Source organism: Copadichromis virginalis, linkage group LG4 (assembly GCF_057382275.1).
Source record: "Copadichromis virginalis isolate Kocher_CV1m ecotype Utaka linkage group LG4, C_Virginalis_male_GT1.1, whole genome shotgun sequence".
Lineage (NCBI taxonomy): Eukaryota > Metazoa > Chordata > Actinopteri > Cichliformes > Cichlidae > Copadichromis > Copadichromis virginalis.
The window spans coordinates 11,867,406-12,150,155 of NC_140621.1; the positions used below are offsets into that span (position 1 = coordinate 11,867,406).

General features: G+C 41.2%; 20 protein-coding genes, 3 long non-coding RNA genes and 1 pseudogene across 30 annotated transcripts; 10 read left to right on the plus strand and 14 right to left on the minus strand.

The window, feature by feature from the left end:
- The first annotated feature begins 8,067 nt into the window (after nt 1-8,067).
- On the plus strand, nt 8,068-16,526 carry LOC146710902 (transcription factor SOX-10-like). The gene is made up of 4 exons (XM_085453576.1): nt 8,068-8,224; nt 10,330-11,155; nt 13,324-13,484; nt 13,724-16,526. The coding sequence occupies exons 2-4, from the start codon at nt 10,719-10,721 to the stop codon at nt 14,518-14,520; spliced, it is 1,395 nt and encodes a 464-aa protein (XP_085309702.1). The 5' UTR covers nt 8,068-8,224; nt 10,330-10,718; the 3' UTR covers nt 14,521-16,526.
- A 3,056-nt stretch (nt 16,527-19,582) lies between these two features.
- On the minus strand, nt 19,583-22,337 carry polr2f (RNA polymerase II, I and III subunit F). Its single transcript, XM_085453577.1, has 5 exons — nt 22,195-22,337; nt 21,931-22,000; nt 21,667-21,797; nt 20,299-20,370; nt 19,583-20,181 (listed from the first exon to the last, which is right to left on the minus strand). Exons 1-5 carry the CDS (start codon nt 22,212-22,214, stop codon nt 20,091-20,093), a joined length of 384 nt encoding a protein of 127 aa, XP_085309703.1. The 5' UTR covers nt 22,215-22,337; the 3' UTR covers nt 19,583-20,090.
- Nucleotides 22,338-23,283: 946 nt separating this feature from the next.
- On the minus strand, nt 23,284-31,669 carry LOC146710904 (MICAL-like protein 1). The gene is made up of 15 exons (XM_085453578.1): nt 31,029-31,669; nt 30,575-30,623; nt 30,338-30,479; nt 30,010-30,098; nt 29,783-29,925; nt 28,313-28,686; nt 28,122-28,167; nt 26,816-27,431; nt 26,565-26,687; nt 26,201-26,327; nt 26,007-26,097; nt 25,848-25,921; nt 23,965-24,079; nt 23,844-23,887; nt 23,284-23,672 (listed from the first exon to the last, which is right to left on the minus strand). Exons 1-15 carry the CDS (start codon nt 31,169-31,171, stop codon nt 23,548-23,550), a joined length of 2,301 nt encoding a protein of 766 aa, XP_085309704.1. The 5' UTR covers nt 31,172-31,669; the 3' UTR covers nt 23,284-23,547.
- A 2,403-nt stretch (nt 31,670-34,072) lies between these two features.
- Nucleotides 34,073-40,831, plus strand: LOC146710905 (ADP-ribosylation factor-binding protein GGA1-like). The gene is made up of 17 exons (XM_085453579.1): nt 34,073-34,129; nt 34,973-35,057; nt 35,410-35,485; nt 35,589-35,687; nt 35,801-35,924; nt 36,164-36,264; nt 36,367-36,447; nt 36,833-36,970; nt 37,078-37,159; nt 37,901-38,014; nt 38,127-38,282; nt 38,404-38,477; nt 38,575-38,762; nt 38,977-39,206; nt 39,315-39,484; nt 39,639-39,749; nt 40,288-40,831. The coding sequence occupies exons 1-17, from the start codon at nt 34,087-34,089 to the stop codon at nt 40,396-40,398; spliced, it is 1,983 nt and encodes a 660-aa protein (XP_085309705.1). The 5' UTR covers nt 34,073-34,086; the 3' UTR covers nt 40,399-40,831.
- A 768-nt stretch (nt 40,832-41,599) lies between these two features.
- LOC146710906 (putative ATP-dependent RNA helicase DDX17) lies at nt 41,600-48,942 on the minus strand. Its single transcript, XM_085453580.1, has 13 exons — nt 48,577-48,942; nt 48,294-48,453; nt 48,101-48,197; nt 47,864-47,997; nt 47,692-47,757; nt 47,409-47,550; nt 47,105-47,265; nt 46,790-46,962; nt 46,550-46,660; nt 46,131-46,192; nt 45,905-45,964; nt 42,967-43,197; nt 41,600-42,746 (listed from the first exon to the last, which is right to left on the minus strand). The coding sequence occupies exons 1-13, from the start codon at nt 48,624-48,626 to the stop codon at nt 42,322-42,324; spliced, it is 1,872 nt and encodes a 623-aa protein (XP_085309706.1). The 5' UTR covers nt 48,627-48,942; the 3' UTR covers nt 41,600-42,321.
- A 1,890-nt stretch (nt 48,943-50,832) lies between these two features.
- On the minus strand, nt 50,833-66,240 carry LOC146710907 (transmembrane protein 184B-like). 2 transcript variants are annotated; one of them, XM_085453581.1, is made up of 10 exons: nt 65,737-66,240; nt 63,169-63,402; nt 59,299-59,464; nt 54,564-54,654; nt 54,313-54,388; nt 53,999-54,090; nt 53,715-53,884; nt 52,686-52,880; nt 52,339-52,365; nt 50,833-51,824 (listed from the first exon to the last, which is right to left on the minus strand). In XM_085453581.1, the coding sequence occupies exons 2-10, from the start codon at nt 63,400-63,402 to the stop codon at nt 51,595-51,597; spliced, it is 1,281 nt and encodes a 426-aa protein (XP_085309707.1). In that variant the 5' UTR covers nt 65,737-66,240; the 3' UTR covers nt 50,833-51,594. The 2 variants fall into 2 exon arrangements, with proteins under 2 accessions (XP_085309707.1, XP_085309709.1); XM_085453583.1 differs by lacking the exon at nt 52,339-52,365 and having other exon boundaries at nt 65,737-66,239.
- A 90-nt stretch (nt 66,241-66,330) lies between these two features.
- Nucleotides 66,331-80,688, minus strand: LOC146710908 (casein kinase I). The gene is made up of 11 exons (XM_085453584.1): nt 80,461-80,688; nt 77,884-77,974; nt 77,500-77,610; nt 77,151-77,299; nt 76,156-76,384; nt 70,502-70,672; nt 70,174-70,322; nt 69,866-70,061; nt 69,598-69,737; nt 68,680-68,747; nt 66,331-68,581 (listed from the first exon to the last, which is right to left on the minus strand). The coding sequence occupies exons 2-10, from the start codon at nt 77,957-77,959 to the stop codon at nt 68,715-68,717; spliced, it is 1,254 nt and encodes a 417-aa protein (XP_085309710.1). The 5' UTR covers nt 77,960-77,974; nt 80,461-80,688; the 3' UTR covers nt 66,331-68,581; nt 68,680-68,714.
- Nucleotides 80,689-84,219: 3,531 nt separating this feature from the next.
- LOC146710909 (trinucleotide repeat-containing gene 6B protein-like) lies at nt 84,220-102,803 on the minus strand. Of its 3 annotated transcripts, none has more exons than XM_085453587.1 (21): nt 102,485-102,803; nt 101,057-101,144; nt 100,222-100,243; nt 99,534-99,968; nt 96,451-99,252; nt 96,165-96,311; nt 95,774-95,961; nt 95,581-95,643; nt 94,987-95,142; nt 93,509-93,646; nt 91,076-91,267; nt 90,784-90,900; nt 90,305-90,512; nt 89,759-89,911; nt 89,445-89,612; nt 89,032-89,178; nt 88,040-88,132; nt 87,650-87,865; nt 87,464-87,534; nt 85,284-85,423; nt 84,220-85,187 (listed from the first exon to the last, which is right to left on the minus strand). In XM_085453587.1, the coding sequence occupies exons 2-21, from the start codon at nt 101,111-101,113 to the stop codon at nt 84,614-84,616; spliced, it is 6,087 nt and encodes a 2,028-aa protein (XP_085309713.1). In that variant the 5' UTR covers nt 101,114-101,144; nt 102,485-102,803; the 3' UTR covers nt 84,220-84,613. The 3 variants fall into 3 exon arrangements, with proteins under 3 accessions (XP_085309713.1, XP_085309711.1, XP_085309712.1); XM_085453585.1 differs by having other exon boundaries at nt 96,165-96,317; XM_085453586.1 differs by lacking the exon at nt 102,485-102,803 and adding an exon at nt 101,229-101,478 and having other exon boundaries at nt 96,165-96,317.
- Nucleotides 102,804-105,499: 2,696 nt separating this feature from the next.
- On the minus strand, nt 105,500-122,197 carry LOC146710910 (caspase recruitment domain-containing protein 10). The gene is made up of 24 exons (XM_085453588.1): nt 122,047-122,197; nt 118,653-118,898; nt 117,391-117,528; nt 116,092-116,278; nt 115,238-115,376; nt 113,504-113,674; nt 113,272-113,391; nt 113,051-113,176; nt 112,753-112,932; nt 112,549-112,653; nt 112,121-112,157; nt 111,920-111,957; nt 111,744-111,832; nt 111,614-111,660; nt 111,369-111,489; nt 110,418-110,595; nt 110,144-110,267; nt 109,778-110,018; nt 109,495-109,564; nt 109,279-109,381; nt 109,004-109,162; nt 108,796-108,908; nt 108,197-108,312; nt 105,500-106,561 (listed from the first exon to the last, which is right to left on the minus strand). Exons 1-24 carry the CDS (start codon nt 122,051-122,053, stop codon nt 106,354-106,356), a joined length of 3,063 nt encoding a protein of 1,020 aa, XP_085309714.1. The 5' UTR covers nt 122,054-122,197; the 3' UTR covers nt 105,500-106,353.
- LOC146710911 (uncharacterized) lies at nt 107,248-118,719 on the plus strand. Its single transcript, XR_014920051.1, has 8 exons — nt 107,248-107,443; nt 112,558-112,715; nt 112,816-112,969; nt 113,072-113,218; nt 113,292-113,396; nt 117,395-117,562; nt 118,376-118,499; nt 118,656-118,719. It is a non-coding gene; the product is annotated as an uncharacterized LOC146710911 (long non-coding RNA).
- An 8,146-nt stretch (nt 122,198-130,343) lies between the features above and the next one.
- Nucleotides 130,344-141,235, plus strand: cdc42ep1b (CDC42 effector protein (Rho GTPase binding) 1b). 2 transcript variants are annotated; one of them, XM_085453594.1, is made up of 5 exons: nt 130,344-130,516; nt 131,130-131,300; nt 134,884-135,399; nt 136,388-136,942; nt 139,802-141,235. In XM_085453594.1, the coding sequence occupies exons 4-5, from the start codon at nt 136,489-136,491 to the stop codon at nt 140,431-140,433; spliced, it is 1,086 nt and encodes a 361-aa protein (XP_085309720.1). In that variant the 5' UTR covers nt 130,344-130,516; nt 131,130-131,300; nt 134,884-135,399; nt 136,388-136,488; the 3' UTR covers nt 140,434-141,235. The 2 variants fall into 2 exon arrangements, with proteins under 2 accessions (XP_085309720.1, XP_085309721.1); XM_085453595.1 differs by lacking the exon at nt 131,130-131,300.
- Nucleotides 141,236-145,461: 4,226 nt separating this feature from the next.
- LOC146710913 (uncharacterized) lies at nt 145,462-152,182 on the plus strand. The gene is made up of 5 exons (XM_085453593.1): nt 145,462-145,507; nt 146,088-146,119; nt 147,368-147,470; nt 147,552-148,145; nt 150,713-152,182. The coding sequence occupies exons 2-5, from the start codon at nt 146,093-146,095 to the stop codon at nt 151,129-151,131; spliced, it is 1,143 nt and encodes a 380-aa protein (XP_085309719.1). The 5' UTR covers nt 145,462-145,507; nt 146,088-146,092; the 3' UTR covers nt 151,132-152,182.
- A 5,549-nt stretch (nt 152,183-157,731) lies between these two features.
- Nucleotides 157,732-160,796, minus strand: LOC146710914 (uncharacterized). The gene has a single exon (XM_085453591.1). The coding sequence runs from the start codon at nt 160,488-160,490 to the stop codon at nt 158,208-158,210; it is 2,283 nt and encodes a 760-aa protein (XP_085309717.1). The 5' UTR covers nt 160,491-160,796; the 3' UTR covers nt 157,732-158,207.
- Nucleotides 160,797-166,974: 6,178 nt separating this feature from the next.
- LOC146710915 (major histocompatibility complex class I-related protein 1-like) lies at nt 166,975-179,917 on the minus strand. The gene is made up of 8 exons (XM_085453592.1): nt 178,307-179,917; nt 177,386-177,466; nt 174,385-174,654; nt 173,497-173,769; nt 172,329-172,649; nt 171,080-171,163; nt 170,879-170,896; nt 166,975-170,751 (listed from the first exon to the last, which is right to left on the minus strand). The coding sequence occupies exons 1-8, from the start codon at nt 178,344-178,346 to the stop codon at nt 170,684-170,686; spliced, it is 1,155 nt and encodes a 384-aa protein (XP_085309718.1). The 5' UTR covers nt 178,347-179,917; the 3' UTR covers nt 166,975-170,683.
- On the plus strand, nt 169,242-173,499 carry LOC146710916 (uncharacterized). Of its 2 annotated transcripts, none has more exons than XR_014920053.1 (3): nt 169,242-169,304; nt 172,446-172,725; nt 172,863-173,499. It is a non-coding gene; the product is annotated as an uncharacterized LOC146710916 (long non-coding RNA). The 2 variants fall into 2 exon arrangements; XR_014920054.1 differs by having other exon boundaries at nt 172,446-172,678.
- Nucleotides 179,918-196,143: 16,226 nt separating the features above from the next.
- Nucleotides 196,144-208,374, minus strand: LOC146710917 (uncharacterized). Of its 2 annotated transcripts, none has more exons than XM_085453598.1 (3): nt 207,906-208,374; nt 205,163-205,432; nt 196,144-196,298 (listed from the first exon to the last, which is right to left on the minus strand). In XM_085453598.1, exons 1-3 carry the CDS (start codon nt 207,946-207,948, stop codon nt 196,144-196,146), a joined length of 468 nt encoding a protein of 155 aa, XP_085309724.1. In that variant the 5' UTR covers nt 207,949-208,374. The 2 variants fall into 2 exon arrangements, with proteins under 2 accessions (XP_085309724.1, XP_085309723.1); XM_085453597.1 differs by lacking the exon at nt 207,906-208,374 and adding an exon at nt 206,066-206,221.
- LOC146710918 (uncharacterized) lies at nt 196,291-208,754 on the plus strand. Its single transcript, XR_014920052.1, has 3 exons — nt 196,291-196,337; nt 200,069-200,158; nt 208,479-208,754. It is a non-coding gene; the product is annotated as an uncharacterized LOC146710918 (long non-coding RNA).
- Nucleotides 208,755-213,526: 4,772 nt separating this feature from the next.
- Nucleotides 213,527-217,407, minus strand: LOC146710919 (major histocompatibility complex class I-related protein 1-like). The gene is made up of 4 exons (XM_085453596.1): nt 217,139-217,407; nt 216,330-216,608; nt 214,741-215,043; nt 213,527-214,426 (listed from the first exon to the last, which is right to left on the minus strand). Exons 1-4 carry the CDS (start codon nt 217,344-217,346, stop codon nt 214,395-214,397), a joined length of 822 nt encoding a protein of 273 aa, XP_085309722.1. The 5' UTR covers nt 217,347-217,407; the 3' UTR covers nt 213,527-214,394.
- Nucleotides 217,408-218,645: 1,238 nt separating this feature from the next.
- On the minus strand, nt 218,646-221,658 carry LOC146710920 (uncharacterized). The gene has a single exon (XM_085453589.1). The coding sequence runs from the start codon at nt 221,396-221,398 to the stop codon at nt 219,116-219,118; it is 2,283 nt and encodes a 760-aa protein (XP_085309715.1). The 5' UTR covers nt 221,399-221,658; the 3' UTR covers nt 218,646-219,115.
- Nucleotides 221,659-234,014: 12,356 nt separating this feature from the next.
- On the plus strand, nt 234,015-236,120 carry LOC146710921 (interferon-induced very large GTPase 1-like; annotated as a pseudogene).
- Nucleotides 236,121-238,598: 2,478 nt separating this feature from the next.
- On the plus strand, nt 238,599-243,509 carry LOC146710922 (uncharacterized). The gene is made up of 4 exons (XM_085455343.1): nt 238,599-238,716; nt 242,069-242,623; nt 242,976-243,113; nt 243,313-243,509. The coding sequence occupies exons 1-4, from the start codon at nt 238,599-238,601 to the stop codon at nt 243,507-243,509; spliced, it is 1,008 nt and encodes a 335-aa protein (XP_085311469.1).
- A 3,584-nt stretch (nt 243,510-247,093) lies between these two features.
- Nucleotides 247,094-251,538, plus strand: LOC146710923 (interferon-induced very large GTPase 1-like). Its single transcript, XM_085453599.1, has one exon. It carries the CDS (start codon nt 247,109-247,111, stop codon nt 251,519-251,521), a length of 4,413 nt encoding a protein of 1,470 aa, XP_085309725.1. The 5' UTR covers nt 247,094-247,108; the 3' UTR covers nt 251,522-251,538.
- A 3,878-nt stretch (nt 251,539-255,416) lies between these two features.
- mgst1.2 (microsomal glutathione S-transferase 1.2) lies at nt 255,417-257,324 on the minus strand. Of its 2 annotated transcripts, XM_085453602.1 has the most exons (5): nt 257,244-257,322; nt 257,006-257,101; nt 256,606-256,738; nt 256,240-256,331; nt 255,417-255,771 (listed from the first exon to the last, which is right to left on the minus strand). In XM_085453602.1, exons 3-5 carry the CDS (start codon nt 256,720-256,722, stop codon nt 255,525-255,527), a joined length of 456 nt encoding a protein of 151 aa, XP_085309728.1. In that variant the 5' UTR covers nt 256,723-256,738; nt 257,006-257,101; nt 257,244-257,322; the 3' UTR covers nt 255,417-255,524. The 2 variants fall into 2 exon arrangements, with proteins under 2 accessions (XP_085309728.1, XP_085309729.1); XM_085453603.1 differs by lacking the exon at nt 257,006-257,101 and having other exon boundaries at nt 257,244-257,324.
- A 9,268-nt stretch (nt 257,325-266,592) lies between these two features.
- Nucleotides 266,593-269,600, minus strand: LOC146710925 (serine/threonine-protein kinase pim-2-like). Its single transcript, XM_085455344.1, has 9 exons — nt 269,585-269,600; nt 268,766-268,936; nt 268,506-268,664; nt 268,223-268,317; nt 268,079-268,126; nt 267,761-267,982; nt 267,488-267,674; nt 267,240-267,389; nt 266,593-267,093 (listed from the first exon to the last, which is right to left on the minus strand). Exons 1-9 carry the CDS (start codon nt 269,598-269,600, stop codon nt 267,002-267,004), a joined length of 1,140 nt encoding a protein of 379 aa, XP_085311470.1. The 3' UTR covers nt 266,593-267,001.
- Between the last annotated feature and the right edge of the window lie 13,150 nt (nt 269,601-282,750).

Genomic DNA, 282,750 nt, shown 5'->3' on the forward strand with positions numbered 1-282,750 from the left:
ATGTTCGTAGGTACTGAAAAACCTAAAGGCATATCTGGAGCAGCCTGAACTGATGTCTTTCCAACAGTGTGTTGAAATTTTTCACGTCTTCTTTGACTGCGTGGCTTCCGAGACTTCCCGGGATCTGTCTCTAGTTCAGCCTCAAAGAAGGGTAAAGCACTGAGGGTTGCATAATGCTCATCCTGATTTTTAGTTTGAGCCCTTGTTATAGCAACATTGCACTCTTGCACTTCTCTCAACAAATCATAGATGACTGGCAGATCCTCCCCAAGAACTACAGGATAGGGCAGATTATCAGCTACACCAACCTTTAACAGATAGGGTGTCCCCTGCACTTCAATAAACAGATCAGCAGTAGGGTATGGTCTTTCATCACCATGTATACAGCAAACTGATATGGTTTCAGAGGGGCATGTGTAGTCTTTTGACACATATTTCCTGTGTACCAGAGTCTGTGTGCTGCCAGTGTCTATTAAAGCATTAATTTCTTGTCCATTAATCTTAACTGTGGTGATTTTATTTGACTGCTTTCTCTCAGATTTAATATCCACATTCTGGTGAGGCACAAAACACATCTGAGATAATTTTCTTTGATTATTAGGACACATGGGCTTAGTGTGACCTTCCTGTCCACAAAGGTAGCACACTGGTGGCCTTTTACCTGGCTTCGAGGTATTCAGAGGCTGCGTTTCCCTTGTAAAGGGCTTACCCACACCCGTCGCTGACCTCTGAGGATGCTGAGGGGGTTGCGACCGACGTGAATCTCTGGCAGCCTTCCATGCACTGTTGCTCCATGGCTGACTCTTACTTCGGGCAGCTACAAACACATCAGCCAGGATGGCGGCCTCTACAGCAGATTTTGGATTATGCTCCTTAATCCACACCTGAAGCTCAGGACACAGCATTCTTAAAAACTGCTCCAAGATAATAATTTCACCAACTTCTTTTACAGTTCTGTTTTTCGGCTGAATCCATTTTTCATAAAGTTCTTTCAGTCTCGCATACAGTTCCTTGGGACTCTCATCAAAAACTTCAAGACAGCGAAATCTTTGCCTGTATGTTTCTGGGTTTATATCGTATTTTTGCAAAATGGCAGCTTTTACCTTCTCATATTGCAGTGAATCGTCCACATCCATATTAACATAGGCACTTCGAGCCTTACCAGTGAGAAGAGGAATGAGGTGAAAAATCCAGTCTGACTCTGGCCAACGACAAGCAGCTGCAATTCTCTCAAAAGTGGTCAGAAAATGTTCAACATCATCTTCAACAGCTAGTTTCTCCAGTTTAGGATGATGAATATGCACAGACTGACCTGTTAATATGGAGGCTGAGCCAGAACCCTCATGCTGAGATGTTGCTTGTGTCTGATAATCAGCTGGAGTTTCAACAGACTCTGGATCAGTTGATGTGGGCTCTGGAAGTGGGGTGGTTCTGGCCTGCACTTCCATTTGCAAAAGCCGAAACTGGTGTTGCAAACTCTTAAAACGCTGTTCTTGCAGTATAGCATCCTCTCTCTGCTTTTTATCTCGAACTTCCTGTTGTCCCATGAAAGCCTGAAGAATCCCAGCAATATCAAGGAGAGTTGGCTCCCTGGTATCCTCTCCTTCAGTGTCTCCAGCCACAACTGAAATTCCTTCTTCCATCTCCTTCTCCCTCTCTGGCTGCTGCAAGGCCTCTCTGGCCTCCATTTTATTTCCTCTCTTTGGGCGCACAGCATTCTGCATGGCTCAAAAAGTTTGTCAGGGGAGGAAAAAGGGCAGAAAAATGCAAAAAAAAAAAAAAAATCCTGTCTCCTCAACTGAAGGATCCCACTCCTGACACCACATGTGATGGACCGAGTTGAAAAACAGGAGGAGTCCCAGGAATTATTAGAAAATATAGTTTCCATTTATTTAACCCCCAAAAATTATATTTACAAGACTAATAAATGTTGAGCTCATAAAAGAGGTCAAAGAAACAAAACTGAACTCAGGCAAAGACTGCAACCTTAACAAACCAAATGACTGCCCAAACGTACATAATTGACCTAAACATGAAATGACATACAAGGGTATATATAATGGCTGATCAGACCATTGTGACACATGAGGGGTAACAAACAAAACACAATCATAAACCACAAACGATGCAGTACAATCTAGTTTGTTAATAAACTAACCACTAAAGAAGAAAATCAAAAACCCCATTAAACCCTAAACTCAAATATTTAATTAAATACAAATACTTTGTTTTTAAAGTAAAGAAAACACACATTCCCCCTTCAGCAGGAAGTGGTGGTGTGGTCCAATTATCTTCCTTTGTATTTAATGGTTTCAAACCCTGGCTACCATCTTTTGTCCAGCAACTCCCAGTGATGATGGCAGGTAAGAAATAAAAAGACAAAGGTTAGTCAGAAAGCAAAGAAATGAAGTAGTATGAATACATAAGTAAACTAAATGTGCGCGCTTACAAATAGAACAAATGTATCCAAACCAATCAATGAAGTTATTGGCAACTAAAATGTATTACTATGTTCAAATGAAGAATGAAAATACAAAAGTTACCGACTTTAGAGTGTGGCCACGGGTTTGGCCATCACAGTGCAGTTTACTGCACAGCAGCTTCTCGCCATTAGCCTGACTCTGTCAGATAAGAAGAGTGTTTCTTTCTGTGCCTCGGTTAACACAACATTTCCCCTCTGAGAGTCATGTGACAGCTGAATTACATTTGTTTGACCTCGCTTTAAGGAGTGAGTGGCTGGATCACGACTGTGCCTAAAAAATATTTAGGTGTGGGAATTTGGACCAGTGTGGTGGCCTGCCACTGCATCGATCCCACTCGCCTTTTGCAAGTGAAAATCTAAAATATGTCCTGGTTCACAAACAAGTGGAATGAGGATTAAAGAATCCCAACAAAGAACAGCCACAGATAACTAAACGGTCCCTCTCTCCATCTCACCTGGGGCCCTTACCCCATTACCCCCACCCACTCCAACACCAGCACTGCATTTCGACCCACACCCCCCACCTCAACCCCCATATATCAATTTCCTTTAGATGTTCCCCCTCACACAATTGGAGTAACTAGAGTCTTGCCTTTTTGCGGGCGGTGGAGAGATGAAGCAGAACACACAATGGCCTATTCATTTAGGTAACAACACACACAAACACACAAACTTTAAGCACATAGACTTTCATGTAAACACATTGTACCCACATATTACACACTCACACAGCATCCCACCTCACTCCCCAGCTGCAGTAAAAGTCCCCCCAACCCATCCAGCCTTACAAACTGGTAGAGAGAACAGGCGCTTTGGTGGTATAGGCACAAAGATTGGATTCACTGGTGGCCAAAGGGAGACGATTTAAACGAAACACAGCTGCAGGAATTTAAGAATGATAGATGAAAGGAAAACACGAGGAAGAATGATAGATTAAATAATTTTTTATTATCTATTTGAAGATCTCTTGATAGTATAAATTGGATGTAACTGATATGCATCACTCCTATAAAATAAACATAAATTGTAAAAGTTCCATTATTTACAGTGTTTGGCTGTGATGTGGGATTACTACAGGCTAGTTTTAATTTGGAGAAACGATCTAATGTGCAGAATGAATAATGATAATGAAATCAGGATAAACTCCCACAAAGTTCTTGGGAAAGCCTCTGAATCCTTACCGATTCCAGCTGCGCCACTGTCTGCCGGACCCTGACCTCTTTAGGGGAATTAAAGAGGAATCCATCAGTATCTTGGTATTATACTCTCTATTACTCAGACTTGAGTGAATTTGTCAAAAAATATATGAAAAAAAAAACGAGTTGATTACATTTGTAATGACTTAATAACTGCACTATTAACTTTGCACCGGATCCTTCTGCAAGGTTCACTGACCTACTTCAACAGGGGGACACTGAAACACCTGCCGTTTGCTGCACAGGTGCACAAAATAAAGAGAAAACGTGGTTAGGTAACGTTCTCAGCATCTGAGACCTGGAGACTTACTGAGTGTGTTACTCTTCTCCAACAGTGGCTGTAACATCTTTCAGAGACCTCAGGACATGTTAAATAAATCTAAACAACCAGATTTTTTGCATTGTTTTTTGTTTAAATGAGCCTTTTAGAAAACAAAAGAAACAGTAATATAGTTTTAGATAAAGGTAAAGTGCACCAAGTAACATGCATGAAAAAAGATTTTTAAATATCTATTTAAATACGAAAAAATACAAAAAATTTATTTAAATACATATTTAACATATTTAAATATGTAATCTTTGTGATTTAGTTGACTACCTTAATACAGCTAATAAAGCCTTTATTAACTGGTGCAAATAGCCTGGTGCAAAGTCAGTTCAGTTCACACAACTCCCAAAATAGATATGGTGAACTTATTTATTAAAGAAAATGATCTAACATTTGATATCCCTGTGAACCTCTAAATGTAAGTAAATCTGTCTTGATTTAAATTTTAGTTTCATTTGTATCAACATTTAATGACTTTTAGGATGTTTTATGTCATATTCATTCAGTGGGGTTGTCATCACAACATTGATATTTAAGCATGAACTATGATTATTGTGTCATTTTTGTATATATGATAATAATGTGTATAATTGTGTATTTGCTCTCCTGATATGTTTTTGAACGAGAGCTTTAACGTTACACCAAAATGTATTTTCATTTCGAATTTAATAATTAAAAAAAACAGATGATTAGACTGACAGCATTAGTCTCTTTAATATTATTTTACATTTTATTGACCTCATTGATTGCGAAATGAAAAACTGCAGAAATATAGACGATTCTGAAGGTTTGAATGTGTCTTCATATAATTTTTAAAACCTTATATATTTTAACTTTTGTGCTATTTCTGCGTAGTGATATACTAGGTTATAGACATATAGAAATAACCTGACACTAAAGACGAGACACAGCATGATATGAAATATCTCTGTGTGATAACAATGCTTAATAATTTAGTTCCTACTACTTTAAAAATTCTAAATTAAATGTATTTTCTCCATTTATCATTTGCTTTGTCCTCTAAAGTATGTTTAACACCGCTGTACAAAGCCAAGTTGAGTCTTAGAGACGATGGTCGGCTGTGAGAGGATAGCATGACCCTGCGGCTCTGATGGGGGTGAGCCCCCACCAACACACACACACACACACACACACACACACACACACACACACACACACACTGCCATGGTCACAGGACTGCACCGAGACTTCTCTTTTGACACTGCCAACCCACTAACTGCCGACCTTTAGCTGTCATCCTAAGAGATATTTTCATGTGTTTGTATCTCCAAGTTTGACTTCGAAAAACATCTTCACATGACAAAAGGACTTTTATCATTTGGGCCTGTTTGGGTACATTCATGTTGGGAAATATGAATCGCCCACTGACTGCTTCAGTGCAGGAAAGTACAAGAAACTGCTAAAATGCAGTAAAACGACATCCCTAAGAATAAGAATAAAAGATGAGCCATCATGAAATGTACATTCCAGAAACAACAGTGTTTCCACTGTGGCGTTTTCGGTGTAAGAATCTCGACATTATATAGGGGATCGTTTCAGTTCACTACAAAGCTTTTAAAATATTTTTCTAACAGATTTCAGGATGTTATTCAGCAAAAATTGCCCTAATAAAGTTTTTAAATCTAATATGACTTACTTTTTAACTACTTTAATAAAATATATTACTTACGAAAACAATTTAAATAATACAAATAAAGTATTACAATTATTATGATACAAATAATTCTTTCATTTTAAAATGTTATTTTAATTATTTAACCTTTGACGTTTTCCAATAAGAAAATGTTAACCGTCTCCAAGACGAAGCCTTGGACAGTAAATACATGTAAGAGAAGAATTCATGATGGTTATGAAAAAGCCACAATGAGCTCTCCCAAGGCAGTCTGTTTAGAAAGACTCGGTGCATATGTGTATCGCACAATGAATGTCTTGTTTTTCTGAATGCTTAATCTATTTCTTTGCTTAATTGAATTTCTCTCTAAACGAAGTGCGCATAATGTCAAGCCATCCATCACCAGGCTATCCGAAGCGCTGGAAGGGCAACATTTTCGTACGAGAAAATAAAAACTAGTCTCATCTTTTCCCAGAAAGACGCCAACACAAAATAGTTCTTAAAAAATTTGTATATCAAAATTATGTAGCTGCCTTTTGTTCTTTATTGCTTCAGAATCAAAATTGTGGTTCAAACATTAAAAAAATGACGCAAATTTCAGAAACCAGCGCATTTTCACAACCATCTCTCTTCCAGAAATTACATAAATTGACGTTTATGGTCTCACACAGAAGTATTTAGCTCTTGTAGAGAAAGGGGCTATATTTTGGGGCTCTTCGCCCCCATTAGCATCATTTCACAAACACAAGCCAAAGCACTCACGTCAACCCGAGGCCGGGCCGCAAATCCTCAGCTGCACAGGAGGGGGGGGGGGGGGGGGATCCCGGAGTGTCTCTCTCCGCAGGTCCTCGATTTACAGCTTCAGGAGCCGGGAAGTCCCAGCACAGCTCCCCGGGTTGTGTCCTCGGCGCTCCTGGAGCATTTTTTCCCTTATATGCCACAGACTGAGACTCGGACAAAGAGTGGCGGTAGATGGGGGAGACACAAGCGTTTTCCACAATTTTCTTTTCTTTTTTTTTATAGACACAGAACTGCTTTTTGTCCCACAGTTCTTTTTTTTTAATTTAAGGGAGAAGAGGGTGCTCGTTTTGATCACATGATTACAATTCACCTGAGATAGAAAAAAAGAAGAAGAAGAAGAAAACAAAGGGAGCAAAGAAAGGAGGGGAACCGGGGGAATGAAAGAGGCAACACAGAGATTCACTCGTGGTTAGGATTCCCTTATCACAGTCAGCATTCATGGATAATGAAAAAAAGTGGTGATTTTTGGACTGGGGGCCGGTGTGTCGCATGGCGGGGATACAAGGGGTCATTGTTGCGAGGAACAGCGCTGGTGGTTGTATCCGTGCGGCCAGTTACGTCCCCTCGCCGTCTCTCCTTTCTGCTTACCAGCACTGTTTGGTTTGAAACGCGCGCTCTCTCTCAGTTAGAGGCGCTGATGCAATTATGAAATCCACACGAGATGCAGCACAAACTGCACGAGCTCTGAAATTGGCGCTAACACCTGTGACTCAATCTGGCTAAAATTAAACACGTTAAGCGGTTTGGATCGTTTTATACTAGGCCAAAAAGGTGCCCATTTTATATCCGTTTCATAAGACATGCCTGATTGTGTTGTGGGTTAATTTGTGTTTGTAAACGTAAGCTCCCTATGCGTTGAAGTAAAAGTCAGAGAATATTGCTATATTTCTTTCTTTCTAAACCAAGTGCGCAACTGGTGCGTAAAACCTGCCATTTCCAAACTTATTTGAGGCCTGCATCGCAGAGCGCGTTTAAGTACCGGGTCTCTTTCTGCTCACAAGGCCAAGACTGACGCCCATTTCCTCTCTTAGTAAATAATCCGGACTCGGATCTGTCAGTGCTGTCTGTGAGCATGTTCTGAAATGAAAAACCCCTTCTCCATAGCCACTGTGTTATATAAAGGAGGAAATTTTCTCTCACTCCTTTTCCCCGAAAAAAGCAATGTACAGGATTGAGGCTTCAATGTAGATGTTTCAGACAGTAAATTAAAGATTCTTTTTTAGATAATAATAATAATAATAATACTAATAATAATAATAATAATAATAATAATAATAATAATAAAGCTGGTTTCCCTGCCAAAATTAATACCCAAACACAGATAGCCCAATTTCACCTTTATCGTCTTATCATTATTGGTGTGATGAAACTATGCATCTCCCAAAGTAAAATAATTAGAAATGGGTGCTCATGTACCCAATTACTCTGTTTAACGTAATAAAAAAATACAAATGGTGCGATGGGTCTGGATAGATAGACAGATAGAGGGAGAGGATGTTAAGGAGCTAGAGAGAGAGAGAGTCCCCGGCCAATCAGAGAGCTCAGAGTCTGCGCCTGTATATGTGCGCTGGTCCTTTAAGATCTCTCCTCCGCATCTTTTTCATTTTTTTCTCTCGGGCGCGTACAAGGAGCTCTTTAAGCCCTGGTACAGACACACAGAGCAAGCATTCATACTCGGGCGGCGCGAGCGAGGGGGCTGGGGAGCGAGCGTCACTTTGGAAACTCGGACGGGAACTCACGGATTCTCGTGCTAAACCGACGACCTCCTTTTCCTCATTACTGAAGTAAGGCGCTTAGCATTTCCAACTCTTTCCTCTCTACAGCTGCTGCTGCTCTCACTCTGCCATTTGATTATTTCTTTTCGTCAGAGTCCGAAACTCAGACTTATCATGCACTCTTACCTTTCATAAACATGGATCATTGTTTAGTTATTTATGGTGGGGTTTTTTTTGTTTTTTTTGTTGTTTTTTGTTTGTTATTTTAGCCACCACAATGATTCTGTTAAACCATGTGAGAATAGTCCTGCTGCCAAAAGTTAACGATGTTGTAGGGCTACAGTAATATCACCTCTCCTCTTTTCAACAAGTGCTGCGAAGTTTTCCAGCCGATTTGTGTTGTGGTTAAAGTTTCATGTGCCGATCGTCATAATTTATTTGGTCTTCAAGTGTTTTCCCCCTTTATTTTCTTCAGGATTTCATCATTAATTAAAGAAAAGTGCACAACAAGCGCAACAAAGGAGACTGCCAGAACTAAAGGCGATTTATGACTCTACACTTTTACACACGTATTAAAAAGTCCGATTATCCCCCATATTTAATCGAGTTATATTCCGTATCTGGCAGACACTTAATCTTTAGATTATGAACAACAGGCCCTTTTTTTCAAAACCAAATGAAAGCCAGATTTCTGGCAAGTCGGGTGTTGAGTGTTAGTTCAGTGGGTAGCCCACAGTAAATATCCTCAGTAATGTAATAACACGCGTTATCTAAAGGGTGGGTCGAACGCAGTTAAGCTGTTATCAAATAAATTCAGCGATATCTGTTGTTCTGCTGCACATCGGTAGATGGGTCCAGTTGATTTTTTTATTGGCTTTTCCACTGATTTGATCTTGGTTTGATCTGCTAAAGAAAAAACATACTTAACCAATTGCTCGGTGGCGAAAGCAAATGATCCCCGCCCGGTCAGGTGACGCTGCTTGTTTCATTCTTAAGAAACAACGAAAAGGCACCGATGGTGTTCGTTGTTTCGTAAGAATGAAACAAGCAGCATGTACTACAAACACAAGAGACGCGCGCGTAAATGCGCTTTCCTCAACAGTTTACGCACACAGACCTTTAGAGATGTGATGACAGCCCGCGACGTGCCCTTGCAGACCAGGTGGCAACCGAGCATCAAAATACGCTTCGGACAGATGGGGAAGCTGCACCAGCCGCTCTGTTGGAAACGAATACAATTCCTAACATCCAATTAGATGTTAGGCTAATTAAAAGCTGGTGTTGGAAACATGTATTTAGAGTCACAGCGCTCACAAATGTAATTTGAACTCCTGTGCCGTTTGTAAAATTATAAATTTGGTTAATTAATTATAATTGCGCACAGCAAACGAACCGCCAGGAAATGCAGAACATTGATTCGGACATGTAGTGTGCTGCATGATTACAAAAAACTGTAAACGTATTAAAAAAGAAATATGAGGGAAGCGGGGCGTTGAGAGGCCAACCTTTAAAAAAAACAAAAACAAAAACGACCAGAGCGATTTTCTAAATAGAAAACAAATAATCGGACTGCGTGTTGCTCTTTTCCATGAAGTTTAGGACGCAAACTTCCAGACAGGCTGTTGATTTAATGGACAAAACGAAGACAACTTTAAACCTGCCCCTGTTTAACAAGCTAATTTACAGGAGTGCCCATACACACACACACACACACACACACACACACACACACACACACACACACACACACACACACAAGGGGGGGGGGGGGTTATGTTTCCAGCGGCATGATGTATTTATTCAAGAACCACGCGGTATAAATCCGACTTTTGTGCTGCTGTGGTCTCCTATCATTCCAACACATTTTCTCCGGGGAGCTTGCAATAACTGTAAAACAGTAGCTTGTTTTGGGAGCCGAGGCCCGGACCTGCAGGGGGGATGTGCGCTATAGAGGGCCACAAATATACACATATAGGCATGGTTTCACATATCGTGATATCGTGTTGAGTATTTATGTGGGGTTAATGCTTTCAGATTCAGGACGTTTAGCATCTTAATGCTGGATTCGAAAAGAACAGAAAGTTTTGCTAAATCGTGGCCAACCGTACCCAAATCCGCTGCCGCTCTACCTCTGATTTATTAAGCTGATGCTCCTCATCCCTCTGCTGTTTCAGGTCCTCGCTGTTGGATCTCGATCGCGGGATAAACGGAGGAGAGAAGGAAGGTGTAGTCAGGAGGGAAGTAAGAGCGGGTGAGTTTGGCGGAGAGAGTTGCGCAATAGCAGGTAAACTGGGGTCCAAGGTGCGCATCGAGCCGCCTATGATACCAACAACACGGATGGAAAGAACTTTAATGTGGAATCCTCACAGAGTTTTGCAACGGAGGCTGAGAGTAGAGACAGACTGGCAGTTTATATTATAACTTAGATGAGGCCAGAGAGACAGCCGACCCTCCGTGCGTAAACTGCAGAGCTACACAGAAACAAGAACCAGACAGGTAGAGCTGAGCATTTAAGAACAGCTTTTTACATCCTCTGCGCGCCTGGAGGCTTGTGTGAAGGACGATGTCCAGAGAGGAGCAGAGCTTTTCAGAGGTTGAGCTCAGCCCAGGGATGTCTGACGACAGCCGCTCCCTGTCACCGGGTCATTCCTCCGGGGCCGCTGTTGCTGGGGACTCGCCTCTCCACGGGCAGCAGCATCAGCCGCAGCTGGTCGGGCTGGACGACGCGTCGGCGGGTTGCTCCTCCGTCAAATCCGACGACGAGGACGACCGCTTCCCCGCGGGAATCCGCGACGCTGTGAGCCAGGTGCTCAAGTGCTACGACTGGACCCTCGTGCCCATGCCCGTTCGCGTAAGCAGCGGAAACAAGAACAAACAGCACGTGAAGAGGCCAATGAACGCCTTCATGGTGTGGGCGCAGGCGGCGCGGAGGAAACTGGCCGACCAACACCCGCACCTGCACAACGCGGAGCTCAGCAAGACCCTGGGGAAGCTCTGGAGGTGAGCAGGCCGGTTGCTTATAGTCCGTCTTAAGGCCCACTTTAAAATCCCGAAAACGTCTGGCTCTCACACACAGTAAATTGAATAATAAATTTAGGTGAATTCTCGTTCCACCAAACAAGAAAGAGACGATTAAGCTTTGACAGATTAAAATAAACAGCCACATGAACACCACCGCTCAAGGGTCACAGCTTAAGTAGCTACTCCAGGAATAATTGAATCAGACACTGAAGACTTTTTATCAAAAATGAACACACGCGCGCGCGCACACACACGTTAGTTATAGTTACAGAGGCATCATCTCAATAAACCGAAACATATCAGCTCAAACACATCAAACACACGTTTCTATTTCAGCTTCTGCAGGCTCACAGAGAGGCCACTGTATATTCACCACTTTGACTCGTGTGATTTAGTGCACACCCTCCACTTAATGTTCTTAAAGTCGAATACAATGAAAACCAACACAGTTATAACGTGTTTGAAAAAAATGCCTCGCTCTGTTTTACACGTGATATTATCTGTGATATGTTTCCTGAAAAAAAAAGAAGTATTTTTAGACTATTAGGAGGCAGCTCAGTCTTCTTTCCCGCTTTAGGCCACAGTTCATCAGTTGAGCAGCTCTTGTTTTTTGGTGCAGTGAGTGCGCCCTGGTCACATGTTTCTGAATCCTGGCTAATTCAATTCACTGTTTTAATTCCTGGGAAACATTAGCTGGAAGGAGTTCCCCCCTGGCAAAGTTCATTTAAAGTACATTCAAAGTTTAAGAAGAAGAATGATCTAGCCTTTTTTATAGTTAATAAACTTACAGTTCCCTAATATTCTGAGTCTTTCATTGCTTCATTTGCTTACAGAAAACCTGCACTTCTTTCATTTCAACCTTCTGTCAGGCAGGCACTGGAGAGTCTTTCCTTCTTGGTTGCTGACTTCTTCAGATTGCTCATTATTTCTTACCAAGAAGGACAGAAAAGGTTAAATGCATTACCTTGCAGGGATCATATTAATTTGATAAAGACTTGACCTTGGGCTCAGTCAGTAGTAGTTAATTGACCCACAAACACGATGAACAGGGAGGCTGAGGAGGGTCAGGGTTTTCTCATGCCACTCCTGTCAGGGGTGTAATAGTAGGAGCTCAGTCCCATGTTGCAGACAGGATGCAACTTTGGGCTGTATCATTTCATTAGAGTTTGGCAGTCAGAAGCCGCTGGCAGGAGTGACATTAGATGCAGCTGTGGAGATGTAGCAAATGAAACTATTGCTGCTAACAAAGGAAAATATGTCATCCTGGCAGGGTTGATAGAAATATGATATGAAGGATTAGCAATTATTTAAACACATAACTGAAGATAGGGGACAGACAACATGCCCCCCCCCCCCCCCCCCCCAAAAAAAAGGAAACCAAAAACCCAAACAAACAAAAAACAAAAAAGTATTGTTAATGTTTTTATAAGACAGAAAGTGGTAACATTATTGGGTGTTAAAGAGCATTTCAGAGGAGTAAAGAGAGGCTTTTGGAATCACTTCTTACTACTCTGGGATCAAATTCATTCCTTTAACTCTTAATCAACCTTAAATCAGTTCACAGTGAAACATGAACTGATTTAAGGTTCAGAAATCCAGATTTATCTCGTTATGAAATTGAAATGGAAAACAAAAAAAAAAAGAAAGAAAGAAAAAAAGCCCCGAAACTCTTCAGCATCTGAAATCCTACACCAAGGAAGAATTGGAAAACATTCAGGTTCCAAAACTGGAACAATCAGTCTCCTCGGTTTCTAATTCTTACAAAGTGTTGGTCAGAGATGAGGTGTGTTCTCTGAGGTGCTCGGTCATCCAGCTTCACGGGAGTGTGAAGTGCTTAAATCAAAGATGAGGTAACAAAGCAAACCAGTAAATTATTTCTGTTGCTGGCTCATTCAAAATGAGCGTATTCTTCAAAATCCAAATATTTTACCCTTTCAGCATTTATCATACTGTCTTTCTACACATTTCAAATAAATCTAAGGTTTTAATCATTTGCAAATCACTGCCAGTCATAAAGGTTTATTCTTTTTTATTCTATGGTCTTTTTGCACCATCCTGTAGAATATGTACTGTATTCAACAGGAAAAAAAGTGACTATGGATCTTCGTAACTTAAACGATCAAATTTACCATTTTTCCCCCCCTGAGGCTTCTTAATGACAGTGACAAGCGACCCTTCATTGAGGAGGCAGAGAGGCTGAGGAAGCAGCACAAAAAGGACTACCCTGACTACAAGTATCAGCCGCGACGCCGCAAGAATGGGAAGATTGGTTCTGGGTCAGGAAGCGAGGCTGAAGGCCATTTGGAGGGTGAGGTCATCTACAGCCAGTACCACTACAAAGGCACCCACCTGGAAGTGGCCTACAGTGGGGGAGCCGGGTCCCCTCTGGCAAATGGGCATCACCCTTATGCTGTAGGTGGGCTGCCGGCTCCCGCCCGCTACTCCACTGTTATGCCTGAGTCCACTGAACATGATGACACACGCTTAGGTAATTGTCTGTGAATCTGCAGGGCAAACGAGCTGTAACTGCTTTCTCTTTTGCCACAGGTCAGAGCCACAGTCCTCCAACACCTCCCACTACTCCCAAGACCGAGCCTCAGTCTGCAAAGGCAGGAGATGGTAAGAGGGAGGGAGCCGGGAACGGGACTTCTCGTGGTACAATGGGAGCGGAAGGAAGCTCAGGTGCTGCGGGGTCTGGGAAACCTCATATCGACTTTGGTAACGTGGACATTGGTGAGATGAGTCATGAGGTAATGGCTAATATGGAGCCGTTTGATGTCAATGAGTTTGATCAGTACCTTCCCCCTAATGGGCACCCAGGGGTTGGGCCGAGTGCGGGGGCTGCAGGAACCACAACAGCTACTCCGGCCTCTCCGTACGCCTATGGGATCTCCTCAGCTCTGGCAGCGGCCAGTGGACACTCAGCAGCCTGGCTCTCCAAGCAGCAGCAGCAGCCGCCACAGCAACACCATGGCTCCCCTCTGAGCTCAGATCCCTCCAAAGCCCAGATTAAGAGTGAGGCCGGAGGTGCTGCGGGTCACTTTGTGGAAGCAGCTTCAGCAGGTTCCCACGTCACTTACACCCCCCTCAGCCTTCCTCACTACAGCTCTGCCTTCCCCTCGTTGGCCTCAAGAGCTCAGTTTGCAGAATACGCTGACCACCAGGGCTCGGGGTCATACTACGCCCATTCGAGCCAGGCTCCGGGGTTGTACTCCGCCTTTTCTTACATGGGGCCTTCCCAGAGGCCTTTGTACACTGCCATCACTGACTCAGCCAGCGTATCGCAGTCGCACAGCCCCACACACTGGGAACAGCCTGTCTACACAACGCTGTCGCGGCCATGACAGATAACGAGACCAGAGCGTGCCGGTGCAGGTTCAGCCCCAACGTCAGACCAGAGGAGCAGAGACAGCAGCAGCAGCAAGAGTCGCGCTGGTGGTGTCAGAGTCGAACGAGATCTGGTCTGGGGGGAGTGGGCAGGCACTGGGGGATGCGTCTGGGGAGGCAGAAGGGGGGAAACACCATTCTGCTCTTGCCCAGATGAAAACATGCTGTCACAGCCTGAGGATGCGCTTGGAGCGTGGTGCTTTTGAGGAGCGGTCGATCATTTGCGGCACTCGGTGGAGGAGTCAGAGTTCAATACATCGATAATGCAAATAAGTAAAATAAAATAAAAATCACCCACCCAACGCCACCAGCAGCACCACAGCAAAGCCTTTGGCACTTCTGGCTGTGTTCATGGGTGGTATGAGATCACGTACTTGTCATCGTGTATCGCAGCAGTCCACAACGCCACGGGCAAACGGAGGGGTCAGAGGTGACAGGGACACAGCGAGAAAAAAGCAAGACTTCGATCTGTGAGCGCGACAAAGGAGACCAATTCATTTTACCCGAGATGTTTGTTTTAACGCCAGGAGAACGGAGTGCCAAACTATTTGCCGGCCTTTCACTTCTCAGGCTTGACTGACCTTTTGTCAAACAAACGTTAGCCTTGTATTCCTTTCGAAAGTCAACACAACAAATACTCATGACATACTGTCCTCTCAGAGCCACAGTCGTCCCTTTTTGAATTCAATTTGTTTATGCTGTGTTCACTTAAAATGCCTTTGTACACTCGACAAATGGGCACGGAGGGGAAAAAATGCCATAAATCCATGCTGTGCTTTTGTTAACTGAAGTGTATATTTAGCTTATTGGGTGTACTTGAAGTTGCAAATGTACTTATGTCGATACACACAAACATGACCAAAGTTTTGAGACCAAAACCTGTACTTTTTATAAAGAAGAAACTGTTCTTTTAAAAGAAAGTTTCTCCCAACATAACATTCAAAGCTACCTTACATTTTGTGGCCAATTAGTGTTTTTTTTTTTGTTTTTTTTTCTTAGCTTTGACTCAATTCAAAATGCAATCGTGTCAAAAACTTCCTTTAAGTTTGTAGCACAAAGGCACTGACTCATGATGAAAGGCAGTTCTATTCATCTGCTGATAATCCATTATCACTCAGTGTTTCATGACAAAATCCTTAACAGAAACGTACTTGTTGTTTTAACAACGTGCTGTGTTTACTGTACTGTTTAAAATGACTTTTTGCCATTGTTATCCACTGAAAGTCTACAGCACTGCCTTTGTCTGTTGTTTTGTTTGGTTGAGTGTGAGACAAAATGATCTTTTGATTATAGTTTAAAAAGTTACATTGTAAATAATGCCAACACTGAGAAACAATTTCCAGGCACTGAATGTTTTAACGCAGCCTGATGTCAAATAGAAAATGTGCCTTGTCCTTATTATGACTTTACTACTAACAGCTTTTGTATCAGTACTTACCTTTTGATGATTACTTACCATCTTTATTTACACGTTATACCTGTTATTTCTCTTCCCTACATCCCGCATTCTTCTTCACTGCTTCCCAAATATATCTGCATTTTAAATATCTTAACCTATATCTGCAAAAGAGCTAAACTGAATTTCTTTGTTTTATACGTAATGTATATCGGTACTGCACACATGTGGACCATATGCATGCACCACAGCTCAGGCAGAGCTCAAAGTCAGTTTTACTTTAACCAATTACCTCCAGCATAAGAGTTAAGCTTACATTCTCATTGCTACTATATATGTGTGTGTGAGCTATGGGTAATGTTTTTAATTCCACATTTATTTATGATTTGGTTTCATGTTTGCGTGCACATCCTTTCTCTCAATTTCTCATTTGAGCATTTCACATTTCTTGTGTAACTGCGTCTGAATAACAGCAGGTGTGAAAGCCTGAACACGATGATGATGATGATGATGATGACTTTGTATTCTGACGTGAAATAAAGCTTTGTTATTTCTGCTTGAATACAAGCTTGCCTCTTGAAAAGTCATAAATACTACAAATGATGAAAAAAGGTTCCTTTTGGTTGTGAAGACCACAAAAACTCTTCTCTTCTGGCTACAAACTGCAGTGGAAAAAAAACAAACAAAAGCTCACGTCTTTGGGGCATCTAATGACTCAGCCCATGCTGCTCACATTCCCAACATAATCTCTTCAGCTACTGGATAATTCACTTTGGCTGGCTGATGCTCAATCTGGCCACTGGTAGAGGTAAGCTGGACACGGCTGATAGTGACGTGCATGTGGAGGGCGATGAATGAGACTGTGATGCAGCTACCTTCCTTTACATAAACTTAAAGTAATGCAGCCTCGGGGGGCAGGGTTGGTTATGCATGCATATTTCAGGTTCCTTATATTGTGTGTGTATGTGTGTGCGTGTTGTGGGTTAAGCCTGACTTTTAATTCCCTCTTTTTAATCGGCTGTGTGATACTTTGCAAAGACAAAGAGGGCCATTGAAAGGGATCTAGGGGGAGGAGGGAAACATGGGCAATGAGGGAGCGTACCCATAACTGCCTGGCCTGCCGCTTCAGCAGGATACAAAGGGACTCCTACACTCCATGCAGAGACCCAGCAACCCTCGCTATCTAAGCGTCCCCAACACTCACCCCATCCTAGTACAAAAAAAAATCAGATAGAAGCTGAAATGGGATTCAAATAATGAAAAGGAGAAGATATAGACAGAGTTATGGGATTTTGTGTCAAATGAATGTCAAAGCAGGTGTCAGACAGGTGACTGTTGAGATACTGCTCAAAAGGCTTCATTTGATTCTCGCAGGCAATGAAACGTTAGCTGAGCACATTCTGTTCATAATCTCCTTCGCCTGAGATGTGAAAGGAGGTGGCACGGTCCGCTCTGATGATCCATGAAAAAATAGAACAAAGGCTCTGTGCTGATACGACCAAACTGACAAACGCAAATGAAGAATCAGAGGAGAAACTCCAGAGTGCAGTAATAGATCAGCCTGTGATAATCCAATCTACTGATCAAGTATAAAAGAAATCAATTATAGAGAATCAAATGAAAGTTTGGGAGGGTGCAACAGGTGAAAGAAAGAGAGATGAGACTCAGTTGTGTTGCAGCTATGAGATGACCACTGCTGATCAAAGGAAGTAAAATGCAGTTCAATTTGTTAGTACAGGGTTGGACCTTCCTGAGATGTTCCTCTGAGATTCTGGTCCATGTTGACATGACAGCATCACACAGCTGCGGCAGATGTGTCAGCTGCACATCCATAATGTGAATCTCCTGTTTCACCACATCCAAACGAAGCTATACTGGATGGTGATCTGTTGACTGAGGAGGCCATTTAAGTACATATTTAACATGAAATTTCCCACTCGTGGGACTAATAAAGGTATCTTATAAACTCAGAAACCATCAAGATGATTTGAGCTTTTTGACATGGTATATTATCCTGTCATGATAACATGTCCAATCCTTTTATCTCCATCCACAAAGGAAAGGAAATGTTCAGCAACACTACTCAGGTAGGCTTAGTGCTCAAACGGGCCTAAAAGCTGCAAAGAAAATAACCACCATGCGATTACATCACCTTTTTTAAATGTTCTTTTTATATTTTTTTTATTATATCAAATTCTGATCATCCAATCAGAATATCACAGGAGAAATCAGGAAACACTTTTTTATGAGCTGTGCAAATTGTAGCCTCAGTTTTCTTTTCTAAGTTGAGACTAGTGGCACAGGTGTGGTCTTCTGGTGTGCATTCAGACTTTAGTTGGTTAAGTGTTTTTTTAGCTTTTGCCACATTCCTCTCAGCTTGCCTCTCACCTCTGGCCATTCTCCTCTGTATCCCCTAGAGATGGGTGCGTGGGAAAATCCCAGCAGATCAACAGTTTCTGAAATACTCAGACCAGCCTGCCTAACGCCAACAACCACGCCTCACTCAAAGTCACTTACATCACCTTTCGTCCTCATTCTGAAGCTGAGTTTGAACTCCAGCAGGTCATCTTCACCACATCTGCATGCCTGAATGCAATGAGTTGCTGCCATGTGATTGGCTGATTCAATATTTGTGATAATGAGCAGGTGAACAAGTGTACCTAATACAGTGGCCAGTCAGCGTATATCTAGGAAAGCAATAAGAGAAGTCATGTTGTAAAGGACTGAAAAACAAATCAGACAAATGACAAACAAATCAAGTAGGAGGTGGAAGTTCCTGATCCAGCGAAGGTCTCGGGAGATTGTAGTCATTCCCTGTGCTGGAGGCGACCTGATATTGGCCTCCCTGTGTTGGTGCTGGTGAGCATCACGAGCCACCCTCTCCAGCCCATGAAAGAAGCGCAGCATCACCCCGAGGCGCCGTCTCCTCCAATCAAAAGACTCATAGATTAAAGCAGTTTTTCACACATTTTACACATAATTACTAATACCAGCGCCAACTGGCTCCTGCCTGCTGATGCTCAGAGGTCACAGTGACCGACACGCCTTTGCTTTAAGTCGACTACAGAAGAAAAAAGACGAGTTTCTTCATCAGTTTTATTACCAGCTGCATTTTTTTTTCCTTTCAAATCAGTTCTGTCTTTACATACATGTCACGGAGCTCCCACAAACACACACACAAGCAACATATAATCCGCTCGCCTATTTACTAGAGTATCATCACACACTGCCTCCTACAAGAAATCCTTTAATCTGCTTTCTCACAAACTTTCTCTCTGTCTTCCCGCATTCACTCGCCGTCTCTCTGCCCGGGCAACAACCCATTTCTCCTAAAACAATACACTGACTGTTTGGCTGCTTTGTGTTTATGGAGTGGGGCGGGGGGAGCCACACACACCATGCATCATGACTGTGACAATACTTCTCCGTGTAAACATCAACACCCACTGTCGGAAGTGAGGATTCTTACTGTTATCTATCGATCTACTACAGTAATGTGTGCATTTAGTGCTTGTTGCAGTAGGATTCCTAAGTCTTTATGACTTATGAACCCAGAGAGTGTAACTTCACCCTCATTGTAAACCTCTGTTTACATTTCATAGTGTAAGTAACATAAATCAAACTCTTTATACAAAAATCTTTATTTATAACAATAAAACTGTAATTTCACTACAATCACCTCTTTTCAAAAACACAAATACTTCATAATACAGGATTCCTTTATAAAACTTAAGTGTTTGACTGAGATATATCTCCCCCTTGTGGCTCTTAGAAGCATTGCAGCCGCTAAAACAATTGAGTTCAGTGGGTACCAGATAAAAGAAAGACGAAAAAATGAGCTGGGTTGTGATGAACACTAAACAAATAGTTAGAGGGGAAAACAATAAGTAAGTTCACAGGATTATGAACTATAAACAGCATACTAATTTGTTTTGCATTATTTTGAGTCTTTAAGTAGTCTTATGCAGTACACCTCATGTTTACAGTCACTGGAGAATTACAGCGACTGGATCTGGGAGTGGGCGTGAAGGAGACTCCTCCACTGGGTTTGTGTAGCTGTAAAACCAGTTAGGGTGGTGGCTGTGAAGCAGCTTAGGCTGATCTGTCAGCGTAGACTGCTTCATAAGATGTTTAATCAGTTATGATGAGCTCGTCGCAACCCCAGTCCTCGTAACTCCCATCGGGAAGGTACCTGCGGATGATGATGGGGATCTTTCTGCTCCTGTCAGTGAGGACAAAAAGACAGAGATACTGTTACAGTCACCTGCTCTTTAAATAATGTCACTCACACATGAAAAAGAGAAATGACAAAAAGTCATCAAAGAAAATTATGGCTTACTTTAGTTCTTTCATAGCTATCTGCAGCGGGTCTGTTTCTCCCTCCAGCTCCACCATAACTGGAGCACACATCCTGTTGGAGACAAGTCAGCAGGTAAACCACATCAGTACAGTGTTAGAGCCTTTTTTCAATGTTCAGTCTACAAACACCATGTTTTCTTCTTTTAGATAATTGAGGGTTAGTATTTAAGGAAGTCTGGATTAATCACTGACAGGTGGAAGTGCCTTAAGAGGAAGCAAGTAATTTTTGATTGTGCTTTACTTTGTGCCGCAGAGTTTCCTTTCTCTTTTTCAAAAATTGAAATGGTTTGTAGAAGGTAAATGAGAGGCATATACTAGAAATTAAGTTCAACATAGCTAGGTTTCCCTGCACTATCTGGCTTGACAAAACCTAAAACCCCAGTCAAAGATGACAGGTGTCATCACAGAACTGTTTTTGTTAACTCAGGCTCTTTGTGTGCTCACATATAAGAAAGGGGGCGTCTGACACGATGTTTGACTCTCCTTTAGCGCAGAATGGGTCGAGTGAGCATTAGAGACATTTTTAAGTTCTACAGGTAGCATTTACAAAACATCTCACTTCAGCAGAGAATCTATATCACATTTACAGGCTACTGGAAATAAAAATAAAAAAAATCAGTAAAGATGTGGCACTTCTGAATGATTTTAAACTAAAACTTTAACCACAACATGTTGCTGACCAGGTTGTGTATTTAGCAGAAGTTACTGTGGTGATCTGGCCAGGTCAAAGGAAAGCCATCTTTGTGACACTGAAAACGCTGGCTTTAGCCTCGTCTTACCTTGCTAACCCATTAATCTCACTATGGTTAAGATCAGAAGGTGCTCACGTGAATCCAACTATCATCTGTAAAACATGAACTCTAATCACAGGTAAACTGATATTTCTGGTGCTAAATAATTTTATATTAACATGACATTAAGTGCACCAGCTTCACTCAATTATTCATAGTCCTTACCTTTGCTCCTACAAAAGACAAAGTAACACAATGTACTATACCAGAAAGTCAGATGCACTCAAATACTGCAGTACTCTTTTACATTACCTTTCAGCATAGTTCTATATTCAATGACAAAACTTGACAAAAGGACCAAAGAAGTGTGGACGAATATTTTCAACATCTCACTCTCACCGACTGTGGTGCCTTACGACCCACTCTGACAGTTATGAAATGCTTTGCTCTCATAAACACAAAAGTGGAAACTCCTATGTCAGGTTTTCTTGAATATCGGCAGACTCGTGTGGGAAACATAACCTCTGTATCAGTTGGACGTGGAACGTCAACACCTCCAGCATGATTAACCTTAAACCTAACCGTGAAGCCGTAAATGACAATGAAGAAACACTCACGCTATCTGGAGGGCTCGTGTCCCCAGCACTCTGGCCCTCTCGTATTTGGTCATGTACGGAGTTGTGATCCTCTTCTGGTTTGCCTGCTGGCCCTCTCCCGCGGGCAGGATCTGCACGTTCTCCTGGTCATCCTATTCACCAGAAAACAACCGACAATAAACATGATACAAAGGCAGCGATCAGTAGTGCTAAAATAAAACTGACGACAAACAACAAAAGCAAAGCAGTGTCTGTGCTGTCCAGTTAAGAGAATCATCAACTTACGTCTTCCGCGTTTTCGAGATCATCTAATCCCTCATCCTCCTCGGCATCATCAAAATCTCCATCATCGAAGCTGCAAATTTGACACAAAGTTTTGTTTTTAAAAGACAATAAATAGATTCTAAAGACAGCAAATTGTCAATAAGTTTATACAGAGCACTTAGCAGTGTGGCTAACCGCGTTAGCTACAATGCTAGTTCGCGCCGAGTTATAATAAAGAAACAAGCATTTTAATATGAATTTCATCAAAGTGTCATCATTACTTACTTATCTTCGTTGTCGGACATGTTTTAACCTAAAATTTACGTAAAATATTACTCAAACCGTAGAAGAAAGTCAACACACTTTGTTGTTAACACGGACCCACATGAACGCTACGAAGCTTAAACTTCCGGTGGTTTGGTGCGCTGGAAAATATTCCGGATGAAAAACAGGAAAAGGAACTTTCTTTCCACTTGTACTCCAGTACAATTACATTTATTTATTGTTTTTAAATCCCCAAAAAACAAACAACAAAAAAAGTTGATTGTTGTAATTTAAATAAATAAATAAAATTCGCCATTTGTCGTACGAGCGGTATTTCTGTCTTTTTCTCTCTTTATTTTTTGCAGTCCTGTCAATGAGCCTGTAGCTTTTTATGACCCTTAATTTTACTGCGAAATAAAATACAACAGTATTAATACAGGAAAACATTCTTTTTGTTTGAAACTATGAGAAACAGATAATTTTCTTTGTTAACATAAATGCAGCTGCTGTCGTTCAGCACCACTGAACGACACAGGAAATCTTTCCTGCCTGTGGCCATCTCCCTGTACAACGCATCCACTTAACACACTGGTTACTGCTACAACTACACGTTTCTTTTCCAGCTATTTATTTATGAGTGACTTATGTATGTATATATTGTACTATTCTTAGTTAGCATATTGTCTATCTTGTCTTAATGTTGGTTTATGTTTATGTTGGTTTATAATGGAGCACAACAAAAAATAATTTCCCCCAGGGATCAATAAAGTATTCTGATTCTGATTAAATGCAATTTAACCTGGGTTTCGTTTAGACTTGACAGCCAACACGTTTTTCTCCCTTTTTCATTAATTTTCAGACGTCAAACAAACTTTCAGAATAAGATCTACTAGAACCACAAATTAAGACTCATATTGTGAGTCACCAAGTATTTTCAGCCTCTGCTCTTTATTATTTTCCTTTTACTTAAAATCATAGTGAAGAAAAAAAAAACACTGCAAAATTGAGAATGAACATAATCCTACATTACTGGTGTGTTAACAGGTACATTGTGCATGTATATTAAATATTTTTTGTCTGTTGTTTTGAATTCAAATGCACTACAGACAGTACTTAACACATGAGATTTATTGCACACTTAAAAAAACCCCACGAGTATGTGATCATACAATACCATAAAAAATAAGATGATGATAATTTTTAGAGTGAAAAAACACATTAATAATAATGCATATATCGTGCCAACTGAGAACAATACAAATTGTTTGGCGATGTTACTGAGCTGGGCTTTAACACATAATTAGTAAGCATGTACTTAATAAGTTCATATTTCATACTGTTCACACATGAACAATGAGAGCTTCTGACACTTCTTCAACTCTTTTTATCCACAGAGTTCTTCGTGCTTTCTTCTTTGTGGTTCAGGATTTTTAGTACTTTTGTAGGCTTGAAATCTTTTTTGGGCTTCCTTAGCTCTTTTAATCCTTCTTTCTGGAAGTCTGAGAAGAGACGAAAGAGCAGCAAAACAAACATTAAGCAGTAAGCAAACATTGACATAGAGCATTATTTGTGATCCAACGAATCAATTTCTTTCTGCCTTCGTCATACAGGCAAAACAGAAGATACAAAACAGTACCAAAGAGCTTTTATTAGAAGGCTCGTTATCTTACCTTTGTTCATTACATCTTCCCAAAGCACGTTATTTTCTCTCTCCCTAATCAGAAAAACAAAGTTGCACTCAGATAAAATGTACAAATGCAAAAGCATAATTGATTTTTTTTCCTTAAGTACCTCTGTCTGTCCTGATCCAGGCAGCTGATGATGTGGTTCCTCTGTTCAATGATGGTGACCAGCTCATCCATCAGCTTCTTCTCTTTATCTCGATCCTCCTGACTCCAGTTCTTGTCTGTGTGTGCAGATGATGACAATGAAAGTTCAACACAATGAGATTTCATTTAACAAATCAGCGATCTCCATTGGATTCCACTGATAGGATAGCAACAATATTCTTATAGAAACATTAATTCATTTCAGTGCCTTTTAAGAGTCAACTCAGAGCCTTCTTGTAGTGTTTCTTGTTCTTGTTGCACCATTTAGAATCAAAAAGCATGTCAGGATCCAGTGTTACTTACCAGTCTGTGAATGGCAAAAGTATGTGACCCTCTAAGATTAACTGGTAATTCAAATATGTGATTAGAAACAAGTGTTTTCAGTGACAGACGTAACAGTCAAGTGTGAGCTGGTGTTTCTGTTTCTCATCAGGCTTGAAAAGTTCACAAAACCATCTCTAAACTGTTTGGACTTCCACCAGTCTAGACTTACAGTAGCGAGTTTTCAAATGGAGGAAATGCTGGAGAATTGTTACCCTCCACAGCAGTGGGTGTGTTGTAGCGCGGGAGGTCACAGAGGAACAAAGGTTAGTGAAATCTCAGACTCTGTTCCCTCACAGTGGCCAAAACTAGATCACTTTCCCAAACCAATAAATGACCAAGTCTATTACTATGTCACGTTTGTTTAACTGGGTCTTCTTTCCTTCTTTTAGGATCATCATCTATTCTTCTTTCCAGCTGCTCCCTTTAGCACCGCAGTGTCTCATCTGCCTCATTAACACTCATTTCTTCCTTCACTACACCCATGAATTTTGTCTGTGGTCTTCTTCTTAGACCATCAGTCTTTGTCCTCTCTGTGGAAAAACAAAGTGCTCCTCAACACCACAAAAACTAAGGAAATAATGGACTTCTGGAGAAACAGACCCTTAGCCTATCACATCAGCAGGGACTGTGTAGTGACTGAAGTTTCTGCGCCTGCATCTGGATGATGATTTAACCTGGAAAACCTACACAACTGTGCTGATCAAGACGGCACAGTGGCGACTTCACTCCCTGAGGTTTCCTCAAAAACAATTCCCTAGCCAAGGAGCTTAAAGTGTACAGGCGGAACTGTTTCCTGGTGTGGTTTGCAAGCTGCGCTGCTCAGGAAACACTCCAGAGGGTCATCAGCGCAGCACGGAAAATCACCGGCTGTGCTCCTCTCTCTAGAACCTCTACAGGTCCTGGTGCCACAGTAAAGCCCACAGTATCCTGATGGGCACATCACACATCCTGGCTGTTACCCTCAGGGAGGCGGTGCAGTTGGAACAAGGCAAACAGACTTGAAAAACAGCACATCTCCCAGAACTAATAAATGAACACTGAAGAGTTTGCCTCCTTTCACTAACCCGTGCAACCAGTATTCACAGCTGTGAACAACAGTGCAATAATAATGACACACACAGACATACATACACATTCAAACACACACTGATTGAGATAGTTAGATTGCCTTCTGTGCACTAAATAGGACTGCATACAATTTCACTGTACTTTTCTTACATGATCATAAAGATTCTACACGTCTAAACCCTCTAACTATGTCTCTGAACCGTGTCGCAGCAGGTCTCGGCTTGTAAACATTCCTTTTCACCCTTTCAGCCATGCTGTCACAAATCACCCCTGACACGCAAAAGTCTGATGGCAGTTATGTCAACTTTCTGCTAAAGACCTTTCATCACGCCTACAGAACCTTGGATAAAAGAATATTGATCCCTGAATTATTTACAGATCAGTAATTCCCGTTAATGTCAAATACAGTGGGTGATAAAAGTGACTGAACAATGCACAGAGCTACATACTAACCCGGTTTATTAAAGAGACACCGGAGGTCGTACTCCACGTCGGTCTGCCTGTCCTCCAGCTTTTTCTGCTTTGTCCTGAGAAATAAAAATTACACATGTGTTTACGATGCTCAGAAAACACGGAAAAAAAGAAAAGCCGCACAAGTGAAAAAACGCTTACAGATGAACCAGCTCCGTGTCGTGGCACATCAGAACATGCCGCTCGTGGATAAGACAGAACCACTCCATTAGCATTTGTTCCTCCTGTTTATCTGAAATAAAAAAGCAGGAAGTGTCAATGTAATGGTATTTACACAAAGCGGCTTCACAATATTGAGAATTTTGTGCCAATAAATTATTTTATTTAGTACGAACCATTTTTGCAGCCTCTCAGGTTCCTCTCCAGTTCCACTCCTTTTCCCTCCAGTGTCTCCAGATGTTGATCCACTTCTCTCATCTGCACCTGCAGCTCTTCTGGGGAAGTGCACTGATCTGTCTGCACCTGTCAAGCAACAAATATCACCAAAACTGAAGACTTCAAAAAAGAAATAATTTCTTAAATAAATCACACACCAAAAAAAGTGACTAAACCTTGTTATTCTGGGTAAACTACTCAGTTTGCTCAAAACGTCTCATCTTAATGATGAGTCTGCATCTACATGACACAAAGGCACATCTAGAAATGACTCAGAATTTGATTTTGTGGCCTTTGAGTTTGTTTTAAATCCAGCTGTTGTACCTTTCTCTTGATGAGTGGGAATCCATGGCCAGGTGCGGGGCCCCGACAAGGCGAGAGGTCCTGAACGGTATTTGATTTGGATAATGTGGGTCTTTGAGCCTTAGGATCGTTTTCACAGGAAGGCTGAAAATAAAAAAAATAATATAATATGGAAAACTGTAAGAAACGCCATATGAGACTGTCCTCTGGTAGAACGTGAAACGCGCATTAATGTTTGGCCTTTATTGGTTAACTCTGATCTCTTGTCGTACCTTACTTCGCCACGATGTGGCAGCTTCATCCGTCTGTGCTTCACCGACAGGTGCAGAACGAGGGTCAGACGCAATGGCTGGCACAGAAAGACTTCTGGGTAAAATGCGACTCTGTCTTGATGCAGGAATGGGACGCGGACCTGCTGCTTCTGTCACATCTGACGGAGCAATCTGACCGCCATCTCCACCTCTTTCACCACAAGGTCTCTCTATGTTAGTATCTGCAGTCAATTCTTTTACTGGGTCAGGTTCTGCAACGTCAACACGCCCTCTGAGATCCGGGCTCTTCTGTAGGAGAGCTTTTTTTTCTTCAGCCTCCTGCGATGCCAAGGTGCTGCACTCTGATTGGGTAGCTCCCAAAAAAGGCTTATTTTGGTCTTCAGATTCAGATTTAGCAACCTCGCTTTGAGAGTCGTCCTCCTGCACATCTTCAAAAGGATTTGGAGCAGGAACTTTGGGTCTTTTGGACGACCCATCTAAGTTAGAAGCAGATTTGGATCGAAAAGTGGGAAGTGGAGGTGGAGCTGGAGGCAGCTGTGTCCAAGGTCCCGGATGCACGAGGGCCATCCATGGATGGCTGCTTTTCATTTTAGATCTAGCGCTGACTGGGCTGGTGCTATAGAGTATTGGAATATAAAAACACATTGAAGAAAGTCAGTTATTAAGACCTTATCTCTTGTTCCATTTTATGAATGGGCATTTTCTTTTATTTATTTGAATTCCACCACAGAAACTTTGCACCTATATTTCAAAACACACGATGTGCTGTTAAGTCTGTTGACTTTGGCCACAAAGGGAAGAAAACATCTGATTCAAATTTGGCCCATCTCCCCTTCAAGGTCATCTGTTCAAGCCTCTCTATTGTAGTTGTTTTTAGATCCTAAGCCAAGAGTGTCTGTGATGTCAGAACATACCTCAAACCTGTGTAGAGCCGGAACATCAACGTTTTTGTGAGACTGACACGTTTCAGACGGATTTGTGCATTGAGAATTTGTAACCCAGGATCAAATCCAGGTCAGTGCAAACTTTTACTAATGTGGCCACACTAACGCTCACTGCTCGCTCAATTTAGCCTCCTGGAACTTCCTCTTCTTTCCCAAAATGCTAAAGAGCTCCAAGGTAAGAACCTTGAAAAGCACCCTGGCCAATATTAAATCAGGTCTGGGTTCATATTTTTATTGGCAAATGTGACAATTCGTTTTTCAGCATTTAATAAATAATTAGATACAAATCAGAAAAGATGCATGAGAAAAGACAAGTGCGTGCCAAAAGGAAGCGATGAACAGGTTGTTTTTGTCACACTTACCCTTGAGGCGGACTGGCTGCACATTTGCTTGGACTGGATAAACCACCTGCAGAGAGAAAGAGTGAGGAAAACAAAACACATAATGATTATGTCTTAACAGAGAAACAGATGTAAGACCAGAATACACGCAGAAAGCAGGAATGTAATAATTACGACTGAACAGCTACAAGAAAACAAGTGTGCCCGTTTACCTGCAGCAGGGGAGCTATTTACAGTCTGTGAACTTCTGATCCTGGCTGCAGGAACAGGGCCTACAGAAATCCGCCTTGGTGCTGGAACAGGACGAGTCCTTCCATCTATCCTTTCTGTCCCGCCTGTTTCTGCTGTCTTGCAACTCAGTGTGTCCTGTGACTCGGTTTTCTTTGTGTAGTTAGGGACGCTGGTGATAGGCTGTCCACCCAGAGAATAACAAACTGTCTGAAGTTTACTTTGAGATCCAGTTTGCCTGCTGACGTCGACGTGAGTACCTTTACTGTTTGTCGCATGGTAAGCGCAGATCAAGGAGCCAGCGTCACTTCCCTGCGTGTAAGACTGTGGTAAAAGAGTTGCATGGCACACTTTGCACCTGAAATACAAAAGAGAACTCTAAATCTACCAGATCTACTGAATCAAGAGTGTCAAATATGATCAGATATTACTGTATTACAGTACTTTTCAGAAGAATTGAGCCTGATCTCATTTCTTCATATTTTGCTAGGAAAGTGGGAAACAGGCAGTGAGATTTATTGGAACATGCAAACAGGAATAGTGCTCCAGGCTTTCTCAAGGACATTCAAAGCTCTTCTTTTGTTCAGTTCTCTGTCAAGATGATCCTGCACTGCTTCAATAATGTTGAGGTCCAGGCTCTGGGAGGCCAATCCATGACTGTTAGTGTTCTATTGTTTGTTTTTCTATCCTTCCTTAAGAATGGCTTTTTGACAGATACTCGTCCACCGAGACCATTTGTGATGAAGCTTTACGGAGCATTAGATGGAGCAACTGAAGGTCCAAAAGTATGTCTCAGATCCTGTTTCAGGTGGATGGATTTTTTCCCCATTTCTGAAGTCCATGGCTTTTAGATACTTTTCATACTGTAGATAGTTTATTGGGTCTTTAATGTATTTTTTATGTCACACACCTGTCCAGTTTCCTCAAACCTACTGCACACCATGCCGAGATATGTCTAGTTTTCAACTAATAACTCTTTCTAAACTGTGCAAAAATACTATTTCATGCCTGCAAACTTTTCTATCTCTGGCATTTTGTTGTTGTTGGTAGATTCAGCTAAATAAATGGGAAATAATGACGTACCTTTGCCACAGGATGCTAGTAACAAAGTGCCTAAATATACAATTTAAAACTGGTTCTTCACCAAGTAGTGTGTGATGCGCAAACACAACACTGTTTCATCCGTTAATTTGGGTGGAGTTTTTATGCTGGAATGACTCATAGGCCAGTGTTGAGCAGTTTAACCATGAAATTAAAAAAACAAAAAAGAAAAACAGCTACAAGGACTTTACTAAAAATGAGCGAAAAAGCAGCCAATGACCAAAGAAACTGAAAAACTATTGCTCAAGACCACTTTTAAAAAGTGACAAGAAATTCTGGCTCCATGGAAACAAAATATAAAGAAACCTCGAGGTGGCTTAACACTTTTGCACAGCATTGTGACCTTCTGTTACCTGAAACAGCTGCGGTGGTAAACTTTTCCATCTATTAAATGCCTCTGTATTAGGTGCACGGGCTTCAAACACAAACTGCACACAGTCTGCGGCCTCGCATCAGAAACATTTTCCTCTCGACTGGTTTTGCTGTCAGTCAAGCTCTGAAAACAGAAGAGAAACCAGTCGCTCAAGTGACAACCACAGAGATGACTAAATCAGAACCAAAATAGCCTGTGAACATTCACCTTCATGCTCTTTGGATGATGGTAAGTTTTGCTCTTCGAGAGGCTGTGTGAGGAAGTGCCGTGCGATGACCACAATTTGGCAGGACCTGCTGTAAAGTCAAGATAAGACACGCAAATCACCGTGCATGCACTGTTTCTTTGAGGACGGGCCAGTCTGATTTCATTCACCTGACCTGAAGAGTGAGGGATAACACTGCATCCAAAATATTAATTCAACTGTATATGTTTGAGCAGGACAGCAAACCTCAGCCTGAAAATTTATGCTAGCATCTATAAAAACAACAACATAAAATTAAGGGCTACAACAGGCAGATTATCTTAAACGCACCCGAAGACTTCCCATTGAAGAAGCAGTAGTACTGAGCAAGGTAGGAGATGACGCTTAAACGATCGGGCGCCTTGGTGGAAATCATATCCTTCGGATGCAGGAAGGCAGGGATACCCAGCTTTGTTTCTGCTATCTCAAACGCCTGCAGGCCCACAGGCGAGAAACAGGGAATGAAAGTGAATAAACCGAAACAAAGATGCGGGATGCTTTCGTTCTTGTTTCCAATCAGAAACTCACCAGCTTGTTATTTTCATAAGCATTATCTTTGGAGAGGGACCTGAAGTCTCTGGAGTAAAGTGAAGAAATTGGAGAGATTCAATTAAAAACAAAACAAACAAACAAACAAACAAAAAAAACCCAAAAACAATAAATGAGCGACAAAGTTGATGATTAACTACATAATGAACTTTTCTAAATACAATAGAAGCAAAAAGCATTAAAAGATCAGAGATGAGATGATTCCAGAGGAGTGGTTCAGTGTCAAATAAACCAAATTAACCGATTTCAGGCCAATGAGACTGGACAAAAAAAGGGTTAAAAAGAGATGCAGATTAACCAAAGTGCACACGAGCCCCTCTGTTTCTGATTAAACAGAAACAGATAGGGGTAAACTGGAGTTAGAAAGTCAGAAGCAAGGCACACTTCACTCCGCACAGCCATGACAGCTCTGTTAACATATGGCATTACTCACATGAGGTCAGGGCGGTGTTTGTGGATGATAGCACAGAACGCAAGTCCATCTGTGAATGAGGTTGACATGTTAGTTATTTCCACGTCGGGATAAGTGGCGCATGTGACGCGGCACCACTCCAGCAAAACTCTCGGTGATGCCATTTCTCGTGCAGCTTTTCACAAGTGGGCAGGGAGCAGAACATGGCACCGTGTCAGAGTCGGAGAGATCAGATACAAGTGGTGCAGGTCTGGCTTTTTTTTTCCGGAGGAAACAGGAAGCAAAGCATCTACCTTTGCAACTATTTCTCTGCGGCCAGACTTGCACGTCGTGGTGGCGAAGCAGCAAGAGCAGGAAGGAAGGAAGTTTATGTTTTCCCCCCCTTTCGTGTTGTTTTTGTCAAATATAAACAAAGGCAAGTAAAGCGACCGCGCATTGCTCCAGCGTTTCAAACCACGACCACAAGTCTCCTACTCGTTTCAGCTCGATGCTATTTCCTCCACCGCAAAGATGCACCGAGCCCCTGAAGTGAAGCGAACTGTTAGAGAAACACTGCCAGACCTCTGGTCTGTTACACGGGGCTGATATTTTAAACTTAGTCCAGTTATTAGCTCTGCAGTTGTGCTCCACAATCTATGAAATGCCTAATAGCTGCCACTGGAGGGAGACACAGAGCTGTTCTTGCCGCCACTCTATAATTAGGAAGAAAAGGTTTGCAATTATAAGTTTATTGTCCGGGTGCAAACTTGACAGAACGATTCAAAAATGGCCGTGCCTTTTTTTGCTTATTCCAATCCACTTTTACTACTTTCCCCGCCCCAATTTTTTTCTGGAAGAGAAGCTTTCCTTAGTCTCGGACCACAAATAGATACTCAGTCACATGAGTTGGTATTGTTGAAAAAAAGAAAGTAAGAGGAAAAGTGTGTAAACCTAACGTAAATAAATAAATAAACATCTAAGTGAAAGGTTAGGCTTATTTTTTTTAATGCTTTGGTTTGAGGGAACGCAACTTCCGGTATGTTCTTCACACGAGCTCTTTGTCCTATGAAAATTACTTTACTAGAAAGGTTCGTATTCAAATTATAAAAAATATTTTAAAATACTTTGATACAATCTATTATGCAAATAGACTTTGTAATTTCATTCAGAAATAAAGTGAAAATTTTAATTTATTGTGTTTGAACGGACGTTTTGATGTGAAATAGAGCAATATTTTAATATATGAATTATTTGATAAACAGTGGGGCAAAAAAGTATTTAGTCAGCCACCGATTGTGCAAGTTCCCCCACTTAAAATGATGACAGAGGTCAGTAATTTGCACCAGAGGTACACTTCAACTGTGAGAGACAGAATGTGAAAAAAAAATCCATGAATCCACATGGTAGGATTTGTAAAGAATTTATTCGTAAATTAGGGTGGAAAATAAGTATTTGGTCACCTCAAACAAGGAGAATCTCTGGCTCTCACAGACCTGTAACGTCCTCTGTAAGAAGCTTTTCTGTCCCCCACTCGTTACCTGTATGAATGGCACCTGTTTGAACTCATCATCTGTATAAAAGACACCTGTCCACAGCCTCAAACAGTCAGACTCCAAACTCCGCCATGGCCAAGACCAAAGAGCTTTCGAAGGACACCAGGAAAAGTATTGTAGACCTGCACCAGACTGGGAAGAGTGAATCTACAATAGGCAAGCAGCTTGGTGTGAAAAAATCAACTGTGGGAGCAATCATCAGAAAATGGAAGACATACAAGACCACTGATAATCTTCCTCGATCTGGGGCTCCACGCAAGATCTCATCCCGTGGGGTCAAAATGATCATGAGAACGGTGAGCAAAGATCCCAGAACCACACGGGGGGACCTGGTGAATGACCTGCAGAGAGCTGGGACCAAAGTAACAAAGGTCACCATCAGTAACACACTACAACGGCAGGGAATCAAATCCCGCAGTGCCAGACGTGTTCCGCTGCTGAAGCCAGTGCATGTCCAGGCCCGTCTGAAGTTTGCCAGAGAGCACATGGATGATACAGCAGAGGATTGGGAGAATGTCATGTGGTCAGATGAAACCAAAGTAGAACTTTTTGGTATAAACTCAACTCGTCGTGTTTGGAGGAAGAAGAATACTGAGTTGCATCCCAAGAACACCATACCTACTGTGAAGCATGGGGGTGGAAACATCATGCTATGGGGCTGTTTTTCTGCCAAGGGGACAGGACGACTGATCCGTGTTAAGGACAGAATGAATGGGGCCATGTATCGTGAGATTTTGAGCCAAAACCTCCTTCCATCAGTGAGAACTTTGAAGATGAAACGAGGCTGGGTCTTCCAACATGACAATGATCCAAAACACACCGCCCGGGCAACAAAGGACTGGCTCCGTAAGAAGCATTTGAAAGTCCTGGAGTGGCCTAGCCAGTCTCCAGACCTCAACCCCATAGAAAATCTGTGGCGGGAGTTGAAAGTCCGTGTTGCTCGGCGACAGCCCCAAAACATCACTGCTCTCGAGAAGATCTGCATGGAGGAATGGGCCAAAATACCAGCTACTGTGTGTGCAAACCTGGTAAAGACCTATAGTAAACGTTTGACCTCTGTTATTGCCAACAAAGGTTATGTTACAAAGTATTGAGTTGTATTTTTGTTATTGACCAAATACTTATTTTCCACCCTGATTTACGAATAAATTCTTTACAAATCCTACCATGTGGATTCATGGATTTATTTATTTTTTTTCACATTCTGTCTCTCACAGTTGAAGTGTACCTCTGGTGCAAATTACTGACCTCAGTCATCATTTTAGGTGGGGGAACTTGCACAATCGGTAGCTGACTAAATACTTTTTTTTTTGCCCCACTGTAGTCAGAATTATGTATTGCATACCACATACCAAATATTATTAATTTTACTATATATATATATATATATATATATATATATATATATATATAAAAATAAAAAATACAGATAGATCCTTTACTTGATGTATTACAAATATCGTAGTGCTTTCTATGTCATTCAACTCTGTTTTCTACGTGTCCATCCACTTCTCGCGAGATCGAGGCACCACATAAATCTCGCAGTTATGGCTGCGCCTCCCGATGCAGAGAGTTTGGAGTCACGTATCAGTGAGTGTTTTAAACTTATTCTCCTGCGCCCGTGTTGTCCGGGGACCCCGACACTGAGAAGTTACTATCCGTGAGTTGTTGTAGATGACATGAAAACTCACCGTAGCTGCGTTTGTCCCGTTAGAGGGGACTCGGACCCCGCCGTAACACCCAGGATGCTAACCTAGCTGCGGAGCTCTACCTTCCAGCTGTCAACACAGCACAGACATGCTGGCTTTGGATTTACGACTCTATAGCTAAACCGGGATGCTGGGGGCAAGATCGTGGGACCCAGAATTTGCATTCACATAGGATAGACTGTGATTAAAGCAAACCTGTGACTTCGTGGAAAAGCTCGAGAAGACACTGACACGACTGTGACTGTCGACAGCAAGCTAGCTAACCTTACACTCAGTTAGCACCTGTCCCATGTAGTCTGCTTGATGACATGCTGGGATACACTTCTAGCCTGCTTAGTCCAAGTTTTGTACATTATATTTCGACAAGACAACCTTTATGTTTAGTGAAAGACCTCATGCACTCCGTGGCCAGTATGTTAAATATTTGTAGTTCTTTTATGAACATAGCATAAACGTCCAAAAATGATTAATAAAGGTTGTAATGTTTACTTAAACTGCCACAAAGAAGCGTTTTAGAGGCATTTTGGCGGCTATATTTAGGCTGTGTCGCTGTGCTTATATTTCATTAGTTTTATATGGGTGTAATTAACTGAAGGAAGATACTAGGACATTATAACAACTCGCAGTAACAAAATCCGAAAACATAAGCATTTAAGCATAAAAAATAATAAGATTCGGAAAGGTTGGTAACATTTATACATTTTTATGTGATATCCCATTTCAGACAGAGCCACAAATCCACTAAACAGAGACACAGACTGGAGTAGCATCCATGCCTTCTGTGACCAGCTCAACAATGAGTTGGAGGGGTAAGAGCTGGCCCCAGGGCCAAGACATTATTTACATATCATTACATAATTATAGTCTTACTGAGCCTTGTGATCATGTCTTCAGAGATATGTTCATCTTTTCTACAAAAGGACAGTTTTTCTTCTACAACATTGGTAACTGTAGCTATATCAACACATATATTATGCCAATTTCTAGTTGTTTTTGAAAATGGCAAGGGTAATAGAAATTGAGCACAGATTTTTTTGTTGTTGTTGTTGTTTTTGTTTGTTTAGGAAAGAGCTTTTGTCAGCAGTCATTTTAGAATTTTGAATAATTTTATGCATCATTTATTTTAAATAAACCACCCCCAAAAATGTGACATGTTCATAGACCGCAGCTGGCCACCAGGCTCCTGGCCCACAAGATCCAGTCTCCACAAGAGTGGGAGGCCATGCAGGCATTACTTGTAAGTTCAGATCAGAATCAGGATCTGTTCAGTTATTTTCAGATGCTTTAGTTTCAGCTTTTGCCATTTTTAGATTTTTTTTTTCCTACCCTTCAATTTCAAGGTCCTGGAGACTTGTATGAAAAACTGCGGGAAAAGGTTTCACAGTGAAGTGGGCAAATTCCGTTTTCTCAATGAACTCATCAAAGTTGTTTCTCCCAAGGTAGGACTTTAGGTCTCTTTGTGTCTGTGCCTCTTTGATACAGGTCTTTTTTTTCCTTCTCTCTTGTTGTTGAGCTTTTTGTGCAAATGACCTGGGTTTCATCTCCAATTTAGTACCTTGGAACACGGTCCCCTGAGCCAGTTAAGATAAAAGTTTTGGAGTTGATCTATAGCTGGACTTTGGCGTTACCAGATGAAGCCAAGATTTCAGACGCTTATCAAATGCTGAAAAAACAAGGTAAGAGTCGATCTGTCATTTGATGAATCCTGTCAAAACCCATTTTTAAAGAGTAATTATGCTGAACTTGAAGATGAAGATGCTGTAATAGAGTTGAACATTTGGAGCTGAAAATTAAAGTAATAGGCCCACGTGGATAAAATGCCTTACGTTGTAACAGATGAGGTAAATCAACTAATGAAAATGATTAGACACATTTAAATAACTCAACACCTTCATGTTCTCTGCTTGTTAATCAGGTATTGTTAAACAAGATCCTGAGCTGCCACCTGACAAGCTACTCAACCTTCCTCCACCCAGACCCAAGAATGCTATTTTTGAAGATGAAGAGAAATCCAAAGTAAGGACTTTCGTACTAAAATATATGAATGAGTTATGTAGATGTGATGAACTAGCATCTGATGTTCTTCCTCATGTGAACTCTGACTTTCTACTTTGTCAGATGTTGTCTCGCCTATTGAACAGCTCGCACCCCGAAGACCTCAAAGCCGCCAACAAACTCATTAAGGAAATGGTCCAAGAGGTAAACACTCTTTCCTTTTCCTTCCTATTTTCTTCACCACATTCATTCGGTGCAGCGATGTGTGATTTTTAGGAACAGGAGTAAAATGGTGCACTCAGAGCGGAGCAATAACTGAAAGAGGAAATTGGGAAATTGCCCTGTGGGTGTTTCCGTCTTTTGTACTCATTTCATGTCTAACAGGAATTAGTCTTTGCTCTCATCCATGAACCTGAACTGATTTCTCCCTGACCTTGCTGCGCTCTTGCTTTACTGCCTCTGGCTGTGTTTGTTGTGTTACAGGTCACCACAGTTTGGACTGTTCATGACTGTTTCCTACATGTGCACTTGCTTTTGGCCAAAACCCGGTATGTGTGCAGTTTGTGAGTTTGTGTCTCGTTGGTTTTAGGATCAGAGGCGTGCAGAGAAGGTGTCAAAGCGGGTGAATGCCATTCAGGAGGTAAAGGAGAGCGTCACTTTACTGACCCAGCTTCTGCAGGACTACGACAGCACGGCTACGGATCAGAGCAATGCTGAACTCATTCAGGTGAGAAAAAGACAGATGCTTTAAATCAAAAGATCACACTGTAAATCAACCTGAAGCCATCTCCATTTAAAGTATTTTTTAACGTGGCGTGTGTGCTGTGTGGTCAGGACCTGTATCAGCGCTGTGAGAAAATGAGGCCAACACTGTTCAGACTGGCAAGTGACACGGAGGACAACGACGAGGCTCTGGGTGAGCTTAGTTATTATTCATCTGCCATTGAATAGGAGCTCTCTCCTTTTTTTCCACTATCATATCACTCAAGTGATGGATGGAATGAAAAGTGAGGGAATGGTGATGGAATGAGGAAGTAAGGGAAATTTTTCAAAGGAAGCTACCAAAGAAAAAGTGAGGAAAGTAGACACAGGGACAAATGTTTGTAGTGAGTTGTATAAGAGGCTGGACACTGTGGAATGAGAAAAAAGGTTTGTACCGACTGACTGGACGGAGCGATCGACCTGGAAAGGGTGTGAGTCAGGTTAGGGGAAATGTCCTAACAAGTGAAGAGTGTGTTGAGAAGATGGAAGGAGTACTTTGAGGAGCTGATGAATGTAGAAAATGGGAGACAGAGAGGAGGAAGTGAGGGCAACTATGAAGAGTTGGTCCAGATGACATAATTGTGGAGGTGTAGAGATGTCTAGGAAAGAGAGAAGTGGAGTTTTTGACCACACAACCCTGGACAGTGAGGTCGGATCTCAGAGGAATGGAGAAGTGTTCTTGCTTTTTCAAGAACAAGGGTGACCTATAGATGGTCTAAAAAAATCTCTCTCATAGTATTTCTTTTTTTTAAAGAAATAAAGTGATGGTTTCTATTAGCGCATGAATTTATTTTTCTTTTTTGGTTCAACAGTTTATGAGCAGTCTTTCTAACAGAGGCAGGCGATTCTGATTAAATCCAGTGATAAGGATGAGCACTTTGTCATCTTTCCTCAGCGGAGATCCTGCAGGCCAACGACAGCCTGACTCAAGTCATCAACCTGTACAAGCAGCAGGTGAAAGGGGAGATTGTAAATGGAAACAACACATTAAACACACAGAAACAAACCGGTGGGTGAAGCTTTGAACACTAAAGAAGCCAAAAAGATTTTACTGTGTTACAATGAGCTGTCTAAAAGAATCTTTTAGTGAAGGATCAACAGTACTGATGGATTTCTCACAGGAGGAGGCACAGCGCTGCTAGATCTGTCAGGATTGGACACGTCACCACAGTCGCCGCCTTCCTTCCCAGAGTTTCCCACTCCCACAGACAGCCTAAACCCTCCCTCACATGGGGACATGGGGATTAGTCTCCTTGATGACGAACTCATGTCGCTTGGTAATAAAACACGTCAGACAGGCGTATGTAGCATACAACTTAAATCTCAGAGTCCTGAATGGAAACTGAGGGAAAGAAAACTTTTGTTCCTAAATACTACAACACTTTGCACCTCACACAGGTTTAAGTGAAGGAACACACACCTCTAACCCCGCCTCACAGCCTGAGGACTCCACCGCATGGGACTCGTTCCAGGTGAGCGGTGGAGAAAATCTATTATTGCATCTGTGAAGCTCTCATATTTTTTTCCTGTACTCATTTTTTCTATTTATTTATTTTTTTAAACTTTCAGTCCTCTGACAGCATAGATACAGATATCGCAACTGCGCCCAGTCTCCTTTTGAGTCCAGATCCGCCTCCCCACTCTCAGCCTCTTTCATCTGGCTCCACTCCTGGGAACTCTGCCTTGGATGAACTGGACCTGCTGGGAAAAACCCTGCTGCAGCAGTCTCTACCTCCAGAGGGCCTGCAGGTCAAATGGTACCTAACAGGATTTGAGCACGATCACATTTTTGCTGAATTCATAGGAAAAGGCTTCTAGATGGCCATAATACTTTTGTAGTTTTGTAGTTTGGACAGCATCAACATTGAGTCAGGAGTTGGTTAAACTACCGTTTCTGGAAAAAGCAGATCAAAATCATTTAAGAGCTCAGAGCAAAAGTTGACGCAGAGTTGCTCATTCTTCTTCTCTAAGGGACAAGCAGCAGTCTAAACCGACTCTGAGAGACCTCCAGAACAAGACCGGGACAAACATCGCTCCAAATCCAATTCCAGCTTTTACCGCTGAACCTCCTGCACCTGTTCCCAACTCCCAGCCCAGCCTTAAAGCCACACTGCTGGATGTGTCTCCCTCTCACACTGAGGCTTCTTCTGCAGACGTTTCTCTGACTGACGTTTTTGTACCCTTAGAATCCATTAAGCCCAGTAAGTAAACGAGATCACTTATTGGTTTTATACCAAGGAAGCTTGTTTGGTTTTGAGTGTTTTGGGTATATGATGAACTAATTTCCTTTCTGTCCTGTCTTTCTGCAGGTAGTCTGTTACCTGTAACTGTGTTTGACAGCCACAGTCTGCGGGTTCTCTTTCACTTCGCTCGCGACTCTCCTCCGTCTCGACCCGATGTTCTGGTGGTGATTATCTCCATGCTTTCGTCAGCCCCTGTGCCTGTCACAAACATAAACTTCCAGACTACTGCTCCAAAGGTCAGCACTGATATAGTCCAAGGCCTTTGTCCCCTCTGTCAGATGGAGTAAATGAGATCCACAGCTGCTGATTTAGTGTCTCAGTTAAAAAAAAAAAAAAAAAGAGAGAGAAACAAAACAAAACCCTAATGTTGTTTTTATTTATCAACTGCAGACGATGGCCGTGAAGCTGCAGCCCCCGTCAGGGACGGAGCTCCCCGCTTTTAACCCCATCCTCCCTCCTGCTGCTGTCACACAGATCTTGCTGCTAGCAAATCCAAACAAGGTAGGTCCGGATATTTCACAGAATAGATAGAAATGTCCTTGTGATGTCTGGCTGAGCAAAGGCCAGAAAAAAAGAGCCTTTAAACTGTTCAGCAATAGATAAGTGCAGCATATTTTCAGTGCTGATTATCTTGGCCAAGGTTGGAAAAAAGAATTACAGATCTAGAAAAATGAAGCCCCAACTTAATTTAATGAGAAAGCAGAATTAAACACAAGCTTGAAAGCAACTCTGCACTGGGCTGTACCCCATTTAATTATTTCTTTGGACTGTTCTTTTTGTACAGCATTCCACTTTTTAGCCTTTTAAAAACAAGAAGTTAAAAGAAATCCCTATCCCAAAATTATTTTGACATTCATGCCCATGATTAATGAATTTTAACAAAAACTACAGATGTGACAGAAAATAAGGAAAAGCATAATGGGTCCATTTGAATCCCGTCATCTGATGGGAAGGTCAAGGAGCCTGTCATTCCTCTTGTCCCAGAGCATTAATCCAAGCTGTCATACTTAGCCTCTCTCTGCATGTGTTTGTGTCTCAGGAGAAAGTGAAGCTGCAGTACAGATTAACCTTCACCATGGGAGAGCAGGAGCACAGCGAGAGCGGCAGTCTAGAACAGTTTCCGCCTCCGGAGAAATGGGGGAACCTATAGCATTTAAACACAACCACAACCTGACAGACTTTCTGCTCTCAGACTCGCCCCCACCCCCTAAACTGACTCCTGGGCTGGAGGCCTGCTGAAACCTTTTTCCTTTGCAGTCATGTTGTACTTTCTTTGACTGGTATTGATTGTGTTCCTCTGATTACACTCATGCGCAGTCAGTGTAATGTGTGTACGCTTTGCTATAACAAGTCACGTGTCTAGGTCTAGTCTGCTGTATGTGGTTGCTTAAACAAACCTGCAACAGCTGCTTCATAGTTGTTGCAGTTGTTTTTTTTTCTTTCTTTGTTTTTTTTAAACACAGTGCTACAAAGGAAGTAAACTACAACAACTGTGTGCATATTAGGTTATTTGGTGTACTTTATTTTTCACCTCAGGCAGTCGAAATCCATTATCAGCTGTTTACCTTCACATCAGCATGCTGCGGTCGGTGAAAAATGGGACACAGTGCTTGCAAAACCCAACGTCAACACAAAGCGACTCTTAAGTTTGCAAAACGAGGCTGAACTGAATCAACTTGTTGTGGTGTCTGTTTACGTTGATTGCTTTTCTTTCACATTGACTGAGTGCACTTTGTGATCACAGAGAATGATTGTTTTAACACTTTTGTTTTTCTAGCTGACCCCTCGAATCTTGTGTAATGAACAAAATTTACTGTTAACATCAAAGCTGTGTATTTTCTGCCATATGTGCCTATTTTGCAGTTCTAATATTATTTAAAGTTCAGTTTTCTTTTTCTCATCTGTTACATGTTTGTCATCTGAGGCGTGCAGATTCAGATACGTATTAATATAGTCATCTTTAATACGCTATGAGTTCAATTTTGAGATTAGTTTGACATTTGAGTTGTTGTGTAAGCATTTATTCGGAAAAATGGAAAACTTGAGCATATGCAAACTGAGCTGCACTCCGGTGCTCTGAGCGCGGTGTCCGTCTCAGACGTGTTCAGATCGTTTCTACAATCTGCGATGCATGACAGCCATGCTGAACACTTCCTCCCACAGGATCCCGATCACATTCCACTGCACTAATTTCCAGTAAGACTGCTTTGTTAAATGCCAGATATAGCAGTTCTGTTATGTACATTTGAAATGTGTGAGAGCATAACACTGGTAAAATGGGGAAATAAAATTTATTCTTGGTGATCAAAAGAAGTGTTCAAGTGTTTACAGAAACACACAAACATGTCCTGTACACCAAAGAACTTTATTAAACATGAAAAACAAATTTAAAAAGGGGACTTACTGTTTGCTAGGAAATCTCATTCATCACTGCTGCAAAGACCAGACCACACTGGTGATCCTCTAAACAGGTAAGCCTCAGGAGATTTGTTAGTAAATACAAACTTAGAAATCACTAGTTGGTAAGGCCTCAATTTGCACCTACATAACGAGATCGAGGTAAAGCTCAAAGAAAAACACTCCAATGTGGTAAAGGTTTTTAACCCACTTTTTTTTTTTTTTTAAAAATCACATCAGGATCTGTTTTTAATATTTCAGAAGGATTTTTTTGGCTTCCAACAATGATCTGAAACAGAAAAAACAAAATTAACTTCAACACCTACCTTTGCCATACCTACACAGAAAATAACACTATCAACCTCTTGGAAGTAGCTCACAAAGAGATTCACAATACAAAACAGCAGCTTTGCTTTTTTCCATCCAATACAGCTGCAACAAACTAAGCTAAACGAACACAGAATTGCTTTAAACCAACTTTAAGCTGAAAAAAAAAGTTTTCCACGCAAACACCTGAAGCCAGTCGAAAACTAATGTTGAAGAAATGAAGATCTCTCAGTCAACTAAAACATGCTTTTAACTGGAATGTTGGAAGAGCGATAAAATGAAAAATTCAACACAAATCTGCCCGGGTGTAGTTTGTGTTGTGCTGTGTAACACTGATGCACATACGACATCATTTCCTCCCAGACAGAGATGCCGGAGGAGGCGCAAACTGGAATGGCGAGTGCCCCATCAAACCCATCATAGGCTGCGGAGGGTTGAACTGCTGAGCCATTAGAGGCTGAGGGCCTGATGAAGGAGGTGGGGCATTCCCCGCAGCGCTGCCTGCTGAGCTGGAGCCACCTCTGGAGCTGCTGTTATTCTGGTACTGGTCATAGGAGCCGGAGCTATAACTACGTCCTCCATCCCTGCTGCTGCGATCTCTGTAAGAAGAAGATTGATCCCCATCCCGGTTGTTTCCGCCGCGGCTGTAGCTGCTGCCACGGCCATCCTTTGAGCTGCTGCCCCCACCAGCAGAACGCATCCGACGATCACACTCATCCTGGTACATCATGTTGGGATTGTTTGAATTGGAGTTGCGGAAACGGGAACGGCCACCTGGGAATTAAAAGTTGTAATGAAACTGCTAGCTCATTCATTTACCCAAGCATTTGTTTATGTCATCAATCACTTGCACCCTTAAATACAGTCAATCTATCCTTCACATACTACCAAAGCTCATCCCCATTTAGGCAAATCAATAAAGACTCTTCTGTGGTGCAGAGAGCTCAGCAGTTAAACGGTTTAAGCAACACATGATGCTTAAACCGTTCCTCACCTCCTCCGCTGCGTCCACTGTCGGCCAGCTGCAGCAGTTTGGGATTGATCGCCTGCCGGGCTTCCTCCAGGACCCGGATCAGCTCTCGGGCCTGCCGGAGGTTCCCCGGAGTGAAAAAGGTGTAAGCGGTGCCTTTGTTAGTGCTGCGAGCTGTACGCCCGATGCGGTGGATATAATCCTCGGATGAGTTAGGGTAGTCATAGTTGATGACAAACTTGACATCCTCCACATCTTTGGCAGCAGGGGAGAAGAGGTCAGTAACAGGGAGGGAAAAGATGCAAACAGAAGTCAGATCAAAACTAACGCTAATTGACTTTTACATTATTTTGAGTGTTCATTAATTTTGTCTTTTAAAATGGGAACAGTCACACAGACAATAACTGCAAGACACCCATCGTCCTCTGAAAGCATCACTTACCAGTCAAATCATCGGCTATTTGTACTCTGCACGCATTTAGAAAATGACCTAACGTGCCAATTAGAAAAACAAATAATGTAGCAGAGAAATAAAGTATGTGCACACATGAAAACAGGTTACATGCAGTCAAATATAAGCTGCAAAAATAAGGAAAAAGTTGCAGTATGAGAATTTGGATAAACATTAAAAAAGAAACAAATTTTCAAAGGCTGTGACCCTAAAATTAAATATATAATGTAGAGAAATTTCTGACAGAAAAGATTAACTCAAAGTTAAGAGGTCTGTTTCTCATTACAGTTGATGAAGGGCTCAGAAAACGCTGCTGATTAGAGAAAATGGACGTCTTGTTTTGGAAGCATAATGACAAAGACTGGCGGAGGAGGAAAAATAGGGAAGGGGGAAGGGTTAGGTACAGTACTTACCCTGTAATCAGAGATTTAGGGATTTCCCTCTCTGTCCCCCCACCCATCACCAGTCATGGGAGGTCTGCAGGGGTAGGAGGAGAGCGCACCGGACAAATGCAGTCCCTTCTCCAACCTCGCCACTCCTCCACAACCCTCCCAAAGCTGGAAGCTGTCTGGGCCAGAGCTCCAGCTGGACTGTGCTGGGTTGCGGTCTTACCCTACTCCTAACTGTGCTTCTTCGTGTGTCCTAGCCGTGATCGGCCTGGAACCATTACTGCTGTTTCTAGAGGAAGAGGTCAGTGGAGAGGCCTTCTAGATTCTTTTATGTCAACTTCAAGGATCTCGTATCCTTGCCATTTTTTAGATTACAAAGAAGTGGTGATACTAACTTCTAATTAAGAGATTGGTTAGTGAAAGAAGTAGATTTTTTCGAACGGGCTTTGACTAGTGCTGCTTGCTCCAAATGCCTCCTAGGTCACGTCAAAGGGCAGTGGTATTACCGAGCCCAGCTTTTCAATTTTCGTAACAAGAAACAGACACTAAAGGAGGGAGGACGTTCTCTTTAAGAGAGATTTGGGAGTGGGCTCTGCCAGGGAATGTGCTCTAGTTCTTATGATGGTATTTAGAAAGTCTGACCTGGTGATCTGGTGTGATGTATACAAAGACAACAGGCCAAGGAGTTCAAGACAAAGGGGAAAGTGAAAGCTGTGGGTTCAGGGATAGAGGTGAAAGGGACAAAAACGGACAAGTCAGAAATGTTTAAAGGCAAACAAATAGATAAATAAGAGACCAAAATGAGGGGGGGGGGGGGGGGGTAGTGAAAAAAAGAAGAAGAGGAGGAGGGATGAGAGAGAAACAGGCAGACAAATTAAGAAAGACAGAATAAAAAGGAAGGAGAGTGAAAAGGAGGGAGACTGATCACAGTGAGGTGGCTCCTCCAGGACTCCTGCCAGCCAGGACCAGACATGACGTCCTCAGAGGGAGAGGTTGGCCTGGACAGCCAGTGGTGGGGGTGGTGTTGGGGGCTGGCATCAGGGGGCAGTTCAGAGGGAAAGTCTCCAGAATAGCCGCCCGTGCCCGGCTCGGCTGCTTTCCACCCTCATTTCCTGGCAGGTGTTTCTGTCTTTATCGTCTTGTGACACACCACTGCAGCACATCTTCACAAAACTGTTTTCTATTTAAGTGCATTAGCTGAAAGTTCAAATTTAGGCACAATTTTATGAGTTTGTTATTGAATGGACTTGAATCTCCTCGAGGACTTTACGGGAAAGTTTTCTTAATCCGTTACAGCCGTTAGATTGAATACCGGCTGTGAATATGAGTGAATGTTATCAGCAAGTGCTTTGGGTTCATCCCTCTGTTGATGGCATGCCAAATAAGAGTCCAGCCTCCTCCACGCCCCCTTCTTCGCCCTCGAGCATACGATCAAATTTTGGAAGCCCAGCGGCACCCTGCGCTTGCCACTCCCTCCCCGCCCGTCATCACCCAGGCTGCCAGTGTCCTGGAAGGCGGGGGGAGAGCTTCATTAGCGGGCTCTTTGTTAAGTTTTCAGCAGAGACGGCCGTGTCTGGGAATCAGATTAATCAGGCTGTCTTTCTCCCCAAGACAGCTTTCGATTTGTCATGCCTAGGTCCGGCTGCAGGCTCCCGAGAGCCTGTGTGCTTCTAGTTGCCAGAAGAGAGACTTGAAACAAAAACAACACAAATAAACAAAATGAAAAGAAAACAAATGAACACAGAATTAGGTTCAAAGTTGGACTGTTGTGCTGTAAGGGGCTGCTTGGCTAGCCTCTCCCCTTACATCGTCACACTTCATTCAACATCAATCCTTCGTTCGGCTTTCTTAGTGTTTCTTTAATAAAGCAAAGAGACTTCAGTGTCTGGAGGAAAGCCTGCTTCAATGACATACTTCTTAGATACACACTTTATCTGAGAAGCAGCGCATGTGTTTGTGGTTGGCCTTTGATAAATTTACTGTGAATAAAAATGCAGACAACAGCCAGATCAATATATACTGATCATTATCATTCTAAATACTGAAGAGGGAAATATATTGCATGTATGTGGGGCTATACTTAGGAAATTACTTGCTTTATACTTGAGCACACATGACATACCAAGCCCACGTGAGGCGACGTCAGTAGCAATGAGGATGGGTGCTTTGCCACTCCGAAACTCTGCAACATGAGATGAATAAGAGGTGATTAGGATCAGCTAATTAATTTAATTCAGTTCAGTTTGTATAATTATGCAAGCAGAGCCAACACATGGTTCAGGGCAGCACAACACAACAGTACAAAGAACTGTCGTACAATGAAATGTCAGTGAGTGTGTTTATTGTACCTGATAATACCCAGTCTCTCTCTGGCTGACTCTTGTCACCATGAATACACATCGCTGGCCACCTAGAAGACAAATCAGCAACTTTAACAGTGCGTCTGTGTGTCTCTGCTCTTTTGATTTTCTCTACAACCACTCATCTGATGTACTACAAACCAGTGATGGGCAATTCAAGCAAAAGTACAATTCAATATTTACAGTGGACCAATTTGACAAGTCTTCAATTATTGCTCCTAAATGACTGTGCTTAGCTAAGGCTGTGGAATAGCTTAAAAAGCTCCAATAGCTCCAGTCCATATACACACTCCAGTGTTAAACTGCCCAACTTCAGCATAGATCATACCACTGGGTGACATCATGGTGTCCATTCTTTATTACAGTCTGCAGTTAAAACGGATGCTGGGATGAGTTGGTATACTCACCCGTCACGTCTCATCCTACGTGTCAGGTCATCACACCGTTTCTTGGTCTCAACGAAGATGATGGTCTTGTTTTCCTTCTCAGCCATAATCTCTTCCATCAGCTGGATAAGCCTGAGAAAAGCAAAAGAAGCAAATGCATTATAATTAAAGGGATGTAAACGCACACACCAAACACAGCAGATGCTGTTATTATTAACGTGAGAAGTTAATTCCTATGTGACCAGATCACCAAACTCTTACTTTTGGTCCTTTTCGCTCTCCACGCAAACGTCAACAATTTGAAGGATGTTGTGGTTAGCGCTGAGCTCCAGAGCTCCAACATTGATCTGGACATAGTCCTTCAGGAAGTCCTCTGCCAGTTGGCGAACTTCTTTAGGCCAGGTAGCGCTCCACATCAGAGTCTGTCTGTCCGGCTGGGCAAGAGAACCCACCAAATAAAAAACTATACACTAAAACAGCTTTGACTTCAAACATAAGAGTAAGCAGCAGAAAACAGAAAAACAAAGAAAAAAACCCAAAAAGACAGAGATACAGCCTTTGAGTATTAGCTTTTACCCTGATCTGATCCACAATTTTGCGTATCTGTGGTTCGAAACCCATGTCCAGCATGCGGTCAGCCTCATCCAGAACTAGGTATGTGCAGCGCCGCAGGTTGGTCTTTCCAGCTTCTAGGAAGTCAATGAGACGACCCGGAGTGGCGATGCAGATCTCAACGCCTGGACAAGACAATGTTAGCATGTTTCAGTATGTAATATAATCAGTTAAACTGAAAATAAATAAGTTACAGACTAATCGAAAGTGGTTCCCAAAAGGACACAACTGTATGGTTGCATGCTCTAGTAGTCTTAGTAGTCTTCACCTCTCTCCAAGTCTCGTATTTGAGGTCCCTTGGGAGCACCGCCGTACACACAAGTGCTTTTGATGCGTGATGACTTTCCATAGTCATATGCCACCTGCTGGACCTGCTGAGCTAGTTCTCTCGTGGGGGCCAACACCAAGCACTGCACAGCACATATATAAAGCCACATCAATCCTCTCTTTAGTGTTTTAGTTTTATGTTGTGCTTTGAGGTCTTTAATATAATTAGGTTATTCCAAGGCAGACTACTCAGTGATTAGTGCTCTCCTTTTCTCTTCACGTACAATGGGTCCATCTCCACGCTCCAAGTAGGGCTGATGATTGATGTGCACGATTGCAGGCAGGAGATACTGAAAGAAGAAAAATATGGAAGACTGGTTCAGTCTTCTTTCACATCTTTCACCTGTGAAATTCATCTGTGTGGTGCGTACAGGTGAAGAGGAAGACACATCTCACCGATAAAGTCTTCCCAGAACCCGTCTGAGCAATGCCCACCATGTCTCTCCCACTGAGTGCCAGAGGGAAACCTTGAGCCTGAATGGCTGTTGGTTCCTTGAAGTTTTGCTGCATCAGTACATCCATTACATATTCTAGTTGGAAGAAGCAAAAATAAGGGACGATAAAGTATCTGGTTATGTATGTCTGCAAACTGTCCACAGTGCTGCAAGTGTATCCATGAGTGCATGTGCTTACGAGGAAACTGTGCATGATGGAAGCTGGTGACAGGTTTTGGGCAGCCTGAGCCTCGGACTGTGATTTCTTTCTTTCTGCGATACTCCTCAACATCATACTGAGAGCAAAGAGAAGAAAAGCAACAAGTGAAGACAGACAAAACAACACAACAGGTGCAGCTGAAGGTCAGACTGTGACATGACGGACATAATACCTGGCTCATTCGCTGCACTTCGGAATTTTCATTATAGAAGTTTTTCTCAAATTTAGGAAGCTCATTCAGGTCCCATCTCTTCTTTCGTAAGCGTTCCCCAGGATTCCGAAACTTCTTACCCGGGGGTGGTCCTCCTCTGCTTGATCCGAATCGGGGATTGCTGGAATATGACAACGAACTGTAAGGTCAATGCAACCGCTGCTAGTCACAATAAAAACATATAATAGGGTTTTATGATAACTAACTAGCATTAGCTGACAAGCTAACTTAGCAGTCCTCTTACCCTCTGTCACGACCACGGTCTCGGTCTCTGTCTCCGTAAGAACCTCTCATTTTGAGGGCTCTTATTAAGTTTTGCTAATGGACCTTTATCTTCTACAGGTTGTACGGCTTTTGCTTACAGATACTTTTTCTGGCCTTGCTTGAAAACTCCAGAAGCTTCACTCGGCGAGACCGTGAATTAGCTTGGAAAACTGACTAAATCAAAAATAAATTAAAATGTCGTCTTCGTAAATGCCTGCTGAAAAGTTAAGTAGCACAACCCGCCATATTTCCGTTGTGACAAGCGTCGTTAGGGTTGCAATAGTAATAAGACGCAGGAGATGGTTGTGTTGTTGTTAGCTTAACACAGAACCGGAAGCTGCTGTGACTGGCTGGCGGCTGGATAAGCCCCGCCCCCATACTGTGAGTGACATATTCATGGCACGCGTACGTCTGTTTACTTACTTGGCCATTTATTAAACAGCTTTGGAAACTTAATGCAATACACTCACTGGCCAGTTCACGTGGTCAGCTGCTCCTTAAAACAAACAGGCCATCAAGATGAGCCGCTGAACTACAAACCGAGCTTTAGAATTGAAGGCAATTTAAGTGACTTGGAAGATGACATGGTTGTTGCTTCCAGTCGGGCTAATCTGAGTATATCAGAAAATAGTGAAATATTACGTTTTTCCCACATCACCGTCTCTAGGGTTTACAGAGAATGGTCTGAGAAAGAGAGGGAGGGGGGCATAACTACTAAATACCAAAAGTTGAGTAAAAAACAAAAACTGTCCAAAACATTACTTGAACAATCGTCTTTCTGTCAATGGTGTTTGCAGGGGTTCTAATATTCTGCTAATGACAATGATGGAGTCTACAAGCCTGCAAAAACTGCCAGAAATGTCTTTTTATTTTACTATTCATCTTTTATTTCTTTTTGAAACATCAACACAAATCGATATAGCATCAAAACATGTCATATTACCAATATACAAACAAAAAAATATCATACAACACAAAATTAAAAATAAAACAGGAGTATATATGAAATGAAACCATTAAAACACAAATATATTCAAACAGAGCACTATACCAAGCAATGGCGTCCCAGTCGTCGTCATAAAGGTTTTGCAGCACTAAGTTTGACTTTATTTACAGCGTTCCTTCCATTTGGATATAGTATTTTCTGGATTAAAATACAATAAGCTTTGCAAAACTATGATCTGACAGTGTTTTGAAGAAAATGCTCAAGTATGAAACGCTCAGAACAAACACACTCGACCTTGATTTTAACTGAAGCAATGCAGGTTTAGTAGAAAGATACACAAGTAATGCGGTCACTGGGGCAGGAGGCGGCTGGATGGGATGTGGGTCACAGATGGAATCCAAACACTTTCACCCACCTTCTATTGGCTGAATATGATTTTCTCATTAGGACAAACTGAAAACGCACACATCACTTTGGCTGGTTTGACTCCTTTTCTCACAAAAGGTTGGGCTGTGATGTACTATGTGTCGACCCGCAGTCACTAACTCTAGTCTGTTAAATCAATATACACTCAACGTAAACAGAATCTCAGCTTTTATACAGCTGTGCTCTGCCATTCAAACATTTAGAGCCACAAACCACATGCAAGTTTCATACCATACCAGCATATTAAACATAATTGGATAAAATATGAATGCATAACTTAAACAGTTCCAGCCATCTTTTGGAAAAAGAAAACATAATGCCAACCAGAGGATTTCTGGCCAGCCCGAAGGAGTTTAGTCACTTTTCGTGTCCCTGTAAATGTACTGACAACCAATTTTAAAATGCTCAATATATTCAAGTACAAATGTGATTTCAATCTGATTTAAAGCCTTGTTTTCACCAGCATATCTTCGCATTCTCTATCTGTAGCGGCTAACAACGTGACTTATTTGCCGCTGCTGTCGTAGTGATGCCATTACAAATGACACCAGCAGAGGCAGGGCCGATCTGTGCAGCACGTAATGCCATTAATTATGAGATCACAATTCAGGGCGCATCACAGCTGGGCCGACTATGCAGGAAAGTGCTGCTCCATCAGTAATCTGTAATCTGTGTGGGCGTTGTCCTTCCGTCAGTCCTCCTGCCTACGCTAAAAATCTCTCCTACAGCTGTTACCGTGCTTCTCCGCAAACAATATAGAGTCTGGCCAACAGCTGGAATGCCATTACATTACATAATGATGACATCCACAGTAAACTCATAAAATTTCTAGGATAACAATAACATACATCTTCGAGCTCAAACAACATTTAGATAAAATATTTATTTGTCATTGAAGTCATATATTAAAAATAACCCCTGCAATTCAAAGGTCACTTGAAAAAAACAACAAACCTAAACTTTAAGACAGTGTCTTGTTATTTGGAGCAAAGGGTGCTATTTGGCAATATATAATTACAAAGAGCGAGAGCGCTAGCAGAGAGGTGAGGAGGAATATTGATATTGATTATGAATCAGTGTAAAGAGTAAAGAATAAAGAGGCCACGTGTCTCAGAAGAAAATGGCACTTATTTTCTCCAGCTCATATCTAACTTTTTTAATGCCATAGTGTCATTAGTGCAGGATTAAGATGGTATAATGCAGGCACGGTTATCTGTACGAATCCATTTTCCACGGGTGAATACAAAAAATGCATTTCTTTCAGCGATGGCCTAAAATCACAACTAAAACAACACAAATAATAGCTTGGACAGTTAAAGAATCAACCTCACTCCTCCCTCACTTTATTTGTAACATCTACATTCTTTTCACGCTCCTCATTTCCGTGCTGTAGCAAACATTTCCTTTTTCCTTAGAAAGAACTCTGCCCTGCCTCGGTTTCAGCAATCTGGCAACCATGTGACATAAATCTGATCTTTCACTGTTATCTAAATGTGAAATAACCAGAACCACAGCCTGAACTTCCATGTTGAGGTCGGGGAAAAAAGATCCGATTCTTCCGTGGCTGCTAAAAACTTGAGAAGGGCTACAGGAGTAAGGGTTAGCCTCTGAGTGTGTGTTTGAGTCTCAGAACTCATCATCAGAGCTGAGTAGAAGGGTCTTTTCATTGTCCCCGCGGGTGCTGATGTTACTGTGGCTGCGGGAGAGCGGTGGCCCTCCACTTCGCTCTAACGTAGACTGCTGGGTGTACTGCTGATAAGCTGGGGAGAAGTTGTGGATGGCGTCCTGGACCATGTCTCCTGGATTCATCGTCTCCTTCAGGCTGCTGGAAATGCTCTTCATTGGGGCACAGCGACCTGGAGGTGTGATGGGAAGGTGGTAAATATTAAAAAGAGACACTGAATGGAAGCAATACATGAGCGAAAAAGGAAAGAAACTAAGTTTCCATCCCAACTGCCAGCTGGATTGTCCAAATAAACCTAAGCATTGTTGCAAAGAATATCAAATATATTAAGATAAATATTATCCCTCCATCTGGCATATTTATTATCAAGGCAAGGGTTTACGACAAGGGTAGGACCACAGACTGAACAAAGTGGGAAGGTGGAATTAGCGGACTGCAAAATAAATGAGAGAACACAAAACAACACAGCGAAATATCCATCATTTCAAAATCTAATGGAAACATAAATATCTGTATTTTCTATACAATGCTGAAAATGAAACACTGAACTGAAACACATAACACAAGCGATGGAAATGCAATATTTTTTTAAACCACAATCAAGGAGAAAAAAAAGACATCAAATTCCATTTTAACATAAACAACTGAGTCACATACAGACAAAACATAGCTAACATCAGACGTACCGTACTGTCCATAGATAGGAAATGAGCCTTGAGTGCCGCAGAGTGAAGGAGGAGGAAAAGGAGAGAAAGAGATAAGAAACACAAGAAGGTCAAGATGAAAATAAAAGAATAGAAAAGAGGGCAGATGAAAAGAGAACAACTCAAAAATAAACAGATTGTTGAAGATAGGAATCAAAGTAAAGAGGAAGGGACACAAAGAGTGAGGTCAGATTAGCTTTGAAAGACTTCATCAAGAACCCTCTGTTAATCACATAATAACAATACTATAATACTGTTAGTTGCTCTTTGAACATTTCACTCTCTACCACAACCAGACATCAACGCACACACATAAACATGCCGCTTACCATATGAATCCAGCCTTTTGTCCATGTAGACCTTGTAAGTAAAAGCATGGCGCAAAGCAATAGCAGCAAAGAACATCTCAATGCAGATGATGAAGTTTTGGTAGCCAGCAGCAACTGTTCCTTCCCCCACAGAGAAATCAGCAGAGTTGATCTGGGGGATAGCGCCACACTTCTCCAGGATGGCCAGCAACATCCCTGAAATATACAAAGATAAGATATGAAAACATAAATCAAAACACTGATGTATTACTCCATGAGAGTTCAGCAACATTTGAATCTGTGCATGGAAATGCCCAAAACTGGCACTAAAATAAACATATTTGGACCTGGCACAAAAAACCTTTTTGGTCTGTAAAGCTAACAGACAGGTTGCTTTAAACAGTAAAAACTCTTTCAATGTTAGCGCCAGAGCCACACCGATTAGTGAATACTGAGAGACAAAATGAGCAGCTGTCTACTGGGGTTCTTTTCCATTAATTAAAGTCACTATGTTTGAGGTTGCAGTTCCTTATATGACATATATTGTAGTTTCCTCTGTGATTAATTCTTCAAACAACCCATCAAAGAATTCTGTGCTCCAGTTTTGGTGGGTTGTTTTTAGCACAAAATAGCAGGTATCTGTGTTGGTATGAACCCTTCATGGAGTCTAACCAAGCTTGGTAGGGTTAGATGAAAAATTTGCACTCCACCACATCATCCAAAATTGTCCATTCTGGCAAAAGCACAGCGGCAACAGCAATGATGCAAGAATCAAGGCTTCAAAATGTAAGAGAACCAGTGGCTATATCCATCTGTTATATACAGCCTAGGCTAGGGAGCCGGGGACTGAAGAGATCACCTCTCACTGGGACTGTTTCTACAGTATCTACAGTATAGTGACTAGAATGAGCAGTCTTCCTTGTTCCAACTCGCAACTCTTCAAGTCTGAGTTTACATTGGTCACCTTTGCTAGGTTTCCAGTTGTGTATAACAAGCTACTTCCAAGGTGAATTAAGAGAGGATGTATAAAGTTAATACACACACACTTACCCTGCCAGAAGGAGAGAAAGATGACTGACTTGACCATGAAGAACTTGAGCACTGGGTTATACGGGACGAGCAGCTCACGTGTGGCAAAGTAGAAGAGGAAGAGAGCGTAGAGGGACAGACTCACAGAGATGTTGTAGATAATTGTGATATACAAGTAGCCACTAGCCACACTGGAGGAGACAGAAAAAAAAAAGATTATATAAATGCAAAATCAAACAGTCATTTCAACTAAAGCTAAACACTAAGATGCTGATGCTCTGGTTGACAGTGCTGTGGAAACATACTTGAAGTCTCCATCTCTGTATTTCCCAAAGGCCTGAAGGATGACAGTGATCACTGCCATCAGTGGTTTTACCACGCAGAACTGGAGAGTTGCCTGCACAGAAGTGAAAGACATAACAGTTGGTGATGTGTGATACCTACAGTCATTCAAGCTTAAAATATTTGCAAGTAGATATTTTGGGTATGCTTACGAACACGTTACACTTTTAGTAAATGGAGAAAACATGTATTAATACTTGTCTGTCACAGTGGACACCACAACACTCAAACAGAGTCAGTACAACCTAAACCTCCACCCAAACTAAAACACTCATACCTGTTTGCAAAACCTGAGGAAGCCAATGGAGTAGGTCCTGCCCCACAGACAGCATGTCCCATACATACAGCTTGACCTAAAGTGACATACAGGTTAAAAAATACACACACACACACACACACACACACACACACACACACACACACACACACACACACACACACACACACACACACACACACACTTAACATGAAACAACTGAAGTAACCAATTATATGGGCAATTATACTATGAAAAGGAATCTGACTTACTCGATGGGTTTCCCTCTGATTTCAGCCATTATGGCGCTCTCTCCTCCCAGATACTCGTAACACAAACTCAGGAAGTTGTAGATGACAAAAGCTGGAGAGGATGACACAGAGAAAAGGTTAGAGTTTTCCAAAGTGGCTCTCTGCATCTGGAAAACAATTGCCAGATTTAAATTTTTTTAATTTTTTTTTAACTGGAGTTAAGCTGCATCAGAAAGCACAAATGAGAAACTGCGTCATCAAACTAAGGAACTGCATATCAGTGATATGACAGGAAGAGAAACCGCAACCTTCATAATCTTGCAGGATTTAGAACTCCAAAAACTAAGCAAACAAGCTAAAAAAATACACTGAAATGACAGATATACAATGTGATCAACACACAGTGGTAGAGCTCAGGCAGTAGAGTAGCTCACCTACTAATCAGAAGGTTGGTGGTTGCTGCTCCAGTCTGCACGGGCAACATACTACTAACCCCAATTTGTTATCCAGCAGAGTATGATTGTGTGTGAATGTTAGGTAGAAAACACTTACACAGGAAAGACATAGAAAAAAGTACTTGTGTGAATGGGTGAACGAGGCAAGTTGTAAAGCACTCTGAGTGCTCATTTAGTGAGATATAAGAATCAGTCCATCTATCACACTAGTAAAGGAATTACTATGCTTTAATAACTCTGTGTAACTCTAATAGTAACAGTTAGATTTTGCTGACTCTATTTCAGAACTGCTGAGACTGCCATTTCTAGACAGGAAGTGAAACTTATCAGTAGTCTTATGAATGACTAGCAAACACAGAACGAGCCTTTGACTGTGCATCCAGGCACAGTAATTCTTCTATGCAGCAAAAAACACCCTGCAACAGTAAAAGCTTGTGACAGTAAACGCTTACTGAGAGCAGTGTTGGTCAAGTAATACCTAATTACTGATTACTTCCCCAAAAAAGTAATCCCGTTACTTTACTGATTACTTATTTCCAAAAGTAATTAATTACTTAGTTACTTTTTAAAAACACGATTTACAACCTGAATAGGTGATAAAGTGATAGATCTTTCAGCCCAATTCTACTTTTTCTACATAATCCATCATACAGAATGTAATCAAATGGAAAAGTCTCTTTTTAAAACTTGTTTTATTAGTTTTAATCTTTTAACTTTATGCATCAAGCAAAAATTTAATTATATGCAACATTCTCTGACTGGAAGAAATTTGTTTAATATTTAAACCTATTTTCTGCACATTCCAGCACATAAAAAATAAATAAATATATATATATATATATATATATATATATATATATATATATATATATATATATATATATATATATATATATATATATATATATTTTTTTTTTTTTATTTTTTTATTTTTTTTTTTTTTGTGTTTACATTCACTCTTTCAAATAGATGCAAGTAAAACACAACAGACAATAAATAGAGTCAAAGACTAGTGGTCCTGTTGCTCTATTTTCACCTGTAAAGCAGGAGTGGGGTAGGCGGAGGTTTACCCTGGTGCAGGTGAGCCGCGGTCAGTTGAAGAATCCGCGAGTTTCTCTGTGAGTTTCCCATTACGTCGTTGCGCACTCAATGCTTGCTCGGAAGTTTAAGGGTTTTTTTCGCTGTAAAAAGAAGTTTTCTTCCCACGCACAACGGACGCTAATGTTTTTGTCACTTTTTATGGAATCAAACTCAAAGGTCAGTACTTCCACGCTTTAAACTCTGCACGCTCATACTCTCTCCTGCACTCGATATATGATCCATTGTTGATCTGCACGCAACTGTTGTCACAAACGTCGCACTTGCTTACGTCACTGTCATGAGACATTCTCGCAAAAAAAAAAAAAAAAAAAAAAAAAAAAAATCACGGTTTTAGTAACGCAGTGTTCCTACGTGAAAGTAACGGTAATCTAATTACCGTTTTTGCAATAGTAATCCCTTACTTTATTCGTTACTTGAAAAAAGTAATTGGGTTACAGTAACGCGTTACTGCCCATCTGACTGAGAGAGAACATTTTTTTGCCAGAAATTAAAAAAAAACAAAAAAACAATTTACAGTTATATATGTAGACCATTGTGTAATTCATCATTATCTGATATCAAAAATGTAAAAACATTCTCCTGGATTTAATATCCATTATTCTTTAAAAATCTAAATATTTTTAGAAAAATCTCAACAAAGCATATAGGGCAGTTGCATCATACAGTGGGGCAAAAAAGTATTTAGTCAGCCACCGATTGTGCAAGTTCCCCCACCTAAAATGATGACAGAGGTCAGTAATTTGCACCAGAGGTACACTTCAACTGTGAGAGACAGAATGTGAAAAAAAAAATCCATGAATCCACATGGTAGGATTTGTAAAGAATTTATTCGTAAATCAGGGTGGAAAATAAGTATTTGGTCAATAACAAAAATACAACTCAATACTTTGTAACATAACCTTTGTTGGCAATAACAGAGGTCAAACGTTTACTATAGGTCTTTACCAGGTTTGCACACACAGTAGCTGGTATTTTGGCCCATTCCTCCATGCAGATCTTCTCGAGCGCAGTGATGTTTTGGGGCTGTCGCCGAGCAACACGGACTTTCAACTCCCGCCACAGATTTTCTATGGGGTTGAGGTCTGGAGACTGGCTAGGCCACTCCAGGACTTTCAAATGCTTCTTACGGAGCCACTCCTTTGTTGCCCGGGCGGTGTGTTTTGGATCATTGTCATGTTGGAAGACCCAGCCTCGTTTCATCTTCAAAGTTCTCACTGATGGAAGGAGGTTTTGGCTCAAAATCTCACGATACATGGCCCCATTCATTCTGTCCTTAACACGGATCAGTCGTCCTGTCCCCTTGGCAGAAAAACAGCCCCATAGCATGATGTTTCCACCCCCATGCTTCACAGTAGGTATGGTGTTCTTGGGATGCAACTCAGTATTCGTCTTCCTCCAAACACGACGAGTTGAGTTTATACCAAAAGGTTCTACTTTGGTTTCATCTGACCACATGACATTCTCCCAATCCTCTGCTGTATCATCCATGTGCTCTCTGGCAAACTTCAGACGGGCCTGGACATGCACTGGCTTCAGCAGCGGAACACGTCTGGCACTGCGGGATTTGATTCCCTGCCGTTGTAGTGTGTTACTGATGGTGACCTTTGTTACTTTGGTCCCAGCTCTCTGCAGGTCATTCACCAGGTCCCCCCGTGTGGTTCTGGGATCTTTGCTCACCGTTCTCATGATCATTTTGACCCCACGGGATGAGATCTTGCGTGGAGCCCCAGATCGAGGGAGATTATCAGTGGTCTTGTATGTCTTCCATTTTCTGATGATTGCTCCCACAGTTGATTTTTTCACACCAAGCTGCTTGCTTATTGTAGATTCACTCTTCCCAGTCTGGTGCAGGTCTACAATACTTTTCCTGGTGTCCTTCGAAAGCTCTTTGGTCTTGGCCATGGCGGCGTTTGGAGTCTGACTGTTTGAGGCTGTGGACAGGTGTCTTTTATACAGATGATGAGTTCAAACAGGTGCCATTCATACAGGTAACGAGTGGGGGACAGAAAAGCTTCTTACAGAAGACGTTACAGGTCTGTGAGAGCCAGAGATTTTCCTTGTTTGAGGTGACCAAATACTTATTTTCCACCCTGATTTACGAATAAATAATTTACAAATCCTACCATGTGGATTCATGGATTTTTTTTTTTCACATTCTGTCTCTCACAGTTGAAGTGTACCTCTGGTGCAAATTACTGACCTCTGTCATCATTTTAAGTGGGGGAACTTGCACAATCGGTGGCTGACTAAATACTTTTTTGCCCCACTGTATTCTGTGCGGTGGTCAGTGGTATACTTTCTATTTTGCTGAGGAGTAACACGCAATTTAAAAAAACTGACTGGGCTGCACAGTGATCGCAGTTTTCCTGCTGGCCCAGGTGTTTGTCGGCTAATCTAAGGGTAATCCACAGACTCAGGCTCCCTGCTGCCTCAGCTTTCTTTACAGTTGAAAGCTGCTGAGCTTAAAAGTAAGCCTGTGATTGCAGCACATGGACGACAATTGGGTCCTGGGTTTTTCAGTACTGCATAATTACAGATACAGTATGTTTTAACTCTGAAACAAGAACATACGAAGAAGCTAATATTCTTTTGAATGGCTTCTCCACGTAAACCTAAGGTTTGAACAGTGGGTGGGTTGGGCTTTTGTGCCTAGATCACAATGTCATCATCATAAAGGGTACAAAAAAACTGACATGGAGTCCTTAGAGCAGTTTGAAATCTGAGCTTCTGTCTCACTGGGGTTACGTGTACGTACACCGACATCCTAACCTAAAACTCTGTTTATGTTTATTATAAGCATCCACTACTAGTTACCAACAATATACTATAAATGACAGAAAATACCAAAAAGCACTTTGAATAATGGTGGGATACATCATGATTTATCTGCTTAGAAGTGAGATGCCTTCTCAAGCATTTGCTCTTTTTCCACTCAGTTGCTAGGATACCTGTCCCCCCTCCCTGCAATCCCAACAGGCCATGGAGACATGAGAACAAAGATGGCAACCTTTGTAAATGAACACACTGTAAAGGCCCTCTGTTAGTGGGCACAGCACATAAATTCTTACACCCTCACACTTACTCTCATTGTTGTGTTAAATGCTGACCATACTGTGATGGCACATGTGGCAGCGTATATTCCTGCGTGCAACATAATAGGCTAGTGTATTTAATTTGACTCTGTTACTTTGTCCACTCACCTTCATAGCAGTCTCGGACTGTGTCGAAGTACACGTAATACTCCTCGTTGGTGAAGAAAAGCAGGCTGAGCCAGGAGTCAAAGGCATAGATGGGAACTATGAAGAGGATCCTAACTATGTGCCGCTGCTCGTTTGGAGAGCTGTAGTAACGTAGGTGCATGTAGATCTGAAAAAGAAAAAGAGGTTAGAGAAACATAAGTTCATCTAAACATATAAAGTCATTTATTTAGAAATCTAAGATTAAACTGCTCCTATAAAAGACACCATCATCTAACAAGGAGCTCCATATGCTGGAAAAAGCCTCCATAACTTAAAGACAAAATTAAACGAGCAAGTAAATATTGTGCAGTACTGGCAAAGGTGTATCTACACTCACCACCCATTTGATTAGTTACTGAAGTTAGGTAGTTGCTGAAGTTCGAATTGAGCATGAGAACGAAGAAGAAATGTAAATTATGTGACTTTAAACTTAGCATGGTTGTTAAGGCCAGATGGGCTGAGTATTTCACAAAGTGCTGATCTATTGGGATTTTCCCACACAACCATCTGTAGGGTTTACAGAGAATGGTCTGAAAAAGAGAAAACATCCTGTGAAAATGCCCTGTTAATGTCAGAGAAGACCGAGAAGAATGATCAGGTTACTTTCAGCTGATTGGAACACAACAGTAACTCAAATAACTACTTGTTACAGCCAAGGCACAATACGGTCGACCTTGATGAGCTAGAGCAAATTGGAAAAACAATGCTTGATCTGATGCAACATTCAGATAGTAGGTCCACACAACATGGATGGACCTATCCTGCCTTGTATCAAAGTTTAAGGCTGGTGGTGGTGGTGTAAAGGTATTCAGGGTTATTTTCTTGACATACTTTGGACCACCAACTGCGCATCATTTAAAGGTGAAAGCCTACAGTATATCGATCTTTTAATGACTGCTTCCAGCAGGATAACGCACCACGTTGCAAAGCTCAAATCATCTCAAAATGGTTTCGTGAACATGATAAGATCACCGTACTCAAATGGTCTCCACAGTCACCAGATTTCAATCAAATAGAGCTCCTTTGGGATGTGGTGAAATGTAAAATTCACATCATGGATGTGGAGCTGACAAATCTGCACCAATTGTGTGATGTCATGTCAATGTTGACCAAAATCTCTGCTAAAAATCAATGCCATGAAGAATTCAGGCAATTCTGACGGCAAAAGCAGGTCCAACCAGGTATTAGCAACGTGTACCGAACAAAATGGTCAGTAAATTTAAACCTGCTCATGAGAGCATCTACACCTATAAAAACAGAGATAATGAAAAACCCTGTTGACATGCTATGTATGGGCTGCATAAACAAAGAAGGAAAATGGTATCAGGTTTCCACCAACAACCTAATGTACCACGTAATATTTCTAATTTTTAAAATGCAAACATACTGTATTTAAACTTGCCTATATAATGATTAAATTTCCTAAACTTTATTTAAAGTTTAGTTTAAAAAAAAAATAGGACCTAAACTAAAACATGGTAAAGTCTGGCAGGGAGCGTGTTTGGGGCCTGCACATAGAGTGAGACAAAAGCTATCAGTGTCATGGAAAAGGGCGTGCTGGTACTGACCAAATAAAAGCGTCAATGCAAAAATGAAATGTGACCCAATAATTGTTTTATCTTGATTTTCTTGTTTTTATAATAATTGAAGCCAAAAATTGTAACTGAAAAAAAATGGGTTAGTAGTTGTCACATTAAAAAACAACAACAAAGAAACAAAAAACAACTAAAAGCACAACATGAGATCAACATGGATCAGTTTTCTCACTGCAAAACCACAGTTCAAAATGTGCTAGGTAATCAGGGTGGCCCAAAGTAATGGCTACCTCATGAAACCTGCATGTGTGCAGTCAGTATACACTTGCCAGAGTCTGATACTGGAATAGAGTGAGTTTGCAGGGTGTGTGTTGTGAGTGTGTGCTTGATGGGGGTAACTGATACTGAGCTTTTATCACTCCTTTTCAGAGAAGCAGATGGCAGGAAGGACAGGGTGGGCTGCTGTCACCAGCACCTCTGTCTGCGCCCTGTGGCTCTTTTCCACTTACACAATGTCCACACCTATCACCTTTCCTGGCCTGTAAACAGACACACCTCTGGTAAAATAACAAACATTGAAAGGGGAGGGGGGGACAACACACCAGGCCAGACAGTGCACTCACAGGCAATCGTTGTTAGGTGACCCTACTTTCAGCACACACATCTCCTGCTCCTGTACGGTGTTATACTCAAGCCAGGAGCACCTGTTGCCAGAGCGACACAAGGCTATTCTTTAACCGAGTGTGTGAAGAGCATCGGCAAACAATGGAAGAGAAATCATTCAACTATGCCTCGAGGTACAATAGATCCCCCTTACATAAAAGGGATGTTACCTGAATGCTTCAGTGTAACATGAGGGCTGACAAACAAAGAAACCTGACAAGGTAAACTGCTCTTATTCCATGAATTGCAGTTCTCTGCAGGGCTCGCACACAGCACTCCACAGGCTTTTAGTACTGCTGAGGTCTTGCCATACAGCCATCGTAAATTGTCCCAAGCTGGATAAATTTAAGAGGGCCGGATTAAATTCAGTCAATCAAACTTGGCACTCTCGTGTGTTCGCGCTCAAGGTTGCCACAAACTAGAATATTCCAAGTTTTTACAGCCTGCAAGGAAAATTTATAGCATGTTGTTTTGCCCATCTCTTTTTCACTGCACTTATGTAATCGTACTACTGCCAGCCCCAAATAAAACACAAAGACATGTATTCGTTTTACTTGTTTGTAATGTTTAATGCTTGCAGCCATCTTAAACCTGGCTCCTAAAGGCTGCTTTAAAGATTTAAATGTGGCTCGGTGACTAAAGACACTAGACTAGGACAAAACTCAATGTCAGCAATTTAGGATGACTGTCTCCCTGCTCCCCGCAAGTCAGTGGAATTAAAGCCATAAAGAAGTAAATATTTCTGAGCTGTGGCAATGGGAGCTTTTTTCATATGATGTCTCCTGCAGCTAACACAACTGGGCATGGTAACAAACAGCAGAGTAGGTTTAGCTGTCTGTGTCAGTCCACATTTCAGCAGGAATTGTCAGTATACAGCCTAGATGCATCAAACTTGTTTTCCAAACAACAACAAATTAGATCCACGTGGCACAATTTGGCTTGCAATGAACCTGTAATGTTGCTGAAATCTCACCATGTGTAGGAGCCTTTAGAAAGCAGATTGTAGATGAGAATAAGTACTTATTTAACTTCTTCACGAACACAGTGTAGCCAATTCATGGGAATGGGATGTTATTTATCACCTTCACATCAAAAACAAAACAAATTTGCAGACAGAAAATCCCATAATATTTGGAAGAAGAATATTTCCTCATATGAAGCACATAACACTACGTGTGCTTGGTGTGTGAACATCCACATAAAGAGTCAACCAACCTTTAATTAAGTCTAAATAAAATCAAACAATCATGATCATGATTCAAATTTGGGTTTTGAGTCACTTACCCAAAACACTGACATTGAGATCAATGTTTCGGGTAAGTGCTATGGGCAAAGACGGGAAAACAGATGTAACCACATTGAATGAAACCATTAACAACATGTTAGCAAAGAGTGCATTTGAGTTTTGCCTAGTGACATATTTTGACCAAATAAAAAGCATAACCTGGTTATTCCTTTAGTGAAACCACCACATAGTCAACAGGTTCCCAAATACCCTTGGACTGTAGAAAGAACTCTCAAAACCCTGTAACTATTATTATTTAACCTCTTAGATCACAGTTTACCCTCTCACAGGTAGCTGTTAGTGGAACATTTCATTTAAACCCGCTGACCATTTAACCACTCTGCTTACCTGGTGGCATGTGATCAGAAGAGCTGTCCAAACAAAAAACCCTGATATAGTTTGGGCAGTGGAGGTCATGAGGAAAATTGGCTCATCTGGTGTTACCACTGGGGTTTTAGGCACCCATGATGTGTTGGATCCTTGTGGGGCTGTAGTGGCTGGGGACCCCAGGGTGAGGCCGCTAGGAGAGTCATTCTCCAACCTCTCTGACAGCCGCTTGACTCGCCACCAAAGCTGACTCATCTGAATGAAGAAAGGACACTTCATCAACAAATATGCTTCTTGTATCACACTTAATTTACCCTCGACATTTTTAATAGCATGCATCGATCAACAGAACATGTTCCAGTTTGTAAAGCCTGAATAAAACACTCTTGATGTGTAAATGCATCTCAGTGGGCTCGTGCGGCCAACGACCTAAATCTCATGCCAATATCTGCCGAAGCTGGAACGAGAAAACAGCAAAAGATAAAGAGCAGAGCAAAGTAGGACAGTGCACAAAAAAGTGCAAATGACACTGCACGGCTGGCAGACGTATGAAGCCAGATCAAATGGAAGGAGTGAAAAGAGGAAGCACAAGGTAGGCGGGTGAGGAGGCACTGGTGAAAACGGGCAAAAAACACACACATCAAGACATGGAGCAGAGGGCTGAAAAATCCCTAAATCACACAGTGACAGATCCGTAAGATCTGGTGACCCAGTTTCTCCTCTTCTTGTTCCCAGTGCTCTGCTCTGGGCAGAATGAAGTGGAGTGCAGCTAGAAATAGCACTATGCACAAACATATCTCATGAGAGTAGTGAAACACCTTTGCACAAATTAGTCAAAAAACGCAGAACTAACACGATCATGCCTGTGGCTGCATGTGGTTGGTGAAAGCTGAAAGCAGTAGAAATTAAAGGAAACAACTGCACGCAAATGTACATTAGGAAAATGGATAAAGGTGTTCTGAAGTTTCTATTCCACAAAGCTAATGGAACAGCCTCAGAATCTTGGGGGCTGGAGGGTATCCAGGCTGTGCATCCTGAACAGGCCCATCACATGGCCAGACACATCCATGCTCTCATTCACACCTATAACCAATTTAGGCACAGGGGGAGCACACAAACTCCACACAGCTGCCTGAGTACACCACTTCTGCAGCTCATAATGACATAATTATGAGCTGCAGAAGTGGCATTCATCTCATAATTACACAGGACTGATGAGGACAAGTGAAAACTAGACAGGCGACCGGCCAAACCGGCACTCACAACATCACACACACATCGAGACAGATGCTCTGCTACACTCCCCCGCCCCCAATCATCAAATTACATCTCCCTGCAACCGTCATCTCTCCACCTACGTCAATGTCTTGGCACAGATTTTCAGGAAGGCAATAATCTAATAGTTTGCAGTGAAAACTAATTTCACAATGACTTTCAAAGCCTCCTGAAACACCAGCTAAATATAGGGTGATTGCACAGTGTTGTCATGGATGACTCATGCCACTTTGCCAAAGCCTAAATCAGCTTGTGGCAATGCAGCAACTGGGAATGAGCCAGTGTGTCGCTTTCTCTCTCTCTCTCTCTCTCTCTCACACACACACACACACACACACACACTCCAGAATATGTTTTCGTTGAAAACAAAACAAACAAACAAAAAACAAACAAACCCAGAAATAAATTTAGAACCCTACAGACAATTCAGTCTAAATGCTTTGCTTGTTTTTAATACCACCACAAAGACACAAGTAGAATATTGTTATTAGCATTATTACTGATTTTAGTTGTACTAGTAAATATTATTATTTGAGTAATTAAAGAGGTTTCAGTGTGATCAGGATCACGTTGATTTAACAGCTGAATTTCTATGTCCAAAATGATAATGTTATGTTTGGTTTTGCCATGTTCTGGTAAGTAAACAGTTAGAAAATGACTTTATTTATAGTATGTAAATCAGTTAAAACATGCCATGTTAAAATAAACATACAAATGATCTGCATATTATCCGTATTAAAGTCTGTGCTCACTGCTGTGCATACGCAATGGAGATGATCAGCACCTTGCACTTACACCTCGCTGGTTCCCAGTGGGCCACAGACAAGACAGATCATCAGTCCTGCTGACTGCACCCGGGGAAAGATTTCAAAACATGCATTGTACTTCGACATCAATCGAATTGGCAGTCTTTGTGACAAGAATTAAGACTTCAGGCCAGGAAAGCTGTCTGAAACATACTGTAACACACCAGGGCACCGAGGCTGTGTTCAGCCAGATGAAGTGAACACAACAGGATTCAGCAGTGGTTACAAGTCATTTTTATAGTGTTAAGAGCAGATTAAAGAAAATACACAAAGGACGAGAAGTCAAGCTTCCCAGCTTTCAACCCTTCGTATTAGTGCACACAGCCGTGCTATACATGCAATATCAGACAGGTGAAAAATTCAGGCGGGATAACAGTTAGCACACAAATGCTGATTTATGACAAGGTGTTTGAGCCATTCCGTTATGAGTGTTAGGAAAGACACAATAAAAGCGGAAAATTACAGCCGCTGATCGGCGCTCATGACTCCGTGCTGCCGCTTTGCTTACCTCCTCTGCAGTTGTTTGATGTGCGCCGATTTGAATCCAGGCATCAACTTAGCTCATCGTCTCGAATCCAATCTCGAGCCTTTCGGGAGTATAAAAAGTTACCGAGCCAAGCTATTGCATTCAAACGAGGGAAAGCCACGTATGTAATCACTGCATCTTTCTTTCAATTCCGGAAACTGGCTTCTTCTGCGGGAAGAGTCGACAGCTGCGCTTTAATGACGCCGACCTCAGCTGCTAACCAGTGTTAGCGAGCCCTTTTCTAGCCTAACACAAACTTAGCAGTTACTTCTTCCAGTAGAGACAAACCAAAGACGTATAACACGGTTTTAGAACGCTTTAAATAAAACACGACGCTGAGGTGTAAACTGAGAAAATAACTGGTATTAGCTTGCCATTTCCAATCCAATGCTAATGGACTACTAACGCCGTTATTTCACCCACATCAGCAGCAGCAGTTCTCTGTATCAACAGCAGCGACTCCGCTCAGCGCATGCGCAGTCACGCCTTTGTCGTTCTCCGTGCTTGGCCATTGAACATAACGCAACTTTCTATCCACACCCAGCACCCGATAACAAAATGATGAAAAGTCAGAAATTGTGAGCAACGTTATTAATTTTTATTACTTCATAAAATATACACAAATACTGTAAATAAAGAGTGTTTAAGAACTGTACATGATATCAGTACACAATACATAAAGTGAAATCCCCCCAAATAGGCTCATTCTCCATACCATCCCCAACCCAACAGTTACAATGCCACTGGGTCATGGTGGCCTGTACAAAGGTAATTACACACAGTACACTGCTATTTACAAATCCCTGCAAATTGCATCAGTTAAGCTTTCTTCTTAATGACATCGTCAAGGTTTCTGGAAGTTAAAAAAAAAAAAAAAAAAAATCCAAAAGGTGACATCACACTATTGGCATTTTATTTTTGCAGGATACTGAAAGCCCTAAGTATTGAATAACGATGAAGGTGGACAGGCTTTGAACAACTGAGAAACAAAGGCATTCAAAAAACATAGAAGGTACGTCCAATAAATTACAGGATGATGAGTGACAGTTTAACATAAATACAGTTATTTAAAAAAAACTGCATACAAACTAAGACAAAGGGAATTTATTATTCTTTGCAGGGATTCACTGTATCACGCTTCCTTTCACACATACACAAAATGTTGGATGACCCAGCTGGCACAGCAACAGTAATCCATCCCACAATTTAGCATTTTAAATACCCAAACTTCAAATGCCTATTTCTGTTGTTAGTTTCCATTTTTCTACTTTACACTTTAAAACAAAAATTACCACATTTGGCTTTACATTGAAATAAAAAAATATTTACAGTGGAGTAAACAAACTTGGGTGTGGGAAAAAAAAAAAAAAGTATAGTTATAGTATATTACTGGATGCCCCCCCTCCCAGACCGCACCCTGAAATGTGATCCCAAATGTTGAAGGAGCCTGCCCAGTACCCCCTATTACCTTCAATAATAAAAGAATAAAAAAAGGTCATGTTAAGAACTATCATAAAAATTGCAGCCACTTTTTGTTAGCCAAAGTGGGCAGCTGTGGTCTCTGGTCGAATATAATCAGTTTGCTGAAAATTTCCTGAGGAGCTTCCCTCAAGACTTCAGAGTTCTGTCTTTATTTTTTTTAATTTTTTTTGTCATCTACCGTCATTCTTTACCATTTCCACTAACATTTTTAAAAGAAAAAAAGATTCAAAACAGGCAAGTAAGGGGTGGCGAAGACTTCCATGGCTACGTTTTGAGGGGCAGCAAGTAATCACAAAAGGGATGAAGGACAAGCAATCACCAAATGCTACTTCACCAGAAACATTACAGCAGCTAAAAACATCACTTACTATTCCTTTTTCAAAGTTACTCTTCATTTTGCCTTCTATCACCTGACCTACATGTCTCCATTTATTTATATTTATTTAAGAGGTTATTAAAAACAAACAGTAAAGGGGACCTATTATGCTTCATTTTCTTCCATAGTCTGTATGTAGTTTCCCTGTATAAGTAATCCATGAGCTAAATGTTTTGGCTTCAGACTGCTCTGAATGCCCAATTTCAGACAGTTTCTCTCTAGTCTTGGCTCTTTGTGATGTCATAGAGAGGGCATATCCTAATAAAGTTGTTATATTTGGCAGAAACAGAAAAGTTGACTTAGAGGGGGAAGCCGTTCAGGGAAGAGATGAACAAAGAGGCTGCAAGACCCAGTGTAAGACAAACATGGATTATTATAAACTGTGAATCATGCAAAGCTACTTCTATTAGTAGGCTCAAAGAATTCAAATATGGAGCAGGAAACGAGCATAAGAGGCCCCCTTTAAGAACAGGAGAGTACTCCAATGTCATTATGAAAATCAAAAGATGTTTTTGCTGTGTCTAAATTGAAAAATACATTTTTTGGGGGGAAAATAATGTCAGCTTATAATCAACCTTTGATTAAACACATGCATGTCCCGGATACCCTTCTGCTCCTTTGATGCCAACAGTTCTTCACATTTTTCAGAATGCTGAGGGAATGTTTTGAGGAAGAGGAGGGCAGGTATGAGCAACTGTCAAGGTGCAGCTTTGTCATTTGTATTGTGGTAGTGATAATCCAGGGTTCAGTAAAGAAAGTTCATGTAGAAGGAAGGAAGAAGCAGAAAAAAAAAAGTAAAAATAAAATAAAATTAAAAAAAATTGCTGGATACCTTCGTGTATTTTCCTGGATCCTGAAAGAGTTACAGTCCTTTTCCAAAGACCCATGTGTCCATTTGCAATCATCTTTTCTTAGAACAAAGTAAGAATGAAGGAAAATAAACTGTAGCAACAACTATACCTTGAAGCCCTGAAACAAGAGATGTATTGTCATTAAAGAAGAAATTTACAGATAAATAGCAAATATTTAAAAAAACTAAACAAAACAAAAACCACGCTACACCTCACCTGTCAGTTTTACTTGCATGCAGAGCTGGAAAATTCTATTTTCCCATGTGCTCAAATGGCACGCTGACCTGCAGAGGACAGTACAGATTCAAGATAAAGAGTCAGCAATTACAGCTCTCTTTCTCACACACACACACACACACACACACACACGACAAAATTATCCCACACTGAATCATGTCCTAACCCCATTAGATACAGTTCAAACAACACTGATAACTTTGCAAGCTAATTACAATGTTAATGCTTTCGTATTTTTTTAAAATCTCGTTCTGTCCTTGCTGTTCTTCTTCGTTAGTATTGAGTGCAGTCTTGGCAGACAGTATAGGCGATACTACACCATAGCGTCCTGTAGTGTATTGCAGTTACAAAAACATATATGGGCGAATCGTTGCAGCCCTACATACCATGTATTAATTTATCCTCTCCCAATTACATCAGTCATCTATCTGCCTGTCCTACCCCCAAAGTCTAACCTTCTGTCACCCTTGTATGCCGTTTTTTCTTCTGTTAAGTAGGAGGGGCTAAAATGTCTCTCTCAATGTCGAAGTTTGGCGACTCCAGTTTAGACGAATCAATGCTGTACAAAGTGGCATTATATATATTATTTAAATAATCAGGCCTGAGTCAAAAGCTCAAGCTTCAGACTACTTTAAACACTCTGCTATCTACTCTTAGAGGTTTATGATGCCAGAGCTAAGCCTAAAAGAAGAAATCTTTAACCGAACGGAACTAAAATGGCTAATTACAGACTGTGGATGAACACAGATGTTGCAAAAAGTCCCAGTATAAGAATCAAACAAAGCTACTTTAGTAGGGCTCAAGAATAAAAATGTAGAGGTAAAAAAACAAGCAAAACAAATTATTATCATCACCAGCCTTGTGGGTTACCTGATCAACCCCAGGGCCTTTTCTCACCTGTGACGTAGAAATTCTCGATTGGTCGTGGCGGGCTGTGAGGTCAGAGGATGATACGTTGGCAGGAGCACCACGGTGGAGCCGCATGCTCACCTTCCTCTCTCGCTCTGCACGAGAAATTGCACGTGGTGACGTGTTACCTAAAACACAATAAAAAAAACGCCTAGATTAGATAAAAATATTCAAGAAAAAAGAAAAATACTCCGGTGTCCGTCTTATTCTGTTTCCTCTTTTTTTCTTGTAATGCAGCAGTTGGCTGAAAACTCACCAGACTGCTGGACCCGAGAGGCAGGGTTAGAAATGGCTTGCTCAGGGCCGTTCCTGACTCTGTTGGGAGCTCCAGGATTTGGACCTGGAGGGAGGCCTCGTGATGCAGACCCCCTAGGGACTCCTCCGATCCGCTCATCTCTCTCATCCGCAGTCCTCCTCTCCCTATCCCCATCCTCAGCTGTCCGACTGGCACCCTTTTAGATGAGATAAGCCACATTCAAGCCTAACTACTGACAGGTAGCCGTATTATAATGTGGTGAAAATACAAATCAAAGTTCAAGTTAGAAACTGTAGATATAAACTTACAAATTTGAGCATGTTCCAGTCAAAGACATAATCGTAAGAGAAGCCCTGTCGGTGGAACAGATTCCTGAAGAGCTGTCGAAGGTAGGAGTAGTCTGGTTTGTCATCAAAACGGAGTGAGCGGCAAAAGTTCAGGTATGTGGAGAACTCAGCTGTAAGAGGGTAAATAAAAATAATGAGAGTAGAACAGAAAGTTCACTGTAGCGGTAAACTTTGTGTGATTAGATAATTGTTAGCATTCAATTTCATACTGAGAAAATACAATACAACATCTTAAAATAATTTCAGAGGTATGTGTAGTACGCAGAGGCGCCCTGTGAGCCTCACTTACATGGGTATCCTTTGCAAAGAACTTCAATGGGTGTGGACATTTTCTTCTCGCTGATCCGTTCATATTTCTGTCTCTTTGTGGCAGCCTTGAGGCCCTGCCACGGGAGTGACCCCAGGTTGAAGTACATGAGGACGTAGCCAAGAGACTCCAGGTCATCACGCCTGGACTGCTCTGTAGACAGAACGCATGAGAGAGAGGAAGAAAGATCATTAGTCATCATAACAATCATTACAAAAAGGCCTGTAAATTTGTTTAAAGAGCATCAGAATGAAATTACAAAGCAACGGGAACCCTTCCCCCCTATCCCCACAGTCCCAGATAACTCTTCCTTCTTTACAGCCTGTATATATATCAGATACAGTGATGATAAAACGATGCCGCAGCGAAGAGGCACATCCAAAATTAAATGGCTGAATAAGAGGGACTTTTCACTAAACAAAAAACAGAGCTAGAGTCAGTAAATTTCTACACAGAAGAAATATTAAGCACAAGGAAGAACTTCAAACAACATAAATTTTTTTTGGGTGCTTTAACTCAATCATGTTACGATTTGGTGAAAGGGAAAAGATCATAGTAATTTGTAAGATTCCAAGTATTCCACAAATCCAGGTATGTGCTAGAGGGTTTAAAAAGAGATGAGTGCCATAGAGTGGCTCTAAAGAATCACATTTAAAGTAATGTTTAGATGAAATCTCTACATCTGCTGTGGAGCTGATGAGATTTCTTTGAGTCACAAGTCTAAGGCTACTGAGACCACATCTTCATTAACACAGTCACACCAGTTCAATGAAATGTAAACCTTATGACAGAGAGAGTGCACTTGCTGTCAGCTCCACTGTGGAGCCTGCCCACCTGCCTGCTGTGAGCTCTGTGGTCAGATGGAGGACGGACACACACACACACACACACACACACACACACACACACACACACACACACACACACACACACACACACAGTTGTTGGTTCGTTAGCCGGCCACGGAGAAGAGCATTGAATGAGCTGAAGTGAAACAGATGAAGAAAAAGAAAAAAAAAAAATACTAAAGTGTGGACAGAGGACTCTTAAAGATTTTTTACTTTTTTTTTTTTTTGCACCATTTTCCCGTTCCTGATCAACTCCACTGTCGCACCCCACTATACTCCTGCCCACTTGTCAACCAATCAACATTCGGTAGTCGCATACATCATCTGCTTTAAATGGCACGCAGTTAGGATCTTGGAGTGGTGCATGGCCGCACATCTCACATGGGTGAGAACCTCTCTCCCTTCTGTCTGACCAAAAAGTGTACGCAGATGAATATATTTACAAGGATAAACCCGTTTTAAGGTATATCGTCTCCATTGGTCATGATCACACAATTATTTCTATTTGCCCTCCATTAGGGTACAGGAAGCTGTTGAACAATAGGTATCGCCACGATAGCACCAGATAGCTGGATAGCATAAAAATGGCCTGTATTTATATAGCGCTTTACTAGTCCCCAAGGACCCAAAGCGCTTTGCACATCCAGTCATCCACCCATTCACACACACTGGTGATGGCAAGCTACATTGTAGCCACAGCCACCCTGGGGCGCACTGACAGAGGCGAGGCTGCCGGACACTGGCGCCACCGGGCCCTCTGACCACCACCAGTAGGCAACGGGTGAAGTGTCTTGCCCAAGGACACAACGACTGAGACTGTCCAAGCCGGGGCTCGAACCGGCAACCTTCCGATTACAAGGTGAACTCCCAACTCTTGAGCCACGATCGCCCCGTAGCATAAGGGAGAAGTTGTTAAACTGCAAACAAGGACTTTGTTGAAAACTTTTTACAATGAACACTGTCCAAAGTCTCAAGTTTTCAAACTATTGCACAGCTCCTGTGTATCTATGCATCTCTGAGCTTCTGTACTTGAGTATCATTAAAATAGTAGTGAAAATCAACATGATCATACTACAGCGGCTGCAGTGCAACATGCTAGGTTACAAAATCAGAATCAGAATACTTTATTGATCCCTGGGGGAAATTATTTTTTGTTACAGTGCTCCATTTTAAACCAACATTAAGACAAGACGGACAATACACTAACTAAGAATAGTACAATATATACATATATATACATACATACATAAGTCACTCATAAATAAATAGTTGGAAAAGAAACATGTGTAGTTGTAGCAGCAAACAGTGTGTTAAGTGGATGCGTTGTACAGGGAGATGGCCACAGGCAGGAATGATTTCCTGTGTCGTTCAGTGGTGCTTTTCGGTAATCTCAGTCTCTCACTGAACGTGCTCCTGTGACTGACCAGCATGTCATGGAGTGGGTGGGAGGTGTTATCCAACATTGTCTTTATCTTGGACAGCATCCGCCTCTCCGACACCACCTTGAGGGAGTCCAGCTCCATCCCCACAACATTGCTGGCCTTACGGATTAGTTTATTAAGTCTGTTGGCATCTGCGACCCTCAGCCTGCTCCCCCAGCATGCAACAGCATAGAGGATCGCACTGGCCACAACAGACTCATAGAAAATCCTCAGCATTTTCTGGCAGATGTTGAAGGACCTCAGTCGCCTCAAAAAATAGAGACGACTCTGGCCCTTCCTGTAAAGTGCTGTGGTGTTTTTAGCCCAGTCCAGTTTATTGTCAATGTGTACTCCAAGGTATTTATAGTCCTCCACAATGTCAACACTGACCCCCTGAATTGAAACAGGGGTCAAGTGTTTCCTGGTCTTCCTGAAGTCCACGATCAGTTCCTTGGTCTTTGCCACGTTGAGCTGCAGATGATTCTGCTCACACCACGTGACAAAGGAGTCGACCACAGCCCGGTACTCTGTCTCATCATCCCTGCTGATGCATCCAACCACCGCAGAGTCATCAGAAAACTTCTGAAGATGGCAGGTCTCTGTGCAGTGGCTGAAGTCTGTGGTGTAGAGGGTGAAGAGGAAGGGGGAGAGGACAGTCCCCTGTGGTGCCCCTGTGTTGCTGATCACCTTGTCAGACACACACTGTGGGAGACGTACATATTGTGGTCTTCCTGTCAGGTAATCAACAATCCAGGACACCAGAGAAGCATCCACCTGCATCGCTGCTAACTTATCACCCAGGAGGGTCGGCCTGATGGTGTTGAAAGCACTGGAAAAGTCAAAAAACATGACCCTCACAGTGCTCGCTGGCTGGTCCAGATGGGTGTAGACACGATTGAGCAGGTAGATGATGGCGTCCTCTGTTCCGAGACGAGGCTGGTAAGCTAACTGAAGGGGATCCAGGTGTGGTCTTACTATGGGTCGCAGCTGGTCCAGGATGAGCCTTTCCAGGGTCTTCATGATGTGGGAGGTCAATGCCACGGGCCTGTAATCCTGGGGGCCACTGGGACGAGGCGTCTTTGGTACAGGGACGAGGCATGATGTCTTCCACATCACCGGGACCCTCTGCAGACTCAGACTCAGCATAAACAGTTTATGAAAGACTCCACACAGCTGGGGGGCACAGGTCTTGAGGACAAGGGGACTCACTCCGTCTGGTCCAGCAGACTTGCCTGAGTGAAGTCTCCTCATTTGCATCTCAACCTGGTATTGAGTGAAGGTGATGGGTGGGGGAGGGGTGTCAGGAATCTCACAGGAGGCAACATGTGAAGAGAGAGGCTGGCACAGTGGTGTGGCTCTGGATTCCAGGCTGACTGCAGGTGAGGTTGTGGGGGTAGGAGCAGACACTGTGGTGTCGAATCTATTGAAAAACAGATTCAACTCGTCGGCTCTATTCTCACCTCCCTCAGTTCCCCTGCTGTTGGTTGGCCTGAATCCAGTGATGGTCTTCATGCCCCTCCACACCTCTCTCATGCTGTTCTGCTGGAGTTTCCACTCCAGCTTCCTCCTGTAATTGTCCTTAGCCTCTCTGATCTTGTCCTTTAGTAACACCTGGACCTTCCTCACCTCCTCTTTGTTGCCCCCTCTGAAAGCCCTCTTCTTGTTGTTGAGGAGGGCTTTGATGTCCTTAGTCACCCACGGCTTGTTATTTGGGTAACAATGAACAGTCTGAGCTGGAACAATGGAGTCGGTGCAGAAAGTTATGTAGTCTGTGATACACTCAGTAAGCCCATTGATGTCCTCGGCGTGAGGCTCACAGAGTGTTTCCCAGTCGGTCACCTCGAAACAGCCCTGTAGTTCTGCTAAGGCCTCCTCTGACCACCTCCTGACAGTCCTGGTGGTCACAGGTTCCCTCCTCACAATTGGCACATAGCGGGGGGTGAGGTGAATCAGGTTATGATCTGACCTACCAAGTGGGGGGAGGGAGGAGGAGCTGTATGCATCCTTGACGTTAGCATACAGTAAGTCTAAAGTTTTCTCTCCCCTGGTGGGACAGTCCACATATTGTTTGAATGTTGGTAGTGTATTGTCCAGTGATACATGGTTGAAGTCACCCGAGATCACAATAAAGGCACTCGGGTGCTGAGTCTGTAGCCGAGCTATGGCAGAGTGGATAGTGTCACATGCAGCTGTGGGGTTAGCAGAGGGGGGTACATAAACAGCCACCAAGATGACGTGAGAGAATTCCCTGGGTAAATAATACGGCCTGAGTCCAACAGCACACAGTTCAGTGTCCGGGCAACAAATCCTTTCTTTGATTGTTATGTTGGCAGGGTTACACCACCGGTTGTTAACTAAAACAGCAAGCCCACCTCCTTTCCGCTTACCGCTAGCGATGCTGTCCCTGTCCGCCCGAACAGTGTGGAAGCCTTCCACGGAAGCATTCTCATCGGGAATGTCCTGGTGCATCCATGATTCGGTGAAACACATCAGGCTACACTCTCGGTATTCCCTCTGACTCCGTACCAGTGCTGAGAGCTCGTCGATTTTAATTGCCAACGATCGCACATTACCCATCACGATAGACGGCAGACACGGTTTAAACCTCCTCCTCGCTTCGAGCCTCCGCTGTCTCACCGTCACCTTTTTTCTTCTCTTCTGTCCTTGACCTCTGCATCCCCGATGTGTTTTCCTCCAAATTTCAGCTGGTACTTCTGCGGGCCTGGCCAGCGAACCGGCCGGCATCAGGGCGATCAGCTGATCTCTGGAGTAAACAGTCCGTGCGTGTAGGAGATGTGCCGCGGTCCCGTTCCTTGATAAAAGTAACAGTTCCACGGCCACCAGAAGAACAAAAACTCTCTCAATCCACATGATTGAGTAAGAGATAGAAAACGGAGGAAAATACAAGTCAGGAAAAAAAAGCTAAACTAAGAGAAAAGCAGGAGCGACTGTAACAGGCTGCACGCTGGTTGGCGCATGCGCACTAAGTACTCGAGAGGTGCACGACCACAAACACTGTGGGGCCACAGCGAGCATAAGAACAACATTACAGAGAGACTGTATCAGTTTAAATCATATAACTGATTATTTTAAAAGGAAAGATCTGGTGCATCAGAAAATCTCTGAACTTGAACTAACATGGCACCTTAATACAGTTCTTTCTGCTTAAGGGAAGCTCTCTCTACTATATCAGTAAGAAACATTAATCACAATACAGAGCTGTAAGATAAATGCTTCAGATTATGTCTAAATAACTCAATAACAGCAGTACTCTGCAAAATTTAACACCATGGTTTCATATCCAACACACCAAAGCCTTCATTAAAATGCAGGCAAATTAGGCTCACGTGTCTCCTCCAAGTCTTACCGATCCCAAGATGTGTGTTGATGGAGGCATAGCGCGCTGTGCCCGTCAGGTTCTTGTTCTCCCGGTAAGGAATGTGCTGGTGTGTGCGGGCATCACGGTACTTCTTGGCCAGCCCAAAGTCAATGATGTACACCAAGTTGCCTTTCTTGCCGAGTCCCATCAGGAAGTTGTCAGGCTTTACATCTCGATGGATGAAGTTCTTGGAATGGATGTACTCAATGCGACTTATCTGGAGAGGAAAGGTGGGAGAGTGGTGAAACAATGTTAGCAGCACAAAAAGCCTCTAGGTAAAAACAAAGGTTACAATGGGACATGACAAGTCATCTTATATTTTACATCCCATGAGTTCAGCACTGCCCCTGTGGAGTTTCCCCGACTCAGAAAAACAGTTATTGTCACATGACCATTTCTTTTCTGAGTATATACTATCAAAACACTATATAAATATGCAAAAACAAAAAGTTCTGGAATCCAAAAATTTCACAATTTGTGGTTGTTATGAATGTGTCATAACAACCAGCGTGAGACTGCATATCACCTTCCGGCTGTCCTTTACACTTTATGACTTCCTGCCCAGCATATGCAATTAATATCTATTAACTGAAGCTACTGGTGTAAATGATCTCCACAACAGACTGAGCGTCACCACTTCCTGTGGAGTTTGTTTTTTGTTTTTTTAAAATCCCTGCAACCAGCAATGAAAGCTATGTAGACAAAATGTGTTCTCATCCCATCTAAAAAGCCAGCCATACCCTTAGTGCCCTCAATACATCTTGGCTTTCTCATTCCATTGATATGAAAACAAGGCAAAATGTGCCAGAGGATGTATAAAGAGAAGCTTCAGCTGGAACAAAAGGTGAGATCAGTTGTGCTTGAGAGAGAGCCACCAATAAAATCTAACATCTAGGCCAGCAAAGTCTACAAAAAGGCCAATATTACAAAACACACATATCACAAAATTATCCCTGACTTTAACTGAAAGGTTCGTAGCATACCATCTGGTCAGCCAAAAGCAGGACAGTCTTTAGGCTGAATTTGCGGGAGCAAAAATTGAAGAGGTCCTCCAGACTAGGGCCGAGCAGCTCCATCACCATCACATTGTAGTCTCCCTCTGCGCCACACCACTTTATAGATGGAATGCCCACTAGTGAAGACACATCAAATCAGAACAAAGCCCCCGAATCGTGGCGCACACACTGCTGGTTGGACATTTATCGTCATCTTCACTTTACACATTTAGCAGATTTCATAGGATTTGCATCTCCTATGCCGTCTTGGCCAATAAATTCAAGAAGGAATGTGTTGAAAAATCTTGACAAGCATGTCCAAGCTCTAATTTCTTACCTCCTCCTTGCATCATCTTGTAGAACTTGCTTTCAATGTGCAGCTGTGGGTGTTTGGTCTTCACACATTCCAGCTTGATGGCTACCTCCTCACCAGTGGCGATGTTGGCACCTGAAGAGACACGTGCAGAAATACCCACAGCAGTCAAGACAATTGCACCTTTGCATGTACGAGGACCAAAGACGAATGAGCATAAAGGAAAATCTGAGTTCAGTCCCCGGAAAAAGGAGGAAAAAAAAAAGAAAAAAAAGGAATGGCACAGTTTGAAAAGAGAGGCTCTCCACACACTAATGTGGAAAGAACCTCACCGGGCAGAAAGCTGGGTAAAGCGTTTAAGAACTGAAGAAAAAAAAAAGAAAAAAGAAAGTGGATGCTTCAACTTACCGAGGTAAATGTCTCCAAAAGAACCACTCCCTATCTTTCGCCCGAGCCGGTACTTGTTCCCAACTCTCAGCTCCATGCTTCCAACTTGTCACTGTCACAGTGGGAAAACACAGATATTAAAATAAAGCAACAAACATACAAACTGAGCATCATCGCTCCTCTTTCACCACTTCAGCTATAACCATGACCATTTCCTGAACTTTCCCCTAAAGGCAGAAAGAGGGAATTTATCCTCAAGGGTCAGTCAACTGCTCACATGATGTGTACCGATCCCTCAGCACTCAAGTGTTCACATGTTTTTGAGACAGAATGTGGCCCAAACAGGGCCACTTGATCAGCAAACAGCTGTCTGGTGCCCAGAAATACAAGATCAGATTTGTAGGGCAGCTAGGGGTGAGAGAGAGGTGGCTGCAGTGAGATCAGCAAAAACATGGAAGGGAGGAGAAAGAAAAACAGGAAAAAAAAAAAAAAAAAAAAGAGAGAGAGAGGCCATGCACAAATGCCAGTTTCCACTTGGAAGTGGAGTGAACCAGAATCAACGGACTTGGCACACACGAGGAAATGAAACAGCTTTTTTGGGGGGGGTTTTGTGTGCATGTGTGTCGAGCTGATTTGCACGTGATGCCGGAGCAGGATCATCACTTATTTAGTGCTCGCTCCACCACGCCACATTGTGCAGCCATTGCAAAAGCAAGACTAAGCTCTCTGCCGTTCTGCGCTGGCACTGCCAAGCGAGTGAAGGCATGAGCAGCCAGCCACTGACTGGCTTTATCTATGTCAAGGCCCTCACACAATTCTGTGTGATGAACTCCACAAAGCGCTGCACAGACTTTATCAGCATGGACATTTCTACTGTCGCCACCCTTTAACACTACTGCAACAAAACATCATATTACACTGACGCTCGTTTATAAAATGCTGTCGCTTTCGAGTTTCAACCCTCAACTTTCCAACCGAACGTTTGCAAAGCACAGAACGCCCTGCATCTTCTTCACCAATCCCTGTGTTGCATCTGCCAACTCAAGAACCTTTATAAAATCCCAACTTTAAATGACTCCACATATTAGTTTTGCTGGAACGCAGACACAAGCTCTAAAAAACACCCAGGAATCACCATCATGGATCAACTGAACCTTGCTTTTCATCAGCAGCAACTGCATCACAAAGGCCGTACATATCCTGATGAACTCTACCTGATGAGGACAGCCTGCTAGGAGATGTGATAGAGGCAGATGGATCTGGGTCATTAAAGAGTGAGAGTTCATGTCTCATGTGCTGCAGCCAGGTCTCCCGATTTAGGGAGGAACACTAACACAAGGTTACATCTAAAGGGTACAACGAAAGTGCCAATGGTTAATTACTTCATATAGGAACAGTGGCACAAGACGCTAAATATAAGACTCTACCCATATTATTTGAGATATTTTCTCATGAGCTACTAAAAGACTAAGACAGACTTTAGTACAGCAAATGCAGTTATTGCAGTAACGTGACGAGTCTGTGATTTGAGGTTTCAAAGGTGCCTTGTGTGAAGTGAAGCAAGTGGAATTAGCCTGTCACACTGCACTGGAAAAAACACCATGTGCTATTACGGTAGTAATCGTCTACACGAGAGTGGATTGGTTAAGATGGTACAGTACACATCTGCTGGTTGGGGGGAGTCTTAGTGGTGACTGCTGAGACAGGATGTCCTGAGGATGTTGTACACTGTGGTTGAAAAATCACACACACAGACAATATATCACTAAAATGACCTCAATCTGAAGTTAAATTATCGTGCGTTTTCCGTACATGTAATCGTTTAGATGGATGTTTAAAAAAGTGCTATACTTGGAAATGATTATCGCTCTTTTAAAACAAACAAAACAAGTACTGTAACAGAGCCAAAAGATTTCACAATCACACGAAGAACAGAGCTAACGTTATGCCTCTCGCACACGGACAGCTGTCACTACTACACAAACAACTCGCGTGTTACAGACTCCACGCTGAATGCGTGTGTTAATATCGCCTAAAGTTGCAACAAAAATGTATGTTGTTGTTGTTGTTGTTTTTTTTATAACGGCAACGCTACATTTCTCTTTCCTGTTTGCAATTTGACAAGTAGCAAGCCAGTGGCGAATAGGCAAGAGCAACAAATCTGCCGTAGTTTCAGTTACGTTTTTTTTAAATTGCTAAGATTTACTGAGTATTTACTGAGTGTTTATTGAGTGTTTCTGTATAATTTGAGGACGTTTCGAGTAACGTTAGTGAAAAACATCAGCGCTAGGCTGCTACGTTAGTTAAGAGTTAGCTGCTAAGAGTAAGCTAGGATAAATACGTAAACGGAACCGTGATACGCGTAGCCCCGTTAATACTGTAAAAAATAAAATAAAGAAAGCTAATAATATTTAATATTATACTTCGTCACATTTTATATTATAACCGCACCCATGTATGTCACTGGACAAGCCTGTGCAGATCCCTACTACGCGCCCCCTCCCCCTCTCTTGGAAGCCGTGAATAGGAGCGTCTGATTCGGCCGAATCTGGCCCCTTTTCCCCCTTGGTTTCTCCGGTTCCCTGACCCAGCACTCACCCGATATTAGGTTCGTCCGAGAGCTGGGTTGGTGAAGGTTCTGATCCGATGGTTGTCAGTCGGACAAGAGCCCGGGTAGTGGAGGATGGAAGCGGATTCTGGTGGCTCTCATACCCCCAGCTCTTAGCTCAGTCGTCGACTGCACTCCCTGTTAATAGTCCCTGAGATGCTCCGGCAGTACGACGGCCGTTCTCCGCTCGAGTCTGTCTCCCCCTCTCGTTACTTAACGACGTGCGTGTTCACAGCGCAATGATGTCATTCCCTGAATGTCAGTGCACTGCCATTAAAGGAAAACGCCACATATAACGACTCCTATATCTGCAAATTTACCATTCACGAATAACTATCCAATACCATTATTACTGTCATTCGTTTTTAGTGTAAATAGTCAAGTGTGTGCATACTCCTGCATTAATAATGAGATAATTATGTAGTACTACTACTAATTATGCAAGAGTTTTTTTGTTTTTTTTTAAATCCCTGGTTATGTCCCTGCACAGTTTTTCACTTTGCCATTATTCTTGTTCCTACCTTCCATGTGTTAAAATCTAATGCCAAAGGGCGTTTCTTGAATCCAATCATTTTCAATTCAGTTTTATTTATATAGCACCAAAACACCAGTTGCCTCAAGGAACCTTGTATTGTAAGGTAAAGAACCTAAAATAATACAGAGAAAACTCAACAGTCAGACTTTAGCGCAAGCGCTTGGTGACAATTTTAACAGGAAGAAACCTCCAGGCTCCAGCAGAACCAGGCTCAGGGAGGGGTCAGCTAGGACCAGTTGGGAAAGAGAGAGAGAGTGAGCTCATCCTACATACAGTCCTAATCAAAAGTTTAAGACCACTTGAAAAATGGCAAAAAAAAAAATCCTATTTTGCATGGTGGGATCTTAACAAGGTTCCAAGTAGAGCTTCAACATGCAACAAGAAGAATTGGAGATGAGACAAAAAAAAAATTTGAGCATGCAATTTATTGAAAACAACCCTTAAATGGAAACAGGCTGCTTTACAGCTGATCTTTAGGACCACACCACCAAAAAAACTTGTAAACCCTCCCAAAACAGAAATCAAGTTCCCTACATGAACTCAGTAATGAGTAGCTCCACTGTTATTGTTGATCACTTCAAAAATTTGTTGCAGCATGCTTGATGCAAGCATTTCCATGAAGTGAGTGGGAACATTTCTGCAAGTGGTGAAGATGGTCACAGGAAGATGGTCTGGAACTGTTGTACACTTTTGTAAACTTCCCTTGCCATTGATCTGAAAAGGTTCTCAATTGGATTTAGATCAGGCGATCATGCAGGATGGTCCAAAAGAGTGATGTTATTCTCCTGGAAGAAGTCCCTCGTCCTGCAGGCATTGTCTACTGTAGCATTGTCCTGTTGAAAAACCCAGTCATTACCACACAGACGAGGGCCCTTAGTCATGAGGGATGCTCTCTGCAACATCTGGACATAGCCAGTGGCTATTTGACGTAGTAGGCCGTTTTGAGTAGTGGGATCTACTTGTCATGCCAGTAACGTTGGAAACAATCAGGGCCATCAAGGTTACATTTTTTCTCATCAGAGAATAAAGCTTTCTTCCACCTTTCAATGTCCCATGTTTGGTGCTCTCTTGGAAAGTCCAAACAGTAAGTTCTGTGGCGTTCAAGGAGACAAGGCCATTGAAGACGTTTTTTGTTTTTAAAGCCCTTCAGTGTCAAATGCCATCCGATGGTTAAGGTGCTGCAGTCGGCACCAGTAACGGCCTTAATTTGGGTAGAAGATCGGCCTATGTCTTCATGGACAGCCAATTGGATTCTCCAGCTCAGTGCTGGTGAAATTTTTTGGGGTCTTCCACTTGAGTTTTTTGTTCCATAACCCTCAAGATCATTTAAGAAATTCCAATGACTGTCTTACTGCGTCCCACCTCACCAGCGATGGTGTGCTGCGAGAGACCCCGTTTATGAGGTTCAACAACCCAACCACGTTTAAAAAGGGAAATATTTTGCCTTTTCTGTCAGATTGTCATGACAGTGTGCCTACCTGACAGAAAATTACAATGAAGCCACATGTTTGCACAGATTTGTCTCTTTAAAGGCATGTGGTCTTAAACTTTTGATCAGCTGTAATCAGCCTGTTTGTTTCCGTGTTGTTTTCAATAAATTGCATGCTCAAAACAATGTTTTGTCTCACTCCCAATTCTTCTTGTTGCATGTTGAAGCTCTACTTGGAACCTTGTTAAGATCCAACCATGCAAAACATGATTTTTTTTTGGCCATTTTTCCCAAGTGGTCTTAAATTTTGATCGGGACTATATGCAAGGGCACTTGAAAATTATATCAAGCCATAAAATTTAAGGTGTATAATAAAGGTTACATGGACAACCTCATACAGGTTTAACACAGGATGAACCCATAAAGGTTATCAGTGTGGGTAAATAATTTCATTCAGTAAGCACTGGCTTACCAGAGACTGACGCAAGTGTTAAATAGGATTGGTTTGTCAATAGTGATGAGAGGGTGACTGACATGTGGTCCAGTCCATACACCTTTTTTCTTTAGTCATGATCACCTGCTGAGCCAAGTGTGGATTACAGCAGACAGACACCTGAATTCACACACACAAATGACATAACAAAGAAGAAGAACAAGTTTAGAAGCCAATACTTTCATCTTTATTAATCTTGTTCTCATTTTGTTTAAATAAATTTTTTTTATTTTTTATTTGTAAAATCTCAAAACGAAAACACTGAACAGGAGTGTTAAAGCCTGTCTTAATTTAAAACGAATACACAACAACAGAACATTAAAAACGTACGGTAACGCTTACTCTGCATCTGTAAACAACCCATCCCACCCCTCCCTCCCGCTCTACACAGTTTGATAAGATTTTGGCATGTCCATCTTTTTTTCTCGACGCGTATGCCTTCAGCTCTTTGTGTCATCAAAATGTTCTTTTTTTATTATTGCAGGTCGGACAATAAAAAAAGACAAGTCTGCTTTTAAAAAAAAGAAAAAACAACTTCAAATGAGAGAGAAAAGCATTAGTGCGAATATTTCTTAACACACAGTCAGCAGTATACTGAATGCACTCAAAAACATTTTTGTATAGACCTTCTGTATAAGTAAGCAGCCTTGCCCACATTATGACAGGCATTAACATGCACACACATCATCCTCACATTCACGCACACGCGCACTCACGCATGACAACTGCGGTGGTTTAATCCACTTACTTGGTCTCAGTCTCACTCACGCTCAGTGTGTACGACACTACGCGTGCACACAGTATCAACACATGGAGAAATGCATCATAGCCTCAAACTGCCTGCAATTTAACATTTATCACTGCAACAGTAACAACCATGTTCAAGAGAGAATAACAGAGAAAAAGAGTGCGTGAGATACAACAGTAGGAGGTCAGCATTTTGAAAACAGAACAATGACATTTCAGTATTTTCACTGTTTAAAAATTAAAACCATACAAACAAAAACAAAACAGAAAACAAACTTAACATACACAGTAAGATACAGTTCTGCTGTCAATCAGAGCTGTTTGCATGGGTTTGGATTCGATCTCCATCTTTAAGGGGATGTGAATACAAACTGCACTTTAAACCTCACATCATGTAGTAGTTTTAAGTTCTCTTTTACGATGAAAGTAATGCTGTTTACAGTGCCTATCTGTCTGAAGGCTTCTCTGTATTTGGTGTGTGCATGTGTATGTAAATCTGCTGAAAAGTCACCTATTTACTAAGCACATTGCAATCCAGTCAAGTCTTTCAGACCAACTGACTTTTCATTCTTTTTTTTTCTTTTTTTTCAGGATTCAAGTCTAAGCAGTTGAAATCTTCATCTGTGGAAAAAAGGCTGTATACACATCTAACAGTCCCTGCATTTGTTTTATATAATAGCTTAAGTCTGGCCACGAGAATGTGTGTAAGCATGTCTCACATTTCTGCTTTGTGTGTGCACATAAATTTGCATACTACGTATACGTATGCACACGTGTGTATATGTGTAGTACATTTATATGCATACCATGTAATGCGTGTGTGTGTATGTGTATATGTGTGTGTGCGCGTGTGCCATAGTAAGTACATATGAATCCCAGTGTATGCTGTATCAGTGTGTCCAAACCTACACGTACAAATGGAAGCGGGGGGGGGAATCCTCAGATGGAATCGGTTCCTCCCCCCAGTAGGTCGCCAGGCAACAATCCAGCAGGGCTGTCCATTTGGTGCCTTTCCTCCATCTGCGGTGCCCCCCACAGGCTGCTGCTGGGGTATCCTGCAGTCATGCCTCCCCAAAGCCCAGACCTCCCAGACTCTACTCCCCCGACGCCTCCTCCCTCCCCAGCCCCGTTGGTGCTCCACTGGGAAAATATCCCCAGCCCGGGTCCTTGGGCTGAGGAGCTCTCTGAAGAACTACCTGTACCATCAAGACTCTGCCAGCCAGAGCCAGAGGACCTAACTCCAGCTAGAACTGCTGCTCCACTCTCTCCTCCACTGCCATTTCCGTTTCCACCTGAAGTTGCCCCCACAGCTGCCCGCTCGCTCCCCGGAGAACTTCCTCCACTGCTGGCCACCACAGTTGTGCCTGTTCCGGATGAACCCTGTGCCCCACCGGTCGCTGCCCCTCCTGAGCTGGCTCCCTCTGCCCCTCCGGCCTGGGAATGTGCAACATAGCGAGCAACCTCTTCTTCGCTCACAAACTCCGCCAGGATCGTGGTGTTGCCCAGGACACACCTGTTTAAGAAAATTATAAGACAAGGTTCTTCAGGTCAGTATGTGCAGAATTACCGTTTGCTTCACGCGGAGCAGTGAGGGTATAGGTAAACTTACATGTGCAGTGCACCCTGGGCCTTGGCTGCTTCCTGCCGGGTGCTGTAACGAATCAGAGCACTGCCCTGGGTCAGGCCAAGGTGGAAGGTCAGCAGGGGGCCATGCTGCATACAGATAGTCCTCAGCGTGGAGCCATCAATCTACAGGGAAGAGGGAATAATTGTATAGATACCGTATAGGATTAGACTCTGGAGGGTGTTTGTCATATTTAGAAGGACCAATTTTGGTGAAAAATCTGTTACTGTGAAGAGACTCTTGATTTCTGAGGAACCCAAACATAACGCAAGACTTTTGATTAGAAAAGATTACTGATAGTCACTTTGTGGCAATGGTAGAGGTAAAAGTAAGGAGCGAGGAGTTATATTACATCGACCAATGTCCTCAGCAGAACGCGTGGATGTGTGATGTAACGTTCATAGGGCAATTATCCACTATCTTGAGTGATCACTTATCGGGCCAGAGAAAGGTCAGGTAAGGAGGCCACACAACAATGATTATGTACATGAAAAACTGTGCACTAATAAATAATGTGAGTGGTAAGGTGTGGCTTTATGACATGTAATAAAGTTACATTTACAGTAAGATCTTCAAGTTGTGCAAGCCTGCACGGGAGATTCTAACAAGAACAAACTTGGTCTTACTCTGGAAAACACTTTAATTTCTATGATTTTCACAGAGGAAGTCGTGGAAGTGTCATTTATACAAGCTCTAATTGCTTAAATGGCTCATCCAACTTGGCAATCAAATTACAGCTGGGTCATTCATGGGTCCGTGTAATTTGCATAGGACAGAGTGAAGGGGAATGCAAATGAATGAGAAAAGCAGTTTAAAGTGGCTAAACCCTGACCGATCTGTACATGTAGCTGTTAATATGGTCTAAGTATTTATGGCCATGATCAATTCTGTTGTGTCAAAGAGGTTTAACCCGTGAACACATGAAGTACTTAAGAAAATCGATTTTTAAAACTGAGGCCTTCAATGAACCATTCGAGGTAAAAACAAAAAACACTTTAAATAATTTGAATCGCATCTATAATTTTATCATAGCGTACATTATTCCTCATGACTATTTTATACTACACAAAGTCAATTGTGCACATTTTCATGTTGCATATGTAAACAGCTATGGTTTAGATACCTGCCTAATGAGACAAAGATCCCTGGTTTGAACCCAGGAGACAAATCCCACTGGGATCATTGTCAAGAGTGTTATTCAGTGTTTTAAAAAAAAAACAAAACAAAAAAAAAAAAAAACCCTTGCCAAATCAAACAGACACCTGCTTTTAAATAAGGGAAGAGCTGAAAGTAGCTACACTGGCTTTGGGTATAGTACTGTATAGCTTCCAGGTTTCTTTTCTTACCAAACAAGTCTATACACTTCGTTTTTTTTGTTGTTTTTTTTTTTTAAACAACCTATTCCTTCATCAACTCTCAAAACAAGTCTCAAATTAACAGGACCCTTTGTTGTGCCACTTACTGTTGCACTCGTTTCTCTTCTTTGTTGTCTGCTTCACTGTGCACCTTTAAAGGTTGTGCAAAGATCACATTCATTTTATTAAACCGGATGATATAGTTCTGCTACTGATGGCAGGGAAAGCTCGTCCTGGTCTGACCACCAGCAGCAGCAGCAGCACCTCTCTGCCTGTTAACGCCTTTATTGCAAAGCCAGAAGAAGAATAAGGGGCGAACAAAGTAATGGCACAGTTACTCTCCTTTTGGAATATGTAATAAAAACCACAAATATATAAATTACACAAATTTTTTTATATTAGAGTGTGATTATTACTGAATCATCATAATAAATTTTCCATGTGACTGCTTCACTGATTTTTAAGGTTTTCCAGCTGTAGCTTGATCGGGGGGGGGGGGGGGGGGGGTGTTCATTAATGCCATCACAAATCCCCCCCCCTCCTCCCCTTTAAATTCCTTCTCTTATGTTTCACAAGAAAAGCTCATCCAAATTCCTTCAAGCTATTAAATTGTCGATCATTATTTTTTCACATAATTATATGAATGACGTGGCGATCATCAAACAAATGCATGAAGTGTGAGACACACTGCTCATACAACACGGTCCTGTTACGATTTTACATCACCCTTTCGCACAAGTTCAGTTTCTGAAGATGGCAATAACTGCCTTGTTTAGTCGTTTCTCAGTGTTTGCTTCTCCTCCTCCTTACCTGAGGGGTCAGGTTGCTCAACAGCAACCAACAGCTGCCTCTGGAGGCTGCACCATCACTCCAAGCTGAGCCTATAAATTAGGGATAAAATGACAAATGTAAGATTTCTTTATTTACACTGACTTCATCCTCTACATCATAAACAGTTAAGCTGTAAACTATGAAGTAAGGTCCCTGTAGAGGTACCTTGCCCAAATCTTGACTCTTGATTAATCCCACCCCCTCCCCAGCTCCGGGCTAACCGAGGGCCACCAGTACCCCATGGCGAGGGTGAGGCTTGCTTCTGATTGGTTAGGCCAGGAGGGGGGCGTGGCAGCTGGGAGCTGTTGCGACTGGTCTTCCACAACTTGTTCTGTCCAATGGGCTCTGGAGGCCAGCTGGGCTTGTAATCAGAGTACTTTCCTAAGAAGGAAAAGGTGAGTGGAAGAAAGAGGCATAAAAAAAAAAAAAAAAAAAAAAAAAAAAGAACTCTTAACTTGTAAAACACAGTGCTAACACATGACAGAAACAATATAATGAAGCTAATAAGTCAAAATGTAAATACAGTTTAACAATATCCACCAATCCAAAACCCACCTGTGCTGTGTGCATTGCTGAGGGGGCTGTCTGAGGCACTGTAGGGCCAGGCACCAGGTGAAGGCAGCGAGGTGTTGAGAGAAGGATTTGGCCCTACAAAACATTACAATATTATCTAAACACCACTACACTTCTGAAAAGTTTATACACAAAGGCCATCGCCACCCTGAATGCTGTGACTTTGTCATTGCCAAATCATTGTCTTTCATTTTATATTTAAAGCATAGTCTACCACCTCAAATTACCACCTTTGTGTGAGAGAATTTTTATTTGCTTATTTTCTCCATTTTTTTCCTCTCATCTCTTCTACTATTAGTAGTTTTTCCTATTTTATACTATACAGGGTGAGACACTGTTTAAAGCACTAGTGCAGCTTTTTTTGTTGTATATGACAAATGCAGAACTAGGAACCTTAGGGGATGCAGCCACTATAACTTATACTGATTAAGAAAAAGCAGCAATATGCTTAAAATTGCTTTATCCGGTCCTGAGCTTGGCATAGCAGACAACTGTAGGCTACAAGAGAAACAGACAAAATAAAAATGTCATTTTCAGATCCGAGTCCCTGTTTTCTGGGATTTTTTGTTTTTAGTTGGTAGAAATCTGTGAAAGAGAGCCAAACTAACAGCTCTGTAGTAAGAACTAACACAAAAGAAATGCCTGCCATATAAAATAATCACCAGCTGACAGCTATAACAGTAAGTGGTGAAAAGATTTAGTACTTAGCCTTAATCCTCGTAGGGATGAGCTGCAGCCTTCAAAGGGGAACTTAGATTGTAATGCAGTCTATTAACAACTGCACCTTTAGTGATATAGCAGATTAGACGGCAGAATTTCAGATTCATGTTCATTCTCAAAATGACTAATCATTAGCACAGTGAGTCCCTGTAATCTATTCTGGGCTTTATTTGGGACAGAAGCAGAGTTCTTGTAATACAAATCATAATACCAGAGTCAAAACCAACACCTATGCTCGTCAAAACTTCAAATACCTATGTTGTCTCGCAGTAACTGGTGGTCAGAGTCGTTGAGGCTTGGGGATCCTGGGGAGCCAAGGACACTACCAGGGGTCATATAGGGATCAGACTCTGGGTCTCCACTGTTCTGTATGCCCTTCCAGGGCACACCGGGCTGGAATTCTGTAATTACGGAGGAAATACAACAAAAAACAAAACCCCGATTAACAAATATGCCGTGCAAAACAGTCCAACTTAATAACCGTGTGCCTGCAGGGTTTGTTAACTATGCTGGCTCCAAGTCTTCAACTTAAGTACTACACATACTGGATGTCCCCAGCAATAGAAGCAAATTATTTATTTTAGTTATTAAGATGAAAAACAGCTGTTTTGGTAAGTAGCAGACAAAAAAACAAACAAAAAAAAAAAACAGAAAAAAAACCACTCACCTGGAGGCCAGCTTGATGTAGCAGATTTGTTCCCCATTTTACTACCAGGGGTCCGGTGCCAGCTGTCTGCAGAGCCCTGAGGGGGAATCCCCAAACCATCACTTCCCAGCATTTCATACTGGGAGTAAGGAGACCCTCCTCTAACCTTTACAGCACTGGGTAAAGGGCCTTTAAAAATGGGACATGACAGAGAAAGGAGGTCAGACAGACTGACATGAATATGTTTCGCAACATTTTGGTTCACAGCGGCTCATTCAGATACACTGTGAACAAAGATGATTACCAGACCAGTTGCTGACCATCTGTTTACCTACCGTTCTTGTGAATGGTTGAGTCGGGGGGAGAGGGAGCTGGCGAGTGTCCCTCCATCATCCATTTAAAGCGGGACTGCTGTCCTCCTAGATCCTTCATCCCTCCCATCATGGGACCGAGCTCCAGTCCTGACAGGTTACTTCCAGGAGTAAGCCCTGGCAAGATGGAAAAAAAAAAAAAGTGTCAGCTTTAATGCGCACATAATATTTTGATAGTCAGAGCCTTGAGCTTTCAGCATTTCTTCTTCACTCAATATTTACACACCACTCTGCATTTAACCATTGTTATTATTAATCTCTGGCTCTCTTCCACAGTGTGCCTTTTATCCCGTCTCCCTCTCCTCACCCACTACTGGTCACAGCAGATGGATTTGCCTTTCCAAGGCAATTGTTGGGATTTTCTGTCTATTATTGTAGGGTCTTCACCTTACAATATAAAGCGCCTTTAGGTGACTGTTGTGATATTTGGTGCTATAAAAAAATTAAATAAAACTGAATATTATGCAAATCCGGGGAGCGCTGAATTTACACCTAACCACAAGCACTCACCAGAGTACATCCCTGGTGTTTTGGTGTGAAGGTCTGATAAGGTTCCCCCAATTCCAGGATGTGGAACAGGGTCTACCATGGCCTGTTTGGATAGGCCTCCTCCCAGGTGAGAGGGGGACAGTTTGGAACTCCCTCCTGGTGCTGCTCCTCCAACTCCACCCTGCTGATGCTGTCTCTGTTGCTGCAGAATAGCCATAATCCTCGCCAGCTGACAAGATGAAATTTAAAAAAGTACAGTTGAATAGTCACCACTAATCTATATTTATATTACATAGTTTCACATATTCTAGTCTGACGTGACTGAAGCAAACACTAGTGTCACATCTGTCACCAAAGGTTAAAAATAAAGTGATGGTTCTGAACTACACCTCAGCTAATTAGCCTAACAGAACTTCTGAGTATTTCTGACCACATTTTACAGAGTACTATTTATAGTGTTGTTACTGCTCTGATGGCATTTTATTGGCATGCACGCTCACCTGCTGTGGGTCTGGCTGCTGCCTGAGAGGCTGAGGCTGAGGGAACTTCCTCTGGTTCTGCAGAAACTGCTGCTGCTGCTGTTGCTGCTGCTGCTGTTGTAGCAGGAACTGACAAGCCTGTGTGTTGGCGGACAAACAAAACAAAACACAGCTGTTTTCACAAACATTTTAATCCATTACAAAGTGACATTATTTAGTCTACATCTTCTGCTTCGACATCAATGTTTTCCACTATAAACTAATAAGAAAAACTACTGACAATCAATCGATGACGTATCATTCAGGCACTTACCAGATGGAACTGCTGCATTGGGGGGTAAATGTTGCTGAGCATTGCTAGCTGCTGTGGGGAAATCTGGGGAGGGAACACGCCTCCGCCAACCCCTCCGACACTTCCAACACCACCGACACCTCCTACTCCTCCAACTACACCACCCACACTTCCACCAGGAGAGGGCATCTGCTTCAGCATAGGACTCGGCACCTGCAAGCCACAAGAATTCACAAGTATATGGGTGCTGAAAGACACTCCAGGCAAAGCACGTTATGAGAAACAGGGACACTCTATCAATAAGCCCTGTCAGGTTTCCAGCAGTGCAGGATAAGCTGGAGCATCGAAACCAAACGCAAGAAATGTATGAAAGCCCTGTCAAAAACTGATATTCAGTTTAAAAACATTTCAAATTGGTGTCACATTTACATGAGGCAGATTATGTGCCTGTATCACATGTGCTAGTGCATACTGCAGTGACTCTGCACGCTGTAGGCAGGCAGCTTCTAGTTCGATAAAACTGAAATTTTTATAGTCTGTGATTGCAGAATATGACTAAATATTAGTTGGCGACTAGAGCAGGGCGATATGGCCAAAAATATTTATCACGATATATATTTGAAAATTTGCGATAACGATATAACCGACGATATAATTGATGCGAGACAAAATACAACTCCACAACATTACTAGCGCAAAAAGACAACCTTCCATTTATTTTCACTTAAACAAGAAGCTGGTTTTTATGTACATTAAAGCTTTATAAAAATGTAACAGTGCAAATGCAAATTCCTTGCTGAAAGTTTAACCAAAAGGCATTTCCAGTAGAAATGGGCTGACATATCCTGAGCATAACCATGTATAATATCCACTGACGTTAAAAAGAGGTGCTTTGCAACATTAAACTGCAGTGTGCAGTACGTATTTTTCGGACCATAAGGTGCACGGGATTATAAGGCACATTAAGCGAAACAAAGCAGTCAGATAAATCAAACTTTATTAAACTCATTCTTCTTGCTTCCTCCACTTCTGTACCATTGATTCATTAATGTTGAATTCTCTGGCAGCTGCTCTATTCCCATGTTGTTGCAGTATATTAATGACTAACCTCGTATTGTGGATGGATTATCTCAGTTGTTCTCCTGACTGAAGTTTGGTCCGTTTACAGTATCCTGCCATGCGATTGCATTTGTCTCTAACCATGAAGAACCTTCACGTTAACTTTTATAAGTGGAAAAGTGTTAGTGTTCGTCCTCCAGCTTCACTGTTTATGTTATGCTAACATAGCTGTGTCGCTAGCGATCACGTAGCACATCATTATATACCAGCTAGCCCAACTTCAGTAACCCTACAAACGTCACTGCTGTTTAGTTTCCTGTCTTCATTTATGTTGGAAGTGATAGCAGAGCTGTACGTTTGATTTTTTTCAGAAATCTCTCCATCAGAACATGCAATATCATGCTTAGGTAACTAGCGAAACTAGCGAGCTAACTTCCGCTAGCTTCCTGCTAACTTCTAACTCCGTTAAATGTAATAACTTTTGTTTTCATGGATGCCTGGAAGTTAAACTTCATAGTTACACCTGGTAAAGCAGCAATGCTGATCGTTTTATTAAAGATGAAAGAATTTAGACAGTTTTTAACTCTAAGTGATGCTGCAGTGTTGTTTGACCTGAAGAATTACGGAGTTTAGGACCCAGATTACTCCCAGATTTAAGAGCATCTTAGTCCGACAAATATGACAATAACAACGGCCGCTTGCATGTTCTGCAAAAAAATGTGCTTTGTTGTGTATCTGACGGACAAACACCAAACCAGTTCCACATCACGGAAGTTGCACCATTTTTACAAACCAATTCTGGTTCATCTGTTTCACTCAACAATCGGCCATGTGCGTATGAAAACAAAGGCACTGCGCATGCGCGTTTTACTCCCATTCTATCGCGATATTTCATTTTCCTATCGTTGCCTAACATTATACCGGTATTACCGTGAACGGTATAATATGGCCCAGCCCTATTGGCGACGCCATTATAATTACTTTAATAAGTGGTGGGAGTAGTCAGTAAAATAACTAAGCTAAAGTTTAATTAGTTGTTAAAAATAATATAATTATATTATATATAATTTAATATTAACTAACCAACTGTAATGCTATAATTTGTTTATGTCATGTATAGTGAAAATCAATTGTTTTCTTTACTTAATGTCACGTACAGGTTTCAGTTACCTTCATAAAATTGGCACAAAGTTTAATGGACTATGTTATTATATATATTTAATAATTATGTATAAACTCTTCTCAAAAAACTTGTGAGACCACCAGATGTGTGAGGTTAGCTGACCTTGATGACCCATTGCTCTGCATTTGTATAAGATATCCAATATACCAAAAAAACCAAACCAAACCTTGTACAAACAGCTTCATCATAATTAATAACAACAGGAAACAAACCTGAGCAGACAGGAACGGATGAGGCACTTGTGCACGTAACCCCTGGGAGGGGTTCATCGAATGCATGCCAGGCTGGTGCATCCCTCGAGGCTGAGACATCCCTCCACCACCACTGACAAACACTCCGTGGCCACCCATCTGGAACAGAATAGAAACAATTTACAACTAAAGCCAGGGCTCTCGAAGTGTGGCCAGTGGAGGCCCTTGGTAACATTCTGTGCAGTCCCTGAGCACAGCAAGAGAAAACGAAGCATCCACAATTCATATCATCCTATCTTTAAAAGGAAAGGAGCATTTCTCTTCAATTTCAGCTCCATGGTTCTACCTGCCATAATTGATTAAATCTACATAGCACTGATAAAGCTTGCCAAAGTGTAGAAGTGCCACTTTACATCTAAAAACTTTCCAGCTTCCTTAACCCTTTAAGACCTACCATAGAACCAAGTCCGCCAGAGCTTATATTATATTTTTACATGCTGTGGAGCCATTTTTGGGAGCATTTCAAGTTGATATACATCAATACAACCATTATAGCCCAGATTTTAATAATATGTATTCATTAAGTGCATAGTAATTACATAAATTGCAAAAAACTGCAATAAACTACAAAAAAATTGAAAATCGTTTTTGCTTTTTTAACATATATTTGTAGTTAGAGAAATTTAAGAGGCTTATCCCTCAAAACTGTAAATACAAAAAAGTTGCACAAAATAGTTTCCCACCACAGGAAATTTATTTTAAGTGTCTTCATAGTTTTATTTTTGAAATACACCAATTTATGCAGGAAAAACGAAAATAAATATTATACTGCAAATTTGCAAAAAAGCAGCATATGCATCAAAATAAACTATTTCCAGCAGTGCAATATGAGTCCTAAGCATCCCAGAAACGACACAGAAAGTCATAAAGTCAAAGATAACTTTTAAAAAGACCAGTATAGGCCCTGAGGCCCTGATGGTAAAAAAGACTACATTTCCACGAAAATGACGTCACTTCCGGTTTCGGGCAGGTAATGGCGGAAATGCAAAAGTTCGCGCTGACGTCTATTCCAACGTAGGAAGTGTTATGAACAGCTGATCGGATCGGCAAAGCGTGTTTCTGGAATATTATGTTTTTGTTCCTGCAAGCGCTTTTTATGCAGTTTTTGCAAAGCTTTATGTGGAAGGAAACCGTGACCTAGGACAAGCTGATGGCATGAGATGTAAGTACAACTCCTCCGGTTTCATATGCAAAAAAAATTTTTGCGCTAGCTTACGTGGTTGCAGTGCTACCGGGATTTAAAAATAGTTACGCAAAACAGAGCGTGCCCGCTCCGATCGGCTCTAAAGGGTTAATTGGTCATTAAAACCCTTACTTTATTTGTGGTAATATTTTATAACACTCAGTCGATACTGTGAGTACTAAAGTTCAAATTATTCAAACTGACAGCTACCTTTGTTCTTATAATAATTAAAGACTACTTAACACTCCCAACACACCTTTTCACCATAGGGCCCCATGTCAACAGGGCCCATATCTTTGGAACTAGGCATGCGGTAACCACCTCCACCTCTTCCTCCCCTCCGCATTTCTCCATTATAGTCAGTTATTCCTCTCTTGTCTCCTTCCATTTTTTTGTCGACACCTGGATCATCCTAGAGAGAGGTAGAAAAAAGAAAAGAAAATGACCTCACTCTTTAGTAGTACAGTGATAGCACCCTCACTGATAATGTAACCATTATAACAACATTAGTGATAGAGGGGGAAACAAAATCATATCAAATCATACAGCAGCAATGGCACTAAATACATGAAAGCTATAAATCCATCCACTCTCTTCCCTTATCTAATTCAGAGTCAGGGTGGGTGGAGCCTGTCCCAGCTGTCTTAGGGCAAGAGGCGAGTTACACCCTGGACAGGTCACCAGTCTGTCGCAGGACTAACACACAGACAACCATTCGCAATCACATTCACACCTATGGGCAATTTAGAATTACCAATTAACTGAACTCCACTAATTGCATGTCTTTAGACTGTGAGAGGAGAGCTAAAAAAATGTTTTTTCTTAAATAATTATCTTATTCGTATCTTACCAGAATGCCCATATTTGAAAACTGGCGTGACACTGGGTTCATCCAACTGTCCCCTCCTCCGGCCTTTAAGGAAAAAAAATCCAAACATTACCCTTTAAGTGCTAAACAAAAATCAAAGTGTTTTGTTGCAGTACAATGAACTTCAATTTGTAGTTTATAGCCGTTTGTGTGTCCTTGAATCTTTCTTCCCCACCTTCATGTTTCCTCTTTTCCCCCCATGTGTCTGACCCCAGCCTCCAGAGTTGAAGGAAGAACTGCTTCCCTGTGAGCCTGTGCTGTTCCAGGCTCCGCCACCACCATCTTCTTCCTCATCCCAGCTTGGATGACGGGAAGCTGAAATAGAGTCTCCTTTTCCAATCCAGTTTTCAATAGACTTGGCACCTGCAGTGAAAACAAAACAGATGGTTATGATAAAGTCAGCTGTTTCTCTATTTGGGGATTGTGGAGTTAACATTCATGAAGCCTAGTCATACTAAGAAGTGCAATGTTGCTAAATGTCTGATATGTGGTTGAGGCATCATCAACACATGAAAAACAAAATGCTGGGGTTTTTTTTGTTGTTTTTTTTTGTTTTAAATCCTTACCAGGTTTACCAGGGTTGGGTGAAGGATTCCCCCAGCCAGAAGCTTTACCAGGTTCATCTGGATCAACCCAACCTGATGTTGCATCTGAACCCTGACCCCAAGCTGCCGTACCATTATCCACAGTTTGTACACCTCCTCCCCACATGCCTGCACCTTGATAAAATTAGACATTGTTGTTTAGAAGAAAGTACTACGTAAAAGAAGCTTAATCGTTTATGATTTTAATAGCAAATGTCCATAAGGTTGTTAACAAGGCTGACACTGTGAAATAAAAGCTTTTTCTTACCCATGGCGCCATTGCCAGGAGTTGTGCTGCTGGACTGCATCCCCTGTTGTCTTCTAGGTGGTTGTTGCTGCTGCATGGATGGTGGTGGGGCCTGCTGACTGTGGCTCTGGCCTGGAATTGCACTGTTCTTGTCCCACAAGTTCACGTTCTTGGTGTTATAGCGGTTTGGGTCTCCCCAGGCTGATGTGCCATCGTCGATTTCCATTTTGCGGCTGATGGACTGAGGGGAGGGCTCTTCCCAGCCGCTGGGTTCTAGGGTGTCACTACTGCCACCTCCGGAGATTTGGGGAATCGGGCCAGAGGTCCAGCCTGAACTTTGGTTCTGATTCTTGGAAGGTGGACCTCCACCTCCAACATTTGGCCGGCTGTTCCACCCTCCTTGTATGGGACCTCCTGGTGGTTGCTGACCCTGTGATTGGTGCTGCTGCTGATTTGGGGCTTTCATTGGTGTCGCTTGGCTGTTTGGTATCTGTGCTGCTGCTGTATGGGGCTTTGTACTCCCCCAGTCCGGGTGGGATTTGACGCCACCCCCATCTCCCCATCCTCCTCGCTGAGACCCTCCTTCATCCGATGCACCCCAGGAAGATCCCTCATCAGAGTTGCTCCCACCTCTACTCCTCCCATCTCCCCACCCACCTCCAGGTGTAGAATCTCTCTGTCTCCAGTCTCCTCCCCCCCAACCACTTGTCTCCCCTCTTCCACCTCCTTTCCACCCCCCTTTTCCTTTATTTTCTGGACCATCTTTCCACCCACTACCCTGTTCTCCTATGTCTCTCCAGTTACCTCCTCTTTGATCCCCCCATTGTTGTTCTTCAGCCCCCCATGTTTTGCCCTGGCTTTCAGGTGGGAGATCACCCCAGCCTCCAGCTGCCTTCCCCTGGCTGCCCTCTAGATCTTCTTCTGGTGATCCCAGCTTCCTTATAGTGCTACTTGGCATATGAGGACCACAGGTGGACTGTGCAGCGCCACCATCCCAGCCATCCCTTACTGTAGAGTTCAGGCTGGTTTCATGGCTGCCACCAGATGTATCATTAGTTACTGAACCAGTGTTAGATGGGTACCTAGGACTGCGAGTAGTGGTAGTGTTCATGGTTGCTGATGAAAACGCAGAGGAAGATGATGTGTTTCTTTCATTTCTGTTTCCGACTCCTGATGAGGTGTCCAGGTCCCAGGCCACATTCTGTCGAATCTGGGTCTGCCCCCAGCCCGTGTTTGACAGAACCTTGGGGTCCAGGTCAGGCCGATTGAGCAAGCTAAGTAAGGCCACTTCAGCATTGGAGGTCTGATGGGAGTGGTGGTGCCCAGATGAGGAATGCTCTTGTTTCTGTTCGCTACCACTCCCTCCTCCACCACTTCCAGCTATGGATCCTCCTCCACTAGAGGATGGTCCTTCACCTCCAGTGCCTCCACCCCATTCCATAACTGCCCCGTCCCCAGTATCAATCCCTTTCTGATTGTCCCAAGCTTTTGTCATAGTTGCAAACTTTGGTGAGGAAGAATCCTCCAAACTGCTGCCAACAACACCAAGGCTGCCTGCACTACTGCTGATGCTGCTCCCCTCTTCTCCTCTTCCACTGGCTATTGCTAAATTACTTGAACTTGCACTTCCTGCAGTTTCACCCCACTCTGCATCTGAACTGCTTCCTTCCCACGGTCCCTGAGATACCACTGGGGTAGTTGAACCACCACCATTTCTCCTGCCCCACCCCGTCTTGTTACCTGGGGTACCAGAGCCCCAAACATTCCCTTCCTGCCCCTGAGCTCCAGTCCCTCCTCCACCCCACCCATCTGCCTGTGAGGCCCCTGCACTGAGGTCAGTGGACACTGGGGGTATGGATCTCCAAGAAGAGCTGGCAGAGGAGGAAGACGTAGAGCCAGAAAGATTACTGCTCCCTTCTCCTTCACTAGCAGCCCCACAATCCCCCTCACTGCCACCTTCTTGATTTGGTCCTGCTTCTCGTGCCGCCCCGCCTGAACCCAGCTCCTGTCCTGGGTTTCCTAAGTGCTGCTGCTGCTGTTCTCCACTCCTGGCACCTGCAGCTGTTTCAGTGTGCTGCTGATAAAGATCAGTTTGATTCACAGATGAAAAAGTGTGAGTGGTGATGAGGGTGGTGTTGGCGGAACATGAGGAAGATGAAGTAACGGATGAGTGTAGTGGAGCACTGTCCCCAGCCGAAGTTGATGTCCCACTCTGCACCAGGGCGGGCCAAGCGGAGGGGTTCATGTCAGGGTTGAAATTGGCACCAGGGACACTGCTGCTGCTGCCACCTACAGGGCTCTCCTGAGGGCTAGGAAGAAGATGGGAGACTTTGGAATTGTAAAATGCTGCTAATCCTAGCCCCGCATCCACCTGAGATGAGGTGGGAGAGACCCATACACCACTGCCGCCACCACCACCACCACTTGACTGAACACATTCGTTTAGTGAGGAAGTGGAGGATAGAGGAGAAGAACGAGGGGGGGAAGGATTGTCCATGTTCCCTGCTCCTCCCTTCTGCTGGATGCTTATCTCACTCCATGAGGCACTACTGTTGTTGTTTCCGGGGCAGTCCTGCACCCCTCCTCCAGCCCCATCGGAACTCACTTTGGCCCCCCCTATAATGGTAGGCCAGTCCTCCAGGTCAGTCCCATCCACAAACACCTTCCCGCAGCCCTGAGAAGAGGACTGGCTGCCAGAGCCTGCCCCCCATGTGGAATTTGCATAAGTTGAAGTAGTAGTAGTAGAAGACGACGGAGCAGCGACACATAATGAGGATGAGGAGGAGTTTGGGGGTGAAGGGGAGGATGAACCCAGGTTGGAATCTACGGAAAAAAATCATGAACAACACTCAAAACTTTCAGAGTTTACTACATGTTGCTAACACTACCTGACTAATAAGAACAGTGAACGTATATCACTACTGTCATGAACAACTTTATAATGAATAAATTAATTGTAAAGGCCACTGATTGATTCTCTTCATTGCGTTATCTGTAAAAATTCACCTTAAAACAAAGTTTCTGTTCTAATGTAGGACAAGACTACTACTGGGTTACTGGACTACCTATTAAACTTGATCGTATGTTCTGAAACATTAACCCACCTGTGCCTCCAGCTGTGTTTGCATTGGGGTTATCTGCTCCCTGTGAGGGAAGAGGTGGGGCGGCCCCCCAGCCGCTGCCTCCTTCAGCCCCTCCAGAGCCCCCCTCACCTCCACCCAGCAGCATGGAGGACAGCGGTGGCTGGCCCCTCTTCAGTAGCACTTTGTGGTCCTGCTGGCAGCGAAATCTTGGTGGAACCTCGCGAGACATGTATCGCTGCTGCTGGGTGGTCTGACTTCCAGAGGGTGAGGTGGAGGGCTGTCCGTTGGCCACAGCAGTCCGCTGCTTTGCATTGTTCCCACCACCAGGAGGAACTTGGGCAGAACCCCCAGCTGCACCAGGACTGGGGGATGAGGGGGCAACAGGGCCAGGGCTGGGGGACACTGAGCCTGGGGTGACAGGTGGCTGGGAACAGGAGGGCTTGGCTGATTCTGGCACTGGCAGAGACACAAATGAGAGAAACCATCACTCTGTAGGTGCGTTACTCAATTTATGATTAGTTTAATAACATTCACTATGGGTCTAACATATATGTATGCATGTGCATAACCACATCCAACAAATTCCCTACGTCGTTACCTCATACTGAAGTTCATTACAGCATATTTAAGAAGAAGAAACAAAGTCATTAAACTGACATGTGGAATACTCAGTGATGGAGGAAGGAAGAGTGACATGAAAAACACATACCTTTGATTTTTTGTTCTGGCACCTAAAAAAGAAGAAAGAAAGAAAAGAAACTGAGATGTAAAGCAGGAGATAATTAGATTTTTTTTAATGCAAAAAAAGGTTTGCATTCATGTGACTACCTATGTCCACAGGGGACATTCCATATAAAATACCCATCTGAGAAGCTCAGATTTTTGTTCAGTACCTTAAGTTTATTTATGGAAGATATGGGAGATTCTGCCACAATACTCTCAAACTTTTATGAGGTAAAGGCCCTTGAAATAAATAACTTTTGATTTTGATTTTAGAGTGTTATTTTCCAGCCTTTTTTAGTCCTCTACAATACAGGAAGCTGGCCATGTGTGCACAATAAAGCAAACTGCAATTTTATATCTGCTTCAAGTGTCACAATCTAAAGCCAAAATCTTATTTCTGGTCGACTCAACATTTTTCTATGACCAGCATTAACAAAATATATAATGGGATATAATAGCTTCACTAGCAAATATTTACCAATTCAATGTCTATGACACAAAGGAAGAAAAACAATCGTTTGCCATGCTTGGTTTTTGGGAGGGGGTTTATTTCTTTGTGTGTGTGTGTTTTTTTTTTTTAAATCTTTTTTATCTAAACAGGACATTTCGGCTAAACTTTCAAGAGTCATACCAATGTGTGGGATAGGCAGCTTGTCAAGTTACAGCATGTTAAAGCAATTTCAGCTCTGAAAATTTCAAATGATGTTATTAGGGCTCAAAAATCTGGCAAATAAACTGTAAATTTTATCAACTCCTGTTCAACACAAACAGTTAGTGATACAGAAACAGACTTTCTGCAAACTAGACAGAGCACAGCTTACCTTCTGAGAGGTTTCCCTTTTCTTTTTATCTTCTTTCTTCTTTTTCTTGTCTTCCATGAACTACTGTTCCCCTTCTTGATTCTCCTGTCTGAAAAGAGAAATATACATGTTCAATTATTTATCTAACTAAAGCCTCAATGAATTTGGCTTGTTGCTTAAAAAGAGAGCATACCATTGTTTCACACACATAAATTCTGGCTCGAAATTTATAACATGCCATCACGAGATCACCGCCAAATGTACTCCTACACAGTCAGTGTTGTAAGAACTGTAACGTTAACCAGAAGCAGACAGCTTGACAACAGCCCTTGGTAGTCTTGTTTCTCACTGCATAATTCATTAACCAGCAAGCAACTGCAATTCAACCAGTGGACAAACAGAGCAGCAGCCAAACAAACATGACTTTATAGTCTACGGCATTTCTGGGAAAAAAGGGAAAAAAAACTGGGATTTTTTTCAGGCAGTAAAGTAGGAAGTAAAATGGCTGCAATGACCCAAGGGGTACAAAAGAAAAAGAAATAGCGACCTGTCCACTGTTATGAAGGAGACACTTGTTTATGACCTCCTCACCATGCCAGAAGTAAACAAATGACATATGCAAACGCACAGCTCGCATCTAACAACAAAACAGATGACATTAAAATAGCAAAAACGGCCACAGAGGGAAACATAAAGGGATCCCAGCTTCTACAGAGCTGTAAATGTGACTAGGCCAAGTAATTCTGTTAGCCAAGCTGTTGATAATTAGCCCCACGACACAAAACGCTACTGAATGCTAACCCGACAAGTTACAGCCGTGACCCTTCACTGTTTAATGTCGCTCGCTGACATTACAGGTAATGATGAGAAGCACAGCCGGACATCTGCGCAGTACTGGGAGCAAACAACCTGCACCTCATGTAAATATCGGTCGGTAGGGAACAGACCTGCAGTCACGAAGGGGCACCGGGAGAGCAACTGGCTAATGGTAGCGGGTTTTAAAACAGCTAGGCAGGTGAGCTCTCGCGCTTTGACCCGAGAGCCCGGGCTCGCGGCGGTGAGCTGTCACAGAGGAAGGTGCCTCTGTGGCTCCGCGCGATCGTAACCTGAGCGAAGTTGACTGCTGAGGCACGTCAGGCCCATTATTTCCACACGCTGTCCCTCCTTTTACACGGTTTATTCTTGTAATTCGTAACGTCACGGCGGGCGCAAAACCCAGGACTAACATGTCAGCGAATACACCGAAAACCAGTCCGTAGCAAGGGGTCGACAGGGCCAAAACACACGACGAACCTGTGACGTTTCCCCAGCTTTTCAACGCCTAACAAGCGAGCCTATTCCAAAAACCGAGAAACCTCGAATGCTCGCCGTGTGAGTGAATAAATACTTCGCGTTTCTACTCGGTACTTCTGTTGTGTGAAGGCCAAACGTCCGTGTTTTAGTACTCACCTCGGGAATCACGCAGGACATAAAGTGCTTCTGTGCAAAAATTCTTGCAAACCTACCGCTAGCAGGTTAGCAAGGTAGCTACCCTAGCGAGCTAGTTCTTCGAGGCTTTCAAGGCTAAATTGAATAAGAAATGACATCACCGAAAGGCGAAATGTTAATCGTAGAAAAACTGAAGAAAGGCGAGTATCCTTTTTTGCGCGACTGTAGCTCTCAAGCTGTAAACAAAACATGCATAACCCCTTGATTACTGTCAGACGGTCTGTGATCGGTTAGTTTACTATCGGCCATTTTGCTTCTGTGTGGAGGTTTTTAGGCAGCGTATTATATCACCAGGCTCGTAGTTGATCAGAGAGGGGAGGAGGAGCAGAGCTCGCGCCTAAACTGTCCACCAGAGGGCGCTTTAACTCTGGAACATGATAACTCTGGAACATGACGTCATGCATAAATAAGTAAACAAATGTGCTGAAAAAACAACAACACAGCAAGCGCCTCCCACCCCACCCCCCCTTTTCCATGTTTGACATTTAATTAGTTTAGATAAAATAATAAATGTGCTCAGATGTAAGTATTTAATAATTACTTAATTAATACTGTAATAGGATATTGTACAAGATATGGTACTATTTGGAGCTTGTACTGAATTTTCTTATTCCTGTGAGCTATACATTAAAATGGTTAACACTGTGACACACTACATTTATCCATCAACCCACCCATCCATTTTCTTACACTCATCGAATTCAGGATGAGGCCCGGAGCTTAAATCACATCTGTTCTATAGCACATGTGACAAGCTCTAGGTAACCATTACTGCTCAGATTTACACCTACGGTCAACAAACTCAATACAGAAAGATCCCCCAGCAGGGTTAAAACCCAGGATCCTCTTGCTGTGAGCCCACAGTGCTGACCACGCTATAACCATTTTGCACACTGTATTGTCACATTTTATGGCATTGTATATATATGTATTGCAGTAGAAATTAAAATGTAAATTATCTGCCTTTACTTTCTATTACTTTGTTTCACACTGTACACCGACCATCCTCTGGATGGTGCAGGGGAGGCACTCCCCCTCTGGCCGCCTGTGCCTCATTCTATATATATATATATATATATATATATATATATATATATATATATATATATATATATATATATATATATATATATATATATATGCATGCATTTCAATAATTAAAGAGAAAACAAATCACTTTAGACATGAGTGAAATTTAATTCATTTATTTTTTTAAATGGATACAAAAAGCAGTTAAAAGGAGTACACTATAGCAGAGAAATGCAGTACTCCCTGACTAGTCAAAAACAATCCACTTAAAATGATCAAAAAACGCACAGTTTGTGTTTTAAAATGTGTTCACATAAAGTCACATTGTTTAACACCGAAATATGATATGTATAGTTGTTTAGTGTCCATGCTAGAAGACATTTGAGGTCTGGGGGTGCTCCGCCCCCCGGTCTGGGGTGCTGGCCGGGCCTTGGGGGCTTGGGTCCTGGCTGTTGTGTCGCCGGAGCAGTGGGCGGGTGGGTGCAGGGGGGCTCAGCCCCAGTGCAGGGGACCTCCGGTGCATCGGCCCTACTAGGGGGCTCTCTAACTGGTGGGGAGGTTGTTATATCTTTGCAGGTGGTCTCCTCACTACAGGAGCTCACTCTGCAGGTGGGGGGAGAGATATAGGAGAGGTGGAGAATGAACTCAACCTGGGTGTCTATTGTCTTGTGTAGTTTGGGAGATGATTGGATGATGGGGTGGGTGCAGTTTTCTCTGGGGTGGAGTCGGGTGGGCTGCCCCGGACTCTGTGGGGCTGGGCGGTGCTGCTGCTGCGGGCCCCGGTCCGGATGGGCCTGGGCCCCCTTGCCCTGGTGGGTTCCAGAGTGTGGGGGTGCCTACTGGGGTCAGCAGGGGAGCTGGCCCCAGGGAGGGGCCGCTTGCCCCTCCCTTTCTTCCCTCCCCATCCTCAGCTGCCTCCCTATTCCCGCTCTACCACACCCACCCACACACGCATGGCTTGGGGTGCAGGTATGTCACCAGGGTGCAGGGGAGGCACTCCCCCTCTGTCCCCTTCTGGCCGCCTGTGCCTCAATTTTATTCGGCAACCTAGACATCCACATTACTCACACTCTCACATAACACATACATATAGGGCCTTGGGGGTGGGCACGTTTTACAGCATCCAGAGGATGGTCGGTGTACTCCAGCCCACCTTTGGCGCTGGTGCCCTACCCTCAATTTTAAATGCATTTAGACACTAAGGGTTTTCAGGAAGAGCTGTGCTGCTCTCTGAGAGGAAGCTAGTACCATGCTCTCCTGAGTTTTAAATGCACTTTAGAACAGCACACAGCAACACTACATATGAGCGGGCGTAGGGAGGTTTGAGGTCTTCCTCACCCCGGTTCTGTTAGCCGTCAGGGCTGGGGGGCTGGGAGGAGGTGCTGGCCGTCAGACTGGGGTCTGGGATGCGGGGCCTCCCTGCTACTGCAGATAAGGAGGTGGTCCGCTTGCCTCCACCCCAGAGAGAAGGGTTACATGTCCTGGGTCTAGGTGCGGCTTGCCCCTCTGAGGGCGGGGGTACCTGGACCTGGGATATAGAGTATGTTTGGGGAGTGCGACTGTCTGTGCAGTGTCTATTTGTGTCTGTCTACACGTTGGATGAGTGCCGAGTATTTGGTTGTGCATAATAATAATAATAATAATGGATTGCATTTATGTAGCGCTTTTCGAGAACCTCAAAGCGCTTTACAATTCCACTATTCATTCACTCTCACATTCACACACTGGTGGAAGCAAGCTACAGTTGTAGCCACAGCTGCCCTGGGGCAGACTGACAGAAGCGAGGCTGCCATATCGCACCATCGGCCCCTCTGGCCAACACCAGTAGGCAAGTAGGGTAAAGTGTCTTGCCCAAGGACACAACGACCCGGACAGAGAGCCCAGGGATCGAACCGGCGACCTTCCGGTTACAGATGCGATTCCCAACCCCCTGAGCCACGGTGAAAATAAAATAAATTCATAATTATAATAAAGGTCAATCAAATGGACCAATATGGCAAGGCCATGATGATCCACTTGGTAAAATAAATCCGCTTGGCATCTTTCTTGGCCTCAAGACAACAATTCTGACAGCTAAAGATCCAAACGGGACACAAAAAAAAAAAAAAAAAAAAAAGAAAAAAGAAGACATTTGAGCAGCTAAACCTATTGTTTCAGGCTCTTTGCTTTGCATTCAGTTCAGTTTGCAGTACATTCAGATTGAAATACAATAATGAATCCACTCCGTCTAAACTCGACACCTTAATGGAGCGTTCATTATTTCACTTCAAATGAAAAAAGCTGAAGAAAACAGGCTGACATAAAATGTAACTGTCCAAACAAACACTGGCCTAGATCTATAATGCACAGAATGAAAAAAAGCTTCAGTTCCCTTAACCTACAACATCTGTCACACTTAATATTCTCACAGCTTCAGCTTTTCACTTAAAACATAATTAAATGACCCGTGGCCTAAATACCAAAAAGTAGGCTCCTTGTGTTATTGAATATAGTTTTGAAGTACAGAAGTATAATAATAAAACCTTAGGTGTGGTAAGTTGAAGGGAAGATTGCAGTTTTAATGAGGTAAGTACATTTGTACTTACATGTACCTTCCTTGTGCGGCTCAAATAAGTTGCAGTTTTTTTTATTTATTCTAGCCAGTCCAGCTTGGCTATTATAGAGACCTATAATTATGAGAATTTCAAAATTATGTTAAAATGTATGTACACAAGCCTAGTGTGGGCTCCTTTGAAATTCTTAGTAGATACTGGCACATGCACTAGTCATACATGGTACCACACACATTCTCTCTCTCTCTTCTACTGCAGCCTATCCAGTTCAACCCAGACCATCGCCCTCTGCTGGCTGTGGATGTTGGTACGTAAAGCAGCCAGCAGCTCATCAGTGCAGCTCCAGGTGTTGGGCTCCAGGGTGTAGTGAAGCATGGGCAGTGTCTCCAGCTGCAGCTCCTCGGCGTGGCACAGCTCCTCCATCACACTGTCCTCCCCACAACGTGGAAAAAACTTTCTGTTTCAAGTGATGGATAAATAATCACCGAGTATCTAAGACATGACTTTTCCAAATATATGTATTTCAAGTAGAGCTGGGCGATATGAGATTTTTTCATATCACGATATGTTTTTTTCATTTCAGGCGATAACGATATCTATCACGATATAAGCCAAATAACTATATTTGTAAGATTTAAATGTGCCGTTGCTCACAAGTAAAATGTGAAATAATCAGCAGCTTGTTTTTAAATATTTATTTCCCATAATAAGTTCAACAGGGTAGATGTACTTAAGGAACATGAGACTTTTTCAGATAAATAAAGGCAAATATTGCAAACTACACAAAAGGCAGCCGCTAAAGCGTTTAAGTTTCAAAATAGAACAAATGAAACAAACTAAATTGTCAATTCCACTTAGAAACAAAATATTAATTCTAAAAATAAATCTTAGTTTGTTTTACAGAAGAACAGACAAAACTGACTAACTTTTGTCAATATCAAATAAACTGAGAACTAAAAGGAAATTCTCAATCTCTCCTTGTTGTATAGCTTAGCTTTTCAAACAGTTTTAACAGTTACTTTAGTCTGACAAAAGCCGAATGACGAATTAGCGCTTCCAGTCAGAGACTGAGGCTACGTCCACACGTACACGGGTATTTTTGAAAACTGAGATTTTCCGTTTTCGTTTTAAAAAATAATCCCGTCCGCACATAAAGGCAGAAATGAAGGAAAACGCTGCTATGAACATGCCAAAGCAGCAGGTGGAGCTAGATTCCTAACCGTGCAGAAATGTTGGCCAATCAGAAGTCTAGAAGCCTCGGTGGGAAAAAGTAAACAAAGCTGCGGCATAGAAGCAGAACCGAGTCGTATGTGTGGAGGGACAGTAACTGTGTGTATATGTAAGCATTTAAACACTGCAGAGAGTAGAATTAACAGTAACAGTATTGTAGAAATTCATTTCACCGAAACAATAACGTGGCGCACAGTGTGACGCATGCACCAGTTTATTGTATTTCCAGACTTGCTTTCGGCACAATTTACAGTGCACGCTACTCTGTTTTTTGTCAGACTTGAAATAGCCGAAATACCTTCACACTACGGAACTTCTTTGGCTCTTCCGTTCGACAATCTCTCCGGCATTGGAACCATCGTCTGTTTTCTCTTCGGTCACGCTCGGTTGATTTTTCTAGTCGGCACACTCATTTCCTCCATTATGCGCTGGCTCCATTACCTGCTGGCTGCTTCCCAAACAAACACACGTGCGGCTTGGCACTTGTGCTGTACGTAACAAGTCACGCGACGTGACGCTGCGGCTGTGATTGGTTCAGCTCTGCGCTACTGAATTTGGATTGGCTGATCTTTTTTTTTTTTTTTTTTTTTTTAAGCGGACAAGAGCGGCGAGGTCTATCGCGATAGCTTAATTTCTCTATCGAGTAAAAGTTATATCGCGATACATATCGTTATCGTTCTATCGCCCAGCTCTAATTTCAAGGTAAGAAATAATCACTCTAGAGAAGTTAAACGCTCCTTACTCCACAAAGTGGATTGCCATTAAATACATACAAAGCTTGGATAAAGTACAGTAGTGCTGCTATGGTGAGACCAGAACTTACTGTAGCACTGAACTGAAAACTGCCCGTGTGTGCACTTACCTCAGCTTCTTGTGTTTTTTGTTCTTGGGGCGAATATGGATGACGATGGGGTAAATCCCAAGTCTCAATAAGCCTTCAACACTGGACAAGCCCAGCTCGAGCAGGCAGTGTTTATCCTGAGACAAAGAGATGGCATCTGTTTATCTACAGCTCGTTTAAGGTCCCAACACACCATTTCCATCAGGTTGGGTCAGGACTTTGCCTGGGCCATTGCAAAACTCGCTGTGTTTGGTTTTCTACAAACGTGGTGCCTTCCATTATGACCAAACATCTCCGTATGTATGCTGTCATACAACAAGCCATCCTTGTTTAGTCTTTTTTAAATCATGCTCTCATGAACTTTAACATTTAACATGCTAACTGAGCCTAGTTTTTTAAAGGATTTCAGAGTCCTGTGGAAATTTCTCCCCGCGATTGTCGGTAATTGACTTTTATTGGTTACTTAATCGTCCTAAAAACAGCATTCTTCATTGTCCTTGAGGAAGACATTTAGTAGGATGGTTGTAAAGCAAAATGTGGTGACATTTTTGCATTTTCGTCAGGCAAAGCAAAAGCTTCTTTTTGAAAACCACACCCCCAGAAAACACCGCTGACCTTACCTGGCTGATGACATCCTGTATTGACTGCAGCCTTATGCCAAGGGCCTTCTCTGGACTGCAAGAATCCAACAAGAATATTCTCTTGTCTTGTCTCTCTGAAGCTGGAATGGGCTCTGAAAATATTTAATGTATGATCAACAAATCAGCACCAAACTTTGTGCACTGTTGGGTCACTGTGCGTGGATAGGTCTGTGTGTTGCACAGATACCTGGCTGGCAGGTGTTAAACTTTAATCCAGACTGTGCTGGTTGCAGGAGCTTCTCTATCAGACCACGGGACAGCAGAGACGGTGAGAAGATGACTGGCCGCTTGGTCTGAACCTGCACTGACTGTACTAAACTGTAAGGGATTAAGTGGTCCTCATGGCCTGACATGGCAAAAACAAGTACAAATACATCAACACAAAGTGTGCACATACACAAACAATTCATTTATGACACAAACATGCTATTTCATTGAGGGAGCGACAGGGCTTCAACTTACGTTTGCTGAGCGTGTAAAGGACCTGTTGTGTGGAACCAATCCCACGGCAGTTTGGATCCACCGCTTTGACCAATCGTACACGGCCTGATGTTTTCTTTAAGAACTACGCAAAGAAAAATATACATCTTCCAATGAGGAAACGGGCAAAAACTGTAATATGAGGCACCACAGCCGTTGTGCATGCTGATCATGTAATTTAAATATGCATCAACTTACCATCTTCTTCTTAGAGTCCTTTTGCTCCACTGACATTTTTCGTAACCTTATGAGTAACAACTGTTGAGCCCTGAAAGAGAAGTCGATATATTCTTAGTTATTTACACTAGTCACACAGCTATTTTGTTATCAATCTAAATTTATTCGCCAGTTTTGTAAATATATCTACCTTCTCTTATATGTACTTGAACTAAATAACACTGGCCTTGTGGAACTTTCAGGACTGAATTGTGCCTTTAAAATAATAATAAAGCAAAGTCACGTCAAAGTCTGACTGACATACCGGTTGTAGTTGGGCATGGATCCTGTCTGCAAATGCTTGGCTGTGCTCGGGTCCACCAGGGAGCAGCGCCATTGGTATTTTCCATTGTACCTTGTATCTGTGACATGTATAATGTCATCACAAGAAACACCCAAAGATGGCGGGTCACCATGAGGCTCCATGCTGAGATTAACACGCACATAGAAAGAGTCAGGACCCAAAAAAGTTGGCGATGAAACCTGCGAGGACAGGTTTGAGTACCCTGAGGATGAGAAAGCATGAGAGGGGGCACCTTAGCGTCACCTTTCTGCACCACGAGGGGAGATTTCAAGAGCAGACTGACCGGCCTCATATGAATTTTTCAAACCTCTGAAGTAACAGACTCACCCTCTGGGTTGCTCTGGAATTTAAGTGTTGACGGCTCGGTCCACCACTGCAGAGAAAAGTGGGCCACCTCAGCAGTGCACTGACTCAGCAGCACACTTCCCCCACCAAACAGGACTTGCTCCAGCTAAAAACAACAGGACAAAAACTGCATGTCATTCTGCAGCCTCATTTTCATAGAAGCAAAGGCACACACTTGTCCTTGTGGTACACGTATTTCCACATGCACACATTAAAAGTGCTCATATATGATTTAATCGCATATGCAGACGCCAACCTCCAGCAGCTCGCTGCCCTCCTTCAGTCCACATTGTTCAGCTGGGGAACCTGCTCTCACATGGCTGACAAATATCCCCGTTTGGCTTCCTCCAATGATGGTGATGTCATCGGCAAGACTTGGTCTCCTGTGCTTTGGAGAGGTTGGGGGACTTGGAGATGGTGAGCAGTGTAGGTTCCTGAGAGATGGCAGAAGACCGTCAGAAGCAGTAAGGATGAAATTACATAACACTAGTCTGTGACGGCATTCACTTTGCTTTGGTGCCACTTTTGTGCTCTTTACATTATGTTGTACACTATGACAGAAAATTGCACTTATATAATATTAATCACATTCAAAACTGTTTAAATTTTTATCATACAGTAATTATGTAATGAACTCCATTTTTTAATACCAAAAAGATAATAATAATAATAATAATATATAATAATAATAACAATAACAATAATAATAATGATAATAATAACAATAATAATAATAATAATCCACCAGGAGAAAATAAAATGAAGGACAAACCAGATACATTTTAAAGACATCTAAACATTTAAACCATGAAGTTTTTTTCTTTAATTGTTTAAATTTGAAAATTTTACTTCATGTGCTGGAAAGATTTTTTCCTTTGAAGCTGTAGATTGACATCTGCTCTTCCTTTTTTTTTTCTTAGCTCTGTTGGTTTGTTCTCGCCTGTTTGTTTACAATAAATAAAGTTATTTTTGAGTTGTGTAATGGTCTGTGGCCTAATACCCACAACGTACCTCTGACAAAAGAAATGTTAATGCTCTTCTATACTAATGTTAATGTTAGGACCTTTTAGGACCATCATTCTCACCTACGAAGATTAAGAGATTGCCCTGCAGAAATTAATATTACTTGTAATTAAGGAGGAAAAATGACAGTTTAACAGAGCTTTTACTGGTTTCAGTGACAGGCATCAAAGCTGTAAGTTTGTACCTGGGCACTTTGGGACTGGGCTGCTGTGCAGAGACTATGGGCAGGTTGACCAGGTCAGGGGGGAAAAAATGAGACTGCAAGGAGCTCCACGAATCTGACAAAGAAGGCTCACTCTGCTCACCTGAAAACACCAGAGAGCCTTTTAATGTACACTTACATTTTTGTTATTATTAGATTGAACATGATTAATCACCAACACATTGATTAAAAAAAAAATGGTTGTAAATGCAAAGAGTCAAATGTACCTGGAATGTTGTCATTCTCATCACTGCCCCATGAGTCCAAGTCAAACCTTTGTGGAAGCAAAACGAGGAAAATGGTAATCAACGTGAGAATAACGGGGAAAATTGCAGGGTGAAAAATATATGAACTCACTCTGTGTTGACTCGACGGTTGATGGAGTTCATGCAAGGAGGAAAGGGGAATGTGGAAAGGCGGTTTATTTCCTTTTCATTGGTTTCTGTCTGAGGGTGAGGAGGTAAACATAAAGATGCAGATCTTTAGAATCTTATTTTTATTATTTTTATTATAAGCAGGGCTTTGATACTCACTGACAGCAAGAGGTTCTCCTCTGAGTTTGAACCAGAATCTGTGAATCAGCAGAAAAACACCGTTTACTTTAACCTAAAACACTTGTGATGAAATCCCCCACCGACCTTCCTACTTTGTGTAAATGAAAAGTACAAAAGCAAAAGGATTGCACAAAGAAACACTAGATAAGCATCATCCAGCTGCCAGTGTGGTTGACTTACCCTCTGAGTTTTCATTGGCTGGGCCACTAGAGGGCACCTGTGACACAGAAAAGATGCTCAACAGAGTATGAGCTCGCAGATAATGAGATGTAAGGTACAGGCACGAACATGCAAAGAGTTGCACAAGAATGCATTGCAACATTTCCTGCTCATAATAGGACCCCTTGCCTTGTCTAGCTGCAGTGAAATGTTTCAGTCAGAAAGATACATTCTCTGCATAGCACACAAACAGCATGAAAAAACAAGTTTTTATCCTGTGGGAATTCCTATGATATAAAATGAAGTGGTGATTACACAGCAGTTAGGTCAGTAAGGCCTGTTTCGATTCCTTCTGATCTTAATTTAATCAAACAGGGCAGTTGTGATTCTGTTGTTATTGTCATTCTCATCATAATAACTAAACTACTGGTATTAACTGCAGCACTGACCTTTCTTAGTAACAGATTGGTTCTTCTCGGCTGCGGGCTCAGATCCAGGCCGGGGGAACAGCAGGGGCCAAAGCACTGTTCCTCACTACACAGAGACAGGTGGGACTGGGGGGCAGAGATGGAGGACAACATTTGCATTAAAAAGTTTCTGTAGAAGGCAGGGGAAGGTGAGCGCTGCCCTCATGACTTAGTGTTTGAACTCACACAGTGCAGGCAGGAGCTGTTTGGCTCCATTTTCTCCTGGCTCCTCTCCCTCTCTTTGTCCAGCTCTCTCTGCTGCTGCTCCAGGTTGGCCTGCAGCTCAGCAATGCGTTTACGCAGACGGTTCTTATCCAGCAGACAGTCGGTGTACTCAAGCTGCAGGCTGTCTCGACTGCGCAGGGCCTTGAGATGAGAGGACAGAAGTGCAGAAAGTGAATAGGTTGGTGATGTGCGAGAATAAGCCAGAGCAGCTAAAGTGACTGATGAACTCTTTGTGGTTAGACAGTGTGCTCTCACTAACCTGGTCTCTCTCCTTTTCCAGCTCCATGATTTGGTTGAAATAGGACACACTCCTCTTCTGCTCTGTCTCCCAGTCCAGCTGGAGAGTCCTCACCTTCAGCTGTAGCTGTTCGCACTGAGACTCCAACTGCAAGTACAGTCCAGAAAAGAAAGTATCATGAAGGAAAAGGTCATTATAATGTTATAATGTATTATATAATATGATGGCAGACAACCTCTCACCTTGTCCCTTTGCTCTTCAGTGTTTTGGAGCTCGCTCTGTAGTTTGGTGATGATATCGCAGAACTCCTGTCTCTGCTCGGCAGCCTCCCTGCGGTCCTGCTTCAGGATATCCATCAGAGCCTGAGGTGAACCAAAACAAAATGAACACAGATAAAAAAAAATACAACAAAGAATGATAACAGCTTAAAAAACATGATTTCAGATGATACACAATATGCAATCAAAAACATACAACGACTCCAGTGGGTGGGATCGAGTTCTTCATCTGACTTTCTGTAGTCTCAGTTTTCTTAGGCAGGTTTTCTGGTAGAGCAGGTGTAGAACCAGTTACAGCTTTAGAGGCATCAGGGGCACCACTTGTTTTTTTCTCTGCTGCTGCCAGCCTGGACTTAAGCTCCTCTACCTGCATGTATGGAGAACAAGCAAATAATAAGCATATCAATAACCTGCTAGTGTGGGACTCTTTTATATTTTAATATCAGGAGCTAATATCAGCTGCTCCTTTATTGACAGTGGGTTACCACGACAAATGTTTTTTCCCCTGATATTGAACCAGGGATCTTTTGTTTTTCAGGCAAATATGTGAACAATAACACAAAGGTCCCACTGATAGCAGTATCTCTAAGTCTACAAATATTATCCATTAAGGGGACTTGTTACACTCGTAATCCACAACCAGTTCAAAAGGTGAGACCCAAGGAAAGTCACAAAGAAGACAAAATGAATATAATGCAAGATGATATTGGCAGTGCAAAGGTGGAGGTGTGTATATGAGGCAGGGTGATTGGCTATTTAAAAACGGGTATCAAGAACGATAATGTGGGGCATCTAGCCACGAAGGATGGAAAACAGGAAGGGAAATAGATAACGATGTGACCTAACTGAGAATTAAAAAAATTAAAAAGGGAATGATGTCACTGAAATGTTTTAACCACTTGGTTCTTAAAATAGTCGTTGCTGCTTTTAGGTCAGCATGATGTCGGTCAAAGCGGGCATCCCTAATATGGTCACACAGATCAGGCTGGGAGCACTGAAGCCCCACCCACCGCTAAACAAACTCTGTGTTTACGAGGGACAGCAAACAGAAGTAAAGTGGCTTAAATGGTGTGTGGCCTTCAAAGGAGAGAAACCTTAAATGGCTCATTTTAGACAGTAGACAGCAGCCGCTGGCAAAAAGATCCCACTTTGAGATAAGAATGACTTTCAGTAAACAGCTGGAAATGAGCTTAAAGCTTTAAGGTGGAACATTTAAATGCAAAAACCAAAGAGAATTCCACAAGTTGCTTCTTTCAGAGTTTACGTTTCTGTGAAAATCTTTCAGTAATCTGAATTCAGAGGCTGGGACTCGTGATAAGGTGTCAACTGGTCCACTATGGCTCTTCAGAAGATGACAGGAAGGGCTATAGGGTGGGTGGACCTCTCTTGGTTTTGCCATTTTGGACTTAAAATAATAAGAAAAAACCCAGGGCTAAATAATGATGATTTCAAACTATTCTAATAAAAATATAGGATTTTAAAGATCATAGATAGACTGTAGATCATACACTGACTTGCAGCTATTAATATCGCCTTATTTTTACAGCCAGCTGGCTCATTCCTCAGTGGTTCTGTCAACATGTTGTAACAAATCCTGGGGTGGCTGATAACATCTGCCCCTGCTGGCTCGAGCCGCTTCATTTATCTCTTTTGCTGCGTGCCATCCAAAGAAGTTTCGTTGCCTCAGGTGCTTTTATTTGTTCCTTTTTTTATGCCTTCAGACACCACATAACTTCCGAGAACAGCGCTTGTTTCTGTTATATGCATGGCAGCAAGAGGTATCGAAGTCGTATCAAAGCAAACAAAGCTCTTTCTGGCTGACATGGAGCACCTAAAACAGCAGCTTAAAAGTGAAATCAAACAGATGCAAAATGCAAGAGAACTAACATTAATATAAAAATATATTTTTCTTTCACCCAAACCAACTGACCTGACTCAGCAGTTCTCTCTCTCTGGTTGAGGCTTTGCCTTGATCCTCCAAGGCTCTGGAGTACTTCACAGCCTGCTCCAGGTGTCGGTCTTTCAGCTTTCCCAGCTCTCGACTGGCTAACTCCCAGTCTTGACGCAGCCTTGAGATCAAAAACCATCCAGATCAAACATTTTCACTTTTTGTTACCAACTTGTTTTTCTACAAATGTAAAGATGAATTTTCGTGGCTCAACAATTTTAGATAACTCTGGAATTGGCAGAGGTGAAGATGTTGAGATTTGAATTTGGAGTGAGCAGGATGGACAAGATTAGAAATGAACATCAGGTGGACAGACCAGATTAAGTGGTGCAAAGACAAAGTCACAGGCTGGAGGTGCCAGGCTGGAGGACAAGAGGAAGTCCACAGAGGAAGCTCATAGATGTAGTGGAGGAAGACTCGTGGAGAGATGGTGTTTCAGAGGAAGATGCCACCACAACCAACATGTTTATTTTTTTTGTTTTTCTCAGTGTTTAAAATGATTTCTGCAGAATGAGAGTAAAACAGTTTGAAGAAAGTAACATGAAATGTTCTTAAAAGTGTTTTTTTATTGTTCAAAAGTTGTTTAATGACAGAGAAACACATTCTGGAGCCAACGCTGTAGCAGCACATCAGGTTTCTTCCCACTGGGATATAAAGTAGAGGGAAAGTAGGCGGGAACAATGGTGCCCTGACCCCTGTAGCTCTGACAGCCTTTGTGGATTATTAATGTCACCTTGTAAATTCACCCCATGTGAATTTACAGGTTTCTATGACATATTTGATTCTTTGACAGAAAAGCTTTAAAGGAAGAAACTGGAAACTAGAAAAGCCCAAACCTTTCCAGCTGTAGTTTGTCATGGCGTAACTCCTGAGCTTTACGCTCAGCGCGGCTTCGCTCCTCCTCCGCCATCCGGCAGCGCTGAGACATGCGCCGTTCGCACATGCGGCTGTTTCGAAGCTGCTCCCTCAGTTTACGCACCTCCAGCAGCAGAAACTGAGTCAAACCCTCTGGACCTTCCTCATCTGCGTAGAAAGAGAATCACACGTGGAGGTCATTATCATGGAAGGAGGGTATTGTGAATCAATGGAAATTGTAAACTGAATTGTGAGCCAGAGAAACTGGCTTTAATGTGTGGGGAGAAAGGACAAATACATGTTTATGTGTTGTGGCTGTCAGTAAATGGCACGCAAGAGAACATTAATGCCAAATGTGCAAATGTGTTCACTCTTTTCTCTGCTCTTGGGCAACATAATAGCTTTGTAAAATAATCATATGCTCACTTTCAAAGAAAGCGCTTATGTTCCAGTTATTTGTTAACCATTTCTGTTCGTCAGCAATGAAAGTAAATTAGATGTGTTTGCGGTTAAGATTCACATACGGCCCCTTTTAAATTTAAATGTCTTGGCTTTAATTTGGTTGTCAGTAAAGAAGAACTCATCGAACTCATCACTTTGGGCTAGGCTAGTTTTTGCAGTCCAGAGCTGAATTATGTGAAAATGAGTGTATTCAACCATCGATGTTATTATCCTGTCATAGCACCACTGTGAGAACCCCTATGACAGCTGGGATAGGTTCCTGGCTGCCATAGGGGTTAGATGTCAGGTACATCTGTCTGTCACAGGGCTAACAGAGAGAGATAGACAACCATTAAAGTTCAAAGTCACAGTTTAGAATCATCATTCAGCCCAATGTGCATGTTTTTGGACTGTGGGAGAAACTCAGAGTACCCATGCATCACGGGTAGAACATAAGTGGGTTAACACTTGGGACTGAATGACTGTGACGTGACAGACTAACCATTGTACTGCCTAAGTATAAACCTTAAATTCTTAAATGTAATCATCAAAATACTTTAGTAGTCTTCACAAACACTCAGTTGTTTTTAAAATTTATAGTGAATTAAGCTAAAATGCATTAAGAAAAACACACCCACAGTAATTTGAGTGTATAAGTTCATCATGAAATCTAGAATATCCCCATACATGGAACATTTTCCATGTCACGTAAATGCTTTGGGGGATTTTTCTTAAGCCTGAGTTACTTTAACTTTAAAGTTTTAATTTAAGGTTAATTGATGGTTAAGTCCCCCTACTATGCCATTCTTCTTTCTATCCACAAAAAAATCTCTGCTTGCCTAGTATGAGGGAGCATCGGTGTGTTGGCTGTTGCCCGGTCAGCTGTGTGTACTGCTCTGGATGGTAAAACTCCAGTGACTCCATGAAGGCCTGAAGACCTCGCTGGCCCTGACCGCGCAGGATGTCCAGCAAACGGCCTTTTTGTGACAAATAGGGAACAGAAAACATAAGGTGAGTAACACTGCAAGTGTGGAATAATTTACTTTCCGTTGCATGACATTATACAGTGACAATGCTGAAAGATAGGTGCAATGACAAAAGGTCAGGTTAGGGTAAAGCAGCACGTTTAACTAACAGATTAAAGAGTCTCAGCACAAGAATGCTACCTCTTTGATGTATGTGTCATTACCTCTGTAGTTACATGCTGTTGGTATTTCAAACACGACAATGATAAAAGACTGAAACAACAAAATTCTCCGGGGGTTGGACCAGGTGTTTGCCTTCAGTGTCTCTTCATTTACAACATACCTTTCATCTTTATCCTCATCCTTCTCTCTGCCTGCCTCGACTTAGCAATGAAGTTCCTGCTCTTTTCTCTCACTGGAGCATTTATTCAGTTTTCCTGTTTCTGACTGATGAACTGTTAGACAAACATTCACATCTAATGTTTATCATTTTGAAGTTTCACCAAAGAACCCACTTCTTGTAGTCTTTTAAGACTGCAGCTCAGCGTCAAATGAGTAATCACGTGTTTGCTTAAATTTCAGTGCTCTGACACCATTGAAACGATGCTGAAGCACAGATGTCACTTTGACTCTAAAGAAAACCTGAAAATGACAATTTATGAATCATTTCCTCAAGGCGTCGCTCGCACTGAGACTTTAAATGTGTTTATTTATATTTCAGTTACAATCATTTAACGGGCCAAATGAGCAGGCCAAATTCTCTGAGCAACGGAGAAAGGCCCAGTGTTATGTTACACTCCCATGAACTGTAGTAGACCATTGCTGGTTGTGACTAAAGCTTGGATTACTGCACTTTCAGCTGTGGCAGTACAAGTCTGTACAAGCGGATTAAGAAAGAAAACTAGGAAGTGTGGGATGTGACCCATATCTTGTTATTGGGCGTCGCACTGACTGCGGAGGATGTACGCTGATGGTTTTGGTGGGTGAGTGCACTGTTGAAAGCTACAGCACTTCTGAACCCCTGTGGTATGGCATGTTCGTATCGTTCTGAAGCACCATCTTTTCCTCATGTCTCTATAAATCTGTAGGTGCTGATCACTGATTTGACTTTTCAGCCGAGCTCTTCTTCCTCTCACCAGCTTTGCTGATGCGCAGGGGGTACTGCGTGGAGTTGAGCACCTCATCTTCATCCTGCTCGTCGATGACCTTGCACTGGCGCAGGTACGGCGTGAGTTTTGCCGGGTTGAGGATCCGCGTGAGCTTGTGCCGTACTCCCTCCACGCGGTCCCACAGCTCCTCGCAGCGCTCCTCTGACCACGAGGGAGAAGCTTGTGATTCCTCCTGAGCGATGTCGTCGTCCTCCTCCATCCAGACGGTGACACCTGCGCACGACCAAAAAACGTATCAGTTCAGCAAAGAGCCTGGTCTGGAAAGATAAAACAATGTCCCTTAGTTCATGTTTTTTTCCATTTACCGAAAATATGCTTGTTGCCTCGGGCCTTGCTCATGTCCCACTTCAACTTTACGAGCCAGATTTCCAGACATGCCCTATGTCCACTCCCAGACTAAATATTTTCCCAAGCAGAATTCCTTTGTGAATTTGTTTTTGTCTGACCCCTCTTATCTGAATTCCTTTAAACATCAAAGTAGGTCAAACATTGTGTCATTTATGCGCTTTCTAAACAGTAACTATCTGTTTTTTAACAAATAATAATAACAAAAACCTTTTGAGAGCAAGTTTAATATAATTTCATGCCATAATTCGCTGTGCCTAACACTGAAAGGCTATAAATCCTGGTAGGATTACTGGATTAATCTGCTGCATAGCGAGGAAATGAAATGGGGCTCCTTTACTTAGAGGAGTCTACTCACTACAAAACAGCCTGACAGGTCTGTTGTGGAACTGAGTCTCCAAAAAAAGACTAAAGAGACAAAGAGAAACTGATTTGATGAAGTAAGTGAACAGGAACTTCAATATAACAAATCAGAAGTAGTTAAATTGTTGTAGAGCAAAGGGTCTGCTGTTGAAGTAGCAGGGAGGACTCCGAATCATGGGCTCAGAGGACAGGAATGCAAAGATAGGTGTGACTCATATTGCACATCAACAAACACTCCAGGGGACCACAGACAAAAGCTTTCTCAGCTTGATTCACTTCACGAGACAAGGGGAGAAAGTGAATAGAAACTGTCACACAGAATTCCTCCATATTAAAGAAGAGACAACATAAAGGGCGGTGATTCAGTTATCAGTGAACTATAAAGTACGAAAATATACCGTAAGGCCCCCAAAAGCTGCATGGATCGCAGACATATGTCATTTTTGTTGGGGGGCAAATATAGTGGGGTTTATATTTCCAGGAAGGCAAACAAACTGATCCATTACAAAAAAGAGATTATTTTTCCCATATTGATGCCTGAGTGATAATGGGAGTTCCTGCCACTCTGTGCAGGTGATCAAAGCAGTCTGAGGTAACAGGCAGGTTGAGGCAGGCTTGGCTGATCTGTTTTCATGGGATTACGAAGCAACTCCTTACACTCAAGGAAAACAAATACTGGATAGTCATTAGCTGTAGGAAGTAGTTCATCTGCACTGCTAACCAAAGACCTGTTTTATATTCAGAGTAAATAAAAACAGCGGCACACAGTAACACCGATAAGATAAAATTAAGTATCGTTTGGTTCAATGAGAAGATTATGCTTGAAACCTGTTTATCACAGGGTTCATCTCCATATCTTTCAGTAAATTTCACTTATTGTTTGTTTTGGAAATGCGATACACCCCCACACCTTCTGTAAAGTGCAAAAGTCTTGAGTCAACCCTGATTTTTTATATTTTGCAAGGAGTCAGACTTTCCTGTAAATATAAAAAGCAGTCTTGATCAATATTTCTTGAAGCTTTCTGAAGCTTTTTCAAAGTTTTTCTTTCTTTCTTTGGCTGCTTTTCCCACTTGTTTTCAGTCCAGTGTTTGTACCTGACAATTTTCAGGGGAATATTTTTTTTGTTTGTTAAGCTGCTTAGCACTGACCTTCGAAGCATTCAGGCTAACTCGAGGGATGAAACAGTGTTTGTTGTGTCTACAGATAAAAGAAAATTCGGCAAAGAGCCAATTTAAAGTTGTATCTTAAGGCACTTTTTACTAGAAGCATGTCCCACATCATTTGTTCCCATTTGTTTTTTGAATCTATGGAAAATGTCTAAGACAAAAAGACAACACAGTCTGACAGCCAAGTAGTAGTACTCTAAAGAGCTAAAGAGCCATTAGGAAACTTGGGATATCTCGGCAGTATGTGCTGTGTGTGGTGTGCAGTGTGTCCATAAAAAACTTCAGAAGTAGATAAAAAAAGAAAAACTGGCGGGCCTACAAAACCATTTAAAGCAGATAAACAGTACCTGGAAGTCCTGTTGTTAAAAGTCCCGACACAGGACCTGAAAGATGCAACTGGCCCTTCCGTTGCTCCATGGACTGTAACAGACCGCTGAAGCCTAACCAAAAATGATCTCAGTAGAAGGCTTACTGTAACAAAGTCATTCTTAATGAAGGGGAATAAAGGCCGAGGTAGCCAAATTACAGAAGAACTGCAATGAAAGCAGGTCTTATGAAGTGATGTATCCAAGTTAGAAATTTTTGGCTAATCGTCTGTAAGTTTGGAGAAGATCAGGAAAGAGGTACAAAAGTGAGTTTATAAATCTATCAGTAAAACACGGTGGAGACTCTGTCAGTCAGTGGTGATCCTCCCTGAATTGATAGAATTATGAATGCAGAATAGTGGAGTACTATCTGGAAGCATTTGATTAGAAACAATTTCATTTTTTGGCAACAATAAATGATGCCAAACAGACTGCCAATACAGTAAAAGTGTAAATGGATAGAAAAACACACTGTTGAGTCTGGATTAGTCTGGAGAATTATTCTTGAAGAACTTAAAGAAATGTCAAGAAATCTGACTAAAAGATTAAAGGTGGTCATAACAAATATTGACTTTCAAGTATGTTATAATTATACAGACTCCGTTTTTGCCTTATAGTGTATTTCCATTTATGTTTGCATATTTTTTAAACTGCTGTAACCATTTTCAGTTTTCCGATTAAAACATAAAGCAATAAGGAGTGACTCTGTCGGACTTTGGGGAAATCCTTAGTTTGTATTTGAAATGAGTAAAAATATACTAGAAGTGTTCAAAAATCACCATGGTCTGAAATTATTTTGTTGCAAGAAACTGGCCTTAAAAAAAAATCAAAAATAAATAAATAATGAGAATAATAAACTTGCAGAGACTGTCACTGCAGCTGTTACTACTTCAGCAGTTGTTATGCTTGTTTACAGAAATCAGACATAAAAGCGTACCACTGATAATAACCCAGTAACAGGAGCACACTCCTGCTGCCCGGTAACACCTGTTTATTCGGTTAATGATTGCTAGAAAAGTCTGGTAACCTGTTACTAGTAACACCGTTCAAGCTAATCAAGCTAAAAATTACGCTAAACAGCGACTAAAAATCTGTTACTTTAATCTTAAATGTTGACTTACCACTCATAATTTTCTCCTGTGAATCTGAGTCCCAGTAAACCGCACTGCGATCCAGTCTTTACATCCCAGTCAGGTCCACAAACACAGCCGAGGAGCGCACGATACACGCTCGCACACCTTTGCGCACTCTGCTCCAGTTCCTCCACCCTCAACCACAACATCCAATTGTCAGGCAAGAGGAAGGAGGGAAAAGTCCCACTCCTCTCCAAATCACGGCGGATTTCCTTATCGGGACTTATGATGTCAGTGTAGCAGAGGCCGGAGGCACTAGATGGCGCTTTCAACCAATGCTTGTCCACACACACACACACACACACACACACACACACACACACACACACACAGCTGTCACGTATAAACTCCGCATTTCACACTTTCCACGGCTGTCAGATGGAAAAATTAGACAGTCTACCTTAGGTTCTCACTGCTGCGTCAAATTGTTAGTTGCCACACAATTGTCATAAAGAAAACACTAGTCATTAACCGCCAGGTGCTACAAGAGTAAAAGGAAAAAAACCCTGCTACCTTTTAAAACTACAGGGGAGACGGTTGTTATTGCAGGAAGCCCTGCCCTGGAGCTCAGCAGGTTAGTCACCAAGACAAGGGACACCTGAGAGAGCATTTTGCCCAAAATACAGTGACGCACAGTTTCATTCTCAGACTTTTTTCAAACTTTTGTTTGGGCTTGTCCTCGGTATCTTCCAAATCTCTTAGTAAATATAGTCTAATGAATCAGGGTTTCAAATAAGTGGGAACCCTGACTCATCCATACAGGAAGAAAAGAGGTAACAAGCCTGTGGAAGGTGTGGAGGTGTGGAAAATCAGTGTGTAGATAGGTGGCAATTACCAGTCATATATAAGGAAGTAGAGGAGCAGTAAAAGACTTTATGACATCTGTGTTCATTTTTCCCTTTAAACTAAATTTAAGTACATCTTTAACATATATGACATAAACAAAACATATGGTTATAAAGCCACCCATAGACTCTTTTCTTTTTCAGGGCAGCTAACACTTAAAGTGGGCTCACTCAGGGATTGTCATGTGAAATGAATCCTTCAGTTACAGTATAATTCAGAGAGGAAATGCAGGGGGCCAGCAGAAGAAGGTTATTTTCCGTCCCCAGTTCTGGGCTTGGGGTCTCTGTGGTCCTGCTGAGAGACAGCGTGGGTTAATGCAGACAGGGGATTGTAAATGAGATACCAAAATATGTATTCATACACCCATACATTACAGGAAGCTAGGTGGGGAAATCAGCTTCCTCCCTCTATTTTCTATCTTCTGGTGTATCATTTTTCTTTGACTTTCAGTTTCACCCGTCTGTACTTATAGGTCAAAAAGTCATATCTTGCCTCTGCCTGTCTGCCTTCCTGACCCCCTCTTTTGTGCTCCCTCTTGCCCACTCTTTTATCTTCTCTATTCTTCCCTTTTCTCTTTCACTTCGCCTTCCTGTCTGTCATCAGCTTTCTTCTTCAGACAGCCCAATCCCTAACTCTCGGTTCAGGCCTTGGCCTGCGGCGTGAGGGAGGGCTGCAGTGAATGAGCATTCCTGTTGTTTCTGAGGTGACAGCGGCACAGAGGAGCCATTGATGACGGCACCGGACCCCACAGTTTGTTCATGCCGGAATGTGTGATATTGTGGAAGTTCAGTCAGACAGAAATAGTCTGCGTAGAGTTCCTACGTTCACTACACATATTTAATTTTTCTTCTCTTTGACTTTTTCTTTTATGAATAAAAAAAAAGTGCATGCTTCAACATCTGAAAAGCAAAATGCACTATCGTGACCACAAGAATGCGGTACTGATCCAACAACTTCAGCTAAAGCAATAAGAACCCAGAACAGAATGAAAACATCTCAAAAATGCTGATTTCTGTTGGGTTCATCTGTGTTGTTCTTCTCCGCTCCTGCTCAGAACACAACAGGCCTGGCTCTTCACCCGGCAGCTGACCCCACCGATGACTCAAGGCTGGCGGCTGCACAGAATCACCCCTTTGTGTCCACAAAGAATGCATCTTTTCTGGCTTTTTTAGAAAACAGAGGCAGAGAAAGCGAGCCGCGGGGGCATGAGTAACGGAGACAGATTTAAATCTGATGACATGTGATTTATGCTTCCTTTGGAGGCAGAAGATTGTGACAGAAGATCCCCTGACTGATCAGGCTGCTGATAAGGGATACTTTAAGATAAAGTTTATAAGTGAGAAATTAATATTAGGTTAATATTAAATGATGTGTAGCAACTATTCCCTACTGGTAAAGAGGAAGATAGATTTGTAAAAAAAAAGCCTGATTAGATTCCCACGACCAAGAAATACACTTGCTTTTCCTCTAATGTGGGAACTCCAGCATAGCTTAATGAGATCTTGTAAATATCCCACAGTTATATGCAATTTCCTGTTTAGCATGGAATCAACATCGATAATCACCAGAACATCAGAGTGAAGGAAGAAATTCTTAGCAAAGCAAACATCATGCCTAGAAAAACAATGTGTGGGATGACATCTGATAACCTTCTTGTTATGGTGGTATTTTTAATTGCCTTAAACTGACCTGCTTTTGTAAAATATTATTATACACAGTGCTGCTCAAAGGTCTTGTGCCACACATCATTTATATTTAGCTTCCAAGGAGCCAGACTTTGTTATACTTTATTCAAGGCGTCTTGAGCAATAGTTCTCTGGGTTTCCTGAAAGTCTGTGACAGTTTTCTTTAGACATTTGCTGCTTTTCACTCATTTTTTTAGTCCAGTCCTTGTACCTGACGTGGCACATCGAGGTTTGTACCAGTGTTGTGTCAACTTATCAAAAATATAACTTTTAGACACTTTGTAATTAGCAGCCTGTTAAAAATAATTTGTTCCCATTTCTTTAGTTGAATTTATGAAAAGTGCTAAAGATAATAGAAATTGAAATATTTCAATTCTCGTCAAAAATGTTGGACACAGAAAAGTACCGTCAGACTTTTATCCAGTATGCAATACAATTTAGAACGTGTCTCATTCGTTTGTCAGCGTGACAGTGATACCAAACACACTACCGGGATAGAAAAACACACAATAAACACTGACATCAGTCATGGATTGGCCTCCCCAGAGGCCGGACCTCAACATTATTAAAGCAACAAAACAAAAGGCAGCCAGCATCTAAAGAAGAGCTTTGATGTCCTTCAAGAAACCTGGAGAACTATTCCTGAAGACTACTTAAAGAACAGAGGTGCCAAATAGATCAAATATTCACTTTCAAGCTCATTAGAATTGTACAAACTCTATGTTTGCATATAGAATAGAATAGAATAGAATAGAATAGAATAGAAAACTTTATTTGTCAATTTCTTCAAATGTACTTGCTATAAACGAAAAATAAACAAATACTTCAGTTCGGTGTGATTTGCTCTGAGCTTTTCACCCGTGCAGCACGTTAACCTACACAAGTGTCTCATTGTTGTTTATTCACCTGACTGTTTGTTAACTGTAAATCTCTGACACAAAGGAATTGAAATTACGTTTCACACTGTCCCATGCGTAGACATTGACAACAATAAAGTGCAGATGCACAACAAAAACAGCCCTAACAATAAGGTAATATTAAATAGGTAACAGGATAGACAAAAAAAAAAAAGTGTTCCAACAGTGTTCCCTGGAAAATAGTATACTAGTCTACTTGAGGTAGTCCCAGGTTGTGGTTGGTAGGGGCATATGTATTTCCATATATTTTTCCTGGCAAAATATAAATGGCGGTTGGCTCTTTTGCCAGTATTGTAGTCACAACACAGTGCATAATCAATTTGGTGTCTCCTTCTTTATACAAATCATGCATTATTGGTCTTGGTCAGGCTGTTTTGCAGCTGCTGGAATGAAAGAAGAGGAAAATGTCTTTGGTTTGTAGTTGGGATTATACAACACAAACGGACGCACACATCTAGAGCTGTGTGAAAGGCAAATATAAACTCTTAATGTACGCTCTAGTAGTAAAAAAAGGTAGTTTAGTCCAAAAGTAACGTCAACCACTAAATGTAACCTTTCCCCCACACTAAAACACGGCATCAATCATCCTTAATTGACCCATTATGCTGCTTAGAGTCTGTTTTCACATTTAGATAAACCAACACAGACAAATATTCGCACACGCACACACAAACATCTTTGTGGTGCCAGTGAAAACTGGCGCCCCGGCCTGCTCCTCTTCCTGTCACTCTCCTTCCAGGGCAGTGAGGTTTGAGTAGAATTACAGGGTGTAACAGGGCTGTCTAAATCTGAGCTTCACCACACATTTGAAATGCAGACACAGACAACTTTACAAACCGCTGCACATCAATTTTCAGATACGCAGTGTTAAAAAGGCATCTTTTGCTATAACCGCATGCTAAAAGTTGCCTTAAAACAGAATCAGGGTTATATAGTAATAAAACCGTCACAATACACATTATATATATTTTTCTGGTCTTTTTGGATTCCACTCGTTTTTCTGAGTATTTAAGCTCACATGTCAACATGCCCGGTGTTATTTTCTGTGGCAGCTCCTGCTTCTGTGCTTTATGTAAAGTTGAAGAGGACAAAAGCAGAGATAGCATATGGGTGTCATTGTTTTCTGTCCAAGGTCAAAGGTTTGACAGATGCCACACCTGCTGCTGGGTCACATACCACTGGCTTTTTCATGTTAACTGGCATCAATGAAACTCACCAACAGGACAATCAACCCTCCTGGAGAGAGTATTAGTTGGGTTAAGTTATTCAGTAAGATTTCAAGAAGCCATCTAGTTGTTGCTCATAATCTTTGACATATCCTTTGTTTTCATATCCAGCTCAGCATCTGGGTGTACGCGCTGAGCAGGAGCAACTATTTCTGTGAGAACAGTGGCTGGTTTCTCACCGGTGCTCCTAGGCACCGTCATCTGTCTCCACAGGCAGACATAAAGGGACAAGAGATTAACTCTTGCTGAGTCTTTGTATCTCTAATGATTCCTCCTGGCTTTTAAAAAGGTCATGCAATATCCCTGCACAAAACTGTGCCCTCACTTACTTATGCTGTTTTCTGTCACTGCAGAAGGTGAGAATCACTGAGCTGGAGTGTGGCTTCCTACAGAGCAAAGTAAAGCTTCATACATGCATGCACACTTTTTAGAAAATTGACAGAGACATGCAGCACACACATGCAAATTGAATTTTTGGACACTATGTGATGCAATGCATTGAAATGTCTTAAGAGATCTCAGTACTCCAGATTCTTGTTTTTCTAAAGCACACTGCAGAAACGCACCAATAATTGTGTGATACCCCACTCATATAAAAGCTCCCCACATTTTAAATCACCATTGTTATTAGGCACATTTTCAGTCTGATCTAAATTTATTTATTTCCTTTAAGACATAAATTAAGGTTCGAAAAGGGCTCAGCCGGGATAATTTGTTGACTTCTTTGTTTTTAACTGGTAGAAACTGGTTGAGGAAAAATGTTTTCTCAGGAACTGGTGAAAAAGCTGCTTTCTTTCCTTCTTTGTGGTTCTTCTTTTTTAAAGTGTTTGTTTGTAAAACTTAACCACAAAACTATGAATTGCACAACCCCATGGCTTTTGCTGAAGAACTAAAGAGCAACGTCCCTGAACGTGGGAGGGGTAGATGTGTGGGTCAAATACTGGAATTTTGCCCTGGACACTGGGGTTCAACTTTAGCTCAAGCCAAATGTCAAGGCTTACCAATTACTCCTCATTATTCTCATATTTTTTCTTTAGCATCACAAACCCATGTTAGAGCATCTCTGGGGCGCATTGCTTTGTGTGAGACTACTAACAGAGATGGCTTTCTAGCAGGAGGTCACAGAAAAAGTCCTGTAATTAACCCTCACAACCTTAAGCCTTTGCGTGTTTTGGTAGTTTTAAATATTTTTATTTATATATAATTTCCTTGACCTCTAAAAAGAACCTGCAAAAGATCTGCATCATCATAAAAAAACATCTGGCTTGCCTCTCTGGGCTTCTCTTGGAGACTTAGTGGATCAACAGCTAAGAGGTAGATTACTTTGCAGGAAGAGTTTAACAAAGTTCTGATGCAAAAATGCTGATGTGATGCAAAAGGTGAGAAACTTTTTGTTGCAAAGTTTCCAGGGAATGATCTCAGTATAATTATAGAATAGAATAAACAGATAATCTGCGTCAGACGTTATTGTCTTAAAAAACACGGCTCTCCTAAATTTAAACCCCGGTATCTAAAAACAAAGTGTTTCAGCATGCGTCTTTGTGTTCATGCCTGTTGTTTTATTGCAGCCTAGAAAGCACTGAGGATTTGCTTTACAATACTCTATTGTCTCCGAGCCAACACTCAGCTTCCTGGCAGGCCTGAATCCATCCAAAACAGGAGCGTAGATCCAGCAAAGACAGAGAGATCAGCTTCTTTTTTGTCCCTTTTAAACCTTCCATATATCACCTTCAGAGTCTTCTACAAACGCACATCTGGGTTTGTGGAGATCAGGAGTCTACCCTGTATCTGGTCTCTCAATCAGGAGCCAAGTGCAAAGTGAAATCACCCTTATATTTAACCATAGCTAATTTGTTTAAATGTGTTTATACTGGATGAGCTCATTACACTGACAGGCCGATGGCGATAGTGAGACGTTAACTGCTAAATGAATTTCAGCATCTGAAAGGAGTTTTAACTTCTTGGCGTCCTCTCTGATTTGCGAGAAAGCCATTTCCTGTGCAGAAAGCCTTCGTCTGTCTGAGACTTCTCATCCTGTTTGACTAGCATTCCTTCCTCTTCACCCCCTTCTCTTTCCTCCTCTTTTTCCCACAAGCTTTGTGTGTGTTTTTTGTGGGTTTTTTTTGGTCAGTTTGTCCTCTTTAATCCATGCTTGAGCCCATTTCTGCCATAGCTTGCTTGTGCAAGAATTCAAAACGTGATCTCAAACACTCCTGAGCAGAGACAATATTTTCAGCACAATAGTTTATGGTGCCTGACTTCCTGTTATTGCTCACTCCCTCTGTCTTCTGTTTCTTTTTTTTTTCCACTGCTCATCAGAGAGCCTGTGATACTTGTCAGTGGGAGCTGCTCAACCACTCAGATTAACACAGCAGTGATGAAACCTTGTCTCGTATCCGTCCGCAGTACCGTCTCCCTTCATCACATCTGCTTCTCTTCAAGCGCCTCCCCTTTACCAACTTCATCTGAGCTATCAGCTTCTCTCCCACAATCCCCCCTTTTTTATCTTGCTCTTTAACATTTGCAATGAGATCGTATTTTGCAGGTTTCAAAATGATTTTTCATTGTCATATATACATCATAAGGTAATCAGATCAGACATCTGGGCTTCTGTTTATCCAGTCAAATCTTTAGACTTTTCTTTTTTTTTCATTTCTGGGACTACAACAGCTGGTGTGAGTGATAAGTAGGCATTAGTGGACCTACGGGGATAATTTAACCTCTGAATCTCAGTTTAAAAGAGCAAAACTAGTGAGAATAAGAAGCACCAAAACTCTTCTAAAAAGTCATATTAAAGAGTTTGATGGATGTCAACTGAAGCAAAGGTTTAACAGATTTAAAGTAAAGAATTATTCTGTGTCTGCTGTGGATATATGTGTGAGATATGTGCTTTGTTAAAGAGCTGTTCACACAGATATCCCACACAATCACACACCTACCTGCAAACAGATAGTTGCATGCCCACATAAGCTTGGCCACGAGTGTATTTTTTCTCCTCAAAAAGCCACAAACCCACAGATGACATCTATGCAGATATGAGGAAATCTGAATAAAGGTCTGGGCGTGTGCATGTGTCTGTGTATTTGCTGCACATATCAGGTCATGTTTTTGATAAAGAGTTACTGCTTCCTGCCCAAAGGCAGGGCCAAAGATGCAGATGAGTTCAGACAGGAAGTAAATGCACATTAAAAAAAATAAAATAAACAAGAGCAAAACTTCTAGACATGTGCTCATATTTATAAGTATAACCTCACAGTGGCTGGACAGTGTGGGTACGGCCACTATAGTTTCTTATTAAAGCCTCCAGCCCTCCATGAGGCTCACACCTGCCTGTGACTGTGTCAGCTATTTCTGCTGTTTGAGTCGTTCTGCTTTATCACAAGCCTGATGAACAGATCTGCACGTTGTTCACACTCTTTCTTCTTTTCATTCCTCTTATGTTGAGTTAATGTTGATCCTTCTCGGTCAGGTTTTAGCTTTGCATTGCTTCACCTATAACATACATGCATAAGGCAGGGTTTCACACTTCCGAGGTCCTCCTACCACCTCCACCCACACCCTTCTTTCTCTCTCTCTCCTCTTCCTCCCCATCCCCTTCCAGTTCACTTGCCAGCAGCAGCAGCAGCACCAGCACGGATCCGCTACGCTGCTGCGGTGCACTGATGTCCCAGCAGAAACTTACGGTGCACGCCGCAAACCGAGCAGGATGAAAACGAAAATAGATGGTAACCTCGAATTTTTTTAGAATCCGCTCTCTGCGTTTTTTTCCCTTCTTTTCTCTAAGGTAAGATTAATCGAGGGAGTTTGTTAATGGCTTTGTGCATGTGGCTTGAAATTTACCGAGAACTGCTAATGAGCCTGCGATAAGAACAGCAAAAGTTATAGCCGAGGTGCAGTTACGCGGTCTGAATAAAGTGTTCCTATGAATTTACGCTCCAGTGTGTGCGTTTTTAGGCATGCATTCAGTGTATGAGAAGAACAGCATGGAGCTGTTTCACTTTTGCGTCTTATTCAGTTGTAATAACCTGTTACACGCCTTTGTTCCAATGACAGAGTCCGTTTGTCTCTGCAAAGTAACAAAGAAACAAACAAAAAGCGCTATCCAAGCTTCACACCGTTCATATATTGCAGGTGTATCAATCCAAATGCAGCATCATTGTTCAGTAAACGTCTCTCTGTATCCCCGAGCTTGTCAGTCACTTCATTTGAAGTGACTTTTTGCGTAACTTTTTCTGTACATCCTCTTTAACAGCGTCACTTCCCACAAACTCAGAGGTGGTTTGTGTTTTTAATCAAATTAAAACAGAAGTGACTGTAAAGCCCTTAACGTGCACTGAGGTGGTGAGATTTTGTTTGGTTTAAGCGTTTTAAATCAATTGGTTGGTGTTCTCCTCCAGCTGAGCCACAGAACAACTGTCCCAGATTTGTGCCAGGTCTCAGATCACTGGGCTGGCAGCCTGTCAGGGAGCTGGCGTCACTGTTAGAGAGGCTGCCCTTCAACCATCTAAACAACTGGAGTCCTTTCAGAGGCTTGGGCCTGTGTTAATCGCTGACCTCTCTTGAGGATGGTGAGTGAACGAGGACAATGAACTAAACATGCTTTATGTGCTTAATAATTACTCCTTTAAACTGCCAGTTTAATATTTCATCAACTGCACCTTCTCATTGTGTTTGCTTGATGGAAGTTTGGCAGATTTCATTATAGCCTTTGTCAGGCGATGCTCTCAAAGAGAATCAGACGTGTTTGCACGTAACTGTTGCCGGGCCTTGTTTCCCCAGAGTTTTGTTGACCCAAGTCCCAAACATAAAAAAAGGAATTCATGAAACTAGTGACAGATGGCGAGTGTTAAACAAGGCCACAGTGACTGATGTGTTTGCTTACCCTGCAGTTGTTTTGCAGTGCTTTCCTCACAGTATTTGTGCACTAAAAAATAAGTTAGTGAACCCGTCGGGGAGTGTTAGTGTTGTTATCTTCAGTGTTTCTGCACAAGTTTTGTTGACTCAAGAGAACATCAAGGTACGCGACAGAGGAAGGAAAAGAAAGGTCATATACAAGTGAGCGCTTCCATGTACGCACTGTGATATCAGTTGAATCAGCGTAAACCCAGATGTCACACCTCTCAGTCATCACTGACAGAGTCAAATCATGTATAGTGCTCTTGAACGTGTGCAGCACAGACACCCTCATGGCAGGCCGTGAAGTGCATTGCCACGTTGCAGCAGTCGATCCTTGTAAAGTGAGCGCATGCTGTATTTTTGAGCTGTGTGTAATGGTCAGGGTGCTCTGACCTCAACCGCAGTTTGCTGGTGCAGTGCTCTAAGAGGACGACGGCCCTCCGGTCCAGGGGAGGAAGCAACTTCAGAGCTGATCCACTCTGACTCAGCCTTGCATCTCCATATAAGTCTACATGCGACCATGTTTCGCTGCCAGCCTCTCAGATGTCTCCAGAGCCCATTTTTGCAGTTTGTGGGTCTGTGGTACCAGATGTTTAACTAACGCGGTAATTCCACTTGCAGCTGGGTGACTGACAGAGACAGGAAGCATGTTTGACAGTGTGTGTGTTTTTGTGACATAGGGAAAGACAGAGACAAAGGACAGTGAGATTAATTAAAGTGAAAGCCTAAAATAGAAGCCGAGGGGGACACACACTTAAAGACGGAGGTATAAATGTGCTTCTCATCAGCGTCCCCAGATCCTTTATTTGATGCACATAATTGATGGCGTCCGGTCTGCTCTCCCAGCTGCACGCTGTTCCCATTACACTTTTCAGACCTGCATGTTTGCCACTGTGTCTGCAATCAGCCCGGCCGCTCATGTGAAACAGGTTTGTTTACGGATGCCCGCAGGTTCAATTTAGGGATAATTAGCATGTTTAGCACATCTAAACGTCTTTCTGTGTGTTCCTAACAAGGCCAATTGTAGGACTGAAGTTTCCAAACTGAGTTTATGTGCCGGAATTACACTTAATTTTACATGGAGAGCTGAGCTGAATTACTGCTCACAAAGTCACAAGAGGGGAGGGGGAAGAAGATTATATAAAAGTCTGTTATGTACCTAGAAGAATTTGGCAGCTAGAAGAGCTGGAGAAACATAATAGCTGCACCATGAGAAGCTGTGATTGATTAACACACTTAGTAGTAATAATTCAAGGAGACTTTGTCCCTGTGTTTGCTTTTCGTTTGCGTCGATAGCGATTCATATGGTCCTTGTCAAACATCGCTAGGAACCTGAGTGAGTGCAGCACCGAGTTTGAGGCCAGTTCTACCAGTGCTTCTTATATGTACGCGAAAAGTTGTTCCATGATGCCAGTGTTTATGCAGCGTTTACTCTAGAGCAGGGGTGTGCAATTAATTTTGCCAAACGGGCCTCATGTGGAACTGGGACTGTTGTGGATGGCTGCACCAAAAATGCTTACATAGAGATAAAATTCATAATAAGCAGAATATTGAGGCAGCTATGACTGTGAATTGGGGCTATGTAAATAAAATTGAATTGAATTGAATTGAGTTCATTGATGCAGCCCTCCACAACAGTCCCAGTTTCTAATGTGGTTAACTTGGAAAAGTTAACACTCCAACCCTGCCCTAGAGTGACTGCTAGCTGCTCCACTCTGTGTGTAGTGGGAGGGGCACATAGAAACACAGGTGCACATTTGTTTAGTTATCTTTGCGATAATTGACATTAAATAATTGCCAAGCTTCTTACTTCTAAATTTAACCATCAGAACAAATTGACAAAATTGTTAACTTAACCCCGGCCTAGTTCTAAACCCAAACCTAAAACTTAGTCCGAATTCTCAAAAAGTCTTTTTCAATGGGTGTAGAAAGTGAGGACAGGCCATAAAGTTGTCTTTTTTTAAATGTCATTACTCTGCTCCCCACAAAGAAAGCTGGACATGTTTGGATCAGCAGTTTTTAGAAAGCTGCAAACCATTCTGCCTGTTCTACACAGCAACATGTTGAAGCCACAATCACACAGACACAAGCATTTACTGCAGCGACTGAATCTTCCTAACGTCCCTGTTTTCAAAACTGCACGTGATGTGTTTATGGGACATCTGTAAATTTTAGCTCCAAAAACACAAGTTGCACTCTGCCTGAAAGGGTGCTCCACTCGTTCATATGTAATACTAATGTGTTAGGAAATAGGAATAAAAACAAAAAGCTAGTCATATTTTTTATTTTAATTGAAGGAATTCAAAAGTTGGGGATTTAATCTAAAACTCCCAACAGCACAAAGCAGTTTCCAATCCAACTCTTTCCAAGGCTGGTGTTGTCATCTACACTGCATGTTTGCCTCTGAGGTTAATGGTTATCTGTCACTCACCTTCTTGTGCTGCACAGGCCCAAATCACTAAAGCTAAGTATTATTAAGCTGAGCTGAGAGATCAGAAGTGGTCAAATCCCCAGACTTTCCCTCTTCTTGTATGAATGGATATTGGCTCTTTCTGCAAATATGTCCACTTTTTCCTCTGATTTCTTTCCCTTCTTCAGGTCAGTAAATGTTATCTGTTTCAAAATCTTTGTGCTGGAACTCTATCAGTAACCAAAAATGAATAGAAAGCGATCTTAGTTCATACCTATGCCCAGCAAGCGTGGTGCCATCATCTTACTTAAGTTCTTAGATCACACTTCCAGATTGGCCTGGCAGCAGCCTCGGCTAGTAACTCCTGCAGCCTGTGCTGTTAATCCATCGCTAGCTGTGTTGTTGAAAGGTCTCGTGTTTGGAGATTACTAGTGCTCCTTTTGCCTTGGGTTCATTCGTTCAGCAGGAAGGAAGACAGTCCTCTAAGTGTGTCCAGGAAAAACAGAACCTGGGGACCTTCGGATGTTTTTGGAGAGTCGTTTATTCAAAGAGCTGATTATTTCCCCACCTGTCGAGTCACTGCTTCAACATTAAACTAAATCAGATTCTAAACTACAAAAGTGTGTAAAGGGTAAGGAGGTGAGTCTAAGTACACACAGAAGACCTCTGTAAGCTCCCCGTCAGGTTTTATTTGTCAAGTTCGGTCACAGACTTCCCAGCAAATAATCCCAGCAGTGCAACATATTAGAGCTCTGATGCATTTATGTCTGCCTGAAAACTCCTTGTTTAGGGTTTGGTCTTGCGTGTAACTCTCATCTCTCTCCTTTTTTCTCCCTAATCTTTAGCTTGCCCCATGTGAACTGAATGAAAACCTACCTGGCAAACACTGAAGTCCTAAGTGGATTGAAGAAGGCTAGTAAGGGAGTCCGAGAGGGAGGGAAGACAGAAGGGATTAGCAGCTAATCCAGTGCACGGACAATCCTGAAGGAGCTTTATCGTTCTCCCAGAACGATGCAGACGAAACAGTTACTGGATTACACCGCTTAACTTTATTGCCCTTTCCAAGAGCGCATCAGCCTTCTTCTTTTGCTCTGATTGCTTTCGTTGGCTCTCAAAAGGTTTTACCTCTTGGGTGCACAGGGAACAGGGAACAGAGGACAAAGAAGCCGGGCGACAAGGCCTGGGGACAGGATGTCCTGTGGACAGTGTGGTGCCACACATGGATAAATCTTTTCAGCGGTAGACTGTGCATGGCAGCGGACGCTCTGTTTTTTGTTTGCTCGGACACTAAGGAAGACAAGTGGAGAACAGCGCAGTGGATAAGACACTTAAGACCCTCTCAGAACAAACACTTAATGCCAGTAAGCAATATCGGAAATGCAGCAGTGTTAAATTTCAGCTGTATTTTTTGAGTCTTTACAGAAAGTACCTGAAAGCTTGTGAACCTCAAGCAAGATAAAGCTCACTGACCAATAAAAGCAAAAGACTGACAATTTCCATTCAGTGATTCAGGATGCATGCATTTCATCACTGCTTGCCCCGTGTGCATGCAATGTTCATGGGTTGCTAAAGTGCGGTTAGAAACCACAGAGACCTGAGTAACACCTCAGGCACACACTCAAGTGTTTGTCTCAAATTTAGGCTAATTTAGGCTATCAGCAATAGTGAGAAGAGAAAGTACGTCAAGTGAAGGAATGTAGTAATATTTCTGTTATACCCTTTAATGTCTGCTGTTTGTTTCTGTGTAAAAGCCTCATAAAAGGGAAATTAAGCACACCTTCATAAGACTTCCTGGTGACACAATTCTCTTAATGTGTGCAAGCAAAATTTAAGTTCTTCAAGAGTAAACAAAGGATTAAATTAAGTGAAAGCACTATAAAAACCAGCCTGGTTTATTGTTTTCAAACAGCTGTCTGACAGCTGAGTGTCCTTTCAGCTGTGAAGTGATTTTCTTTTCTTAATTTGCTGAATAACTACTCAGTCAGCCTTATGCTCTCAGGCTGAGGTAACCAGAGGAAGCGTGGTTTGACGTTTATCTTTGTTATTTTGTCATCACCGAAATCTACAGTTGCGCAGTAGAAGTACGTTTGGTCATTTTGGACAAAAGCAGCGGTGAATGAGTGGAGACAGAGAGGGTGAAATAGACGGGGATGGCTCTACATTCATTTTGGCATCTTAGAGTGGAGATGTAAAAGGACGCCGGGGGCAGGCAGTGGATGAATAGCTGGCTGTGACTGTATTGAGAATTGATTATACACACATTCTCTGCTGACTGAACGACCACATATTTCTGTTCTCTCTCCTCGCTGTCCAGGCTTTTCAATTTTTCCTTCTTTTTTTTTTTTCCAGTGGACCCCAAACTGGATTTCAGACTTGACTGACGTGTAATCAGAGTCCAGGCGTTTCCATTCAAATTTTAAAGGGAAATTACGCAACTTTTCTTTGCCACTATGAGTCTTGGAAAGCTGCCAGGGATTAAAGGCCTTGTGTCTGGCTCTCAAGGGAAACGTCGCTTCAAGAGCGACCTCTCTGTGGACATGATCAGCCCACCGCTGGGAGATTTCCGCCACACCATGCACGTCGGTCGTGGCGGAGATGTGTTTGGCGACACTTCCTTCCTCAGCAACTACGGAGGCATCAGGGAGCCAGGAAGTCCAGACTCAGCGAGCAGCTCCAAAACAACAGGATTCTTCACACGCACCTTTCGGCATGTGCGCAAGACTTCTGGTCCGCGGCCACGAGGGGGTTCTCGCGATTTGTCTTCCCCGCCGCCAGATATCTCACCTATCATCAAGAATGCGATCTCCTTGCCCCAGCTGAACATAGACTCATCTAATGGGTGCCTGCAGAGGGTGCTGTTCCCCAGCTCCATCAGCTCAACAGATGATTCCTTCTGCACATATGGTGAGATAATACAGATAAACACTTCCAGCATGGGACTGGACTTATGTAAAGCATCTTAGCGGTGAGATTATCGTCATTAAAAGTGAGCAGAGAAAATGTAGAGGCGGCGATCATACGCAAATATAACGGTTTATTAAGAAGGCAGCAGCGTGTTATCTGAAAGAGTGTCACACGAGCTACGGCGGCACAGATTAATCGACTTCGAGCACAGACTGCGTGCGCTCGTGTTGACAGTGGGACTGCACAGTTGGCTGAAAAGGTCAAAGGTCACAATATAAGCCATTAGAAGCACTATCCATTTACAAATTGCTTGTTCCTGTTACGTCAGATAAACCTGTGAGGTTGTGACAGAAGCTTATTTTGAAACTTATTTCTGAAACCTCACAAATAAACCCAGCAAGATAACCAGAATTGTTACCTCTTATAATAATGAATATACTTTAGTCTTCAGCCCCTCCTTTATCTCACACACATTCTTGATCTTTTTAGTTTTTATTATCCTACAGAGGCTACAGAGGCTAGACTACATGTGTCAAAACATGCCTACGAACATTGCCTTGACATTTGAAGGTTTTGAGCGATTAAATGCCAAAAGGCACAGTATTCATAAAATAACAGGTGGAAACAAAATTAAAAGTTAATACATCATAGAATTAAAGATCAAACAGAGCAGGGAAGCTTTAAAAGAGAGAATTCCAAAGAAAAAAGCTCCACAAAAGTTTGTGGTGGTCAGAGGAGCAGGTGGTTTAAAGAGATCAACAGAGGGATCCCATGAGTATATAAAGGAGGGGAAGTGTGCAGAACATCAGAGAGAAAATAGGAATGGAGGTGCGATGCTATGGTGAGACTTTAAAGTAAGAAGCAGAATCTTAGACTGAGTGTGGTATTTTACAGGAAGTCGGTGAAGCTGTTAAAGGACTGGAATAATTAGTTCTATGAACGATGTTTTTGTATTGACACCAGCAGATGCATATTTTTAATCCTTTGAACTCTGTAGAGAAGTTTGTGTGGTCAGCCAGAGAGGATAGAACTACAAAAAACAATACAATATGTAACCAGAGCATGTTTTAGAGTAGCAGTGCTGTTAGCTGTGTGGATAGAGAATACCACATTTGTCCAGTCAGACGGACTGAATGTCGAAAAACTGCATCCTGTTGCTGAAATTGTAGTTATTATTTTTTACGACACATCAGCATCGTCTGGTTTTTTTTTGTACTTGGTCTGACATTTGACATTTGACAGCCTTGATAAATGTGGAACTCGTGGTTTCGCCTCACCTCACATGGGACAAAGTTTTCTATTGTAGCATAAGAATGATTAGTATTGGCAGGAGGGGCACAAACCAAGGTGATTATATGAGTTTGACGTCATGATCTTCTAGTCTTTTAGAAGCTTTCCAATGCCACATTAACATCACAGCCAATTTGTTGTTGAGATAGAAGTTCCTGCAAAAGGTATTTATATAGAAAATTAAATGTGATGCTCCAAAATAACCAGGCAGCGAGCCAGTATCTAAGCCATGCTGTCATATTCAAGATGAACTATGTTCTTCAAATTCAAACTGTTACTATGATACAATTTCTCATTGTCGTCTGAGCTCACTCTCCAGCAGACTTTGACTATAAATACAGAGGGTGAGGTTGCCCTTCTTTCAGCACCATTCCCACATTCCTCCAGGACAACCGGTAAACACGCTGGCATCTTCTGAATCATTTGGAATCACCAAGGCAACCCCTGTACACAATTAGGCCCATAAACACACACACTTACACATACACACAGCTGGTTTGGAAGAAAGAGAAAGACTCGCAGGGCTTTTCCTGTCATCTCTGTGTGCGTGTGCCTCAGTGAACGCCATAAACACACCATTCATTATATCTGCTGAGTGTTCAGAGCTTATCAGGCAGCGGTCTGCAGTGTGGAGACTGGAAATCCCCTTTTGCTCTCCAGATTTATTACCCACCTCATAAGGAATGCACACAAAGTTGATGATGTAAGCCATCAGAGAGAGAGTCAGTGAGCTAAGGCACGAGCTTTTTCTTATCAGTCTTGAATTCGCCCTCTGTTGTCATTTGCAAATATAGTTTTTTCACTGATGCTCTGCAGTCTGGATTTTTTTCTTAAACATTATTTCTCAAATTTTTACACATATAATTTAAAACTAAATCAATCAAACATCACCAGCACTTCACTAACGTTGCTGGACTTCCATTATAAAACATTTAACACCCTTCACTGCTCTTGCATTTCTGCTGACTGACAGTTAACAGTAAGTGATGGTGACACTAATTCACAGTGTTTACGACGGCGTGAGTTATCGTTGGTTAGGCACCGTGGAGCCTGACATTACCAGTGGGTTGTTACATGCTGCCCCCTTCTGGTCAGAGAGCTAAACTGCAGAACATAACCTCCAGCTCACACAAGAATTAAAGCTTATTATTATTTTTTTTAACATACAGGCATTATTCTTTTTCTGATCGTGATATTCAGACTGCAAAGATAATTGTTTTTGAAGTAACTCAAAAAGTGTAAAAAGCAGCGAGGATCTGTCCTCACCTCACATGTGCATACATGGAAAGCTGGAGGCAGGACCAGCAGCAGAAGACCAACAGACTGATCAGAGTAGAGAGCAGATATGACACTGATCAGTATATGGCACTGCAGGGAGGAGCTGGAGGGGAGATGTGTTATAAAGCAGCTTGTAGTAATTGTAGGCAGATATAAGCAACTTAAGCAACATGTGGTCATTTCATGATCAGCTGAGGTTCAGCCTATGTTTGTTCTTGTTCGCAGATCAAAAAAAGGATTCGTTTGATTTGGTAATATAATTAATTCACATCTTTTTGTCTTTGTTTGCAGGTCTGCAGTCTGGGTTTGTCACTCTGCCGCGCCTCTCCCGCATCGACAGACAATTCCATGATGGAAACGCGCAGAAAGGCTCGGCACCAGACAGTGGCAGGCTAACACGTACGCGCTCGGACTCCCTCACTTCCTTCACTGTGGACCTCGGCCCTTCTCTCATGGCTGAGGTCTTGGGCTTGATTGACGACCCCAACCGCCTTCGGATATCCAATCACAGCCAAGAGGCAGGGGAGGAAGAGCAGGGTGAGGAGGGAGACGACAACAGCTCGCTAACAGAGACGCCCGTGCAGACCCCTCTAGTCACCTCACCTGACCTTTCCGTGTGCAGCGGGTCAATCGGGCAGGACACAAACAACAGGCGGTGCTCTGGTACGTCTGATTTGACAGAGGAGGAGGACAGGAAGTCTGTAAGGACACCGGATGCGTCCGCTCGGTCCCCTCATAGATCGGAGCCTGTCATGGAGGCAGAAAGGTTCCAGAAGGCTGCTGACGTGCTGTCCCGCCACTACGGTGGAGGATCCTTCACGAAGGGAGTGAGGAGGAGCAGTAGCGGTACAAACCAATCTATTTCCCAAAGCCGCGAAGCGTCTCACGAATTAAGTGAAGAAGAGGAGGAGATAAAAGTATAGATGTCAAAACTCTGAAACTGTCCAGCGACCTGGGTTCACGAGGGAGGAACGTGTGACTTTCTGTTCCTCAGAAACATCCTTCATCCTTTACACATGCATATACACGGAAATAACTGACCAGTACTCAGTCATGATGCCAGACTTCCCCCCTCTTCCTGGACAACACTGCTGTTGTGATATTAAACTGTCTATTTATTTGTTGCTTTTCAGTATACAGACAACTAACACTATGTAGTCATGATGTTCTGAAGCAAATTAAAAGAACAATAAAGAGTTCGCAGGGCTGAGGTGTCAAAGGGAAGCTGGGATTTAAAGGAACAAAGTAGCTGCATTATGTTTCAATATTAACACATTACAGTCCCTGTAAATAAATTTAACAGAAGGGATTGTTTTGTTTTTATTTTGTTTTTTTACAGGTTCAATTCTAATACTAATCCAAAGTCTATATGATGACCTCCTGTAACAACTATAATACTCAGTAAACATGTATCAGTGTTAGACTCGATGTTGAATAAAGTGTGGGCTGGTGTAATAAAAGACTGATTTAAAACATGAAATATCTGCTTACATTATCCATTAATGATGTAATCCCACTCCCACTATTAGTCTGTCCTCTGGATTTCCTTATCTTAATGTTTTACTGCAAACATAAAACGTGGCTGATCCTGATACAATGCAGCTCAGTCTACTGTGATCCTGCCTCATAGACTCTGATTGGCTCTGTGAACAGTCATGAGTCAGACTGTAAATCACTTTGACTCATGACCTACTTTGAGAGGGGATGGTCTGCACCACTACAGTGGCCGGAGTCAGCTTATTTACAAGTCCTGTTTAAATGTGATAAAGTGCTGCACAACGTCAGACATCGGTGATAATAAATAAGAAACTCTGAGAAGTGTTTCAGCTGTGCACCCTGCCTCATATACACTAAAGGTGACAACGCTTCTACAAAAGAAGTGTGTCTGAATTAGAGGGAGACAGGTGGAAACAGAACATGCAAGGAGCAGAGATAGTTAAGGCAGAGGAGTTTAAATACAACCATCCAAAGAAATGGTCAGTGCACAAGAGAGGTGAAGAAGAGAGAGCAGGCAGGGTGGAGCAGGTGGAGACCTGTGTTAGGGATGATGTGTGACAGAATGATAGCAGAAAGAGTGAAAGCAAAGGTTTATAAGATGAGAGTAAGATCTGCTGTGATGCTTGGTTTGGACACAGTGGCACTAACAAAAAGACAGGAGGCAAAACTAAAGACATGAAGAAGAAGAAAAACAAGAAAAAAAAACACCTGTGCATCCTTGATAATAACTCCTCCACAAACCTCCTCTTTTATCTATCTTCCAGATTAATTTTAGGAACTGATACATCCTTCAAGGTTGTGTACTAAGCCTGACTTCTGGTCTGGTTTTTATTTGGAAGAAGTAATGTTGAGGCTGCTGCAGCCTCTCTTGGTAAACCGTAATGGAGCTGCATGTCCGGCAACTTCATTGTATGCATTAATTAACAATCATAATCTCTTAATCTCTCAATTTTCATTTATTTGAAAACAGTTTATGATTTTTTGTCACTTAAGTAAATGTTTAATAGTGAATGTAGTAGACCGATTCTTTGGGTTCAGTCATGTCTTCGACAACTCTGTGTTCACCACGCTTGTTGCAAAGACGTGCAAAAGCACACCTGAAAATGTGTGCGCAAAACTGAATTTAAGACGAATCCCTCAAAAACAGCAAAGCTCTGCAGCTGCACAGGTCATGTGGTGATAGAATAAATACACTGGTATGTGTAAGTACATTTTTTTTGTCAGCAAGCGAGCTAAAATGTATTTCGCTGCCAAATGGAGATTATCAGTGTGATTAAATGAGTTTGTTAGGCCAGCTAGAAGCCTGCTGGACACTCCTAGGTGAGGTGTTTCAGATATGTCCCATCAGGAGGAGCCGCTGAGTTAGAACTGTTACATCTTTTGGCTGGCTTGCGAAATGCTTTGGGAGCATCAGTAGCATCAGGAGCATGAGTAAGACCAAATTTTCACTCGGTGCTACCTCAACACTCAGCATAACTGCTGTTACAGTCTGATGTGCTTGCTTTGCCTACAAATATAACAATGACAACCCTCAGATCAATGTATTTTCTAAAACTACCTTACATAATAACCAGTAAATAGCCGAGCCTTCGTTTAGTTCAGATTAAACATACTATGAAGAACAAAATGGGACATCATTGAGAGCCGCATTTCTTCATGGGAGACTTCATTTACTCACTCATACACACATGAATCTTTTTCAGGAGGGTTCCAACCATTAAAGACAAACTGGAGCTACAATCCGTGTTGTGTACCAACTTGAAACCATTTGTGGTTGATTTTATAGATCTCACTAAAAATAGGATGTATGCCATTCAAATGCAATAGTATGCCGATTGCAGTGGAGAGTCAGATGATATAACCAAACACGACGTCAGGTATAGAAGCTATTGATGCATTTGATGCCCAGAGTGGACACCAAACATACATAAATATAAAATTTATTTAATCCCACACTGGGAAATTCACTTGTTACAGCAGCACAACTGACAGCTAGAAAAGTGAATTGGAGATATATTATATCAGCGCATTAAAAAAAGCCAAAATCCTATAATATTTACAGATGGTTACTATATACAGTAAAATACAACATTTTTTTAATAGTGATAATTATATACATGAATTTTTAAATAGTATTATCACCTCAAACAAAGAGATGCCTACTGGGTTTAGGCTCTTTAGGTCACCAGTTACCCTGGACGTCTATGGCTCATGTGTCTTGTGATAATTACTTTGGTCCTAAAATAGAGTCACTTTGTTGGTATAAATTAAATTAAATCAAATTTTTAATGCTGGGAGGTCAGTTTCTTTATCATAATTATGCAAATTCTCCTGACAATTGATCAACAACCACTGATCAAGGCCCACTGATCAAACACCACTGACCTCCCAGTCCATTGTTCCTTCTGTGGGCTGGTTTCAGTCATTGGGGAAACCTGCAGTCAGCTGAGACTGAAGGAGTCACTTGGATGAGTGATGAAACGTTTCTCCCACTGAAAACGCTGCGTCCAGACTAGCACTGAAGTGTTTGTCACACCTTCTGCAAATACCACCTTTTCCACAGAATGCTTCAATGAGTCTGGTAATGCTTGAAGCATGACGGCTTAATCTGGTTTATTTTTCAGATGTTTCTTAGTATTACTGTTTCATCTGAAAGCTGGCAGAGCCTGTTATCACGCCCCTTTGCCCACATAGTGTTTTTCCAATTTTTCAACAATAAATGACCTTTGGACTGCTCTTATGTCTATTTGCCCCCGATAGTAAAAGACTTAAAAAACAGGTTTAAACCCAGGTCTATAAGGTCTGTGTGATTTGTTTTAATCATTGCTTGTTCGATTTTTTCCACTTCTCTTCAAATGACCTCAATTCAATTTAATTCAGTTTCATTTATACAGTACCAACTCAGAACAACAGTCGCCTCAAGGTGCTTTAAATTTATATTGTAAGGTAGACCCTACTATAATACATGGAGATGAAAACCCAACAATCACATGACCCCCTATGCACAAGCACTTTGGCGACAGTGGGAAGGAAAAACTCCCTTTTAATAACAGGAAGAAACCTGCGGCAGAACCAGGCTCAGGGAGGGGCGATCTGCCGTGACCAGTTGGGGTGAGAGAAGGAAGACAGGATAAAAGACATGCTGTGGAACAGAGCCAGAGATGAGAGAGGTGACTGAAGAAGACATACTCAGTGCATCATGGGAGTCCCCCAGCAGCCTACACCTATTGCAGCATAACTAAAGGAGGATTCAGGGTCACGAGGTCCAGCTCTAACTATACGCTTTAGCAAAAAGGAAAGTTTTAAGCCTAATCTTAAAGGTAGAGCTAGTGTCTGTCTCCCAAATCCAAACTGGAAGCTGGTTCCATAGAAGAGGGGCCTGAAAACTGAAGGCTCTGCCTCCCATTCTACTTTTAAATACTCTAGGAACAACAAGTAGGCCTGCAGTGCGAGAGTGAAGTGCTCTAATGGGGATATATGATAGTATAAGGTCATGTGAGAAGCAGGATTTTAAATTCAGTTCTGGATTTAAGAGGGAGCTGATGAGGGGAAGCCGTATAGGAGAAACATGCTCTCTCTTTCTAGTCCCTGTCAGTACTCGTGGTGCAGCATTTTGGATGCATACATACAAGTGTTTTTAACTGTGGATCATATCAGAATACTTTATTAATCCCGAGGGAAATTTGGGTTAATTAGGGATATTTCAGGTGATTTGAGATAGTGGACAGAAACAGCAGGCATGGTTGGCAAGTTTTAGCATGTCAGACAGAAATACTTTTCTAAGTATTTTTATGTACTAATGATTTTATCTGTCTCTTGTTTATGAGTCATCTGCATGAAGGAGAGTTTTCTTTAGCTTCCTCTGTTGTGCATTGTGGTCTATTGGAAGTATCCCCTCATATCTTGTCAGATTCCTATTTATTCCAATAAGTAGAGCAGCCACCTGTGAGAAAAGATAAAATCTGTGTGTGTGGGTGTGTGTGTGTATTTGCCTTCAATAACAAGTTGAAAAGGTAAAACCAAGCGAGCATAAATGTAGGATTTAACGCTCTATGTCACCTCCATGTTTCCAGTAAATATTGTATCTCTTACTATAATTCCTTCTTGGAGAATAGTACCTGCTTCACTTGGGCTGCACTCAGCCTACAGTTTTTTTGTTTCCAGATAAATCTTGCAATCAAGTCCCTGTCGCATTAGTTCACACCATAAAACCAAAACCCAATTGGTGGTATTTTAAAATCAAGTCTAACTAGCCTTACAGGTCTCAGTATCAAACAGCAACAAACGCGGGGTTTTCTGTAAGTTGCAAGTCTTGACTTGAATTTTGTTTCTCTCTCTTTACCTGTTTTCATCGCTGAATGGCCGGTTTTATGTACAATTAGTTTTCCTGGATCACTGCACACAGTTCCGTCAAAAGAAGGTAGGAGGGATTTGTTAAGGTAGGGAGTTAAATAGTACCTCAGATCTCAGATAAAGCAGACCCGAGGAAAGGAACACAAGGTGAGTCCATGCTACAGAGCTTACAGAATACGCTTTCAAATATATGATTCAAACTGAATCTTTTCATTTTATCATTTTGAATAATGTGAAGCTGCCTTTAGGTCTAAATGATACTAAAAAGCTGCCTGAAGTCACATCAGTAAAAAGGAGCACTGTGAGGATGTTGTTTGGGCAAATTTACTCAGCGGGGTAAATCAGAAAAATGCTGATGTGAGAGAAAAGCGCAGAGTATTTTCTACTAATAATGCGCTAATTTGTTAACAAAGATGCAGTCAGTTCGTTTCAGTAAAGAACTACAATCTATGAAGAAATCAACAGCAAATCAGCGGATCAAACACGGTGGTGGAGCAAAAGAAACAGTAAAGGGTTCTCTCTGAAACACGGCAGTCAGATAAATGAGAGGCTGATGAAGCGGAATTGAAATGATTTTGAAAAAGGGTTTATATTTACACACCGGTGCATATTTACACACTGGATCTTATAATAGTGAAGTGCATTTGTCATGCGTTTCATTTTTAAATAGCTTTTATTCCTGTTACTGCAAGATATCTGTGTTTCTTTCTCTTGTATGACTCTGCAGCTCAGATGGAGGAGACGGCAGCTGACAACAAGGTAAAGGAATTTCACCGATGTCCTTATCTCACAGTTACATCGTCGTGGTAATAGGATTTTCTGTCACTTTGAGTTTTGGATTCATCTTTTATTTTATACATTTTTAGTTTAACTTTTATTTTATTTTGCTTCAGTTCTTTCTTTTTTTTTTGACTTGTTCCCCTCACTGTTCTGTGTTTGCACCTTTGTCCTCCTGTGGTCCTGTTTATTTGGGATCTTGTTTAGTGTTAGTCTTTGTGTGTCAGTGCACTTGGCTCTTGTTTATTTCTACTTCCACAAGTTACTTTGGTGGCTCGCGTTCATTTGTTTCTCCTTTGTGATTGTTCTGCATGCTTTCAACTGTGTGAAATTACTTTCACAGCTTCTGTCTCTCATTCCCCATCAGCCCTCATTGTCACAAACACTGTGTACGGTCCCTCGTGTGCTCTCCAGAAGGAGGTCCTTGTTATTCATCACTGGCTTTTGTCTTTGTTTTTGTTAATGTTGGGTTTTTTTTACTGGTTTTTAAAGGCTCGCTTACTGTTGGAGCAGTTCAGCCTGCATGCCACATTTGGATGCTCACCTCTACATTCCACACACCTGTTGTGACCTGCATTTGGTTTATGGTGTCAGATTTGTCACAAACAAAAATGTCACTAAACAGAGTCATAAATACAGGATTCTAAACAAGACTATGTAGTATTTTCTATGTAAAGATTTAGTAGAAAATGGCATCCTGTGTAAATAACAAAGTCACACCAACCTGGTGTGTGTTATAGTTCAGGTTTCTCTGTTCATGTTTAGATAACCAGTTTTGGCCTTTTTATACAAAGAAAGAAACATAATCTTTATAGGATGCAGAGTAAATGTGAGTTTACATCTAATGTTTCACTCTGAACACTGAAATACTGGTGGAAGTAATGCTCAGGATTTAGAAAGTGATTAAGTGTAATGATGTGGGCGTTTGTTGTCTTTGTCTGAAGTCCAAACCTGTTGGGCTGTCTGTAAATAAAACACACCTAACTGTTTTAGTCTGAAATCCTACTGTGATATGAGTGGTTCTAGATTTTTATCATCTCATATTTAAGTTATTTTATTTTTCATTCAAATGAGCATTTATTAAATATACTTGAACCTCTCTTTTTCATTTGAGATTAAAATGTTTTGATTGAATGTTTTGCCCTATAATAGAAGAACAGAATAGCTCTTTATTGTCATTGTACATGCACAATGAAATTATGGAAAAACACACTGTAACTCTTTTCTTAGTGCCTTCTAGCGAATGATGCTCATGAAGCTCAACAACCAGAAGAGAATGAGGAAAAGGGCAAGACTAAAACTACGTCTGAATCAGTTGCAGATAAAGACAAAGGTAATATTTTTAATCAGAAGCTTGGATTTTATAGCTTATATTTGCATTTTAAACTTACTGATTTTGTTTGGTTTGTTTCAGAACTGCCTGAGCTCACAATTGTGTTACTTGGTGACACAAATTCCATGGAGATTGGGCCAAACAACATTTTACTTGACCACGAAGAGAAATCCAATGTGGATCAGTTTTCATCCAAGTTGTATGATATGTGTGGTCGGCAAATCTCTGTCATTAATATGATCGGTCTCCAAAATGTTGCTAAAATCCCATCAGATCAGGCATTTCATGTCTTTCTCTTACTGGTGCCATATGGTCTGCATTGCAGCCATTACAGCTCAGGGATTCAGTGGCTAGAAAAGACGTTTGGAGAAGGATTTCTTCCTTATGTAATGACTGTTGTAACTCGTGAGCCAGGTGAAAAATGTGAAAGTGCACTGGCAGACCTGAAAGCTAACAGTGGTTTGACCGAAAAAAGATTCCACACATGTACAAGAAATATGACAGATGAAGATGAGATAATAGCTCTGTTAGAGAAAATAGATATCATGGTCTCTGAAAACAATCCCCACTGCTACAGTGGACTGATGTGTGATGAAGACAAAGACGAGGATCATCTGCAGCCAAACAAAAAAGAGGATGAGATCAGATCTTCAGGTTATCAGCATAAACAAAAAGGTGAGATGTTATGATGGAGAGAACTTAATTCCCATAAATACAGGTTTTTATGTTGAATGTTGTTGTTTTTATTTTACTTTTAATGCTTTTTATTGTTTTTCCCCCTGATTTTTGCTCTTGGCTTTCCAAAAATATTTTTATTAACATCCAATTCCCAATTACTGTAGAAATTAGCAGTAGATGTAGTAGAAGTTTTATGTTATTAACTCCATAACTGGTTTTCTTGAATGTTTACAGTGACCATTTCGTTTTAACAGGATTTACCTCATGTCAGCAAAATGCCCCCAACTATATATCAGATCCCCTCATTGTAGGAGTCAGTTTCTTATTCCTTAGTTTAACATTTGAGGCACTGGTTTATAGTTATTACTTTGAATACATAAACCAAACAATCCTCACCAGTTACTACCAGAACATATAGCTTTTAAATAGAAACAAAAACACGAATAACATGCCTTCACATAGAAATAAAAAAATATAGCTTCCCAATCCCACTAACACTTTCTTCCCTGAGAAGCTCATAAGAGTTACTCAGTCCAGGATCAGGATAATTCATTTAACTGTTCAATGACGCAGCTGTTACAGTAGTCCATGAACATGGGTTTTCTGGGTTTCAGGAATATCTATTACGCTGTAATTAAATATTTTAGTGGAGAAAGTGGCCTTTTGTATTTGTGGCTATTGGTAGCTGTCAAAGCTGAGCATTGGTAATTATGGCTACTGGATCCTGTCAGGGGAATGCCAGTGGCGGCTGGCTAAGGAGGTCGTGCCCCGCCCCCACCCAGCTGCTTCCAGGTTGACCATCTCAGGGGAAGACCCCCCATTTTCAATGTTTGTATGGGTGTCAAGCACACACAGTGTTGCTGCCAGACCTAGACTCCTGCAGCACTGCTGCATAATGCAGATTGTTGGAATGGTGTTGGCAGCCTGAAAAGCCATTGCTTGTGTTTCTGACACGACAGCGAAGCCTAGTGGTGAATCCAGCTCAGCTGCTGCTTGCAGGGTGGACATAGTCAAGGACACGGAGGCTCATTTTCCTCCTAGACTCTAAAGAAGGGCACAGAAAAGATGAGGAGGAGGATATTAACAAACATATCCTTGGAGATGAAAATTAGGTGGATGAGGAAGATTCCATTCTTTTTTCCCTACAACTATAGGCAGATCACACTACTCAGCCTTCCCAGGAAGGCCTGTGCTAGGGTACCAGAGAGGGGAGTCCATCCATTAGTTGAACCTCAGATTGAAGAACAAGTCATGGAATGCTAAACCAGCTCTTTGTCCTCTCTGGGCTGTTTGAGTGTGTATGGGAGTTTTTCCAACCACTTTACATGTGCTTTGTAGACTTGCAGAAAATAAGTCACCATGTTGAAGGATTCTGTGGTGGGTACTTTCGGAGTATTGGGTACCTGGCCCATTCTTATGAGCCTTTCGGTCCCTGCACAATCTCAGTGAGACCCTAGTTAGCATTACCAACAGTAAGTCATTTTTATGAGGCCATGGTTCTTAGCTGGAAAAGGGTTAGTGCCCAGGGATGAGTTGCAGCCCCAAGTGGAAGTGTTTAAGTTTCTTGGAGTGTTGTTCACAAATGAGGGGAACAAGAGAACTCTATGGATCCCAAAAAGTTGATTCTGTTCATCTGGGCATAGGATTTTCAGTGGGAGAAATGTTTCGTCACTCAACAAAGTGACTTCTTCAGTCTCAGCTGACTGCAGGTTTCCCCAATCGTATAAATAGTATATTGGGGAAGATTGGGGAAACCTGCACCCAGGACCCAGGAGAGGGAGGTCTGGGCTTCACTGCATCTTGGCCTTGGACTGGACTGGTTAGATCTAACTGAATGCAGGCAACCCCACAAATAGAAACTGAAGATGGCTGCATTAAAGGCCTGGCAGAGCATCTCAAGAGAGGAAACAGCATTTGGTCCATGTTTTTTAGAGTTCAGTCAGTCATTGACTGCAATGGATTCTCATCCAAATGATAAAACAATCCTGATCTAAAATGATGTCATTCTGTCCAATTAATTTTGAGTCTTTGAAAACGGAGGCTTATGAATAAAAATGGCTGTAATTCCTAAACAATTAACACAACCTTTTTTGTAAAATCCCTTTAATTAAAGCTAAAAGTCTTTGCTTCCATCACATCTTGATTGTTTGATTTAAAATCCACTGTGGAGGAGTATAGGGGCAAAACTACAAAAATAGTATCTTCATTTAACTAATTATGGAACCACCATTCCTAATTATTTAGAGAACTTAATTAGCTCCTGATATGGTCGACATGGGTCACTGTTTGTGTTTGTCTGAATCTGCATGTACGTAAACTTACAGACTTTTTTTTACACTAATTTTACTAGTTGGCTACACAATGCTTCCCCCAGCAAATTTACCTCATTATGCATTTCAAAAAAGTTCATGAAATACTTTTGCAGCAGTTTGACTGTTTATTTACTCATTGTACAGATTATATCGGATATGTTCTTTAATTTTTCTTATATATAATTGTGCTGCTACTATAGTGTATTATACCATTATTGAAATGTATTTTGTCTTTATTATTATTACTTTTAGAACTAGCCTCTGCTCTTCGACAGTCGGCCTCTGCTGTTGGACGATCAGCATCTGCTGTTGGACAGTCAGCCTCTGCTTGTTGGACAGTTGGCCGCTGTTTTTGGACGGTTGGCCGATGCAGTTGGGCATTTGGTCGCTGTGGTTGGAAGGTTGGCCGCTGCGGTTGGACGGTTGGCCGCTGTTTTTGGACAGTCAGCCGTTGTGGTCGTGCGATGAACTGCTGCCTTTGGTTGGCCACCCGCTGCTGCTGGGTGGTCAGCCACTGTGGCTGGGCATTCAGCCGCTGCTTTTGGAATTTCAGGCACTGGTTTTGGGCAGTCAGCCGCTGCTACTGGAAGGTCATCCGCGGATGCTGGAAGTTCATTCGCTGGTGTTGGATGGTCAGGCGGCATTGTTGGGACTGTATGCCACTGCTCTAATATCTTGTTTATATTTTAAAGACCAAATTTCCAAATGCAGAATTTGCTTTAAACAGACTAAATTGTTCCCGTTTTGATCTAGATTTTGTATTATATATGATGCGATATTGTGTCCACCCAGTAGTAATCTATCCCAGTTGGATTTTTGTGCATTTTCATTGTGTTTTTATGTTCATTTATCATAATGTCTGCTTCCTTGTTGCCCAGGTCACTCGGGAAACTAACTTTTTAAATCTCAGGGAATTTGTTTATCAAAAGAAATCATTGAAATTACCCAATGGGCAGAAATTACAACTGCGATAATGATGACTAGCTCCCCTATTTATCTGGAAAGTTTTTTTTCCTAATATCATCACTTTAATTATGTAAATTTCCCCCTGAGACATTATGTCCTCTGTAGTTGACACAGATAAACAGAGAGGTGCGTTTTTTCCCTCAGTTCTTAAGAGGTTAATAATGTTAAATCATATACAAACACCAAAAGATTTTGGTTTAATCGAATATATAAAACAATATATTTGTAGATTTGGAAAAAAATGTGCGTCATTGAGTGTTGTAGTTCCCTAACTCCTTTACTCTGCAGTCTCTAAACAAAGGCCGTGTGAGACTACATTTTAATAGCGCCATATGTGATTTCAGTCAGTAGAGGGCACTGTTTACTGTTAACTTATTTGTAGTGGCTCAGCATACAGACAACTAATATTATACAATCATGAGTTAATTTACAACAGCAAGATGCACTCCAACAACACAAACCTTCACCAAGGCAACTCACTGTCGGGGCAGTACTTACTATTAAGGGAATAGTGCTGTATTTTGTATATTTTCATTGTGTTTTCTTTGATATTTTGAAACCTTTTTCATGTGAATATATACATGCATGACATTTATTTCATTCTTTAATAAAATTCATTTAAATGTTTAATAATAAATATTAAAAGTATGCATGAGAATTCTACATGTATTCAAACTGTTATGTATCTAAACACTTATAATCTGTTACTGTTGTGTACATAACAAAGTCATAATAAAATAAATGTTACCAAAACAAACAAAAGTTGCACAATTTTAAGCCTATTTTTAAAAGATAAAAGACATTTTATGAATGTTTCACCTTATTTAATCCTACAGAAGAGGTCAGAGATTCAAAGTAACAATATAATTAGAATCATTCCCTAAATGTCTGTATGTTGTCAATACAAATGTCAGTGAGAAACATAGATTTAACTAGCTATAGCAGTTTTTATCACTTTGACAGTCTATTGACTTTGAAGGAGAGGTCAGAGGTCAAATGTGACATGATATCTGAAATCTGCATATGGCCAGGGACTTGCAGGGGGTGTGAGCACCTGCCCATTTCCTGATGGGTGCCCCAAGTGCCCTTTTCATGAGGCATTTTTTTTAAACTTTATTTTATTCTTTTTTTTTTTTATGTCTGTGTTTGTGTGTGGAGTCCTGCCTGTGCCCCTCAACAATAACATTTAACTATTATTCACAATTTTGCTAAATAAAATGATCTGGCTTGCATTAGTCACATGAAAACCATGAACCAAAGCTCACCTTTGGCAGCAGAGCGCGCTGGTGGAACAAGCTTGCAAAGCGCACGCTCGTTGTTTGCTGCCTGGGCGATGCGGAGCTGTAGGGGAAGCACCGTAATTAATTGGGAGACGCAGACTGATGCAACAAAAACCAATAAGTAGAGTGTACAGCGTACACTATAGTCTATAACAACAGGAATATTAGGTTATTGTGTGCACGATGAAAGCTGTCTTGTGGCAACTGACGAATTGAAACAAATGAGTGTGCTGTGTGTGCAAAAGCGCAACAAAACATTACCTGTCCTTTTATTAAATGCTCAATTAGTGGTGGTCATTAGCTGCTAACTAACTGGGTAAGGGTTACAGGGGTCTTAGTCTGGCAACCGTTTTAGGGAACATATTTAGTTTTAAAGTAAGTTACAGGGCGTTCCCCTGCCTTTCTGGTATGCATATCCACATAATTATGGATTATTATAATTGCGATATAAAAAAAACACAAACTGTAATTTAAAGAAAATACACTAAGAAACAGATTATATTACATTTATATTTCGAATATGACAAAAATGCAGATTTTTCAGCAGCAAAATTATTGTATCTCTACAGTTTAAATGTTTAATAGGCTTTCTGCCTGCACAGCTAGTCAAACAGATTGAATCATCATAAATGCATTATTTTATATTTATTATTTATTTTTTAAATTCTTATCACTTAGCACTAAGAATGAATAATAAGGGAAGGATTCTGGATCAGCACCATGATACAAACTTGTGGCCATAGTATGTACAGTATTCTGGAGAAGGTATGAAATGTAACTGTATATGCATGTGTGTATGTGCGTGTGTATTTTAAGTGCATAGATTTTTTTTGTTACATTCTTACCCTACTATGACAACCCCTTTCTTTTGCCCTACTAATACTCCGGTTTCAGTTTATTTCCCACATTTAAAAAAAAAATCTGTTGTCTTATGGTTCCAAGAGCTGTCACCAGTCTTTGCATTTAATTGTTATCTCATTACATTTCTTTAATTAGCTACCCTCTCTCCTATGGACTTTTTAATGTCTACAGTCTCAGATCAACACAGCCCTGTCCTCCAGCATTATCAGCATCAGGAGCAGCAGTAACCCCTCAACAGCAACATTGTACCCCATCAGGTAAAACATAGGCTACGTTTGCTTTGCATTGTCCCCACCCGATTACAGTGATATAGTTTGATGTGTTTTCATATTAGATGACGAATATGGTTCTATGTGCCCTTTTTAACTTTGAGCACCTGCCTCTTCGGAAATCTCTGCATGGCCCTGCTCAGCAGAGCTCTGACCTTTGGTCAGTCTGGCTGTAGTGCTGAAGAGAAACCTAGGGTTGTTCTTATTTCCTTCAATAAGTGATGAATAGTAAGATGTCTACTACTGAGGTTTTTTTTTTTAAAGCAGCAAATTGGCTTAAACTGGCTCCAGGCTAAATGATGATCTTCTAAATTAGTGAGAGGATATTTCTTCTCCAGCCTACGAGTTATCTGCTTTAAAAGAAGTTGTTACTTGAGTCACCTTTGCCTTCCTATCAGGTTAAATGCATCTGGACATTGTCCTCTGGCATAAACAATGCATTTTCTTAAATTGTCACTCACTGGGTATTTTTTCTTTTTAAGACCGTTCTTTATAAACTTCTGAGATACTTCTGTGGGGAGTTCCACTTTCTGAGATTCTCAGACTAACCAATCTAGCACCAACAACTATGCCACATTAAAAGTCACTTAAATCACCTTTCTTCGTTATTCTGATGCTCGGTTTGAACTTCAGTGAGTCGTCTTGACCACGGTGCATGCTTAAATCCTAAATATACTGAACTGCTGCCATGTGATTGGCTAATTAGATATTTACATTAACAAGCAGTTGAACAAGTACACTTATTGAAATGGCTAGCGCCTGCCTGTTTGTGTGTGTGTGTCTTTGTCAGTGTTGGGACTAACGCGTTATTAAGTAACGCGTTACAGTAATTATGTTATTATTGTGATAACGAGCACGGTAAGTAGTTATTATGCCAAAACCAGGAACGCGGATTTAGAGAGGCTCGTTATTCGTTACTTCGTGTGGTGGCAATCGCGGAGCTTCCACAGATTCAGTAACATTAGCAAGTGGTGGAGGCAGCAGGTGGATGAGGGAAAAGGGAGGCAGGAGGAGGAGAGAAGTTATGACCTGCAGTCTATCTGGGTCAGATATAAACCAAGTTTAGTTGGAGTTATGCTGACTTTTTTGTACTGCGTGCTAGCTAGCATGACGGGGTTTCTATACAACTGGGTGAGTGCTATGTTACTGATGTTGAACTTTATTTTGTTCATAAGGTTAATTATTAGAGTTGCCAGCCATCCCCTAAAAAACAGAATCGTCTCATATTCAGAGAAAATATTACGTTTCTTATTGAGGTGAAAAGAAACAGTTTGTCTCGGACTTCAGCTACAATGAAAAAGACACAAAGCTGGAGTTATTCTGCGTCTTTGCTGCACAGCTGCCTCTTCTTCTCTCATTCTCCCCCCTCCCTCTCCTGTTTGTACTTCAATCATGAAACTGATCAATGATCAACTGATCGGCTTTTCTCTCTTGTTTGTTTATTGCCTACTTCGTGTGGACGTCGCGTTAAACAACAGCAGCATGTTTGATCAGCTGTTGTTAGAATTTATTTAATATTAATACTTTCTAGTATCAGCTGATGTTTGCTGGAGCCACAGCTGTAAAAGCTGCTGGTCATGATGTCGGTTTGGATATGTGATGAGATGGAAACATGAAGGTGAAACCAGGAGATGTCCTTACTGAATCATTAGAGCTGAACAGGTGATGGAGAAACAGGTTTACCTTTTAGGTGACATGAATGAGTTGAAGGGAAGTTATGAACTGTTTCTGAGAGACAAATAACACCAGGATCCTTTTTTTACTTAGCTGACAGCTGGTAACTGTGCAGGGGCGGGTCTAGCAAAGTTTTGCCAGGGGGGCCATGTAGGGCATTAACAGGGAAAGGGGGGCAGAAAGAAATACTTTTCTTTCTTATTCTCATTTAAAATGTCTAGCTTTTTAAAAAATAATTATCTGAGTCTTACCACAAACGATTGATAGATTGATACATATAAACCATCAAGACAGTGTACATCACTGTCACAACAGCGTTTGTTTTCATTCAAAGGCTTTATAATTTTTCCTATAATGGTGGGCTGGTCTCTAGTCAAAATGCCCGGGCCGATTTTTTGTCCCAGTCCAGCCCTGTATGCAGCTTATCTGCAGTCTGGTGTTGCCTACATCTTTCTATTCAGAAGGCAGAATTTCCGAGTTCCGAGTACAATCGAAAGCACCACGACTGCAGTTTTTGTGTTGGATGTAAAAAGTGCACATGACGCTGTGACGTAGGCTAGAATCATGGCGGCAGTCAACGACGGTCCAGGCGTGGGATTTCTCTCGTGGAAATGTGCACATTATCTTTTCCTTTCTATTGGTAGGTGGCACAGTGCACTTGTGGCAAGTAAGCAAGCTAGAAGACTGGCAGTCTGGCTGGGTATCCAGTTATGGAAGCAACACATTAACAAGAGAAGTCTGAGTAAAACCAAAGTTACTTTCCCTAGTAACTAGTTACTTTGAAAGTAATGAGTAACTTGAAGTAACTGAGTTACTTTTGATGGAAGTAGCTAGTAATGTAACTAAGTTACTAATTTAAAGTAACTTACCCAACACTGGTCTTTGTGTATGTGTATGTACACAACGTGAGTGCTGTATTTTTTGTTTTTATTTTTGAATGTTGTTATTCCTGAATAATTTGCCAGTGTGTTGTTGTTGTTGTTGTTGTTGTTGTGTGGTTTTTTTTTTTCCCCCCTTATTTTTATTTTTTCTGTGTTGCACGCCGGTTGCCTAGGCCGGGGTGTAACAATGAAGACATTTGGCTAAACTGTGTATTGCACCTTTTTCGCCCCATAGTCCCTTAATCTGTCCCTCTGCTAATCTGGTAAATCAATTGTCTTGTGCAGGTACCTCCAATATGACAAGGAGTGTAAGCGAGGATAAGGTCAGAATCTTTTTTATTTACTTATTCATTATTGACTTATTTATTTATTTGTTTTTTAACGTTTATCCCACACAGTCTTAATAATTTGTCAGTTCCTAAGTGTGCTTTATTTCTTGCAGCAGTCAGTGACTCAAGTAAAAAAAGGACAATGTACATGAAACATTGAAGGACTTCTCAGCAGGCTTCACCTTCAAGACAAAAAAACAAAGATGTCACCAGCAGACTTACTTAAAATATGTCCTCCTGTGAAACAGATACATGACACATCTGAGAAAGATCTAGCGCGTACATTTCTTCAGAAGTTATCAATGCTGGACTATCGAGTCAGATACATTCCTGTAAGACAAGACGATGCTGATGTGAGCTATTCACAAACTGTTACGATTTCTGACAGTGATGACTTAGATGCTCTATTTAGCACCGGTGTAGATTCCCAATCAAAAGAGTGTCATGTGCATCCATGCTGGGAGTTAACCGCCAAGAAAAGACTGAAAAGATGAAGAGAGAATGAACAGAGAAGAAGAAACGGCTGATTTGGGCCTGTGTTTGATTTGGGAGGCCACACAGGAAGCTGTGAGAAGAGGGGACGAGGACCGGTGAGAGGTGAAGGCTGGACGTGTTCAAGTGAAAGTATAGGAAAATTGGGTTGAAAATTGAGGCTGAACTTGTGGGGTTTAGAAATGTCCAGAGCATCGCAACAGAAAGGTGAAATTAAAAAAAAGAGAGAGAGCGGGATGAAGAAATAAATAAACTAATAATACATAAATGAATAGAAAAATCTTTTGTATATGGCGAGGTGCTGTGGGCACCTAAGTCTTTGATAGTGTAGAATTTTCAAGTCAATACCATGGTTGCATCTACTGAAAATCTCTGTGAAGCTTAAATCTCAATGACCTTGACTTCAAGGTCAGAGGTCAACTTTTCTGAAAATCAGAGGAGTTTCACATTCATAACACAGGTATGTCTACTAGGAGGCTGAAGGGTAGCTCTATATATTTATAAACAATCAAAAACAACAATTATTACACAATTTATTTCCAATTTGTATGGAATTTATTTCTGTAAAGGTGGTGTTTTAGGTCTGATTGAAGGACTGATGTGATGGTAAGGTGTCCGCTGCTGCGCTTTGAACATTGGTAGGCTTTTTTTTTTTTTAAATTTTCACAAGAATTGCTACTTCCCCTAGAGTTTTGGCCACTCCAACAATCAGAAGATTTCCCTATGAGCAAGCATTTAGCGACAGTGGGAAGGAAAAACTCCCTTTAAAAAGGAAGAAACCTTCAACAGAGCCAGGCTCAGGAAGGGACAGCCCTCTGCCACGACTGGTTGGGGTGGGGGGAGTGAAAATTTAAAAAAAAGAAGCCAAAGTGATCATTTTTGGAGCAGCTTAATTAATTTTTGCATTGTAATTTGCTGTTAATGTCATTTTCCAACCCCAGTTTGTATTTTTATCACTTTTGTCCAGGGTGGAAGATGCCATGCTGGACTCTGATTCAGTATGGTCTTTCAATGTTGATACATGGGAACCTTTTAGAGAGGCCAGGGCTGAAAAAGGGATGCCGGAGAACCTGAGAGGGTGTTATCCGCTGGTGTGCATCCAAGGCCAACATCTGTTTAATTAGGCTGACAAATAAGCGTTGGCCAGCTTCTGGTCCTCGTCTAAACATCATTAGCTGTTCGAGGTCATCCAGACGTGTAAGTATTATGTATCTTGTCTCCAGGGATTCATGTCCTGTCCCTGGAACAGAGTCTTTATATTGTTCTTCCGTCTTAAATGTCCAGCGCTGTTGCTTGTATTTGTCTCCAATGAAATAGTTTTCAGTGTACACGCCAGAGTCTAGCACATGATCTGGTGGCTGACCCTGAGTCTCTATGATGAATTTCAGATAATCATAGTCATTCTCCGAAGGGTAGAGTGGCACCCCTGTAGCAAGCTCCACAGCCACCAGCCCCAGAGACCACATGTCACTTGCTTCATTGTAAGGAAGGCCAAGCATAACCTCAGGTGCACAGTAACCAACCGTCCCCACAAAGTCACCAGGTATCACTGCAGACGCAGGACATGCGAGGCCAAAGTCTATAAGTTTGACTTTGATGGGAGACTCATGGCGGTTTACAACCATGATGTTTCCAGGTTTGAGGTCAGCGTGCACCATTCCCACAGAACCCAGGTGGGACAGAGCATTTGTGATTTGACCTAAAATTGGCCTGACTTCGCTTATGGGGAGACCCTGTTTATTCCGGTCCCCTATGTAGTCCCACAGGCATTGATCAAGGAGTTCAAATTTCAGGCAAACCCGCTGTCCGTCGTGGAAAAAGCCGTTCCATTGAACAATGTTGGCGGCATCTGGATCCAACCTTCGCAGCTGCTCCAAGATGAAAATTTCCACATGTGCCTGTTGCAGAATATCAGGGTCGCTCTTGTTGACTTTAATGGCAACAGCTTGGTTGGTTGTTGTGTCGCGACATTTGGCTACAATACCAAAGCCCCCTTCTCCGAGGAAAGCCTCTACCTTGTAGTGCTTTCCCAAAATGCTCCCTTTAACTAATTCAAGCTCATCTGAGCTGAATGATGGACTGGCTGATGTGTGGACGAATACTTGCTGAGAAAATTCAACTGAGTTTTGAAAACTACAGTTGATTTTCTGTGATCTCTTGCTTTCCAAGTTTGAAGGGTGCTGAAAGACCACAGGGTTTTGTGATCTTTCAGCACTCATGTCAATGCACAGGGAACTCTTAGTGCTGAAAAAGGGATGCCGGAGAACCTGAGAGGGTGTTATCCGCTGGTGTGCATCCAAGGCCAACATCTGTTTAATTAAGCTGACAAATAAGCGTTGGCCAGCTTCTGGTCCTCGTCTAAACATTATTATTTGTTCAAGGTCATCCAGACGCGTCAGTTTTATGCATCTTGTCTCCAGGGACTCATATCCTGTCTCATACTGAAATTGTTGGTCAGTCTTAAATGTCCAGCGCTGTTGCTTGTCTTTGTCTTCAATGAAATAATCTTCAGTGTAGACGCCAGAGTCTAGAACATGATCTGGTGGCTGACCCTGAGTCTCTATGATGAATTTCAAAACATCATAGTCTTCATTTCCAGGGTAGAGTGGCAGCCCTGTAGCAAGCTCCACAGCTACCAGCCCCAGAGACCACATGTCAATTGCTTCATTGTAAGGAAGGCCAAGCATAACCTCAGGTGCACAATAACCAACCGTCCCCACACGGTCACCAGGCATCACTGCAGACGCAGGACATGCGAGGCCAAAGTCTATAAGTTTGACTTTGATGGGAGACTCATGGCGGTTTACAACCATGATGTTTCCAGGTTTGAGGTCAGCGTGCACCATTCCCACAGAACTCAGGTGGGACAGAGCATTTGTCAGTTGACCTAAAATTGGCCTGACTTCGCTTATGGGGAGACAGTGGTTTTTCCGGTCCCATATGTAGTCCCTCAGGCATTGATCAAGGAGTTCAAATTTCAGGCAAACCCGCTCTCCGTCGTGAAAAAAGCCGTTCCATTGAACAATGTTGGCGGCATCTGAATCCAACCTTCGCAGCTGCTCCAGGATGAAAATTTCCAATTTCGCCTGTTGCAGAATATCAGGGCGGCTCTTGTTCACTTTAATAGCCACAGCTCGGTTGGTCATGGTATCACGACATTTGGCTACAATACCAAAGCCCCCTTCTCCGAGGAAAGCCTCTACCTTGTAGTGCTTTCCCAAAATGCTCCCTTTAACTAATCCAAGCTCATTTGAGCTGAAGGATGGGTGAGCTGACATGGTGAAATGTGTCGGCTTGGTCGGTGAATTGCTAAGTAAAATTCTCTCAAAACTCTCCAAAAAGGGTTTGCTTGCTGTCAGGTCAAGGTCCGTTGAGCATTAAAGTTTAACAGAGCAAAGCTCCTACTTAAGGGTTTTTTCTCTCAGCAAGATGATGACATAACAAAGGATCTATGTCATCATCTTGTGATGTCACAAGATGTCACCTTTTTTCACAAGATGCATTCCATTTGGATCAAAGGCATTCTATTTTTTCAGTTGAAACACTAAAAAAAAACAATGTTTCAACAGGCCAGGCTGCATTTTCTGCTGCAACATCTCAACAGGAGATAATAAGATAAAGACAAGGAAGACTGGTGATCTATCCATATCAGCAACATCGGCAGCTTTCTAGTGCAGGAAGTAATAAATTCAGCCCTCGTGTTTGCACTACAGGTTGCTTTCATGAGTATTTCTGTTTTTGTGGTGGGGGAATTTTTCCTCGTTCCAACGATGTAAACAAAAACATTAATTGTGCTTTCCGCAATGACTAGTAATCATTTTGTCCTACTGTTCATTTACAGAACAGGAAAGGTTTTGTTTGGTTATGATTGTTTTGCAAGAAATGCTTCAATCACAGTGGGGTAGTCTTGATTAAAATGTTATATGAGAACTGTGGCACCATGTGTGATCAGATATTGGCATGTAGTCGTCGCCAGACTGTCATCAAAAGTGTGAAGTTTGGGACAGACTGGACAAAATACATTTTTAGAGATGAAAATCTTATGTCCAGTGATAAATGATCAAAATTCCACCACAAACATGGCTTTGACGAAGATGTCCCTTTCTGAAGTAACCCCAAAAAGTTCCTGAAGTAACCAAATGGAATTTAACCAGTGACCTCTCACTTTGCAGGCGAATGTGTAAACCAGCGATGCCTGGAAAACACTAAAACTGTGCCAAAATGTCATTTTACATTCAAAATGGCGGACTTCCAGACTTCCTCTTTGGATTGGGTTCACTGAATCTGTGTGTAATAAATGTCATACACGTATTTCAAGCTGTAAATAAGTTGTTAGAAGTTCTTTAAAATTTCTTAAGTGGTGCTGTAGATCCATTTCCGCAGTGCCAGTCACTTTTTTAAAAAAAGTACATTTTGACCTGATGTGAAGAATGCAAAAAATGTCATTAGTTTGGAAGCATGTTTGGTATATGATATACTTGCCTGACTAATAATAATTTATTATTACTATTACTACTGTTGTTGTTGTTGTACAATGGAGCCTTTCCCCTGTGAATGACCAGCTCCCAGCTAAAATGTGTATTTTGTGCCATTTATAAGGTCAGTACTTTATCATACCTTAAACTGTGCAGGGTAAAAGCCTCAGTTGCTGGGAAAAGCACAGGTGTATTAGAGTTTTTCTGAATTGCTAAAACACTAAACCCCATTGTAAAAACTAAACTGTCAACTATGAAAACTCTTTCATCAAATCAGTCCCACTGTTGCCAAAATCTTAAACACTATTCAAAGCTCAGTCTCCCATTTAGCAAAACTCTAAACACAAAACACACTTAGCAGTGTGGTGCACCTGTTGTCGTGTGAAGGCTGTGTGCAGTAGTGATGTCTCCTGTGTGTCGAAGCTTTGAAGCGTGTGTCGGGTAATCTCGTGGTAGTTTTGTAAAGCGCGTATCGAGGCTTGCTTTGATTACGTATGCAGTGATGTTCGAGGCCTCGCGGGCAGTCCGTACCACGTGACTGATTCAGGAACTGGCTCGCCGGTTTGCACCAGATTCTAAATAAATTGGGCAGCAAAACGCAGCTGATTCCCCGTCACATTGTGTTGTGGAATTGGATTACGTCCCAGTTACATACTTACTTGAACATTTCTCCTTCGATGGAACCAGCAAGGAAGAGAATATTTGTCTGACAACATTTAATCTCATCTCTCCTAATAAACTATGCACACAGTAATAAATATCACAAATGATAAGTACCATAATATAAATCAACAACACCACAGATCTTATAATCTGATTTTAGTTTATTAAAAAGTGAAGCACCACACACTAGTTTGTGTCATTGTCCAGATGTACATAAGCATGATTACACAGTTACACAATCATACCAAACTCTGTCCTGATAGTTTCCACTTTCTCTTTTGTATCAGACATACTGAGACAATATTCGGGATAAATAACCATGAAAACAATTTATTTATTAAGTTTAGAGGTTTACACATCACATCATTATAATCATTGAGCCTATCTGACTTTAATTGTCCACTTGATGGCGCAGTAGAGCCAATGAATCGTCACAATGCTTCGAACCATGAGTCGACCAGTTGGATGGAAAGCTTCAGTTCATCACAAGGCTTCATCTCACCATCACTAATGAAAGCTCTTATAATTTGGCTGCTATTAGAGACCATTGATTTAGGCTCTCTTTGGTTACTACGTGGATCTTTTTTCAGACAAATTAATGAAAAAAATATAATAAATGGAAAAACAGAGTACAAATGTGGACAGTTAACTGGATATTACAGCGCGATTTCAGTGCATAAATACATACATACAGGTCTGAGACGTAAGTGGTGCAATATTGATAGAGCTCACATGACTCCGTCCTGTTCGTATCCCAGAAATCCACCAGGATTTTAGTGCCTCATATACTGCACAGGTCATTGGCACACCTGAGATTCAGGACGACATGCTAAGCAGTGCTGTGTCACCATCAATAATACACCATATTAATGCAAGGTACAATTACAGCTGGGCTCCGCCACATTTTATTTTAACAGAGGAAATAAAATATGCAGAGCTAGCTGAGTTGGTTGAAATTCAGTTGCTACTTTAAGAGAATTTCATACAAGAATAATTGCAGATAAAATAGGTTATTAAAGCTGTCATCATTGCTTCAGTGCCATATTCTCTCTGCTGTAACTCCGATTTGAAGAGGGCTTGTTTAGGCAACAACTCAGAGCACTATACGATCACTGCCGGTCACTTAGGTGATTTGTTATAAATGTGAAAACAGCTATGCAGGTTTAATGCAAGGAAGTCTTTACTCAGTGTTTGGCATGGGTCCTAAATGAAGGAGGGGTAGTCTGTCAGTCACTGCATTCCTCACCTGCATGGGAAACTTCCCAAACTGGAAGTTATCAGAAACATTGGAGACAATACTGAATCCACCAGAGACAGCTGGGACAGGTCCTAGTCATTACCATACAGAAAAGAACGGATTTATTTCAGTTCAGTTCAAATTAATAAGGTGAAGAAAAAACAGAGACTGCATCTTATGTGTTTTCTATTCTATTCTAGTAGTTTTAGAATCCAATAACTACACAAACAATCATGGCAGTGAGGTGTGGAGGGCCAGGAGTGACAAAATGAATGAATTAAATATGCCATTAATTATTGAATTAAATGTTTCATTATTTAATTAAATGCCCATTCACTTCACTAGTGTTTGTAGTTGTTGTTGAGAAATGCCCACTGAAAGAATGGCCACCAGGGCAAGTGCCTGTAATCGGATTACAGTAACACGTTACTTGTAACGCATTACTGCCCATCTCTGTTGAGAACAAATAATGTAAATGAATAATAGTGTTCAAATTGTTCGTTAAAACTCTGCATATCTCAGAAAAAGTAAAAAAAAATCAGCTTTCTTCACTCACTTCTTTACAATGCAGCCATTACAGTCTTCTTTGATTGGTCGCTGCAGGATTGCCATTCTTCTCATGTTTAGTTTTTTTTCCTATCAGTGTTTTAATTCTATGAAATAAATTTTTCAAAGTCACTTTTTGCTTTCACTAGCTTGTTTTTAGTGTCCCACTTTTGGATCTTCTGAACTCACTCTGATTAAAGTTGTCATTGTACTAATGTTATTCATGTGCAGCTGACTTCACAACTGTGTGTGGGTTTTTTTTTGTTGCTTTTTTGCAACTTTTTGTGATATCTAAATGTTTAACCTGTTCAATAACATTATTACTATTCAGTGATTATTATATATGATTATCACTTGGCTACGTGAACATACATAAATCTGTTCAATCTCAGCGACACAAGCATGTCTTCATGCGCACACACAGTTTCTACTCCCATTCATTCAGGTTTATATTTACACCTTTTACAGGAAGAATGGACAGCCATCACTTTAAGGAAAAACAAAGAGAGAGAGAGAGAGAGATTATAAGTTCAGGGCAGGTCAGTTTTTATAGAAATGCATAGATGTGTGTTGTACTTCCATCTGGCTTATTACTTTCTAATGCAGGGGAAAGACATTGGCAAAGAAACACCTACTACATAAATAGTTTGATTTGAAGTTGCTCTTTTGAGTCCTCTCTATTGACTCTGACATCCTGCTGTTAACAGTTTCATGGTATTGCTTTGTTTGCTTTAAACAAACCTCACAGGGTGGTAGAATATGTCTGCGGTGCAGAGGTCCTTGGATCGCCTCTCTGTTGTCTTTGTTGACAGCAATGAAGGTGGTGAAAGAACTGCTCACTCCTGATTGGACACTGAGCTGCACCACCTTCTCCTTCACTCCTCCATCTTGCTGTCCTCTGAGCTCTCTCTCCTTCATCTCCAGGGAACGAATCAGAGTGCGAGCACCCAACCTGTGGACTGTTAATCTGCAGACAAGGAAGAAAACATTTACAGTTCTAATGTTTCCTATTTTTGCTACATTAGTACATCACTGACTTTTCTGTTTTTCTGTACTGAGGGTGCATTCTTTTTATATTAGAATTAGTAGAGTTACAGAGGGTATATAGAGTGTGAACATAAAATAAGAGCTTGATTAGGCTGTAGAAACGGATGAAAATCCAGTAAAGTGAAGAGTGTGTGTGTGTGTGTGTGTGTGTGTGTGTGTGTGTGTCTTATACACCGAGCTGTTTTTTCAGTACTAATAAGAAAATTCTGTCCTGTTTCATGTTCTTATTATTCCAGAAACTGTCTTCTAAACTTCAATTAAAAATGTCAAAAGTGCTTTAAAGTACAATGAAAGTAAAAGCTGCTCAAGGTCAGGTTACTGCTGTTAGAGATAAAATATTTTTCTTACCTGCAAATAAACTACGACAGAAGATAAGCAGCAAACACAACTTCATCGTTTCTCTATCTTTAAGGTCATAACTATTATTCCTTTTCTTTACAGAAATGTGAATCAACAAGTCGTCGTCCACCGACAGTAAGTGACCAACCCGTGTCCCTCCCCCTGTTCCTCCAGTTTCTCCAGTTAGCACGCTTGTAACCATGGAAACACTTAAATCTGCAGTTCTTACATACAAAACCTTTTTTTTTTAAATTGCAGTAATAATAAGAAACCATAGAAAGTCTTGTGAAACTATGCAAACTACTGAATGATTTAACATTGCGTTGTTTCAAAGTTTTCATCAGTGTTGCCTAAATTGAAAATTGGCGCAGTTTATGTCTGCAGGGGTCTGCAGAGATGTTTTCTATCTGTTTCCTTACCCTGGACCTGTACAGACGTGCAAAGTACAGACTGGATAACGGCAGTGTAAAACAAATAACCAGCAGGTCCTGCAGATGAACTTGTTGAGCTGCCACAGGAAGTAGGAAGGTTGAATATTATTTTTGTTTGTGGCTTATTGGCCAATATATGATCGCTGAATAGTCTTGTTAAGCAGACTGGACAACAGCGACGCCTTGTGGCAAAGACCCAGAAGGTTCATTCAGTCAATCTGAAAGTAGCTTTTTTAGTGGGAGAAACTTTTCGTAACTCATTAAAGTGACTTCCTCAGCCTTGCCTGGATGATGAACCATGCACCAAGACTTGTGGCAAAGAGTTTAATTACGGTAACATGAGCAGCTCCCTGACATTCATCTCTAGCTTTATTGTCAGGAATCTAAGACCACGATACAATTAAAAGAAAATAGGAATGAATTAAGTTTTTTATTTTTTATTTTTTAGGTTTTTAAAGTAGAGCCTCATGTGGAAGGTCCCATCATTGTTGGGAGGATCTCTCCATTATCCACGCTTTCATGAAGCTCCTCTCCATCTTTCCTCCAGAACACCTTGGCTCTTTAAGGATAGAAACCTGCAGCGTGGCAGCTGACTGGAGAGGAGGAAGTCTTCTGGAGGAGAGACACTGAGGGAAGAACAACAGAGAGAAAGGAAAAAAGCGACAAATGTTAGATTCTGAATTGTACTCTATCTTAGAAAAAGGAAGCCATATGAATTTCGCCGCTTACTACATCAGATTATGTGATTATACCTGCTGTCTCCAGAAAGCTCCTCCCATAGTGGAAATGCTTCTTTAAAAACCTAGGGCATAAATGGCTTGAAGAGCTTTTATTATGTATCAAACAATATAAAGTCTTCTTCATCATAACCATACTGATTGTATCCATCAATTAGTCTCATCACTCCATTTACAACCACTCATCCTTTGCAAAATATGAACATCTGAAAAAAAAAAATAAAGCCACAAAAGCTGCAATAAACCAGTAAGATGTCAGCAGAGGCCATAGCTAACATCATATCTGCAGACACAAAAATAGAGGCTCTACACCCACTGCACTGTTACAGGAACAAAACCAAACTACCAATTTGCGGGTGGAGTGAAAGGCTGATATTTTAAAGAACTTTTACTCTCTGGATTCTTTTGTTTTATTTCAGCAGTGTGGTAGGTTGACCATGACATTTCAGGGCTGCATACATGTCCTGCTAACACCGGGGATAGCCTTTAACAATAAAAAAGAGAATTAAATGAAGCTTATGCCAAATTTTAGTAAGTATGTGAGTGCATACAATCACTATGATAAATTGTAAATGGACTGATTCTTATATAGCGCTTTTCTTTTCTCCCGGAGCAGTCAAAGCGCTTAAGTCGTCTGCCTGCTTTCCCAGGTGTTTAACTCCTTCTCTATTCTTTACATCTTTTCCACTTTACCACACTGTAAAACTCAATGCCAACATCAGCACTGTAGTAAAATAATTTTCATGCCCATCTTCTTCAAGCCAATCAGTCTCCACTCAGCATAGTTTAAATCACACTACTTACCTTTGATCCTCCCTTGCATTCACTTGCATACACCAAGAAAACAAAGGAAGTGATCATGGACTTCCGCAAAACAAGAACTGATCCCCCTCTCCTATCCATAAAAGGTACTATGTGGAGAGGGTGTCCTCCTTTAAGTTCCTCGGCACCCACATATCCGAGGACCTATCCTGGTCCACAGACACATCAGCCCTAGTAAAGAAAGCCCAGCAGCGCCTCCATTTCTTGAGGGTTCTGAGATGGAACAGGCTGCAGACTGAACTCCTAGTGTCCTTCTACCGTGCCACTATCAAGAGTGTGCTGGTGCACGCCATCCCTGTGTGGTACGCTGGTTGCACAACAGCTGACAAGAAGAGACTACAGAGGGTCATCAGAACTGCAGAGAAGGTGACTGGCTGTCCACTCCCCTCCCTGGACTTAATTGCCAGCTCAAGATGTCTCTCCAGAGCCAGGGCAATTATAAAGGACCACCTCCATCCTAACCACCACCTCTTCAACATCCTGCCCTCTGGAAAAAGGCTCAGATCCATCAGGTGCAAAACCAACAGACTAAAGAACAGCTTCTTCCCGAGGGCTGTCAGAACTCTTAATGCAAACTAAGAGTGTGTAAAGACTTCCCCAACACATCCACCCTGACACTGCTGTTGATCATCTATGTGCAACATCTCAGTCTTTCCATGTTCTGTGCAATAATTTTGGCTCATGTGCAATTATTTTGGTCCCAGTCTGTTTCAATGTTTCCTACACATACACCATGTATATAGTTCCACTCACATATGTATACATATACACTGTTTTTTATTTTATTCTATTTATTTATTTAATTATTTATTTATTTTCCGCCTTCGTTGTATATTGGTTTCTCTTCTTCTTACTTTAGCACCTTTGTGGTTCAGCTACCCAATTTCGCTGTGCAAGAAACTGCACAATGACAATAAAAAGCTCTAAGTCTAAGTCTCTATTCTGCCTTAATTTCTGGCATAGCTTCGATTTCATTCAGCTGTGATAGACCATCAGAGTCTAACAGCCAAGCAGCTTACAAGGACATGAACTGCTGCACATAACAAGGCTGATTTACATCGTGGAGCCCTGGTCTCAAAAACTGGCATAGATGTAACTCTGTCTGTAAGCTGGATTTAAGTGCTTCAAGTTTTACCAACATGTTTAGTGGCATCTTCTGTTAATACGGAACATGACGTCATGTGGTTGGTTGGTTGCGGCTAATTGATTTACATTCGTTTATGTTGGCTAACCAGTGGGCGACCTTGCCATGCACCTATAAGGAATGTGGCACATCACGAACCAAAGCACCATCATGAATTGTCTGAAAATCACAACCATTTCTTTGGCCACCATGAGGTGGGGGATTTAGAGACTGGGCACCCAGCAACAATCTGGTACTTGTCCTGCAGACTGCTAAAGTACAATAAACACTCTGTAGGGTCAGCTTATGGAAAGCACCTCATCCTGATGGTGTACTGGGATGAGTACAGCAAGACTGCACCATGGAAGTAGAGAGGTCTTCACAAGCATCTTTAACACATCTTTGTCACATTGCTCTGTTCCCGCCTGTTTAAAAATATCTTTAATATGCCATTACCTAGGGTGACCAACTGTCTTCTTTTCATTTTCCACGTTCTGTCCAGGGCGTCCAGGGGGATTTTCAAGATTGATAAAAATGTCAGTGATTTCCTATATTCCGACAGAGGACCCATGTGTGTGACATCATCCCTGAACTGCTGCTTTGCGAGTTGTTCTGCGCTCACAGACGGGACAGACAGCAACGTGCCTAATGATGTTTAAAAGATCCCAAAGCGTAAGTGCATCTTTTCAGATGAACTGCAAAAGAAGTTTCCCTCGTACCAACCTGGTAATTTTTCTTTACCAACTTTGAGGAATCACCAGTCGAGACACTTTTTTAAAGATTATTATTTATTAAAGCATTGAATAATTAAAAAGTATCATGGATCTCTTCTGTTCAGAAAACCACAGATACAGCTAACTTCCCAGAAGTGAGTACTCAAGCTTAGAGGTACAGCTGCTACTCTGTTACACGTGTACTAGATGTTTTTCTCTATTCTTTCATCCTTCACCCAATAACTTGTTGTTTTAGTGACCATGAGAGCAACCGTGGCTGAGATACCTGACGATGTTTATGTCTCACATGGTACCGATGACCCACCTTATCATAGTACTTAGTGTCCCTTTACTTTGAAACTTCTACACTGTCACCATTTCTAACAAAACACTGTGTAGACATCTAAATTCTTAAGCTCTTATTTGCTATAATACTTAACACATGAAAAAATCCGATTTGAGCTGACCTCGTTGTTCTCTTTCCCCCTCACCCCTTTAGTAAAAGCTATTTCCTTACAATTGACACATACTTAGCATAATTCACTCGATTTAGCATTATTTCAACAGGATTTCTTATTTTAAACAAAAATACATTGTTTTCCTCCATCATTCTATTCTTTACACTCACATACAGCGTTTAAGGTGACATCTGCACAGAAAGAGTGCAGATGTGACATTGTGCAGTACACACACAGAGAAAGTCTGGGTTGAAAGGTTATTAGAATTATTTCATTGTAGTGATAATTTTCTTGTTCGACTTTATTAATTCTTGATTATATTTTGATTACGTTTCTGATGTGATTAGAGCAGAAATAACTATCAGCAAAAACACTTACATATAACTCTACATATACCCCCAAAGGCTGGATTTCAGGCCTTTTGCTTAATTTCTGACTGCATCACGGCTGAGGAATCTCATTCTTCTTTACATTATTTTACCGAATGTTATTTTAACACATTCAAAATAACCTACAAAATAAAAAAAGATTCTTAAAAAACGGTGTGAACAAACGTGTGTCTACTCGTTTTTTCTCAATCAACGACACCCCCACCAAGGAACACGTCTGTCCAGCATTATCCCCCACCACCTGATCATCAGGATAAATACACCATACAAATTATATATACATTATATCATTAATAGCTATAGCAGTGCTATAGGAAATATGATATGATAAAATATTAAAATGCATTTTACCTGAGTTATTACAAGTTAACTTGAATTTAAAACAATAACAAAGGAAAAAAAGATTTTGTGTAAAAAGTCATGTTTACATAAAACAAAACTGAAATAGACAATCTTCTCAGTTCTTGTTTGTTCAGTGTTAACTGCAGGTGTCAACACTGTGTAGACTCCTCTGTCTGTCTGTGTGGTCTTTCGGAGAGTTCTATCGTGTTGTGAGGAGCTGTTACATCCAAAAGTCCAAATAATAATAACAATAAAGTTAACAATAAATAAAATTAGCACAATATTAATCAAATAATTTAAATCCAGGGTGAGAATACCAGATTAGAGGGGGATAGTGTACTTACAAGAGGAAGGGCATCTGCCTAAAATAAATTAAATAAATCAATAAAATTCATTTTGGACAGTTTTAAATGCCTAACAATCAAACCTTCTCTTACAAAAATCAGAAGTAACAATGTTTAACATGTAGACTATTATATTGCAGAGATAATGAAATTAAGCATTTATGTCTCTACTGACTGGTAAATAAACTTTAAATCTCTTACCTTCTTTCATTTTGTGAATGGCAATTACAGTGACAGCAACAATGATGACAACAAGAACAACCGCTGCAGCAATGATGAGGATTTCTGCTCAGTGACAACAAACAAGATAAAATGTACTGATAAATAAGATGGAATAAAACTGCATCCAATTATTGAAAATATTTTTTTTGACAATTTGTTTGATCATGAAGCCACACACTCAACCTGATGAAAGAAATCTAATTTAAATTGTTCCCTTTCGAGGTCACCACAGCGGATCATCTGCCTCCTTCTCAGCCTGTACCTAACATCCTCCTCTGCTATCGTCTCCAAACCAAACATTGTAGCAGGTCTCACTGCTGCACTGGCCTTTGCTTTGAAATCATTGACCCCAAGTGTTTTACTACATCTGCTCCTTGCATCACAGCTTCACTGTCTGCACCGTCTTGAACCAACTTTCTCTAGAATTCCTTTTTTTTCTTCTAACTAATATCCAAATCTGTGGGCCGTACACACTGACAACATTGAGCATTACCTCTTTGAGTTCCAGCTTCAAACTCATGATCCTGTCTGATACTGTTCAGCTCCAGAACACTCTTCACATGCTCTTCTTTCTAGATTACTCAGTTTCTCTTCCCAAATGCACCATGATAGAACAGTTTGAATAAACCTGGCACTGCTTCCCTCCCACCTGTTCACTTTACACAAAGTACCTACATTCTCTCTGTTATATCAGCCAGCTTTCTCCCATAATCTCTATATTTAAAATCCCACTCATGATGATGATGATGATCCCATGCATTCTTTAGTGTGAATACTTTTTTGATAACATATGTCACATATTGGATTTAAATATGATATGATATCTATGTCAACTCGACTGATGTAACCACAAATGCAGCAATATACAGTGCTTAACAGACACACCATAATTCATGTCACTGAATTTTTAACCCATTTACATGAGCTGTTTTTCACCAAACAAAATGCTCCTAAATGGGCCACAAATAAACAACCAAGGCTTTCATAGACTGCAGATGCTGAATTTGAAACATAGAAGTACTAAACTAATTTCAGCTTGATGGTTTTCTTGAGAATATTAATTTCAGTTTTGTTGAAGTGCTGGAAATTTTTTTTTTTTTTAGGATCTCCATCAGTAATTCCCATAGTAACAGCAACTCTTCTTGGGATCCGATAAAACATTTAAGCGTAACATTAAACATGATCCACAATAACAGCAAACAAAATAACTCAAATCTGTTTGTCTTACTTTGATCATGTCTAATTTTGTTTTTTCGCCAGTTGACGGTTTTATTCAGGTTGGTAATGATGCTGTCCTCAGCGTTAGAAAACTGAAACACACACTCATATCTTTTCCACTCCTCAGGTGTGACTGATGAAACATTCAGGCCAACACTCATCTGGAAGGTCCCATCATTGTTGGGCAGGATCTCTCCAAGATCCACACCTTCATGGATCTCCACTCCATCTTTCCTCCAGAACATCAAGGCCCTTTGAGGGTAGAAACCTGTAGCGTGGCAGCTGACTGGAGAGGAGGGAGTCTTCCAGAGGAGAAAAATAGAAGGAAGAACTGGAGAGAGGGAATGTGGGAAAGAGAAGGTGTGAGAATCGGTGAAAGAAGCAAAGCAGTATACATCAAAGAAGAAGTAAATGTAGTACACTTGTTTGATGAAAAATGTTAATCAAGAAAGACTGTAATAGTAATAAAAAAGTAATAATTTAAAATGGAACAAGCAATTTGAGCAAAAGTTTCACTTTTTGTCCCTCTGTTTTCTGTGCACAGGTACCTGCCTAACTGTGAGTGTGAGATCTGTACATATTGGATGCCTGGAAACCCTTCCTCCCTTGATCCCCTGCAATTCCAATAATACTTTTTGTATTTAGTTTGGACCACTGTAAATAAACACACTAAAGTGAAATTTTCCAAGTCTGTGTCTGGGTCCATTAGCCTTGACACTGATGACTGAGGGACTATTTCATGTTATTTAGATTTTGTTTTATTTGTTTGCACACATATGTGTGTACATGCATACATGTAAATGAAGGTATGTGTGTATATTAAGGGTATACATGAACTCAAGGTAGTGACTGAAAGAGTGTTATAGTGGCTACAAATGGTGGAAAATTGTACCTAAGGGGGGAGGAGTTTAGTAAGTATGGGGTCAGAGTAGACCTGCTACTCCCTGGTTTAGACTGCTGCCCCCATAATCTGGACCAGAATAAGAGGCAGAAAATGAATCGGCGGATTTATTTTGATAATTTATTTTCCTTGTGTGTCATTTACTTCCCAGTTTTCACCACTAATTTTCATTTTGATCTGCATAAAACAACACGTTAACACACGTTGCCGTTTTTTTTTTTTAAAGATCATTAATAGAAAGATAAAGGATGTAGTTTACACACTCATGTGATTCTACCTTTTCTCAGCAGGGTGCTGTTCCCATTTTTCAAATATTTCTTCAGCCAATCAGGACAAGTCTGAGTGAGGAAGATTGTTTCTGCTGAGTTTCCATTAGCATTCCAGTCCTGTTCGATAATGTCAGCTTCTGGTTTCAGTGCAATCCATTTCATTGTTTTAAGATCAAATTCAAGAAGGTTCTCTGCATTATAACCATACTGTATCACACCATTCACCTCTCCAGTGTTTTCATCCCATTCACAGCCTTCCATCATCTGTAAAGTGTTGACAACTGAAAAGTGAATTAGAAATTAATTAAAATGAATAATATTAATACTGTGAGGCACTGCTATTCTATCTTTGTTGTGTTCTTCCTGTGATTTAACTGATCTGACAACATTATATTGGAAAACAGGCGCAATTCATGATTAAAAGAAAAAGATGAAGGACAAGAGGAAAAAAAACAATTCAACCATCTAGGGTATCCGTAAGAACCAGAAAAATAATTACAGGCAGTTTGAAGGCACTAATAATTAATGCAATTAATGTAAGGCAACTATTTAGAACAATGTGTACATGTATTCTTTTGTCTCCAAAAGTTGATTCTGTTCATCTGAACGTAGCATTTTCAGTGGGAGAAACGTTTCGTCACTCATCCAAGTGACTTCTTCAGTCTCAGCTGCAGGTTTCCCTTTTCTTATAAATGGTCCAGATGAACAGAATCAACTTTTGGAGATTTACTTACCTGGATGATTGTGAATGCAACAAGATATTCTTTTGTCATGCAGTTTGAAGCATGTTCACATTAGTAAAATTTCTGGTCACAATCAAGATGCACAAAATTACAATTTAAAATCTAGAGACTAACAACATGATGTGACATAAAGTATAAGAGAAAATACTACACCTTCACTTTGGCTGGCCAGCTGCTGCCACTTTGAAATCCACTTTCTGAAGACGTATGGCAGTATCGCAAAGCAAAGTTCATTGTACGAATCCAACTGAGCCTTGTCATTATATAATGTTTTTTGGACCCAGTCTTGTCTTGTTTCCAATATCTTTTTGCTGCTGTCACAGTAACCAAACTCAGTGCGTTTAACCTCTGCAACTGCCATAAACTCTGGGATGTTTCGGACTTCAGAGGATTCAGTAATAAAATACACCAGTGAGTGTTTCACTGTGGGAAACAAACATTGATAACGTGATACATTAAATAAGAAAAACAATATAGACATTATTAGAAATATGAGTCATTCATTGTGATTCAGCTTGAACTTTTTTAAATGTAAGCTGCATGCGTTATATGCTGCAGAACGTTGGTTATAAACATTGTTAGATAGAATTTTTTGAGATCCTAATAAATATTTAAGATCAAAAGATGAAATGCAATTTCACCAGCTGTTCATAATCCTGGACCTATTCACATTTTTTCCCCCTAACTGTGGGTGTTTTATCTGATCCACATGGTGGCAGTGTAATTAATAATTTCAGAAAAAAAAATCCTGACAGACAGAAACACACGCATAAATAAATAAATAAATAAATAAATAAATAATTCAACTTTGTCACAATCAGTGGGGCTGACTGTGTGTAGAGTCAAAGGTGGACCCAAATGCAGATGAAACAAAACGTGACTTGAATAACTAAACACGAGCCGTTTATTGAGGCTGGCAAATGAACTGCACACAAAAGGCAAAAGGCAGTGCTAACAATAAACTAAACTGGGTGAGCTAAATTAAATAAAAAGCGACAACAGGAACATGGACCTGACATAAGAAAACTTGACATGAACTCTTGGCCTAGAAACCAAGCAGACGATCTGACAATGACACACTGAAAACAGAGGACTACACAGGAGGTGATTAGGGGACGTGGGAACACATGGGGGAACAGCTGACTGACATGAGGGTAATGACAGGACAGGGGAAGTGAAACTAAATACAATGAGCAAAGAACACACGACTCCTTCAAAATAAAACAGGAAACATGAGACGCAGACATGACAAAACAAACTTGATAACATAAGACACGCAGCATAAAACACAAAGGGTGAGGGGAAACTTAAATACAGGGGAAGAAAACACAAGGAGTCTAATAACCAAATGAACTTCGCTAATCTAATGAACTTAAACATAAACAGCATCCAAATACTGTAAACTAAACCTAAAACGCTGGGTCAACATACCCAGGAACATGACAAACGTAGAATAAATATTCTATTAAAAATAAAGTTCTACTAAAAATAGTTCCTTAGTTCCAATAGTTCCAAATTTATATACTCATAATGAGTTTTTTTTAGAGGCAATGAGTTTGCATATTTCTTTTTCTTTATTTCTTTTTCTTTATTTCTATTCTTTTAATATCAATTTTATAAAAATTAATAATGTAACAGCATGATAATATTTTTTCATCCTCCTGTTAGCATGAATTACATATTTGTGTGCATATTTGTACTTTGGTGTTCTGTGGCAGCTGCAGAGATTAGGAATTATCATAGCCAAGAGTTACTTTGTATTTTTTCTTGCTTTTCCCTTTAATGCTGATGGACATGATAACCAGATGCCAGGGCTGTTTAGGGGAAATTCCAGGTTCATCTTTGCTTCCTTTTTCCTAACTTAAAGAGCCACCCCTGGTGACCATCGCCCGATTCTCCTGTCTCATTAAAACCAGGACCATCACAGGTGACCCCCTTGCACCCTGCCCACCACCTGTCCCACACCCCCAGACTCACAAACAGCTTCTTCCTCTGGGCTATTCAGACTATTAACGAACACAACCTTTACTACTTAAGTAAGCTTTACTTAGTTTTTTAGAAGCAACAGGTTTGCATATTTCTTTTTAGTTCTGAGAACTACTTAGCTTTTACAGTGCACATCATTTAAAAAACTATGTTGCTATATTCTTTAACATTTTCACTAAAGCTTCTGCTAAACACTTTTGAGACAGAGTCTTTGGATTTGCTAAACTGCAAATGATGAAGAATCATCTGTTTAACAGAAATATGTATCAGGAAACTATTTCACGTGTATTAAAAGCATTCTGCCTAAATCTTGTGGGAGTGTAGGAGTCTAGCAGTGTAAATAAACCATGTTTAAAATATATGTTTTTTATACTACATACCAACCCTTTTCTACTACATCACTAATGGACAGTGCAGAAGAGTTGTAGTGCAAATCAAATTCAATTGTTAATCACTGGCTGATAAAACGTGCATTTGTGTTATCCAATTTTTTAATCCTAATTATTTCAGAAAATCAGAGCTAAAATGTTTTGGCTCTCCCAATAAAATAAAGCAAAAGTAAAACCACTGCTCGAGGTCAGATTATATTTCTGTTAGAGCTTGAATGTTTGAATGCATTTCTTAGTTGCACTAAGAAAAGACGCCATGGCAGAAAAGACGCAATAAAAATAAGGTATCTTTTCTTTATCTTTAATGTTAACTATTGTTGTTCTAACATTTGAAAAAATCTTCAGGGCTGGCAGTACTTAGTTTAAACGCTTATCTATTGTTGCATCTGTTCCTGCTTTCACCCACTGAAGCATGAAGTGCTTCACTTGCCTGCTTGCCAATACCTGCCTATGTCCAATACAATGTGCCAAATTCTTTGACTGTAACACAAAGAACCTGACACGCAAACTCGAATGTAACAAGTTCAGAGTGAGTCCCAGCATGTATGTATTGTAGCTGGGATGTTTGCTACATCAGTAGATATTGTGATTTTTACCTTCAAGGAGTGCAGAATAAATATCATTTATACTGTTTGACTAGCTCTGATGTCGGAGTGCAAGTGAGTTTTTTTGTTTGTTTTTTTTAAAGTTGTGCTAAATCCCTATATACATGTCAAAGTTAGCATACTTTACTAAAAAATAATTTGCTCCAGTAAAAGGATTTTGGTTCATGATCTTACCTGCAGAAGCAATGTGACAGCTAAGGAGCAGCAGCATTAGCTTCATCGTCATATTTAGAAAGATGGAGTTGAAGTGAAGACCTGAGAGAAGAGTTGTGTGGTTTTACAGGTTTGTTAAGGTTTGTTTCCCGGTGCAAGTTTAGTTCACACTATCAGTATATGAGGTGTGCTTAACCTCAGCTGACACTCAGCATACTTGAACAAGGGTTTAATTGATATTATTATTATTATTATTATTATTATTATTATTATTATTGAAAAGGCATTTCTTTTGTGTCCCAAAAAACAATATAAGCATTTATCTATATGTTACCTGTTCCTGCCTGTTTCCTGGAAAATAAAGATGCATCTTCTGATGCATGCATCCATCAGAAAATGATCCAAGATTTTCTCCTAATAATATTAATACATCTGTCAAGTTCCTTACAGCTTATGCCATTTAAGACTGCCATTGTTTCATGGGGATAACATAAGTAACATATTTTTTATATACATCTTTCTAGACAAAAGATCACAAAGTGCTTCAAAAAGAGATAACAAGATATAAAACAAAAAAAGACAAAAAGTTAACGAAATGTAATTCTAAAAAGATGTGTTTTTAGTTGTTTCTTGAAAGAGACTACTGAGCCCACAGATCTTAACCTCAGTGGGAGAGAGTTCCACAGTCTGGGAGCCACAGTGGCAAAAGATCTGTGTCCCTTAGTTCCCAGCCTTGTATGCTGTATGACAAGTAGGCCCTGATCACATGACCTCGAGGACCTGCTAGGGACATAGTGCTGTAGAAGTTCAGTGGCGTAAGCTGGTGCGTGTCCATGAAGAGCTCTAAAAGTCAGAATCAAATCCCTATATACATGTCAAAGTTAGCATACTTTACTAAAAAATAATTTGCTCCAGTAAAATGATTGTGGATCATGATCTTACCTGCAGAAGCAATGTGACAGCAAAGTTGGGCTAAATCCATTGTTAAGGTTTGTTTCCTGGTGCAAGTCTAGTTTACATTCTCGGTATATGAGGTGTGTTTAACTTCAGCATATTAGAGCAATTATTATTAATTATTAATCATTACATTTTTTTAAATTAAAAAGGCATTTCTGTTATGTTGTTACGGTCGCTGACCTTTAGTGGCTCTCCCTCTGTGAGAGAGTTTTTTTTCTCCTTTCCTGTGTTACAGGTCTGCCTCATGAGCCACAGCTGAGGTGTGTTGCAGCTTGTCAGCCACGGCATATAGTCTGCCATCCTAAACTGCCACGCCCCTGCCACTTCCCCCATTTTGCCAGAGCTGTGAGCTACAGTGCTTTGGGCAGCAAACTTTAGTGTGTGTGAATTTAAACTCTGTGTAACTTTGGCTTTCTTTCTTTTATTGTGAGCAAAGGTGTGCCTTTACAGTGGTAATTAGTTCATCACAGTGGAAGCAGGTAGGGGTTCTCCTGTTTTTGGCTCGACAGGGAGCTCAGCCACTGTGTTTTGTTTTCGGCTAGAGAGTTCTTGGTTTGATTTTTAGTTAAAGGGGGTGTTTTGTTTGTTGTTTTGGCCGGAAGACTCTGAAGATAAGCGCTTCCCTGTGTTCATTTTTACTTCAGTAGTTTTCTGCAATAAATCATGTTTAATGACATGATTTATGTCCCCCCCCTCACTTCAGTCAGCACTTCGTTTTTAAGTGGGGCATATTTTTTAAGTCTAAAAACTACAATATAAGCATTGATCTACTTAAATGGTTAGGTATCTTGGGACAGGGGAGCGGGACATCAACAAACAGACTGTAGCGATGTGGACAGTGTACCAGTCAGTTGTGATGAAGAGAGAGCTGAGCATAAAAGCAAAGCTCTCAATTTACCAGTTGATCTATGTCCCTACCCTCACCTACCCTCATGAAAGAATGAGACCCCGAAAACAATTGGCGAAGGGTGGCTGTCCTCACCCTTAGAGATAGGGTGATGTGTTCGGCCATCGGGAAGGGGCTCAGAGTAGAGCTGCTACTCATCCACATCCAAAGGAGCCAGACTATTGTCTTATAGTCTCATACTGTTGCTTCAGATTTTCAGTGTCTGCAACCACATTAGGCAGTTTAGATTAAAAAAAATAAGCTAGAAAACCAATGTCATTTCCTGTGCTGAGAATGATCACTTCAATTATATGATTAGATTTGCCTCGGTAAATTTGACAATGGTCACCATATCACACATGACCTCAGAATTTTTTTTTTCATGTAAAACTCTTACACCATTAAAGAAACCCTATAATCCATCGATCCTTGGGTGAGAACACTTCAAAGGAAAAGGAAGAGCTAGCACAATGCACAAACTGCAGGTCAGATCCTGAAATGGACTGGAGGCCAGTGTAGGTTTAACACTCTTTCTTGCCCAACAAAAGGCAAGTTGCTGCATTTTGAACAGCAACAGCAACCCGACCAATCAAGTCCACACAGTTGAGCTTAACAGTTGGGCAGAACTCTTTTGGCTCTCAGCGAAGGCGGTCGCACTTTTCTCCTCTCCTGCCATTATCTTCCCTGCCTAGCTTCTTATGTCCGTGTCTTGTGTTTTTACTTACTTTTCCCTGGAACACTCTCTCACAGTCTGTTCTCTAAAACCTAAAAGAGGAATTATGGATTTGATCACCTGAATGCAATTGACAGCCCTTCTCAACGAGACGTCTGGGCTCGGGTGAGCCTGACTACATTTTTCTAATCTCTGGTTTTAAACATGTTTTAACCACCAGCAAGTTAGGTAAACCCGGATGAGCAGGAAAGGCAAGATGGATCCACTGAAGCCCCAGTGATCGTTGAGTTGGGAAAAAAAATCCACCTGAATAGCAGAAAGAATTAAACCAACAGCCACATCTCAGGTAAGATTTAGCTCTCAGCAGAAGACCTACACATCTCCCTCTTCATCTGAAAGATTAGATGACAGCAGGCAAGTAAACAAGTGTGCCGGTTTAAACACCAGTGATCGTAGAGGGGTTGAGGTTTGATCACCCACATTATGCTTTATTCAAGTTTTGTGGGATGACTTGATATCAAAAAGTGCTTGGTCGTCATATGCCACAAGAGCAGATACACATTGGCAACAAACACAGAATAAAACAATAGCAACTGCTAAGTAAGTTTCAGTAATTACAACAATGAGAAACTACTTCTTAAGTATGTATGGTGTGCCATACTTGAGGGTGCAAGAACACATAATGCTTACAGTAAGTAATCAGTATTGAGAGAGGGTTTACTTTTTTTTTTTTTTTTTTTTTTTTGCCTGTCCCGTTTGGCTCTTTTGCCATCAGAATTATTGTCTAAAGGCGAAGAAAGATGCCCAGCGGATTTACTTTACCAAATTGACCATCCCAGCCTTGCCGTAATGGTCCATTTGATTCACCTTTTATTGTTTATTTTATTTTCACTTACTGAATACGGGACAGACTTGACTGGGGGAAAGAACGGGAGAAAGAAAGAGAAAGAGCTGAGAAGAGGGACAGGGGAGAAGGGCAAAAAACAAAAACCAACAGAATGGGCAGAAAAAGAAAAAAAATGCATATATCGATCACCTGGATCACCTGTTGAGAAAGAAAAAAGAAAACAAGCAGAAGAGAACAAGAGTAATAGAATAAACAACATCACAATGATATATGGGAATATGACAGTAAATACTAAATATTAAACATTATTGTGCAGCACGTAAGATCAACAGAACACAGTGTGCTTTGAGGTAGGAGCCAAAAAGGGTGTAGTTTGTGGGTGTGATCACCCGTGTGTACCTGTGTGCATGGACGCGCTTGTTTTTTTTTAAAAGGTTCCTTCATGTAATGATCTGCTAGAGGGTGTGGGGGGGCCACAGCCCCATCCTCCAGGGCGTGAAGCAGGTGTGGAGGAGATCAAAACTCCAGACATCCAGAGGCCCCCAGAACACAAGAGACCAAGGAAGACCAACAGAGGGGCAGCCGCGCCACTGTCCCAGAAAGAGCTGAGGAGAGTCCCAGAAGAGAGCTCATTCAGCAGCCGCGGAGCAGAAGCCAGGGGGGGTTGCAGTGACGCGCCCGTGAGCTCCGCCGGCAGCCAGCCGTGCCTGAGTGACCGAGCCCCAGGCCGAGAGGCCGGGGGCACCCCACCTCCGAAGTGGCCCGAGCGAGCCCCAGGATCCAGGCCCCGATAAGCGGCCGCCAAGGAGTGAGCCGGTGTGCTTAAGTAATCAGTATTGAGAGAGGGTTTACTCTTTTGTGCTAATATTTTGGGTTGAAAGAGGAGTGCTCATAGCTCACGCAATCACTTAATCCCAGTTTTAACCCATGCTAATATAACAAAGTTACTGTACATTGATTAATACATTGATTAAAAAGCAAAGTGACAGGATTTGCTCTAAAAGCTAGAGTGCATAGTTATTGTCTTCAAAACACTAAACTGTAGTGTTACAACCACTGCAGTTTAGTGTTTTGTCCAATTTGATGATGATGTTCTCATTTGCACCGGAAAAGTGAAACACACAGACATATTCGAACTGAGCTTTTTCAGCTTCCCATCGCAGTTTGGTGGTGACAGCCTGTGGTGATGTGGCGATCCACGTCACTGTTTGCAGGTCAAATGATAGAAGACTTTCTACATCATGCCCATACAGATTGAAGCCATTTATCTCTCCAGTCTCAACACCCCATTCACAGCTATTCATTCTTTGCAAAATATGAACACCTGAAAAAGAGAGACAGATGAGATCTCAGCACATCTTACAACTGATATCCACTCCAGGTGCCGAGGATCGTTCTTCATAAGGTTTTTAATCCACTCTGTTTTGAGTTCTGGTCCCCTTCCATTGCTGTCACAGTTACCTCCATTATTGTTTTTTATTAATGTTTTATAAAACGTTACTAATCTTTGTCACATTATTGAAATAAATGTGTGGCTTAATTTAGATTTAAAAAAAAGCGGAAAATATTACTTAGGCTAAACATTTGTAATTATGTTAAAGCTCTGAAAAAATCTACTTCTTGCAACTTACATATATGTTATCGTTAATTGATGCATTCATCACTCGGTAACTTACAGAATCTTCTTGATAGCCAAACTACTTTGAGCTAACAGGAAGGCAACAATAACTCAAACAATCACCCATTACAACCAAGCAGAAGAACATCTTTGAATGAACAACACACTGATCTGAGAAATACAGGGCCAGTCTCATCAAGTGCTGACACAGATACACAGATATATAAATTACATAGGCAAATCTATGTACTGAATGCATAATGTACTGAATATATGATATATATTGATAATAGCCACTGGGGGAGGGGAGCAGCTCTGCTTGCCTTTCTGTAAAGCCCCCACAGGTCACTGCAAAAACCCACAGTATGCTCCGCTTTCTCTCTCCCATTACATTCAGTGTTTTGAGCCTCCCCTGTGTTTGTGCAGCATGGCTGAGTCACGTGATGACACAACAACAAAACACAGCAAAGCAGTTATGGTTAAGCTGCTTTCACAGATATATCAGACACATCTTTGATGAAACTGAAACAGTCTTCTGAACGTAAAAGAGAAAATTGACTGAGAATTGATTTAACCACGCTATTACTGACCAATACCAATGTTGGTATTAATACTATTGATTTAATAATTGGAGGTTATCATTGTGCAGCCAGCACATATCAATACATACCTAAATTTATTTATTTATTAAGAAAAAAATATGTATATGTAAATGAGCTGCTTGCTAAATTATCTTTTGTTAAAAGGGTTGGCATAATAAGCACGTGCTTCACCCAATACCTTTTTGATTAGCCTTGTCTCTTGCTTTCTTGCTTCGTGGTCATTTTTTTCTTCTGTATTCACTGAGACATTTGAATGATAATAAAACCCTCCACTTCTACAGCTTCTCTCAGCAGAGGAATAGCAGAAAGAAAGAAAAAAATGGACTGAAAGATTCATAACCAAATTCAAGGCCTATACTCTCTGGCCAGTTTAATAGGTACACCTGTTCAACTGCTTATTAACACAAATATGTAATCAGCCAATCAGATGGCAGAAAATGTAATTTAGTGAATTTAGGGATCTAGACTTCTTGGAAATACAAACATAGCATATAACAAAAATAAAAACATAATAATAAAAAAGAAATCAAACGTTGTGGCGTACACGTCACAATCGCGCCCTCTCTCTCTCTGACCCAAAAATAGTCATTGTGTATAACTTTAATTTAACCAGGAGAGGGCAGTGTTGCTTTCCTTTTGCGTGATTTACACGTGTTTTTGTTGTTGTACAATATCAACCACCTGGGATCCCAAATTCTTAAATCCACTGCAAATGTAATAACCTTCCAAATAAAGCTGAGCTCTGTGTATTGCTGAATTCTAAATTTCAGTGCTAGACTAAAAATAAATCAAATAAATGTATTGTTTTGCAGATACAAAATATCATTTTAACTCTTTTAAATTCCACTGACTGCAATCTGTCTGAGTGTATAACTGAAATCTAACAAAATTGTAAAAATCTATTTGAGTTAATCTGAAATCATACAGATTAACTGTATGATTTCAGATTAACTCAAAAAATGTAAAAATTAAACATAATTTATGGACACCGTTTGATTTCTTTGCATGTAGCTATATTAACATTTATACATTTAATAAATCATGAAATTAATACGCGCATGTTCTCGTAACAATGCAACTAACTGTTTGCTCTTCATTCAGTGAAGTGAGCATCACACGCTGCTCATATAAAACATATTCTGACAAACAGCCGCACAGCTGAGGAGCCTTTTTTTCAGAAACTTGAAGGATAACTTCCCAAAGTCTGACCTGCATCGGACCATCCGCTCAGTGTCCGTGGTTACCATGGTTACTGCAGAAGCTGCTATGAATTAAACAGTTGTCCCTGAGATAACTTACCGGAGACATGAATGTTTGTTTTTCCATTACAAAAGAATTGGATGACTTGGATAACTTATAGGAGTATCAGACTCCACGTGCCATGTCCTCGGAAATCTGGACTCGTGTGGATTTTTCAAGGACAAACTGGTAAGAGTCGCACACCACTATACTGAAATAAAGAAGCTATTACTGAAATACACGTGCTATATTATAAACTATGATATAAAACTTAAGGTTTAGTTATAAAGGACACCTTCCTACCTTTAGTCTTATTCATGAGCAGCATCAGTTGTCTTCTAACATCCAAGAGTCTGCACGATGTGTTTCATAGGTCCTAACTAGAGATGGACGGTCCGATACTGACCTAAATTACTGGATCGAATATCGGAGAGAAATAAAAAATGTAATCCGATCCATTAAATATCAAAAAAGCACCTCACAAAACTTGCGACCTGGCGTAACTCGGCTCATAACCGTAGCACGTCGGAGCATTATGCATCAAGTGATAGAGCGGCTGTGGCGTGCGGGACCTGTCACGGTCTGGTTGAGCATTTGGAGCCTCGCCACCAAACCGGCATTTCATCTCCAAGAAAGTGATCCCAGAGAGAAGTAAAGCAAGTGTGTAAGTTCATCTCTGAATGTTTGTAAAGCATTCCAGCGTTAAGCTTATCAACCGATATATGGAGCGACTGCCTCTTCTCTCCCCCTCCCTCTCCTGCTGCTACTTAAATCATGAAACTGATTAATGATCAGCTGATCGGCTTTTCTGTCGCGAGTCCGTCTCTCTTGTTTGTTCCTGCCAGAAAGAGGAAACAAGCGGCTGAACAACAGCAGCATGTTTAAGCTTGATAATCTGTTGTTAGAATTTATTTAACATTACTTTCTAAACCAGGATCTTTTTCTATGTAGCTGACGGCTGGTAACTGTGCAGGGGCGGATCTAGCAAAGTTTAGCCAGGGGGGCCGATAGGGCATGAACAGGGAAAAGGGGGGCACAAATATATACTTTTCTTTCTTATTCTCTTTTAAAATGTCTGGCTTTTAATAAATAATTATCTGAATCTTACACCCAAAATTTTAATTTGATGTAAAAAGTATAGAAGACCATTACTGTATATAGTAACTATTAAGTCTAATATACCCTTGTAAGCTATAGTACTTTTTCCTTTGGGAAGGTACCACCTGTGCATTCTGCAATTCTGTTGAAGAAAGATGTTGAATCTATTTAAATATTGTAGAAAAATAATTGATTTCTGTGCATTTTTTTCACACTGCATCAAATTAAAGTTGATTACGTCGATTAAGCATCATGAGGTGGGGGGTGGTTCCCTTTTTTTATTTATTTTTTGCTGGGAGTTTGCAACCCTATTAGTTAGGTTGCTTACTCTTTTAAATACCAGAATAGGGAGGATGGAGTAGGTTTAAGTTTATTAGATTCATCAGTTTTGCTGAACTATGAAATATTTTCGGTGCAGTGTATTTTTTGCATACAGGTATAACAAAATAGCATTAGTGTTTTTTTTAAACTTGAGTTTGGACCCATACAAAATGCAGCAAGATATTTAAAAAACAGTTTTATTGATTATAAAACACACTATATTGGATTCATATCGGTATCTGTCGATATCCAAATTTATAATATCAGTATCGGACATAAAAAAGTGGTATTGTGCCATCTCTAGTCCTAACATGAGGATCCCAGAACCAAAAAATAACCCAAAGGGTTAAAAAGATTTCCACATTGATGCAGATGATGTATATGATTGTGGGACTTGTATAAAAAAAATGTATATGCCATATTTGTCTGTGAAGGTTCTCAGTCATCCAGGTCATCGTAGTCAAAGGAGCTTGCAAAGAAAAGCGTCTGGACTTCTTTAAGCTGCTTGAAGACATTTCACCTCTCATCCTAGAAGCTTCTTCAGTTCTAAGGTCAAATGGCGGAAAGTCCCAGATTTAAACCCAGTGGGAGTATCCCCCCAAAGAGGGACAAAAGGACCCCCCGATGATCCTCTAATCATGGTGTGAAAATGGGTGTGGGTCCCAATCAGCCAGGGTTTCAGGTGAGCTCATTGTGAAACCTGGCACCACCTTATCATGCAATTTCCTGAGGTCAGATGGCCCAGGAAGTGAGTGGGCGTTAAGGCGTCTGGGGGAGGGAACTCAAAACTGGATTATAGATGGCAGACAGTTGGTGTCGTAAACCACCCTCTGTTCAAAGACGTTCGCTCACAGTGAACGTAAATGGCTTCTTTCACTCCTCTTTCAAACCATCTGTCCTCTCTGTCCAAAATGTGAACATTGGCATCCCATTTCACCGAAACAATAACATAGCGCACAGTGTGACGTCAAAAAAGGCACACACATTTGACGCTGCGCTTGTCTGGAGGAACGGAGTTTTCGAAAATCTCCACCCTGGCAGGTGGTTTCAAAAATCTCAGTTTTCAGTGACCAAAAACGCCATTTACGTGTGGACTAAAGGTGCAAAAATATGGGTTTTCAAAAATACCCGGGTACATGTGGATGTGTGGACAAAGCCTAAGGCTTTTCGTTTGAAAACGCATCCTTTTCTCTCCGTTTTGGCCTCCCATCCACACTGAGATGGCGTTTTCACAGATGGAAAACACAGCGTTTTGAAAACACATACATTTCAAAAGGGTGCTTTCCGTGGCAGTGTGGACAGCGAAAATGGAGACTTTCTAAAACGATGACGCATGATGCAGTCATGTGATCAATTAAACTAAGGCTACGTTCACACTGCAGGCAAAGCGCATCAAATCCGATTTTTTTTGACCCTATGCCACCCATATCCGATCATGGTATGACAGTGTGAACGGCACAAATCCGATATTTTCAAATCCGATTTGGGTCACTTTCGTATGTGGTACTGAATCCGATACATATCTGATGTTTTAGAAAGCGACTGCTGTTTGAACGGTCATGTCGCATTAAATCCGTCTTTTACGTCACTGACACAAGACAGACGCCAATTATCAGCGCCGGGGAAGCGCCCGAGAAGACATCGCGAACGCTTCCTGGCCATCCCGTGTAGATGTTAGTGAAACTGTTGGAAAGACAACGTGAACATTTTATTTGTACTGCATAATCTGCAGATTCTGACAGAAATCTGCAACTATCCTTTGAAGCACCGCTCCTCTCTAAAACAGCAATAAGGATCATTATTAGGTTATTTACATTATTATGTAAATAACAAAATAACTTAAAGCAAAATTTGGGAAACGTAAAGTCTGAAGTCTTTCTATTAAGGGCCATCAGTCAAACAATATTGTTTGCTTTGGGTCTAAACAGAGCGCGTTGTGTATGACATCTTCTTTTGCGCATGCGGGCCGCATCGAGCGTTCACACTAGAGCACGTTTGCTGTCGCATTTTATTTGTAGTGTGAACAAGCAGACAAAAAAAATTGGATTTGATCAAAAAATCGGAATTGAGCATTAAGACCTGCGGTGTGAACGTAGCCTAAGATAGCGGAGGGCATTATACAGCAGTGGTTTTGTTTGCTCTCAATTTTGACAGCCTATTAAAGATTAATATCAGTCTGTACATGCTCCAAATAGCTTTTCTTCAAATTCTTTAACTTTCACTCGCTTTTGCAACTTTGTACTTTTGTGTTACTTGCAGCAACAACTGTACCTCATTGTTATTCCATTTAAAAAACTTGGTGCTTTTCCTCAACATTTTGCTGCGACGTTTCAAAAAGCCGGAAAGTAAATAAGCGGCAGACAGAAATGAGGCAGGTCAAATCATCTTGGGTTTCACATATGAGCAGTACTGGAACGTCAGCGTTTTCGGCTGTTTCAATGTGGACGCACAACTCTGTGAAAATGACTGAAAACGCTACTGTGGACGCGGAGCGTTTTCACACACGAAAACGCCTTTCAAATCTATCCGGGCTACTATTAAAAACCAAAACAAACAAACAAACAAATAAAAAAAAACATTAAAAGTCACAAAAACCTACAAGGGCACTTAACACCACACACAGTCAAACAAAATACACAAAAAAGTATTAAACAGAAAAAAGTATACAATCCTAGTAATTTGCACCCCCACAGGTGAACTGCTGCCTGAGCCAAATGTAGTTGTTGTGATATTTGATCCCAGCGCACTCCAAAAAGGAATGTAGAATAGTTCTGTGGCGACTGAAACAAGTCAAACATCGCTGTAAACAACCATCAAAACGCACGGGCAGGGGATCACGAAAGCCCGACTACTTGGGCACAACAATTATAAACCGTCTCACAAAATAAAACTGTAGACAGGAAAAGATAGCAGTTCCTTAAAGGATGGGCCCAAAACAGCGGCTGCTGCAGGCGTTTCCCTCATCCTGACACATATCTTTATATTTTGCTGGGCAAATTTGGTTACCAGGAACAGTAATTTCTTGACAAATGTGCAATCATACAGGTGTGGTGAAAAGTTTAGATTCACTCCTTATGGGTATGAGTGTTATGGGAATTTGGGTTTTTAATGATTTAGCTGAACTGTTTTTTGTTTTTTTTACCTGAATGGTATGATTGTACAGTATTGTATCTTTAATGACTTTAAAAAGTAAGAATTGGGTGCACACGTTTTTAATTTACTGAGGAGAACAAACAGCTATATGGCAGCTGTGTCACTGACAACTGACAATCTAAATGTTCTTGCTTAACAATGACTGTAAAAAAATCAACATTGATCAGAAACTTTTATTCCTCATTTATGCAAACAGATTGAAAATTGGAATTATTTCAAATATACAGTTATGTTGTTTAAAACTGTTCACTATAAATGAGTTTTTAGCTTCAGCCTAAACTGAAAATGTATACACAATCTGAAGACAAATAAAACAAAGCTCAAAATCAAGATCTTTTTTTTAATTTTTTGTTTTTTATTATTTGTTGGTAATAATTTCATGTGGTCTTTAGTGAACAGTTCCACAAGTTCTTGTTACTCTTCTGGGCTTTTAAATAAAGTGAGTAATCTTCTTTGTAACGCCACCATGTGTCAGGTAAACTTTAGCGTACACATGAAAACATCCTAGAGAAGATATTTGGTCTCTTAAATGGTGCATTTCTTATGAAACTTTTGACAATCTCTTTGTCAACATTTCGGTGGCCAATTTTCATTAACTGCATGACAGTGTTTGGATATTTCCACTTATCCTGGAGTTCATTGTATACTGCCACGCTGACCTCTTCAATGTCCTCCAAGGAGATTTTGAGCTTTTTGGACACAATTTTAGCCCAGACTTTTTGGGCAAGCCTCTGTTTAATGGCTTCATCAGCCCCTAGAGGCAATTTCCCTGCTTCATTTGTATTGCTCATTGCGTGCATAACCAGATCTCTGGCAAGGCGTTCCACAAGTTCTCTGTACTCGTCTCGGTTTTTAGATAAAGTGAGTATTCTTTTGGGTAATGCCAGCAGATGTCTGGTGAATGTTGGGACAGTAATATCATCCTCAAGCTCTTCCTTCAGACTTGAAATCAAATCTTTTTCCTTGCACTTATGCGCTCTACAAAGATTGGTGAAAATGGCTTTCGCCATACTGGGCAGCCTCTTTGGACATAGATCCAAATGTTTTCCCTCAATTTCAGGCCAGATTTTCTCAAGCAGACGATAACAGTTGGGAATCCTTGTGGAGTCTTTGTGTTTAGGGGAGACTTTGTTTAAGGCCCGTGAAACTACCAACTGAGTAAGTGCATAAACAAACATTTTTTCTGCAGACACATCATCAGATGCCAGACTGATGACAGAAGAAGAATCAACTTCTGACTCATGTACAGCTGGAATCACAGGCTTTTCCACGGGACAAGCTTCTATTTTGTCCCAGTGTTTTGTATCAGCTGTGGGCTTTTTCTCCATACAGCTTTTCTTTGGTTCTGCTGTGGCTTGGGATTGTGTGTCCACATGCTGAAGACTTGCACTGGCCTCTGTCTCCAGTTCCGGAGTTTCGGTTTTCTTATCATCACCACAGTTGTCTACAGATATTTCTGTAACCATGTCTTCCTTTGCTGGTGTTACCCCTGTTTTCTCATGGGAATCAGCGTCCACTGACTCAAGACACTCCTCTGTCTGTGTGGACACCGGAGCTCCCTTCTCCATGGTTGTCTCTGTTGCATCCACTAACATGGAGCAAAGTGATGTTGTGGCAGGTATGTCTGCTCCGGTGTCCACATGCTGAAGACTTGCACTGGCCCCTGTCTCCAGTTCCGGAGTTTCGGTTTTCTTATCATCACCACAGTTGTCTACAGATATTTCTGTAACCATGTCTTCCTTTGCTGGTGTTACCCCTGTTTTCTCATGGGAATCAGCGTCCACTGACTCAAGACACTCCTCTGTCAGTGTGGACACCGGAGCTCCCTTCTCCATGGTTGTCTCTGTTGCATCCACTAACATGGAGCAAAGTGATGTTGTGGCAGGTATGTCTGCTCTTTGTGAACTAAATGTGTTTAAATGTTGCTCGCTGTTCTGATGCATGAATGCGCTCTGAACTAAATCGCAGGTGTTTATGGAGTTCTGGAGTTCTATTTATAGGGTCGTGTCCTGTAGGCCCCGCCCACTGCCCTTTGATAATTGCCAAGCCCCGCCCACATCGAATGACTGTTGCCTAGCAATCGCTAGATGATAGTAGCACGGATGGACACAGCCACTGTGACGTCATCCAGTGTTCTTGATCAAAGAGAAGTAAGTGTTGGCTTTCTTGCTGCTCAGCAATTGATAACAAAGAACCTTGAAATGTGTTTTTAGCTAAACTTTGACACAGCTGCAGGACATTAATAATAATGAGAAGCTACTTAATATATATATATATATATATATATATATATATATATATATATATATATATATATATATATATATATATATACAAATATATATATAAGGTGTGTTGATTTCTCCCTAAGATGGCAAACTGAAACACTCAGTTGGTGACTTTTGGAGATTTATTTCCCTGGATGATTGAGAATGCATCAAGATGAAACACAAAAGGAAGTTCACAGCTTTTTGCAGCTCCCCCACCCCCTCAATCACACACCCCCACTCCCCTCCCTCCAGAATTCCCAGGTAACAACCTAATTTACATATGAATGACTAGCCAATTTAGCTTCCACTTGGCTGAAGCTAAAGCTTAGCTAAAAGCCTACCAGCCATTTGGCTGCTCTCCGGGTTTTAAAGGTAGAAAGGTAGAAGCCTGGGACTCCTAGTGTTAAAATATGCAATTTTCACGTGCGTGAACCAGAAATGTGGGAGGAAGTAGTGCCAGACGGTATGTTTGCAAGATGGCAGCTGTCGATCTAGCGTTTGAAGAGAGAGTCTCCCTTCTCTATTTACTGTGGAGAGCAGAGCAGCGGCGTAAAGGACATCCTGACCGTACCTGGGTCCATCAGGTCCTCCACGAGTGTGAGCAGTTTGGTGAGTTTCACCACTTGCTCCAGGAGATGCGTCTGGCTGACGGCCACTTTCAGCGGTACCACCGTCTGTCCCTCGCCCAGTTTGAGGAGCTGCTGTCCCGCGTCGGTCCAAGCATCGCCCGCTCAGACATCACAGACGCATGGACGCCGACCTGCAATTAAATCTTGAAAATATCTTAACCCATTGTTGCGACTTCTATCCACAAATAAAGCCGCTGCCGGCTGAGTTTGTTTCTGTACTGTGACGCGTCTCCAATAAGCCATACTAAGTCCCACTTGTGTTTCACGTATTTATTTAAAACTTAAACAATAAACGTTTGCTTTCAATCAAAACAAATAGCGCATGTATTAACTTACATCATTTGTGAGCATTTGTATTTGTATTGAATCTTTATTTTAAACATGTTTAAATAAAAACAACAGGGGAAAAAAGAGACAAACAAACAAAAGGAAAACAAAGCAACAATATTTATAAGTAACTTACATGTTCAAAAGGACGAGGAAGAAGCATAAGCTTATTTAATCCCACCCCCTTTCCACTATTTTGTAATTAATAGTCAACACTTTTTCTTCACTCAGAAATTCATTACAATTACATTACATAATGCATGTAATTTTTATTTATTTAACCCCAGTAATACGTCAAAAGATATACAATTTACAGACATATATGCATACTTGTGCACCCACAACACACATATATACACATCACTGTTGTGAAAATAGTGGGTGAACACCCGAGCCACCTCCTCCCTGATGAGAACGCCTGTGTCACGTAAATAACACGCGATCACCTGAGGTGCAGGAAAATCTAAACACCTGTGCCACCACAATAAATAAACAAAACAGAAACATTCACTTTGGCTCTTACACACTTTTTAAAACCCTTTTTGTATTTATCTATTTATTGCAGGACATTAATAACAATGAGAAGCTACTTAATATTAATGAGAAGCTACTATATGTATATGTAAATGGTAAATGGCCTGTATTTATATAGCGCTTTACTAGTCCCTAAGGACCCCAAAGCGCTTTACATATCCAGTCATCCACCCATTCACACACTGGTGATGGCAAGCTACATTGTAGCCACAGCCACCCTGGGGCGCACTGACAGAGGCGAGGCTGCCAGACACTGGCGCCACCAGGCCCTCTGACCACCACCAGTAGGCAACGGGTGAAGTATCTTGCCCAAGGACACAACGACGAGACTGTCCAAGCCGGGGCTCGAACTGGCAACCTTCCGATTACAAGGCGAACTCCCAACTCTTGAGCCACGATCACCCGCTTTGTATATATATATGTCCTGCAGCTGTGTCAAAGTTTAGCTAAAAACACATTTCAAGGTTCTTTGTTATCAATTGCTGAGCAGCAAGAAAGCCAACACTTACTTCTCTTTGATCAAGAACACTGGATGACGTCACAGTGGCTGTGCCCATCCGTGCTACTATCATCTAGCGATTGCTAGGCAACAGTCATTCGATGTGGGCGGGGCTTGGCAATTATCAAAGGGCAGTGGGCGGGGCCTACAGGACACGACCCTATAAATAGAACTCCAGAACTCCATAAACACCTGCGATTTAGTTCAGAGCGCATTCATGCATCAGAACAGCGAGCAACATTTAAACACATTTAGTTCACAAAGAGCAGACATACCTGCCACAACATCACTTTGCTCCATGTTAGTGGATGCAACAGAGACAACCATGGAGAAGGGAGCTCCGGTGTCCACACTGACAGAGGAGTGTCTTGAGTCAGTGGACGCTGATTCCCATGAGAAAACAGGGGTAACACCAGCAAAGGAAGACATGGTTACAGAAATATCTGTAGACAACTGTGGTGATGATAAGAAAACCGAAACTCCGGAACTGGAGACAGGGGCCAGTGCAAGTCTTCAGCATGTGGACACCGGAGCAGACATACCTGCCACAACATCACTTTGCTCCATGTTAGTGGATGCAACAGAGACAACCATGGAGAAGGGAGCTCCGGTGTCCACACTGACAGAGGAGTGTCTTGAGTCAGTGGACGCTGATTCCCATGAGAAAACAGGGGTAACACCAGCAAAGGAAGACATGGTTACAGAAATATCTGTAGACAACTGTGGTGATGATAAGAAAACCGAAACTCCGGAACTGGAGACAGAGGCCAGTGCAAGTCTTCAGCATGTGGACACACAATCCCAAGCCACAGCAGAACCAAAGAAAAGCTGTATGGAGAAAAAGCCCACAGCTGATACAAAACACTGGGACAAAATAGAAGCTTGTCCCGTGGAAAAGCCTGTGATTCCAGCTGTACATGAGTCAGAAGTTGATTCTTCTTCTGTCATCAGTCTGGCATCTGATGATGTGTCTGCAGAAAAAATGTTTGTTTATGCACTTACTCAGTTGGTAGTTTCACGGGCCTTAAACAAAGTCTCCCCTAAACACAAAGACTCCACAAGGATTCCCAACTGTTATCGTCTGCTTGAGAAAATCTGGCCTGAAATTGAGGGAAAACATTTGGATCTATGTCCAAAGAGGCTGCCCAGTATGGCGAAAGCCATTTTCACCAATCTTTGTAGAGCGCATAAGTGCAAGGAAAAAGATTTGATTTCAAGTCTGAAGGAAGAGCTTGAGGATGATATTACTGTCCCAACATTCACCAGACATCTGCTGGCATTACCCAAAAGAATACTCACTTTATCTAAAAACCGAGACGAGTACAGAGAACTTGTGGAACGCCTTGCCAGAGATCTGGTTATGCACGCAATGAGCAACATAAAGGGGTTGAAGAAATGGCGTCCAGCTGAAGAAGTTATACAGAGGCTTACCGAAAAGATCTGGGCTAAAATTGTGTCCCAAAATCTTGAAATCTCCTTGGAGAACATGGAAGATCTCACTGTGACAGTATACAATGAACTCCGGGAAAAGTGGAGAGGTGCTGACAATGTCCTGGGGTTTATGAATAATGGAAATCCAAGACTTGACAAAATGATTGTCAGAATTTTCAAAAGTAAGGCCCCATTGAGAAGACCAAATATCTTCTCTAGGATGTTTTCATGTGTACGCTAAAGTTTACTTGGCGTTACAAAGAAGATTACTCGCTTTATTTAAAAGCCCAGAAGAGTAACAAGAACTTGTGGAACTGTTCACTAAAGACCACATGAAATTATTACCAACAAATAATAAAAAACAAAAAATTTAAAAAAAGATCTTGATTTTGAGCTTTGTTTTATTTGTCTTCAGATTGTGTATACATTTTCAGTTTAGGCTGAAGCTAAAAACTCATTTATACTGAACATTTTTAAACAACATAACTGTATATTTGAAATAATTCCAATTTTCAATCTGTTTGCATAAATGAGGAATAAAAGTTTCTGATCAGTGTTGATTTTTTTACAGTCATTGTTAAGCAAGAACATTTAGATTGTCAGTTGTCAGTGACACAGCTGCCATATAGCTGTTTGTTCTCCTCAATAAATTAAAAACATGTGCACCCAATTCTTGCTTTTTAAAGTCATTAAAGATACAATACTGTACAATCATACCATTCAGGTAAAAAAAAAACAAAAAACAGTTCAGCTAAATCATTAAAAACCCAAATTCCCATAACACTCATACCCATAAGGAGTGAATCTAAACTTTTCACCACACCTGTATGATTGCACATTTGTCAAGAAATTACTGTTCCTGGTAACCAAATTTGCCCAGCAAAATATAAAGATATGTGGAGGGGCCAAAGACTTTGAACATTACCATACATAAAACAAAACTATGATCTCTTTAAGGTCTGCCAATATCAAACATTAAAATAGTTGACAGCAAAGGGTCCACAATTAAAAAGTTTTTCTAGCAATACAAAGTGCTGTGTCACCCCTAAGGTTCAAACATGTAAAGTGAAACACACACTTGTTTCATAGCACATGAAAATAAAAACTAACGAACTATTAAATCATGATACATCCTAAGTGCAGAGCCAGCGCTGGATAGTTCAGGTGTACTATAATCAAGCGGTAATGACAAGAACTGCTAACCAAGAACATACCCACAGAAACAAACAATGCTGTTACCAATATTTTTATCTGTACGATATCAATGGAACAGATAATATGAAATATTAGTCAGATATTGCTTTTTTTCTAGTATGAATATAAAAAGAAATAAATTAAATAATTACTGAAGTGCATGCAGTTAGTTACAGACAATTGCAGCAGTGAAATTCTGGTTTGCATTTCTACTCTTTACATTCACTGGAAACCTCATCTATAACATCTGATTAGAAAATTACCTCATGTTTAACATTTGGCTGGAAAAAATAAGTAAAAGTAATGAAAAATGTGAGGGCTGATTTAAGTATTCTGGTCTCTTCCAGTGCGTATTTCCATATCAAATCTAACTGAGGCACCAGCTATACCACATTTCTCTCTTACTCAATGATGACCTGTTTATTAATGTGATCTGGCTTATGTGAACTCGCACTACGCCTTAAAATCTTGGAGTCTCTCTAACATGTAAGAATTGTTCTCCTACATATTCATGCCCCATCTTAGCTTAAAGATCTCACAGTACTGTATAACCCCAGCAGAGCACTGAAGCTCCTTCCATTCTTTCTCCAGAATATCACGGCTCTTTGAGGATAGCAACCTGTTGCGTGGCAGCTGACTGGAGAGGAGGGAGTCTCCTGGAGGACAGAAAATGAGGGAAGAATTGCAAAGAGAAAGTAAAAACAGACACATGTTAGATTCTGAGTTGTAACCTTGGAAAAAGAAAGCCATGTTACTTTTTCTCTTACTACACTCAGAAAAATAAAGGTTCCAACTGGAACCAAAAGTGGTTCTTTAGACTGATGCCATAGAAGAACCTTTTTTGGTGCCACAAAGAACCTTTCAAACAATGGTTCTTTGAAGAACCATTTCTTTCAGTGGTTCATTGAAGAACCTTTAAAGGTGCCCCAAAGAACCATCAAGAAATGGTTCTTTGGGGCACCTTTAATGGTTTTTCAAAGAACCTTTTTAAAAATGGTTCTTTAAGAACCATTTTTATACAGTAGCCCCTTTCTGTTTTCACACGGAGCATGGGGTACTGTAATCTGTCTGGAAGGTCACATTATGGTTATAGAAAATCTCTCCTTTAAACACATTCATGGATGTCCTTCCATCTTTCCTCCTGAAGATCGTGGCTCTCTCAGGGTAGAAACTTGTAGCTGGCAGCTGACTGGAGAGGAGGGAGACTTTAGGAGAAGAGACACTGAAAGAACAACTGCTGAGAAAGAGCTGTTTAAAACAAATGAATGATACATCTTTTTAAACTGTGTAAATAAATCATGCTCCATCATCTGATGCTATTTTTTCCTTGTAATAACACAGAATTAACAAGATTCTGTACTACACTGATGAAAGCAGAAAAATCCTTCCCAAGTTGTTTACATATAATGACTCTCTACTGAAGATGCTTTGCTGAACTCATAGACTTGTGGAAAGTGGTACAAACTGTTTTCTGTAAAGTGTCAAAAAGTAACCAAGTAAAAGTAAATTTAAAGCATTATTATGTTTTTTTTATTTGTTTCTCATTTGTTTCTGAGTTTCCTTTAATCACGGCATCACGTCTGGCTTTTGAGGATTGGTATTGCACTTTGACAAGCAGGTCCTGTTTGAGTGATTTCTTGAGAACAGTTGTGACAGTAATGAAGAAAGAGAACTCAGCTTCACAAAGAAACACCACAGTTAATTGTTGGGGGAGCAATCCCTTTTTCGCACAGGAATATGTAGGCTTCCTTTTTTTTTTCAATTGTTAATAAACATCTTAATTCAGAAACTACATTTGGTGTTAACTTTTGTGATCTATTTGATCTGAAACATTTAAGTGTGACAAATATTCAAAGTGAGATCATGAGGGACTTTTAAATACAGACAGAAAAACTGGTGATGCCTAACCAAGTGGAAGTAGTAGTGGAGGGCAAGCTGAGGAAGATGGCTATAGTGACAGATGTTGCTATACCGAGTGACAGCAAAATCACAAAAAATGAACACGAGAAGCTGGAGTAATAGCAAGGGCTTAGAGAAGAGCTCAAGAAGACTGTTGCCAAAGTGCTTGCTCATAGGGGGTCATATGATTGTTGGGTTTTTCTCTGTATCTATGAAGCGCCTTGAGGCAACTTTTGTTGTGATTTGGCGCTATATAAATAAAATTGAATTGAATTGAATTGGAGGGAAAAGGCACCAGTGTTCCCAGTGGTAATTGGGGCACTCGGTGTAGTGCTCCCCAAACTGGGTGAGTGGCTCGCAGGAGATCCCAGAAACAACTTGCCTGATAGAAGGCAAGTTCCTAATTTTCTGTTAGGATCTCCACTAGTTATTCTCACATATCAGCCAACATAAAAAAACAAAACAAAAAAAAAAACAATAAAAAACAGAAAAAACATTCAAACATCACATTACAGACAATATTCTCATTCTCGCATCTTTCCCGTTTGTTTTTTTGTTTTTTATTTGTTTACTTCTCAGTTGGTTCTTTCATTTTATTCCATTTGGTGAAAATATTGTTCTTTACATCAGAACTTTAACGTTACAGGCAGCTGAACACACCAGCAGGTGGAGCTAAAGGTCTCGTATTTCAGTTCTTACAAATGGTGCAGAAACGGATCCTGTGTGTTTGTGTATGTGTGCGTATATGCATGCCTTCAAATAAATTACAAGAATTAATAATGCTGCCACAGATGTGACTCTGGAAGAGTTCGTGGCATGGGAGTAAATAGAAAAATAGTAAACTTGCATTTATTAAATAGAGATGGTTTTTTTTTTACATATTTACTACAACTTCATTTCATTTTCATGAGATGTTTAATATCTACAGCTGTTCAATAGAAAGAAAACTTAGAAGGCATTTAAGCTTCTGTTTCATGTCCATCACTATTTCTCTTTTTCCTCAGGCTCATATGGACTTCGGAAGTTCTGTGAGATTTTTTTCTGTTTGAGTGAAGCAGGTCTCAGCATGTTCAGACAGAGCTGCTAGGACAGGAATGTTGCTGATACGCATCATGCTGTGGAAACAAATGGTTTGATGATTCTATAACAGGGGTGTCAAACTCAAATACACAGTGGGCCAAAATTCAAAACAAGAACAAAGTCGCGGGCTAACGTTAATATTTATTGAAATATATTTATTCCTCCAGATATAAGAATGAATCTTTTCTTATGGACTCAAACACGTTTGAGTATTCAGTTTTTTCTGAAAAACTGAATATGGAACAAGCAAAGCTTAATGGTTTCTTTATAGATGGACAAACACAGAAGAAAAGAAGCTGTTTCAGAGCTTTTAAAGTGTGCCTGGGAGTGCTGTATCTTCTGATTCTCGCTGGAATCACGACACGCTGTGAGGAATTTTATTCCAATAACGACGGCAGTATTATTTCCACATTAGATATTTTTAAGCAACATTATTTGATGCTGCAAGTCTGCTATTCTTTCCTTCCTCTTCTGACTTCATATTTCCATTTAAAGCAACCGCCCTACAGTGTTTCCCCATATGTGTTACACTGCTTCTGCAATATGACCACTGCTGAGGTTTTTTCTTTTTCTTTAATTGACAATGTAACCAGAGTAGGCATATCTTCTCCTTATATATCATCATATACATCGTTTTACAGTCATTTTAATGTTGTAAGCCCACTAAAGAATGCTAAGCTAACCATCTTCCTTATTTGACTCCTGAGACCTGTACCATAAAGCATTATTTTCAAGTTTAGTCCTAAGCTTGAGATCTTACAGGGGTTTGAGATCATTATATACTATGCAACTGCTTACTGAGCAATCAGTTCACTGGGAAATAGCGTGACCATGCCTGATCAACATCTACAAGCACTGGTGTGCTGTTAATGGGAGGATCTGTAGGTCTTAGATATAGTCTAAATGTTTGCTCTTTGCTTGCTCTCACAGCATTTAGCCTCAGATTGGAGCTGCAGCTGAAGGAATAAGGCTAGAACTAGCAACATCAAACAACATCAGACTGTTATTTAAATGGAAATGCAATTGTAGTTATAGTCAGTTCATCCTGTGATTCATGAAAATCAAATCTGTGAAACTGATATATCTTCTAACTCACCATTATCATTCATACATCTCTTCTTAATACTACACACACTATACTTTTCCTTTTGAGATACAGATGGTCTGTCTGTGGCAGCTGTTTTTTTCTGCTGTTTAATTTGTCCATATTTTCTAAAGTTATAGTTTAATCCTCTATGTTAAATATTCTAATCTGCTGTTAATAGACCTGTCCATGTTTGTTATTAGTCATATGCTAACCAATGTTCTTAGTCACTTAACAATGAATAACAAAATTAGTTTGGAAAAAAAGTGTGATGCTGATTTTTACAATAAAAATATGGCTGTATTTATAAAGTTGAATATTTAGATGTTTTTTTCGTTTTTGCTTTGTTTTATTTCTAAGCAGATATTTCAGTCACTTTGGAAAAAGAGCAGCTGCAGAACAAATACAACAAACTGAGCAACAATTACAGCCAACTGCAAACCCAACTTTTAGGTAAGAAAGTTGTGCCTCATGTGCAAATATAGCAGTACTCAGAATTGTATTTTATACTTGTTTTATTAACTATTTTCCTCTTAGGTCATGGAAGTGACTGCATATCAGTTGTAATATACTATTACTAAAAGTGTTCACTGAATTCAGGTGTTTCAATCGCTTTTATAGCCACAGGTGCATAAAATCAAACCCCGAGGCATGCAGACTGCTTCTACAAACAGTTTTCAGAGAATGGGTCACTTTCAGAAGCTCAGTGAATTCCATCGTGGTACCATGTTCAACAAGTCCATTTGAAATTTCCTTGCTACCTAATATTCCAGTCAGCTGTTAGTGGGATTATAACAAAGTGTAAGTGATTAGGAATGACAAATTCAGCCTTGAAGAGGTAGACCACATAAAATCACAGAGCAGGGACACTAGAGGCACATAGTGGTCACCAACTTTCTGGAGAGTTAATCAATACAGACTTTCAAACTTCATGCTTCCTTTGGATTAGCTCAAGAACAGAGCTTTATGGAATGGTTTTCTATTGCCGAGAACCTGGATCCAAGCATTACATTACTAAGCACAATGCCAAAGATATTTTAGACAATTTTATGCTACCAACTTTGTTGGAACAGCTTAGGGATATCCATTCTTGTTAAAAGATGGCAGCACCCAAAGTACATAGAGCAAATTCTCTAAAAACATGGATGAGCAATTTTTGTGTGGAAGAATTTGACTGGCCTGCACAGAGTCCCGACCTCAACCTAAAAGAACGCCGTTGGGGTTATTAAGAGTGGACACTGTGAGCCAAAAAAACAACAAACAAACCTCAAACTCTTGTAGCTGCAAAGGGTGGGCCAAAATCATACTAGACCCTGTAGATTAAGAATGGGATATCATTCAAGTCCATATCCATATGAAGGAAGACAATTGACTACTTTTGGCAGTATAGTGTATTAAAAAAAGTTGTAGTATGATGTGTTGCAGTTGAAAACCCAAACAGATGGGGAGCAACTGTCAATTTGTTTTGTTTTATACAAAATGCCCTTCCCGACACAACCCCAAAAGGATTTGTGTCTCTTCTGAGAACTGAACAGGGGATCTTTTGCTTATTAGGTGAAGATGTAAACCACTATACTATGGAGCACTTTAGTACTTCGGTTATTTTTTCCCCCCTTCTTCACAGTTTTTTCTTAGTCTTCCTTAAACAACAAGCAGTCTGAGGAGTGTCCAGAAAATTATGTGGGCTTTGTAAATAATTGCACAACTTTCTGTTGAAAACCTGTGATTAGGTGAAATGGTATCCATCCAACATTTGATGGACACGCTCTCATTTCTAGAAATCTTTTAACACACACACCCCTCCGCCCCCCAAAAAATATGACTGTACAGCGTTGGGACAAGGAAGCCAGACTGCAGTCTTATATGTGTCTCTGAAGCTTACAACAGCCCTGTTCAAGTATTGACCAAAACATTCATACATATGGTGCTTTTAACGCAAAAGTACTGCACGGTGATTTTCTTTTCACATTACTGAATTATTCACAGGAGCTGTGTTACTTGCATGTTGTGTTTTTTGTGCAATCACTTCATATTTTTGTAATATAGTGTACTCTTTCTGTGTAAAATCAACCACTCAGCTGCCAGCACACTAATCATGCCATGGCTATGCTGTGTGGCAGGCAGCATGTAGGACCAAATTGCAGGTCTAAAACACAGGAAGTTAACAGAAAATGGTAGCGTTTTTGCTGGACATAATAATACATCTATACAGGAAACAAAATCAAAAACAAGGAATTCGAAATAAGAAACTTAACCAAAAAGAAAAACAAAACAAGAAACAAAACAAGATACTCAATTCAGAGATGGTCTTTCCCTTTGCATCTAAATGGCCTCCTTGACTCCGCGCTCAAACCAGTGTTCCTCCCTGTCGATGATGTGTACATCCTCATCATTGAAAGAGTGTCCACTGGCCTGTAGGTGTAAATAGACTGCAGAGTCCTGACCCTAGTTTCAGGAGACATGACACCTGCCGGCATCCAAATCTGCTTACGTGCATCTTTTGCCCGTTTCTCCTCTACTTTTCTCTTCTTTTCTAAACTGAGAACCTGATGGCTTTGACCTTTTCTTGTCCATCTTCCATCAGTAATTTTGCACTCCAGTATCAACACTCAACCCCACAACATAAACTAACAGACTAATAGACCTACACCTTGTATATTAATTTTTTTTTCTAGGATTTTACACAACCGAGGAGAAACAATGAATATATAATGGGCTTGGATTAACAACATTATGAATGAAATGTGCACTATTTAGAAACAGCATGCCCCCTCTCCTTTCGACAGGTTGTGTTGTAAGACTTCAGCACAGCAGCAAGCAGGCACACCAAGGGCCCTCGCGCTCACTTTTCTCGTATATGTGTGTGAAAGAATTTAGAAAACACATCGGTCCAAAATTATTATGTCTATATCATAATGTCTTCAGTTTTTGTGTTTGTTGTAGGCTGTCAACGTTAACGCGTTATTACCGTCATCATGATTAACCCGACTAAATATTTCTTAACACAATCAACCCATTTGGAGCACAGAATGGACAAACAACAAATGCGTTGACAGACTTTTCAGGGATTTTAAGTACTTCTGCACTCCAGATGGATTAATTGCATTAAAATTTTTAATTGCGTTAATCGTGATGACAGCGTTAACGTTGACGGCCCTTTTGGTTTGTTTTTATTTTGTTTTTGTAAAGGCACGTTTACTCCTCGCAAATGGGCAATTGAAAACAGATCGGTGCCCATGCAATCCCCAAAATGCACTGGCATGATGTCGGGGCACCATGGGTGCGAGCAACTTCTTTATTTGGACTCAGCCATGATGCTGCCCCCACCACGATGCTGCCCTGGGCAACCGCCCATGTCGCCAATATCAAAAGCCACTCCTGGAGACAAGGGTGATAATAATAAAAGAACATAATTCCAGAGTCTGAAGCATATATGCTGGGTTTCAGACACAGTACTGTGACAAATCAGTGTGACTGATCAATGTTGCCAGTGCCAACCCTGAGGTCACTAGATTCAAATTTCACATTGCACACCTTAATATCATTTTAACATTTGATTTCATTATTAACACCATGTGTTTTTTTCATATTGTAAAACATGCTGCAAAACAAACTGAGGTAGACTAACTGTGTTATTTAAAGAAACACTCTGGCATTTTTAAACAGGCTAGTTGTCTGTACTGTGATGGATTTAACTTAAAGAACACTGTGTGACTGGTGCACAGTGGCAGTGGTTTCATGGTCAGAGTCAGGTTACATCGAGTGTAGCAGAGAGTCCATATGAATTTCAGGTGATGATGCTGAGATCAACTGACTAAATTCCACCTTCATACCAACTTTATACTAAATAGAAAAGAGCATAAACAGTGTACTGTCATTGTAGAGGATGGAAATCAGCCAGGAACACTCATGAAACATCTGCTGACATCTGATTAAATTTAGTTGTGTACATCCATAAAGAGCAGACTGTACACTAAGAAAATCTACTAGAGCTCTCAATAGAAATTATTATGAGTTATGATTCTTTTCCCCACACTGAACCATTACAACCAGTTTTAGGGATCCTCAAACTTGTGAATCCACTTTAATCCCTGATTGTACAAATTTTCCTGTTTAGAGGAAATCGTTTTAATTTTCTTTCTTTTTCTTCTGATTCAAGCTGAGTATAATTAGAATTTTAAAAAGTTAGACTGAAGTTTGTATTCTTATCTATTGATATTACTTTATCATTATGTTAATATAACACAAGGTTCAGTTAGCTTTGCACAAAAATAGAAATGTCCTCTAAAGAGCTACTTTTTACTTTCTCAGTTTGAACACATTTCAAAGACTGTACTTTTTTACTTTTACTTGAGTAAAGAAGTTGAATCAGTAATTCAACTTTTACTGGAGTATTTGTTAAAAGTAGTGTATTTCTACTTAAGTACAGAGTGTCTGTGCTTTTGTCAACTCTTACTAAAAAGCATGATAAATGATAAAAAATAAAAGAATAAGAAAGGAATAAAACACTACTGAAAATGAGAATATGAATGAAAAATGTAAATTTAATGATTTAAACTAAATCTTTAATTCAAGTTAATTATGTTATGGCTGAGTGTGCTCTAGGTTCTGCTATGAATCTGTGAGGTGACGGCTGTGCATTTAAACTGGGTCCATTTAAAAATAAAGGATTACACTCACAGTCTAAAGGAGATGTGGAATCTCTTTAGTTTCTCAGCAGAAAGGTAAAATTGATTCATTTCATTGATTGAACAGCTATTTTTGATGTGTGGTCTGTGTTATAGTAGATTTAATTCCAGAAGTATAAATGACTAATCAGAAGTATTACAACATTTATATATATTTTTTGCACCACCAAATGAGTACATATGCATTCCTGTGACTATGCAACATAAAGTTTGCACTACTGTAACTGGACAGCTGCACTTCATTCGTTATTTTGCTTTGTAATATTACCCCTTTGGAGCTGTCTGACAACTAGGCTATAAATTCTAAGAAACTGTAAAACCGTTGCAAAATAAAACATTTTAAAGACAAAATCTAAACGTATCTGTTCTTAACCTCCTAGGACCTGGCGATGTGATGTGATGAAAATGTGGTGTCCACATATGTGGACATCACATTTTGGGTTATTTAGACCAAAATACTCAATTTTGCTCTACAGGAGCCTGATATCCACTTACGAGGACATTATACTGCTACTGTTCTATCAAAATTTTAAATGAATATCCTCATATGTGGCTCTCATTTTTCTTAAAAACAAAAATAAGGTAAAAAAAAAAAATCTGGTAATTCTTTGTTTTTACATTCATCGGGCCCCAATATGCCCAAATATCAAAGAGAAATTAAAAATGCATGCCGTTGAAGAGTTCGGGTCTTATGAGGTTAAAGTAAGAAGTTTTTGTATATGCAATGTTTCATTATCATTTAGGGTAAGGTATAACAGAAATACTGCACCTTCACTTTGATTGAACTGCTGTTTCAAACTAGAAATCAGCTCTCTGAAGAAGTTTGGCTGATCCTCAAAACACTTGTGCTTGTACCAGTCCAGTTGCTCAGGGTGTTTTTTTAAAATGTTCTTCGCCCACTCCTGTCTTGGTTCCAATATCTTCTTGCTCACGTCACAGTAACCCATCTGAACGCCATCAACCATCAGCACACCAGCGAATTCTGAGATGTTCAGAACTCCGGAGGATCCAATGATAAAATAGTTCAGCGAGTGTTTCACTGTAGGACAATGTTTATAATGGTAGCAATTAATTCAGATGCACAAAAAGTATCAGAAATATAATTCATTTAGTTATCCAGGCTGCACCCTTTCTCTTGCCCAGTGACAGATCAGATAGACTACTAGATTATTCAGTCAAAAAAATCTCATTTAATCTGCACTAACAGAGACAGAAGGCTCTACAGCAGGACTGTGCAGCTTTTAATTTATATTTTGACAAAGATTTGGGGCTAAAGGACCAATGTGGCTGATACGCTTTGCATGTGCAAATTATCAAGAATGTCCAAAACTATTAATATTGAACCTAAATCTTAAAAAAAAAAAACGTATTTAATAGGTCACATCTGACATGAATAGAATAGAATAGAATAGAATAGTTTAGTTACCTTTTACCAAACGAATGTAAAATGAGATTTAAAGCAACTCCTACCCACAGCAGCGGTGACAATGAAATTCAGTTGTCAAAGTATACCTGATAAAACATGATCTTTTAAATTCTAGAAAATAAATATAAAAACTGAGTTTACAACATTCGGGCTAAAAGAGCTTTAAAGTGAAACAAAGCAAAAACTCAGCTTTAGGTCAGATGACTCTGCTGACAGAGCTCAAAGGTTTAACGTTTTTTTTCTTACCTGCGAATGAGCCATAGCACAGAAGAATCAAGAAAAACAGCTTCATGTTTTCTTTATCCATAATGTTATCATTGTTATTGCTCTTGTTCCCTCTAACATGTAAAGACCTTTGAGGTTAGTTTAACTTAAGCAGCTATTGCAGCGTCTACTCCTGATTTCTGCTCCTAATAATCTGCCTGCACTCGCCCACTTTCCCACATGCCTATACCTGTAATAGTCTGATATAATCCTGACTACCAGGAAAAAAAATGTTGTCCAATCAAAAAAAATTTAAATCCCCCAATGTTTGTAAGGTACGGAGCCCCGCAGGGGACATGGGAGAAAAAAAAATTAAGGAGGAAAAAAAAAAGATTAGGGAGGAAAAAAAAAAAATTAGGGAGGAAAAAAAATAATTAAGACGGACTTTTGCGAGCTCTCGCAAAAGTATTGCGAGAGCTCGCAAAAGTTTTAGCCGCATTCTTCGGAGGCCGCCAGCTCGAAGCCGACCGGGAGGTCGAGGCACGATGTGCCGGGAAAGCTGTGTTCCTCCCGGCTGTAGTAGGTCTCGACCTCCCGTTAGCTTCGAGCTAGTGGCCGCCAGCTCGAAGCCGACCGGGAGGTCGAGGCACGATGTGCCGGGAAAGCGGTGTTCCTCCCGGCTGTAGTAGGTCTCGACCTCCCGTTAGCTTCGAGCTAGTGGGTGTCAGATCTCCAAAAACGTCGGAGCACTTTTGCAAATATGTGATGTCTTGTAAACCGAGCAGGTATCTGACGTTTACACAACTACATTCACGCCTCAAAATATCTTAAAAGTGTATTTTGTGACCCAGAAAGAGTAATATTACAACTAAGTAGCTGCCGCCATTGTTGGAATTCAACTTTCGCGAGAAAGTTTTGCGAGCGCTCGCAATACTTTTGCGAGCGCTCGCAATACTTTTGCGAGCTCTCGCAAAAGTCCGTCTTAATTTTTTTTTTTTCTCCCTAATTTTTTTTTCTCCCATGTCCCCTGGGGGGCTCCGTATTAAGGTAATTAGAAGACTGAAATAATTTTTTGGGAAAAATAAGTTTACATTTTTTAGATATCACATGTCCACTGCAGAGGACATTGGAAGGCCAAACGTGTAAAAATGAACTTTGATGGCAAACATTTTCTTCAACTCTTCACCAAGGAGAAGTTTGAACTCAAGGAACTGTAGTGGTTTCTTCCCCCAAAACTGCAAGTCACTGCTATACTGAAGCCACGAGTTGGTGATTGCCAGATCAAAAAGTAGAAAACTGCACATACTGTCAATTTCTGAGTGTGAGGGACCATCCTGTAGAAACTCAACATTCGGCAACAAGGTCCACGTCACCTATATTGGTAGTGTACTCAGCAATTGCCAGTGGACTTGGCACATGGACAAACCTTTTGTTTTTCTTAGACCATCTTGTGCGTCTGTCCTGAGGTTGATTGCCATAGGCAGAGGATGCCATGACAACTGTCCAACCACTTAATGACAGCAAGTTCAGGTCTGAGTACCATCCCTGATGCTCCTCCTTCTTTCTTCTTCAAGGGCTTATTCCCTATGATCTTCTTCATCAGACAACTCAAGATCTGGGTTTCCCTCATCAAACTGCAATAAATTTCTTTCTGCTTCTAAAAAGGACTCCTTTTCTGGTCATTTAAAAAAACAGAACAAAATGGAGGAAATGACTACAAATGTCCACTATGGAGGACATTTTTTAAACACTTCAATACTATACTAAAATGAAGTTAGAATTAAGCATACTATGTTTTAATGTGTTATTAAGAGACTTATTTAAAATATGCTAACAACATTCATTGCTAAAAATTGCTCAATAAGAAGTTTTATGCACTTACTTTTCTTCTTCCCATAAAATGTGCTTGCAGCGATGGCCGCCATGTTCCTTCATGAAAAAACTAAAGTTCCCAAAGCTCCACCCCTTCACATTTGGTATCATTGGAAAGCCCTAAATGTCCTCTGTAGATACCAAAAGGAGGCAATTCTGTAGTATGCAGTGCATGGGAGATATTCAGGTTTAGAAAGGTGCTCTACAGAGGACAAATTTGCATTGCTGGTAGTCAGGAGGATATACTGCTTCTTTAGAACACAGAACTGGAAGGATCAGTTTTGTTGTCATGGTCCCTGTGCCTCCCCGGCCAGCCCAGTGTGGCCACAAGTGTTTGTGGTTTTTCTCTCGCTCTCTCTCTCCTACCTGTCTGCCTGGGCAGAGCTCTGATTGGGCTCCTGCCCTTGGCCCACGCACCTGCAGCTGATCTCGAGCGAATTGCAGTTCTCTGGCTCTTCTTAAGGCTGGGGTCTGAGCTATTCGTCGCTGGAATATTGAGTAACCCTCGTTAGTATTGCCTGGCTTCCTTGCGATTCTACTGTTCCCGTGTTTGCCTTCAACTTACCCTCGTCTGTGTAAATAGGTTTACCAGGATCAGCCCTTTTGTGACCCCTGGACCCCGTGAGTAGGAGAGTGAGCTGCTTGTGTGGAGACTGTTTGGACGAGGAGCAGAGCGAGTGCGAAGAAGTGTGTCTCCCCAGCCTATTGATCCCCGGGACCCTGGTGTTCCCCCCCTTCATGTGTATACAGCGCACCAGTGTGATTAATAAAGTGTCGTTGAACTGTGCTACCTCAGTCTGCGCCTGAGTCCGTTCCACTCCCGTGACATTTGTTGTAACACACTGAGAGCAGGGTCCCAAAATACTTAAAAAACAGTGTCTCTTTATGATATTCTGATTTTCTTCTAATTATGTTCTTTCAGCTGTTCATGTGTCTATGGTTTGTTTAGCATGTATGTATTTTATTTGAGTTATTTTCATAAATTCAAGATTCAGTTTATGTTTAAAGAGTGTACATGACCTGCTGTTCCAATAAATAGGTAAATAATGTTTTGATTTATGAATAATTGTAACATTGATAATAGCCTGATAATAGCCACTGGTTATCAGCAGTCCACAGGGATTTGTCTGCAGAGGAGCAGAGCTCAGCCAGTCTTCTTCCTGCTGATTAGCCAGCTTAGTCTGGCCTTTAAAAAGGCTTCAAAATAAAAAGGCTTTCATGGAAATTTCAGACCTTGTTTTTTTCCATTTTAAAAGCTGTTTTTATTAAGCCATCTGTCTTTTTTAAATTTAAATATATTCTGATCTGTCTGCACTTCCCATCTTGCCTCTACCTGCCTCCAGTGCATCCCAGTTTCACATTTTGTCACATTAAAGCATTGTTAAAAAACGCATTAAATCGACTTTTTACCTTAAAGTTCTGCACACAATACCCCATAGTGTAAAAATGAGAAACATTTGCTTAAAATTCTTGCAAACCTAGTTGAAGTCTCAAGTCTTGTTGAGTCCTTAAGGTGTTTTGAGCATGATGTTACAAGCTTGGCGCACCTATTTTGGGGTATTTTCTCCCATTCTTCTTTCAGGATCTCTTCAGCTCCCTCAGGTTAGGGGAGTGTCAGTTATTCTTTAACCCCTCAACAACTAGTGTCTCATATTACACAAACACAGTTTTTCTGAGTTTTTGAGACTTCTGATTTAATGACCAAGTTTCTCTGTAATGCGGAAACAGAGCACGCTGTCCAGTCTGTTGATTAGACCATACCAGCTTCAGCTCATTGATCTCAAACACCCTCTTCTCCACACAATAAACTGCTCTACAAGTACAATTTGTGTTTGTTGGCTCATTGGCAAGAGTTCACTGCTCCATCGCTTAGTGCTGCTTCATCTACAGTGGAATTTATGGTTCAGAGAGCGTGACGCATTTGCAGTCTGCTCCAATCCAGGGACTGCCCGTCTGCCTGCAGTGAGCTGTGTTACCAGATGGGGGCAGTCTACAGACTACGTGGTAAATCCTATTTGGATTAAGAATTATATCATTACAAATCATTGAACTCCATCTAAGCCTCAGTTTTCATCTTTACCACCAACAGCTCCTAGATTGCAGGGGGGCATCTTGTCCTAAATCCTCTCACCCCTGCAATTCTGTTCTGCCATCATGGTTCATCTCAGTCTATTTGCTAAATACATTCATTTTTCTATCACAATAAAATGTTCAGTTCTTCCACGCAGGGACGTGCAGAGAGGTTTAAAGGGGCGGGTGCTCAAAGTTAAAAAGGGGCACATTGAACCAGGCTGAATAACAACAACACACATTCATCAAGAATCTAATATGGGCAACAAGGCAAAGCCCCTAAGCGCTTCACACTACATTCAGTCATTCACACACAGGCGATAGCAAGCTACATTGTAGCCACAGCCACCCTGGGGCGCACTGACAGAGGCGAGGCTGCCGGACACTGGCGCCACCGGGCCCTCTGACCACCACCACCAGTAGGCAAACATGGGGTTAGTATCTTGCCCAAGGATATTTGGCATGCAGCCAGGAGGCAGCCTGGGATCGAACCACCGACCTTTTGATTAGTGGCTGACCTGCTCTGCCACCTGAGCTACAGCCACAGTACAATGTTGCTGTTGAGAGGTTTCTGCTGCTCCTGCTGCTGATAGTGCTGGAGGGCAGGGCTGTGTTGATCTGAGACTGTAGACATTAAAAAGTCCATAGGAGAGATGGTAGCTGATTAAACAAGTGTCATGAGATAATAACAAAATGCAAAGATTGGTGACAGCGCTTGGAACCATAAGGCAACAAAAAACTGTGAGAAATAATTTAGGCTCTGCCTGTGAATCACTCTTTGCTTCTCTTCTTCCTTCCATCCCATCATTTCATATATCACTCTCCACTTGCTGTCCATCTGAGAACAAGGCACAACTTGCTATTGCAATGAACTATAATTTAATTATCCACACCTAACAACTCCAGCACTTAATCTAAATGATGACAGAAAAATGTTATAGCACTGCTTTTAGTAGCCTCACACAGCTCCTACTGTTTCCTCCTCATGTCCTTACCAGGCATGTCTGGAAAATGTTATATCATGAGTAATATTTTTTTTAAAAATCCATCTAAATAAAACACACACATGCACGCACACACAGTGACATTTTAGACCTTCTTCAGAATACTGTATATACTATGGGCATCACGGTGCTGATCCAGAATCCTTACATTATTATTTATTACTAGAGCTACAATAATAAAGCAATGAGGAGGGGGAAGTAATAAATATGAAATAATGTATTTATGATGATTCCATTTGTTTCACTATCCACTCTGTGCAGGGCAAAGCTTATTACATTTTTAAACTGTAGAGATACAATCATTTTACTGCTGTAAAATCCAAATTTTGTCTTATTTAAAATATAAATCTAATATAATCTGCTTCTTAATGTATGTTCTTTAAAATACAGCGTGTGTTTTTTAAAATATTATAATAATGCATAATTATGTGGACATGCATATTAGATCGTTTTTAGTGAAATATAATCCCTCCAGAAAGGCAGGAAAAGCCCGGAAACTTACTTTAAAACTAAATATGTTCCCTAAAACGGTGACAGAGCTACAGACCCATGACAGCCAGGTAGCCAGCAGCTATGACCAGCACTACTTGTGCAGTTAATAAAAGGACAGGTAATGTTTGTCGCGCTGTTGCACACACAGCACGCTCGTTTGTTTCAGTTCGTCAGTTGCAACAAGACAACTTACCAACGTGTACGTAATAAGCTAATACTCCTGGGTGCTACACATACAGTGTACGCTGTACACCTACTTACTGGTTTTGTCGCATCAGTCTGTGTCTCTGAGTTAACTTGTGTTTCTCCTACAGCTCCGGACCGCAACAAATGCGCGTGCTCTTTGTGAGCTCGTTCCCGGCTCGTAACCAGCGCGTTCTGCCGTCAAGGGCGATCATTGGTTAATAGTGATCATGTGACTGATGCAAGCCAGATCCTTTTATTTAGCAAAACTGTGATTAATAGTTAAATATTATTGTTGAGGAGCACCGAAAGGACTCCGCACGCACACACACATTAAAAAAATAATAATAATAATTTTTTTTTTAAAAAGTTGCCTCAACAAAAGGGCACTTTGGGCACCCATCAGGAAAGGGGCGGGTGCTCAAGCCCCTCTAGCCCCCCCCCCCCCCCCCTCTGCACGTGCCTGCTTCCACGTGATCTATTTTTCTTGAACTTTAGTTGATGAGATATTCAAAACCTTCACAATTTTGAGAAACAGAATTTTGAAATTGTTCTGTAGAATTTATAAGAACAGTTTTTAAGTGATTGGTGAATCTCTGTCCATCTATATGGTAAAAATGGTAAATGGCCTGCATTTGTATAGCGCTTTACTAGTCCCTAAGGACCCCAAAGCGCTTTACATATCCAGTCATCCACCCATTCACACACTGGTGATGGCAAGCTACATTGTAGCCACAGCCACCCTGGGGCGCACTGACAGAGGCGAGGCTGCCGGACACTGGGCCCTCTGACCATCACTAGTAGGTAACGGGTGAAGTGTCTTGCCCAAGGACACAACGACCGAGACTGTCCAAGCCGGGGCTCGAACCGGCAACCTTCCGATTACAAGGCGAACGCCCAACTCTTGAGCCACGATCACCCCCATGAGCTGTGTTGCCAGATGGGGGCAGATGGGGGCAGTCTACAGACTACGTGGACTGAGGCAGACTCTGAGGAAGTCTGCCTCAGTCAGTCCACTTCTATGCTCGCCACGTCACTTTGTGACAGGGAAACAGAGAAGTTCAGAACATGCAGAGTGAACTGTCATGTCATATTTTCCCAAACAGCTGATGTTTCTGGGTCTTAACAACCACCTGCCCAAGCAATATAAGACACACAGCATCTCTTACCTTACTGAAAAAGCTGCTGGTTTCCTCTGATAGCTGTGAAAAGTTTGGCCATCAGTCTGAGTCAGAAAGACTCTGGTCAAAAAGCATGTTCGAGATAAGTACCTCAAAGAGGTCTTGGATCAGCAGACCAGACAGCGTTCATGGGCTCATTATAAACTACACGCAGTAAACAGAAAAGTGAAAAGGCTGTAAAATTGCCGTAAGCATTTATACAGTGTGTACAAAGTGTAATTTTCCGGTTGAGCTTTAATTAGAAAGCTCAGCAGTGACGCCTTCTGGGAAAGAGCTAAATTACATGCATATGATCGGCTGCCTCGTTCACCTACAGCAGTGCCGAGGACATTTAACCATGCATGTGACATTTTGTGTGCATTTATAAAGGAATTATCACATATGCACTTACTGCATAAAAAACCTACACAATGTCCAAATATTTGTTTTGTTCTAAAAGAGAAAAAAGCTCTTTTAAAAAAAAAAAATCTAAAGTTCACACAACACAAAACACGTTTGTTGATCAGTGTCTGATATGTGGATTTAAGGCCTAACAACAACATTTAACCTGTTCTACAAAATTGTTTTTACTTGAGACGATTTTTTTTCTTAAAAATATATCAGGGGCGTTCATTTCTCTACGATGATAAACATCTTTCTGTCTTTTTTAGAAAATTGAACAAAAATTAATAAGGTTGTGTATTTGCAGTTTAGCCCTTAATGCTTCTAAAAACATTTTAATAGAGCTTTTAAAAAAAAGTCAATAAAGAAAACAAATACAGTAGTTAAGAGATTTATCATTTTTATTTATTTGTATTTGAATGAAACATGACTGAAAACCATTTTTATGTGAGCAACAAAACACAGGACAGTATCCCCCCAAAAATCCCTGATTTCTGTCACATTTTTATGCTTTGAGTTTTCTGGCTGATGATTATCACTAAATTTTGAAAATGATTGCGAGGCTGTCATATTTGACATTAAGTTGAATAAAATAATTATCAAGGCAGCCAGAAGGGGCATAATTGCATCTTATCTGCATATCATTATTGAGATACACACTCGTGACACAGATATACACTCATAACATTGGGGAAAAAAAATCATAAATTCATTTTATTGGAAAATAAAACAACTTTAAGCAAAGTGTTGCATGACACTGCCAAAAACCTTTGGCCAGCTGATCCAGCTGAAAGCAGTGGGTCAGGCTCTGGTTTGACACTTAAGAACATAATAAATGTAGAGCGACCTTTTAATACCCACACAGGAGAACAGGCAGTGTTGGAGACACACGGGACAGTTCGATGTTTCTGAGCTCTGAAACTCAAACTGAAAACTACTAAAAGTTGTTAATATGGATGAAATAGATTAATTTGACTGAAATGGATATTACAGATTCTGACTTGTCTCTTTCAGTAACAACTGAATGATCATATGATGGTATTGAAAATTACTAGAAATTTAAAAACTGTTATTTAGAAAAATCACTAATAAAATAACCATGAATCTTCGGTTCCCTAAACTTGTCTAACTGGAGGGGTGTATCATCGGTTGTAGGGTGCTGTGTTTGTCTACGTGATGTTGATTCAGTCACACAGAGAGTTCAGTGACACTGACAGGAGCTGGAGGGTTAAAAAAATAAAACAATTTCAGTTAGTCCACTGATCGTGGAATGGCTTTTGTATGAAACATTAGTGGAACTTTTTTTAATTCACAGACTAAAAAAATAAGTTTTTTTTTCTTAATCTTAAGAATATTAACAGCATTAACAGCCTCGAAGAATGTACATATTTTCCAGCCCAGCTTGGATCTCCATCAGTTATTCCCAAAGTAATAATAATAATGAAAAAAGAAGCCAGGAAGAAAGATTCAAGCCTCACATTTTAGACAATCCACAGTATCAACAAACTAAATTACTCAAATATGTTTTTCTCACCTTTCCAGTTGGTCCTGATAATGCTTTCATTCAGATTTGTGATGATGTCCTCACCACCAGAGAGCTGAAAGACACAGTCGTACCTTCCCCAGTCTTCAGGTGTGACTGATAATATGCTCAGGTCAGCACTCATCTGGAAGGTCTCATCATTGTTGGGGAGGATTTCTCCAAGATAAACATCTTCATGAATCTCCTCCCCATCTTTCCTCCAGAAAATCACAGCTCTGCCAGGATAGAAACCTGTAGCGTGGCAGCTGATTGGAGAGGAGGGAGTCTTCTGGAGGAGAGACACTGATGGAAGAACTGGACAGGAGGAAGATAGAAGTTGTGTAGAGTGAGTGAACGTGGATGAAAGTAGTATTGAAAGTTGAGAAAGAAAAACAGATAAGGAAAGGAAATGCGAACAGTTAAGGAAAAAACGCAATTTGCAGTATTTCCACACGTCATATTTAACTGACATTACTTTAACTTGAGGCTATGAAACAGAAATGTGTTATTTTGTTAAACACCTGCTTGCTCCACAGCTCCACTTGGACCTCTGGTGGGAGGTACCAAAACAAAAGAAATGGGTTTAAGGTTGTCCAATGTTGGAAATCAGCCTCTTGCTTCATCGTCTCACATCCTCAGTAGGCAGCACTACCTTCTCCTCCATAGTTCAAGCATTTTGGTTTGACACCAGCCCCACATTTTCCATTCATGATCTCCACATCCTGAAGACCTTCTCTTGCCTCCACGTGCTTTGGCAAGGTGCCGAAACTCAACCACTTTATAGGTCTTGAGACATTCCCTCACATTTATACTTTATAAACACTAAATACAGTTTTTATGTTCCACCTACACGTTTCTCTGACCCTCTTATCATTCTTTTTGTACTCCACAGTTACGCAAGCTTAGACTATTTCTGCTGTGTTAACACTAAAGGGGACTCCTGTTATCATCTCCTTACTCCCACTTACTCTCTGCACTCCAACTTTCACACTTCTTTACACTTTGACTTTTCCTACACTCGCAAGCTTTGTCGCCTTTTCCACCTGTTTTTCTCCATTACCCTGGAAGCTCAACACAAGAAGGGATTCCAGCTGTGGCTTCTTCACCACATCCTCCCAACTCTTACTGTCTCTACCTTCCAGCCTAGCCTCCTGCTCCTTGTTTCTCTTCCTGTCATTGGCCATCCAGTATCCACCTCCTCTCACCACCTCCTGCTGCTCATTTACCTCTGTATTACTCCCATATACCTCCTCATCGCTCAACTCCATAACTGCTGTTATAGCTCTCCACCTCCTTCCCTATCATGTTAGTCTGCCCAACCCTCCCACACTGACTCCACTTTGAGTGAAGGATTTTTTATATTGATAAGGTTAGTATAGGTTTGAGAACTGTTGTTTAAACTTTGTTCAGGAATCTTGGGATTGAAAGAATGGAAAATTACAATCCTGTTAAGTCTAGGCTGAGGATGTAATAGTCAACCTATACATTTTTTCAGAGATAACTATTTTTATACATATATTTTAACATAAACTACTGCATATAATATAAAAACACTGCAGACTACTGCATCCATGAAAATGCTTTGGGTCATGTAATTTTACCTTTTCTCTGCAGGGAACTTCTTGCAGTGTTCCAAACTGTCTTCAGCCAAGTTGGACAAACCACATTGAGAATGTATTGATCGTTTCTCAGTTGAGCTCTCTCAGCATCCCATCTTATTTTGGTATTGACAGCCTCTGGTTTCAGTGCGATCCATGTCAGTGTCTTTAGATCAAGCTCAATAAAGTCCTCTCCATCATACCCAAAACGTGTCAATCCGGTCACCTTGCCAGTGGTTTCATCCCATTCACAGCCATCTATCCTCTGTAAAAAGTGGACACCTGAAGAAAGAGAAACAAAACACACACTAAAATGAACCTGTTAATATTATTCATTTCATGAATCAGTGCTATTTTTCAAGGTTTGAGCTATGCTCAGATCTGAGCTGATCTGTCAACTTTTTATTAGCATGACTAAAGGAAGATAGCTGAAATGCTGTAACATGTACAAATTAACTTGATGTGATACCTCAAAAATAAAAGATGAAGGACAAGAGACAGAAACTAATTTAACCCAGGAGTAGACATCTAGATGACAAATTATAAGAATCAGAACAACTGTTAAGATACAATTGTTAAGGGCAGGACAAACAACAGTGATTATAAGTGATTGTTTTATCACAGTTTTAAGTATGGTCACATCTACAAGGTTTGATGATTCCTGGATTCAATGGAGAAGTAAATTTTCAAGATTTAAGATCTTTAATTACAAAATTAAAAAAAAAACAAAATTAATTTACTTAAATCATTTTTGTGTAGGTATTTGTATAATTTGTACTGACTGGTGTAAGGAATAACATAAAATATCACACCTCCAGTTTGGTTGAAATCCTGCTTCACAGTGGACATTGTATCTGTGAAGAAAGGTGGCAGATTCTCAAAGCACACATGAGTGTAATACTGTAACTGCCGAGGGTCTTTGTCTACTATTTTCTTCGCCCAGTCCTGTTTTATTTCCAATATCCTGTTTCTGAGGTCACAGTAACCCGCCTCGACGCCATCAACCATCCCAATACCCATAAACTCTGAGATGTTTGGGTTTCCAGAAGATGCCGTGATGAAATACTTCAGTGAGTGTCTCTCTGTGGGGCGAACAATGTTTATATTGTTAGTATATAAGTCAATAAAACATACAAATAGAGTGTGAAATGTGATGCATTCAGTATGATTTGGTGAACGCATTCTCGTATGAGAATCTGTAAAAGTGATGTGAGTAGGAGTGTGTGTGTGTGTGTGTGTGTGTGTGTGTGTGTGTGTGTCTGGCAGGAAGTGAAGCAGGAAGTCTGAATATAGCTTGTGAGCTTGTGAGAGACTTTTCAAAAGGAAAACAGAGGAATTAGAGAATGAAAGTGCTAAGAAATAGTAATGAAAATGATATTAAATAAATGTCTTAGTGTGTTAATACAGGTGCCCATGGACTTGGCTCAACCTCAGATGAGTACAGCGGCAAAATGATAGATTAACATAATTGGAACGACAAACAGGCCAGGCTTTGGCTGAAATTTTACAGCTTCACCTCTCATCCTGTCCTTATCCTGAGAAGAAGCTTAAAGGACAGTCAATCTCCTGATGAAGACAGAAGACAGACAGAACAACACCGTAGATTTGAAGAATTAACAGAAGGCAGAAGACAGTACAACTGACCTAAAACACTGAAGGGTCCAGCAGCATGTATGTTAATGGAACATGTGCTCTGAATTACAAGCTGGAAAGTGTACCAGTGACATGACTGTGTGAAAGCACTGCATTGGACTGTCTGAGTTCATATTTGCCATGCTGGGAGTTAACCGCCAAGAAAAGACTGAAAAGATGAAGAGAGAATGAACAGAGAAGAAGAAACGGCTGATTTGGGCCTGTGTTTGATTTGGGAGGCCACACAGGAAGCTGTGAGAAGAGGGGACGAGGACCGGTGAGAGGTGAAGGCTGGACGTGTTCAAGTGAAAGTATAGGAAAATTGGGTTGAAAATTGAGGCTGAACTTGTGGGGTTTAGAAATGTCCAGAGCATCGCAACAGAAAGGTGAATTAAAAAAAAAAGAGAGAGAGCGGGATGAAGAAATAAATAAACTAATAATACATAAATGAATAGAAAAATCTTTTGTATATGGCGAGGTGCTGTGGGCACCTAAGTCTTTGATAGTCAATACCATGGTTGCATCTACTGAAAATCTCTGTGAAGCTTAAATCTCAATGACCTTGACTTCAAGGTCAGAGGTCAACTTTTCTGAAAATCAGAGGAGTTTCACATTCATAACACAGGTATGTCTACTAGGAGGCTGAAGGGTAGCTCTATATATTTATAAACAATCAAAAACAACAATTATTACACAATTTATTTCCAATTTGTATGGAATTTATTTCTGTAAAGGTGGTGTTTTAGGTCTGATTGAAGGACTGATGTGATGGTAAGGTGTCCGCTGCTGCGCTTTGAAGATTGGTAGGCTTTTTTTTTTAACTTTTCACAAGAATTGCTACTTCCCCTAGAGTTTTGGCCACTCCAACAATCAGAAGATTTCCCTATGAGCAAGCATTTAGCGACAGTGGGAAGGAAAAACTCCCTTTAAAAAGGAAGAAACCTTCAACAGAGCCAGGCTCAGGAAGGGACAGCCCTCTGCCACGACTGGTTGGGGTGGGGGGAGTGAAAATTTAAAAAAAAGAAGCCAAAGTGATCATTTTTGGAGCAGCTTAATTAATTTTTGCATTGTAATTTGCTGTTAATGTCATTTTCCAACCCCAGTTTGTATTTTTATCACTTTTGTCCAGGGTGGAAGATGCCATGCTGGAGACTGATTCAGTATGGTCTTTCAATGTTGATACATGGGAACCTTTTAGAGAGGCCAGGGCTGAAAAAGGGATGCCGGAGAACCTGAGAGGGTGTTATCCGCTGGTGTGCATCCAAGGCCAACATCTCTTTAATTAGGCTGACAAATAAGCGTTGGCCAGCTTCTGGTCCTCGTCTAAACATCATTAGCTGTTCGAGGTCATCCAGACGTGTAAGTATTATGTATCTTGTCTCCAGGGATTCATGTCCTGTCCCTGGAACAGAGCCTTTATATTGTTCTTCCGTCTTAAATGTCCAGCGCTGTTGCTTGTATTTGTCTCCAATGAAATAGTTTTCAGTGTACACGCCAGAGTCTAGCACATGATCTGGTGGCTGACCCTGAGTCTCTATGATGAATTTCAGATAATCATAGTCATTCTCCGAAGGGTAGAGTGGCACCCCTGTAGCAAGCTCCACAGCCACCAGCCCCAGAGACCACATGTCACTTGCTTCATTGTAAGGAAGGCCAAGCATAACCTCAGGTGCACAGTAACCAACCGTCCCCACAAAGTCACCAGGTATCACTGCAGACACAGGACATGCGAGGCCAAAGTCTATAAGTTTGACTTTGATGGGAGACTCATGGCGGTTTACAACCATGATGTTTCCAGGTTTGAGGTCAGCGTGCACTATTCCCACAGAACTCAGGTGGGACAGAGCATTTGTGATTTGACCTAAAATTGGCCTGACTTCGCTTATGGGGAGACCCTGTTTATTCCGGTCCCCTATGTAGTCCCACAGGCATTGATCAAGGAGTTCAAATTTCAGGCAAACCCGCTGTCCGTCGTGGAAAAAGCCGTTCCATTGAACAATGTTGGCGGCATCTGGATCCAACCTTCGCAGCTGCTCCAAGATGAAAATTTCCACATGTGCCTGTTGCAGAATATCAGGGTCGCTCTTGTTGACTTTAATGGCAACAGCTTGGTTGGTTGTTGTGTCGCGACATTTGGCTACAATACCAAAGCCCCCTTCTCCGAGGAAAGCCTCTACCTTGTAGTGCTTTCCCAAAATGCTCCCTTTAACTAATTCAAGCTCATCTGAGCTGAATGATGGACTGGCTGATGTGTGGACGAATACTTGCTGAGAAAATTCAACCGAGTTTTGAAAACTGCAGTTGATTTTCTGTGATCTCTTGCTTTCCAAGTTTGAAGGGTGCTGAAAGACCACAGGGTTTTGTGATATTTCAGCACTCATGTCAATGCACAGGGAACTCTTAGTGCTGAAAAAGGGATGCCGGAGAACCTCCGAGGGTGTTATCCGCTGGTGTGCATCCAAGGCCAACATCTGTTTAATTAAGCTGACAAATAAGCGTTGGCCAGCTTCTGGTCCTCGTCTAAACATTATTATTTGTTCAAGGTCATCCAGACGCGTCAGTTTTATGCATCTTGTCTCCAGGGACTCATATCCTGTCTCATACTGAAATTGTTGGTCAGTCTTAAATGTCCAGCGCTGTTGCTTGTCTTTGTCTTCAATGAAATAGTCTTCAGTGTAGACGCCAGAGTCTAGAACATGATCTGGTGGCTGACCCTGAGTCTCTATGATGAATTTCAAAACATCATAGTCTTCATTTCCAGGGTAGAGTGGCAGCCCTGTAGCAAGCTCCACAGCTACCAGCCCCAGAGACCACATGTCAATTGCTTCATTGTAAGGAAGGCCAAGCATAACCTCAGGTGCACAATAACCAACCGTCCCCACACGGTCACCAGGCATCACTGCAGACGCAGGACATGCGAGGCCAAAGTCTATAAGTTTGACTTTGATGGGAGACTCGTGGCGGTTTACAACCATGATGTTTCCAGGTTTGAGGTCAGCGTGCACCATTCCCACAGAACCCAGGTGGGACAGAGCATTTGTCAGTTGACCTAAAATTGGCCTGACTTCGCTTATGGGGAGACAGTGGTTTTTCCGGTCCCATATGTAGTCCCTCAGGCATTGATCAAGGAGTTCAAATTTCAGGCAAACCCGCTCTCCGTCGTGAAAAAAGCCGTTCCATTGAACAATGTTGGCGGCATCTGAATCCAACCTTCGCAGCTGCTCCAGGATGAAAATTTCCAATTTCGCCTGTTGCAGAATATCAGGGCGGCTCTTGTTCACTTTAATAGCCACAGCTCGGTTAGTCATGGTATCACGACATTTGGCTACAATACCAAAGCCCCCTTCTCCGAGGAAAGCCTCTACCTTGTAGTGCTTTCCCAAAATGCTCCCTTTAACTAATCCAAGCTCATTTGAGCTGAAGGATGGGTGAGCTGACATGGTGAAATGTGTCGGCTTGGTCGGTGAATTGCTAAGTAAAATTCTCTCAAAACTCTCCAAAAAGGGTTTGCTTGCTGTCAGGTCAAGGTCCGTTGAGCATTAAAGTTTAACAGAGCAAAGCTCCTACTTAAGGGTTTTTCTCTCAGCAAGATGATGACATAACAAAGGATCTATGTCATCATCTTGTGATGTCACAAGATGTCACCTTTTTTCACAAGATGCATTCCATTTGGATCAAAGGCATTCTATTTTTTCAGTTGAAACACTAAAAAAAAACAATGTTTCAACAGGCCAGGCTGCATTTTCTGCTGCAACATCTCAACAGGAGATAATAAGATAAAGACAAGGAAGACTGGTGATCTATCCATATCAGCAACATCGGCAGCTTTCTAGTGCAGGAAGTAATAAATTCAGCCCTCGTGTTTGCACTACAGGTTGCTTTCATGAGTATTTCTGTTTTTGTGGTGGGGGAATTTTTCCTCGTTCCAACGATGTAAACAAAAACATTAATTGTGCTTTCCGCAATGACTAGTAATCATTTTGTCCTACTGTTCATTTACAGAACAGGAAAGGTTTTGTTTGGTTATGATTGTTTTGCAAGAAATACTTCAATCACAGTGGGGTAGTCTTGATTAAAATGTTATATGAGAACTGTGGCACCATGTGTGACCAGATATTGGCATGTAGTCGTCGCCAGACTGTCATCAAAAGTGTGAAGTTTGGGACAGACTGGACAAAATACATTTTTAGAGATGAAAATCTTATGTCCAGTGATAAATGATCAAAATTCCACCATAAACATGGCTTTGACGAAGATGTCCCTTTCTGAAGTAACCCCAAAAAGTTCCTGAAGTAACCAAATGGAATTTAACCAGTGACCTCTCACTTTGCAGGCGAATGTGTAAACCAGCGATGCCTGGAAAACACTAAAACTGTGCCAAAATGTCATTTTACATTCAAAATGGCGGACTTCCAGACTTCCTCTTTGGATTGGGTTCACTGAATCTGTGTGTAATAAATGTCATACATGTATTTCAAGCTGTAAATAAGTTGTTAGAAGTTCTTTAAAATTTCTTAAGTGGTGCTGTAGATCCATTTCCGCAGTGCCAGTCACTTTTTAAAAAAAAGTACATTTTGACCTGATGTGAAGAATGCAAAAAATGTCATTAGTTTGGAAGCATGTTTGGTATATGATATACTTGCCTGACTAATAATAATTTATTATTACTATTACTACTGTTGTTGTTGTTGTACAATGGAGCCTTTCCCCTGTGAATGACCAGCTCCCAGCTAAAATGTGTATTTTGTGCCATTTATAAGGTCAGTGCTTTATCATACCTTAAACTGTGCAGGGTAAAAGCCTCAGTTGCTGGGAAAAGCACAGGTGTATTAGAGTTTTTCTGAATTGCTAAAACACTAAACCCCATTGTAAAAACTAAACTGTCAACTATGAAAACTCTTTCATCAAATCAGTCCCACTGTTGCCAAAATCTTAAACACTATTCAAAGCTCAGTCTCCCATTTAGCAAAACTCTAAACACAAAACACACTTAGCAGTGTGGTGCACCTGTTGTCGTGTGAAGGCTGTGTGCAGTAGTGATGTCTCCTGTGTGTCGAAGCTTTGAAGCGTGTGTCGGGTAATCTCGTGGTAGTTTTGTAAAGCGCGTATCGAGGCTTGCTTTGATTACGTATGCAGTGATGTTCGAGGCCTCGCGGGCAGTCCGTACCACGTGACTGATTCAGGAACTGGCTCGCCGGTTTGCACCAGATTCTAAATAAATTGGGCAGCAAAACACAGCTGATTCCCCGTCACATTGTGTTGTGGAATTGAATTACGTCCCAGTTACATACTTACTTGAACATTTCTCCTTCGATGGAACCAGCAAGGAAGAGAATATTTGTCTGACAACATTTAATCTCATCTCTCCTAATAAAGTATGCACACAGTAATAAATATCACAAATGATAAGTACCATAATATAAATCAACAACACCACAGATCTTATAATCTGATTTCTGTCTTTTAGTTTATTAAAAAGTGAAGCACCACACACTAGTTTGTGTCATTGTCCAGATGTACATAAGCATGATTACACAGTTACACAATCATACCAAAACTCTGTCCTGATAGTTTCCACTTTCTCTTTTGTATCAGACATACTGAGACAATATTCGGGATAAATAACCATGAAAACAATTTATTTATTAAGTTTAGAGGTTTACACATCACATCATTATAATCATTGAGCCTATCTGACTTTAATCGTCCACTTGATGGCGCAGTAGAGCCAATGAATCGTCACAATGCTTCGAACCATGAGTCGACCAGTTGGATGGAAAGCTTCAGTTCATCACAAGGCTTCATCTCACCATCACTAATGAAAGCTCTTATAATTTGGCTGCTATTAGAGACCATTGATTTAGGCTCTCTTTGGTTACTACGTGGATCTTTTTTCAGACAAATTAATGAAAAAAATATAATAAATGGAAAAACAGAGTACAAATGTGGACAGTTAACTGGATATTACAGCGCGATTTCAGTGCATAAATACATAAATGCAGGTCTGAGACATAAGTGGTGCAATATTGATAGAGCTCACATGACTCCGTCCTGTTCGTATCCCAATGGATGTTCAGATGGCAGTATTTCACTGCTCAGACAGTTTTCTGAAGTAGAACATAATTACAAAGCTATCCCAGTGTCAGTACGCCTTACCTTTGCTTGTCCCTGACTCAGTCAATATGGATGTTGAATGTCCTCTGTGGACATTCAGGCAGATAAAAAAAACATGGAAGAAAACTAAAATCAAGGGTGATTCAAATGCCATCACCATGAAGACAATGCCCATCTGCAAAGCCGAGACACCCATGGTGTTTTTCTTCCGCCTGGGTTCACTTCCAGTGTCAAAATCTCAGCTCATGAACACTGTGATCAATGACCGTCACAGCACCTTCTTCCATAGAAATTGTCCAGGTAGCACCAAATCTCGCCTGCTGATGGATGGTGTGGCAGAGATTGCCTGGTACTGCCCTGCTGGAAAACCCAATGACTCCTTCACAGACTGCACTGCCTTTTGTAATCTTCATGGTGATGCTCTGTCATTTGAAAAACAGCGTGAGATACTGATTGAAAAAGCTTCAGTCACTGTTGTTCTTGTGAGAACTCTGGAAAAAGGCCAGAAAGGTACTACAGTCATCTCAGACCTTTACAGGTCACCAAAGCCTCTCATTATTCTCATTGCTGATACTGATGGTAGTGCAGTTCAAGTCAAAGATGGAAAATACAAAGTGGGTCTGAAAGACAGAAGCCAGTCAGATGTTTCTGAAGAACTGAAATGTCATGATCCTGGGCCATGTTGGCCCAGTATTCTTAGTTTCATGTATTTTTGTATTTTGTTCCTTATTTAGGCCATGCTTCCTGGGCTGCCCTGTTACGTTGTTCCCTAAGTGTTTTCCCCTTGTGACTCTTACCCCTTGTGTGCCCCTCTGTGTATCTGTGAGCCCTCGTCTCTCCTTGTGTTTTATTCCATGTTTTCCCCAGCCCGTTACGTCTGTGTTCTCCCCGTGCTCTCTCTCCTCCTGTCTGAACCTCTGTACTTCCTGTTTTACTTTGCCCGTCTCCCGTCAGTGTTGCGTTCACTCCTGCCGTGTCTTGTTATGATTATTAGTGTCACCTGTGTTCCCCGTGTGCTCCCACTTCCCTCGTTAACCCTCTGTGTATTTATGTCTGCGTCTCCCTCAGTTCTGTGTCGCGTTCTCCCTCATGCTGTGTGTTTCTACCTGTAGCTCCCTGTGTGTTTTGTTAGAGTCTTCCCAGTTTAGATTTTGTAGAGTTTTTGTATTCAGCAATAAAAGCTGCCATTTTGAGTTCAGTCCTGTCTCCAGTGAGTTTGCGTTTGGGTCCAATTCCTGCCGGCACACAGCCAGATCATGACAGAAGAACGCGACCTCGACATGGACCCAGCAACTCACAACCCCTCTGCTGAGCTCCGTGAGGATTTAATCTACACAGTGGAGTATCACTGTCAGGAGTGGGCAGCGCTGCCAGGGGAAGAATATCGGGAAACCGTAGCCATCCGTTTACAGAGGATGGTGTCCGGACTCCCATGGCTATTCTGCGCGCTACACCCCCACATCCAGGACTTCCTTGTCTCCACCGTACGCATCCACCCGGAGCAGCCGCTCCAGTATGAAGAGTCGGAGGATGTTCAGCAGGGGCGGAGCGGAGGGGTGGCTTACTGGGCTTAAGCCCGGGTTGTTTTGTCAGAAGCCCGGGGTCTTTTGGAGTGTAATTTTTTCATAGTTAGATGTCTGGCTGACAACTGTATAAAACAAAAAGTACACACAATATTCGAAGCACATAGTGCACACTGTGGGAATTTACGAGTGTGCGTGAATCCCCCCCTGATATTGGTATGATCCGAGCTCAGACAGTAAGCGACTGAGCGAGGGGGCGGGGCAGCTGCTGCCTGTGTGCGCTGTTGGAGAAACGGAGCCAGCCATACTAAGGAGAGCTTAAGTTTGACCAGTTACCAAAGAAAATCATTCATACCGTACAAATAATGTAAATATGACGGTGCATCACGAAAGATTGATATCAAACTGATCACTTGACCAATATTACGTTACTCGCTCTTCAAGTGAATCAACAAATGGCGAAATGAAAAGCCGAACAACAACAATGCTGTTTCTTTAGAGAGTCTTAGCTTACGTGTGTTTATTTCATATTTTCAGTTCTTACCCTTCCGACTAAATCGGTTTCAGTAATGCACTGAAATATAAGAATGGACATTAGAGGGTTCTTTCAAAGAAAAAACTCAGGTAAATGTTATTTTATATATTATGCTTTGTATGTTGTTCAGTATATTTCTATGCAAAACAAGAGGGATTTCAGTACACAGCAGGATATTCACATTTGTAACCAGATATTTACACTTTAGGGAGAAAACATAAAACATTTTTACTGTACAACATCAATTTAGAGTAAACTTTTGTTTTAGATAAATATTGAAATATCTTTTGAATTAGTTAAATGTCAGAATAAAGAGAGACAGAGCTGTCTATTTTTTATCACTTTGATCAAATTTAGGAGTACATATACATTAAGTTTATTGTTAATTAGTAAGAAACTCCAGACGATTCCATTCTGAGCTGAAGAAGCTTCTGATAGGTTAGTAGAGTCCATGTGAGTAAACTGGTGGCACAGCTGTGGATGCATATAAGGCAAAACACAGAGCCTGTTTTTTTGAAATGGGAAAATCAAGAGATGTCAACCAAAACACCAGGAAAAGAACTGTGGAGCTCCATAAGTGTGGCTCAGTTTGAATACAATTTGGTGCCATTTGCAATTAAGAAATACAGATAGTTTCTCTCTTTACTTTTAAAGTTAACAAATATGTTTTTTATATTTATCAATCTAAAAAAATAAACATTTAGTCCGATTTGATGTTACAATTAAAAAGTGTTTGTGTTTTGATCTGAAGAGTACATAAATATGTGGTTTCAACTGTATATTTGATGATTGTCAGCACAAAGAGGGAGAGAGAGGAACAGAGAGGGATATGGAGAATGAGGACAGAACAGAGATGAACAAGAGCAGGTGAGACACACATGTTAGTCAAATGGTCATTTGCCAAAAGTATCACCGTATCATAGGTCCTCATGTATCTCGTACCTAGTGTTTCTTTTTAGGTTTGCTATTTTTCAAATTCTATATTTATTAAGTTCTGCAGCTTGTTCGCACAACAAGGATAAATAATTATATAAACTTTCCTCAATCTAAATATTGTACTTTGGTGGAATTAAAAAATAAGTGTAGTGCAGGTCTATGATGATTTTTAGTGCTGCTATCATCTAGTTCTGATTCTGGTTCTGTCTTGGTTAAGTCCTAAGTAGTCCTGATTTTGAACTGTTGTAGTCCTGTTTTAATTCCGGATCAGTTCTGGGTCTGGTTGAATTGGGGTTTAGTCCCTGTGTCTTGATACAGCCCCGACTTTGTTCTGCCTTGCTGCTTAATTAAAAAACTAGTTTAAGATGTCCTGCACATGTGATATATATTTTTCCCTATATGAAGTCATTCTTTTTTGAACAAAACTCAAAACAGAGCCTATTAATCTTTCAGTCATTTCTAACCCCCCCCCCCAAAAAAAAAAAATAAATAAAAAAAAATAAAAATACCACATGCATACTACCCTTTAGGGCTAAGCCCCGGGTGTTTCAAATGTCTGGCTCCGCCTCTGATGTTCAGCCCGGTCCGCTGGAGGATTCGCGGCCTGGCTTGTCTCCTCCCCCTTCTCGGCGAAAACGGCGTGCACGCCGCCAGCGTTCCCGAGCAGCGGAGCAGCTTTCTTCCTTTGGTGAGAGTGATCGTGTTTCTCACATTCCGCTCAAGCATTCGGCTCCCAGGCTTCCGGACATTGCACCCTCTTTGAGTAAGACTGTGCTTCCCTCCGTGGACTTTGTTAAGCCTGAATCTGTAGATTGTGACTCAGCAGAATTAAAGTGTCAGGGTTTTGAGACAGTTAACTCAGTAGCATCTGTTTCCGTGCCTGTTGTTCCTCTGAGTGAATCCAGTGTCAATGAGCGAGCAAGTGATTCTTCTGTTCTGCCTAAACCTGGTAATATAGAGACAATTAGCCATGTAGCTACTCAGAGTGACTGTCTTACCTGCTCACCTGCTCTGTCACCAGAAATCCATGACAGTAACCAAATGGGCTCTGTTAAGTGTTGTGTTCCACGGTCTGACCATTTGAACTCTGTGCACCAGGCATTTAGCTCAGTCTCTGCAAAGAATGTTCAGGAAGCGCCTCACGAAACGACTTTTTGTGTTGTTTCCTATGGGACTGCCACTCAAACCTGGGACGGTGCTGCACCTCAGCTGGTAAATGTAGATGGCAACGGAGCGCCACCTTCTCTCGTGCCTGCTAAGCAGGAGACTGTTTCTGTTTTTCCTCGTGGACTCTTTGAAACTGTGTATTCAATGCCTGCTAAGGTTAAGAGCCGCAAGGTTTCATCTGCTATACATAGACTGGCAAAGGATTTTAGTTTGAGCACAGCAGAGCTGGTTGCACAGGTTTACTTTTCTGTTCCCCGGTCATGTCAGTTTAACTCTGTGCGCCATGCTTTTTGGCCAAGTTTCATGGACTCTGTGTGTACTACGTCTCGGGCTACATCCTGTACGACTGTGTGTAGTGTTGTTTCACATCCAGGTTATACAGACGCTGCTTGTGTGAGTTCTCCAGTACCTGTGACTGCTCCTAAACTCACTCCTTCTAAGACTGCTATCCTACACCAGACTCACCCACATACTGCTACCAGAATTGCAGCCCTGCAGAACTGTTGTAATCAGCTTGTACACTCTGAGGTTTTCCAGTCTGAGCTCAGCCACACACCACCACCATCATCAGCCCTAGATATAACAGTGCGTGCTGAGGGGCACAAACCATCTGGGTGAGTGTTCTGTAACTGATGCTCCTTCTAGTGACTGTTTCATGTGCCAACCCGTTCTATCTTTTGACATGTCCAGTGGGGCCCAGTCAGCTCCACAACCAGTGATTAATCATTCAGTTTCTCGAGTGAGCGGTAACAAGATGGTCGCTTCCTTTGTTAAGCTAGCCAAAGCTGTTCGCTACTCCTCTGAACCTGTTGCTGTGAAAACTGTTGTGGGTGTTACTTCGTCCCTGGACTGTGTGGCTCCCCATCCAGTTAGATCTGAGTCAGCCTGCCGAGTCGGTTCACCTATGGACTGTATGAAAATTGACTTTGTTTCCCAACCTGTGATTGTCCTTCCAGCCTCGATTCTGAAAAGACCTGTTTCTGGCGTTCTTCCTTCTCTGACCTGTGTTAGACAGCACACCGTTCCTCAAGAGACAGTTGCTGATGTCTGTTTTGAAACTGCTTCGGTGACTGTCCCTGAGCTAACCTCCTCCAGGACCGCTAGCGCTAACCTGGAGAGTTTAATAGCAGTGGATTTCCTAGGACCTGCTTGCTTTAAGCCTAGGTCTCCTAAAACTGAGTTTGGCACCAATAACTTAGTTCACCCAGTGACTGTTACTGTTCCTGTGCTTCGCTCTCCACCTCCAATTCCTCTACTCAGGGCAGCACGGGCCCAGCTTTCCCTTGCACCCGTATCAGCTCCTCGGGTGAGGGTGGCTGAGGTCCAGCTGGTCCCTGCTTCTGTCCCCAGCCTGGCAGAGGCTCCGTTCATCCCGGCACCCGTACCTGCTCCTCGGGTGGGGTTGATGGACACCCAGCCATTGCCTGCACCTGTTCCGGTTCCCCGGGTGAGGTCAGCCGTGACCCTGCCGACTCCTGCACCCATCTCAGTTCCTCGGGTGGGAGCGGCAGAGGTCCCGCTAGCTCCTGCACCTACACCGGCCCCCAGGGTAAAGGCAGCCAGAGTCCAGCTCGTCCCTACACCCATATCTGTTTCTCGGGTGGGGATGGCTGGTGTTCGGCCAGGCCTAGCACCTGTTCCTGTTCCCAGGAGGAGAGCAGCCAAGAGTCAGTCACCTGCTCAATCACAAGTTCAACTACCTGCTGACCCGCCATCACTGCAACCACCACTACAACTTGCATTTCTGTCCATAGCACAGTCATTAGCTCAGTTATCAGCCCAGTTCCCTGTTTGGTCACCAGCTCAGTCTCTAGTTCAGTTAGCTCAGTCACCAGCCGAGTTAATAGCTCAGCAACCCGTTCAGACACTGCCAACCTCAGCTGGAAGCCTTTGTGAGCTTTCTCCACCAGCTGAGGACTGCATGGTGCTGACAAACTTTGGACAGACTGTTTGCCCTGCACAGCCCCAGCCGTTGCATCCCAAGCCGACTGTGTGCCCTGTGCAGCTACAGTTAGCGTCCCCTCAGCCAGAAGTCTCTGCACCTGCTGGCTCTGCATCTGTTCTCGCTGGGGGTTCAGGGGAACCTCTCCAGCCTCTCCTCGTCTCCGCTGGGGGTTCAGGGGAACCTCTCCAGCCTCTCCTCGTCTCCGCTGGGGGTTCAGGGGAACCTCTCCAGCCTCTCCTCGTCTCTGCTGGGGGTTCAGGGGAACCTCTCCAGCCTCTCCTCGTCTCCGCTGGCGGCTCTGGTCAGCCCGGCCAGCCTCTCCTCGTCTCCGCTGGCGGCTCTGGTCAGCCCGGCCAGCACCTCCTCGTCTCCGCTGGAGGGTCCGAGGGGCCCGTTCAGCCTTTGCCTGGTCCGGCCTCTGCATCAGCTGCACCCACGCCCGGTCCGGCCTCTGCATTGCCTTCAACGTCGCCTTCAACGTTGCCTGGTTCAGCGTCGGCCTCGGCCTCAGCTTCGCCTTCAGCTTCGCCTGGTCCGGCCACCGCTTCGGCTTCAGCTTCGCCTGGTCTGGCCCCCGCTTCAGCTTCGCCTGGTCCGGCCCCAGCATCCGTTCCAGCTCCGTCGCCTGTGGCTGCCACGCCGCCGTCTGGTCCTGCCTCGTCTAGTCCTGCCTCGTCTGGTCCTGTGCCCACCAAGCCTCAACCAGTACGCCCGACGCTCTGCTGCCGCCGCCGTCTTCCTCGCGGCCGGCCTCCGGACCCGCTCTGCTGCCACTGCCGCTTTTCGCGTGGCCGGCCCCCGGAACAACTGGACTGAACTTTTGTGCTGTCGCCCCAAGGTTAACCTTCCGACCTCTTTGAACATTGCTTCCATGTTTTGACCTGTTTTTGTGTATTTGTGGACTCAGTTTTGGTCTCATGCTCCTTGTCTTTTGTTTGGTTTCGTTCTCTCCATCCTGGTCCCCCGCCTCCCGCCCTGGGTGGGTTGTTTTCTGTTTTTCTTGTGTTTTGGTTCTTGGGTTTGGGCTGTCGGGAGCCAGCCCTTGAGGGGGGGGGTTATGTCATGATCCTGGGCCATGTTGGCCCAGTATTCTTAGTTTCATGTATTTTTGTATTTTGTTCCTTATTTAGGCCATGCTTCCTGGGCTGCCCTGTTACGCTGTTCCCTAAGTGTTTTCCCCTTGTGACTCTTACCCCTTGTGTGCCCCTCTGTGTATCTGTGAGCCCTCGTCTCTCCTTGTGTTTTATTCCATGTTTTCCCCAGCCCGTTATGTCTGTGTTCTCTCCGTGCTCTCTCTCCTCCTGTCTGAACCTCTGTATTTCCTGTTTTACTTTGCCCGTCTCCCGTCAGTGTTGCGTTCACTCCTGCCGTGTCTTGTTATGATTATTAGTGTATTTATGTCTGCGTCTCCCTCAGTTCTGTGTCGCGTTCTCCCTCATGCTGTGTGTTTCTACCTGTAGCTCCCTGTGTGTTTTGTTAGAGTCTTCCCAGTTTAGATTTTGTAGAGTTTTTGTGTTCAGCAATAAAAGCTGCCATTTTGAGTTCAGTCCTGTCTCCAGTGAGTTTGCGTTTGGTTCCAATTCCTGCCGGCACACAGCCAGATCATGACATGAAAGGAATTATCAGAAAGATTTTATATGAACCTCATAGATCCTTCCAGCTTGAATTCATGGCCAAAGTCCCTGGAGTCACAGTGGATGAAGATGATGAAGTCTGTCAAAAAGGGAAGTCTGCTGCACTGAAAACAGTTAAAATGCTTCAAGGGATGGGAATTTCAAAGAACAAAGATACATTTCTACCTTGTCAAGGCGATCTGTGGCATGAGCGGTGTAAAATAAATAAAGAGCTGTATCACCTTAAAGGAAACATTGAGAAGGAAAAAAGTCATAAGCAACAGCAACTGAATAAAATAAGACAAAATCAATGCAAAGCTTCATGTAGTGAACTGATGAAGTCATTCACAGAAAGCCTCTTGTCTTTGCCATCGAAACAGAAGGAGTACTTCCTGAAATGGACTCAGATCTTAATAGATGCCCTATCCACAGACATAGCCGGTGGGCCGCTGGCGATTTTTTGTTTTTATGGGCCGATGGATTTTTTTTAATTTTTTTTTTTAGGAAGGGTATATATAATGAAAGGTGTTGGATTGGCCAATTGGTCATGATCGACTCTGGGCTGGACCAATTACAGGCCGGATGCACCCTCCCCCTTGTTTAGCAATCTCGTGATTTTCGCGCATTGCATGCCGGGAACTCGTGGCAAAACAATCCAAGTACCGCATCAAATGCAAGCATTTGCAGCACCGCAAAACGTTCATTCTCCGGTTCCAATACCTTCTTGTTTTTTCTTTGCCGCACAAAAGAGGAATGTACAAAACAAAAGGAGAACAATGCCGGTCCGTACAAAGACAGACTCGACGAAAAGACAAAGAAAAGATACGAGGAAAAAATCAAAGGAGTGAAAGGGTCAGACCCTTACGAGCGCACAGAGTGGACAAAAGACGTTAGCGTGCTGCCCAACTTTCACCACGCTCAGATTTATAATTATACGGTTCTTGGAGTGAGTGCATACACTCATGAAGTTTAGTAACTTCAGGTCACTGCAACAAGCCCAGGTACAGTTTACCGACGATGGGTACAGGACCTTGAAATGCACCGTGAAAGACCATCGTACGAACAAAGGTAAGTTTACCAGTCTCACAAATCGTCGTCATAAATACACATTCGTTAACCGTTTATTAACTCATTCACTGCCATTGACGTCTATAGCCGTCAATTGCAGTGAATGAGTCAATGGGTTTAACTCATTCACTGCCAATGGCTGGCAGTGAATGAGTTAATAGGACCTTTGAGCTCAACGGTAATTAATTAGTAGTGGAAATAATTTCTGGTAGCATTACAGAAATGTAGCAGTGACAATAATACTGTATGTTGTAATCGTACTGGACAATTAGTGATACAAAACAACTGTTTTATCCTGTGAATAAAAGTATATGTTTTTGTCAATGTACCATGGTAATAACAGAAGCGAAACGCAATATTGTGTCAGGACAATTCACTATTTATGCACAATAAATAAAGGAGCATAGCGCGACAATTTCTGTTCAGCGCCAGACTTGCTTGTAACCTATATCACCAATTATGTTAAGAAAAATGACGTATTAACTACTACAAAACTCTGACCTTTGTGGGAATGCTTGGAGCAGACTAACATGTGAGCTGAGTGTTCTGAGACGTTATATTTGGTATATCCAGACCATCTGTCGGCTCTTACTTCGGAAACATGGCTTAAAAAATTTCTCTTCAACGACGTAATCCGATAAAAAAAAAAACGATCTCTTTACCCGTCGGCTTCCCGTGGCTGTCATGCGACCGACTATTGCAGTTAATAATACAACAGCTTCTTGCCATTTTTTGGGTTTCTTTTTATCGCTGTGTAACTGAGTTCAATTGAAAGCCTGCGTGCGCTAGTACCTCTTGCCACAAGTTCCCAGAATCCTTTGCGGTTTTACCCCTGAATGACGTCACATTTTCAATCTTTATCCTGGTGGGCCGGTCTCTAGTCAAAATGTCAAACATCATAATGTCTAAGGCTAAATGCTCTCCTGGGATCACTCTCTCACATTTTAACAGAAAGATACAAGACCTGTGGAAAGCTCTGATGAATGAACACTTTGTTTTCAGATTCAAAAAACACATTAGAAATTGCAGTTTACAGAAAACTTGAGGTTGAGTATGGAAACTGGACCTGGGCCCTGAGGATCAACATGCTGGTGATTGAAAACCAGCTTCATACCAGAATTGAAAATGGAGAACTTGACAAGGTTGAGCGTAGTGATGAGTGAAAAATATAAAGAAGTAGAAAAAGATATGTCAAAGTACTTTGAGGATGACAGAGACAAAGAAATGTTGGTTCAGTGGAGAGGCCGATTTGAAAACAAAATAAAGGAGTTCCAAGAGGAGCTGGTGACAGGAGTGGAACGAAAACTGGATGAAGTTATTCAGCAGAAGAAAGCTTGTAAAAAGCTGGATGATAAGAAGACCGAATTTGAGAACAAGCTGCTGCAAAAGAGTAAAAAGCTTGCTCATAAGTTAAAAGACAAAGCAAAAAATGAAGAGGAACTTAAAAAACATTTCAACTCAGTTTAGGATTACTGGGTAAAAGAGTTAACTGCAGATGCACAACCCATTCAGGACATCAAGCTGGATGACGATCAGGCAACTATCTTTAATGACCTTGGTTTTGAATGGAATCTCATATTTGAATGCAAAAAGAATGGCAGATACAAAAAAATATCTGAGGTTGGCAATTATTCTGATTATATTGTCCTTGGCAAGCACCAAGATACAACAAGAAAAGGGCTTGCCAGCCAAGTGGCTACATTTTTTGAAGTTGGTGCTAAAACAATAATACATTACTTAAAGAGACCTTTTGAGCATGAAGACCAGGAAATGATAAGATCCCTCATAAACAGTGTTGAAAAACAGTCTCTTGATGCCATTATGAGCAAGCCTGTAGCAACAAGAGGCTACAGTTCAACTTACTTACAAGAAGTGGCTAAAACAGTTCAGGACACAGTGACAGAGTTTGAATCAAATAAGAAATGTGCTTTCAAGAAGGAGTTCAGAGTTGACCTGTTACTGTATGTATTTGACACTGCTTGCAGTTGGCTTTCACAGTCTCACAAACAATACAAAACGAGCAATGATGCACACACTTACTTGGAAAGCAAGAAAACACAATACTACAACATTTTCAGCAGCTTCTGCAAAGGAAACTCATCTGCTGTTGTGTTTGGAGAAATGATCTGTGAAAAACTGAGGGTTTCCATTGTTGAAGCAGTCTGTAACAAGACTGCCATTGATCTCGCTGGAGAGATGAGGTGCACTTTCCCAGCATTCAATGGGAACAGACTGAACTTAGAGAAACATTTGTTGAAGTCACTTGCAGAGAAAGAGGACTTTGATGCTTTCATCACCTACATTCGAAATACGAGGAAGCAAGTAGAAGCTTTTATCAAAGAGAAAGTAAACACACACATGCTTGGAGAGCACAAAGATAAAGCACTAAGTATACTCAGGAAAAATGTGGAGGACATCAACAAACTTGTCATTCATGCTTTATTTGACACAACAAAAAAAGTCAAAACCCAGAGAGGAGACACAGACATGTGGGCAAAGGAGTTTTCTAGTCTCCTCAGTGATAAACTGACCCTTGATGCCATGTCTTGTCAAAACTTCAAGGACATAAAAAATTTTGACTTCCTTCAAGAAACGATTGAGAAAGGCTTTGTGTCCATCACAAAGACGATAAGCCAGACTTCGCTGGATAAGATGAAGGAATTCAGACTGAGACCTGATCAAATCCTCATCGATCAGCTGTGTAACTGCTGCTGGGAAACCTGCCCGTTCTGTTCAGCTGTTTGTACCAACACAATTAAAGATCACAGTCCTGAAGATCACAGTGTCCCCTTTCATCGATCTCAAGCAATCAATGGTTGGCACTACAGAAACACTGAGATATTGTGTGTCGACTTTTGTACAACCCAAGTTGCAAGTGAAGGAAGTTTTTACCCTTGCCATGACTCAAATCATACCATTCCTTTTAAAAAATACAGAACTGCTGGACCACCATATGAAAATTGGAGCATTACCCCTGATGAGTCTAAGCTCAAGTATTGGACATGGTTTGTGTGTCAGTTTCAGGAGAAACTCGAAAACCACCATGGTTTAAAATTCACACAGCGTGGTGAGATTCCCAGTGAATGGAAAATGCACGATAAAAAAGAGGCTATTCAAAGTCTGGATGAAATGTACAGTACAAATTGAACAGTTTCAGTTTTACACATTTTTAGTTTGCTGAAAATCACAAGAGCTGTTTTACCTTGATTACTCACAAATAAACTTTAAAACATAATGTTAGTGATTTAAACATTACATGTGGGTGACAGAATGGTATATATATTTCTGCTTTGGTCACATAAATGCTCACACATGAGAGAAACATTCATTTTGAGAATATAATGAGAATTAAAACCAAATATATTGTTGTGAACATTAACGAATAGTTTATTGTTTTATTTTTAATGAGAAATTACAATATTTTTCTTTTTTGTAGCTTCATGAAACATTTCTTTCGATAATGTGTTTATGTGTGTGTTCTATTCTAATTTTATTTAGATGTAAGGTGTAACAAATGAATATTTTATCTTTCTGATGTTTATGTTTCTTTATGTTTCTGATTTGACATACGAACTTTAACTTCATTTAAATCATCACAGCATGTTTTACCTTTTACTCAAATCTCAGTTTATTTTAACTATTGAATATTTTTAAACAATGTTGTTTCGATTATTTGTGGAATTGTTAATCAATGACAATAAAAAAGTGGAATTTGACCCCATGTTATTAATGGTAAATGGCCTGTATTTGTATAGCACTTTACTAGTCCCTAAGGACCCCAAAACGCTTTACACATCCAGTCATCCACCCATTCACACACACATTCACACACTGGTGATGGCAAGCTACATTGTAGCCACAGCTGCCCTGGGGCGCACTGACAGAGCGAGGCTGCTGGACACTGGCGCCACGGGCCCTCTGACCACCACCAGTAGGCAACAGGTGAAGTGTCTTGCCCAAGGACACAACGACCAAGACTGTCCAAGCTCGAACCGGCAACCTTCCGATTACAAGGCGAACTCCCAACGGTGTTTCTATGTAGCCTATCTGTTTAGTCAATTTAATTAAAAACTTACAGATGACTTCTTATTTTATAGGGTAATCTTAAGATAAATATCAATACCACTGATTTTTTTGGACACTTTTTCTTCTTTCTGAGGTAATGTTATGGTTCGTTCGATTTAGGGAAGAGAAGAAAGCTTCCTCCAAACTATCATTTTAGACCATTCATTAATACTTCAACAAACATCATGGATGTTTGTTGTCTCCTCCTGGCCTGTGGTTCTAACTCTCACCAGTCCTCAGGCCTCCTTCCTTTTGCTTAGTGTGCAATCTCAAAGTGCTGGATTTGGGGTGAACGCTGACCCTGTGGGATTCCCAGGTAATTTTAGCTGTCCTCAGTGTCTGCAAGATTGTCTTCTGGTAGTGCAGTTGTGACTGCCTTCCCTCTTGCCCCATACAGGGTGGCCCATTTATATGGATACACCGTAATAACATGGGAATGGTTGGTGATATTAAAGTCCTGTTTGTGGCACATTAGTGTATGTGAGGGGGCAAACTCCTCAAGATGGGTGGTGACCATGGTGGACATTTAGAAGTCGGCCATCTTGGATACAACTTTTGTTTTTTCAATAGGAAGAGGGCCATGTGACACATCAAACTTATTGGTAATGTCACAAGAAAAACAATGGTGTGCTTGGTTTCAACGTAACTTTATTCGTTCATGAGTTATTTACAAGTTTCTGACCACTTATAAAATGTGTTCAATGTGTTGCCCATTGTGTTGGATTGTCAATGCAACCCTCTTCTCCCACTCTTCACACACTGATAGAAACACCGCAGGAGAAATGCCAGCACAGGCATCCAGTATCCGTAGTTTCAGGTGCTGCACATCTCGTATCTTCACACCATAGACAATTGCCTTCAGATGACCCCAAAGATAAAAGTCTAAGGGGGTCAGATCGGGAGACCTTGGGCGCCATTCAACTGGCCCACGACGACCAATCCACTTTCCAGGAAACTGTTCATCTAGGAATGCTCGGACCTGGCACCCATAATGTGGTGGTCCACCATCTTGCTGGAAAAACTCAGGGAACGTGCCAGCTTCAGTGCATAAAGAGGGAAACACATCATCATGTAGCAATTTCAAATATCCAGTGGCCTTGAGGTTTCCATTGATGAAGAATAGACCCACTATCGTTGTACCCCATATACCACACCAAACCATCACTTTTGTTGTTCCAATTTTTGTTTTTCCCATTCTGCAAATTCTGCGCGCCGATCTGGGTCATCCTCGTTGAGATGCTGCAGTAGCTGGAGTTTGTAAGGCTGCCATTTCTGAGTAGCTAATATCCGCCGAAGGGATCTTCGACTAATGCCACTCTCCAGTGACATGCGGCGAGTGCTACACTGTGGGCTCTTGCTGAATGAAGCTAGGACAGCCACTGATGTTTCTTCATTAGTGACAGTTTTCTTGCGTCCACATTTTGGCAAATCCAACACTGAACTGGTTTCATCAAACTTAGCAAGCAGTTTGCTAACTGTAGCATGGGAGATGGGTGGTCTCGTAGGGTGTCTTGCATTGATATCTGCTGCAATGACCCGGTTACTGCGTTCACCAGATATCAACACAATTTCGATCCGCTCCTCACGTGTTAACCTCTTCAACATGTCAATGGCTGTGAACAATGGCTGTGTATTTACCTGTGCATTCATCCATTTTCTTCCGGTTGTCCGGGGATGGATCATGGGGGTGGTAGCCTAAGCAGAGGAATCCAGACTTCCCTCTCCCCAGCCACCTCCTCCAGCTTGGAACACCAAGCTTGTCTGAGGGAACACCAAGGCGATCCCAGGCCAGGTGAGAGATATCTCTCCAGCGTGTCCTAGGCCTGCCCAGGGTGGGACACATGAGCGTCTGATAAATATCACCTTTTTGCGCCCCCCATATAACTCACCGAACTTAAAACAGCTTTCAAGTGCTTATGTTTGTTTTTATGTTAAAGGAAAAACACGAAAGCACTTAAAAACATTAATCATCATCATCCTAGGAATCGGCAAGTGTTTTCATTCACTAGAGGGCACCAAATAGCTATAAAGATCTCTGCAGTCCATTTCTAAACACAAGCAAACCAAAATCCAAGATCATCTAAAATTATAGTGCTGTAACTATTTATGACTTCTTTCTTTTTTTCTTCTTTTCTTTTCTTTTTGTATTTTAATCAGAGGTTAAAAATATTGATGATTAAATTTTCCTTATGTGTTGACTGTTGTATTATTTGTACGTGTCATAAAAGTTTCATGCTACACCCTTTCAGTTTGCCACTGGATTTCTTAGGATCAAAATGAACTGAATTAAAAACAAACAAACAAAACAAACTAAAAACCCTACTCTGACTGAAGACAATCATAAAGGGTATTCACTGAATACTCATGATATACTTACATTTGCTTTAAAAGAAAGGAGTTTGAGTAAAAAAAAAAAGGTCTTCTTTCTTTCTTTTTTATTTTTGTCATTATGTCACTAAGTTTCTGGCACCTGAAATTCACACAGAAAAAATGTCTAAAATAATCTTTTTACCTCTTGAGTTTTACGAGAGATGGTGAATGTCACTAGGCCTTTAGGTTACATTTTACAGTTACATTCTTTGTGGCATATTTCATTTAGGGAATTATTTTTCATCATTACTGTAAGAATGAAATGCAGAAAAGTGAACAATGGAAGAGAACAATGATAGTAATAGCATAGCATCTTGAAAAGATGTAAAGTATAAAGCCAAGTCTGTTTCACTGATGACAAATAACAAAGGTAATCAACTGCTAAAATAAAATCTTCCTAATAATTTTCAATCAAAAATAAAAATGATCCTATATGATCCTTTCTTACATGACATGACTCTGCAGTCCACTTGTGGGAGAGAACAGCTGACAAGGTAACAGCATTCATTTATGTTTTGACCCATTCATTATATATATTGTATCAGTGGAGTGTAGCCACTTTTACAGAAGGGAAGCAGAGATGATTCTCACCCTCATCCCCCCAAAATGCACAAACAAACAAAAATGCCTTCCTTCACTATTTACCTATTAGACAAGATAAACTGAATCTGAATAAAACATACCATTTGTACTGTCTGTCTGCACTACATGGACATCATAATAACATCATAATCTTAAATCATCATTCATGTAACATGATCTGACTGCTCAACACATGGTGTGTCAAAGTTCATTTAGTAATTTTATTCTGTATAATATGTTGGCTGTATAAAAGCATGCTGATAAGAATACAGTTATTTGTAATCTTTACAACATAATACTTTGATCAGGGTAAAATAAATTTATTAGTACGTGGGTGTAGAAAAGCTTTTACTTGGCATAAAATCCAAAAAATGTATCAAATGAATGAAGAAATGTTATGACCTCACTGCATTTATTTTGTTTTTTTAAGTTGCCATGTATTAATCTGCTTTGACTCCAAGCTTTGAGTTCAGTAGTTGAATTTTGCTCATTATTATATTTTTTGCATAATCTGTTCTTTATTCTTGTACTTTAGATTTTCATATTCTAACCTTGTTTTTCTTTCTGTGTTGTACTGTTTGTACTGGTTCTCAGCCCTTGTGGTTTCCCATACTACATTTTGACTTGTTCAGCTTCTGTCGTTTACTGTAATTTATATTTGCTAACACAATTGAAATAAAGGTGTGTTTTATTTTGTGTTAGTTCTTATCTGAGTCTACATCTGGGTACACTTCACTCCATGACAGGGCAGTGCTAACAGTTTCATTACCAGTATCATTACCAGTAAGCCCAACCCAAAATTTTCCCGTAAGTGATAAGGTTTCAAAGCGCCACATTTTTTTCTCTTTTTACCTTTGTGGGAGGGATTGGTCAGAAGCAGAAATATAGTGCGACATATAATCATCCTCTGATCTTACTCTAAATATCTCAGGGGTACTAGGAGGATTTCTGACAGGGCAGCCGTATCTAAACAGAAATGGTGAGTTGATCAAGCAACAAATTTCTGTCATTGTAATGGTAGCCGTAGAAGAGTGTCATGCTGACAAGAACATGATCATTTTTATTAAAGCTTTATGAGAGACTGAAAACTTAGTCAGCTGGAAAATCAGAGAATGTGCAACAAACAAACTAATCAAAACAAATAATTTTGCTCTGTGCATTTTTAAGTCATCAAGGCTTCAAGAACTTCTTGACTGGTAGTTAGGCTTGCTGAGAAACTGTCTCTGCGTTTCATTGCAGACATGTCATAAGAGAGAGGCACTAAAAATGGACTTTGTTCAGTCCATTTAATTTGTTATTGCATAGCAACAGGAAGAATAGAGAATTTTTTCTACTGACACACAGATACTTCCCCCATCAGTTTGTTATTATGGTATAAAGATTAAAAAACTTTATTCTTATCACCTTTATTCATCTTTTATAGCCACGATAAGAGACAGTGAATCTTTAAAATTTACCAGTAAATGTCTGTTGCACAATTGGGTCATCCTAAGAAGTGAGAAAAGTTGGCATGTTTGCAAACTACTATACTTGCAAGAGTTCACTTTTAATAAAGTTCTTAATTTGTAAAACAAACAAACAAAAATATGTTTGCATTTTAATCATTTTACAAAAAAATCTTTCTATGTGATTTCATCTTTTTTTCTTTCTTTCTTTTTAAATTACTTTGTCCTGTGACTGTAATGGTAATAAAGCCGCTGGATGGAAGAGAATAAAGATAATGCAGCACCTGGAGGTGGAAAATAATCCAAAACCAATTGAACTACATCTGTGAAAGATAACAAAGGTAGTCTAACATTTTAACATAATATGAAAGGTTTGCCAAACAGATTTTATGTTTTTCATCCAAGTGAGAATTTGTTGTATATTTTTTTTCTGCCTCCTTCCTTTTGGTACCATATGCTTGTTTTATCTAGCTCTATATGTAATACTGCAGTAGTGCAAGTGTATTCTGACATGGCGTATTGGTGCATGGTTGCTCTTTACGTGGTTTCAGGTATGACCACTCTTTTAGTTGGAATCCCAGTAATGAAGTTTGCTACTCAGTGAGCAATAAAACTACAAGAAGACAGAGAGAAACTATGTCTGCATCAACTGCAATTAGTGACAAAGGTAATATTTGTAATAATATAACAATTGTTTTTCTCTGATAGTGTCATTTTAATTCTTTTGTTTGTTTCTGTTTGTTTCAGTGCTGCCTGACCTCACGTTTGTGCTAACCGGTGAGCGAAATGCCATTGACTTTGGACCGAGAAACATTTTATTTGACCATGATGAAGAAAGAAATGCTGAACAATTTTCATCCAAACTATATGATTTGTGTGGCCGGCACATCTCGGTCATCAACATTCTTGGTCTGCAAAATATTGACAAAATTCCTTTAAACCAGGGAATTCATGCCTTTCTCTTACTGGTACCATATGGTCGGCATAGCAGCCATTACACCTCAGGGGTTCAGTGGCTTGAAAAAGCTTTTGGGAAAGGATCTCTTCCTTATGTAATGACTGTTGTGACTCGGTGGCCGGGTGAAAAATATGAAAGTGCACTGGCAGACCTGAAAGCTAACAGTAGATTTAGTGAAAAAAGATGCCACACGTGCACAAGAGGCATGATGGATGCCAACGAGATAATAGATCTCTTAGAGAAAATAGATGTCATGGTCTCTGAAAATGATTACCACTGCTACAGTAGACTCAAGCACGAGGAACATGAAGAGCTGGACCAAAAAGAAGAAATGGTCAAGAGAGGTGAGATTTTAATATGTGGCGGATTGATTTTGACACTTTATGAAAGTTTAGGTTCAAAGGGTTGTATTTTTGTTTTTAATTATCTGAACATTTGGATGTTGTAAAGTTCAAAAGTTTGACTTTACAGCAAACTTTACCACAGCTGTCAATCAAGGCAGCCAACAGAGCATGGCTGCTTTGAGGGCCAGGGCCAGTATTGCAGATAACAATACAGATACTTTTACTTTCAACCTATAAAGGCAGCTTATGTAGAAGAGAGCAGTGTGTCATGATTTATGACACGAATAATTACACGTTTTCAAATTCTGAATCAATTTTAATGATCACTAAATCACTGTGCCGGCTGCCCCAGAACCGGAGAGGCCCAATCAGTCTAGGATGGCTCAGCTGATGTCAGTCAAGCTCCCTTGTAAGGCTGGCAGCAGGCTCAGAGCTGCTGTCTGCGCCTCTCCTGACAGCAGTAGCCCTGACCAGCCTCTCCAGCACCCAGGTTTGGCATTTGGCCTGGTCCTAAAGCCTGGCATCTGCACTTCTTTCGCTGCTGCATGCTCCCTGTGCACTGCGGCCATCTCTGCGTGGTCAGCACATCCAACATTGCAAGCTGGGTTTTGGCACCACTTGTAAACCCCAGTCACTTGCAGTCACTCAGTACGCTTGTAAAGAACTTTAATTATTCCTGTGATGACCAGACAGCTTTCCAGTTGTCACCACACCACACCCCTTCTACCTGGAACCAGCTGGACTGAAAAGGGAAGGGCGTAGTTGCCTGATGAGCTGCACCTGCCCTGCCATCCTCCCTGACCGTTCCCCTCAAGCCTGCTGCCTGCTGCTTCCCTGCAGTGGAGCCAAAGACCACACCTCAGCCACAGACTTCTCACAGAATTAAGTTTGAATTGTAATTCATGTACAACAACTTATGTATTTGCCATTAACACACAGTTATTAATAGGTTATCGAGGTAACTTTTCTTTTGCAAGTAAAGCTCTGACCTCGCTCTGACCTCATCTGTCAGGCTGTCCATCCCCACTGTGAACAGTGAATTTCACTCCTGCTGCAAACTTTACCACTGTCTCCCTGTCCTCATAGATGTACTGCAGCAGCCATTGTTTACATTCACAAAGAAATAGTGCAACTGCTTCTGACCTTCTCAACACACACTTTACTTGTCAGCACTTTAACATTGCTATCTTTCATCATACTAAACTGCTGTAATTCCTTTCCAGCTACAGCTCTCCTTCTAGCCAATTGCCTACACTGAATGTCAATTGCCTAAATACAGTGCAGGCAGTTATAATGTAGGCTGGATTTGTTACACAAAATTATATGTAATTACTAGGGGTGCAGCAATACTCGTATCGATATTGAACCGTTCGATACAGTGCTTTCGGTTCGGTACGCATATGTATCGAACAATACAACATTTTTAATTTATTTTATCAACTTTTCTTCTGATGATGCTGTCTGTGTTGAGAGCTCAGTGGATCTGCGTTCGACTACTCTGCCTAGGTTGCACTGTCGAGCGCAGATCCACTGAGCGCAGCGCAGGCTAGCGAGACAGAAGCTAAGCTCGTTGCAACATGGCAAATTGAACCTCCCCCCCCTCATTCAGATCTGGCGTTTGGAACTATTTTGGTTTTCATGTGAAGTATGACCCTGAAGGTAAGCGCATCATGGACAAAAGCAAAACAGTATGTCGGATGTGCCACGCAATGCTCAATTACATTGGATGGGAACTAGTGCGTTAGCGCAGTTAGCTTGTTAACGTGTTGACGCCGTCCAGCACCAAGCACGGGGCGATTCGCGGTAACTCGTTAACGGAGATTTGCAGCGTTATGGCGTTAATGTCATTTAAACGAGATTAACGCTGACAGCACTAGTGGGAACACAATGATTATGACTGCACATTTATGCCGACACCATCCTAGTGCAAAGACAAGTGGAAGCAGACAAAAAACAACAAGCATGCATGCTACAAAATTTACCAGAGTCATTTTGAGTTAAAATATATATTTGTAATTTTAATAAATGACAAATTAAAAAGGCATGAATATTTTTTGTATCAAAAAATATTGAACCGTGACACCAAAGTATCGAACTGAACCGTCCTGTGAATTTTGTGTATCGTTGCCCCCATTGTAATTACAGGGTACCCTGTCGCAGGTGTCACAGGTGACCCCATAATATGGCCTGCACCCCATAAAGGACAGGGTACTTACAGTGTAGTTGTTTCCTGCAACAACCTGACTTGTTGCCTGCACATTGCACATAATTACAGGTACTTGCACCTTGTTATCGGCAAACTGCATGTAAATACAGGGTACATGCGCCTTGTTACGCACAAACTGTAATTACAGGATACTTACACCTTAGTCGCAGGTCTTACAGTGTAATTGTTTCATTGTTTCCTACAAATATCTGACTTGTTGCCTGCAAATTGCATCTAATTACAGGCTACTTTTGCCTTATTCTAAGGACTATTATAGAGTGCTGCTGAAATGTGTAAACAAATGGTGGCCCAAACTACTTTAGGCAGTTTGGGCCAAACCATTTGTACCAAAAAACTGAGAAGCATTGATCTGGGCTGACATTTGAGGTTTTGGTTTATTTGCAAGGCTGGTAACTAATGAACTGCTCTTCTGTATTACAGTAAACTTTTAGTCCTACTTATTAGGAGTTATTGTGTTGTACTATACTTTGTTCCATATATTTAATGGTTTAAAGTAAAATATTAAAAACAAAACCTTCAATGAGCAGGCACAGCACTATTGAAACTACTATCACTTCCTTCTATTTTGCTTCCAAGGAGTCAGACTTTTCTGAGATTTCTGATGGTCTTTCAAAGTTTTCTGTGCACACTGGCTGCTTCGTCACTCATTTTTAATCTTGTCCTTGTACCTAACCATTGCAAAGAAACTTTTTTTTCTTTGTGATTATTTTAAGGCATTTAACACTGACCTATGAATACTCAAAGCATAAAAACCCACCTAACTCACAGGATGAACCAGAGCGGTATCTGCACATAACAGACAATATAGAAAATAATTTTTTGTAAATGTTACTAGCAGCTTTTTGCAAAAACTCATCAATTGTTCATATTTGTTTTATTTTCATTCAAAAAATGCCAAAGATAACACAGTTTAAGAGGCAAATAATAATATTTTTCCACCAACAAAGTGAGTCTAAACTTATCTTCCAATGGTGTGCTGTGTGTCCTTATAAATTCTCTGGCATTTTCATCCTTGTTTCACTAAATTGTTGCAACTATTTTCCATTTTCCTAGCAAAATAGAAAGAAATTAATGTGGCTCAAGATCTTTGCACAGTACAGTATATACAAACGTCCAACCAGTACTAAAAAAAGAAAAGAAAAAAAAAGGCTGTGTCTTCAGCTCTCAGGCTGAAGACACAGCCTTCTGTGGAACAGCTTCCAGTTTAGATTTGTGAGACAGACACTATTTCTACTTTTCAGATTAGACTCAAAACTTTCCTTTTTGATAAAAGATACCGTTAGGGCTGGATCAGGTGACCCTGAATGCTCCATTAGCCCCTTAGGCTGCTGGGGGATTCCCATGATGTACTGACTTTTTTTTTCTTCAGTCACCTTTTTCACCCATTATGTGTTCATACACCTCTCTGCATTAAATTGTTATTTATTATTAATCTCTGGCTGTCTTCCACAGTGGGTCTTTTGTCCTGTTTTTCTCCCCTTACTTGGTCGCTGCAGATGTCTGCCCTCACTGAGCCTGGTTTTGCTGGAGGTTTCTTCCTGTTAAAATGAGTTTGTCCTTCTCACTGTTGCCAGAGTGCTTGCTTATAGGGGTCATATGATTGTTACGGTGTTCTATGTTTTCTTTGTATGATTGTAGGGCTCTTACCTTACAATATAAACAACCTTGAGTCATTTGTTGGTGCTGTATGAATAAAACGGAATTGAATAGAAAGGTGTATCTCTGCTAATCTGTTAAATCGTTGCTATTCTGCAGGTACCCTCAGAATGAATAAGAGTGGAAACAAGAATAAGGTCAGAAACTCACATTCATTGTACAAAGTCTTCAAGAAGCTATTTATTGTTCTTTACAAACAGTAAATACAAACACTGATTTATCTACAGGATTTATTAGATGTTTCTGAAGAAAACTACACAATGAAACACAGTCAACGAGAAGATGAAATACTACTCAGAAGACTCAACCTTCAAGACAAACATCAGCAGAAGATGTCAACAGCAGACTTTCTTAAAATAGGCCCTCCTGTGAAACAGGGCCATGACACATCTGAGAAAGATTTAGCTCTTGCTTTTCTTCACAGGTTGTTGATGTTAGACTATAGAGCCAGATACATTCCTGTAAGACAAGACAATCCTGCTGTGGGCCATTCACAGTCTGTGCAAATGTCTGACAGTGAAGACACAGATGATGATGACTTTGATGCACTATTTAGTGAAAGTGTAGACTCTGATGAATCAAAACAGTTTCATTTGCATCCAATGGATGTTCAGATGGCAGTATTTCACTGCTCAGACAGTTTTCTGAAGCAGAACCTGGTTACAAAGCTATCCCAGTGTCAGTACGCCTTACCTTTGCTTGTTGCTGACCCAGTCACAAAGGATATTGAATGTCCTTTGTGGACATTCAGGCAGATACAAAAAACATGGAAGAAAACTCAAATCAAGGATAATTCACATGCCATGACCATGAAGACAATGCCCATCTGCAAAGCCGAGACACCCATGGTGTCATTCTTCCGCCTGGGTTCACTTCCAGTGTCAAAATCTCAGCTCATGAACACTTTGATCAATGACCGTCACAGCACCTTCTTCCATAGAAATTGTCCAGGTAGCACCAAATGTCGCCTGCTGATGGATGGTGTGGCAGAGATTGCCTGGTACTGCCCTGCTGGAAAACCCAATGACTCCTTCACTGACTGCATTGCCTTTTGTAATCTTCATGGTGATGCTCTGTCATTTCAAAAACAGCGTGAGATACTGACAGAAAAATCATCAGTCACTGTTGTTCTTGTGCCAACTCTGGAAAAAGGCCAGAAAAGTACCACAGTAATCCAAGACCTTTTCAAGTCACCAAATCCTTTGATTATTCTCATTGCTGATAATGATTGTGGTGCAGTTCAAGTGAAAAAGAGAAGATACAAAATGGGTCTGAAAGACAGAAGCCAGTCAGATGTTTCTGAAGAACTGAAAGGAATTATCATAAAGATTTTACATGAACCTCACACATCCTTCCAGCTTGAATCCTTGGCTGAGGTCTTTGGAGTCACAGTGGATGAAGATGATGAAGTCTGTCAAAAAGGGAAATCAGCTGCAATGAAAACAGTTAATATACTTCAAGGGATGGAAATTTCAAAGATCAAAGTTACATTTCTACCTTGTCAAGGCGATCTGTGGCATGAGTGGTGCAGAATAAACAAAGAGCTGTATAAACTTAAAGGAAACACCGAGCAGGAAAAAAGTCAGAAACAGCAGCAGCTGATGCAAATAAGACAAAATCAGTGCCAAGCTTCATGTAGTGAACTGATGAAGTCATTCACAGAAAGCCTCTTGTCATCAAAAGAGACATCAAAAGAGAAGGAGTACTTCCTGAAATGGACTCAGATCTTAACAGATGCCCTATCCACAGATGATCTTTCTTTGATTCTTCAAAGCTATGATGAAAAGTGGACTGAGGTCTTGACTCTGAAGAGGAAACACGACAAATCTGATCTGTTAACAAATAAACAAACTGAGCTTGAAGAAATCTCCAAAACACTGCAGTCTGCAACCTTTGGCCTGGAACACATCTTCAGAGAAATGGGACAGATCTATGAAGCCCACAGAGCAGTACAAGCAGAGAGTAAACACACTGACTGGTCTAAATACCCTGAACTGGCTGCAGATCTGATGATTTCAGGACACCCAGTGGAGCTGATGGATGGTGATGCAGGTCATGTGCCTCTAACATGGATCTCCAGTCTTTTAGATGAAGTTATCAAGAAACTAGGCGACCAGAGAGTTTTTGTGTTGTCAGTTTTGGGCGTACAAAGCAGTGGAAAGTCAACAATGCTGAATGCCATGTTTGGATTGCAGTTTGCAGTGAGTGCAGGCAGGTGCACCAAAGGTGCCTTCATGCAGCTGGTCAAAGTGTCAGAGGAAATCAAGAAAGACTTCCAGTTTGACTATTTTCTAGTGGTGGACACTGAAGGACTGCGAGCTCTTGAGCTGGAAAGTAATGATACTCTTCATCACGACAATGAATTAGCAACATTTACTGTTGGTCTGGGAAACATGACACTGATCAACATCTTTGGTGAGAATCCAGCTGACATGCAGGATGTCCTGCAGATTGTTGTTCAGGCTTTCATGAGGATGAAGAAAGTTAAACTTTCTCCGAGTTGTGTGTTTGTTCACCAGAATGTGACAGATATCGCAGCTGCTGAGAAAAACATGGATGGGAAAAGACGCCTGCAAGAAAAACTGGACCAGATGGCTCAGCTAGCTGCTAAAGAGGAATCATGTGATGCTGAGTGCTTCAGTGACGTCATTGCCTTTGATGTGCAAACAGATGTGAAATACTTTGCTCAGTTATGGGAGGGAAGTCCACCGATGGCTCCTCCAAATCCAGGCTACAGCGAGAGCATCCAAGAGCTGAAGAACATCATCCTGTCTAAGGCTAAACAGTCCACTGGGATCACTCTCTCACATTTCAAAATCAAAATTCATGACTTGTGGAAAGCCCTGATGAACGAACACTTTGTTTTCAGCTTCAAAAACACATTAGAAATTGCAATTTACAGAAAACTTGAGGTCGAATATGGGAACTGGACCTGGGCCCTGAGGAGCAACATGCTGACTATTGAAAACCAGCTTCACACCAGAATTGAAAATGGAGAACTTGAGAAAGTTGAACGCAGTGATCTTTTTAAAGAGATGAGCAAATCATATGAAGCAATTAAAAATGACTTGGTGACATACTTTGAGGATGATGGAGACAAAGAAATACTGGTTCAGTGGAGAGGCCAATTTGAAAACAAAATAAAGGAGTTCCAAGAGGATCTGGTGAGAGGAGCGATAAAAAAACTGGATGAAATTATTCAGCAGAAGAAAGCGTGTAAAAAGCTGGATGATAAGAAAAAAGACTTTGAGAGCAAACTGCTGCTAAAGAGCAAAGAGCTCGCTCATCAGTTAACACACAACGCAAAAGATGAAGAGGAACTTCAAAAACAGTTTAACAGTTTTTGGAGTGATTGGGTTAAAAAATTAACTGCAGATACACAACCCATTGAGGACATTAATCTGGAAGACGATGAAGCAAACATTCTTAATAACCTTGGTTTTGAATGGGATCTTATAATTAGCTGCAAAAGCAACGGCAAATACAAAACCATATCCAACGTTGGTGATTATTCTGAATATATTTTGTTCAGCAAGCAGCAAGACACAAAAGAGAAAATGAAAGTCAAAAAACTACTTCAATTTTTTGAAGATTGTGCTACAAAAGAATCTTTTCGATTTGAAGATAAACAATTAATCAGAGCCCTCATAAGAAATGTTGAAAAACAATCACTTGATATAATCAAGAGCAAACCTGTAACAACAAGAGGCTACAGTCCAACTTACTTACAAGAAGCGGCCAAAAATGTTCTGGAGAAAGTGACAGAGTTCAAATCAAACAAGAAATATGATTTCAAAAAGGAGTTCACCGTTGATCTCTTACTGTATGTGTTTGACAGGGCAGCCATTTGGCTTTCACAGTCTCACAAAAAATTCAAAACAAGCAATGATGCACACACTTACCTGGAGAGTAAAAAACCACAATACTACAACATTTTCAGCAGCTTCTGCAAAGGAAACTCATCTGCTGTTGTGTTTGGAGAAATGATCTGTGAAAAACTGAAGGTTTCTATTGTTGAGGCTGTTTGTAACAAGACTGCCATTGATCTCGCTGGAGAGATGAGGTGCACTTTCCCAGCATTCAATGGGAACAGACTGAACTTAGAGAAACATTTGTTGAAGTCACTTGCAGAGAACGAGGACTTTGATGCTTTCATCAACTACATCCAAAATCCGAGGAAGCAAGTCGAGGCTTTTATTGAAGAGAAAGTAAATGAACATATGTCAGGAGAACACAAAAGTAAAGCACTCAAAATACTCAGGAAAAATGCAGGTAACATGCATGAGTTTGCCTATCAAGCTTTATTTGATGCAACAAATAACGTCAAAACACAAAGAGGAGACATCGACATGTGGGCAAAGGAATTTTCCAGTTTCCTTAAAGATAAACTGACTCTTGAATCTATCTCTTGTCAAAACTTCATGGACATAAACAATTTCGAATTTCTTAAAGAAGAGATTGAGAAAGGTCTTATATCCATCAAAGAGGAGCTGAATCAGCTTTCCTTGGATAAGATGAAGGAATTCAGACTTAGACCTGATGAAATCCTCATTGATCAGCTGTGTAACTGCTGCTGGGAAACCTGCCCGTTCTGTGCAGCTGTTTGTACCAACACTGTTAAAGATCACAGTCCTGAAGACCACAGTGTCCCCTTTCATCGATCTTTAGCTGTTAAGGGCGCACAGTATCATAACAGTGAGGAAATGTGTATTGAGTTCTGCACGACAAAGGTTGCAAGTGATGGAAATTTTTATGCTGGAAAAAATACAACAAAACTAATTCCTTTTAAACAGTATCGGAGTGCTGGACCACCATATGCAAACTGGAGCATAACCTCAGATGAGTCTAAGCTGAAGTACTGGAAATGGTTTGTGTGGCAATTTCAGGAGGAACTTGAAGACTACTATGCTTTAAAATTTACAGGACATGGTGAGATTCCCAGCGAGTGGAACACACACACTAAAGAAGATGCTATTCAAAGTCTGGATGAAATGTTCAGTACACACTATGAATAAATCAGCACAGTTCCAACTCCGCTGAAAATCACAGCAGCTATGTTCATGCGGCATTTTTACAAATTAAACTGTGTAAAATGACAGTTACATAATCTTAGTGATTTAAATTTATAATGTGGGCAGTGAATAGGTGATTAGACCAATACACAGAAACCTGCTTTACTGAAAGGAATGCTTATACAGACCAAAACGGTCGTTTTGAGAATTTACAGTAGAAGAGAAATAAAGGTAAATATATCAAGGTTACTAAAACGATATCACTACCAAAGGATTTCTGGAAGAGGAAACAGTTTTAATAAAGGAGAATTTAGTTTATTTATTATTTTTAAAGAAAAGTGACAATTATGTGTTTGAATGATTTTATATTTTATGATATGAAGCATAGATAATATAGAAAAGAGCTGCTATGTGATGTATCTTGTCAAAATTGACATTTTGATGAACTGGTGAATGTCTGCCTATAGTCTGAATCTCTCTTAGATGATCTTGTCTTATTCATGCTACTGACCTGTTGTCAGTTAACCTAATTCGTTGCAAAATGTTTATTTTGACTACCAATTAATTTTAAACCCTTTGTTGCCCCATTCCCAAATTTTGTGAGACATGTTACTGCCATAAAAGGTAAAAAAAGCCAATCGTTTTCTTAAAATGCAACATTTTGTCAGTTTAGTAGTTCTGCAAATGATTGCATTGTTTTTCTTTACATTCACATTTATTGAATTGTCAATCAGTGACAACACGAAATTTTATTCTTGTGTTATTAATGATAGTAAAGAGGTTTAATAATCTAACTGCTTAATACATGAATTTTTTTTATTTTATTTATTTGTTCAGTTTGGGGGGGGGGGGGGGGGGTGTCTGTATTTCCAGCTCCCTACGTTGTTTACCACCTTCTGATTTCTAGTCTTTATGTATTGTTAATGTACCTTTCCTCAGTTCCATGTTATTTTTAGTCTGCGTCTCTGTCGCGCATTTTTTATTTTACTTTGACAGCCAGTGTATTGAGTTTTGCGTCCTCGTGTCTCGTCATGTCAGATTCGTCCCGGCTGTATTCTCACCTGTTCCCCATCCTCTTTTTTTTCTACTTGTGTATTTAAGCCCTGCGTCTTCCTTGTTCATTGCTGGTTTGTCTATTTCTCATCCTGCGTCTCCCCCTCTCGGTGCTCATGTCTCAGGCCCTGTGTTCTGCCTTCCTGCCTGTTTTTCATGTACATTCCAAATTTAATTAGTTTTCTATTTTCTGATGTTCAGCAATAAAGCTGCCTTTTGAGTTTGTGTTTTGCCTCCTTGAGTCTGCGTTTGGGTCCTCTCTTGCCTGCTTCACATGGCCAGCATATGACATGTTCATTTAATCTAAATTTAATTTAGCTATTTTCTCACAGAACAGCAGACAGTGTAGCAGTCCTTTCCACTCATCCATCATGTTTAACTCTAACCACTGTTCTCTGGCAGCCTCTTGACAGTCACTAAAGTGGAGTAGGAGGATAGTAAGCTTTGCACTGACTCTTTTTGAAAGGAAGAGAGTACTTAGTCTGAGAGTACTCACATCTTAAGGACAGGAGAAGGAAAAATTCCCGTTCTGCGTCACATGATACCTCCATCAATTCAGACCACCACCAACTTAGTCTGGAGGAAACTTTTAGACGCTTACTAGGTCATTTTGTTTAGTTTCTGTGTTTTTCATGATGCAAAAGGTATCTGAAGCATTAGTAATTTGTACTTACTCCCACAGTATTTTTCTTTATATTAAAATTGTAGTAAAACGAAAGCATGGTCAGTATATTTACTTCTACTTTACTGAGAGTTAAAAGTACAAACAGTAGAAAGTACTTAGTTCATAGCTCAGTGCAGCATAATAGCAAGTTCTCTTTGAATTTACCAGCACAAGCCAGTCCAAGGGTCAATTTGATACAAATCTTTGGAATGCATTCTATTGTTTTGTAATCTGCTTTCACCCTGCTATTGTAGCACAGTACAGCTCATACATCACACAGAGAATTAGAAAGCTGTGTTATTTTAAAACACATGAATTACCTGTCAACACTTTTAACATATTCACTTTGATATGATTCAAAGACAGTGTGGCACACTTAAAAAGTTGCACTTCTGTCTTAACACTTCTTCAGTAGGGGTGGGTTTAAAAAATTGATTTCCCTATTCAAATCAGTTTCTTAAAATATAAATGTATATTGCCAGGAATGCCAAAATTTCAGGTTAAAGCTCACGAAATGTGACGTCGGACCCCTCCCAAGAACGCACAACACTCGCCAGGCACACCTGTTCACCCGGCCTCCACGCCACCCTGGGAGCTCACTGTGCCACCCATCCTCAGCAGCAGGCCAGAGACCCCCCGCCCCCGGTCCTCTGTTCGAGGCAACTGTCTGCAGGAGAAAAGGAAGGGAGAAGTTAGGCGTGAACAGCAGCGGCTCCCCACAGAGAGTCCATTTTACCTGCACAAACGCCGCATTGGCACTGCTTCGTCCACTGGACCAGGTCCGGGGCACCTTTCCGGGTGAAATCAGTTAAGGGGTTGGTGAGGTCCTCAACACAAACCGGCAACAGTAGCCGGCCAGCTTGGGCACCCCAAGTGGTACCCCAAATACTATACGTCCAACTGCACACTTCTTGAGGTTGGCCGTGAGCCCTGCCTGCCTCAGAGACTCCAGGATCGCAGCCACCCACCACACATGCTCCGCCCACATGTCACTGTAGATGATTACATCATCTAGGTAGGCGGCAGCATATGGCCGCAGCACCCGGTCCATGAAACGCTAGAAGGTGGCAGGGGCCCCGAACAAGCCGAACGAAAGTGTGACGAATTGGTACAAACTGTAAAGAGTGGAGAAGGCCGTTTTTTCCTTGGACTGCAGACAAGGGAATCTGCCAGTAGCCACTGATCAAATCTAGTGTCGTGAAAAAGCGAGCAGTGCCCAACTCGTCCAGCGGCTCATCGACCCTGGGCATTGGGTACGCATCAAAACGTGACACCTCGTTCACCTTGTGATAATCGACACAGAACAGTATAGAACCATCCTCCTTCACGACCAGAACAATGGGCCTACACCACGCACTGTGCAACTCGTCTATTACTCACAACTTCAGCATTTCGCTCTATTCCCACTGAACTACTTGTCTTTTATGTTCAGGCAGCCTGTAGGGCCATAAATACACCATCACACCAGGCTGCATATCAAAATGGTGCTCCATGAGAGACGTACGGCCGGGTAGGGGGTAGAACACATCAGCAAAGCGCTGTTGCAATGCAGCAACATCCACAATGGAGGGAGGCGGGAATGTTGGATTTTGGAACCAATGTGATCTCGGACCCTCCCAAGGACGCACAACACGGTCCATGTGGTGACAGCGCTTTTATTGTTACAATAATCCAACTGTGGTTTCAGCACACTGGCATGGGACACAGACACTCCCGTTCAGCCATCACGCACACACCACTGCCTCGTCGAATGTCACTGCAAAAGTTAATCACCTCGCCAGGCACACCTGTTCACCCCGCCTCTGCAGCAGGCCGGAGACCACATGTCTGCCACACAAAACTATATCAATAACCGCCAAACAGCTAAAACAGTAAATGATAGTATGTAAAAAGATTCCACATAAACATGTAAACACAAGTACTGTAACCCCCCCACAAGACAGCTCGAACGCAGTCAAGCTTTGTTTTTATACATAGATATAAAAATATGGATATGTGCAGATAAATGATCATAATTATAATATTTCTGACTGAGTCAAAAGTGAATTAAATTGAATCAGAAATCGAATCAAATCGGGACCTTGTAAATCAGTTATAGGAATCAGTGATGATACCCAGCCCTATTCTTCAGTACCTTAAGAAAACCCACACACATTTTGTTCATTTCCAACAAACAAAAGGTTATGCAAAGAATGTTTATTTGTCAAGCTCACAGATTGATGCAGCAAGAGAAAAGTAAACACATGCATATGTCTTTAAGAAAGTCAGCTCTATGGGCAAGCATGTTTTCTACAGGAAAAGAACTGTGTTGAGCACTCTGTAAGCCATTGAGAAGGTGACCAGCATGCCCACGACCCAGGACAGAGCCCTGCTCGGCTGAGGCAGAGCGCCAATGTAGGCAATGGTGTGGAAGATCCGAGCGCCAGCGAAAATGCGAAAGTGAAGAAGAGCGACAGAAAGCTCGGGTCCAGTCAGAGCATAAAGGAGGCCGACAATCACGAAGGGAATAATGTTCTCCAGGTCATTCTGGTGACACCTAGAGGACAAAACAAACAGAGGTTTAGAAACTGCGATGGCCACATTATTAGTAACAGTAGGCACGACTAATTTACACAATTTATTATACACATTTATGTTTTTTGGTAGTGTCTGTCCAAAGAATATCAAACACGCCCTAAAACCCTAAAACAACCCCCCCCCAAAAAAAAAAACCCCAAACAAACAAACATGATATTTTCTTAACTTCTTTAGATCAACCGTTGTTCTAAAGCAGGGGCGTCGAACTCCAGGCCTCGAGGGCTGGTGTCCTGATTAGTTCATTACCTCTGGAGAACTTCAAGACATGTTGAGGAGGTCATTTAGCCATGTAAATCAGCTGTGATGGATCAAGGACACATCTAAAACCTGCAGGATACTGGCCCTCGAGTCCTGGAGTTCGACACCTGTGTTCTAAAGACACATCAGGATTCTGTAGTATCTGAATTTTAGGGCCAGATTATCTCACCTTCGAACTCGTTCTACATCTGGGTGAGTTTTCAGCAGCTTCTTCTTTTCCTCTGCAGACTTTCTGGCTACATCCTCTTCATTAGAGAAAGACTTTAAAAAATAGAGAATACAAGTGTTTGTTTCTACCAGGACTTATCACAATAATATATCAGGTTGAAAGGATCAACACTGAGAAGTGAGGATGGTTCGGGAGCAGTTATGCATTTCTTTATTCTTTAGTTATGTAATTCTTTATTTTTCTTAAACCAACATGAGTCTTGTAAATTTTGAACTTGCAGTTTTATAAAACCAGGACAAAAAAGCAACTAAGCTAATCTTACAGAGAAATACCCAAAATGTAGAACATGCTGGCATTTGAACTCACCCCTCTGGTGAAGCGGTAGTATCCAGTCATTGGCCCCATCAGTAGCATCTTCACAACAACAATAACTGCATATGTACTGAAAGCCCTCACTACCTCATTTTCCATCAGCTCTGCCATCTCTGCTTATTTACAGCTGAAGAATGAAGAAAAGAAGGAAGTTTGTTTACCTTCCTATTAAAGCAAGTTTACTTCAAATTTAAATCTATTTGTAGTTTCTGTGTTTTTTAGAGGGTGTATACCCAACACAAAGTACCACTGTGAAAATAACTCAATCCAAAATAGTAAAATATTTAATGCTAAACTATTCATACACCATTTAAGCATCAAATAGGACCGACTGCACTCATAACCATAATATAAAGCATATAAGACAGTGCTATCAGTAAGACTACAAACTTACTAAAATGCACAAGGACCAACTGAAGTGGCAAATATGAAACGATGAGTAGTAGCACAGCAGCAGAGCAAACGCACCAAAACCAGTTTCAGCTTGACACTGTTTGTTGATTCAAAGCACACATGTTAACACAGCACTCATAGAAATTTGTCATTGTCAAATAATGAACTATTTGACAATGACAAAATAATTTTTATACAGTTTACTTTGGAGTTTTAGGTAGTTTATCAGGTTTACTTACTTTGGGCGGTGACTCTGCAGAAAACAAGCAAGTCTGGATCTGTTGCACAAGAAGAATCTCAACTGTTACCCAGTTATCTCTGGGGGCAGGGCAAGTACAAAGGTGCTGTCATAGTTTGCAGCAAGAAACATGGCCCAAATGCAAAACGCAAAGGCAGATGAGATAAAGAAAAAATAAAATATTTTTGTTAGGCAGTAGGCAGCAGTTCAAGTGTAATGCAACTAAACCCAAAAGCCACAAAGTTCATGCAGAAAAGTTCACTTTCTATATGTCTGTGAAGGTTCAGAAAGAAAAGTGTCTGGACCTAAAAGAAGTCTAGATGCTTTTCTTTCCGAGCTCCTTAGACTACACGTTCTATACTTGAGTCTAATCTGCTGCCAAATCTCTTTTATTCTGCTGGAACTGCAGCTATTAGAACACCAAACACACACCAAGAATGTTTAATCATTCAAATTAATTTGACATTGAACTGCCAGCAAATGAAAGAGACTTCCACATCTCATTTATTTGTCTGTTCAACACTAAGATTTAATGTTTAAATGTCACCAGTTGAACTTTTTCAGACCTCAAATGTGCAGCCATCACCCTGTTTGTTGTTGTTTGTTACACGTGTAAATACTTTTTTTTTTTACCATAAAAATCTTCAAAAATAAGATTTCATGTAAATTTAAAGCTACAACAATTGCATTTTAATTTACTGTCCAACAGATTTTTTTGAATTAAGGAAAAAGTAAATTTCCATTATTTTAGAGTATTCCTCCGGTGCAACTAACTAAATTAAAGACTAACTTCAAGTTGCCAAAACCACAGTAACTGCAAAAACTACATCATAACATTGCAGTCCTTTATTTTATAAATAAACATATGACTTTGTAATGGGTGTGAAATTGTATTGAAAGTGAACAAATGGTAAATGGTGTCTTGACACGTATTTCCTCTTATAGAGGAGTGGCTTTAAGCCTCCATGAGTTTTGGCAGAGAGCCAACAGGAAACAGTGACTTCTTTATTCGTTTTAACCTGATGGTGTAAGCTAATGTGACAAAGTGGTTAGGCATGAACTCATTTACTACTTGTCCCTTAACCATATTGATAATTTATTTCCTTGTTATTTTACCTTCAGCCATAATGCTTTAATTTAGACATTGCTGGTGTAACTGTCATTTGAATTTTCTCCTGTTCACAGGCAAATGTCTGGTAAATTATGTTTCTTTATGTTACTTTGGTTATACTTACCATGTTTGTCCATTTATTCAGGTCCTATATTTAAGACAGGTATATGGGAAGGGCCGCCCCAGTACTTCCTGTTTATATAGAGTCATGAGGTCATTGATTGCATCACTGGGTGTAACCAAATGAAGGGTTTTCATTTTGTATAGTATTGTTTATTTTCTTTAAAGTTGCCTTTTTAGTTATATTGTATGCAATGTTTTACTTTTCAAACCATTTAGCTTTGTTTAGAATTGTATTGTTTGGTCTGACCTATTTGTTTCAATGGTAGCGACTAACGAGGTTCAGGTGTGGGTAAAGTCCTGTATAAAGCAAGTGGGATTTTTGGCTACCAGGTTGATTGTTTTATGGTAGAATGGCGATGCCAAAAATAAAGTATACTTAAAAGAAACTTAAATAGTCTGCTGGTGCTGTTTACTTATAACCTTCCTTGGTGCTTATGTTATGCTACCTCACAGCTACCCGCTTTTAGCCTTCATAACTGCCTTAGGTATGTATAGCAGGGATTCAGCAAATAGCTTTTCCAGTTTGGGTACATACTGAGAGCATCACTCAGTTGCTGAAAAATTATGGCTAACACTTGAAATCTGGTAATTGTCCCAGGGTGCCCAACCCTAAATCTACCCCAAGGCAATCAGAACATGAAACTTTAAATTTTATTAAATTATCTCCTATAAACCTTAGCAGATGATTTCTTGTGAGAGAGACGCTCTTATTTTCATGTCATCCTGTTGCTGGCAGTCCTCGGCCTGTTTATTCACACTGTATGATGGTCGGGAACAAAATCATGAAGTTTGATGAGTGCTACAGATCACGTTCCCAAACTACAATTAATATAAACATTTTGAGTACAATGAATTTTATTAAGTAGCAATATGTAATATGCATGCAGAGTTCCACATATTGGACTCTTCACATCCCATCAGATCTATTAAAGACATGGGAGGAATTTGTTGGTGCTGAGAGTTAAAAAGGACGTCAGCTCTTGGGTTAGACAGATGAAAAAAACCAACAAAAAGTGAGTTCATGTTACAGGGCTTCCAGTTTTAAATGAGTATTTTCACCAAGTTATTATTGTTAAGCTGCATTTATTTAATGGCACACCTTCTCACATGTGTGAGATAAAACCTAGAATTTAGCAATTCAGAGCCTGCTACAAGAAATCTATTTATTATAAATAGTATAATAATAGCATAAATTAATAATATAAATTAAGCTTTTAAACTTTTTCAGCTTTACAGTGTGTTTCTATCTGTCTGTCAATGACTGTCATGGTCTGACAGCCCTCGCTGGTCAGCTTGCCTGTTTCGTCTATGTGTTTGGATGTGTGTGTATCCAGAAGGCTGGTTTCCAAGTGCCATCAGGCTGGGAAGAGTTCCCGCGCTGAAGTCAGCCACACCTGCTGCTCTTCAACCATCACCAGCTGCAGCTGATCATCATCACGGGCAGTTTGCTGCTGTTCTGAGTTTCCGTCAACGCTGGATCGTTGAGTTTAGACTTTGTGTGTGTGTTGCTTGCCAGACTAATCTATGCATCTTGTCCTGCCAGGATTTGGGAATGGAGTGATCCATGGGAATGGAGCCATTGTACAGTTTGAGACTTGGAGTTTCACGATTCATGCCACGGACAAATAAAAAATAAATCTCTGTAAAATAAAACTTTTGGGAAAGGATCTTTTCTTTATGTAATGACAGTTGTGACTCATGAGCCAGGTGAAAATGTGAAAGTGCAATGACAGATTTGAAAGTTAAGAAATGTTTTGCTGAAAACAACAACACACGTAAACAATTAGTATGATGTATGAAGAGAGACAATAGCTTTGTTAGAAAAGATAGACGCCATTGTCTCTGAAAACAGTCCGACTGCTACACTAGACTGAAGTGTGATAAAGACAAAGTGATGAAAGAGAATGTGAACCAAAACTCCTTCAAAGAACTGATGGGAGCGACTCTTCAGTTTCACAAGATAAGATTTTTTGGACAGAAAAAAAATTCTTATATATCAGTGTTTTGTTTTTCTAAAAAATTAAGAAAAATTGTCATTTCACTGCATTCCAGAGACAGAATTTTGCTATGTTATGCAAAATAACAATCTATGTGAGAATTCAGTGCTGTGCATCTGACAGAACTACTCTAGCTCCCCTTTCCTGCAGCATCTGGACACAGTACAGAGGGTTGATCCAGGAGTTTGGACTGGAGTGAAACTGCCTCCAGATCAGTGCTGGTGAACCACCAGTGAACATCCACGCACCAACTCCTGTGTCTCTGTCATAGAGGGGAGTGACTGAATGTTTGTCCCAGTATTAAAAAGTCAGTTTGATCACAAATGAATGGCAGGAGCCAATGAGCCAGAAAAGCTGATTGCTCACAGGTGAGGTGAGAGAGCAGCAGAGATAGATTAACATCTCCAGATGTCAAGGAGGTGAACACTAACACAGTTATATGTTTATGTACCGAGGTTGTAACCCATTTTGTCAGTGGATGGTGGTGTTGTACTACTGGGGAACCACTAGAGACATGCACAGCTCAGAAATACATGAGCTCTGACCTGGGAAAGATGCTAACTTTGGTGTCCTCTCTATTTATCTACAGGTACTGAAAAACTTACATTTATATCACTAAAGTAATGTAAGTTAGATAACAACTGTTCTGTCATTTTTGTGATGACTTTGAGACGTTGTTTTGTTTTTTCTTATGTGTTAACAACAGTGCCAAATTATTTTGAGTTATGACCATTATATAAGTTATCCTTTAACTATGAGTGTTTTTGTTTAATTTATGTGTATATGAATATGTCAAACTCATTTCAGTTGGCTACACAACCCTTGGAGTTGAAGTATGAAATACCTACCTGTCTCACTTAAGATGGTCCACCTTGCCTGTAGGTCCTCTCTGGAGCACTCAACTCATTTACCCACCTGCCTGCTCACCTTCCTTTTCTCCTGTGAAAACGCAAGCCAGTGGCTTCTCCCTCAGAAAGTACTCTTAGTGCCCCTAAGTAAGTAATCGCATCACCACTCACCAACGGGACTTTCCATGCGTTATCTTTCTGTTTGGACTAACTAACTATACTCTAGCTAGTTAGTTTAGTTAGAGTAACCCAGATCTCCTTAGAATCCTCTTTAACTGCTACTTTTCTTGCTTGTGTAAAATAAAGACTATTAAAAATTATAATTGAATCCACTTGACTCCTGCATTTGAGTCTACCATCATTTATCAGCCTATGTGGCCTGAAACACAGACAGAGAAAAATTGTTTACTTTTGCTTCAAGGCTGTAGATCTATATCAAATGCGCTGCAAGTGACACTGGCAAGCACAACATTCCTCAGGTGGCAGTGCAGAGGGCAGCACTGAAGGGCCAACAACATCCTCTACCCATGTCCACTGGCATCATCCTTCACTCTGGGTAATATTTTAAGGCCCCATCCCTTGCGTCACTTCTGTATCATTAACTATTCAAACAGCGATGTCATAGCCCCACCCCACATATGTAGTAAAACAGCATACTGATGGTCATCTTTCATGCTTCCACAGACAGATTTCACCATTTTTATCGTGGAACGGTCAGGCCCCAGTGGTGGAGAAAGTAATGTACTTGGGAATTTTGGCAATGTTTCTGAAACATTCACAGAAAATCCTGTGAAGATCAAATGTTTTGGTATTGTGGAATTTTGTCCTCTGTTTTTTCTGATATCTAGACACAGGTGAAAAGTGTTCTTCCAAAACCAGCAAAAAGATCTCAAAACTGTTGACTACATTGTAACAAGAGACTTGAGAAGAAAGACGTGGGAGTCCCTTCTAAGTGCAGTGCACTGCAAACAGTTGTAAAGAACTGTTGGATGCACTTGGATCAATGGCAATATTACAGACAAATTGCAAGATCCATAGACAGCTGCTGACCTGACAAACATGCCCAATATGGGAGCAAGAAAGATTAGAAGTCAAAGTTAAATTGCTTCGTATTTGTGCGTGGACTGAAGCACGCGTTTTTGAGTCCTCAAAGATTAAACACAAATCAATGCACACATTTTTAAATTTGGCCATTCGATGTCCCACTTGTCGGTCTGGATAGCCCTGACCAACACCCAACGCACAATAATGTCATGAAAGCATATTTTTGGTGATTAATATCCCATAGCTACTAACTGTTATCCTAAGCTAGTAATTAGCATTAACTGTCACGGTCCTGGGTCTCCTGACCCAGCGTTTTTAGTTCTTTGTGGTTTTTGTATTATTGTACTTGTGTGTGTGATTTATTCTATGGCTTCTAGTTTTGATCCCTTGCCCTTCATGTCTCTCTGTGTCCCCTCTGTTCTGTGTAATTGTGTGTCTTTGCATGTTTGAGTTTCTTGTTTTCTGTCACTCTGCATTGTGCGTTATGTTCTCATGGTTGGTCTTTTGTTACTCCCTCTAGTCTAGTCTCTTGTGTTCCAAGCTGAGTATTTCCCTGTGTATTTTGGTTCTTAGACCTCTGCCTTATGGTTTATGTCTCTGTGTTTCTTAGTTGCTGTCTCCACTGTGTCAAGTTCGCGTCTCTGTGTGATACTTCCTGTTTTACTTTGATGGTCCGTGTCTTATGTGAATGCGTCCTGCTTTGCTTGTCTCGTCAGTCCTGATTTCTCCCAGCTGTGCCCTCCTTCTGTGTCTCATTCCCCTCATTACTTCCCAGTGTATTTAAACCCTGTGTTTCTCTGAGTCAGTGCCGCGTCGTCCCTCATGCTGTGTGGATCTCCCTGTGTCGCTCTGTGAGTTCTTAGTTTGTTGTTTCCCAGTTTAGTTTAGTTTGTATGTTTGTCCTACCAGCAAATAAAGCCATGGTTTTTGAGTTCATCCCCTGAGTCTGTGAGTCTTGCATTTTGGGTCCACATCTCCTGCCTGCCGCACAGCGATTCATGACATTAACTAACATCCCGATGCTAGTAACAATCATCCTTTATGTGCCAATCACCAATAATTAGGGTAAACCTTTTCCCAAACTATTAAAACTACCCATATGGAAAAGAAATAGAGAAAACTCATATAAGGCTTAATATGATTTACCGTATTTCCCGGACTACAAAGCGCACCTGAATATTAGCCGCACAAGCTAAAATCAGGGGAAAATCCTGTTTTGTACATACATTAGCCGCACCTGACTAAAAGCCGCAGGTGTTTCAATGTTGACTTATCATATGTAAGAGAATATGCACAAAGCGAATTGTCAGGAAAGAGATGGCTGTTTGGAGACACATCACTTTTATTAATATTTTGAAAAACAAGTTATGGGTACATATTTGCATAACTTTTTAGGTATATGTACAAGTAGCGGTAATTACAAGTGGGAAACATGTACTGTGCTTCATAAATGAGTAACAAATGTAGTACATAACAATAACCTAGGGCACACCAGAAAAATAGATTGGACTACCTTTTAGGCTCAGGTGCAGTGACATGGCTTTAACAAGAAGAAAAGTCAGTCATTCACCACCATCTTCCTGCGCACTAAAACCACCAAAGTCCTCTTCTCCAGTGTCGGATACGAATAGGCTCAGGATGGCTACGTCATCCACTCTCAGCTTCTTTCCTTTGTTGTCAGTGTCAGAGTCGAACACCCTCAGAAGGGCCGTGGCGGTGTCCTCCTCTCCATCATGCAGCAGTCCAGCCCTTCGAAATCCGTTGGTGATCATGGATGTTTTTACACTTTTCCACGCTGTCAGATTCCACCGGTGGAGTTGAGCATAACTTGCTTTTCGCACGCTTATCGCCGCACATCATCCACGCCTCCCGCTGAACGCATAGCACTACTTTGAAGTTTGTTTTTCGCGCTACTTGTACGGCACTATGTTGCCTGGCGGATGGACATGTGACCAACATACCACTCTTGAACCCGATACTGTGTGTCTGATACCATGCCCTTCCGCCAGGCAACGTAGTGCCGTACAACACCGGAACAAACAAAACAAATCGTCTTACGATATCACAAAAATCATGGACAATCCATAGAAAAGCCGCACCTGACTAAAAGCCGCAGGGTTCAAAGCTTGTGCAAAAAGTAACGGCTTATAGCCCGACAATTACGGTACTCATGAAAGTGGCCACTTTCTCATTACTTTCATATATTGTTTTAGGAAGTATCCAAAACATACAAGTTTCATTTATATAACTTTTCAAGGGATCTTACATCTGTTTTCACTCTTGTATGCTTTTCATACAAGTTTCACACAAGACAGATACAAACCTTAGAAGATTTATATATATCTTTTCCATATGGGTACTGACTGCTTTTTTTTTTAAATCCTGGACGTCGCTGGACGTCGCCCGGATCAACAAGGTAGGGGATACATGAATAGGATGAGAGACCTATGGATTCTTCGATATCCAACATCCACAATGACGGCGAAACAACTAGTAGCTCAGTGTTCCAACATTTTTCGTCTGCAGTCTGGAGGTATTATAAAGTTGATGATAACAACATTGCCATAGCAAACTGTGAGATATGTAAACTTGGAAAAGCGACCCACTTCAGTACTGGAAAGAACATGCTAACCAGTTTCCCTCTATGGCTGCAACCCAATATCTCAGTGCCCCCTGTAGCTCTGTGGACAGTGAGAGACTTTAGTGCCGTTGCAAACGTCCTTGATGAGAACAGAAACAGGCTCAAACCTGACAAGGTAGAGATGTTAGTTTTCATTAAGAGAAAACACACATTTCCTTCTGTGAAACTTACTGCTATGATGACAGTAAGAGTTAGGAGTGCAGTTTCTAAAACCACATTACTAGCTTTGCAAACACTGTGGCACTTTTATTTTTTTATTTGTTTACATGCCTGCCGGATATTTTTAGTTGAGGTGCTATTTGTTGTTATATTAGTCTTTTTTTATATTTACTGTTGCACTAAAGTCCATAAGTGAAGAATTTATGTTATTTATTACTTGATTGTTCAAGCTACCTCACAAAAGTGCTTTGTTTGTTAACAGAGTTGTTGAACGTTAAAATAAAGTGAATTAAATAAAAAAATGAGGAACATCCAGGATCTGTTTCTTCGTTCTGCTTCATTCTTTTTTTATGTATTATTGAAGTATCGGATCGGGACTCGGTATCGGTAGATACTCAAAATCAAATGACTCGGACTCGAGGGCAAAAAAACATGATCAGCACATCCCTAATTGACACCTTGCTCGGACACTGAGTGGCAAATAGCAAAGATTGCAGATGAGTGCATTTAATGTTTTTGTCTTGTGTAGCCATTCTAAAGCTAAACAAAGGACAGGCTTTGTGTATAACCGGTGGTATGTAGCATACACATGTAATATAATAGAATTTTACACATCAGCTGAAACAAAACCTTCTTGGATGGTCTCGTCGATTAAACATAAATCCATTTCATTTGTTAGATAATTGCACTAAAATGCTGTAAAGGGCAAAAAACGCACAAACATTGTCAAGTGAACCAGTTCGCAGACTTCAGAAGGCACTCACAGCAGTTGTTGCTGTCACGATTGAACTTGAGCTAATGCAGTAAAATGAGACACTCCAAGACCTGATGGTAGAGAGATGAACCAGAGCATGACCTTCAATGCAGACTGCAGAGTTCACAAGTTGCTTAGCGGTCACATTAGGGTCAACTTTTGAGATAAGGACGGTGAGGTACGTTGTCCTCCCATCATGGTGAATTGTATGTGTGGATTACATAGATTTATGTTTTATAAGACATTAAACCTGCAGTGTTCCGGTCAGAAACAGCACTGGACCATTTTTGTGTTTGGGCGTTTCGTCCAAGTGAAGCAACGAAAACTCACAACTGCATTTCTTAGCATGACAGGACAGGATGATCACACTGACGTGTTTAAGATGGGAAATTCACACACTTTAACTTTCAAAGAAATTGTGATGCATTAGTACAAACTAATAATTATAACAAATTAAATCAATTTCAGTGAAAGGTTTATGTGATATAAGCAGACAGGCGATGCAGGATGAATTATTCAGATTTATTTATTAATTAACTGATAAATTTAGATTGTCCAATTACTGTTGCTGCTAATTCCCTGATTAATACATTTCTTTAGATTTGTCCAATTTTTTGTTTAAATTGATTCATGAATAATTAATTGATCACTGATCAATTAATTATTGATCAGTGTAGCAATACAGGTTGCTACTATGCACCTGTATTTATAACTCAGGTTCATAGTAGCAACTCTTTTTAACCCAGCACAAGCTCTCTAAGAAGACGAGGAAAAACTCCTCAAAAACTTGAGCAGAAACCTCGGGAAAGGCAATTCAAAGAGAGATCCCCTTTCCACGGATTGCTGGGGGTGGGTGGGGTATTTTCCATTTATGGACAGAAACCATGTATGGAAAAGACAATACATGGAAGTTCCACTTCGATCTCGTGGTTTTTGTGGGGTGCCTCTACAGGGGCAGGACTGTAAAAATGACATAATTGTTAAAAACGTACACAGATATGTGACATGGCTTCAGAATTTGACCAAATACTTCTCTGTTAGAGCTTATGCTCTGTAACCCTGTTGTGCTTGGAGTCGATAAGTCATTTGAACCAGGGATGATTTCGAAGTTCCTCTAGGGTGAGGCGGTCTTCATTTGTGGCTGCCAGGCAACCTAACAGAAAACTCTCGCAGTCTGTTTGGAAATATAATAGAGGGTGGGGTTCACGTTTGTCATACAAAAATCGATATGTGCATTACCGATACAGATAACACATTAAACAGAATTTTCTGTTTTGTAATGCAAATCATGACAGGTTAAAGAATTAACATCTGGCTTACTTTCTGAAATATCGGTACGCTTCGAATACATGTTCTTGGAAGAGGTGATGTTGTGTAACAGCCTATCCATCACTCTGCCCAGCTGCAAAACTGTGATGCAATCGGCTTTGGTGGCGTTAAACAGCAAGTTTAGAGCCGGTGATTTTCTCCCTAAAATCCAAAGAGAAATTATTAATGGTAAGAAATGAATGTGGACACAAGGCGTGTGGGCAGGCAAGAACATGTAAACAATGAGGCTGATGACCTACCATTTCTTCGAGTGACTGCTTCTGGTGTAAAAAAGACTCCACAGCCAAAATCAATGTATTTGACACGCGGATGTGCTAAACGTTCAGCTGAGTTTTCAATTATAATATTGTCTGTCTTAATGTCTTGATGGAAAACACCCTTGGAGTGCATTTCAGTGGCTGCATCTACCAACTGTCTCATTATGGCCTGACAGACAAACGAAAGATACGTTAAAACCATAAGATCTAAATTATTCATAAAAGACAAATATTTTATTCTTGCTACTCACTGACCTTAATGTCGCTCTCACAAATCCTTTCTCTTCTGTTTGACAGGTAAACGTCCAAGTCTATGTTGTTTTTGCCCCCTTCAAAGACCATAATAAGTTCTTTTTCTAAGTTATACCAGTCGAGTAAAACTGGGGTCACATTGCTGCTTGTAGCCTCTGGTCCTGCCCCCACTTTTATCAGCAATGCCACCTCCAGAGGAATCTTGGTCATTCTACCATTAAGAAGCTTTAGAAACAGAACATCCGGGTCAGTTGTCAAACATTAGGCTGTTTGAGGTACATGCTGCCCGAAAAACAACCGAAAAAGACAAACATCTCATACCATTGGCTGGCGGTAGAGCGACTTCTGAGGAACATGTTTTATTACCACCTGCATTAAAGAGAAAATGTGTTTGGGAAAAAGCACGTAGAGAACAGGATGAACTACAAGAAAACATGCGTAAAGTGCACACATAAGAAGCCATACTGGGAAATTGTCTTCTCTACGTTTTCCAAAGAACACTTGCCCATACTGTCCTTCACCCAGCATATCCTGCTCGTCATATTTTTCTTCAAAGTCCTCTACAGAGAGACAAAACAAACACGGGGTTGTGATTAGTTGCATGTAGGAAAGCTGACATCGTCTCATTTTACACATTCATACAGGCTCTGTTGGAAACTTTCTAGTGATTACCAGATGGATGCCAGCTAAATTCTGAGAGCTTGGGAAAGAGGCTCTCGTTTAAGGTGTGATTTGAACTTTTTCTTACCTGTAGTGTGACCGTTGTATGTGCTAGGTAAAGGATCATCTGTCTCATAGATGGAGTTGTTAGACTCCTCCTGTGAGCTTGATGTCCTCCTCTTTTTATTGCGTGGTTCTTTTGTTCCATCGCTGCTCTTTTGTTTGCTGCTCTTCTTTCTGAAAGCAGCTGCATAAACAAAAATCAATTAGACCTCTGAACTCCACACAGGCCTACAGATGATCAGAAACTATAAAACAAAAAATTATCTCTGTGAATGTCTCACTTACACTTCTCAAAGAAAACATGGCTGGGGCCTGGGGTTGGACTTTTGCTGTCCTTTCTTGTTTTGGAAGCTTTTTCCAATCTCTCTGTGGAACCATCTCTTCTTTTGGAGCTCTTGATTCGCCCATCTGACGTCCTGTCCCCTATCCTGAAAGACCAGGGCTCAGTGTGGCGTTCTGCAGTTTGTAAAAAAAATTGTTACTGCTGAATCAAAGCACCTGAAGTAAAAGCCTGTAATTTAAGATGAATTGACAGGTAAAGGAGACTTCACTCACCTAGATATTTACTTACACCCACAGCACGTGGCGTAGCAAAGGTTGGTCAAGATTTTGACGACATATCGGAAACTGGTTCAAAATTGTACTCCCTGGACTAAACTCACTTTTAACTATTTGATTTTGTATGTAGTTAAAACTTTGAAAGGTCCCTTTTTAAAACTGTTTTGATGACATCACTGAACTTAACATTCTAATATATGCAAACTGTCTCTGCATGGCTACACAACATCAAATTAAATCACAACAAAGGAGTAACAAGCAGGAGCAGTCTTACTTAGTTTGTCAGCATACAGAAGTGAAGTGAGCTGTTCTGTTCATTTAGAAAAATTAACGCCTGCTTTATTAAAAGAAAACCAATAACTATAAAAATAAAAGAATGCAGGAATAGAGACAAAGTCCAGATGTCCAAGTTTTGCAATGGGACATGAAAGCAGCTCAGGGAAGTTGACAGTGAGAAATTTGTCTCAAAAGCCCACCATGCTATCTGTGTGTATGAGGTGAAGCACATACATGTAAGGTTCTGTAAACCAGCGAGAGAGATGTTACGTGACGTTTTAGACATTTCTACGCACAGAAAGGTTTTTGAACGAGAAGATTATCCAATTCGTGGAGCTGAGCTTAATAAATAGTGATTATTTATGCACAATTTATTTAGGTTTGGATATACGCATTTGTAAAATTGTTATACATGTGGTTAAATTGCTTCGTATTTGTGCGTGGACTGAAGCACGCGTTTTTGAGTCCTCAAAGATTACACACAAATCACTGCACACATTTTTAAATTTGGCCATTCGATGTCCCACTTGTCGGTCTGGATAGCCCTGACCAACACCCAATGCACAATAATGTCATGAAAGCATATTTTTGGTGATTAATATCCCATAGCTACTAACTGTTATCCTAAGCTAGTAATTAGCATTAACTAACATCCCGATGCTAGTAACAATCATCCTTTATGTGCCAATCACCAATAATTAGGGTAAACCTTTTCCCAAACTATTAAAACTACCCATATGGAAAAGAAATAGAGAAAACTCATATAAGGCTTAATATGATTTACTCATGAAAGTGGCCACTTTCTCATTACTTTCATATATTGTTTTAGGAAGTATCCAAAACATACAAGTTTCATTTATATAACTTTTCAAGGGATCTTACATCTGTTTTCACTCTTGTATGCTTTTCATACAAGTTTCACACAAGACAGATACAAACCTTAGAAGATTTATATATATCTTTTCCATATGGGTACTGACTGCTTTTTTTTTTAAATCCTGGACGTCGCTGGACGTCGCCCGGATCAACAAGGTAGGGGTTACATGAATAGGATGAGAGACCTATGGATTCTTCGATATCCAACATCCACAATGACGGCGAAACAACTAGTAGCTCAGTGTTCCAACATTTTTCGTCTGCAGTCTGGAGGTATTATAAAGTTGATGATAACAACATTGCCATAGCAAACTGTGAGATATGTAAACTTGGAAAAGCGACCCACTTCAGTACTGGAAAGAACATGCTAACCAGTTTCCCTCTATGGCTGCAACCCAATATCTCAGTGCCCCCTGTAGCTCTGTGGACAGTGAGAGACTTTAGTGCCGTTGCAAACGTCCTTGATGAGAACAGAAACAGGCTCAAACCTGACAAGGTAGAGATGTTAGTTTTCATTAAGAGAAAACACACATTTCCTTCTGTGAAACTTACTGCTATGATGACAGTAAGAGTTAGGAGTGCAGTTTCTAAAACCACATTACTAGCTTTGCAAACACTGTGGCACTTTTATTTTTTTATTTGTTTACATGCCTGCCGGATATTTTTAGTTGAGGTGCTATTTGTTGTTATATTAGTCTTTTTTTATATTTACTGTTGCACTAAAGTCCATAAGTGAAGAATTTATGTTATTTATTACTTGATTGTTCAAGCTACCTCACAAAAGTGCTTTGTTTGTTAACAGAGTTGTTGAACGTTAAAATAAAGGGAATTAAATAAAAAAATGAGGAACATCCAGGATCTGTTTCTTCGTTCTGCTTCATTCTTTTTTTATGTATTATTGAAGTATCGGATCGGGACTCGGTATCGGTAGATACTCAAAATCAAATGACTTGGACTCGAGGGCAAAAAAACATGATCAGCACATCCCTAATTGACACCTTGCTCGGACACTGAGTGGCAAATAGCAAAGATTGCAGATGAGTGCATTTAATGTTTTTGTCTTGTGTAGCCATTCTAAAGCTAAACAAAGGACAGGCTTTGTGTATAACCGGTGGTATGTAGCATACACATGTAATATAATAGAATTTTACACATCAGCTGAAACAAAACCTTCTTGGATGGTATCGTCGATTAAACATAAATCCATTTCATTTGTTAGATAATTGCACTCAAATGCTGTAAAGAGCAAAAAACGCACAAACATTGTCAAGTGAACCAGTTCGCAGACTTCAGAAGGCACTCACAGCAGTTGTTGCTGTCACGATTGAACTTGAGCTAATGCAGTAAAATGAGACACTCCAAGACCTGATGGTAGAGAGATGAACCAGAGCATGACCTTCAATGCAGACTGCAGAGTTCACAAGTTGCTTAGCGGTCACATTAGGGTCAACTTTTGAGATAAGGACGGTTGATAGGTTTTGTATTGTTGATTGTCATTTATGCTTAGAAACATTTACTCATATATGCTTAGAAGTATATAATCATTTGTAGATTGAAAGAATGTTTTATCTTAAAGGAGGTCTGTATTAACTCTGTGTAGAAGGAAGTGAATTCATTCCTCTAGAGTGTCCTTGGCATAAATCACATACTCCCTAGGAGAGTTTATCTTTTCTTGTTGATTTATGGTATAGCAAGCACACGTATATCTGTTTAAGTATAAGAGCCTGTTGTTAGATGGACTCAGACGTCCTGGCACCAGCTTTAGGGAGTCTTCACAGGGTCACATCTTGACCTCACACACACACACACACACACACACACACACAGGCAAGGTACTCTTTGTGTGAATGTAGACGTCATATGTTAATGAACCTATGCATATTCATGTAACCTCAATAAAAGGGCAGTGGTACGGGAGAACAGACGAGAGCAACTGGGGACAAGCGAAGGAACGGCGCTCTGTCCGGTTTTCTCTCCCCTGCACGAGAAACATGAAGAACTTGCCTACTTCGTGTCTTGCTTTGCGGTGTAATTATATTGTCTTCAACGTTCCAGCGAATAGGTTTATGCTGCAAACCTATCATTAATTGGTCCTTCGATGCCGGATCCCTGGAATCGCATTCACCGAGGGGAGGAGGACACGCTGAAAGACTGACGTCAGCCAGGAAGTTCCTGTGGATTCGCTGTCTGTCCTTCTCCTCGATGAATGGCGATCGGCGGGATTCGAGGGTGATATTACATGCTAAGCAACGCCAAGTAAGTTTAAAGAGGCCGACTCTATAACCGTGTCGTTGTGCAGTCTCCGCCATTTTGTGAGGCGTTGAGAAGTTCGCTGCTTTGTGGAGCGATAACTGGGTTAGTGTCCCGAAAAAGAAGTTTTGGTTAAATCGCCCAAGGGCCCAAGCGTCCGGTGTGTGTCCGGTTTTGAAATCGCCCTGGGTGTGTGTCCCGAGCGTCCCTTCATTGGGTTTTGTCGCGCGACTGGGTGAGCGTCCCACAACTGGGTCAGGGTCCCGAGCGGTCCGGTGTAGGCCTATTTTGTGTTATTGTCATTTTCGTCGTCGTCTCGTTGTTGTTGTTGTGTGTGCGGAGCAGACAGCGTGGTGTGTGACGTCAGCAGCTGTTGTTGTTATCATGGGTTTCCTAAGCAGCCAGGAGTGTGTGGAAAAGGCCAGCCCACACCAGCAGCTATGCTCTGGTGGGTGGCTTTCCCCCCACCCCTTGCTGACACAAAATGTTAACTCTTTAGCTTGTGTGCCAGACCATAGACGTAATTGAGGTGGATAGTTGTTAAAAGTAATCTACATTAAGCTTGTGGTTGCTTAAATTCAGTATAATGACATGTGAGGTGAAGTGATATAGGTAAATATTTAAACTCATGATGTGCATAGAGGCACTTGACCTGTGTGAAAGACTGTCGTCTTATTATGAGCCATTGTTGAGATATAGAGCACATCTGTGAAAACAACTAATATGCTGAACCCTGTATGAAACATCTAAAAGTCCATGATGGAGAAGCTGTGTTGAATATGAAAGAAACAGAGTTATGATAACTATGATAACTGGAGTGTGCAGCGTTTCCATGAGCAGTTTTCCTGCATCTTGACTCATGTGTGTGGAGTGTTCATAGCATCAGCATCATGTTTTTGTTTATTTGGTTTGTTGGGTTGAAAATAATTAAATAAACGTGTGATCATGCCTATGGATCACCATGGCACATATCTCCAGCCATATGGTTTATTTATGCAGATGAAAAAGAGTTGAATTTGAGTGTGAATGTGTCTGACATCACAGTGTTTTTGTGCACTGTGCAAAAGTAATTGCCTTTGATTGTGAGTGAGAGCGGTGATTTTGCGGATCACAAGCTATTGTAAAGGAAAAAAAAAAAAGAGTGAAAAAGAGACAAATTACATTGTAGACGAAGAAAAATAATCATAGGAAAAAGGTTTTGTGTTGATCAGCCGAAAAACAACTACAATGTCATTTTCTGCTTTTAAGAAAGGATTGTTCACAAAAACACAGAGAGAGAGAGAGAGAGAGAGAGATGTGTGTTGATTAAGCAGTGATAATAATAATGAACATGTCTTAGTTTGTCACTTTCAGGTGAAAAAGCAGACCTGAATCAATTTTCCACATGCAGCGGTCGGAAGAAATTTATAGTTAAACATCATTGGAAACATGCAGGCCAAGTTTCTGGCTGACTTATTTACAGCGCAATGTGTATGTGTCTCTCAACCTCACAACCAAGTGCTCACTCCTCCCTGAAGAATGCAGCTCCAAAGCAGTAAAATGGCAGATAAAGAGACAGCAGCAAGTCCTGAGCAAAGAGTCCCAGCAAAGCAGCAGCAATGTGGACAAACAGCATCAGAGAAGAAGAGCAAACCCATCATCCTGACTGATCGGATGAATGGCACTGTGTTTACAACAAGCTGCAACTTCACTATGCATGTGAAGAAAACTTTTGAGGAGAACTGAGGAGACTGTTGGAGTTTGACATTTGCCACCTGTGGAGTAAAATGGCAAGAAGAGACAGTGGAACACAGGACAAAGCTGAAGGAGAACTGCCGGGACTGTTGAAAGTGGGAGAGGACAACAGAGTGAGATGACAACAGAGTGAGAGTAAGTGGAAACACAGAGGAATGCTGTTATTAAATGTGGGAAATCAAAATTTGGGTTAGCAAACCTGGGAAAAGGAAACTGACTGCTTAAGTTGGAAAATTGAGACGGAGTCTGAAACATTGCGAAAATAGAAACATATACAAAATCACACACAAGCAGAACATGAATTAACCCTACTAACAATTCCAAACACAAAATGACTCATGAAGACTCATAGCACATTAGTTAAGAAATGATCAAATAATAGCAGAGAAGTGTGTAGGAAAGGCAGCTTTAAGAACATGCTCTGCTGGATATGCAGCTCCACAGACATGCATTAGACCTGCCTAATAACACAAACACCCATGCAATGAAAATTAGCTTGTTATCTTTCATCAGTGTAAAATAGTGTCAATTTAGCAGACACTTGTTATCAAATACTGAATTTATCCTAAAGAAAAAAAAATTGACTCTCTAGGTTGCAGGACAACAATTTAACTTTTGTGGGAAAAAAAATAAAATAAAAAATCCTGGTTTGACTAACCAGCAATCAGACAATAAATTTAGTGTTAAAATGGTAAATTGGGAGAAGCTTCCTGCTTGATTAATGCAGCATAAGTAATTTACTGTATGAGGGACATTGTCTTTTGTGATACTATTTTGAACATGCTTTTCTGTCGTCCTGTCAACTTAGTGGGTTAATAACTGATATGCAAATTAGTTGATCGGTTCTTAGATTAATGAAAGGTGACTGAATTCTAGCACGAGTGAATGAGATGTGTTGGAGTTTGTGTGTTAAGTGGTGTCAATGGAAAATTGTATTTAGTAGTCAGTATAATCTTTTAGTGATATAAGTTTGCTTATGGTAGGATGCTGTTTGTAGTTATTTGGTAGTGACAGGATGTGTGATTTTTAGCAGGCTTGGTTCACCCCCACATCCTGGGAGCATGGGAGAGGTCGTACCTTGTTTTATTGTTTTAACGTAGCTATGTCTGTTTTAGTCTAAGTGCTTTAACTGCTGGACTTCCTCACCGTGCCATCTAGGGTGGGGGAGACTACCCTCTTTATGACCAAGGATGTACCTTTTGTGCTTTCATGTTATATGACCCTTTGATCAACACACACACACACACACACACACACACACACACACACACACACACACACACACACACACACACATACGCTCAATGGAGTATAAATAAAGACCGGGGCAGTTCTCTCACTGGAGTCTCTTAGAGTGGAGGCTGCCCTTGCTAGCAAGAAGTTCTGTGTGTTTCTCTTCTCTGAGTCTTTACTGAAGAAGTGTTTTAGAACATTTTCCCTAACAAGTGGAAACTCTAAAACACTGAGTTTCCTGTTTGATGTGCGAGTGAATCCTGTATTTAGATACACAACTCTGAATACGTCAGAACAAACGTCTTTTGTGAAGTGCATGACAGCATGTCACATGTTTTATGATGAAGGGAAAAAAGGAAAATTGAATACAATAGATCTGTGGCCTAAATGAGTGAAGAGCACAGACCTGGTGATTAAATTCATAGCTAATATGACATTAGGGTTAGACTGTTGTGTGTTGTGCAGCTGATGGTTGGTTTGGAGTGAATCTAGCTGATGATTCTTCTCCTGTTGTGAAGTTGATGAGGAGTTTGTGTCATGACTTAACAAGGCCTTTTTATTTTGATACTTTTACAGTGCACTGAGAGTTTTGTTTGATAATCTCTGTTATTTTCCATTTTTATCTTTTGAACAGGCACTGATTTTGTTTGTCTATTTCTTTTCTTTAAGCAGATCTGCACGTCAGGAATTGAAAGTGCTATACGACCTGTCGAGAAAGCCGTTGCAAGTGACTTTTCTCCACATTAAAATGGGCTCAGGAGAAAGCCACTTATTTGGGACAATTATTAAATGAATGTCCCAGCCTAAAAAAGGATTCAGCGAGGTAATCCCATCTAAAAGTTATTTTTCTTTTTTGAAATGACGTCATTTTGCTGGAAGTGGAAACTAAATGCGACGACAGGTTCCACTATCAGCAAAGAAAGAATGAATGAATGCATGAATGAATGGAAATAAAAAAGAAAGCTGACTGACTGGTAAAAGAAACTGTGAGAAATTGTATACATCTGCGCAGCGCTAACATTTGCATTTTCTTTTCTACAGCATTACAGTTCTTCATGTGGTTTGATCACATGATTTATACCAGGACAACTGGTTGATGTTTTTCCTACTACAGGATTTTTGGGTTTATGTGTGAGGAAAACTGTGTTTACAGGTTATGAGTGGTGATGCTGTTACATTGTGTTTTGGGAAAATGTGACGGTTACTTTGATGATATGAATAACATATTTTCCACAGCAATGGATGGTTGATTTTATGGTGTTTTTATGGCACCTCTGGAACCTGTTGACCTGTGTCTGACCTCCGTCTGACCACAGTCAATGTGTATTGCTTATGTTTGTTTTCTCTGAGAATGCTGTGGAGGATTCGGCAGAAGCGGACAAGTGACACGAGTAAAACAAATAAGAGATTACATTGATGTTAACTGAGCACATGGGATGATCCATGTCTGAGGCAGATTATGATAATAATAGTGATTTAATGATTTGAGAAAACCTGCACATGACACTTGTCTTGCCCGTGCTGAATGCTTATTACTCTTTTGATATAATTGTTTATACGTGTGAAGTTTGATTTTATTTCCAGATCTTGTTTTCCAGGCCATGATGGTGTGTATGCAGGCTCCTGGTGGAGCCAGCTTTTAAGACAGGGATCCAGGTTTGGTGAGTTGACGCATGGTTGTCCATGCGTCAAGAGGTGGGGTCCAGAATTAATATTAAACAATGTTTACTATTATTGTTGCAGTGATTTGTGTGATTAGCTGTTTATTTACAAGTATTAAATCTATGCAAGTGGTGCATCCATGTTCAGATGAGGCTTTGATGGCCTATAAGTGAAGTTCACTGAACTAAAGAATGTGGTTTGATGATTGTTGACATGCTCTCCAAATAGAAGCCTTTCTGAAATATAGGTGCAGCAGTGAGGAGAAACATTCCAGGCATAGCTGACAGCCCAGGCAGTGGTTGAGGTCAAAGGTCAAGCTGGTTGGGGCCCATCATGAAATCAGCTGAACCAGGAGGAAGGCAGAGAAGCTGAGTGTTTTGAGACAGATCCAGCAGGCCCAAAATCAGGACTATGCATGACGAGAAGGAGTGCCTGAGAGGATCGTCCACAGGATGGGAGCTGAGGCCAGGACAGAGACTTCAGGAGGATCAGAGATCATCTTCAGCAGCGCTGGGACAGGAAAACTCGAGGGATGAGGGGAGCGTGCCAAGCTCCATCGACAGCGCAGAAGGAGTTGGAGGATGACATCATTATTCTGTGAAAGCACAGGAACCAGAAGCTATGGTGGTGATGACAGCAGTTTCCTATGAACATCACCTAATGCTGTGCCACTATACTGTGCATACGATGACACTCTGAAGGCTGGTGGGATCATAACAGCAGTAAGACAACTGAACCCTGCACCCTTTCCACAGAGGTGTTTCTCTGCAGAGCGTGGACAATTAAGGAGTCATAAATATCCCCCTCACAGGACGAAGGCTTGAATGGGGTGATGGGTAGAGGCCATAAAACTAGAGTGCTGAGAGGTCTGCAGCTTTGGAAATAGCTGAGACCCATGTTGACAGACAACAAAACCAACTGGTATGTTTGAATGTATATTCTACATACATTTGGACTCTGGTCCTATGGACAATGAAACAACTGGAAGAGACATTTATGATGCCCTGCAGAACTCAAACCACTCTGCAGAGAGACATGTGATTTGCACACCCGGAGGAAGCATTACCAAGCTGAGATGTTTTTGAAAATGTTACTTTCTTATTTTCACTATTAAATTAACAATTTCTTTATTTGCTTGTAGGATGCAGTTTGCCATGAGATGAGATCAATGAATGGGATAACTGCTAATACATTTGTTAAACTGTGTATTTTTTCAGTAATTTAGGGTGATTTGACATATGCTGAATATAACAATGTTTGCATTGAAACTGTCAGACATGAGGTATTCATAACTGGGTACTTTTCTAGCATAAAGGTCAAAAGGGGGGAATGATAGGTTTTGTATTGTTGATTGTCATTTATGCTTAGAAATATTTACTCATATATGCTTAGAAGTATATAATCATTTGTAGATTGAAAGAATGTCTCATCCTAAAGAGGTCTGTAAGAACTCTGTGTAGCTGAAGAGGGGGTGCGTTCACTCCTCTGTACAGAGTGTGTTCTGGCATAAATCACATACTCCCTAGGAGAGCTTATCTTTGATTTATGGTATAGCAAGCATACGTATATCTGTTTAAGTATAAGAGCCTTTTGTTAGATGGACTCAGACGTCCTGGCACCAGCTTTAGGGAGTCTTCACAGGGTCACATCTTGACCTCACACACACACACACACACACACACACACACACAGGCAAGGTACTCTTTGTTTGTATGTAGACGTCATATGTTAATGAACCCATGCATATTCATGTAACCTCAATAAAAGGGCAGTGGTACGGGAGAACGGACGAGAGCAACTGGGGTCAGACGAGAGAACGGCGTCTGTTCAGTTCTCTCCCGTGCATGAGTAACATGAAGAACTTTGCCTACTTCGTGTCTTGCTTTGCGGTGTAATTATATTGTCTTCAACGTTCCAGCGGATAGGTACAAGCTACAAACCTATCATCAGTCTACTCTTCATTCTATCAGAAACAGTTTTCACAGCTCGTACATTTGCTTTTTCCACACATATATAAACATTGCACCAAATTTAGTAATGCCAACATATTAAAAGAACAATATTTGTCTCTTATATATAATCACTCAATCTTTATTTATAAAGCACTTTTCATACAGAGAAAATGTAGCACAAAGTGCTTTACATAGTTAATACATCTATAGATACACTGTCACAGATACTTGTCTTTAAGTGAAGATTTAGGGTGATAGGAAATATAAATAAATGCAACTTGAATCTTTACTGAAGCTAAGTGTTTGGCACAGAGTTCAAGTTCACTGCTGTAATAACTAATAATGATTAATATAATGACTATAATATTGGCCATATTACCAAAGTGAGATGACTTTAGTCTCATGAACAACATTAGCTAATTGTTATTTACTAGCTAATCTTAAATGACTGTTCAGTATTGTTACAGGAAAAATGATTCTATGTTTCTTTACCTTCTTTTAAATGTGCAAGCATGCCCTTTTGTCTATGGTTAGATTAGTTTAGAATTATCTTTTTAGACTTTCTCAGCAAAGACATACTGTTTTGGGACATATTGTTTTAGATTGTTTTATCTCTCACAGCCTTCTCCCAGCTCTCTGCTGACGAGACTAGCGCCACATATGGAGTTGTTTATTTTATTTGTTTTGTATTTTCTTATCCTGTTCTCACTGTCTTTCCTATAAAAAGTGCCCAGCCTCTGTACACGTTGTGAGTTGTTCTGAACAGCTTACCCGTGTGCACGTTAAAGCATAAAAAGTGATCTTGTCTCATTGTGTCTTTATTTCTCCTGGGTTTTTTACAGAGTTTTCCCCCAACATTTCTTGGTCCTTCGGAGCCGGAGCGCCTCCATCGTGTCCCATCTCCGTGACCAGTCCACGTTGTTCGTCTGTCGACAGCTCACACACCAGGTGTGTGATAAAAGTCCAAGAGCGTTTAAATTCGGGTCTTGGCCAACGTCTTAGAAAGCGACCCACGGTGGTGGGGCCCGATCGAGGTGGACCAGACCCGGCGACACCGACCAGGTAGATACAGACACACTGACACAATCTTGCGTAAAAGCGTATTTTAAATTCAGGGAATTTAAAATAGCGAAAGTAGCTCGTCGCGACTGGAAGCTCCCCACTTCTGTGGGTTTAAAGTAGCTCGTCGGCTGGTAGCTTGGAGCTCGTCGACTGGAAGCTCCCCACTTCTGTGGGTTAGGTTTGGAGCTCTGGGTAGCTCCCCCAGCTGGGTCTAGACAGGGTCTAGGGAATAAGTAGCTCGTCTACAGAAAGACTGGCAGCTCCCCTTATGATAAGGGTTCCGACCGCGCGAATAGGTGTGAATGTGAATGTGTGTGTGTATTGTTTTAATTAACGGAGCAAGCTGAATTTTCACGGTCCAATAAGAGACTGAGCTGCTCCTACTGTGTTTTTCTTTTACTGCTATTCACTGACGTGCTGGTGAGTTGAGAGAACGGTCGAGTTCCGTCTCGTAAAGTTCACACCGCTTTTGGAAATAGTCTGAAAGTCGAAGGGCGTGTGAGCAACCACTCTCGTCTCTAATACCAGCGAAGGTGATAGCAGCTGTATCGTGTATATATTACTTAAACAAAAATAAGTAAATACATAAATAAGATGGGTAATCAAGCAAGTGAAATTAAAACTCACTCCTGCTGACGAGCAGTGGTGAGAAAAGAAAAGTCCAGACGCCGGACAAAAACAGTGTCTGTAAACTGAGAGATTTAAGAAAACAAAATATAAACAGTCAGAAGAATAGAACTCAACTGCCAGTTTAGTAAAACCAGAAGACGAGACACTGTGCAGTTCCCACAACCCTTTTAGAAAGCCATCACTCATTCCTGCAGCCGCATCTGCAGCACCACCCATATCAGGAAGAACTTAATAATCCCTTATTAAGTGAAAACTAGAGATCAAAGTAGTTTGAAGTAGTTTAAAAGGGTTGAAAACAGACCCCACTGAGTAGATATAAATATAAAAAGTACGAAATAAAGATGAAGGGAAAGTTACAGTAGAAATTATCTTTAGAGTATTTGAAATTAATAATAGCAAGGATAACAACCTGTAAAGTGATATTATCAATGAAACACAGTTGGCATGATGACCATGCCCACAATGTATAAAATGAATATAAAGCAAATAATTCACACGAAAATATTTTAATAACATAAATAAAGTATATTAAGGCTGTGTCACTGTTCAGCCAAGGACAGTGTGTGAAAAGGTAACTGTCTCCACCCTGGGAAAAGGATGATTCTGCAGGTCATCTGAAGCCCTTGATGGATACAAAATAAAATATAAATAATATATTATAATAGAACTGCCTGGTCCGCCATGTAACAGAGAGAACAAATGTGACCGCAGATTGGATGAATTCAAAATTATCTGTTTGCTGAATAAGATGATCCTAACTATCAAATTGGCTCAGTAGTAGTATAGTGGTACACACTGATAAAATATTATAATATGCTATTGCTGTCATATAAGACAAAGAGGATAATATTAACAATGACATAATATTAATATGAAGAGGCACCTTAATCGGTTATGATGTGAGGTGGATAATTGTTAAGCAGTAGTCTGCATCAAGCTTAAGGTTTGCTGAAACTCAGTGTAATGACATGTGAGATGAAGACAATACAGAGAATAACTAAACTAATGAAGTGCATAGAGGCACTTGACCAGCTTGAAACTTATCATCCTAGAATGACACATTGCTGAGATATAGAGCACACCTATAATAACAACCAATAAGCAAAACCCTGTAGACAACAGCTAAAACTACAGGATTGAGAAGCTGAATTAAATATGTACACACTGCTAAGCTGATGAGCATGTTCCACATTTTCTTTTCTTTTTATTTATTTGTTTCTTTTAGAGCAGAAGCTGCTATTCTGCCCAAAGAAAGACTCTAGGTCTGACCAACCGTTTCAGTCATGGGCAAAAAGATGTCAGTCAATAAAATTCTAAAAGATAATTTATTGACGAAAAATATATCAAGAGATAAAAGATAAAACAGTCCAGTGTCCCACTTAAGAATTGTATAAAAACACACAGTCCCAAGGCCAGAGCCAGCTATGCCACACAGCCAAGTTGCACTCCACATGTTGCCTTTAACAGGGTTAGAAGTTGTCCTTGGAGACCCACCACCCTGCAAGCATATAGTCAGTGGTCACTCAAGCCTCTGGAACTCTGCTGCCTTTAGGCTGTGGCATATAATAGGCCCTGGACTGCACAGAGAGACAAAACAACACAGCAGTGTTTGTACTGTGGGCTATATGTAGACCAGTGTATCAGTGCAATCAAGTACACCTGCCTCTAATTAGTCCAACCCCATTCCAGCCATTGGCTCACCAAAAATGTGACAACCACAAAACCACTCCCAACCCAGTGCAACTTCACACAATAATATGGAGCTGAATTAACACAGGCACATTAGTCTACCATGTTACAAGCTGCATGCTATTAAAAGCCAACATATGCAGACTTCTGCCTTGTTCGGGTGGCAGCATTTTTCTTTTTCTTTTGTGTCCTGACACGTTTATGTTTTTTGTTTTTGTTTGATTATTTTGTTGGTTTTGGAAACGATTTTAAACGAACTTGTGACAATACTTGAGAGTCACAATGACACATAGTGGGCCAGAAATCTACCCAGTGAAAAAGGCAGATACAATTTCAGTAGCAAAATGT

Excerpts from the sequence above, each read along its gene's own strand:
- LOC146710909 (XM_085453585.1), bottom strand. The coding sequence starts at position 101,113 with ATGGAAGACAAGAAAAAGAAGAAAGAAGATAAAAAGAAAAGGGAAACC. Across the intron at positions 99,969-100,221 it reads GCCAGAACAAAAAATCAAAG|TGCCAGAATCAGCCAAGCCC; the intron begins GTATGTGTTTTT and ends TGTCTCTGCCAG. Across the intron at positions 89,912-90,304 it reads AACACCAGGGATGTACTCTG|GGCTTACTCCTGGAAGTAAC; the intron begins GTGAGTGCTTGT and ends CCATCTTGCCAG.
- LOC146710923 (XM_085453599.1), top strand. The coding sequence starts at position 247,109 with ATGGATGTTCAGATGGCAGTATTTCACTGCTCAGACAGTTTTCTGAAG.
- LOC146710905 (XM_085453579.1), top strand. The coding sequence starts at position 34,087 with ATGGCTGCGCCTCCCGATGCAGAGAGTTTGGAGTCACGTATCA. Across the intron at positions 35,688-35,800 it reads TCAAAGTTGTTTCTCCCAAG|TACCTTGGAACACGGTCCCC; the intron begins GTAGGACTTTAG and ends TCTCCAATTTAG. Across the intron at positions 38,283-38,403 it reads TGACGAACTCATGTCGCTTG|GTTTAAGTGAAGGAACACAC; the intron begins GTAATAAAACAC and ends CACCTCACACAG.
- LOC146710914 (XM_085453591.1), bottom strand. The coding sequence starts at position 160,490 with ATGTCAGCTCACCCATCCTTCAGCTCAAATGAGCTTGGATTAGTTAAA.
- LOC146710925 (XM_085455344.1), bottom strand. Across the intron at positions 268,318-268,505 it reads ATACAACGGTCACACTACAG|AGGACTTTGAAGAAAAATAT; the intron begins GTAAGAAAAAGT and ends GTCTCTCTGTAG. Across the intron at positions 268,127-268,222 it reads GTAGAGAAGACAATTTCCCA|GTGGTAATAAAACATGTTCC; the intron begins GTATGGCTTCTT and ends TCTTTAATGCAG.
- LOC146710908 (XM_085453584.1), bottom strand. The coding sequence starts at position 77,959 with ATGGAGCTGAGAGTTGGGAACAAGTACCGGCTCGGGCGAAAGATAGGG. Across the intron at positions 77,300-77,499 it reads CAAGATGATGCAAGGAGGAG|TGGGCATTCCATCTATAAAG; the intron begins GTAAGAAATTAG and ends TGTCTTCACTAG. Across the intron at positions 76,385-77,150 it reads TGCTTTTGGCTGACCAGATG|ATAAGTCGCATTGAGTACAT; the intron begins GTATGCTACGAA and ends TTTCCTCTCCAG.
- LOC146710910 (XM_085453588.1), bottom strand. Across the intron at positions 110,596-111,368 it reads CCCAGTCCCAAAGTGCCCAG|GAACCTACACTGCTCACCAT; the intron begins GTACAAACTTAC and ends GCCATCTCTCAG. Across the intron at positions 109,163-109,278 it reads CCTTTACACGCTCAGCAAAC|GCCATGAGGACCACTTAATC; the intron begins GTAAGTTGAAGC and ends TTGCCATGTCAG.
- LOC146710906 (XM_085453580.1), bottom strand. The coding sequence starts at position 48,626 with ATGAGAGGTTCTTACGGAGACAGAGACCGAGACCGTGGTCGTGACAGA. Across the intron at positions 47,758-47,863 it reads GTTCTGGGAAGACTTTATCG|TATCTCCTGCCTGCAATCGT; the intron begins GTGAGATGTGTC and ends TTCTTCTTTCAG. Across the intron at positions 47,266-47,408 it reads AATACGAGACTTGGAGAGAG|GCGTTGAGATCTGCATCGCC; the intron begins GTGAAGACTACT and ends TGTCTTGTCCAG.
- LOC146710919 (XM_085453596.1), bottom strand. The coding sequence starts at position 217,346 with ATGGGTATTGGGATGGTTGATGGCGTCGAGGCGGGTTACTGTGACCTC. Across the intron at positions 215,044-216,329 it reads AAGTTCCCTGCAGAGAAAAG|TTCTTCCATCAGTGTCTCTC; the intron begins GTAAAATTACAT and ends CCTCCTGTCCAG. Across the intron at positions 214,427-214,740 it reads TATCAGGACCAACTGGAAAG|CTCCTGTCAGTGTCACTGAA; the intron begins GTGAGAAAAACA and ends TTAACCCTCCAG.
- LOC146710920 (XM_085453589.1), bottom strand. The coding sequence starts at position 221,398 with ATGTCAGCTCACCCATCCTTCAGCTCAAATGAGCTTGGATTAGTTAAA.
- cdc42ep1b (XM_085453594.1), top strand. The coding sequence starts at position 136,489 with ATGAGTCTTGGAAAGCTGCCAGGGATTAAAGGCCTTGTGTCTGGCTCT. Across the intron at positions 136,943-139,801 it reads TGATTCCTTCTGCACATATG|GTCTGCAGTCTGGGTTTGTC; the intron begins GTGAGATAATAC and ends CTTTGTTTGCAG.
- LOC146710907 (XM_085453581.1), bottom strand. The coding sequence starts at position 63,402 with ATGAGTCAGCTTTGGTGGCGAGTCAAGCGGCTGTCAGAGAGGTTGGAG. Across the intron at positions 53,885-53,998 it reads TACAGAGATGGAGACTTCAA|TGTGGCTAGTGGCTACTTGT; the intron begins GTATGTTTCCAC and ends TGTCTCCTCCAG. Across the intron at positions 52,366-52,685 it reads CAAAAGGCTGGATTCATATG|GCTCATTTCCTATCTATGGA; the intron begins GTAAGCGGCATG and ends GCGGCACTCAAG.
- LOC146710922 (XM_085455343.1), top strand. The coding sequence starts at position 238,599 with ATGGATCATGGGGGTGGTAGCCTAAGCAGAGGAATCCAGACTTCCCTC. Across the intron at positions 238,717-242,068 it reads CCAAGGCGATCCCAGGCCAG|TGCTGCCTGACCTCACGTTT; the intron begins GTGAGAGATATC and ends TGTTTGTTTCAG. Across the intron at positions 242,624-242,975 it reads AGAAGAAATGGTCAAGAGAG|AACCGGAGAGGCCCAATCAG; the intron begins GTGAGATTTTAA and ends CGGCTGCCCCAG.
- polr2f (XM_085453577.1), bottom strand. The coding sequence starts at position 22,214 with ATGTCCGACAACGAAGATAA. Across the intron at positions 22,001-22,194 it reads ATGTCCGACAACGAAGATAA|CTTCGATGATGGAGATTTTG; the intron begins GTAAGTAATGAT and ends TCAAATTTGCAG. Across the intron at positions 20,371-21,666 it reads ACACGAGCCCTCCAGATAGC|GATGTGTGCTCCAGTTATGG; the intron begins GTGAGTGTTTCT and ends TGTCTCCAACAG.
- LOC146710913 (XM_085453593.1), top strand. The coding sequence starts at position 146,093 with ATGGAGGAGACGGCAGCTGACAACAAG. Across the intron at positions 147,471-147,551 it reads AGTTGCAGATAAAGACAAAG|AACTGCCTGAGCTCACAATT; the intron begins GTAATATTTTTA and ends GGTTTGTTTCAG. Across the intron at positions 148,146-150,712 it reads TTATCAGCATAAACAAAAAG|AACTAGCCTCTGCTCTTCGA; the intron begins GTGAGATGTTAT and ends TATTACTTTTAG.
- LOC146710904 (XM_085453578.1), bottom strand. The coding sequence starts at position 31,171 with ATGGCATCACCGAGAGTTTTGCTGGAGTGGTGCCGCGTCACATGCGCC. Across the intron at positions 30,099-30,337 it reads CTTCAATGGGAAGTCTTCGG|CAGGTCCTGCCAAATTGTGG; the intron begins GTGCGTTTAAGA and ends TTGACTTTACAG. Across the intron at positions 28,687-29,782 it reads TACCACCGCAGCTGTTTCAG|GTGCAAAGTGTGCCATGCAA; the intron begins GTAACAGAAGGT and ends TTTGTATTTCAG.
- LOC146710902 (XM_085453576.1), top strand. The coding sequence starts at position 10,719 with ATGTCCAGAGAGGAGCAGAGCTTTTCAGAGGTTGAGCTCAGCCCAGGG. Across the intron at positions 11,156-13,323 it reads ACCCTGGGGAAGCTCTGGAG|GCTTCTTAATGACAGTGACA; the intron begins GTGAGCAGGCCG and ends TCCCCCCCTGAG. Across the intron at positions 13,485-13,723 it reads GGCTGAAGGCCATTTGGAGG|GTCAGAGCCACAGTCCTCCA; the intron begins GTGAGGTCATCT and ends CTTTTGCCACAG.
- LOC146710917 (XM_085453597.1), bottom strand. The coding sequence starts at position 206,126 with ATGGATAAAGAAAACATGAAGCTGTTTTTCTTGATTCTTCTGTGCTAT. Across the intron at positions 205,433-206,065 it reads GTGCTATGGCTCATTCGCAG|TGAAACACTCGCTGAACTAT; the intron begins GTAAGAAAAAAA and ends ATTGTCCTACAG. Across the intron at positions 196,299-205,162 it reads GCAGTTCAATCAAAGTGAAG|GAGACTCCCTCCTCTCCAGT; the intron begins GTGCAGTATTTC and ends TCTGTCCTCCAG.
- mgst1.2 (XM_085453603.1), bottom strand. The coding sequence starts at position 256,722 with ATGGCAGAGCTGATGGAAAATGAGGTAGTGAGGGCTTTCAGTACATAT. Across the intron at positions 256,332-256,605 it reads ACTACCGCTTCACCAGAGGG|TCTTTCTCTAATGAAGAGGA; the intron begins GTGAGTTCAAAT and ends TATTTTTTAAAG. Across the intron at positions 255,772-256,239 it reads GATGTAGAACGAGTTCGAAG|GTGTCACCAGAATGACCTGG; the intron begins GTGAGATAATCT and ends TTTGTCCTCTAG.
- LOC146710915 (XM_085453592.1), bottom strand. The coding sequence starts at position 178,346 with ATGGATTTAGCCCAACTTTGCTGTCACATTGCTTCTGCAG. Across the intron at positions 173,770-174,384 it reads GCTGGCCAGCCAAAGTGAAG|TTGTCAACACTTTACAGATG; the intron begins GTGTAGTATTTT and ends TTCACTTTTCAG. Across the intron at positions 172,650-173,496 it reads CAGCACCCTGCTGAGAAAAG|TTCTTCCTTCTATTTTTCTC; the intron begins GTAGAATCACAT and ends CCCTCTCTCCAG.